This window comes from Phascolarctos cinereus, unplaced genomic scaffold (genome assembly GCF_003287225.1).
Source record: "Phascolarctos cinereus isolate Bilbo 61053 unplaced genomic scaffold, phaCin_HiC Scaffold_5;HRSCAF=322, whole genome shotgun sequence".
NCBI classification, from domain to species: domain Eukaryota; kingdom Metazoa; phylum Chordata; class Mammalia; order Diprotodontia; family Phascolarctidae; genus Phascolarctos; species Phascolarctos cinereus.
The window spans coordinates 155,056,402-155,341,088 of record NW_027555958.1 but is presented as its reverse complement, the minus strand read 5'-3'; the positions used below and the strand labels follow the sequence as shown (position 1 = coordinate 155,341,088).

General features: G+C 38.0%; 2 protein-coding genes across 4 annotated transcripts in view; one reads left to right on the top strand and one right to left on the bottom strand.

The window, feature by feature from the left end:
- Window positions 1-53,253: 53,253 nt before the first annotated feature.
- ATG5 (autophagy related 5) lies at window positions 53,254-190,580 on the bottom strand. 3 transcript variants are annotated; one of them, XM_020976929.2, is made up of 8 exons: window positions 190,404-190,580; window positions 184,388-184,553; window positions 178,934-179,061; window positions 153,312-153,390; window positions 144,789-144,951; window positions 112,456-112,550; window positions 70,946-71,063; window positions 53,254-55,472 (listed from the first exon to the last, which is right to left on the bottom strand). In XM_020976929.2, the coding sequence occupies exons 2-8, from the start codon at window positions 184,493-184,495 to the stop codon at window positions 55,336-55,338; spliced, it is 828 nt and encodes a 275-aa protein (XP_020832588.1). In that variant the 5' UTR covers window positions 184,496-184,553; window positions 190,404-190,580; the 3' UTR covers window positions 53,254-55,335. The 3 variants fall into 3 exon arrangements, with proteins under 3 accessions (XP_020832588.1, XP_020832589.1, XP_020832590.1); XM_020976930.2 differs by lacking the exon at window positions 190,404-190,580 and adding an exon at window positions 190,016-190,148; XM_020976931.2 differs by lacking the exons at window positions 178,934-179,061; window positions 190,404-190,580 and having other exon boundaries at window positions 184,388-184,476.
- Window positions 190,581-221,155: 30,575 nt separating this feature from the next.
- Window positions 221,156-284,687, top strand: part of CRYBG1 (crystallin beta-gamma domain containing 1) — a 274,835-nt gene continuing 211,303 nt past the window's right edge. Inside the window, 1 exon segment of the mRNA XM_020976947.2 lies at window positions 221,156-221,411. Within this exon segment, the coding sequence (XP_020832606.2) occupies window positions 221,236-221,411 (176 nt within the window). The 5' untranslated portion in view covers window positions 221,156-221,235.

Below are 284,687 nucleotides of genomic sequence, written 5' to 3'. Positions count from 1 at the left end.
CTCATGGAAGCAGCTGGAACCCTAGCTAGACAGAAAATTCTTATTTCTGAAATCCTATCAACACACTAAAGTTAATAAAGGGGGTGGGGAAGCATTTCAAGTTTCATCTTCTCCTCCCAAGGCTTACTATTTAAGGATAACCTACTACATATTCAAATAAGAGGTCAAGAGCTTGGCTAAAGCCTGTTGAACTTTCGAAATGCAGATAGAGAGGTTTAAAGGACCTTTGTTTTCTCTGCCCTTTAGATATGGTTCACCAGGCCCTACGGTTCTTAAAGAGCAGGCAGGAGCCTGGGAGCCAAGGCTGCTGGTCCTCAGCCTGGTCAGTGACTCAGCATGAAACACTCTCCAGAGATGAGCTCAGGTTTTACCGTAGCTCACCCTAGCCTGCAGCCTCAGGGGAACCAGGGCTGAGGGCAAAGGGTAATGAAGCATCCTCCTCATCCTCTCCATCACCAGCATTAATAATAATAATAATCCTGGGCCTTTATACAAGGCTCTCTGTTTTCAAAGGGCTCCACAATCATTAATTAGTTAACTAGCAATCACCGGCTCACCGCAGGCCTGCTGTGCTGAGCCGACAAAAGAGCCCCACTGTACGGCATCACTGCCTGCCTCTGACTTAGGGGAAAGTGAGGAGAGGTGGAGGAGGAGTGTGGACAAAGGGAGAAACTTAGCATCCAGAGCTAAATCTGGCTTGTTAAACCACGGAAAGATAAGTGGGTGTAATCCTTGGAAAAGCTTTCAACTACAAAGGCATTAATACCCAAGTATTAATATCATCCGCTTTGGAGAGAGACCTTTTCTTCAATGTAGGCAGCTAGGTAGCATAATGGATAAAGTGCTGACCCCTGAGTCGGGAAGACCCGAGTTCAAATTTGGATTCGGACAGTGACTGTGTGACCCTGGGCAAGTCACTTAACCCTGTTTGCCTCAGTTTCCTCATCTGTAAAATGACCCGGAAAAGGACATGACAAACAACCACTCCAATATCTCTACCAAGAAAACCTCAAATGGGGTCATGAAGAGTTGGACATGACTGAAAACAACCGAATAACAGCAGGTATATAGGAATGTAGTATGGGGGAAAGACTGTTGGTCCTGGAGTCAGAGACCCTAGGTTCAAATCCTGCCTCTGATAGTACTAGCCATGTGACCTTGGGCAAGTCACTTAACCTCAGTGGAACTCAATTTCTTCATATATAAAATGAGGGAACTGGAACCATTTATCCAACCTATTTTAAACGCATACTGTTTCTGATACAGTCCATGCCAGGCACTTGGCAAGATGATGTTGATACTGATGATAAGGAGCAGTAAAGCTAGACCTAGAGTCAGGAAGAGCTGAGTTCAAGTCCAGCCTCAGACATTTAATGGTTGTGTGACACTTAACCTCTGTCTGACTCAGTTTCCTCATCTGTAAAATGGAGGTGATAATAGCACCTACCTTTCAAGGTTGTTGTAAGGCTCAAAGGCACTTTGCACACCCTATGAGTATTATGTAAATGCTAGCTATTTATCATGATTGTTGTTGTTATTGTTATTATCAATGATGCCAGGAGAGCATTTTATTTTAATTACATTTAAAGGGCAGCATGAAGGCAAGAACCAAACCTACAAAGGGTACAAAGAGAATCTGGCTGTGAAATGCCTTGTTACCGGGAAATCTGAGAAATGCTCTTCTTAGAGGGTAGAAACCAAAGTTCTAAGACAAATGAGTGACCAGAAGAAAGCTATTAGTCATCTTTCTTCATGAGTGATCACAATACTTCTGAGGCTTTCCAACCCCAACTGGCAATTTAGGGCCTTGTCTAATAATAGGGGGCACCGTTCTTTATTGATCTTTAGGCTTCTCAGGAAATTAAGTAGCAGGTCCCCAATGAAGTGAGGGATAGGATGCCTGGCCCAAGCCAGCTCCCAGGCTTTTACCTTGGCCCAATTAAATCAGAATGAAACAAGAAATAGCTGGCCCATCTGCTACTTCAGAGCAACAGAGAAAAATGAATGCTTGGCCCACATGGAGAAAATCATAGTTTTTGAGTCAGTCACTTTGTGACTTTGAGATATCCACAATCTGCTGATCAGCTCTTGCTTTATGGCCTTCCACACCACCTGGGGTTGAGATCTGGTCAGACCTCAGACGTTAAAGCAGAGTAAGACAGCCTCAACTTGGCTGGAAGACCTAGGAATGATAATAATAATTAACACACTCAAGGTCCGTGTTCTACAAACAGTAATTAGGGAGGGAACAACCCTGGGAGGTATCTAAGATTAGCTTCTTCCAAAATAAGATTGGATCTTATTTTGCAGACAGGTAAATGAAGGCTGGGAAGTTGTGACTTCTTCAAGGCCACATGAGGATTTGGGGTCAGACTGGCCATTAAAATGCCCTGGCTCCTACTCTGAGGCTCAGATTGCAAATCACACCCTAGTCTATCTCCTGGAGAGCCCACAAGAAAAATAAAGAAAGAAAAATCATGTTAGCACCCAAAGGCTTCCGGAAGTGACATCTATTAAGTGACACTTCTGTTAGGACTCAACTCATGTTCTAATCCTGGTGCTGCTAGGGTACGGTTTTTTAATTAGGAAAAAAAAATTAGTATAGGTGATGCTTGGATCAGTAAGAATATTACTGCCAACAAAAATGTTTGAGACCAAAAGTAATCAAGAATGCATAGATAGATGTAAGCACCCTGAGGGCAGGGACTGTTTTCATTCTTTGTCTTTGGATTCTTAGTGCCTAGTGAATGCCTGGCACCAAGCACATGCTTAATTGGCTTAATTAACTGTTGATTAATTGATTTCTTCCTTTCTTTCTCCTTGTAATTTGATCTAAGGGAAACATGTATTGTACTAATTTGTCCTTTATTATTGCCATTATATCTAGCATATGGCTTATTTGTACATAGTTGTCTGTGCATTGTCTCCCCCATTAGACTGAAAGCTCCTTCAGAGAAGGGACTTTTCTCTGTTTCCCAGGCACTTAACACAGTGCCTGGCACATAGAAGTGCTTAATAAATGTTTATTGACTTACTACACCAAACCATATAGACCCAGGGAATGAGGACACAGGATGTAAGGACATTGCAGTCATGCTTTATACAAAAAAAGGACCAAGTTTTCTTTACTAAAAGTTGCTTCAGCATTTTTAAGAATGGTTTTTGAAAACGACTTCCAAAGCACAAAAGAGCTTTGCACTTGCAATCTTAAAAGAGGTTTTATGTCATTTTGGTTTTTTTTTTCCAAGAAAAGGATTCAGACTGACTTCCCAGGAAATATCTCACTCACACTTTCAAGTAAAGAAAAACAACTCTATCAACTGTGTCATCTTTGAAATTTTTTTTTTTGGTTCCCGGACGTGTAGTTTTTACTGGTGCAAGGAGCTCCACGTAAGAAAACTCTCTGGACTAATGAAGATCTGCCACTTACAGGCTTAAGAAATTATCTGAGGCATTGATTGAAAAGTTGTGACTTGCCCTGGACCACATTGCTGGTATGTGTCAGTGGTGGGACTTGAACCCAGGTCATCCTGACTACAAGAATCATAGGATTTAAAAGTTGTAGGAACATAAGATCATAGATTTAGAGATGGGAAGAACCTTAGGGGCCTCTGCATTTTACAGATGAAGAAACTGAGGCACAGTAAGATTAAGTGACATGGTTGGGGCCATACCACCTAGCATATGTCAGAGGCTGGATTTGAACTTAGAGTACACACACACACACACACACACACACACACACACACACACACACACACACATATACACACACATACACACAAACACATTAGTATTTCAATGTATATGTGATCTCACCCATTCCAATGGGTATCTATATCTACATCTCCTCATTCTACATACCTGTACATCTCCTCATTCTGTGTACCTCTTCTCCATTTTTTCTACAATTCTCCATAGAAGGAACATCTACCTAACACACTGAATGTTATTCTCTGGTTCTTGTGGCTAACAGTGCAAAACGTGCTTGGTTCAACTGTCATTTCTCACTCTCACTACATAACCAGTTTACACCCTTTTTCCGACAACGTGCTCCAACAGCCCTGGAGGTCTCAATAAAGGGCTCTGAGCTCACACTGGACTAAGTTCATCTTGGAGGCCAGAAAGCCAGACCCCAAAGAGTAGTCAGGTTCTGTCTCTGCTTTCACTCCAGGTTAATTACAGGGAAATCTCAAACTGAGCTTAGGAATGGCTCATGTCTAGGGTCTCCCAGAATATTGGTATCAGGGTCCTTCCTAGGAAAGGTACTCAGTATACAGTATGGATATTCATTATGAGACAGCTCTGTATTTTATCTATCAGTTTTGTCTTCTCCATCAGAGAAACAAGAGGCTCAAAGGCATACGTGAAGAAATACAGAAAATGTAAAATATCTCACATAACTGGTTGTTGTTGAATCGTTTCAGTTGTGTCCGATTCTCTGTGAGCTCATTCAGGGTTTTCTTGGCAAAGATACTGGAGTGGTTTGCCATTTCCTTCTCCAGCTCATTTTACAGATGAGGAAACTGGGGCAAACAGGGTTAAGTGAATTATCCAAGGTCACACAGTTAGTGTCTGAGGCTGGATTTGCACTTAGGTCCTCCTGACTCCAGGCCCAGTACTCTGTCCACTGCTCCACTGAGCTGTCCATATAACTGAATACATTCATTATATTTCCCATGGACTATGATGACAATTTTGTGGTATTTATGAGTAGATTTCTTGCATTTGCCTTAGATCTGCACTGTCCAAGCAACTTGTAAAGCACATCTCCTGGTCAGCCAAGGTATGACCTTCTTTAGTGCCTTGGTTATCCAATATGATCCTGCCAGTGGGCATCTTCTCCTTTGATGAGTTGTGGATATCTCTTCCTTCTGGTCAGCTGATGCTTAAATCAGAAAAACAGGAACTTTTTAACCCAGGAACTTACCTTGAAGGTTTCAAAATGTCCATTTCTGAGGTTGCTCCTCGTTCAACAAGGTTCAGGGATAGGAACAGAAAGATCAAAGAAATCAGCTAAGAATTCAGGCTCCTGGAGATAAGCACGTCTCCTGATGTCATATGCTAGTGTCCCTCTGCTTATGCTACAAGCCACTGTTGCCTCTCATCCTAAGGGAATGAAAGTATGTGCAAAGGTCTGAAAGAGAAACAGGATAGTTTCCACTTGTAGACTACAGAAAGGGAAAGTTTGTCCACAAGAGTCTATCTCCTTTCCATTCCCCACTTTCCATGACCAAATTAGCTTCAATAGAGCCTCCCCAGTCCCACCCCCACCCCCACCCCTCAGACACTTCAATAGCATCACTTTGGCTTTAAATCATCTTCAACAGAACCTCTCAGTCCCCAGTCAGGAGTTCACCTCATCATCCCAGGAAGGGGCTACCATTTAAATAGCATTTTAAAGTTTCTAAAGCACTCCTTGGACCATCACGACCAACCTGGGAGGCAGGTGCTATTATTATCCGAATTTTGTCTTTGTCCAGTCTTTTTTTTTTTTCCAGTCTTTTCTGACTCTTGATGATCCCATTTGGGGTTTTCTTGGCAAAGATGTCAGTTATGTACTTCATTTCCTTCTCCATTTCATTTTACAGATGAAACTGAGGCAAACAAGGTTAAGTGACTTGCCCAGAGTCACACAGCTAGAAATGTCTGAGACCAGATTTGAATTCAGGGAGATGAGTCTTCCTGATTCCAGGCCCGACATTCTATCCACTGTGCCACCTAGCCACAGGTGAGGAAACTGAGGCTGAAAGAGTTTAAATGACTTGCCTGGGATCACATAGCTAGTAAGTGATTGGGGTAGGATTCAAACTCAGATCTTCCTACTTCCAAGTCCAATACTTTAGCCACAGCAACATCTAACTGCCACCTAGTTATAAAGATGTGATACTTCTGACCTTTGACCTCTTTCATTTCTAAAACTCAAACACATTCCCTTCAACATGTAGGTATCTACATCTACATCTACATATATGGGTGTATCCCACAATACCCTCTCTTTGCCCCTTTTTGCACTGAAGTCACCAAGTACCAAAGTATTCGTTAATTTGGTTTGGAAGACCTTGTCAGCTTCTTTAGTCATTATTTCTATGTTCTTTGTGACAAATATCATTGTCTAAGCTGCAGCTGTCTTCCTGGTGGTCTGATTGCTCATTGTAAGCACTGTAAATAAGCTACAAAATGATGCTTTGTTTTGTTTTTTCCTTGGGTGCATTGTGAAACAAGCTCCTTGGACATCTTCCTTTGGATCTCCAAGGAGAAGCCATGCACTATCCTTCCATTTAGCTGCAACTTCTTGATGTCTCTTTTTGGGGGAAGCAGGATGTTCTGAGAAGAGTTCCTGATTTAGAGTCACAGGACCTGGGCTTGAATCTCAGTTCGGCCAATTACTACCAGCATGACCCCGAGCAAGTCACTCTCTTAATGCCTCTAGGTCTCAGGTCAATTGTAAAGTGATGAGGCTGAAGTCGATGTTCACTTGGGTCCCTTCTGGCTCATATAACCTATTGCTATTAATTATCATGATTAAAGATCATAATCTTATGATACTTTTTTAGTTTCGTATTTTTAGCAAGAATGCCCAGGGGCAGCTAGGTGGTGCAGTGGATAGAGCACCGGCCCTGAAGTCAGGAGGACTTGAGTTCAAATCCAACCTCTGACCAAACACTTGACACTTACTAGCTATGTGACCCTAGGCAAGTCACTTAACCCCAACTGCCTAAAAAAAAAAAGTGTGGAGGAAGAGTGCCAAATGAATATGGTTCAGTTCTCCTGGTAGCATATGCCCTTAGAGTTCATCAGCTTAATCAGTTAGCATTTAGAATATTAACAGTTACATTAATGTTAGTAGATTGCCTAAAAAAAAACATGATTCTTAGCACCCTTTGCCCCCACCTCTTTCCCTCATTCTGCCATGGTTGTGGAAACAGAGTGGCATAGTGGAGAAAAGAGCCAGCCTTTAAACCAGAAAGACCTGTCTCTGATACACACTGGCTGTGTGACCCTGGACAAGTCCCTTAACTTCTCAGTGACCTAAGCAACTCTCTAGGTTCACAAGTTGCAAAGATGGTACCAACTTGCCTTGGCAGAGAGAGTTTCCTCATTTAGAAGTTCCCTATACCAATGAAATCAAGTCCAGGCTACTACTGTCACTACAGCAGAAGGATGCCTCTGATGAATGTAAATTGCTTTTCATTTTTGATCAAATTCATGAGCTAACCTGGCCAAAAAATAAAAATTCATCTCTTAACGGCCAATCTTTTGGCCATGAGCCTTTCTCTACTTAGCCAGACTACTTCTCTAGCAGAAAATAAAGTGTTGCTGAGATGATCATCAAAGCTTTTTTTAGCTTGGCAGAATTTGCCAGAGCTTTTGCCTCATTGGCATAACCTTGAAAAATCCAGAACCACTTCCATACCCTGATGATACATCAGACTTCGGTGGAGGGCAAATAATCCACATGATGTTTCTTAATTGTTTCTTCATCTCCAGTTTCTTTCACATAGATTCCCCTTTCTCCAACTTAGTTCAGCTCCTCATCACCACTCACCTGGATTATTTCAATAGCCTCTTAATTTGTCTCTCTGCTTTAACTATCTCCCCATTCATGATCCTCCATTCAGCTGACAAAGTGATTTTCCCAAAGCACAGATCTAACTCTGCTACCCCTCTACTCAATAAACTCTAAAGGCTCCCTAAAGGATCAAATATAGCCTTTTCTGTTTGGTATTTAAAGTTCTTCACATCTTACCTCCAACTTACCTTTCCAGCCTCATTAAACATCCCCCTGTACTCTACAATCTAGACAAACTGGTCTTCCTTCCATGCCTCACACATAACACTACATTTCACATCTCCACACTGGCAGTATCACATGACTGAAAAGCACTTCCATTTTTTGGCACTCATTTGGCTCTGTACTCCCTAAGATTATATATACCCACTCATCCTCACCCCAGACATTTTCTGCCTTCATTGCTACTGTTGGTCTATCCACTAGACCAGACCACCAAAAACCACTTCTGCACAGCGTGGAACACAGCATCCTTATCTTCACCACAGCCATTATCTGTCCAGTCACTAGACCTTGTCTGGGAGGAGCTAAACCAGTTGGCTCTGTACTCAGTGGGACCAGCTATTTTCCCTAACACCCCCCCAAAAAAAAATTCTGGAGAATCTTCCAAATATTATTTCCAATCATATATTCCTAATTTGTCCTCATTAATTTTTCAATATGTGCTCTGAAATATTTTTGGTAATTAATTACACAAAGCAGTTATTTAAAAGGTTTCACATCAAAAATAATGGTCTGCTTTAGACTAAAATATAGACTAGAATGGAGGTCCCTGTAAATGGCTTTGATTGAACTATAGAGTTGGAAAAAGGGAATAAAGGTTAAAAAGTAGATCAACAATTCAGTTACATCACAAATTGGGGAAGGTATAGAAATGAACCAATGAAACTTCAAAGGATACAGTAAAATAGGAAGAAGAAAAACATAACCAGGATACATACTTAAGAGTGGCATGAATTCCTAAAAATGGGAAATTCCATGACAACTAACTTCCAAAGGAACTAAGGCTTTCAAAAATACTAGGAACAACAGAAATGATCCTTATACTTAAATTTAGAGTAAGAAGTAGAATCAGTAAGTCTACTGAATGGATCAGATAGCATAAAGTTCACAATGACAGAGAGAAATAATATCTCTTCACCTTCTGTTTGATTGCTGTCTTTTCCAGAAACAAGAATGATCCTCAAACTAGGAACGATAGAAAAAACTAGCTGAAATTGAATCGAAGCCAAAGATAGGAAAGAAAGTACCTAGCTATCAGAACTGTAAATGAGCTGCTATATTTGCCCAAGCAAATTATTATCTGGAATAATGGATTCACTTTTAGGAGTAATTGCAGAATTACTTTCAGTAATTAAGAATGGGAGAGGTATATGAAGATTGGAGATAGGCAAATGCCTTGATTTTCAAAAAGAGGAAAGGATTCATTCTGGAAACCATAAACTAGTAGTAAGCTTGATGACTATCTCCAGCAAAATTCTAAAATGGATTATGTAATGATTTGTAAGAACAACACAAAAAAGAAAGCAATAGTCACTAGCAACTTGTTAGCTCCTCTTTCCTATCTCAGTATATGTATCTTGAAAATCTAAGCTCTTTGGGTTGTTCCCTTTGTAGTCATATCAATGTATTTTTATGCCTCCCCCTGTTCATCAGGGTAATTTGTAACATAAATGTTTTGTTCATCTACTTGTGAATCTTTATTAATTTTTTCCAGCCCTGTGGTCTATGAAGACCAAGTTATTCCAAAATAACCAGTGTTGTCATTTCTTTTCCACTTCGCTTCCCCTCCACTTTTCCCCCAACCCCCCCATAAATAATAAATAGCTTCAGCAAAGTTTCAGGCTACAAAATAAATCCTCAAAGATCAATAGCATTTCTATACAACAACAACAAAATCCAAGAAGCAATAATAAATAGGGAAAGTCTATTACAAGGAATGCCAAAATGTATAAATTATCTGGGGGTTGACCCTACCAAAACATGCAAAGACTTGTACAGATTCAATTACAAAGTGTTCCTTTTTTAAAGAAATAAAGAATCACTCAAATTCCTAGAGGAATATTCTATGCTCGTGGCTAGGCCATGCCAATGTTAAAAATGATAGCACTACCTAAGTTAATTTATACTTTTCATGCTAGAGCAATCAAAATACTAAGGGGATTCTTTATAGAATTTGATAAAATATATCAAAATTCACTTGGAAAAACAAAAGATCTAAAATATCAAGGGAAATAATGAAAAGAAATAAGGATAAAGGAAGAATAGTACTTCCAGGTCTCAAATTATATTAGAAAGCAACAGTTAGCAAGGCCATCTGGTATTGGTTAAAAATAGAGAAATAGATCAGGAAAACAGACTAGACAAGGGAGAATCAGAAACATTGGAACTCAATAATCCAGTATTTGATAAAATGGAAAACATAAATTACTCTGGGGAAAAAACTCCTTATTTGGTGGGAAAAAAACTTCTGAGAAAACTGGAAAGCAGTGCAGCAGAAATTAGGCTTAGACCAACACCTTATACTATATTTCACAATACATTCTAAATGGATATGTGCCTTAATATTAAAGATCATACTATTAAAAAATTGAGAAGATAAGGAGATTGCCTTTCATAGCTATGAGTAGACATATTCTTAATCAAACAATAGAAAAAGTCAATTACAAAAGATAAAATAGGTAACTCTGATTACATGAAACTGAAAAATTTCTGTGCAAACAAAATGAATGCCCCTAATATAAGAAGGAAAGTGATTGATCAGGAAAAAAAAATCTTTGTATCAAATTTCTCTGATAAAGATTTGGTATCCAACATATATAAACAATTAACAAATATATGTGACTAAAACCTCTTCCCCAATAGATAAGTGGTCAAAGAATATGAACAAACAGTTCTCAAAAGAATGGCAAAGTATTAATAACTGCATGAGAGAATGCTCCAAATCACTAACAAGAGAAATGAAAATCAAAACAAGATTTCACTTCAGACCCTGCAAATTGGCAAAGATGATAAAAAGTGGCAATAGTCAATGTTAGAAGAGTTATAGAATGATAGGCACACTGATACATTGTTGGTGGAGCTGTAAAATGGTTACAATCATTTTGGAAAGCAATTTGGAATTATGTAAATAAAGTGACTAAAATGTTCATAACTTTTGAAACACTTTATAATCTAATAAAGTCATCAATAAGAAGTTCTCATATACACCAAAATATTTATAGTAATACTTTTTGTACTAGCAAAGAATTAGAAACAAGGTAGATGCCCATCAACTGGGGAATAGATAGACAAATTGTGGCACATGACTATAATGGAATATTGCTTGCTCTAAGATATTATATATTTGATAAGACCAGGGAAACATGGAAATATCTACATGAACTAATGCAGAGTGAAGTAAGTAGAGCCAAGAAAAAAAAATACACATCAACTACAACAATGTAAAAAACAACCTCACATACAAAAATCAAAAGCGAATGTAAAGATATATAATATAAAGATCAAGCATGACCCAGAATGAAGAGATATGAGAGGATACCTCTTCATGGAGGTGGGAGATCCACAGTTGCGACACATTACATATGTTCTCAGACTTTTTCAATGTATTGATCAGTTGTGGTAATTTTTTTCTTGTTTTGCCTTTTAAAAATACTATGTTCTCCTTATAACTCCTTATAACTTACAACTATAGCCTTACAACTTGTCCTTGTCACTCCTTATAACTTATGACTTATGATTTATGACCCCTAGAAGGAGGAGGAGGAGGGATATAGGGGATAACTATGATGATGTAGAAACAGAAGACATCAATAAAAACTTATTTTTTTAAAAAGATGAAATAGGGACAAAAGCTCAGTTTCTACTGCGGCCACTCAAGTATAGATTGGAGAAGTATTCTTCATCAATGGTTCATGTGATAGTTTTTGTGCCTGCAGGCACACTCATTATATGTTAATGATGTAACCTGGTTGCCCCCAAAACTTATCCAAAAATATCAGGCAGTGTTAATTGAGGCACAGAGCTCAGAATACAGGAAGTGACAATTCTACTGTTCTCTGCCCTGGTCAAGCATCTGAAATATGCTCTGCTCTGAGAGCTACATTGTAGGAGGGACATTGACAGGCCAAAATACTACCATAGCATAGTGGATAGAGCACTGGACCTGGAGTCAGGAAGCTTTGAATTCAAATCCCGTCTCAGACACTTATTACCTGTGTGACCCTGGGTAAGTCACTTAACCTCTGCCTGCTTCAGTTTCCTCCTCTGTAAAAGTGGGGATTCTAATAGCACCAATTCCCAAAGTTGTTGTGAGGATCAAATCAGGTATTACTAGCTTGCGAGCTGACAAGTCACTTAAAAGCTGTGTACCTCAGTTTCCTCATCTGTAAAATGGGAGTAATACTAGCACCTCTCTCCCATGATGATGATCCCATGGTCCTCTCATGTGAAGATCAATTGAGATAATATTTGTAAAGGTGTATAAACTTTAGTGTGTTAAATAAGTGCTATTATGATTATTATTATTAGGAAGATGAATGGGATGATGAGAGCTTTAAAAATGATGCTGAGGATCATTTGAATAAACTGGACTTCTGGAAAGATATGATTTTAATCTTTAAATATCTGAAATACTGATATATGGAAAACATGCTAAATTTCTCCTTGGGATTGAAGAGAGCAGAACCTTGTGGCCAATTTCTGTGAAAACGATGTTGTAAAACCAAACAATTTTGAAAGACTTCAGAATTCTGATCAGCTCAATAAGCAACCACAATTCCAGAGGACCAGTGATGAAAAATGCTACCTGCCTCCTGACAGAGAGGGGTGAGACACATATTTTTGGACACGGTCAATATGAGAATGTTTTGTTTGATTATGCAAATTTATTATAATAGTTTTCTGTTATTTGTTATCATGTTTATGCTATACTTGTTATAATAGTTTCATTTTTCTTTTGTTTGGGAGGAGAGGCAGAAAAAATAAATGCTTAACAATTAAATTAAGTTGAAACAATTTAAAAATTAAATTTAATAATAATAAAAAGACTTCATCTGTTTGGCTCCAGAAAGCAAAACTAGGAGCAACGAATGGATGTAAGCTACAGAGATACTCGTTTTGGTTGCTCACTATAAGAAGGAATTTCTAACAATCAGAAATTTTTTTTTAGGCAATTGGGGTTAAGTGACTTGTCCAGGGTCACACAGCTATTAAGGGTCAAGTGTTTGGTCTGAGGCCAGATTTGAACTCAGGTTCTCCTTACTTCAGGGCCAGTGCTCTATCCACTGCACCACCTAGCTGCCCCAGAAATATTTTTAAGTAGATAGTTTGCCTGTCCTGGGAGAGAGTCAGCTCTTGTCATTAGAAATTTTCAAGCAGAGGATAGCATTATCCCTGAATTTCAGAGTTGGAAGCAACTTTAACAGCCATTTAAAACAACCCATTCCCCTAGAAGGAACTGCCCTTACCACATGCCCAAGTGACCCTCCCCCCCAACTCATGCTCAAAGACCTCTCATGCTTCAGTTGGAGGTTAGATTAGATCAACTTTGAGGTCCCTCCTAACTCTAAGATGATATGATTCTAAGCAAAAGCTTCCATAATTCACAACTGGGAAAATCAGCCCCTTGATGTCAGCTGTAATTACATTAAACCCTGATTTCAAGAAAGTGGCTAGAGCTTCAGAAGCCACTTCGCGTTTCATCCACATAAAAGAGGCATAGGAAGAACCATAAGCTGAACTATGGTAATCACTTGTGAAGCCAGAATGTAAGCTCCTTGAGGGCAGGAACTATTTCATTTTTGTCTTTGTATCTCCAGCACCTGGTGCAGCATCTAGTAGATACTAGGTGCTTAATAAATTCTTATTGAAAGGAACAGAGTACTGTGGAAATTTGTTTTGCTTGACTTTGAATACTTGTTACCAGGATTTTGCTATTTTGTTGTTGTTTTATTTACCAATTGCGAAGAAGGTAAAAAAAAAAGGTGGGGCTAAGTGACAAAATTGGCTCCCCCTCCCCAATCATTGAAGCATTTTAAAAAATATACAGAAGATAACAGAAGGGAGGCCTGAATGAAACAGACAAGCAGGACAGCTTTGAGAGTTAGCTTGATTTTATTATATTCTTAAAAGGAAAAACAAGTTGTCCCTAGTAGCAATTTATAGTTTCTTATAAAATCCTTTCTTCTGTCTGACACTGTATATGAAAATGCTCTTTTTTTGTTTATTTTGGTCTATGATAGTATAAGAAACTTTACATGCTCTTTCAAGAGGATTGAAATTCTAGAGGCAAATTCACTTCATGAAGAGAATAAAAACTTATTTCCACCAATACGTCTTAAATTCCTAGGTAGGTGCAAGTTTCTTCCAGGCACGAGACTTGCATTGTTCTACAGGGACAGCCCATGCAGCCTTGCTTCTGCTCTCAGAAAAGCCCCCAAATAATTTTCTGCCCTTTGTGAGCAGATTTCTGCTTTGATGGTAATATTCATCTTCCCTTGTTTTTTTTCATTGAAAAACCACTTTACAGCCACAGTCTTGCTGCAAAGGGGAGGGGTGAAGGAAGAGAAAATGGGGACCCCACTGCACCATCTCAAGAAATAATTAAGCTGTTGAAACCTCAGCCAACTGAATAGGATAATACTTGGTTTTGATCTGTCAAATATAACTTTTCAATATTTCTCCCCATCCCTCCAACCTCCCCCTCCTGCCCGCTCAGAAATAGTATTACTTCATTGTTGAAAGCTTGTTTTGTGAGGTACTGTACAGTCTTTCAAAGACAGCATCACTCCTGGAGATGCTCCCTTAGTTGCTTCAGTTTGGGCTTCTGAAGGTTTCTGCTGCAATTGGGATTAGGATCAGAACTTTCATCCTTTTGGTGAAATTCTTAACTAGCATTTCTATTTTCAAAGCAAGCTGTTTTAAAAAAAATATAAGGCCACCTTAAAATCCATTTACACTAAGTTTCCTGGCTAGATGGGATTAAGCTAGTAGTGTGTGTGTGTGTGTGTGTGTGTGTGTGTGTGTGTGTGTGCGCGAGTGCATGTATGTGTTTAAAGAATAAAACAACAAAAAAGGCCTTTGCTCAGGGTGCCCACTTCTATCCAAACAGTTCTGAAGTCCAGATGGTAGCCGTCACTAGAGCATCTCTGGAGAGAGCGTGGGAAGTTAAAAGTCGCTGCTTTTGATTAATTAATAATGATTCTCAGCTGTTTTGGCAAATGATGAAAACAAATTGTCGGCCTTTAAAGTGAGGATGGAAGATGTTGCTTACCGAGTTCTAAGAACGAAGTGGGAAGCGCCTCATTGGCCAAAGAAGCATCGCGCTCCACTAGTCTGGGAGGTTGCTCACAACTGCCTGGCTCCGCGTTGTTTGGAGCCTCAATTACACTGTAAAATCATCATTAGGAAGCAGCCACCCATGGCTTCCAAATGCGAAGTGAGGGAGAGATAGGAAAGAAAAGTCGATCAGAAGAGCAGCCCAGGGGGCAGCTAGGTGGCGCAGTGGATAGAGCACCAGCCCTGGATTCAGGAAGACCTGGGTGCAAATCCACCCTCAGACACATAACACTAGCTGTGTGACACTTAACCCCATTGCCTCGCCAAAAAAAAAAAAAAAGCAGCCGAAGCGGCCACTACAAGACATGAAGTTGTCTTAGAAGGCATCCAGAGCCTTCATATGCTGTGAACGTTTCTGGAGCCGTTCTCAATCCCATTGTACGATCTGTGAGTGCACTTGTGTGCCTTGGTGTTCACAGCTGATTCCCCATGCACACGATCAAAGGTGCACTGTCATTGGCAATTTCTTGCCACAGGGCCCACTCCTTTTTGGCCACCTATGAAACCAACAACCAATGTCATCATTCTCATCAGCAAGGGATAGGAACTTCGATCTGTGATTTCACTGACATGGGGAACTCCTAGGAGGAAGACTGCAAGGTGGCACTTTCTCTGTAATTTATCATCTTAGGGAATGTCCTACAGCTTGTCCAGGGTCACATAGCCAGTGTGTATCAGTGGTGAGCCTTAAATTCGGGTCTTCCTGGCACCATCGCCGCCTTTGGGTTTTTTTTTTAATTTGTGAAATAAAACAAGCATTTCCATAACATAATACAATAAAAAAGATGTTTGCACATGAAACTATAAATTATGTACCACTTGCTATTCCCTTCAAATATATAAAATTCTCATGTAAATTTCCTTTTCCCCCGCCCAGCCCTAGAAATGTGTAGACATTAGACACAAATAGATACATATATGTAAAATTATTCTATATAAACTTCTATCAGTTCTTTCTCTGTATGTAGACAGCATCTTTCTTCATATGTCCTTTATAGTTAATTCAGGTATTTATAACAATCAAAATGAGCTATTTGCTCAAGGGCGAGCTTTGTATCCACTCATTAAACCAGGCTGCCTCTCTATAATCAAAATAATTTACTAAATGCTTCTTTACACTTGGCCCTGTGCTTTCTTTTTGTTTGCTTTTTGTTGTTGTTATATTTCTGTTCCTAAGATTTTATCCATGTAGCAAACTTCCAGGGAGGAAACTGTCTCCAGATCAATGACTTGGATGTAGCTTATCATTCTAGAGAATTGCCTGAAGTTCTGAGAGGTTAGCTTATTTGCTCATGATCACACAGCTACATATCAGAGCCAGGACTTGAACTCAGATCTTTCTGACTCCAAAGCTTATCTTCTACACATGAACTCATGCTACCTCTCATGCTAAGTGTATATTACATGGACATGTGATTATACATATTATAAGTGTATATCCTGTTTTGGAGCCAGAAGGGGCCTCCAAAGTTAGGAGATTATAAATTTAGAGCTAGAAGGGACCTTAGAGGTAATCTGGTCTAGCCCCACCCCCATTTTTCAGATGAGGAAATCGAGCCCTTGGAGACAGTTAAGCAACTTGCCCAAGGTCACAAAGGTAGCTAAGTGAGAACGCTCTAGTTCAAACTGAAACAAATGAAAAGCCCAAGAGACAGAGTTCCTGGGTAATTAATAATCAATTTATTAACAAGGCAAGCTGATAATAAATTCATGGTGAGTGGTCTCTCTTGCTAACAAAAGGTAAAACCATGGAGATCACTGAATGTTTAAATACTTTTGGATAAAGGGATGCTCCTGACAAGTAAAAATCAACCCTGATTGGTGAACAATTAATGAGAAGGACCATGGAGCATTTTCCCGGAGGATTTGGGCAATCTCATCTATCAGCAATGTCCTTCAGAGGCTGACTGACTTACAGGGGATGGTCCTTGAATGAGGAAATAGAGAGAAAAAGCTTTTAGTCCCAATTCAATAATTGATCATTAATATAATAGAAAATAATCACTTCTCTCAAAACCCAAGTTCTTTGGCCCAAATCCAGCCCTCTTTCTGTCATGCCGTCCTTCATCCTCCACATTGGAATTTTCAATCTAAGGGTGATAACACCAATGCAGACCTACATCTCAAAGATGGGTGAGCAGTTGAATAAATATGGGAGCATCCCTAAATCAATAATATTCAGTGTAAATATAAATTGCTTTGTAATGCGATTTTGGTAAATGAGGTGGGGTTCATAAGAGTTCTGTGTTCAGCAATAGTGGGAGCTGATATCTCTTTTCCTCTTAGTCAGGAAAGGCCTCATGGAGAAGGTAAGCAGGAATTTTGAGGGAAGTCTGGCAAGTCAGGACTAAGAGAGGGAAGAAGTCCCATGTACAGGTGAAGGTTGTATGGTAAGTGGATAAAGGAAGAAGAGTTGAGCCTAAAAAACGTAGAAGAGAGAATGGGGTGTAGAAAAGAAACAAATAACCTGGGGGGTAGTTGGAAAGCACAGCACCAGGACCTTGGGTTTGATCTCCAGTGGGAAGCCAATGGACCCCTCATGGAAAAGGATGGCCTGGTCAAGCAATGAATACGGCAAACACTTCTGGAAGTTATGAGGTGGAATGGATCATTATAAGCAAGCATTATTCAAGGAGGGAAGGCCAGCAAGCAGGGAGGTGTCCAGAGCCTCAGCATTAAGGCTGAGGCAGCAGTGACAGAAGGGAAGAAGAGGATATGGCAAACAGACTCCTGTGACGGAAACAGCTGCAGGGTTGGGCAACACAGCAGATACTCTGAGAAAGGAGAGTGATCAGTCAAAGATTACTCAAAATCCATCCCACGGAGAGCTTCACAGCACACCCATCACACTACAGTTGGAGAAAGGAGGAAATGTTTTCTCTGAGACCACACAAAGAGGCAGCCAAACGCTAGCCTCCAGTCACACCATCTGAGTTTTCTATTCTTTTCTAGCTGACTCACTCTGGGACTGTGGGCAAACCATCTGACCTCTCAATACTTTTGTTTCCAAAATCTGTAAAATGGGGAATAATCATCATCATCATAATACTTCCTTTGTAAGATATTAGAATTTTGTTGACTTTGTATATTTGGTGCTCGGGAGGTGTCTAGTAAATTTTTTTCATTCATTCAGATTGGCCTTGCTAAGCTTAGGTGCTAATGGTCATGCCTTTTCCGTGCCCCAGTGAGTGGCCTCGATGGTGGCCATCAGCAAACACTGCCTGAGAGTTTGAAAAATGGTGCTGGTCAAGAAATGGAGCTGGCCAGTGAGTATCAGCCTCAGCCACTGATTTATAAGTCTGACTGAACATGACTCATCAGGCTTGCTGCTATAGAACCTCACAGAACCAGAACCAGCCTTTTAGGTGCTTACAGAGGCATTTAGGTGGTTTAGGAGATAAAGTGCTGGAGTCTGGGAGACCGGGATTCAAATCCTGCCTTTGACACTTACTAGCAAGTCACTTAACGTCTCTCAGACTCAGTTTCCTCATTTGTAAAGTGGGGGATAATAATAGTGTGTACCTCACAAGGTTGTTGTAAGGATCAAATGAGAGAGGATGTATACAGTATTTTGCAAACCTTGGAATGCTACATAGATGCTAACCATTATTCTTATTCTTATCCCAGTCTAAGATAATCAAATGCAAGGAAATGTATATTGCAAATAAAGTATAGCCCTCAACCCTAGAGGGGCAGGAACACCTCATCTTCTGTCCCTTATAGATAGAAATCTCTGGAGAGATTTCAGAAATTTATCATCTTCAGAGAGCTCTCTCCCACTGGGGTTTCTTTCTCGTTATGTTCTGACTTAAAATCCCCCACTCCAGGCCTGTCCTTTCTAGCCAGGATGCATCTCTCCTTTCTAGGCCTTAGTCTACTCATCTGTAAAAGATGTACTTTAAGGTCCCTTCCAGCTCTAAATCTCTGATTTAACTTTAGGGTTTGCATAGAAGGAAGGCCTACTCATTGTTCCATGTACAGATCATTCTCTTTGATTTCCATGCTTTTGCATAGGCTATCTATCCTACAGGGTTGGAATGCATGCCTCCCTCTCCCTCAGTCTCTTAGAATCTCTGCTAATCAACACTGCCAACCTTCTTCCCTTTCCCTCAGAATTACTTTGTATTATTTGTATATGTATACTTAACCTATGTATAAGTTATATATCCCCAATGGACTTAAATCACCAAGAAAGGGCAGGTCTTTGAATCTCTAAAAGCTAGCATAGCATCTGGCAAGTACTAGGTACTCAGTAAATGTGTATTGTATTGAACTGAATTGAATATAACTTCTTGGTCCCACATGAAGGAGCATCTTTGGAGTTTCCAGAATATGGTCATTAAACTCTCAATCTATCCAGACACTAACATTTCATTCCACAAAATATTCATTGTGGAATGTATCACATTCTTAGGAGAGTTAATCAGACATCTTCGTTTATACCTAATGGTGTGGAAATTGTAAAATGGAAGAAGGTAGTTACCCAACTTGGGACAGATGGTAAAAGAGTAACATGTCATCTACTGCTTGGAGAATTCCATAGCCCCTAAAAAAATGCTGAGAAAAAGCTGGGTGCTGTGATTACTAAGTTGGCCTCAAGCCTTACCCCTGACACACTGAGACTGTGTGATTCTGGGCAAATCATTTAGCCCCAAAGGACCCTAGGAAACTCTGAGACTGTAAGTTGTGGAACAGATGTTGATCTTCATGGATAAGGAAGTTTCACACCAAGATTTGTTATATTAATGGAATTATACGTCTAGACCCTGCCCCTCTACAAACACTTAGACATATAGGCTCTCTCGCACATTCTTCCAACTCTTACTAGTTATGACGGGTTCGCAGAGCAAGGGTATTGCTTCCCTCAGAATTCTAGGGGTAACCCTGAGGGGTTAGAGGGAATCTCTCCAATATTATCACTCTAGTGCTCCTGCTTGGTATATTCCCTCTCCAATATTATTGCCAGTTAATACTTCCCAGTATTAGCTAACCAGTTGATATCTCTTCAATGTCACTGATAACCAATTCACCTCAATTAGCTTTTATAAAGGGAGAGTTACTGAGAAGATATAATTCCAGGCAAAATGCAAAAAAACCTCCTTTCTCCCCTGAACTGGGGCACACTTTCCCCTCTACCACCCCTTGGTCCCTGGGGACAGTGAACTCAAACCTAATATGGCAGCTACTAAACATTCCCCTGACCAAGTTTATTTCCAGCTGTGGCACAGCTAATGGGTGAATTCATCTCTTGTTCACAGGACATTGTTTTGGTTGACAGGTCTATTGGCTGCTGGCCTAAGTCAAGCAGGTGACTCATCAGGGCTGGCTTAGTTGCTTCAGCTACTGTTAGATTCTTCAAGGACTCCAGTTGCTGGACCTCTGATATTTCTTCCAACCTTTCAAAGCTCACAAGGTCATGATCTCATCCCTTCTGTCTCCAGTACTCATTCACTTGAAATCAGGGGAAAAAACAAACAAACAAACACAACAGAGACAGAAGAAAGTAATGTCATGTGTTTGAGGCTGCATGGAGATGAGTTGGGGGAGGACAGCATTTCTCCCATCTCACTTGAAAGCTACCAGGGAGGAGGGTAGGAAGAGGAGAGAGACAGAGACAGAGAGAGAAGAGACAGAGAAATAGACAGAAAGACAGAGACAGAGAGTAAGAGACAGAGAATGAGAGACAGAGAGACACAAAGAGACACAGGTGGAGAGAGAGAGAGACAGAGAAAGACAGAGACAAAGAGAGACAGGGGGAGAGAGAGAGAAACTTTTTCTGTGCCTTTTGTATGCATACTCAGTTCTGGGCTCAGCATCTAATTAAAAGGTTTTTCATTCGCAAGTATCTGTGCTTATCCTGAAGCATAGAATGGTTCCCCTCCATTATTTGTCATCATACATTTTTGGAATCAGGGTCACCACCCTCCATCTGTTGATACTATGTAAAGCATATTATCCAAGCTTTAAGTATTGGGTTCACAGGGGTGGCTAGGTGGCGCAGTGGCTGGAGCACTGGCTCTGGATTCAGAAGTACCCGAGTTCAAATGCGGCCTCAGACACATGACACTTACTAGCTCTGTGACCCTGGGCAAGTCACTTAACCCTATTGCCTAACCAAAAAAAAAAAAGTATTGGGTTCACATTGCTCAGTCTGACACGCCCCCCCAATTACATATAAAGAAGGAAGCTTGTACAAATGTGCTACATTGTCCTTAAGAGGGGATGGGAGGGGTGTCTGTTATGCGTGGGGTGATGTAATAGTAAAAGTAAGTTAAATGGTAGTGAACTGGGATGGAAAGAACACTGAACTAGGTAGGTTTCAGGGGTGCAGAGTCCTGGCTCAGATGGTATCTTGCTGTGTGACCTTGGGTAAGTCACTTTACCACTCAGTGGCCACATTTTTACTATCTTTAAGAATCCATTTATTTATTCAACCACACTTATTCAATGGTCAGTACACTCAGGGCACTAGGATAAACACAAAGTTTAGATAAGACTGTACCCTGCCCTCAAAGAATTCAGTTTGTAAGTCAAAGTTTACTAGGGGATTTCTAAGGTTTCTAACAGCTCTAAAATTCCATGGTTTTCTAATCTTACTGGATCTTGGTTTCCTCATTTATGAAAAAGAAAAAAAAGAGGTTGGTCCAAGTCAAGCAGTGTGGGGTAATAGATACAGCTCTGGACTTGGAATTAAGAAAACCTGGCTTCCAACCCTCAGATACTCACTAGCTAGTGACTCTGCAGTAGTGTCTTTATCTCTTTCAGTCTCAGTTTCCTAATCTGTAAAATGGAGATAGAATAGCACCCGCCTGACAGAAGAGAAGATCAAAAGAGATAAAAAGCTCCATGAATTGAGTAATACGGAAATATGTTGTGCATGATTACACACATATAACCTATATCTAATTGCTTACCGTCTCAGGGATGGGGGAAGTAAAGGAGGGAGGGAGAAAATTTGGAACTCAAAATTTTAAAAAAATGTTAAAAGTTGTCTTAATATGTAATTGGGAAAAAATAAAATATTATTTTTAAGCTCTATGAGTGTTAAATATTATCATTATAATGATGATGATGATTCCCTCCTGCCCTAGGATTCTATGAAAACCTGTTGTGAACCTCTTCTTGATTATAATCATTGCTAGATTTTTGTTCTGTGATATGCTTTCATGACAGCCTCAGTTCCCACAGGGGACCCAGGAAACACCATAATAGGAAGTGGAATCATGGCTGAGATGGCCATGGAATTTCCTGACTAGCAAATATTAGTCCTGCCCATCCCCAGAACAGAACACTCAGGGGAAAAAAAAAAACAAAAAACCCCCTCCAAAATAACCTCACAAGACTCACCTAAATCTGTTACAAAGACGAAACTCAGAGTTTACTCTTAGGGCACATGCAAGATTTTTTTTTCTGCCACAGAGGACTAACACTGGTCCCTTAGGGGAGCTCAGCTGACATTCAGGGATCCCCTAGGGAGTGAGCTGTGGGGATGTAATGAGACTTGAAGTCAGAAGACATGACACTCACGAGTTGTGTGATTATCGGTAAACTGAAACCGCTGCTCCTGTCTGTCTCATTTCTTATCCTGGAAGTTGGGATTATGATACTTGTACCAACTATTCTACAAATACATGGTGCTTGTGATAGGAGAGCAGGAGAAGCAACACTTACAGTGTCAGCCTATGAATGCCAAAGACAGCCACTGATTTCCTGAAATTCTTTTGGATTTGGGGGTACATTTCCCCCTCCCCATACCTCTTAACTTTCTGGCACCTCTCAGAGTTTGGTCCAGGAATTAGAGTCGAAAAGGTCCTTAGTGATCTAGTTTAATGCCATTATTTTACATATGAGGAAACTGAGGCCCGGGGAAGAAAGTGATTTGTACAAGGCCACAGAGCTACTTAAGTGGGAAAAACAGGATTCAAATTTGGGTCTCAACTCCAAATCCCATGCTTTTCTCACTAAACAATGCTGCAACTGGGATAAGTTCAAGCTCTCAGTGTCAGCTCTAATGGGGCAGCTAGGTGGTTCAGTGGATAGAGCACTGGCCCTGAAGGCAGGAGGACCTGAGTTCAAATCCAGCCTTAGACCAAACACTTGACACCCACTAGCTGTGTGACCCTGGGCAAGTCACATAACCCCAATTACCTAAAAAAAAAAAGTCAGGTCTAGGTTTTATAGCTCAATGGCCTAAGAACATAGACTGGGTAAGAAATGGGGTCGATAGATGGTAGTGACATCACAGGCAGGGTGTGTTTAGCTTAAAAAATAATAACAATTATGCCTTTGGTAATAACCTGGAACTGCATGGGAAACTTCTCTACCGCTTTTTTCCCACCCAGGTGACTCTACTAATCATTTAAAATACAGAATTTTTGTTAATTTTTATACCTCTGCATGGCTTCACCCTCCTCAACTCCTAACTAACACCCTTGATCTCTAACACCATCCCTTGCTAGAAAGAAACTCCTTACCAAAAGTGAGCTGGGCCTGTGTGAGCCACATGGTTTTCTGCAGCTCAAGAAACTGGCTTATCCTACTTCAATGGTGTACAAACGGCATACAAAGAAGAAAAATTGGCGCTGGGTCTGCTGCTAGCTAGCTGCGTCACCTTGCCCAATTCCCTTTGCTCTCTGGGTCAGAGATTTCTCAATTGAAAAGAGAGGAGGGTGAACCAGATGATTCCTACTCTATAGTTATCCCTTATATATTGGGGGAGTTAGGGGCGCAGTAGCCCCTTGATCTGGAAAATCTGTATAAAACATTTTGGCTCTCACTTTGTACTAGAGAAGTCTGAATTTTTTCTTTTTTCTTTTATGGGGTGTTTACAGTACCTTATTGTAAAATTTGGGTTGCTAGTATACAATACTGTACATATATTTTATTCATTTCTGAGTTTCTGGAGTTTTTCTGCGTCATCAGCTGGCCTTTGCGCGTGTCTTCGGCTTCTGCAAAACTCTCCCCAAATTTCCATCTAATTTATTATGCCTACATATTGAAGTCACTATGGGGAAAGTCACAATGTGGAAGGGATAACTATAGATCTATGAGCTTACAAGTTCTAACAGACCTTGACACTCTAAAATTCTATCCTCTCTGTGGGCAGGATGATACAGCAGAGCCAGCCTTGAAGCAAAGTACACCTAGGTTCAGGTCCTGCTTCTGCACATACTGGTTAGGTGGACTTGGTCAAGTCACTTAACATCTAAATGCCCCAAGGCGACTGTCTAAGACTATATATTGCAGAGCAGCTCTGTTGTGCAAGGTGACCTTGGACAAATCACCTTCTTCCCTGGGCCTCAGTTTCCTCAGATGTAAAATGATGGAATTAGACTAAGTCTCTAAGGACCTTTTCAGCTCTAATTCCTAGAGGAGGAAACTAAGTCTCAGAGGAGTGGAGTGGTTTGCTTGGGGTCATGAAACTAATAAGTGGAAGACCTAGGACTTTAATCTGGGTTTTGTGAATCCTAATCCAGTCCCCCTCACCCTATACATTCTTGGTATTTTTTAGAGATCTTCACTACAAGGGCTGAAGTGATCTTAGTCTGTGAAGCCATACAGTTCAATGAGAAAGCCACTCAAGATGCTTTGCATCAGTAACATTATGGTATTCATGGAACGCAGGACCCAGTGACGCACGCTGTGGATTTCCACAGACCAGCTCTGATCTTGGCAGTGGTACTACAAGACAAGAATTCCCTTGACCAACCCTCTACACTTATGAAGTTAGAAATGTGGGAGCAGTGTCCACTGGGTACCTTTGGGAAGCTTCTACTTCCATCTTTGGAAAGCAAGCTCCATGAAGGCAGGGACTGACCCGATGCTTAGCATAGTGTGTTTGGAACATGCTTATTGTTCCTCTGGTGTTTTTGAAGAGGACCAATGACATCACAGGGTGACATCTCGACTTGTGAATGAGTTGGATTTAAGTGAGGCAGAGTTGTACAAAGTGCTCAGCCTCTCTCGGTCTTCCAGAGTTATCAAAGTCCAGTGGCAGAACAAAAGCCAGGAAGACTGTCAATGGCCCTGGACTAAGTGGATTACTTTGGTGTCTGATGTCTGACCAAGCTCTTCAGTACCTTTCTCGGACACCTTCATGGCCACTGGAACAAATTGTTCTCCTCCTCCCATTCCTCCTGGGGAAGTCTTCACATGCTTGAGTTAGACATCCCCCTAACTCATCGAAGGATTTGAGGCCTGTTGTTTACTCTCAACCTGGTTTAGCCCGTCTGCCTAGACGATTTTACTGGGGTGTGGCTGCTGCATGGCTACAGCTTCTTGGAGCCACAGGTAAGAGTTGGGTGACAGGTGGACACCAAAGGTGGTTGAGCAGCCTTGAAAAGGGCTTGGCAAGCTGTCACACCTTGATCTCCCCGAATACTCCATAAACCCCTTGGAACACAGTAAGCACTTAATAGCTACTTTTAATTTATTCATGCTAAATATATATATATGTATACACACACATATATATTCTTTAGTTAACTCTGTTTAGTAGCATTTCCATTTCCTCTCTTAAATTGGCCGGTCTGTGCTTAGAGACAGGTTTTCATCTTCCATCAATCTAAAAGTATTTAGTGAGGGCCTCCTAATGTTCAAATCCAGGTGACTATATACATTAATACAAACCAATCTGACAAGCATTTGTCAGATTGTCATCTGTCATTAGATTGTCATCTATTATGTGCAAGACTGGGCTTAGGATGAAAAGACAAAAAACAAACTGCTGTGAGAGACATCAAAGATCATAGGATTTTAGAGTGGGAAGGATCTTAGAGATCAAGTCCAACCTCCTCATTTCACAGGTGAGGAAACTGAGGCCCAGAGAGGGGAACTAATGCTTAAGCATTAAGCATCCTTTTGAGGAGGAGGTGGACCAGCCACATCTTAAACAGTCCCAGGATTCTAAGAGCCATCAAGATGACAGAGTTGGCTTTTTCTTCACTCTGTGATGTGGGTGGGTGATCACACCCATAATGCTTTGGATAGCTAACCAGCACAGCCAGAGAAGAGGGCACAACAAGGAAGCTGTGATTGAAGCCTTCCTTTCTTTCCAGGACTTGGAAGATGTCCAGAAGGCCCAATCACTCCCCTCCACTTCCCTTTCCAGCAAGGGGTGAGGAAGGGCATCCACTCTCCTGGGAAGCTGGACTTTCCATCATTTCCTCATTCCCCTGCTCTCTCACAGGAAGGGGGGGAGGGGAGGGAGAGAGATGGGAGAGGGAAGGAAAAAGATAGGAAGGGGGAGAGGGAGAGAGGAGAAACAGATACAGAGACCAAAGAGAGGAGAGACAGAACTATATAAAGAGACAGAGATGACAGAGAGATAAAGTGAGAGACTGAGACAGAGAAAGGGGGAGAGAGGAGAGAGAGACAGGGCAGGGAGTGAGAAAGAGAGAAGAGGAGAGATGAGGGAGGGAGACAAAAAGACAGAAAGGGGAAGAGCGAGGGAAAGAGAGAGACAAGCAAAGACAGACAAGGGAAAGGAAGGGAGAGACACAGATACAGAGACAACAGAGACATAGAGATAAAGAGACGAGAAAGGAGAAAGGAGAGGACAGAGATGAGAGGAGAGGGAAAACAGAAAGAAGAAAGACAGAGGAGAGAGGGGAAAGAGACAGAGATAGAGGCGGGGGGGGGGAGGGGAGAGACAAAAGAGAGAGGGAGCGCGCTGCAGAAAGCGAGTGAGGGCTGCTGGTGAGAACGTCTGCGCTGCTACAGCACCACAGCGGGATCATGCAGTCCTTCAGGGACCAGCACGTCAGTCACTTTCACCCCCACTGCAGTCCCCGGGGCTGCAGGGCTGCTGCCTCCAGGGAGCAGAGCGCAGCAAACCAGCCGGAAATCGCTCGGTGGGCAGAAGGGGTAAAGAACAAACTAACTTCTAGCGAAGCAGGAACCTGACTTGCACCAGGGGCCCGCAACCTCAAAGGGCAGCTGCCTCACTCACGGGCCGTGCGCTCGTTCGCCCAGTGGAGCTCGCCTGTTTGAAATGTCAAGAAGTCTGCAGCGGGAAATCGAGCCCTCCCCAGTCCCCACATGCACACTCACAGCCCTGCCCTGGAGCGGGGTACTCAGGCTGTCTTGGGAGATCTGGTTTGGCTCCAAGGGAGTGGGGGGTGGGGGGGAAGAAGGTGGGGAGGTGTGGCTACTAAACCACAGGTTCAGTCGCCATTGAAACAGTTGGGTTTTTTTTTTTTTGCAAGCTTTGCATAAGAACGGATTGCACAAAACCCTGCTTGCGTGCGTGCTGGCAAGTTTTGGAAAAGGGAAGGGTGCTTTCTGCTTTTTACTTCCAGGACTTTGCTTTTCAATGGGCTGGCGGTTTTTTCCCTTGCCTTTTTTGTAAATTTCTTTTAATTAAAAATATATTTTTTAGCAGGGTTGCAGTAAATTAGAGGGAGACCAAGGAGGGTTAGTTAGCAAATGGGCCTGGAAACATTGGAATCTTCCAGGTTCTCAGGTGTGTGCCACGCCCCTCGTTGTAAGAAGACCACGATATTTCTTTAAACGAAAACTTTCGATTTTACTATTTCCCAGAGGGCACAGGCTCCAAGCTGGAGAGGCTTTGCCTTGACTGGCACTCCCACCAGGGCCACTACTCAAGGGTCTTACTCACCGACTTCCACTTTTTGTTGTAGGCCCGATTAGTCCTCTGCTTTGTGAGAGGCGGGGAATATAATGGACCGTCAAGGGTCGTGCTCTTTGGCCCAGAATTAGGTTCTGCCTGAGGGTCTCCAGATTGGGGGGGGGATGGGGAGGGCCACTTATCTCTTGAGATTGGGGAGAATGAGATACCGTGTGGGAGATAAGTGAATACCGTGTTCCCACACTGAAAGTCGTGATGACAATGTCAAAAAAATGAGTGGTGGGTGGGGAAAGTGAAAGAAAAAGAACAAGGGGGAAGAGAAACCAAAATGAGGCATGGGGAGGGACCAACCAAGAGTATCTGACACGACGGGAAAGAAAGCCAAGTCTGGAGGAAGAGACCCAGAGAAAAGCAGGTACGTGGCAGTAGTGGGCAGCAGAAAAAAAGCGATTCCAAGGACTCCGTTCAGAATACATGTCAACCTCCTGTTGCCTCTTCCTACCCACCCATCCATACCATTCCAATGGAGATGGAGTGCTAGAGGCAATAACACCTGCCAGGGGCCCAGAACCTGTGGCCTCGAGGCCACGGGCGGCCCTCTAGGTCCTCAAGTTCGGCCCTCAGACTGAATCCAAACTTCGAAGAACATTTGAGGACCTAGAGGGCCACATGTCGTCATGAGGCCACAGGTTTCCCACCCCTGATTCCCAGACCATCAGTCATTGGGACACTTTCAAGCTGAATAGACCCAGGAGCACCACCTCTGCTGTGAAAGGTCCAAGAAAATACATGTAGGTTTAAGGGCTTGTGAGTACCTTAGGAGAAGTTCCTGCCACACCTGGGAAGGACAACAGTGATCAGTTCACAAGTACATCTGGGTGAGGGGCTGGGGAAGAGTACAAGGATGAGCAAGATGTGGTCCCTGCCTTCAAGGACCTTACAGTTAAGTTGGGGAGATAAGACACACACACACACACACACACACACACACACACACACACCCCTCCAGTGTAAGGCAGCATGTGATATAATAAATGGCACTTCAATCCAAGAAACATTTCAGAGTAGCATAGATCTAGAAGTGGAAGGGATCTGAGAAGCCTTCGAATCCTCATTTGATAGATGAGTATCCTAAGGCCAAGGTCAGCTAGGGCCAGAATTCAAATTCAGCTTCAGACTCTTCCTAGTTGTATGACTCTAGGCAAGTCACTTAACCCTGTTTGCCTCAGTTCTCTCATCTATAAAATGAGCTGAAGAAGGAAATGGCAAACCATTGCAGTATCTCTGCCAAGAAAACCCCAAATGGGGTCCCAGAGAGTTGGACATGACTGAAAACGAGTGAACAACAAACAATACTTGGGCTAAGGGAGGACCCAGGTCCCTCTGAATACAGAGTCAACTCGTGTCCCAGAACCACACTGAATTACCTCCCAGTTTTGTAGCCAACATGTGTGAGCTGTTGTGCCCAACACTGGGAATACAACACGAGGCCTGTTCTCAAGGAGTTTATAATAGAATTTGGGAAAATAGAAATGTACAATCAACCCAATAAGCATTTATTAAGTGCCTACAATGTGTCAGGCACTGTTTAAGTGCTGGGAGATACAAAGAATAAAATAATCCCTGCTTTCAAGAAGCTTATATTCTGTTTAGGGTGACAACAAAGTAGAAACTATAAAAAATTTTTTAAAAAAAGTGGGGCAGCTAGGTGGTACAGTGGATAAAGCATTGGCCCTGGAATCAGAAGGACCTGAGTTCAAATGCTGCCTCAGACACTTGACACTAGCTGTGTGACCCTGGGCAAGTCACTTAACCCCAATTGCCATGGCCCCCCCAAACAATAGTAATAAATACAATTAAGTACAACACTTCACTTTTAGCTGTCTCTTCCATAGCCCCCCTACTGCCTTCCCTTCTGCCCTGATTACCTCACTGTTGATGGCCCTGGATTAAATGGATTACTTTGGCATCTCTGATGTCCTGAGGTCACTTAGTCCATTTTATAGATGAGGAAGCTGAGGACTAGGTTAAGTGATTTGACCAAGACAACAGTAAGTGTCAGAAATAGCATTTGAATCTGCTGTATCACAATACTATATGGGAGGCAGGACAGAGAGAGCAGGGAGAGAAGAGAAACCAAAGAGGCTGACTGAAATACTACATCTGTGGAGTAACAGGAGATGAAGCTGGACAGTAAGGGCTTGTGGGGGGGTGGTCCTCGGAGGAGGAAGAGGCCATGCATTGTATATTAGGGTGGTCAAGGAAGACTCCAGGAGGGGTACGAAGTCTTTGAAGGAAGGGAAGGATTCACATGGGTGGAAAGGACCCACAGGAGGCAAGTGTGGTGGAATGAGATCTTACCCAGGTTCCAACATCACAGACCCAAATGCTGCCTCCAATACTTATTACCTGTGTGACCCAGAGCAAGGTCACCTCACCTCCCTAGGCCTTCGTTCCCTCATCTATAAAATTAAGGGCTTGGACTACTTTACTTATGGGATACTTTCAGCTTTCAATCTGGGAGCCTATTTTTCCCAATGGACCACTTGTGGCACAGTGGATAAAACTCTGGGCCTGGAGTCAGAAAGACCCAAGTTCAAATCCAGTCTCAGACACTAACTAGCTGTTTGACCCTGGGCAAGTCACTTAATGCTCTTTGCCTCAGTTTCCTCATCTGTAAAATGTGTACCTTTGCCAAGAAAACTTCAAATGGAGCCACAAAGGATTGGACGCAACTGAACAACAAAATTTTTCCTAGTAATCAGTCACCACACACATTTAATAAAAACATAGAATAGCTCTGAATCTTGCTCCAAAGAATGTCTGGGGGGAAAAGGAACCGAGAGACCATCTAACTCATTTAGCAGAGGTGGAAATTGAGGCCCAGAGAGGTGGAATGATTTGCCACAGTTAGGTAATAGTAGCTGAGACTAGAATCAGGGTTCCTAAGTCAGTGCTCTTTCCACAAAAGTACCAGCCAGAGTTGGACAACAGAAAGACTTAGCATGACTTAGACCCTATTAAGAGTCAAAGAAACTCTAGTAATGGGTTTTCTATAAGTACAGGATTTGAAGTTAGGAGGTAACTAATTTCAAATCTGACACTACTATCATGGCTTACTTACATGGCTTTGTAATCATGAATTATCTTCTTTGTGCCTCTGTTCTCTTATCTGAAAAGTGAGGATAATAATGCCTTCAGTAACTACCTTATGGGTTTGTTGTAAGGCTCCAATGAGATGATGTATTGTAGGGCTTTACAAACTTTATAGCACTCGGTCTATTATTTTAATTAACCCTAATCATAATTCCCTTCACTCTATAATTCCCAGACATCTTCTCAACTGCCTTGCCACCTTCTTTTCTCCTTTTCTCCCTCCTCACAGTTCTGAAATCATGATCAAATCAACTCTGCCATTGTTCCTGGATGGGGTGTATCAGTCTACTCTTTCATAGCTCTAAGGAGGCCATCTCTAGTCGTCCTGATCTATCTGTTGCCACTGGACCCAGATGGCTCTGGAGGAGACAGTGAGGCTGGTGACTCTGCAGAGCCCTCCCTCGCTTAAATTCAATTTATGTGTAGGTCACAGTATCACCTTCCTGATGTCACGGTCCTTTTTGAGAACAAAGGACCAACAATGACAATATCGCTCTAGTCACAATTCTGTGACTTTCTGAACCAAAGGGTTGCTCGGTGACTCTGTGTGGCTTCTCTGCTATTAGAATGTAAATTCTTTGAAGGCAGGGAGGGTTGTTGCTTACAAAAGCAAAGTTTGTATGCCCAGTGCTTAGCATAGAAGGGAATAGGGACTGGACCTGTGATTTCATTAGTACAGGGAATTCCCAGGTGAGAGATCTCCTTCTACCAACGTAAGTCAAACCTTTTCTGTAATTTAGAGGGTTAGAGTTGTCGAGGGCATTGAGAAAGCAAGTGACTTGTCTGGGGTCACTTAGCTTGTCTGTGTCAGGGCTTCCTGGCTTTGAGGCCAGTTTTCTACAGATCCCACAGAGGCAGCTGGTGGAGGAATGCTGCCTTTTTGCTTCATATCACATTTGTTTCCTATCTCCCTCTACACTGAATGCTCTTTTAGGAGGCAACTAGGTGGTTAGAGTGTTGGGCCTGGAATCAATCAATCATAACATTTATTAAGCATCTACTGTGTGTCCAGAAGGACAGCTAGTGGATAGAGTGCCTGGCCTGGAGTCTGGAAGACTCATCTCTCTGCCTTCAAACCTGGCCTCAGACACTCACTAGCTGTGTGATCCTGGGCAAGTCAGTTAACCCTGTTTGCCTCTGTTCCCTCATCTGTAAAATGAACTAGAGAAGGAAATGGCAAACCATTCCTGGATTTGCCAAGAAAACTCCAAATGGGGTCACAAAGAGTCAGACATGACTGAAACAACTGAAAGGCAAAAAAAAAAAGGCACTATGCTAAGTGCTGGGGATACAAAAAGAGGCAAAAAACAATTCCTGCCCTCAAGGAGCTTACAAGTCTACTGGGGGAGACAGCATGCAAACAAATATATACAAAGCAAGTTACATATAGGAAAACTAGGAATTAATTAATATAGGGAAGAACTAGAATTAAGAGGAGTTGGGGAAGCCTTCCTATAGAAGGTGAGATTTTACTTGGTATTTAAAGGAAGCCAGTGAGGTCAGTAGTCTGAGCAGAAGAGGGAGAGTAGGAGACAGCAAGAGAGAATGCCCAGAGCCAAGAGATGGAGCATGTTGTTTGTAGAACAACCAGGAGGCCAGTTCACTTGGTCTAAGAGTGAGTGTCAGGGAGAAAGGTATAAGAAGATTGGAAAGGTCAGAGGTTATGAAAGGCTTTGAATGACTATTTTGCATTTGATTCTGAAGGCAATAGGAAGTCACTGGGGTTTGAGTGGGGAAGGGGGCTGACATGATCAGACCTGCGTTTTAGGAAAATCACTTCCATGGCTGAACTGAAAATGGATTGGAGTGGGGAAACACTTGAGGCAGGCAGACCCACCAACAATAATTCAGGCATGAGAGGATAAGGGCCTGCACCAGAGTCATGGCAGTATTGGAGGGGAGAGAAGGGAACATATTGGAGAGATGTTAGAAAGGTATAATCGACAGGCCTTGGCAATAGATTGGCTAGAGGAGGTGAGAGAGAGGATGACTCCTAAGTTGTGAGCCTGAGGGACTGGGAGGATGGCGTTGCCCTGTAAAGGAACAGGGAAGATAGGAGCAGGGGAGGGTTTAGGGGTGGAAAGATGAGTTCAGTTTTGGACATACAGAGTTTAAGATGAGGGGTAGTCATGGGAGGTTTGAGGAAGGATAAAAAGATTTAAAAGAGCTGCTGTAAGAGCAGGATAGGGAGTTGATGAGGGAGGTATAATAGGATTGCCTAGGTTGTATAACATAAATTTGTGGTGCTTGTGTGATTTTCTCCATCTTCTTTCAGCAGTACATTCATGCATAGGAGTGAAGGTGATGAATGGTGGGAGTGATCCAAGGCTGAGGCTTAGCTGGGAATAATTGGCAATGAAAGGGGGCAAGGGATTCAAGAGATGGGACAGGGTAGAGTTGAATTGGTTCACCAAGCGGTTAAGACCTCAGTTCAAATCTGGCCTCAGACACTTAGCAGCTGTGTGACCCTGGGCAAGTCCCTTAACCTTGGCCTCAATTTTTTCAACTGTAAAATGGGGATAAAAATAGCACCTGTCTCACAGGGTTGTTGGGAAGATCAAATGAGATTTGCAGAAAACTCTTAGCATAATACCTGGCACACAATAGGTACCATGTAAATTCTTATTCCCTTTCCTCTTTGCTCACTATGTAATGCTGCCTATCATAATTAGCACTTAATAAATGCTTTTTCATTCATTCACTATCTACATTTGTACTCGCCTCAAATATAACATCTAGCTCCTTTCGATGTTGTACTAGTGTCAAGTTATCATTCTTAGGATTCAAGGGTTGGGCAGGATAGCCAGTAAGGTGGCCATGGAACCCAGGCAGAACCAACGCTGGTCCAGAAGCAAAGCCTGTAATGGTGCTCTTCCGCCATGTTGGGGCCATGTTGGGTGACAGCTGGCTGCCCAAGGATCCTATAAGTGGAGGCTAGTGCAGAGCAATGTCAAGAGACTGTTGTTCAGTCATGTCCAACTTCTGCTTTGTGAACCCATTGGGATTTTCTGGGCAGTCACTGGAGTTGTTGGCCATTTTCTTCTCCAGCTCATTTTACAGATGGGGAAACTGAAACAAACAGGTTAAGTGGCTAGTCAATGTCTGAGGCCAGATTTGAACTCAGGAAGATGACTCTTCCTGACTCTAGGCCCAGCGTTCTATCTACTGAACCACCTAGCTGCCCCATCTTATCACACACTACTCAGCTTCCTATAGTCTGTACTCCAGTCAACTAGATTACTCCCTTGTGTCACCTGAACTTGCCTGTGTCCTCCTACTTCCCTGGCTTTGTTCATGTGCCTAGAGGATACCATGGTATGGTAGAAGGAGCATTAGATTTGGAGGTAACAGGTCCTATGTTCAAACCACTGTTCTGAGACATTACTTTTGCGATCTCAGTTAATTCATGTCACCTCACTGAGCCTCAGTTTCATTACCTGTAAAATGAGAAATATTAGTATGGTCTGAAAAGAAACATCTACCTTCTTTCATTAGAAAAGATGGGAGGGGATGCTCCAGGTATGGAACATACACTGTCTATATATGCTGACACAGATATGGTCTCTGTGTTGCTTAGTTTTACCAAACTGTTATTCTTTGCTACAAGGGGCACTCAATTTTATGAGCAGAGTCCAGGTGGGGGGAAGGATATACCCAGGAATGTGACAGAAAAACAAAAGGCATCAATTTAAATACACACACACACACATATGTACACACATGCACATATATTTGTGTGTATATATGTATTAATATTAATATTATGTTATCAATATTAATGATTATATTATACAATTAATAATATATCATATTAATAATATAATTAGTATTAATGAGGGGATTGGACTAGTCTCTTCCAGCACTAAATTCCATAGTAGTAGTATAATCTATGAATGTTCTTCTTCTCTGTCTTCACCTACTGATATCCTTTGTGGTCTAGTTCAAATGCCACCTCCATCTTCATTGTCGTTGTTGTTGTTGTTGTTTCAAAGAGGGCCAATGACATCAAGGGGTGATGTCTTGACTTGTGCATGAATCTGGATTTAAGTGAGGCAGAGCTGTGCAGAGTTGTCAGCCTCACTCTCTCCTCCAGAGTCATCTAAGTCCACTGGCAAGAAAAAGGTCAAGATCATTGGCAATGACCCAGGATGCAGTGGGTGACCTTGGCCTTTCTAAATTTTAAAAAAAATTTTTAATTTATGGGCTAAAACAAGCATTTCTGTAACAGTATAATTTTAAAAAATGATTGCACATGAAATTGTACTTATGTACAACTTGCTATTCTTTTTAAATATATAATAAAGTTATCATGTAAATTTTTTCCTTTTTTGTCTTCCTTCCCCCACCCTAGAGATGACTACCATTAGGCACAAAATGTATATATATGTCAAATCATTCTATACATACTTCTATTTATCAGTTCTTTTTCTGGATACAGATAGTGTCTTCTTTCATAGGTCCTTTGTAGTTAATTTGGGTATTTGGGCCAAAATGGCTTAGTTGCTCAAAGTCTTTTTTATTTTATTTTATTTGTTTTGTTTTGTTTTGGTTTTTTTGGCTAGGCAATGGGGTTAAGTGAGTTGCCCAGGATCACACAACTAGTAAGTGTTATGTGTCTGAGGCCACATTTGAACTTGGGTCCTCCTGAGTCCGGGGGCCGGTGTTCTATCCACTGTACCCACCTCCCTGCCCCTCCAAGTTGGTTTTTAAAACAATATTGCTGTTACTGTATACAGTGTTCTATTGATTCTGCTTATTTTGCTCTTCATTATTTCATACAAGTCTATGTTTTTCTAAGATCACTGAGTTCATCATTTCTTATAGTACAGTAGTATTCTATCACAATCATGTACTATAACTTGTTCAGCTATTCCCCAACTGATGGGTATCCCTGAAATATCCAGTTCTTTACTACCACAAAGAGAGCGGCTATAAACATTTTAGAAGATATAGGTTCTTTTCCTTTTCCCCTAATCATTTTTGGAAATAGACCTAGTAGTAGTACTGTTGAGTCAAAGGGTATATAGGCAGTTTAATAACTCTTTGGACATAATTCCAGATTGCTCTCCAAAATGGTTGGATCAGATCAAAATGGCCATTCTAAATTAAGGTCTTACCTAGGTCTCATTTTGTCTGAGGCAAAGCCCCATTTAATGACTAAGAGCTAGGTAAGACTTGAGACAAAAGATGACCCAATTTACCATCACAAAGATTATTAAAGTGGGAGCGGAAGACCTTAGGTGAACCTTTATTAATTCCTCTAGCTGGAAGAGATTGCCCAAGGCTGATGATCTCATAGCACTTCGATTGTCCCTTAGAATGGTGTAGATCTTGGTTTACATTCAAAAATTAGCTCCTGGAAGGCAGAATCCATCTCCTCTAACCCTTACCACAATGCTTAGAGTATAGTAGGCATTCAATAAGTATTCCTTCAATGAATGTGAAAAAACTCTCCCAACAAAAGTAAAGAATCAACCTTGAGGTTGAACAGCTCCAGAAGTACTGGGTAAAGAACAGAACCATTGAGAGGCTGTAGTCTGAGAGAGGGTGGCTCATCTTGGATAAGGACACGAGTCATCCTCCCTCGGAAGCTGAGGGATAGCTGTGTAAAGTGCTACAAATTAGGATTTCAGTTAAATTCATTTCACCTAACATTTTCTAAAGGCTCCCTCTTCTGTTTCCACTCACTGAAGAATACAAAGATAAATGGGCATGGCTCCTACCCTCAAAGGCTTTATAGCTTAGTAAACACATCTTGGCAGCACAGTGAATTGTGTTATGTATGAGCTCTTCAGCATCACGTATAGGCTATGATAGGGTTAGGAACTAGGTCTGTGCTTTCATTTGATATAAGGAATTCCCAGGTGAGGAAACACTTCATATAATGCATGCTACCTTCTCTGCAACTTACTGTCATATAGAGTTACCCATGCCCAGGGCACAGAGAGGGCAAGGGAGTGGCCCAGAGCCATACAGTTGGTATATATCAGAGTCAGGATTGGAACTTAAGTGTCCCTGACTTCAAGGACAATTCTTTTTACTATACTGCACTCCCTCCATGTGCCATGATATCTCTCATTGTCATAGCTAGAAGTGGAGCCTCATCCGTGGCTTCCTTCACATGAGATCCCTGTCAACAGTTTGTAGTGTCCACAACTATTAGACGGCTGCTACCTAATGGCAGAGGCCTTGGCTAGGTTGGGAGACTGTAAATAACTTTCCATACCTTAAAACTGGAACCAAGATTACAGATCAGCAGCTAGCCCTGTTAGGAAGCAGCCAGATAGCTATGGTGTAATTTTCTCACTGAGTGGCTCCCTTTAGAAATCCTACAAAATCCAGCTCAATTTCAGCTTCTGTGAAGCTTTCCTTGACCACTCCTCTCACCCCTGACTTGCCCAGGTGTGATCTTTCTTATTCATTCATATCTCTCTTGTGCACTAATACATCTCACATTCAATTTGATTTAACAAACATTTTACTTAATGCCTACAAAATGCCAATCTTGCTCCCCCTCCTCCAACAGTGGGCCACCCAGAACCCATCTGGCTTGGCATTACTTCAAGAAGTCTGATTCCTTTTTACAAGTTGAGGAAACTGAGGCACACAGAAATCAACTCACTCGCCCAAGATCACACAAATAATGAGTAGCAGCACTGGTAGGATTTGAACCCAGGTCCTTTGATTCCACTTCAGTGCTGAGAATACAAGTACACAAAATATAAGGCAAACCAGAGGAGGGGGGTTATTTGATGACAACTGGGAGGAGCATGGAGGGCTTCACAGAAAAGGTGGCACTTGATTTGAGCTTTAAAGAAAGATTAGGACTCTGAATGGTAGAGAAAATAGTGCATTTTGGGTACTAGTAGAATGTGGGGGATAAAATGTAGAATTTGTTTTTAAAAATTGATTATTTGTGCACATGAGAAAAGGTGTGGGGTAGTGATAGAGAGCAGGCCATCTTGGACACATACTGGTTGTGTGATTATAGGCAAGGCCTCTCCGTACCAGGGCAACTGTCTAAGCCTATAAATTGCAAAAAAGTGCTAACTTGCATTGGCAGTGGAAGTTTCCTCACTGAGAGTTCCTTTTACCAGTGAAATTACAGGTCCAGTAATAATTCCCATCCCTATTTATGTGTATGTCTTTTGTTGTCATTTAGTTGATTAGTTGTTTCTGACTCTCGATAATCACATTTGGGGTTTTCCTGGCAAAAAATACTGGAGTGGTTTTCCACTTCCTTCTCCAGCTGATTTTACAGATGAGGAAACTGAGGCAAACAGGGTGAAGTGACTTGCCCAAGGTCACATAGCTAGTAAGTGACTGAGATTGGATTTGCAGTCAGGTCTTCCTGACTCCAGGCCCATCCACTGTGTATATCTTATCTTTCCTATTAGACTAGAAGCTCCCAGAGGGTAGGAGCAGGGACTGCAACTTATTATCTTTGCATCCCCTTCTCCAGCACAAGGCTTTATGCATGGTAACCTCTAAATGTTTGGCTTGTAGCTTTGTTTTTTAAATCAGGGAGGGGCCCACAAGTCATTGTTAGTTTTTCTTTCCTCTTTAAGATTCACCAAGGAATAATTATTCTGGTGACTAGGAGTCACCAACTTATGACCCATTTTGCTCCCTTCCCCCCACTTTGCAGACTGAGTCAGCTGAGGCCTCAGTCACACAGGTGGCTAGTGGGAGATGTGAAACTAGAACTCAGTTTTCCATATGCTCAGGTTAGTGCTTTTTCCAGGATATTATGGCACCCCTCTTGTTTTTGCTTTGGACCATGTCACCTGCCTATTCAATAAACTCCAGTGGTTCCCTGTTCCCTCCAGGGTCAAATAGAAAATCCTCTATTAGGCCTCCATAACTTTGCTCCTTCCACCCTTTCCAGTCTTTTTACAACTTGCCCCCTTCCACTCATTGTCATTGGCTCCTTGATGTTCCTTGCACAAAATATTCCATCTCTTGACTGTGTATTTTCTCTGGCTGTCTTCAATGCTTTCCTTCCTCATTTCTAACTACTGACGTAAGTCCCAGTTAAAATCCTAACTTTTACAAGAAACCTTTCCCAGTCCCCCTTAAGGCTAGTGCCTTCCCTCTGAAATGATCTCCAGTTTATCCTGCAGATGTCTTGGTTGTACAGACTCATTTGCATATTATCTCCTCTATTAGAGTGTGAGCTTCTCAAGACCAGGGACGGTTTTTGCCTTTCTTTGTATCCTCAGAATTTAGCACACTGCTTGGCACATAGTGGGGGCTTAATAAATGCTTGTTGACTTGATGACTTGGAAACTTCCTGGACAGAGGAACTTCTAGTTCCAAGAGGGAAGAATCCAAATGCCCAAAAGCTGGGAGTTGTTTTAGTCCTTCAAACTACTGTGAATATAATATAAATATAATATAATATAATATAATAATACATACATACACACACACACATATATATATATATATAAGATGTGTCAACTGCCCCTCAAGTCTGTTTGCATAAGGTTCTCCTTATTGGTGGAAATTGGATCCAGTGATCCATGCCTGTGTGAGGGGAATTGGAGATAGCTTGAGAGAGAAGAAATCCTGGAACCACTGTTTTCTTTCTCAAAGCTGGAAGCCAAAAGACTTCTTTCCTTTCTTGAGTTCCATAACTCCAGTGTGGAACATGGAGTCATTAATCTCTACCAATGAGGAGAGTCTTATGCAAATCAGCTTTGAGCCACAGGTTAGATATGTAAGTATTCCAAAAGCACTCATTTCCTTTCCTGCACCAATATATATCAATGAAAACAAATTCCCCCCCCTCCCCAATCAGGCCTCATTACAAACGTTGCTATGACTTTCCCTTCGCACACATGTGAATACCACTGACTTCAAAGGCAGTTCGACATGATGGAAGGAAACAGAGCCCACAGGAGAAAATAACTTTTTCAGGGATGTTCTCTTATTTGCTCCCCCCTTCATTTCCTATGAACTAATCACTGAAAACACTTAACCTATTGGAAGCACTCACTCATTGCTGTTTTTGTGAGACAAAAAAAAAAAGGCAAAAAGACGATGCTTGGTGCATGTGGCAGAGGGGAAGGGTTGGCTTTTCTTTGGGGTGGTACTCTCCATGGCACAGAGGGTTGAGTGAACTGAGTCAACAGAAGTCAGCCCAACCCCCCAACTCAAGACTGGCCAAGAAGTTGGTGTGTTGTACTCAACTCAGCCCTCTTGAGAGTTGGGTTTTGAGCATGGGAGGCAGCTGAAAGAAAACTAGATAGATAATACATCTGTTTTCAGAAGAGTCTGTTGTTCTCTGTACTGGCTGCTACTAAAAACGATTTGAAACTGGCCACGCATCAGTTTTGGTTCTCGTGACTAAATCAAGGAATGGTACTGGGGTGCTGTGTCATTAGAAATGAAACTATTTCTTAAACAAGAACATGAGGCAGACATTTTAATATCCCTTCAAATATTTCATGTAAAAACTAAACATTCTTTACAGGCACCAACGATGAGATAGGTTCTGATACCAAATGTCACCGGGCCGATACCAAATGTTCCCAAGTCAGCTGACCTTCATGGAGTACCCTGCTGTATGAGGCAGTTTGGGGGCGGTGGAAAGAGTCCTGGAATGGGAAGCAAGGGGCCCAGTTCCTTGATCCAGGTCTATCACTAATTAACCATGGGCCAGTGACTGGAAACCTCTGGGTTTCAGTTTCCTCAGCTATTAAAAAAAAAAAAGAGGGGAAGGGGAGTAGGGGGATTGGGCTCAATGATTGCTAAGGTCTGTCCTAGCTTTAGAGTCCAGTGCATCTGTGATTGTATTTAAGCCCTACTTCTCAGGGGCTTCTTGTGACGCTGCTCTCTAGTTTCTGGTTTCTCCCTCTCATGAGCTCTATTCTTATCTATGTTGATAATATAGTGACAAGGGTAGTAGGCTAGATCACTGCCAAAGAAATCAGGCTGGAGAATCAAGCTGCTCGGAACTTATCTTGGGAATCAGCATCGACGAGGGTAGTGGGGGGACAAGAATTTCAGCATAATATGTTTTTAATGTTGTATAAGCCAGGTAGCAGCAGATTTCGATGGAACACACAGGAAACCATGCACATGATCACCTTATCAAGTCCCCTCCCCACTTTGCATTCCATTATCTTAGGTTTGGTAGCTTTCACACAGGTTCAGAGGTTTGTCACTCAAGATTGCCCAAGAACTCAGCAGAGGCCTGGGTTACTGATCCTATCTGATACTTGACAATTCCCTCTGGGATCATAGATTTAGAGCTGGAAGGGGCCACCATGTCCAAACTCCTCATTTCACAGGAAATCAGGGCACAGAGGGGGTGAAATCATTTGTCTAAGGTCACATAGGAAGTAATGGACAGAGTCAGAATTCAAACCCAGGTCCTCTGACTCCAAATCCAGTCTTCCTTACCTGAAACTCACTTGCACTGCCTGTCAGTGTTATTAGGCAGAAAGGCAGGAAATCATTCCAGGTCATTAAAAAAGGGCCTGCTGGATGAAGACATTCTAGCCTCAGAGAAAGCACGACTTCAGGTGCTTTATACATTTGTGTGTGAATCGAGTTAACGTTTAAATGGAAAGGTTGTCCCATTATCCATGGGGGTTTAGGGGATGGAGAGTAGGGAAGAAGAGGGTACTTTCTAACCACAAGCTATACCAGCAAGATCATGGGATATTAGATTAAAGACTGAAAGAGACCCAAGAAGTCATTTAGTGCCATTTTGCAGATGAGGAAATTGAAGTCCAAAGGAGGTAGATGACTTGTTCAAAGATGGCACAGGTGGTAAGTGGGCAGAGGTCTAATTTGAACTGAGGTCCTCTGATTCCAAATCCAGCTCTTACCACTACACAAACCTTTTTTTGGAGGAGAGAGGATGGACATATTGGAGGGATTTTTTTCCTCCTAATTGAACAGCTAGTTGCCCCAAACTCCCACACAGCTAGTGAAGCCAGATCTGAACTGAGATCTTCCTGACTATCCACTGGGCCACCTAGCTGCCCTACTTTAAAGAGAACTACTTTAGAAGTGTAAAATGAAGTTGGTTCACACCTATAATCTCATCTACCAGGGAGGCTGAGGTTGGCAAATCTTAGGCTAAGCTTATCTGGGATGTGCACTAAGTTGGCCTCGATACTATCAGCCTGTGAGCCGCCCTTAGGATCCAGAGCCGCTAGGTTGCCTAAAGATGGACAAACCAGCCTAGGTCAAAAGTGGAGCAGATCGATGCTGATCGATGGTAAGATAGGGCCCACAAATGGCCTTTCAACTTCTAGCCTGGGTGACACCCAGTCTTTAAAAAAAAAAGTAAAATTTATGGGTTGTTACAAAAATGCAACATCTCCTACCTCAACTCATGAATGCCTTCCAGTGGACTTTACAAAGTGAGAGATAATTGGATGGAAACAAAGGTTGACCTTCATGATACAGCTTAAAAAATATAATAAAGCTATCCTTTTCCCTTTTCTTTTCCTCTTCCTCTTATTCAGAGGATCCCAGATTTAGCTTTGGAAGGCATCTAGAAGTCAGTCCATTCAATGCCTTCATTTTACAGATGAGGCAAGGCCCAGGAGTTAAGAGATTTGTCCAAGGTCACACAGGCAGTACATGGAAGAGGCAAGATTTGAACCCAGGTCCCCTGACAATAAGTGCTTTTAACAAATGCAAAATTTAATCTTTCTCTTTCTTTGACTTTAGAGTATGAGAAATCTAGTTTTCATTCTATCTCAATTTTCTGTTTCATACATTCACTTTTCCTCAGTTTCTTCATCTACAAAATGAGGTGGGTTAAACTACATGCCCTCTGAGGTCACTCTGTCTGCCTCTGTTTCTTAAAAATGTAGATAATAATGGCAACTACCTCACAGGATTGTTTGGGGGATCAGACAAGGTGATATTTGTATAAAGCACAGTACCTACTGCAAAGTAGGTGCTATATAAATACGTATTCTCTTCCCCTTATTCCTACTTAACATCTGCTGCTTTCAATAGACTTTTGTGCTCTGCTCTGTGAAGCGAGCCTGCAATGTGTTAGGCACTTGCTTAGATTTCTGTCTAGCTAGTGTCAGGCTAGGCAGTTCAAGCTGTTCCTCAAAGGTGATAAGCCCATTTCAGCCTAGTGAGAATAGCTGAATTCAGCTTTCCTAGACACAAGGGACAGAGTTAGTCATGCCCTCAAGTGGAGGGGATTCAGATAGGACCCATGAAAAGTGGGAGAAGTCCTATGCCACCTCCCTGAGTCCTCTTCTATAAGCAGAAGCCACCCTCCCAAGTGCCTTGAGAATGCTATCACATGTTGGAAAAATGAATAGAATAATATTTATTCTGGCTTTGGAAAGATATCAATGTAAATCTAATTACAAAACTGGTCCCAAGCAGATTCAACACGACAGACTAATTCTACTTTGTTGCTCTCTAGATCAACAAGCTTTCAAGCAATTCATTAAATATGTAATTAATCAGTATGTGAGATGTTCCTATTGGCAGAAAGACCTCTTGCTCTGGCCTTATTTTCTGTTTTTGGATATCCAGAAACATAAATTGAAAATTCAATTTCTTTAAATAAGGAAATGGCACTGTGTGAACTTGGGCAAGTCATTTTACCTGAGCTTCGGTTTCCCTACCTGTAAAATGAAATCACTGAAGCAAGATGATACCTAAGCCCATATCCAGCTCTATATCCTATGATCCTATGAAAAGCACTAAGAATATTGTCTCTGACCTCAGATAACCAGGCCAAACAAACCCCAGCCCAAGCGTAGACAAGTGTTGCTTTCTTTCTTATGTCTACTTAAGACATAAGAAATAAGTTTTTAAAAGCTGAGTTTCTCACAAGTATCTTTTGATGTCTTTCAGCTTGAGTATAACATTGTACTTATTGTATAATATTGCAATATTATATAATTTCATATTATATTGTACAAGTAATATACTAGACTCTTGTAATATTGTAACATTGTATATAATATAATATAATATATAATATGTATTATATATAATGTAATATGTTATATTTTTAATATGATATATTATATTTATATTGCACAACTTTATACTAACGGTGTTGCTAAAGCACTTTTCTTAAAGTAATTGGACATTTTGGTTGATTTTGAGTGGCCCTATGTATTTTTTCTACATTGAGTTAGGTCTGAATTGTTGATTTAGAATTCAAGAACCTTATCTACAAATAGGCCATTTCCTTTGCATGGGTTTGGCCCCTGTTTGTTGGTGCAGCTAGTAGATCTTCTAACTTTGAAGTCTACTCAATCAAAATTTTCCACCCAATCCAAATCATGGAGGCTGTTGTCTACTGTTTTCTGGGTCAACTTTCTTTGTTAAAGAATTCAGTACCTGGCTCACTATCATTCTCTCCTCCCCAACTTGCTTTTATAAGACATATAGGATCTCTTCAGATCCTAACAGGGACAGCCTATGACCCTTGAAAAGAGCAATGCCCCCCAAGCTCCCAGGTCTTTTTCCAGCTCAGCCCCGATAGCCATCATTGAGGGTAGAAATCATTTTTAGAGATGGGGCCTGCCTTCCTCATCACTACCAATGAGAGCTGCTGACAAACTTCAACCAACAGACATATAGGTATAGGAATGCTGGGCAGTATGCCTCCTCCATCATTGTTGTTTCCAGACTAGCCCTCTCAGGAAAAAACTGTGGAGGAGAGAGCCATCCCCATCAATAAGTCAACCACTTGCTAAATACAGGGCAGGCAAACCCTCTCCTGAGGGAGAGACAGGAAGCAGCAGCATGTGCCAGGCTAGTCAAACCACCACTACCACCTTGACCACCATCTCCCCTTGGACTCTAATGGTGACAGTCTAGGACCCTGAACTCAGGAGCTCTGGGAATAGTAACATTATAAAAAGAAGCAACATGCTTTGTTGCTGTACCCTAAGGACCATGGGACTTTTCCATCAGGACCTGCAGCTGAAACCAAATTTAGTGCCTGGAGGCAGCTGGTGGCACAGTGGATAGAGCACACTGGGCCCAGAACCAGGAAGATCTGACTTCAAATCTGGTCTCAGACACTAGCTATGAGTCACTTAACCTGTTTGCCTCAGTGTCCTTAATTATCAAATGAGGGTAATAATAGCACCTAGCTCACAGAATTGTTGTGAGGACCAAATGAGATATTTGTAGGGAGAGGAAAAAAGTACCTGGTACATAGTGGGCACTACATCAATGTCTATTCTCTCCCCCAAGTGCCTTGTAATTTGTATTTACATTTGTTCTCCTTATATTTTTGTATATACTTTTATACGTGCTTGTCTTCCCCACTGGAGTATAAGCTCCATGTGAGCTAGTATTCTTCAGCTCCTAGCACACAGTAGGTGCTCAATACATGTTTATTGGTCGACTGATTTGCCTTAACTAGGTGAGACATGTGTTTTTAGATCACAAGCCCTTAAAGGCAGAGGCAGTGCCCTCTCTTGGTTCTTGTTCACTTAACATGCAGTGGCCCCGTGAGGGAGCAAGAACTTTGTGGGTGTTGAGGACTATCAAATGAAGGAGTTGAGGTACACAGAACATTCTTAATGTGCAATTATCTCCTGAAGTCTAAAGACACCATTAAGGTGTCTGCTGAATTCCCTTTCTAGCCTCTGCCTTTTCCTTCCTGTTTCCAGATGCTAAACCAATTTACTTGAGTTTAACTTTCTGGAAAAAAAAGTTCAAGAAGAAGGAAATCATGAATGTGGCAAATACTACTGAAATACATTCCTCTGGGAGACTTAATCCTGCTTTTACGTATAAAAGGCTTTGCTTCTGCTTTATTTTTTGAGACCTTATATCCAAGTATTAACTATCCTCAAATTGGCTTCACCATAAAACTGTCACAGCAACTTAACACAGACAATCAAATGAGTTGGTGACTCTTTCCAGAAGCAATGGAAAGTTTCTGTCATTTGTTCATAGGTGTGCCATTTCTGCTTGTAGAGTTTCATAGAGGCAGATAAAAAAGTGCATAGAATAGTATATATTCTGGCTTTCTGAAGGAAAGATATAATGTAAATCTAATTGCAAAACTGATCCCAAGTAGATTTAACATGATGAATTTGTAAGGAAATATTTTACAGATCTCTTTCTTGCTTTCTACATCAACAAGCTTTAATGAATTTGATTAAATATGTAATTGATTGGAAGTTCATCATAGATGTGCATAGTGGCAGGGTAACATCCTACTTGGCCCTATTTTCAAATATCCAGGGACATAATCCAGAAATCCAATGTCTTCTGATAAGGTAATGGATGCTTTCATTTAGCTCTGAAATGGGTTAAGATTTATGATGCACATTTTTAAACAGTGGGTCATTTAAAATCAGTGCATCTGTGAAACAATGTTTTTCTTGTTAATTCTCTAACTTCAAATACCTGGTAATAGTGTAAAGTCTTTTCTCCAACAAATCTCATTTCAAGGTCAAGGCCAAACCCTACCTTTCAATTCAATGGCCATAAAAACCTTCTGGTGAATTAAAATGGAAGGCAGAGTAATACCCAGATGACTGTGCTACTCTTTGTGAACAAAGTAAACACAATTTCTTTTATCACTGAGAGATTGATCTACACTAAGCCATGACACCAGCCCAAAGGATTTAGAACTGGAAGAGAGTGTAGACCTCATTTGTCTGTACCCCCTTATTTTTATTTTTTTATTTTTTTTAAGCAGGTATTTGAAGTTAGAGAATTAACAAGAAAAACATTTGTTGTGTGGATCAAATGAGGTATTTATAAAATCCTTTACAAACTTTAAAACTCTGACTAAATGATCTCTTAGCCCATATCCAGTTCTTTCCCCTGAAGATGTAGCATTTTCACCTGAATTTTCTGCCAGCACCTCCATCTCAACTCTTAAACCAATGTCATTGTGTCTCCCTTTCTAATTACTCTTCCTGACTTTCTCTCAGTTCATTAACTTTTGTTTGTTGTTTTTGATCCAAACCCATGATTTCATTGGTATAGGGACCTCTCACTGAAGAAGCTTCATCTACCAAGGTAGACCCAACGGTTCTGCAATACTTGCCTGGGGGCACTGAGAAGTTACCCGCCAGCCTTGCAGTAGTAGGCACTTAATATGCACTGAGTGAATGCTGTATATTCTAATTTATGCTAATAATAGCTACTATTTAGTCAGAATTTTAAAGTTTGCAAAGGGCTATATAAATACCTCATCTGATCCACACAACAGTCTTGGAAGGTGAGTAGTATTATTATTATTCCCATTATACAGATGAGGAAACTGAGGCAGAAAGAAGTTAAGTGACTTGCCTAGGGACACACAGCTAGTGTCTAAGTCTGCATTTGAACTCAGGTCTTCCTGACTCCAAGTTCAGCACTCTAACCACTGTGCCACCTGCTGATTATTGACTACTGATGTTGTATGTGTCAAGTGTCAGGGTCACAGGCAAAGGTTGAGAGTACCATTCAACAGTTTGCCTTGTCATGGCTTCCTAAAGGTTATTTTTATGGGTGTGGCAGACCCCAGCTGAAATGGTGAATCACTATGGACAAAGGCCTCTGGGTTGGATCTGTGGTTCATGCTCCCATCCTTTCCATGACTCCTTAAGTACTGACCCTATTCCTGCTAGGTCTTTCTTGGCTTATGGCTTCTTCCTTTGACCTGATTCTTCTTCACCTCTTATGGGTTGCCTCCATGTCACAGCAATGTTCTTTAGGAACATTTGACATATTCTCCATTACCTGAAAATGGTGTCATTCTAATCTTAGTTTCACTGTGGCACATGGTTATTGCAGTACATCAGATTAAGAAGTGTTTTCAATATTACTTGATAATACCAATAACATTATGGTGAAAGGAGAGAAAATATTGGACAGAGCAAGAATGAATGACTTAAAGCTGAAAGGTTTGAGCTGTCCTATAATTTAAGACTCAGAAAAAGGCTTGCTAACAAGGTAATAAATTTTATCTGTGACCCCCATAAAATGTAGATTAGATGTGGCTTATTGAATATGTGTGAATGGGAAGGTTAGGAAGGAGGGTGTATACATTATTGTTTACATGTTGTGTCCCCCATTTGACTGTGAGCTCCCTATGACAGGGACAGCCTTTTGCCTGTATCCCCATTTTTTAGCACAGTAGCACTTAATAAATGCTTATTGATTTATGTGTTTAGTTTGAGTACAAGTTGACAATGTATGTACATTGGCATCTAACTACATGTAAAGGCTTTTCTCTGTGATTATTCTTTCATGGTGGATTCCAGCTTTTAGCATCCTAGCAACAAAGAAAATGTGTGTTGGGAAGAGCGGAAGGAAAGGTTCAGGAAGTGCGTGTTATTCTGGATAAATTAGAAATATTTCCCATTGCTTATATACCAGTGTACTACACAAAGCTATACCATTTGGGACTCCAGCCATTGTCTGTGGCCATTTCTGTGTTTGATTGTTAACTGCCTCTAGGATAGGACTATGTGACTGCGTGTTATCAGTCCTTAAAGAGAACTCTCACATCAGGAAGTAGCTAGTGGAATTACAAATTCAGAGGCAGCTGAGTGGTACAATGACTAGAGTGCTGGGCCTAGAATTGGGAACTGGGAAGATCTTAGTTCAGATTCAGCCTTACTACTAGCTGTCTGACCCTGGGTAAGTCACCTAATCTCTGTTAGCCTCAGTCTCTTCATCTATAAAATAGGGGTAATTATAGCACCTATATCCCAGGGTTGTCATGAAGATTAGATGATATAATTTTAATAACTAATGATTAATTTAATTAATACATTTAATGATTAAATAAATGAGACATTTTAAAAATTCTTAGCACAGTGCCCGGTACATAGTAAGCACTTGTTTCCTTCCTTCCTGGAGTCAAAGGACCTTGGTTCGAATCTGGACTCTGCTACCTAACTTGTTGACTAGAGTAAGTCTCCTCTCTGAGATTGTTGTCTATTAAAGTTATTACCTTATTTAAAAGAAAAAAAAAGGCTACTGGAAAATCTGTTGTAATCTTAGGCTGTATTAATAGAATTATAATATTTGAGACCACAGACTATAGTCCCAGTGTATGTTGCCCACTTATCCTCCTGCCTCCTAGATAGACATTTGTAATATTGTTCTGAGTACTTGAGGTTTCAAAAAAAATCCAGTTCAACATCTTTTGGGTTTTTTTGGGGCTGGCAGTGGGGGTTGAATGACTTGCCCAGGTTCACACAGCTAGTGTCCAGTGTCTGAGGCTACATTTGAACTCAGGTCCTCCTGACTCCAGGGCTGGTGCTCTGTCTACTGCACCACTTCTACCTGCCCCTCAACAAATGTTCATCAAGTGCCTACTACATTCATGGCCCTTTGCGATGAGCTAAAGATACGTAAATTAGGTAAAACAGAGTCTGCATTCTAAAGCACTCACAAACTAAGGGAATTAGGCATGTGTTGCAGTAATTTAGGATACAAGGCGGAACACGACTATTGAATGAGAGGACTAGATAAATCACCAGAAGAAATCTGAGAAAAGAGATTTGGGGCAGCGAGGGGACTGGTGTGTGAAGGAATAATTGGGAAGGGCTTCATGGATGAGGTAGCATCCAAGGTGGACCCTGAAGAAACAGATTTTGATGGGAAGAGTTAGGGTAAGTCCATTCACACATGCATGGTAGCATAAGCAAATGGGTGGAAACAGTAAAAGGAAAGACTGAGAATGAAGCATACTGAGTAGACTAGGTTGGCTGAATATAGAATATGTGAAGGAAAAGGGGTTGTGTTGGTTAAGGTAAGTTTAGGTTGGATTGTGGAAGGTCTAGAATGCCAGAAAGAGACTTCATCAGAAATAGAACCAGAATGTGAGAAATAGACTTGATTTGATAGGCAAATTTGATTTCGGGTTTCTGAGGAGGGACAGGATAAGACAGGTGTACTAGGGAGACATTTTGACAGTGTGAGGGATGAACCGGAGAGCAGTAACTGAGGGCAAGAAGCCCTGGTAGGAGGTTATTGATTACAAAAGGTCAAGGGAGGACTGTCTTTAGTGGCTGCAGTGGTAATGGGCACATCCATTGATACTGCCAGAGTAGAATCAACAGAACCTGACAACTGATTGAAGACCCCAAAATTTTATGCCTGTCTTTCTGAAGAATGGGCATGCCATCAACAAAACTAGAAAAGTTAGGCAAAAATACAAGGTGTTTTTTTTTTGGTGGGGGTGGAGGGGAAGGAGTGATGAGTCCACCTTTGGCCATGTTGAACTTGACCTTCTATAAAGATAGACCCAGATGCCAAAGGATGCTGGAAATGCTAGGGAGGGTTGTAGCATAGCTTTAAATTTGGGAATCAAGGAAGTAATAAGAGACCAATGGAATCATAAAGGACCTGAAAATTACATTATGAGGAATACAGCTGGATGAACTGAAAACGTCTGGCCAGAAAGAAAATACATAGCAAGGCTATGACAGATGCCTTTAAATATTTGAAAGATTGCCATGTGGAAGAGGGATGTCAATTATATATTGCTTCAGGTAAGAGAATTAGGATTAATGGACAGAAGTTATGGGGTGATAGATTTTGACTCAACATAATGAACATTCAAACAATGAGCATGCCCTTCCTTGGCACTTGGCAGAGGTTGGATGACTACCTGGTAAGGGTATTGAAGAAAGGATTCTTGCACTGGGTGCATAGTTGGACCATTGGGCTTCTATGGTTTCTTCCAACTCTCCATGACTGTACTTTTCCAACTTGAGTCATTAATATCTTTCAAGGATGTTGCAATATAAACAAATAGCTTTCAAGGATGTGTGTAAAGCAGGTAAATATCTCCTTCCACTGAATCATTTAAAGTAAGGTTTGATAGAATTAGCCAATAATATGGTACTGTATCAGGCAATTAACAACAAAAGGTGAAAAAGCTAAAATTTAAAAGTATACTCTTTTCAATTTAAATGTTTTTTTCTTCTCAATTTAAAAATAACAGAAAAAGTGAAACATTCCCTTGAAACGGTTTGGTAAAGCCTTGCTATAAACTTTATATAATCTTGCTTACCATTCTAAACAAGACTCTCTAACTAAAAATGCTTTGTACTACTCAGAAATAAAGTCTGAGAGGCAATATTCAGACATAGATTACTCATCTATGAAAAGGTCAGACAAAATATATGGCCCAAGCTACTCATGTCAAATAAGACTGATTTTATGGGTTTTTTAAAATTAGTATTGTTGAAACAAAAGGTAGAAGCTGTGGTTGGGGTTACAACTGAAATGAATGCAGACTTCAGCAAACATCCATCATGTAATGGTGATGAATCGAAGTATGATTTGAGCAAGTGACCATCAGCTGGGTATCACGCTAGTCTGTTCCCCAAAATACTTTGCTGTATTGCTTTCCACCCCACCCTCCCCTTTCCCCTTTCCCCTAAGATCTGTCATCATCTTTTCCAAACAAAAATTTTACCATTGATGCTCTATTTCCTTTTGAAAAAGGAGGCTGCAACTCGAAGCTAATTGACTGTAATAAAGATTGCTTTTGACATTCATTTCCCCATTCCAAAATCTCCCCTCCTTCTGGATTTGTTTACCAGTCTTTTAGACCCATCCTCTGATCCTAAATATGAGCAGCCTCTGGTTTACACACCCAAATATACAATTCTGGCCCTAATCTGAAATCTAGCATATGAATCCTTATCCACACCATACCTCCTATATTTCTTATTAGTTTATCTTAGAAATATAGTATGATTTGCCTTTTGGAACATATTGGGGGGGGCACATTTTGGAGATAATAAAGAAGGACCTTCTTGTAAGGTCTTTTGCAACTTTTGGAAACTCAAAATTGTTTATAGTTTAAGCTAATCATCATGTCAACCATTCATCTGTTGCAATGTCAATGCAGCTGAGAAAGACTCTTGTTTAAAATGCTGTGTACTTGGGGCAGCTAGGTGGTATAGTGGATAGAGCACCAGCCCTGGAGTCAGGAGGACCTGAATTTAAATCTGATCTCAGACACAAGCTGTGTGACTCTAGGCAAGTCACTTAATCTCAACTGCCTGAAAAAAAAATGCTGTGTACTTATTAGTTCTAAAAATGCATGAAATCACTTAAGTCCAACCAAAAAAAAAGTAGTCCAAAAGATGCATGAATTTAGAAAAATATTTAAACTTTTGAGAAGCTTCAAAAGTTAAACAAGTATGAAAATTCATCTTTGTCTCAATTATAAAACCTTTGGAGTAGATCAAAACTTACCTAAGTATAATTGTGCTTCAATTTTTTTCATTTCACACTTTGCAACAGGTACTTGTTTCTAATATGTTGGCATATCTGACAGGAAAACCAATTTACCTCAGACCAAAATATCACTAGCTCAAGAAATAAAAAGTGAGACTGTCAGTCTCTGGCATGACCCACATAAACCAAACACTGAACGGAAGGAAAAGTTACCTCAAGTAGCATATAAAATATAAATGTGCCACAAGGAGATTAACCATTAAAAGTTAGCATCATACAACAGCTGCAATATATTTCATCAAAAAATGATCTGCTCTTCAGTGAACTAGCGTATATCATAAAATCAATCCCAACATTGATCCACTTCATTAGTGGGCCTTATCTTTAATTCAGTTGATAAACATGTCACTGGACTGACTTTTAGACACTCTTAGAAGAATCAGTAGAACACACTGAACCACAAAAACAAAGGAGCTAACTGGGCTGTATTAGGGCAGCTTTTGCTCTTTAGGTACTTAAAAGTTTTTAGACACATCAAAATAATTTAACTGTAGAATTGGACAGGAACTCAAAGGTCAGTCAGTATAACCTGTACCCAAACAGAAATCCCTTCTGCAAAATCCCCAAGTGGGTATCTGGATTTTGCTTGAAACCCCCCAGTGATGGGGGCATTCACCACCTCCCAAAGCACTCCATTCTAGTTCTGGATAGAAATTATTCAGAGGTTCTACTCCTCTACTCCACATTGAGCCCCAAATCTATCCCTTTGCAATTTCTACCCATTACTTCCCTATTCTGCCCACTGGGGCCACGTGGATGAAGTCTAATCCCCCTCTTTTACATGACAGCCCTTCAAATATCTGGAGAGTCTTCAGATTTCAGAGAAAGTCTTCTCTTTGATGTGACCCCTGAGTATTTTTTCTAAGCTCAACATCCTGAGCTTTGCTCACCACCCTGCTTTAACCCACCTTTGAGCATGTTATTACTTTTAGCTTGTATCTTTCTAAAAACCATGAGAAATGAGCACCAATTTAGTGCATTTCCTATTCAACAATGTCAACTTTCTAAAAATGCATTTTCTTTTGTACAGTGAGTAGGTACAAAATTTAATAAAAATTACCTAGGGAAAAACAGTGCAAAGTATTTTTTTCTTTGATTGATACTCTTCTAGACTTTGGAGCCAAGGGAGGGGAAAAAAATCTATTATAAAATAAACATGTTGAGATTTGTAGCCTTTCACAATTCTTTTATGTAATTACAGTTTTATGATTTTCTCTCTCATGTCTTTCTTATTTTTCTGTGAATATTTTATTTTATGATAGGCAGTCTGTAAAAATGAGGTGGTTCCCTCTCTCCCTCCCCCAATAGCTGATGTGCTCTAGGCAATGTTCAGTTTAACTTCTAGACAATAAAGACAGACTCCAGCTTTATTTGATTTTTTAATAAACCATAAAATTTAAATAGTCAAATAAAAAGAAACAAAAATAGATATTTAAGTCAAGCACTAATTTCTGTCTTTGTTCCACCACTGGGCAACAGAGACTTGGCTTATAAAGGATTATAGGACTAGAGAAGAGAACAACACATTTAGATTGCTGGTATAATAAACCAAAAAAAATTTTTTTTTTAAAGGGAAAAGGCTTGGTAAAACTTACTTTCAAATCTTAGAGTAAGGCTTTTTTTTTTTAAGCTCACATGAGCCCACTGTCTGAGATCTTAAATTAGTCTCATCAGTGGAGAATGACACCACCACTTTCTGCAAAGTATTTTCTCTCCTTGCTGTGGTTTAGAAATAGTCCATGCATTCTGACCCTTTTGCTCATGAAGCTCAGTCTGTCATTATGGGGTAAACCCCCAAACTGAGAAGGATAAACACATCTAATGTGAGTGATCATCTTTGGACTAACCTCTTCTTTTGTGATAAAGACAAATCAATGATGTTTTTTAGACTTTTCATCCTTTCATTTGTAAGTAACTTGGGTAATGTTATTCTTCTTCACCCTTACTCTAACATCATTTCCTCCTTAATTTACATCAGCTAATCATTATCTATTTGCCGTTTTGCTCTGGTTATTATGGCACCACTGTTTCTGCTTTTGGATCTTCACTATATCTGTTCAACAGAGTACAATTTTTTCCCTTTTCTTTGACTGATTTTGCTATTGATTAGACAGCTGCTACTGTGAAGACATGAAAGAGGAAAAAGAAAAAGGAGCAATGAGTGCTAGTGGAACTTTCAATCAACATTGATACATTTGGAAAATGGGAAATATTTCTGCTTTGTCATGGAATTTAATACCATTCCTGCTGCAATGCTAAGTTCTAGCAAACTCAGATGAGTTGACATAGTGAACCCAGCAAGGTAAGTCCACAAGAAACTGTAATGCACAAAAATGTTGAAGGAGAGTGACAGTAACCTCTGAATATAACTGGTAAAGTAAAGGGAAAGCTACTGCAAGGAAGGATATGTCATGTTTAAACTTTACAAGCTGACTGCCAGGGGACAACATTAAAAACATTATAGTCAGAGACAGGGTAAATACTAGCCTGGAAAAGAATGAGCTTTCCAGTAGGCCAAAGTATCCAATGCATCTGCTGATCATACCAAAATGTGATGGACTCAGCCTAAGGGGTTAAATAAAATAGTAATGATAAACTTTAACATTGTTGTATGGTGTTATCAACTAAAGAAAATATTTTCACATAAAGATTTAAAAACTGGCAGCAAGAAATTCTCTAACAGACAAGTTGTCCCAGCCTATCACCATGCCATTGAATGGTAACACATACAGTATAAACAGTGATCTGCTATATACAAGTCAGAAAATATTTGAAAGCGACAAAATTGTACGTGTTATTAAATGACAAAACATGTTTAGAGGTTTTATTTAAAAATCTCACTGCTGATTATCAAAGTTAAAAGATCGTTTGCATACCAATACATACTGTAAACATAGGAAATTCTTATTAAGGAAAGATGGGTTTACTGTAATCTGATCTTTTACAAAAAATTACTGCAAGTTATTGATAACAGAATTTCTTTTTTACTTTCTTAAGTCTAATTCTCTTGAAAATTAAACCAATGTTTCCACTCCCTCTATCTAAAGTTCAAAGATGGTCACATTAGGAAATACCCTTGTTTATTTGTTAATCAGAAATACAATTCAAGTGGCACATATTTCCATCTGCTTCTCAGGCTGAGTTTCAGCTTCATTATATTTTACAAGAAAACAGAAGACTTGCAGTGGTCCTGTAAAGTCTTTCATGTTGCAACTGAGGTTTAATGACGGCAGTGGAGGAAAGCAGTGGTGATGCAGAGTAAGGCCAGCCCAACTGCCCTTATCTGGCCATGGGATCTTTTTTTCCTGTCTGGCTTGCATTGCAGCAAGGAGGTTTTTCTGGTCAGGTTGCCTCCACCAAACCCGACTTAAGGAAAAGGTTGACATGCTCTGGTTGATCCAGTTTAAGGGTGATGCTCATTCTTTTTTAGGTGAATACAGGCTCTCCTTCAATCTGTTGGTTGGGGTATGATACTAATATGAAGAAAATTATCAGGGTAGCTGAGATGTTCACTTAGCCACTGCAAAGGTGTCTCCAACATTGGTTCAATTCCATGAATCATAATTTGATTCTTCTTTACCCCATCTAATTCCAAGAAAGAAATCCAACAATAAACAAAAAATTAGGACGGTCAAAATGTTTACCTATAAACACAACTGAACGCTTTCTGAAAACAGTGAATCAAATGGATTTTTACATCTTTCAACATGACGTGTCTATAGGGCAGGAAGTGTGGACGTGGAGAAAGTTGAAATGGTGTAGTGCTTATACTACTTAAAACAGAAACTTGAGGGTTAAAATGAATCCTGATTAAAAATTCTGTTATTGTATGTGAAAGTATTAGTTCTTTCTTAATTACTAGGCTCACTGAAGACTGACGTTAATGAAACCATAGAGAAGAAAATAGACCTTTATATTCATCGACCTAATTTGTGTCAGTTACACCTAAAAACACCTGCTACTATAAATATTAAAATAAGAGATATCTAGAACTAAGTGTCTGAGTCAGGGATTTTTAGCTGTTTGGGAGTTTTGACACATGATGGTTTTATGTTTTTGACGCCCACTTCTAGTTCTCCCCTGTGCACTCAGTACACTTTACCATGTGGACACGGAGAAAGTTGAAATGCAGCAGTACTTCTTACCTAAGACAGAAACTTGAAGGTTAAAATGAATTCTGATTATTAATGGGAAATATATGCATATATGTGCGTGTAGTTTGTTTTCTAAAATAAAGTTTCATTGATGCTTTTTGGTTTTGTATGCCACAGTGCTTTTCTGCTACATATATTTATCTATCTACATGTCAACACCCCTTTGAAACTATAAACTTCTTGTGGATTTCCTATTCATTTAGTAGTGCTCAAAGAAAACATATATATATATATTTCTGCTGAAATTAAGTATCACAGTTAGGTATGGATAAAAATATGGGTACAGATGATAGATAATATAATTTAAAAAATTTGGTGCCTTCTCTTAAGACAAATAATAGCTACTCAAATTTATACTGTACTTTGACAGTTTACAAAATGTTTTCTCATAACAATCCTGTCAGGTAAGTAGGTAAAACAACTGTTATCTCTATTTACAGACCAAGTGAGTGTGGCTTAAGTGATCTGTCCATGTTAACATGATTAGTAAGTGGTAGATCTAGGTCATGAACCCTGGTCTTTTGGCTCCAAATCCAACGTGCTTTCCACTATGCCAGATTAACTCGCTAGGAAACACTGCTCCAAGGCTTTGAGGCTGACCACAAAAATGGAACAGAACTCAAGAGATATCAACCCCTTAACTGGTCACCTTGATTCTTATTCCTGAATCATCTTTTCTTTTAGGATCAAAAAGACCCAGTCCCTTAGACATTCAAGAAAAGGATGTGATTGAGGGAAGGGAGAATTCACTCAACTATTTACATGAAGGAGCATGGACAATATGGACATCTCCCTTATCCTGAAAAGGCTTTGAAATCTCTTAAGAGGATCAAATGAGGTGATGGATATAAGAAGACAATTGTCCAGGAATGAAAACCATTAAAGCAGATGCATTTGGATGTCCTCTATTCTAAAGCCCCTTCCAACTTATATAACACACCCATGGGAATTGGGGGAGGGGAGCAGCAGGAGGGGGAAGGGTGTAGGTAGGAGGAGGTGATGGTGGAGGTGGGTAAATAATCAAATAAGACCTTCACATTTCCCACAACACCAAAACTGTGATGAAATGTCAATTCATAAAATTACTTCAGGAATAAAGAATTCTCTTAAAATGACAGAAGCATAAGATATTATAAACTTACAAGAGATGGGTGGTATTTGGGGGTGAACTGAGGTGAAGTAACTTCCCATGTTGAAAGAGACATGTATAGGAATAAGAAGTTCCTCATAACATTTCTAAACCATATCAGCAATGTGCTTGAGTAGAGCACGGTACAATGGAAAGAGCATTGAACTTAGATTTAGAAGACTCTGGTTTGAATCTTAGTTATTACTACTTCTGTATGATGCCGTACACAAATCACGTCCCACCTCAGGGCCTCCTTTTTCTCTTTATGATATAAGAAAGCAGGATGAGATCATCTCCAAGGGTCTTTCTAGCTCAAACAGTCTATGGGCTTATGAGATCTTAACAAGATAAAGCTATTATTTATCAAAAGACAACCTAAAGCATGCCTTTCCATTACAATAATAACTCCACAATCTAAAAAAAAAACACCAAAAGACAAAAACTCAGCAGAGAAACAGGAAGCTAATGAAAAAAGCACCTGCTCATCCAAAGTAGTTTTTAGAAAGTGCATGTTTCTCTCAAGAGAGAAGGATAGTTTGGTAAGGAGCCATCTCAAGAGACAGAAAAATCTGAAATTTACATAATTTTAAAAATCACTTTATGTTACATATGAAGCTCATTTGAGCCTCAAAACCACTCCGTGAGGTAGGCATTATGGACATTATAACCCCCATTTATAGTTGGGGAAACTAAAGTTTAAAGAGGTTAAGGAATTGGCTCATATCTATACAGAGAGGGTTAAGAGGTAGGATTCCAACCCAGTCCTTCCTGATTTCAAGTCCCACACTTCAACCACTGCACCGCAGCGCCTTTACTTAAAGGCAAACCTCCTTAGATCTTTGCTCACACTTAGATCTCATTTAACATATATTATAAATACAATTCTGTCAAATGCTGCTATCTAGTTTTCAAGTCCACAATGGATCAGAAGTAGTAACAGGGATTGGAAGAGAGATTGTAACAGGTAGACATCATAAAAAGAACAGAAATAACAGCTGGCAACTTGATGGTGAGATGAAGAAAGAGGGGAAAAAATGATAAAAAGCACAAGAGTCTGTAGTGACATTGTATAGGGGAAACTCTTAATATTGTTATTGGAACATTGTCTATATCAAAGAATAGTATGATAAATGATACTCATAATGAAAACCAACAGTCATCAAGAAAGAGTGAAGTTGTATTTGGTCTACTCTTTAACAAGGCAGGGAAGCAAATAACACATTTTAAGATCACAGGATCAGATCTAGAGCTAGAAATGGCTTCGGACACCATTTAGTCCAATGTCATCATTAAAAAAAAAATTTTTTTTTTTGAAAGAGAAGGAAACTTAGGCCCAGGGAGGGCCAATGATTTGCTTAAGGTCACAAAGATGGTAAGTAAAAGGTTTCTATCCAAATAATTTAAAATAAAAAGGTACTTTGAATATTTAAATTAGCAAATCCTTTAAGGCTCAAAATGTCTAAACAGCACAGTGGTATAGTACAAATGGAGTGAGCCTGGAAGCCCCAGATTCAAGGAGTCTAACTCCATTACTTACTAAGTGTGTTGTAATAGTCAAGTCGTTCAACCTCCACGAGCTGCTTCTTCACAAAACAATGTCTATTGAAGTAGGGGTGAAAGGGAGGAGGTGAAAGAGAAGTAAGGGTAAGACAGACAAGATGTCTGAAGCCACTTTCAGCTCTGACCTTCTACAATCCTGTGACTAATTCCAAGAGAGTTCTAGATTGCCATGGTATTACTTAAGTGAGTCTTTCTTACACTGCTTTAAAGCACTTCCACCTCAGTTCTCCTCTCGGGTTTTAAACACTCACTATACTGAATTTCTTAGAAATATTTAATATTCTCAGAATCACTCCTATCAATAACTCAGTCAAAAGGGGAAATAGTAGTGGCCTAAGAGTTCCATATCGACAAAATTTTTCTTCAAGCCAGAGTCACTTTTAAGGACTTGCTGTCTGATGTATGGTGTAGAGGGTACTATCTAAAACCTCAGAAGTCAACACTTTTTGGTTAAAGTATCCTTTAGAAAAGAAAGCAGAATATTGGTTATCATACAATCCACTCATAAGCTGTGTCTGAAAGACAAACTATTACCCCTCTGATAGGTCATTTCCATCTAGGACAGATGGCTATCACGAGCTGTGCCATCAGAGGCAATTGGAGTTCATCATCAGACTCAAGAGCAGTGTAAATCTAATAGACTGGGGGAGAAAAAAATTATTTTAGGATTAGAATTAAAAGTGAGGGAAAAATTATGAAAGATTTAGATAGAGGCCAGTTAGCACTGGCTCCCTAGTTCAGTGACTAAAAGCCAATCTTCCACAGAAAGAAACAAATAATATCAATTACTTAGTTTATATACTCAGAAAGAAGTGCTTTGCCAAAAAAATTTCTCACATCATAAAATGAACTTCAGGTCCCTGGCAATTACTAGCTTATGTTCTTTAGCTAATTGTTTTAAAATCTGTATTTTGGAAAACTATTGGTGGGGCAAGAGTCCAAGCTTGTGATATCTAATCTCTGGTCTTTGACAGAATTGAGTTATCCAATGAAAAACCTGCTAAGATGAATGTCTCCTCAGAGGGTTTCTAAACTGAGTGAATATTTTGGTTACAAAATTCAAAGGGAGGGTCAGAGGAATTAAGCACGTCATAGGACATGCCAGAAAGCACATAAGCTATTGTTTTTTAAAAATCTAAATGCCATAAACAATAACAGCGCATGACTGGTCAATTTTAGAATAATTAAAAAAAGAATTGGAAGACATTTAGTAGAGGTTTTTTTTTTTAACCATCATAGAAGAAACACTAGACGATATTATAAAACTAAGTTGGATTTTTGGTAAATGTTTCTTTGTGTTTCAAAGTGAGAATCTAGAATTTACTACTTAGGGATGAGAAAAATGTCAGTATAAAACAAATGACTCAGGATAAAAATGTTACTTCATATCTCACCCACTCAGTTTACTTTTATTTTAAAAGCCAATTTAATGTTTAAGTAGACCAATGCTTGAGATAGTAATTGAGTGAACGAGCCTGATACAAGTTTCAGCCCACTGTTCTTCATTTCAGTATGAACCTGAAACTGCTACTACCCTAATACACTTCATAACACCAAGCACAGTCATTCATAAATACTTCAGCTTTTTTAATAAGAAAAAAGAAAATGAAGGCATAGACATTTTATATTTATTAAAATAGAAAAGAAACTGAATTTATGTCGATACTTAGGCAGCAAATCATGTGAAAAGTTTGCTTAAAAAAAAAAAGGCCAGGATCTCCATGAATTATGATATTCTGGTTTTAAAAATGTAAAATGAACAGCAGCAAAGTTTGGGGTTTTTCCTTTATTTTAAGTTAAAGTGATGGAAAATAAACCGAAATAACAGATGAATGAAGTTTACATATAAGACAATCTGAATAGCTGGTATAACTGGCAAGTTTTTGGTTTGGACCTATGATTTATTTATCATCATTGCTCATACCTCCATTAAAAAAAGATGATAGAGTTAGAGTTCTGGGCACATAATAGTCTAAGGAGCTGGGAGAGAAAGGCATCTTTAATTTTAAGAAAAATTCAATAAGCTTTAGTTATATTATTAGAATAGGAAAATAGTTTACACATGTAAAATCATTTACTCTTTTTTTTGGGGGGGGGTTAGGCGATTGGGGTTAAGTGCCTTGCCCAAGGTCACACAGCTAGTAAGTGTTAAGTGTCTGAGTCTGGATTTGAACTCAGGTCCTCCTGACTCCAAGGCCAGAGCTCTGTTCACTGTGCCACCTAGCTGCCCCAAAATCATTTATTGAATAATGTTAATAATATGTAACATTAAATAAAAGCAAATTATACACAAAGTAGAAGATAGCACAAGATGGTGGAAAAAACACTGGGTTGGAAATGAAGAGATAGATTCTGGTCCTATTTCTTCCATTTAATAACTGTGTGTCATAAGGGAAGTCAGAATCTCTCTGAGACTTAGCTTCCTCATCTGTAAAACTAAGGAACTGGACTTCATGATCTCTAAAGTTCCTTGAAATTGATCTTATGTTTGAATAGAAAGAAATTTCTATTCAGCTTAATTTCTCAGCTAAAATGGATGAAAGAGAAGATAATTAGTGGTATGATTTTAAAAGAAAAAATAATGTACTCGGTTATCCTACATAAACACAAAAACTATGCGCTTAGTTATCTAGAAAGCATGTAAATCAAGCGCAAAGAACCATGAGAATTGGGCCTCCTATTAACGTGTTCTGAATGACGAATGAACAATATTTTTACTACAAGGTAAACACATAATCAATTGATATATAGGCAACTGTAACATACAATGGCGGGAAAAATGCCTCTGCTAATTTTGAATTATAATAAAAATTTCATCATACAGTTTGACATGCTGTTTAAGTACTGTGTTCAACTGAACTCATGACTAGACTGTCTAAAGAAGAAAAATCACAATTAGGAAATTAGCCCTCCAATGTTCTTAAACAGTTTCTTTTTTGAAAGAGAGAGAAAGAAAGAGAGAGAGAGAGAGAGAGAGAGAGAGAGAGAGAGAGAGAGAGAGAGAGAGAGAGAGAGAGAGAGAAAAGTGACCCCTTTTGGGGTTTTTTTGGCAGAGATACTAGAATCGTTTGCCATTTCCTTCTCCAGCTCATTTTGCAGATGAGGAACTGAGGCAAACCGGATTAAGTGACTTGTCCAGGGTCACACAGCTACTAAGTGTCTGAGGCCACATTCGAACTCAGGATGAGGTGTCCTCCTGACTCCAGGCGCAGCACTCTATCCACTGTGCCAGCCAGCTGCCCACTTACTATTAAGAAGTGAAAGTAGAATAAATATGTTGACCTCAGATTGTTTATTTTAAGGAAAACAAACAAACAAAAATGGTTAAAGGAAAAATTCCAAATCTGTCATGAAACCAGAGTACAATTGAAGTAAAAGTTTAAAATCTAAACTAAGTGAATACAGAAGAAAGGAAATCTGAAACATGAAATGGTCACAACCAATATGTTTCCCTTTGCATCTCTGTGTTTTTATGCTCTAATGTAATGAGGAACTACGGAACTTGTCATTTGGGGATGTTCAATACTGTTTTTAAGACATCATTTCACATTCCAGAGCAAGTGTTTAAATCGATAGACAAAACAATAAATGCAGATGAATTATTTGATTAACTTAAGTCTGGACAGTTTATTTCAGCATCTGACAAATTCTTTAACCTAGACTGTATGTTTGTCAGTAAAACTCCAACTAATTGAATCCATCGATGTGAAAACCCACAGGCTGAAGTCTGTAGTATGTGCATACATCACACTGAAGGGTTTCTGCCTCAGCCACAGTGGGTAATAGTCAGTGAGGTCAGGTCAAGGAGGGTTAAACTAAGTCAGGATATAGCCAAAGGAATACATCAAACACTGATTTTAAAAGGGCAATTAATCTTAGACAGAAATGCTTCCTGGGGAATGAATGAGATCTCAATCTTAAGAGCACGCTACATGATGTAGCAGTAAAAATGTACATATACAAGCTAACAGAGCTTTCATCCTGTGATCACAAACAGAAGGAGAGTGCTGTTTATCAGAGAAATATAACCCCATTCTAAAATAGTTACATCAACTTCTTCCGGATCTATATTCACAAGGCAGTATACATCTTAATGAACACACAGCATTACAGATAACATACACTTGCTATCATTTTCCATGCATGGAATGTGTTCTTACAAAATTTTCCCCATTATACTCCTTGTTATTTTTCTAGAAGCCTACTGTTAACATTTTCAACAGGATTTTTAAAAAGTCTATGCCACTTTTTAATCCATTTTAAAAATTATCTACAAACACATCTGTTTTCAGGATGAATATACTAAATTAAAAAATATTTATATTCAGCATTGTACAGTCATTGAAAGAGAAATGTATTAAGTTCAGAAACTTTATGCTATAATGTATTTAAAAAACATGATTAAAAGCCTTCTGATAATGAAACTACAAAGTGTGGTAAAAGTTAACTACAACTTAACAGGAGGATTTTAAAAGTTCTTTCTTGTACGTGTTTTTGTTTCTATTTTTGTCTTAATATTCGAAGCAAATTCTTAAAGACAATAAAATGTAAAACTTAGGAAAGTGAAATGCAGTAAAACCTCAAAAATTCAGATCCCTTGATGAAATGTACCCTTTAAATAGGTTTTAACAACTGAATTATAAACTATTTTGCAAGGAAGTTTAAGTATGTATATAATTGAACATCTAGCAAAGTGTTATGAGGCTGAAGACTTAACAGGGCCTGCTTTAGTGGAAAGAACACTGAATTTGAGGATTCCAGAGGATCTGGGATCAAATCCTGCCTCTTTCAATACTTACATAATCTTAGGCTTATTTTCTTAGTTTCTCTAAACCTCATTTTCTCAATTGGAAAATGAGGGCATTGGACTGATTATATGGCCACCAAGGTCCCTTCCACCTCTAAGTCTATGATACTACATGAAAAAGTGTGCTGTAAGAATGTTCAACCTCCCTTTGATAATCCTGTTTACATGACTAATTTGTATGATAAATAGCACACATTCCTTTATAGAGGACAAAGGGACAACTTCAGTGTGATCTTAAAAATTATGATATGTTAATGAGTTTTACTGTATAATCATTTATTTGTTACTTTGATTAAAGACAATTGTTTTCTAATGCTATAAGTGAACTATTACTTGTGCAAAGAACATGCTTCTGGAAAAGAGACAAGATGGAAAGTCAGTTATCCTGTTATAGGAGTTCTGTGATCCTTCCGAACAATCTAGCTATCTTTACTAACACAGAACAATTGAAGAAATCACCTTTATCATTCCTCTATGTGTGCTTTTAGAAAAGGTAATGTCTTTGGATTAAAACATCACGGGAATATATGTTACAAAGATTACCACAGTCAATTATGTACCCATTTTAGAGCAAGGAAAAGAAATGCTGATTGAATGAAAGCAAGGTAGATGAGGCATAAACTTAGGAGTCTTTATTTTCAAAGGTATGTTCTGATACAAAGCCAAGACCCCAAATTTGTAAGAGCAACAATGACCGATTTTAAATATCCTCAAACTAAGATGATCTGATAGACTGTGTTCAAACTTGATTATTCAAACCATTCTGAAATAATAATAACCATAACAACAACAACAACAACAACATCAATCAATTATACAGTGCTTTAAGGATTGTCAAGTATCAGGGCAGCTAGGTGGCGCAGTGGATACAGCACCAACCCTGGATTCCGGAGGACCTGAGTTCAAAGCCAGCCTCAGACACATAACACTTACTAGCTGTGTGACCCTGGACAAGTCGCTTAACCCCACTGCTTAACAAAAAAATAAAAACCAAAACAAACCAAAAAAAGGGATTGCCAAGTGTTTTACAAACATTTCATTTGATCCTCACAACAACCCCGAGGGTGGGGTGGTAGGTGCTATTGTTATTTCCATTTTACAGATGAGGAAACTGAGGAAAGCAGAAGTTAAGAGACTTGTCCAGGGTCACACAGCTAATAAGTATGTAAGGCTGGATTTGAACTCCAGTCTTCCTGACTCTAGATCCAGTGATCTGTCACTGTCACCTAGCAACCTATATTTCCTCCTCCTCCTCTTCTTCTTCTTCTTTTTCTTTTTACCACTAACCATTAAAATATTTTTTGTTTATATTTTAAGGGTATGGTTTCATAGTTCAATGGAGCAACTACATCAAATTAAGAATAGTTTAGATGCTAAAACACAGGGCCAGCAAGTGGGTGGCTAGATTTCCAATTCCCAATAGTGAGGATGGTCTTAGCTAGTTCCATAATTACCCAAAGCTATACTTTCAGTAACATCCTTAACACAGAGAACATAACCTCCAGCTGTTAGTTTTTGGAAAGGTGAAGTTAAGTCTTATGCAGCTCCTGTTACACCTTGAGTTGTACATTCTTTTGGGAAAGAATAATACCACTTTGCACTTAATACTTTCAAAAACAATCTTTCATCTGATCCTTACAATCATCCAATGAGGTAGGAAAGGAAATATCCTCATTTTACAGAAGAGGAAACAGGCACAGAGGAAATTATGGGGCTTGCTGAAAATCACAGTGTGTGGCAAGAGTTTCTAGGATGAAAATATTTGAGAATAAATAATCTAGGTCAATAGTTTTTAAACTTACTGAGATGATGGAAGTATTCTTGGCTGTTTTCCATATCTACAAAACCTACTCCTGATATAGCCCTTGACGTTGATAGCAAAGGGATACAAAATATTTTTTCTATAAATATACTTAAAAAAAAGCTTTCCACCACTGTGCCATTGGCCAGGGGTAGGATTCAGTTTACAAATATGGATAACCTATGGTCTAGTAGATCTCAATCACAATTTTCAATATCTAGCATTCTGTAAATTTTAAAGTAGAAGAGAATTTTTAATTTAGGAAAAAAACTTAAACCACAGGAGAAAATTCAGCAATAAATGACAACTGACTGAGAATAAATCACAGGAACATCACGAATGTGTATAGCACATTATATTAGCAAACTGCAATGTTGATTCTTGTATAAGGAGTGCCACAGTGACAATTATATGAGACTGCTACTGGATCCAGGTCTAACTCACAAGGTATCAATCAAGCTTCCAATCTTTCTTTAATTCTATACAACTTGTGACTTAACTAACAATCTCTTAAACCTGTATTAAAGCAGAGTGAATTCTGTTTTGTATGTAAGAGATTTTAAAAAATGATACAAGTTGTGTGATTCTGTACAATCAAATGGAAACACATAATTAAATGGTAGTTGGTAAAGACCCTTCAAAACCATGCCGTATCTGTGAGGCAGAAAGTATCAATTGAAGCATATATAATGAGGGAGTAATCTAAAAAACCTTGCTCATTTGCCACAGAATGTATGTCTCCCTCTGCATACAGTATTATACAACTCCATTTTTGTGTAATTTCAAGTGAAAATAGGATTAAAAAGTGGGTGATGGAGAGTTCTTGATTATCAAACAGGCTGAATGGTCAGCTGATTTCTTGGAATAATATTTTTAATAGATTCTGTAATTTGTAACAGCGTAGGGCTTATAGATTCTTCTATGAACCCAAATCAATAGAATGTTATATTCACTGGAAAATAACAAGGAAAGGAATACTTTGCTCTTGATATGGTACAGATGCATGGCTATCTGGGTCATGCTAACTTCTGCTGAAACCACAAAGGTAATTTACCTAAGTTCACCTTGGCATTATTTCCTATTACCTATAACTTAACCAGCTCCCACAACCACTTACAAGATAGAAAAAGAAAAACATACAAAACAGCTCATCATGGCTACTCTACAAGAACAGTGACCTACAGCAGGTCTCCTTAAATCTTAGTCCATCCTACTTTCACATGATGAAACAAAATAAAATTCCTTTCTAACTGAATCATTTATAGGAAATAAAAGACAATGGTACCATATGACTTTTATGAAGCACTTTCTCTTTTTATCATGTGACAACAGTCAGGTCACTCACACCCAATCTTCAAGTCTTTCCCTTTCAGCTGAAGAGGCATCCAGGTGTGCCAGAATGTTTACCATTTGCCAACACCCTGGGTGTACTGAACCAAAGAGTGTATTGTGTCAGTGTTTTAGATCTTTCTCGTAGATCTTGAAAGGAAAATCACTTTGCACAATAAAGTGGCAAAAAGAAAGAGTAACAATCCAGGTTAGCCCAACAAGGTGGACACAGGTTATTCTAAAAAGACAAAAAGAAACTGTAGTTTTCTACAAAGTGTGAAATACATTACCATACCCCTGAAAGATGCAGCTATTTACCTCCCTTCAAGGAAAAGCTCTCTAAGATAAGCTACTTAATAGTTAAGAAAGAGAGGGAGGAAAAAAAACAACATTAAAAGATACCCACCCATTACCTCTGGAATTTCCCTACCTGGGCAAAAAAAGGAGTGGTGGATTAAAGATGTGAGTGGCCAACAGAGCACAACAGAGGAGTCACACTGTGGCTGTTCTCCAGGAACGGTTACATGCAGCAGGTTAGGTGTGTAACAGGACACTGAGGGAGTCTTTTGCCTGGTGGCACCTACACTAAGAAGTGCTGCTTTTCTCTTGCATGGATAACCTTCATACCCACCATCTGAGTAAATTCAAACAAAAGTAGTAGTAGAAAGAGCTACATACACTACCACTTACAACATGAAAAACAGAGGTTGCAGAATGCCTGAGATATCATAGGATGCTCTAAGATGTCAGAGACTGTGTTATCTTGTGTTTAATAATACCTTTTGTGTACATTTACTAAGTATTTTTAAGCCATAGAATTAAACATTACATAAAAGCTAGTTTGTAAGGAATGATAGTTGTTTTTCAATTAAAACAAGTATTTTAGAACGTCCAAAGAAACAGAATGGTGTGGGTAGGGAGGGGAGAAGAAAGGATGCTATAGCAGAAAAATCACTGCACCAAGAATAGGAGTTCTATGTTTTAATTTTGGCCACCACTTCCTCATCTGTACAATGAGAGGGTTGCAACAGTATTTCTAGCTTTACAATTCCATGAAATATGTGAAATGCACCATGACACTCACCTCTATCCTTCTCTTTTTCTAAATCCATGAAGATTTTATAGGAGATATGGGCCTCTCCCCAAAATGGTAGCTATGAGATGAAAATGAACTTCACTGGCAAGAACCAAGGATGTAGTTTACAGAATACAGAGGTTTGTTACTATTTTAATAAACTAAACAAACAAACTGGGTAAAGTTGCAATAAGCTATAATCTTTCCTAGACTAAATTCAAGAACCATGAAAGAACAACGAGATCAAGTAGCTGTTTTCAAACAGTCCAAGAACATAAAGAAGGAAAGAAGCTCTTTACCAAATGATTGGCACCTTGTCATGCAGATGTGTTTGTTGGCACCTGAACAGGAGCTGTACACTAACAAAAGCACTAGCTGGTGGTGAGAGTTTCTTAAAAATGCAGTACGTGAAAAATATTTGAAAACAGGGCATTTTTCTTGAGGTTTATGAGTTTTACTGTTGTTTTCACTCCTTAGGCATTATGGAACCTTATTAACTAAGTAAACTAAAGTCAATGATGTTTCTGAAAGAAATTATACAAATTCTGATGTCTTGGAAATATAAAATAATGAAAGAATTTTGGCTCAAATTTTTACTTAAAAAAAAAGACAACTGATGAAAAGCATAGGGCTTTTCCCAAAGTTCCTTCAACACGCGCTAAAAAGATGAAAATAAAGTAAGCAAATCAATAATAAAAGACCACTTGTTAAGAGTGATTTATATAATACTTAAATATAATTGAGCAACATATTACCCAAAAAAGCTTTTTGTCTATATTACAAAATCATCAATACCCTGGCAGAAAGCGAACAGAAAGAAACCACAGTAAAAAGAAACAGATAGCAATCAACATTAGTCAGGAACAGGTTACCAGAGATTTCTCAACCAATATTTCTATAGCCAGAGAAACAAAGTTAAATTTTAAATAAGCAAAAATCATCCATAAGAATACTATAACAGGATCAGTATGGTAAGATAGCTGATGCAAACATTTCATGAAATAACAATAAGGATTTAATGTACATTTAAAAAACACAATGAAACAAACTATAAATCCAGTCACTAATAATTAAGAAAACAATAAAGTTTTTAGTTTATATTTTTTGTAATGTAATAAAACAAACAAAATATTGATTATTCCAACACTATAGGAAAGCTCAACATAAAGAGTCCCAGAATAATGATATGGGGATCAAAAGTTTCAATAATTTAGGATGAGTAGGCAAAGATTTTTCTGATACAACATACTAACTCCTGTTCCTTTCTGGCACTGGTTCTGTGGCATCAGCATTTTTTGTGGGTTCAAATGGCACCCCTTGTCAGTTTCAAACAAATGCCATGTGCTTCACAAATTATTGAGGCAAAGAGGATAATGTAGCCATAAGTATGAAACACATTCAATATAAAGGACCTACTGATAAGTAATTTCCTAATAAATGGAAAGATAAGAATCTAAGTAATTACAGTTTATGCATATATATGTATATGTGTGTATATATATACATATATACACCACACAGTTATACAAGTAGGAGAAAAAATTTTAAAACAGAGTATCTGCTTCTTGAGAATATGCATTAACCGATATTTTAAGTAGAAATTAAATATAGGTTTTCCTTCTCTACTAGCTTCTACATGCACGTATATATATAAACCACAGGCATCTCTCTCTCTGATATCATAGGGGTCAGAGCTTTGAGCCACTCAGTATGTAATAGAGCTGATAAAAGAAAACAGAAACACCCAACTGTACTCTCTCTGGTTCAAATTCACTAATCTCAAGACTTAGTTTTCTTTTCCTTGTCATTTAAATACATTGCCTCAAATCTCACTTAAGGATTACTGTCTGTTTCAGTGATATTTTTTCTTCACCTGTGATGAAAAAAAATTAATCTACACAATTTTCCTATTAAATATGTCAATTTTCCTTGCTTAACATGTAAAAATTACCATGTAATTTCTATTATATTGAGAGACTGAGAAATAATCAAGTATGAAAGTAAATGGCAAATTTTATATTCATCATTTGATATTCAAATGCCAACTGAGGCTAAGAAAGTGATCTGATGTTTTTGACTGATACGGACCTCATACTTAAGCTCTGAATAAGGTTTTAAAATAAGTGGTTTAAAACTCATGTTTGAAATCCTGAAATCTCCTAGAATTATAGGTTCAATTGTTATGAAAAAAGACTAAGCTGTTCATCATACTGAAATATGCGTATGGACCATTAGCAAATTCACTGGGTGTGAGAAGCTTTAAAAAAGTTCTATATATATCCTTCCTTTCCAGAAAGTAAGGGAAAGGTAAAAAGTTAAAAACAAATATAAATAAGGAAATATGAATACAAAAAGACAAAGATTAATTAATATCTTACAGGCAGAGAAGTTGTGATTACATTGATTTCAAGACAAGTTAAACCTTCATTGCAGTTCTACAGCATTTATTAAATACCTAATATGTGCTAAATGCTATGCTTAGATGCTGGGGATAGAAGCAAAAATATCAAACAGTAAATATTCTCGAGGATCCTTAATCTGAGGTTATTATACTTGGCTACTTATCAATTACTAAAAACAAAGAAAAGATAAAGAAAAACTACAGAGAAATTAGTTTTTGCATACCTTATTGTTAAGATAAAGTTATATATAAACTTGAGTTGCTGTTTTCAGTTTCAGTCTTTGCAAAGAAATTTATATGCCAATTCTAAAGACACTTATTTTTCCACAACACTATTAAAAGCTGTACAATTTGAAATTAATAGATATGTGAAAATAATAAAGTTCAAATGAACAAGGAGACAACTGACCACACTCATATATCTGTTTAATTTTGTTTATAAATCAAGTTATATTGTTAAATTAGCAAAATAAGACTTTGAAAATCACAGCAGGGAAAAAAAATTTTTTTAAATAGCACATCTAGTTTTGTTAAACTGGGCCAAAATAAATGTAAAGTTTAAAAGTTAAACGTAAAGTTGTTTTGAAGATCTAGTGAAAAAGTTTACTAAATATGAATTAGATGAAAGAGTGGATGCTTCTGTTTGGAAGGCTATTTCCCAGTATGTAATGAAAATAGGGAAAATATTTTTGAAGTGACAGCAGAGCGGCTTTTTGTAAAAGCCAAGGAAAAGGAGAAAGTTTTCTTTTTTAAGAAGACTAGAAGTAAAGGAAATGCTTTAATAATGATGATCACACTTTACCTTCAGTAGTAATTGCAGAAGGACAAACTTCTTTTAAGAGATCTCCTAGCGTGTGCAATTGTCCATCTGCAGCAACTGGTCGAAATAACTTCTGAATGAAAGGTCGCTCAGTTGTTGCCTATAGAAAAAGAAAGCAGAAAGGGAAAATACATAAGATTTCTAAAAAACCCCTAGGAATTAAATCTTTGTTGATCACGAGACAAATTATGGTAACGTAATGGATAACAGAGTCATTGTCATATTACTTACATTGAAATTTCTTGCTAATGCCATATGCTTACCATTTTATTAAATTAATTTAAAACATTATTTTAAATAAGCTCTACAAACAAAAAGTTTTCTTCTAAAAACTGCTACATTGTTTAAAAATATTACACTTCTTCCTCAAGCCCACAAAGAGTGAATATAAACAAAGATGGTACAAAGTCTGAAAAAGCAGGAAATGACTTAATCTGAAATACTCAACTACTTAAGATTACTTTTTAAAGAGTCCTTTTCATCATTTCACTATAGTTTACTTCCTCAGAAAGTAGTATGAGAGAAAAACAGTTACCACTACTCTCCTGTGCTGCTTGATTCCTCTTTGCTTATAGGTTCCAAACTCTAGCAAAGGTTTGCAAATACCATCAAAAACCATTCTGCCTTAGTGTTGTTAATGAAAAGAAGTTCTAATAATAATGATAATATTAATATGTTACACCTGAACAATATAAAGGGGGAAAATACTTCCTCAAATAAAATGGCACCAAAACCATTATTTCTTATAACTGAAGCTTTTAAAAAAAAATAAAAATGCACAAAATTGTTCAAGTCCCACTAATATTTGCTGCTTAATGCCTTATATAAAGAGCTCTCTGTTCTAGGACTTCTTAAATCACCTCATAATACTTGTTATTACTGTCATTTATAATAAAAATGTGCATTTATAGCACTTTAAGTTTTGCAAAGCTCTATATGCTTGTCACATTAGTTCCTCCTAGTATCCTAGGAAGATACTCATTACAAGTTATAACAACAAAGAAGAAATTTAAAGGCAGAAAAATCTACTGCCTGGGAGATATAACCTGGTAACAAGGACTTTTACATCAGCTGTGAATTGAGCTGCTTCTAAAAAGCTATTAATTCCAAAGTGATTTCACAAAGCAAAACTAGTCCTTTGTCTACTAGTCAACTAACCCCCCATGAAGTCAGTGCTGGGACTTCGCAGAGAAAAAGGCTGGATACTTTCTAGAAATACTTTAAAAGCCAGTTCTCCTGTTTCCTTGCTCTTCTGACTAAGTAAGTTGGCAAAAATCCAAGAAATTTAACATAAAAATGAAATCTGTAAACACTGCTTTGTAATAAATAATAAGACTTTTAAAAGTGAATTAAACCATAGCATGACAGACAGAAAAGCTATCAAAAGGATATCATACAGCATCACATATCACAGGATCCACAATACTATTAAACTGTTCTAGCTACAAAACATATTTAGACATCTGTTAATACACAAAATATTTCAGTGACTTCCAAGAAACGGCATTAACTTGCCATGACAAAAATCATCTGAACCTCTTATGAAAATCACTATATTTGGTGGAATATCCTATATGATTAGTTACAGAATGAATGACTATCTTTCTCTTTTTTTTTTTTTAGGCAATATAGGTTAAGTGACTTGCCCGGGGTCACACAGCTAATAAGTATCAAGTGTTTGGTCTGAGGCCGAATTTGAACTCAGGTCCCCCGACTTCAGGGTCAGTGCTCTATTCACTGCGCCACCTAGCTGCCCCATGAATGACTATCTTTAAAAAAGTAGATGTTACTTTTACAAACATTTGTATTAATCATTTAACAAACATGTCAAGAGTAAAACAGACAGGATGGTATTGTTATTATTTTTCTGTGCTCATCAGTGAAACTATATATTAGCTCCTTTCTTTTTTCTTGGTCAAAGATAATATTGGTCCATCTAAGAGTTTATGAAACAAGTAAAAGATAAATTCCCTTTGGATGGTGTTTGCAAATATTCAATAAAGTCCTGAGTATTTTTTGGCTTTTGGACAGGTCATTAAATATTAAAGCCTACATTCTTTTATATGCTTACAATCATGCAATGGTTGTCAACATCAGTTTATTTCTAGAAACAAGCACTTACTTGTAGGAATTTTGATATCCACCAAAATGGATGAATAAGAGCTGAAGTAATATTGGGAAAAGCTTTGTTTCTAATATTAGCTAGCACACTCTAACACAGTTGGTTAAAGTTAAACAAAACAGAAACACTGATTTCCTAAGGGAACATTAGACATAATTTGGATTTTTTTTATTCTGAAGTTAATGAACACCAAAAAGGGGGGCAATATTTCCATATACAAAGGAAGACAGTAAAAGGATTTTATGTGAAACTGTAAATCTCTACACATTTTTTTTAAATATACATTTCTCTCTCAACTTCTTTCTGTGTATTTTATAAAATGTTTCAATTACCCTTTTTTCTTTCTGGCAATACAATAACTAGTTATCTCTATCATGCCCCATGAAAAAAGAAAAAGAAAAGAAAAAACAGTCTTTGTAAAAATAATCACAGTCACGCAAAACAAACCTACACATTTACCATGTCTTAAAACTACATGTATCTTCTGGACTATGTGTCAAAGTCAAGTCAAGTAGCATTTATTAAGCGCCTGTTATATGCCAGGCAGTGAGGATACAAGGAGCTCACAGTATTAATGGAGGAGACAACATGTAAATTATTATGTACAAACAAGATAAAGGATAAATACAAATATCTTAGAGAAAAGGCACTAGCATTAACTGGGTAGCATACATCCTCATTGGTCTTTTCAGGTGGTAGCTGCTCGTTACATTGACAGAGTTGTTGCTGTTTGTTCGTTCTCAAAGAAGACTACGACATCAAGGAGGTGATGTCATGACATGCAAGTAAACTGGATTTAAGTGAGGGAGGGCTGTGCAGAGTCACCAGCCTCATTTTCTCCTCTGAAGCCATCTGAGTCCAGTGGCAAGATATAAATCGGGATGCCTGAAGATGGCCCTGGATGCAGAGGGAGACTTTGGTCTCAGCTTGACTGAGGCAACGCTCATTCAATGATTAAGGCTAGGTACAAAATGAGGCAGTGAATGGACTCTTTTACCTAGTAAAAAAAAAATTAATCTGGGAGGGGAAGACTCCCAGGGCTTCTGACCAAAACAGAAACAATTGCTATTTACATTCCTCTGAGCCAAACAATGACCAAATGGGGTTTGACCTCCCATTGCTGGCCAGTCAATGAGAGCCAGAGTGATCTGGGTTTAAGGCATGGTCCTTAAGAAAGAAATCTAGCCTATAAACCCCAACATAGCTTGAGGTTTCAGCTCAAAATTTACATTCCTTTGGGTAGTTATAGGGTATGGTATAAGGGTATGTATGATACTGTATGCAGACAGAGGGAAGAGAGAAGAGAGGAAGGGGGAGAGGGAGGAAGAAGGAAAGAAAGACTAAAAGAAAGAAGGAGCTGTGTTTGCCCAACAGGCCAGCTCCAGCTGGGTCCCCTGTGGGGCAGCTACTCCTTCCTACTCACAGGGGTTGTTGTTTGTCCTTCATTCTCAAACAGGATCATGATATCAGGGAGATGATGCCATGACACGCAAGTGAACTGGATTTAAGTGGGGGAGGGCTGCGCAAGCTTCACTTTCTCCTCCAGAGCCATTTGGGTCCAGCGATAAGATACAGATCGGAGCTAGCAAAGAAGTGGAAACTAAGGAGGAGCCCATCAACTGGGGAACTAATGTAATGGAATACTACTGGGCTATAAGAAATGATAAAGGGAATGGTTTTAGAGAAATTGGCGAAATTTGTTTGAACTGATGCAGGGTAAAGCTTCTCTTGACTGCCAAAAGGGGCCATGACACCCAAAAAAGTCAAGCATCCCTGCTGTAGGAGTACTGGATTATTCTCTGTTCTCTGCTCCTATGCTATCTTCTTTTGACTTTGTACTACGACTGATGCCTGGGATTCTTCTTATCTTCTCTCCTCCTCCTCTCCTTGGTTTGCGTTAAGCTATTTATTTCCCTTCAATGCCTTCTGTTTGTATATATGGGTCTTCTCCTGTTTTTACCAGATTTATAAGCAAAGCACAAACAGTTTATTTTCAACTTGGTTTAAAAAAATGTAACTCTGATAAGTCAATACTTATCATAAAAAGAAGCCAATAAATATCAAGCACATTGTTTCATTGTTTTTTTAAAAAGAGAAATAAAGACTACCTTATTTGCAAATAGTCTGATTTCTTTCAGTATTCACCTGGTTTCTCTCAGTGCCCAGGACCCTGACAACCTTTGTTCAATTATCTGGACATTAAAGAAATTTAGTACTATGAAATTCAGAACTTTGTGTTTTATATTTATTATCAGGGCAAAGTGTATTATTTTAGGTCAATGTCTACAACAATCTAGAGCAAATATGATTATATCCATCAGTGGCAATAACAGGTGACTTAAGCTACCAAAACATTTGTACCTTTTAGATACAAAGCTAGCTTCAAAAATTTTTTAAGAAATAAAACTTCTTGAACACTGAAATTTAAAAAAAAATCTTTTAATTATGGTCATGATGCTACTTACATATTTATTCTTAGATGTGCTTTATGAAGGTTAAATCAAATGAATTTTATAGTTCAATTACCCAGATGATAAACCACACTTTGGAGGTTATATATGTTTTTTCTTTCATTTTCAAATGCTTGTTTTTAATATCATTGTGTTTCTAATCTTTGTTTCCAATCTTTACATCTAAAGATTACTACTTCAACTTCCTAAATATTCTTCTTGTACCCTCATTAGACATAAACTACTTAAAATTATCCTATATGTTCAGCCCACACCAAAACCACCTTATAATTTCCATGTGTGGAGAAATCGGGTTGTAGAAAAACGTAAAATTTCTGTCTTTCATATTTGAGTCTTACTAATGCCAAAATCATAAGCTATAGAACTTAAATGAACAAAGGATTTAGAAATAATTAAAATGTCTTAAAAGTTATAAGCAATCACTCAACATTTCCTTAAAATGAGTTCAGACCTTACCACAAATTTATAATCCCTCAGAACCATCTGTGGGTAACATTTACATTGCTTTAGGTTTCTCAAAGTGATCATCATTCTATAAAATAAATGACAGCTAAATTTTCAAACCTCTTTAACTATATATCCAAATTTTTTTTAAAAAGAAAGACGTGTGTGAATCAATATAGTCTAAAAATAGCCTTATTCATCAAAAAATATGACCACTTAGTATGGTTGAACTTTCAGTCACAAAAAATAAAGGAAAAAAAAGAACCATGTTAGAAAAATTTGGATTTTTCTTTCTTTCTTTCTGGAAAAGCTTACTCTTTGTCCTTCTAAAGCAGGCTGCTTGTGGTTGAGACCAACTGACAATGGTTGGTTGCCTCGGATCATGTGATAGTGGCCTGAAATCCTTTGGCGGGCTGCAAATAGCCTGCATGCCATATGTTGTGCAGGCCAGTTCTAAAGGCACAGAGACACTGAAAACATAAATTCTAAAGAAGAGGATAACTCCATTTCTACAAGCAAAGCCTTGCCAAAGCAAAACACAACTTGGTCACAAATTTAAGAATCAATGTCCAGAATTGCTAGAAGAAATAAAGAAATAATTTAAAAATTATAAATAAAATGAGAGCTCTAGTAGAAAGGCTTACAAGGAGAATAAATAACAATATATACTATATATACACAATATGCAATATATATATATTTAATATAACATACAAGGAGAATAAATAATATAATGCTTTGAAAATTAGAATGATCAAACAAATTAATGACTCACTGAGACAAAAATATTAAAAAATAGTCAAAAGACTGGGGAAAAAAAAAAGAAAACTGAAGTTCACTCACATAAAAAACAACCGACTTGGAAAATAAGTCAAGAAGAGAAAAAAATCTAAGAATTACTGTTCTACCTGAAAGCCTCAATAACAACAACAGAATAGAGAAAGACAGAGAAAGAGCTAAATAGAGACAGTTGAAGAAAAAACACTCCAAGCAAACAGAGGAGTCAGAGTCTCCAGGATTACAAAAGATTTGGTAGCTATATCATAAAAGGAAAAGAGTACTGAAATTCAAGACTCCAAAAGACAAGAAATACACAGCCTTGTAACCCAGAATAACTTAGGTGACCAGAATAGGCATACTCCTATGAGGAAGAAAGGGGACCTTTAAGGAAATAAGGAAATTCTGAAGAATTCTTCCTAAAAACACCAGAGCTGAGTAGAAATTGTGAAATGCAAACACAGTAGTTAGGAGAAACACAAGGTTTGAATAATTGGAAGGGATTACACTGTCCTCTGCTCCTGAATCTCTGGCCCCGTTTCTTACTGGCTTTTCTCTTGCCAAGCCTTAGACTTATACCTGCCCATCATTGGCCTCCCCCACTCCTACTCACAAAGTACTGAATGAAGCCGAAGGAAGTCTCACAATGGAGTATACTGGGTACATTAGAAATCAAATTATCTAGCCTCAGCTGGGTTCCCATTGCAGCAAGGTAGTCCTTTTATTCCTCCTTGATTCCCTATCTCATTCCCCCAAAGAAGGTCTTCCAAGTCTTCCTTTCTTCCTCAGGTCCACACTTCCTCTGGCCCTGTCCTGCACCTGAACTGAGGACCATGCCTTTTAACTTTACTGAAAAAAAAAAAACGGAGGCCATTCAACATGAGTTCCCTCTTCTCCCTTTCTGTTCATCTCAAAATCCTTTAACATCATTCCCCACTCTGACAAAGAGGTATCCCTTGTTCATGCTAAGGACAACCACTCTATATGAGTACTTGACCTATCTTCTCCTGTTTTCTCCAGATCATATCCTCAATAATTCCCCTTCTTTTTCAAATCTCCATCCTCTTATCTACTGACTTCTACCTCTACTGCCTTAAAACATGCACAAGGTTCCCCCATTTTTTTCCCTAGAGCCTACCAGTCCTCTTCCTTTCCTCCCTTTCTTAGCCAAACTCCTGGGGAGGGGGAGAACAACTGTCTATATTCACTGTCTCCATATTTCCTTCATTTCTCAACCCTTTGTAATCTGGTTTATCATTCAACTAAAGGTGATTTCTCCAAAGATAACTGCCAAAGTGCCTTTCTCAGTCCTCATCCTTAACCAATCTATGGCATCTGTCTCTGTTGACTATTCTTTCCTCCTAGATATATTTTCCTCTCTTGATTTCTGTTATAGTAACTGTCTCCTGGTTCACCTCCTACCTGTCTGCTCATTCAGTCTCTTGTGTTGGCTCATTACTCACATTCTGTGGGTATTCCCTAAGAATTTTTTCTCCTCCCAATACTCCTTTTCTTAGTAACTTCATTAGCTCTCATGTGTTTAACCTCTATGCAGACAATTCCCAGATCTACATATCCAGCCCTAACATCTCCCCTAAGCTTCAGTCCAATTCAACAAATATTTATTAAGCACCTCCTATGTACCAGGTGCTGTATTAAGCACTAGGGATACAAATAAGAAAAAGATAAGAGAATCCCTGTTCTCAAGGAGCTTACAACTGAATGGAGAAAGACAACACACAAATGGAAGCTGAAAAGCGGGGTGGGGAGAAGGGAAGATGCCATTAGTGGGTAATGCTCATGTACTTTTGTGGAGTTGAAACCAAGAAGAGCTGCTGATGGAGAATAAAGAGATATCTGGAAAGTTCTTATAAGCTGCTTATTGAACATTTTAAACTAGATATCCTGGAGATTTCTTTTTTTTTTTATCCTGGAGATTTCTTAAACTCAACATGTCAAAAACTAAACTCACTTATTAAATTCTTTCTCCTGTCTTGCAAACATATCTATTCCTATCAGAGGCACCACCATCCTTACAGTGTCTTAGGTCCATAATCTTGGCATTATCCTTTACTGCTCATTTTCCTTTACCTCAGATATCCAGTTTGCCAAACCTTGCCATTTCTACCTTCACAACATCTTTTGCATCTGACTCCTTCTCTCCATTCATATAACTACCTAAATCTTTAGTTCAAGGTATCATCATTTCTTGGGGCAGCTAGGTGGTGCAGTGGACAGAGTGCTAGGCCTGGACTCATCTTCATGAGGTCAAACCTAGCCGCAGACACTTACTAGTTGTGTGACCCTGGGAAAATCACTTAATCCTGTTTACCTCAGTTAAACCACTCCAGTTTCTCTGATAAGAAAACTCCAAATAGAGTCACAGGGAATCAGACATGACTGAAACAAATCACCATCATCAACAACAACAAAAATTATCATCCCTTGTCTAGGTTATTGCCAAAAACTTCCTAATTGGTCTTCCTGCCTCACTTCCCTTCCAACTCCAGTCTACCCTATACCCTACTGTCAAAGCAATTTTCCATAAGCACAGATACAACTATGTGACTACTGTGCTCAGCCAAGTTCAGTGGTTCTCTATTGCTCTTAGATAACATGTAAACTCATTTCTGTTTAGCTTTTAAAGCCCTACATAACCCATTCTCAACCTATCTTTCCAGTCTCACTGAATATTACTTTCTTTCATGTGCTCAGCAATGCAGCCAAACTGGCTTTCTCTGTGTTTCTTAAGCACAACACTCTATCTCCTGTCTCTGGGCCCTTACACTCACTATCCTATGCGCCTGGAATTTACTTCCTCCTTACCTTTCTTCACAAAGTCCCTCTTTCCCTTTAACATACAGTTCAGATATCATCTTCTTGTGTGTATTTGTAATTATTAAATATATATATTTGTGCTGTACATATATATTTTTATATGTACTTGCTGACCCCTTTAGAATATAAACTCACTGCAAGTAGGGATTGCTTCATTCTTTAAATCTGTATACCAAGTGCCAAGTACAGTGCCTAGCTGATGCTGGATACATAATAAACACTTGTTGATTGATGGATTAACTGACTATACACGGATAAAGTGCTAACATTTTAATAGGGGGGAGAAGAAACAACGGCCCACTGTCCCCTTCGGACCCTAATGTCATCAGCGGCCACAGAAGGCAGAGGGCCTAGGAGAGGTTTTGTTTTGTTTTAATTATCTAAAGAGAAGAAAGAGAAAAAGAAAGGGAAAAGGGAAAAAAGAGGTGTTGGGGGGGGAGAACTGTACCTTATTTAACTGAGGTGCACAAGTAAATGACTATACAAACAGGCAGGAAGGGGTGAAGAAAGCAAATGTCACTTGAAACTCATTTTCATTTGAACCAGACAAAGGAGGATATCACACACACACACACACACACACACACACACACACACACCACACACACACACACACACACACACGTTCTCTCTGGTTCTCTGGTGCAGGAATATATTTAACTCTACAAGGAAACAAAACAGTAGGGACTCGGAAGAAGGGAGAGGGATAAAATAAGAGGGAGGAAGTATGGACTTGGGGAGAGGTTTTTTTGTTCAGTCGTTTCAGTCATGTCCAACTCGTACTGACCCCATTTAGGGTTTTCTTGGGTCACACAGATAGTAAGCGTCAAGTGTCTGAGGCCAGCCTTGAACTCAGCTCCTCCAGGGCCAGTGCTCTATCCACTGTGCCCCCTAGCTGACCTTCTTCTGTTGTCGTTCAGCGTGTCAGCTGTATTCGACTATGACTCCATTTGGGGGTTTCTGGGCAAAGATACTGGAGTGGTTTGCCATTTCCGTCTCCAGCCCATTTTACAGATGAGAAAATTGAGGCAAATAGGATTAAGTGACTTGCCCAGGGTCACATGACCAGTAAATGTCTAAGGCCACATTTGAACTCAGTAAGATGAGTCTCCTAACTCTAGGTACAGCACTCTATCCACTTGCCATCTACCTTTATGTAGAATTAAAGTAGGAGGCTGGAGCAATATCTATTATACTTCAGTTGAACTCAGAAAACAAAAAATATAGCAGTCATAATCTCAAGACAGGGCAATGAAAAAAAGATATCATTAAAACAGACAGAAAAACTACATAATTTTATAAAGATCTTGTTTTTCTCTTCCATTAGGGGAGGGGAAAATGAGAGGGGCCAGGACCCTGCAATAGAGCCCCTCTCTGTAAAGAGAAGAGGGTAGAAAGAAGGCTGGAAGGAAACTCGGACAAGCAAGACAGCTTTGAAAATTATTCTACAATGGATATGAAAATACTCAACGATTTGGTGCTTAAATTCATTGTACAAAAATGGGGAAAACCTTCATTTGATACACTGTTTTTCTCAATTAAAGTATGAACTCCTTGAGAGCAGAAACTGCCTCACCTTTTTATCTGTACTCCCCACTGCTTGGCACAGTGTTTGGCACACAGTGAACATTTAATACATGCTTTTTCATTCACTTGTTCAGATAGCCAAAATGTGCTCAACTTGAATATCACTAGCTAAAGCATCCGATGTCCTCAATAGAGAAGCTCACAAAGTCTTTGTATAGACAGAAGAGCAGGAAACAAAGGTTACTAGTTACCAACATTCTCTCAGTCATCTTCTTTTCAGTAATTAACAAGGTCCAGGTTTCCCGCTTCCCCCCACTAAGTTACTTTCCTTTCCTTTATGAATCCATACCACAATACCCTCACAATTGTGCTGCTTTAGGCATGTATCTCTGTACATACTTGATCTAATCTAGTTGTTTTCCCCATCTTCGTCTTCTTTAGAATCATTTTTACTTGTCCTATAAACACCCAAGTCCAGTTCCAAAGGTGTGGCAAATAGCCAGTGGAAATGCACAGAGACAGGAGATAAGAGCACAGTGAGGAACAATAGAAAAGCGAGCTTGGCTGAGCCATGAGAAGGCTGGAAAGGTAGGACAGGTTTAAGTCCTGAGGCAGCTAAGGTGGTACAGTAGATAGAACAAGATTTGAGTTTAAATCTAGTCTCAGACACTTAATTAGCTGTGTGACTTTGGGCAAGGCACTTAGCCTCTGTATGCTTCAGTTTCCTCATCTGTAAAATGGGAGTAATAATAGCACCCACCTCCTAGGGTTGTCATGAGGCTCAAATGAGATAATAAATGTAAAGCTCTTTCCACAGTGCCTGGCAAATAGTAAGTGGTGCATAAATGTCAGTTGGTTTTTTTTTTTATAAAGGGCTTAAAATGCCAAATAAGAGTTTACATTATAACATAACCACAGAAACTGTTATGTGTTTATTTTTAAACAAATCTTTAATATTAGCGTCAATTTGGCAAACATTTATCAAGTATCTGCTTGGTAGAGATCACTGAGTAAGCCACAAAGTTTAGATAATACCAGATCTGCTTTCATGGAACTTAACAGTTTAGTAAGAGTATAAGACACAAACACAAATAACTTCAATATACAATACTGCAAGATAAATCCACTAGATGCTTCTAAAATAAAATGCTGTGTGAGGTCTGAGGATGAAACAGTTCCTTTCTCATAACTACAATGGAAGGAATATTACTATGCTGTTGATATGACTCCTATGAAGCGATGAAAACTACACAAAGATAGGGAAACAACATACAAGATGACTATGGCAAACGAAAAGGATGAAATGAAAAGAACTGCCACAAAACAACTGAAATTGAATGCTGCAAAAGTATAAAGGATAAGGTTGACCCCAAAACAAATCAGAAAATACCCCTTGCCTCCTTTATAGAGACTGAGGTGGAAGGGGGCCATAGGGTGAGGAAACTGCATACAATGAGAGATATTTTCACTAGGTGGCTTTGGTGAATTTTTTTTCTCTTCTTTTAAAAAAAAAATCCTTATTATAAAGCACTGCTCTCTGGGAAGGGGTCCAGGTGACAGACTTATATTAGGTGATGTAAAAACAAAAGTTATCAGTAAAAATCTAATGTTTTAACTTTAGCAAAGTTGCAGGATATAAAATAAACCCATATAAACCATCAGCATTTCTATATATTACTAACAAAGCCCACCAGCAAGCGATAGAAAGAGAAATTCCATTTAAGTTCCTATTGACATTATAAAATATTTGGGAGTCTATCTGCCAAAACAAACCCAGGAACTATATGAACACAATTACAAAACACTTTTCACACAAATAAAGTCAGATCTAAACAATTGGAAAAACATCAGTTACTACATAATAAAAATGACAATTCTGGGGCAGCTAGGTGGTACAGTGGATAGAGCTCTGGCCTTGGACAGGAGGACCCGAGTTCAAATCTGGCTTCACAACACTTGGTACTTACTAGCTGTGTGACCCTGGACAAGTTACTTAACCCCAATTGCCTCACCAAAAAAAGGGGGAGAAAAAGCCAAAAAAAGGGACTATTCCACCTAAATTAATTCACTTATTCAGTGCCATACCAATCAAACTACCAAAAAATTATAGAGCTAGAAAAAATAACAAAATTCATCTGGAAGAACAAAAGGTTCAGAATATCAAGGGAATTAATGAAAAGAAATGCAAAGGAAGGTGCCTAGCCATACTAGATCTTAAATTGCATTATAAAACAGCAATCATCAAAACTACTTGGTACTAGCTAAGAAACAGGGTGGTGGATCAGTGGACTAGGTTAGGCACACAAGACACGGTAGTCAATGACTATAGTAATCTACTGTTTGATAAACCCAAAGACTCCACGTTCTGGAATAAGAACTCACTATCTGACAAAAATTGCTGGGAAAACTGGAAAATAGTATGGCAGAAACTAGGCACAGACCAACATTTTACACCATACACCAAAATAAAGTCAAAATAGGTACACAATTTAGATATAAAAGCTGATACTATAAGCAAACTGGGAGAGCAATATGGAGAACAGAAGAATTTATGACCAAACAAGAGATAGAGAACATTACGAAATGCAAAACAGATAATTTTGATTACATCAAATTGAAAATTTTTTGCACAAAGCCAATGCATCCAAGATTAGGAGGGAAGCAGAAAACCGGGAAAGATTTTTACAACCAGTATCTCTGATAAAGGCCTCATTTCTAAAATATTTAGAGAACTGAGTCAAATTGACAAATGGTCAAAGGATATGAACAGGCAGCTTTCTGAGGAAGAAATTAAAGCTATCTATAGCCACATGAAAAAATGCTCTAAATCACTATTGATTAGAGAAATGCAAATCAAAACAACTCTGAGGTACCACATCGCACCTATCACATTGGTTAACGTGACAAAACAGGAAAATGATAAATACTGGAGAAGATGTGGGAAAATTGGAATACTAATGCATTGCTGGTGGAGCCGTGAACTGATCCAACCATTCTGGAGAGCAATTTGAAACTATGTCCAGCCAAAGGGAAACCAAACTGTGCATATCCTTTGATCCAGCAATCCCACTATTATGTCTGTATCCCAAAGAGATCATAAAAACAGGAAAAGGACCCACACATCCAAAAATATTTTTAGCAGCACTTTTTGAGGTGGCAAAGAACTGGAAATCGAGGGGATGCCCATCACCTGGGGAATGGCTAAACAAGCTGTGGTATATGAATGTAATGGAATACGACTGTGTTAAGAAATGATGAGCAAGTATATTTCAGAAAAACCTGGAAAGACTTATATGAACTGATGTTGAGTGAAGTGAGTAGAACCAAGAGGCCACTGTACACAGTAACAGTCACAGTGTGTGATGACTAACTTTGATAGACTCATCTCTTCTTAGCAATGCAAGGATTTAAGACAACTCCAAAGGACTCATGATGGAAAACGCTGTCCACATCCAGAAAAAAAAAAAACTATGGAATCTAAATGCATATCAAAGCATATTATTTGCTCTCTCTCTTTTTTTGTTTGTTTCTTCTTTCTCGTGGTTTCTCCCATCGGTTTTAATTCTTCTTGACAACATGACTAATGAGAAAATATGTTTAATATGAATGCATATGTTGAGCCTATATCAATTTACATGCTGTCTTGGGGTAGGGGGAAGGGATGGGGAGAAAATTTGGACCTCAAAATCTTATGAAAATGAATGCTTTTGAAAACTAAAAATAAGTGAATAAATTTATTATTATTTTTTTAAAAATCTGTTTTGACCAAAAACTACAGTGAAGGAAAATCTCAGTTATATAATAAGCTTTCCTTAGTTGCTGGAATCCTCTATAAACAGGAGTTCATGGCGTATTTCTTTAAAAAAATTTTTTTTCTGAATTTAAGGAACACAAAAAGGGAAACATTTCCATACACAAAACAGAACAGAAAAAAGATATATAGGAAACCTAGAATCTGTTATGTACAGATTATTTTTAATGACATAAATTTAATATAATAAATCCAATGTGCTACTTTCAAAACCATCTGCTCATTTACATCCCTTCTGAGCCTCCTTTTGTTTTCTTGTGACCCTCTTTTGCTTCTTTTCTTTTGGTAGTGTTATTGCTAGCTCTGGCTTCCAACCCAATAAAAACAGAAAAACAAAATCCTTGCAATAAATAAGCATACATTAAGCATAGTCAAGCAAAACAAATACACACATTTGTCTTTAATAAGCACTTATTAAGCTCCTACTCCATGCCAGACCCTATGCTAAGGGTAGGGGATACAAAAAGAGGCAAAAGACAGTCCTTGCCCTCAAAGAGCTCACACTCTAAGGGGTGAGACAAGATGCAAATAACTATGTACAAATAAGCTATATACAGGACAAATAGTAAGTAAACAACAGAGAGGAGAGACTAGAATCAAAAAGGGGTTAAAAAGGGGTTGGGAAAGGCTTCCTATAGAAGGTGGAATTTTAGCTGGGACTGGAAGAAGCCAAGGGGCAAAGATGAAAAAGGAGAACATTTCAGGCCTGGGGGAGAGCATGTGAAACTGCCTGGAGCAGAGAGATGGAGTGTCTTGTGTGAATAATGGCAAAGGAAGCAATGTTTAAAAATTATTGAAAATTAAGTGTGGGGCTGTAAGGCCTAAGAATACAGGAGGGGGGAGGCAATACATCATGAAGGATAAGCAGAGGATTTTATATTTAATCCTGGAGATGATAGGGAGCTCCTAGAGTTTACTGAGTAAGAAGGGGTGGTACGGTCAGATTCATACTTTAAGAAATTAACTTTGGCAGCTGAATGGAGGATGGACTGGAATAGGGCAGGCAGACTAACCAGCATGCTATTTCAACAGTCCAGGTGTGAAGGGATGAGGGCCTGCACCAAGGTGGTTAGCACTATCAAAGGAGTCAAAGGATGAAAAAGTGAAATCAACAGGCCTTGACAACAGACTGTATATGGGGAATGTAAGAGATAGTGGAATTAAGGATGACCCAGATTGAGACCCTGGGAGACTGGGAGGATGGTGGTACCCTTGACAGTAATAGGAAAGTTAAAAAGGGATAAAGTTGAAGAGGAAAGATAACGAGTTTGGTTTTGTACATACTGAGTTGAAAGTGGCCATAAGACATCCAGTTCAAGATCTAGCAGGCAGCTAGAGATGTGAAATTGGAGGTTAGCAGAAAGGTTATGACTAGAAAAGTAGGTCTGAAAATCATCAGCACAGAAATGACAGTTGAATACAAATGAAATGGTATGGAAGGGCAAGAGAAGAGGACTCAGGACAGAGCCCTAGGGGACACCCATGGTTAGTGGGCATGCTGGATATAAGATCCAGTAAAGAAGACTACAAGTGCTCTGCTGTCCACTACACTGATCAGAGGTCTTAAGTTTCTCGTAGTTATTTTTCTTTTCAATGCTCTTGTCATTATAAAAACTGTTCTCATACTTCTGATCAGTACAAACTTCATCAGTTCATACAAGTCTTAACAGGTTTCCCTGAAATTGTCATTTTTATAATTTCTTACAGCAAAGTAATATTCTGTTATTCACATACCATAATCTTGTTCAGCCATCCTCCAAATGATAGCCTTTCTTTTTCAGGGCATTGCCATCTTACAAAGTCACTAAAGATCATAACCTCTGCATTATCCTTGACTCTTCACTCTTCCTTACTCCACATATTTCAATCAGTTCTCAAATCTCACTGTTCCACTTTCTGAACATCTTTCACATCTATCTTTCCTCTCCCATCACATGGCTACCACTAATTCAGGCACTTTCCATCTATTGTCTAGACTACTGCGATTGCCTTGGTATCCCTGCTTCCAGGCTGTCCCCTCTACAATTCATCTTCTACCTATCAGGCAAAGGTACTTTTCCTCAAGTGCAGGTGTGACTTTGTCACCTCTTAAATAAACTTCAGTGGCTCCCTATTCCCTCTAGGATTAAATGTAAACTTCTGTTTGGTTTTTAAAGTCCTTCCCAACTTGGCCCCAACCTATGTTAACCAGCCTTTTTTATGTGTAACTCTCCATGTATTCTATGGTCCAGCCAAACTGGCTTTTCTCTGTGTTCCTGACCCACTATGATCCATCTCCTATCTTAGTGCCTTTGCAATGACTGTCCCATGCCTGGAATGTATTTCCTACTCACCACAACCTCTTCAAATCACTTGTTTCTGAGCTTAAGCACCATGCTCTTCTACATGAGGCCTTCAATGATGGCTCCAGCTGCTACTGTCTTCTACTTCCAAATTACCTTTATTTCTTTCTTTGAATCTTCAGTATCTAGCATAGTGACTGGTACATAGTAGATTAATAATAATGATGACAATGATGATAATGATGATGATGATGATGATAGCATTTATGTAGAACCTACTATATACACCAGGAACTATGCTAAGCACTTTACAAATATTATAGGTACTCCCTTCAACTCTCATCCTACCTCTTGTCTTGGTCCTTCCAAAAGTCCTGGAAAGGACTTAATAACATGCTGCATATTTCTTGGCATTAGGTTACTGTCTGACCACTCAGTCTCCTTTGCTAGTTCATCATTCAAATCACTCTCAGTAAATGAAGGCGCCTTCCTAAGATTCTATTCTGAGCCCTCTTCTGTCCCTACACTCTCTTCTAGTGATCCTCTCATGGACTTAATTGGTGCCTCTATAAAGATGGCTCCCAGGTCTGTAGAACCAGCCCCAGGCTCTCTCCTAAGCTCCAGTCCCATATCACTGTCTGCCGGATATTTCAAACCAGATATACTATAGATATCAACATGTCCAAGAGAGAAATTATCTTCCCTCCCAGCTTTGTAATTTACCCCTCTTTGAAACTTACCTTTTTTTTTTTTTTTTGCTTTTTGGTGAGGCAATCAGGATTAAGTGACTTGCTCAGGGTCACACACCTAGTAAGTGTCAAATGTCTGAATCCGGATTTGAACTCAGGTCCTACTGCGTCCAGGGCCAGTGCTCTATCCACTGCGCCATCTAGCTACCCCTCCCTGTTTTTCGTTAAGACACCACCATGTCCTGTTTCTCCAGGTTCCCAACCTTGGCATTAGTTTCAATTCTTCACTCTCCCTCTCACCACATATCTAATCAATTTCCAAATGTTTCCAATTCTACTTCTATTTCTTACATTCATCCCCTTTCTCACTATTCATATAGCTACCATCTTAGCTCAGTTCCTCATCACCTCTTGCTTAGCTTACTGACAAGAGTCTTAATTGTTCTCCTTGACTCTAGTTTTTCCCTACTGCAATACATCCAACTGCCAAAGGGCTTTTCCTTAAGCAAAGATCTGACCATATCACTCCTCTAAGAAGCTCCCCCATAACTTCTAGGATTAAATTTCTCTGCTTGGTTTTTAAAGCTCTTCTGAAAATGGTCTCAACTTGTTCTTCTAACTTCATTAAACATAACCCCCCTTCTCACACTCTAGCCAAACCTGCCTTTTTTGCTTTTGCCACACAAGTGACACTTCATGTCCTATCTATCTCAGTGCCTTTGTACTAGCTGTCTCTCATTCTTGAAATGTACTTCCATTCTCACCTCCACCTCAGTGAATTCCTTTACTTCCTTTCAGACTCACTAGAAGCATCACCCTTTACAAGAAGGGTTCTTAATCCAGGGTTCATGAATTTATTAAGATATTTTGGTAACTTTTTCAACATAATTGGTTTTCAATTCAACAACTGTAATCTTATGTATTTTGTTTTGTGTATTTAAAGACATTTTTCTAAGAAGTCCATCAACTTCAGACCGCCTGCCAATGAAAATAACAAACAGGTTAAAAACTTCTATTCTAAGGGCATTTTTTGATCCCCTACTACTACCAGTATGAAGCAAACTTGTAGAGTGGTTAAAATGTTAAGCCTGTAGTAGTGGTCAAAGTGTTAAGCTTGTAGTCAGGGAAACCTGAGTTCCAATCATTCCTCTGACACATACACGTACAACCACAAAGAAAGACAGTCCCTCCCTTCAAGAAGCTTACAATCTAAATGGGGAAGACAACATACAAAAAGAGCTGAAAAGTGTGGGGCAGGAGGGAAGGTATTCATAAAGTGGCATGATGGTGAGACCCACAAAGTCAGAATGGGAGAATGAAGGTTAGCTGGCCTGGGTCCTCAAAATGGAAGCCCACCAGGAAGAACTTGCCAATGGGAGAAGGGGGCTAGCATGATGGAAGAATGTTCAAAGGAAGATGGATATTCTAGGGTGAGACACATCTGAAGCATGGTGTAGAAGTGTGGAAATTCAAAAGTAGAGCCAGGAGGGGACTTGACCTTTATAAGCTCTATAAAATGAGAAGTTGGCCTAATGGCTTCTAAAGTCCTTTCCAGTTCTAAAACTATGAACCTCTGAGCCTAATGTCCTTCCACCATCAATGACTTTGTTTTTTGTCTGTGTATACATTCTGTGTATACATACATATTTACATGTTGATTCCTCCCAGAGAATGTAAGCTCTGAGACAGGACATCTGTTTCATTTTTGCCTTTACATCTCAGTCATTTGGCACATAGTAAGCAGGGCTTCAAAAAAAGTCTGCTGAGTGATTTAGCTCACAAAGTAATCCCTCTTGACCACCATGTCACTCCTCTGTCCTTGAGGTTTAGTAATTCTCTGCTGCTTCTTGGATTCAATACAAACTTGTCAGTTTGGCATTTCAAATCTCCTCACTGTCTTGTTCTAGCCAGCTTTTCCAGGTTGCTTTCACAGTACACTTATATCACACACACGTGGCATTCCAATTCAACTCGGGTGTTGCATGGCTTCAGTGTTCCATCTATTTTTGTGCCTTTGCACAGGCTCTATTCCCTATGGCTGCCATGTACTCACCAGAGATCTCTAACACTGAAGAACTGCTACATTCCCTCAAGGATCTCAGAACAGATACCACCTCTGTGTTTTCCGATCTCCCCTCTATTTTTGCTTACTTATCTGTGTAAATTTTTCCTAAACGGCAACAAAGCTACCCCAGGGAAATGACTGACTCTCATCTCCTTTCATGCAGCTTTCTGTTCACCTATGGACATAAAAAAAGTCACAGGAGTCCAGGCCTCTCACTATACTCTGTCCTCCTGACCAGATACATTTTGATGAGGAGGCAAAGGAATCCTCCTCTACCAAAGCTGAAGCTAAGTACAATCAGTCATTAAGTCAAGAAACATTGATGTGCTAGGCACACAATGTTGAGGATACAATTATAAATAAAAACAAAGGCAGTCTTTGTCCTCAAGGAACTTATAATCTAAAGAGGGAAGACAACACAGAAAAGGAAGCTGAGAAAGGGTGAGAGGAATGTACCTGGTTAGAGGGCATGGTAAGAGTTCTAGAAGTCCAAAAGCAGGATAGCTGGTAGGAAATGGGGACTAGACTGTTTTGAGTACCCTCTTTAAATAGAAGCCGTGGAGCCCATAGCCCTGCCCTCAGTCAGGTGTAATCAGAGTGGGGGAAGGGTACTGAGGAGATGTGAGGACCAGGTAAATTCAAGCTTGTAGCCTAATGAAACTTCTCAATGAGGAGTTTCCTGGGGAAGGAAAGTATATGGCGAGGTCCAAAGAAGTCCAAAGGCAGTGTAGCAGATTGGAAATTGGAAAGTATAATTATATATCCTTGCTGATACACTGTCGAAGCTATAGGTATGTAAACCCCTTTTGTGAACTATTCAATAACCTGCCTCATTTCATCCAACACTGACTCTTACTGGGATCAGCCTTGGGTCACCCCAATACCACATCTTCACAGATAAAAAAATAATTTGGTTACCAAGAAAGTTGGTTGTAGAAAGTAATGTCTCAAGTATAGAGGTATTAGATATTTAAAAAAAAACTCAGACTAAACCAACTCACTTCTCAGAATTTTTAAGTTTTCTACTCTATAGGAAGTACAGGATCCAATAAGAATGAGGCTCATTCAAAGTGTCAGACAGCTGTATGAGAAGAGACTTCTGAAGCTTTAAATGAACAATTTATTGTTACTTTTGGGTCTCTGTATCTGTACTTAATAAGGGGACTGCCCCCTTTTTAATTTGTCAATGCATCGGCCAATTCCTCCCTTCCTTCTCCTCTATTGTTTTAAGTCCCCAAAATCCCTCGGTGACATGTTGCCCAGCAGTACAGCCCCAGACAGAACCATCACTAAGGCATTGCAAGGTTTAACCACTTTAGCTGAGGAGTTGGCAGCGAACTCTGGGATAGATAACTGATTAAAGGGATGGTTGGAATCCTGGTTTGGCAAATGGAAAGGAAAGGCTGTATCCATTCAGGAGTATTAACTGCTGTAGGATGCTGCATAGTTCCATGCACAAGGGGACTGGTACAACAACTGATACAGACATTCCTCTCTAAAGATTATCCCAGTAGGACCCACAGTGGGAGTTCAGAGGGCAGGCTCTGGCAATATAAGGATGATGATTCAAAGTACCAATGAGACTTTCCCCAGTGATGGAGAATGAGAAGTCATGTTAAGGAGATTAGAGGATAAGGGAATTGGAAGGTGTGGAAACCAAATCTTTACTTTAAAAAAAAAAGGGGAGGAATTGTGAGAAATAAAAGGGTTGAGTTTCCATATAAGTAGATAAGAAATCAGGCTAACTTCTCCGTCCAGGGCAGGGAGTGACAACACAATTCTAGGCACATAATGTATGTTAAGGGTGGGGCGTATAAGGAAGATTGTAACCCAGAAGGATAGGACCAATCCTGATCCAGAAGGGAGAAGTTAGGCAATTACTAACTATAAAGCTTGCTCTGGCTTCTGTACTGGGCACACTCTCCCCTTCAAAGGAGGTGTGCCCACTTCTCGTGACAATTGAAAGGACACACTACAACCTCTTTAATAAAAAGCCTTTGAGATACCAGCCTTCAGAACTGAATCTGGGGTCATCTTTATAACAGGCACAAAGAAACAGAAAATAAGGGCTTACACAGGATATGCTGCTAGACATTATCTATGATACATGGACGGGACTTCAAGCTGTCATATGCATATACGACTTTGAGATAAATTCATATATGTCAAAATTTTCATTGCATGTTTTTCAAAAGAAGTCCAAGAAGTCTTCTATTAAAACAATCTTAAGAATTTATATAAATGCATACTTTTGCTGGATAAAAAGTAGCACAATATTTCCAAATGAATGCTTTTCAGTCCTTCACAATAACTGGTTCTTTCTGTGGGATGAAAAAACCTGTTTCTTAATTAGCAAAAGTACTTCATACAGCAGACTGGTAGAAATGAAAACAAGTACTTCCTAGAGATCTATGTAGATTATCTAAAGGCCATAAGAAATTCCTTACATATCTAAAAATGAATAATAAACATTTTCAAAAGCCAAAAGAGACACATATGGGGGTACTCTCAGGAGAAGCTTATTTGTCCAGGCTGTTATTTGGCAAAATGTTGTCATTACCATAGTTAGGGATACTTGATCTACAGACTACTAGTGTCTTAATTGACATTATGGTTAAATGAAGGCACCCATTAGAATCGCATTTATACATCTGGTCTGAAGTTTGGGTTTTATATTTTTAAACAGTAATGTTTATTACAGTTGTGTCTAGACAATAATGCCAAATATATCTTGGTCACATAATTAAGAAAAATTTTCCTAATACTGCATAGGCAACAATTCTGTTTTCTTCACATCTTTTTATTGAATGGGATGTTACAGGAAGAAATGGCAAATACTCCCTCTATCTCTTCTGCAACTGGGAACAATCTAGTAACATTTACAAGCTGCTTTATAAAAAATGTAACTGCTTATATTGCACTTATATAAATATGAAAACTGTTACTACAATGGTCAAGAGAGACCTCACGTGAAAGTTTTAAGACTGATATCTTGAAAAATGTACATTTTGCACCTCTCCCACATATTGTATCAGCTGTGTTTCTGGAATGTCCAAATTCAGAACTGTTAGAAAACTGCTTTAAACTGTTTGTGCTCAATTTGACTAAAAATAATACACAGTCAAGAAAATGTAAAAACAACACAGTGCACAAATAACCATTCTTCTGAAGACTTCAAAAACTTTTAGAACTATCATTTTATTCTTATCTAAGACCCCCCTTTCCATAAAGTCAATATGTATACATGCCTTTTTTCTTCCATCTTTCTCCCTCATTTGCTTCTTCATAGGAAAAAAAATGAAGGTGCAAAAAAAAGGTAAATGATTACTATAAGGTCATAACTATAGCAAACTTCTGTTCTCCTGGTTACTAATCAGGGTTTCCCCATTCCTATTAACTTTCAAATTGTGGCTCAACAAGCAACAAAGATGTCAAGGAACTTTGAGGTGGTCAGTGGGTATCTATTTCTTTGTCTTTAGCATGAAAAATTTGATTAATTTAACTAATGAAAAAGTGAAATCTCAGGGAGGTCTCATCAAATGAAGAATTTGAATTCTTTTTTTTTTCCCCTCCTGAATGATCTGTAGAACAAAAAATTTTAAGTTATTCTATTTGAAGAATATCTAGATAAAGGATTCCAAAAAAGATTTCTAAAGAGAAGACAAAAATCAGAAGAAAAAAGGATCATAGGAACCTTTCTAATCTATATTATTCAGATAAACAAGCAATCTTTTGAGAATCAAACCAAATGTAGAAATTTCTTGAGCTTTATTGTAACTGCAGATAATTAAATTGCCCTATTTAAATTCTTACCTCTACTCTAGATAACAAAACTTCCCTCCTTACTGTTTAGAGCATGCCTAATATACTTTCCTTTCTTTCCTAGAGAATCAGGGATAACTTTCATGCTGTTGTGGCCCAATGTAGAAGGAAATCGAGTAAAACAGGAATCCCTACATACAGAGATGGGGACTGCTATGGGAGAAGGTATGTTCCCAGTAAAACGAACAGAACTCTGAATATTTTTTCACACAGAACAATGTTATAAATTAGGTTCAAAAATAAGTGTTTTTGTAAGCTATTTTGGGGAGACATAACTGCCATATGTGACACTACTCCTCTGAGATGATACATCTTAAGATCTGAAAAAACATAAATTATTTCTAGGATACAACTTGTTCATAAACCGAGGAGTCAATCTGAGATATTCTTCTAGTCAAGAGGTCTCAATTTCATGAGAAGAATAAGTAATTCAATACCATCAACTTGATCCAATAGTAAAATTATAGGTTTCTTCTCCATAATGGGAGTTTTTAAAAAGTTTCATAAACATGTTACAATTTTGAAGGCTGAAGCAGTAATTTTTAAATAGGCTTCTAAGAGGATTCACTACATCAAACACTAGGTCTTGTGTACTTTAAGTGACAATGCAGTTTAGCCATATGAGAAACGGAAAAGAGATTGTGGTGAGGGGGTGGAACAAGAGGCATTTTTGCTTCAAAGAATTCGATTCATCCCACACTGGCAGAAAAGGATACGATGTGGCTTCTAGCTATAATCATTGCATTTATTTTAAAGCTCTTTTAGAAACCAAATTTTAGCAGCCCTTGAAAGATGATAAACCTGGTCTCAAGAATGATAATCTGCCAAGTTATAGTAATTCATAATAGAATTTGGAATTTTTATATAAAATAGCATTATTCATATTTTGAATTATAAAAGATATAGACATATCTGTGCATATATACACGTGTATACATATGTATAAACACAAATGTACATGTGCTCCAAATTCAAAGTTAAAATAACTTCCTTGTTAAATAGTTTGGCATATATAAGATTTCTCAAGGTGCAATTTTCTTGATGAAAAGCCCCAAGGTAATAAAATAATGGTTTATTAATAAGAAAGCAAAGAAGGGGCACATCAGGTACAATTTTAAATTGGAATGTAATATTAAAAATAAATGACAGTTGTTGACACTAAACAATCACTGAATAACATAGATGGCAAACTTCACATGATACTTTGACACACAGCTCCTTTCGAAAACTGCTTTGCATGGTTTTATATGATGCATCTTTCAAATAAGCATCTATGTTTAACAAAATAATATAAATGCTGCATATCACTTAGGTGTACACCAGAACTATTTCAAGTAAATTGAAAAATGAAGGGCTTGTACAAGATGGCCTCTAAGGTACCTTCCACCTCTAAATCTATAATCCTATAACTCTTTAGTTCTCCCATATATTATTGGTGTCTCTAAATAGTTAAAAGACCTGAAAATTACAATTCACATATACATAGTAATTTTCTGTCCTAAGAAGTGAGCTATACAGAACAGAACAAGCAACTTATTAAGCAATTATTATGTGACAGATTGGCAGGGACACTAGTGAGTAGGGCATGGCATTTGTTCATACAAACCATGCAACACAAATTAAAGCAACTGCAGTATTAGAACTAGGTTACCAATGCTATTTCCAAGGCATGGAGAGTTTAAATTACTTGCCCAGGGTCACAAGTATCTGAAGTGGTCTTTGAACCCAGGTATTCCCAAATCCTAATTCAGGAAGTATTAATATGCAACAGTCCTTACCATGGAGTGACTTTCAATCTAGGCAAGAGATTGTAGTAACATGTACATACCTAAAGGTATGTTTTAAAAATGGATACAAGATAATTGGGGGAAGGGGAAAGCAGTAGCAATTGAAAGGTGGAGGTGAGTTAAGGAAAAACTTCATGCAAAAGGTATTGTTTGATCTGAGCCTTAAAGAAAACTAGTTATTTTCAGAGGCAGAAGTAGTGAGGATGTACATCTAGGCATGGGGGACAGCCAGTGCAAATGCATGCAGATGGGAGATGCACTTGCTGTATATGAGGAACAGTAAGAAGCCTAGTTTGACTGGATCATGTGTGAAGGGAGCAATGTGTAATAAAGCAATAATGATAGGAAAGGGTCAGGTTATAGATTTAAATGTCAACCATTTGATCCTAAAGGTAAATGGGGATTCACTGGAGTTTACTGAAAAGGAAGTAATAATGGTGGGACCTTTGCTTTAGGAAAATTATTTTAGTAGCTGTGTGGGGAAAAAAAATTGTTCCAGGGAATAAGCAACACATTTATGAGTTAGTGACTTTTAGCTAACAAATCAAAAAGAAGTGATTCAATTTTTTTGTCAAGTACTGTATCTTCCATGAAAACTTTTTTTTGGGGGGTGAGGCAATCGGGGTTAAGTGACTTGCCCAGGGTCACACAGCTGCTAAGTGTCAAGTGTCTGAGGCTGAATTTGAACTCAGGTCCTCCTGACTCCAGGGCTGATGCACTACCCACTGTGCCACCTAGCCGCCCCTATGAAAACCTTTCTAAAGAAAATAATTGCTTCACTGTCAATGCTATGTTGTCAGTATAAAAGTGAAAAAGGTATAAACTTGGGTAACAAATGCAGAGCTTAAAATAAAGTTTAATTCACATTACTATGACTATCAAAAATTTTATACAAATGAATCCAGTGACACATCTAACACAAACTAATTTGTGAAATCCAAGGTTGTTTTAAATCTTCATAAAATCAGTACACAACCAATTGAGTTTTAATTAACTTACTTAATACTGTGTATGTACATAACTGCATTTATATGCAAATGTATCTATGGGGCGGTAGGAAAACAAAGAAAGAACCTGTTGTCCTTTCTTTTCGAAGAGGACCAAAGTGACATTACCAAGTTTTAGTGTGTCAGACAGGTCGGGCACAAATAGTTTGTGTGAACCTCTGGGGTGGATTCTCTAAGCACACAAAGAGAGAATAAGCATACATAAAATAGAAAGAAAGGTGATTTGAATAAAAAAGGACATGATCCTAAAGGAGGCAGGACCTCTTTCAGAGCTCATTAAGTGAAAATTGTGCTATTGATACCAGTCAAAATGACCCAATACTGATATATTATAAAGACCTATTTAATCAGACCTATTATTTCGAACAAGCCTTCTGCCAACGCCTCAGATGAACCATCAATGACTCTTTCTTTATAATGACTATCCTTTACAAACTGGCCTTTTGAAAGAAAAATGTACATTCTGTTTATGGTACTCTTGCCTAAATGAAATGGTGCCCACATACCTCAGGAGCTGGCCAAATACTAGCAACTACGTCCTGCTTTTATGGAGTATCTTTGCCCTGACTACCTTAACTAAGAATAACCCTTCACATCTCACTACTGCCAATCTGATAAAGTTTTAAAAAATATATATTAGAATTTCCTTTGTATTAAAAGTTTATATACTGAGACTTAGAATTTGACATACAAAATTGAAAAAAAATTAAGTGATATACGTTGATCCTGTTTGATAGAATGTAAACTCCTAGAAGGCAGAGACTTTTTTGTTTTCGCATGTTTCCCATGAGTTTCATAGAATGTCTCATGCTTGGTAGTCACGTAATGATGATTTTAATGAGATGATATGCTTCAACACTTATTATCCAAATGTCAAAGAGAGCAAATATATCACATTTAGGCAATAGAAGAAAGTCAAAATTGAGGCTGACAAAATATATTTCATGAAAGCTGCTAAGTACAAGGTTATGGAATTCCTAATAACTTGTCTCAGCCAAAGAATTAAAAGGAACATATTTGCATTTGCATTTCCTGACTTTTGTTATTCTGTATCAAATTAAATGATTCAGGGGATTTTTAATGAATCAGTTTTATTTCTAATATTCCATTACCAATTGTACTTTGTAATAACAGACTTGAAACTACTAACAAATAGTTTGTTTAAAAGCATTTAGTATTAGACAAAAACAAATTCTTAAATCTACCCAAAAGAAGAAACCTACCTCATACCCTACCAATTCCGTCCCAACCAGACAGATAGATGCTCTATCTTGGTATGTTATACGAATATAATTTATGTGAAGAAAAAAATACCCAGAAATATAAGTTCTTAAACACTGGAGTAAATAACTTAAGAAGTTATTGAAATTTGTTATACAACTCAGCTGCCAACAAAGGACTATAGGACCAATGATAACTTTTGAATGATGGCACACTCAGCAATTTCCTTATAAAGGGAAAAAAGAAAAGAACAACCTAGTGACTATGAAGCAATTAAAAAGGAACTCTAACATGCCCTTACTCAGTAAATATCAAGAATTTGTTACACTTAATTTCAATTATAATATAAGAAATCGAATTTATTTTAGTGAATCTGTTATACATTTCTCATTTTAAATTGGCAACTTCAAAATTTTTTCAAACAGATCAAAATTATAAAAATAATTGGTATTTCTCTTATTTCAACATCTTCATTTATATAGCCAGCTTTTATTACAGTTAATAGAGAACGAGAGCAAATTAATCAAATCCTTCAGTTTTTGCCATTTTCCCCCAAACTCTTTTTTTTCCTTCTTGAAAACTAAATACCTAAGGGACCTTAACTTTGGATTCACAGATAACCACCACGCATAGATTTCAGGGGGTCCATGAACTTGTAAAAAAAATTTACATTTTTATTTTCACTCAACTCTAACTGAAATTTAGCATTTCTTTCAATTATGAATGTAAGCCATAAAAACCATCTTTCTGAGAAGGGCCTAAAGACTTCACCAGATAGCCAAGGGGATCCATGACATTAAAAAAAGTTATTAAAAGAAGGCTGTAACAAAATCAAGCAAAAGAGAATAAAAGAAGCAACAAGAGACCAGAGCAATCTATACACTGAATAATTAGTTCCCAAACAGAAAGTAGAAAGGAAGCAGAAATAAAGACCTTTCAAAAAATACCGACATTTTCATTTAGTTTATATGGTGATCGGCGCTATTTCTTATCCTGAAAATGTTCACTTAAGGGTATCATTGTCTAAATAACAAAAAGACCATAAGAAATTTTGATTCTTTTTCTTACACTGACTATTGGCAACTTGGAACAATATACTTATTAACCTCAACTCATATTGTAATACATTAAACTTTTATTCTAATGTTTAAAAAAAGATATTTGCCAACAAATATCTAATAATTTTGTCAAAGATAAATTGAAGTAAATAAATGCTTAAAATCAGACTTTTTACCAACAATCTGAATGGAATCTAAAATCATTTGAATAAACGAATTGTTTTTACTATACCCTATAAAATTTTCTTACACAGGAATTTTCTATCACAAGTTTGTAATCAATATCTGAACTTTTTTAAAAAACATACGTAATTATGTTTATATACTTTTTCAGTGTAGACTGGTTTTAGTGATTGCTTTTTCTCTTCTTTCTTTTCAAAACTATTCTTTGTTATACGAGATGGCTCTCTAGAAGGGGTAAGGATATAGAAGAAAACTCAGATGATAGAAAAACAAAAGATATCAATAAAACTCATTTTAAAATATATGCAATCAGTTATTTCAAACTAAAAGGAATTAAGGGAAAAAACTAAAAGTGCAGTAAGTATAATCGGAACTTCCTGTGTTGGGCTGCCCTCTACAGGTTCCAATTTGCCTATTTCTTTTCAATGGTCTAAGTAGGGAGTAGAGTTTTCCAAAGTCCTGAATTAAGAATATCAATATCAAAGTGCAAATTTTATTCTTTCCTAAGGAATCCAGGTATTGGATCCACTAAGAATAATGGAATTTCAACATCTTCTTATAATTTGTGGCTCTAAGTAGTTCTCAATGCCATTCCACCTGTAGCAGTTAACTTAGTTTGTTAGATCTACGTGCTAAGGCAAATTCCTAAACCTCTTAGTTACCTTCTCTAGGGGAAAGTTGTTGTTGCAAAGACAAAAAAGACATCCACCTACAAATGGGGAGGCCAGCTGTTTGACAAATATGCTGTATCCACTATTCAAAACAATGTGATCGCTATTGGAAAGACAATTCAAGAATGTGTTTATTTATGATGATGCTACAGCATACTAAAAACCAGAATCTAAGTAAGCGAACAGTTATAAAATTAAGCAAGATGAACAGAAAGATTCACAGTAGATCTATATGAAACATATAATGACATTCAATTAAACAAACATGCAAATCACTGCACTGAGCACCAGAGATAACTACAAAAAAGGAATAATTCTTGCTTTTTAGGATCTTACAATCTATTTGTGTGTATGTGGGGGGAGTGGAAGGTAAGGCCACAAAATATAAAGATAGGTAATAAAATTTGACTCTCAGAATCGCTAGGTTCTATATCTCTGCCTCTTAGATTCAAATTCAAGCATTCATCTTCTGGGCCACAGTGGTGGACTTAGAGTCAAGAAGACTCTCATCCTCCTGAGTTCAAATCTGGTCTCAGACACTTACTAGCTGTGTGACTGTGGGTAAGACATTTAACCCTGTCTGCCTTGATTTCCTCATCTGTAAAATGAACTGGAGAAGGAAATGGCAAACCATTCCAGTATCTCTGCCAAGAAAATCCCAAATGGGGTCACAAAGAGTCAGACACAACTGAAAAATGACTGAACAATGCCAGCTTCTATATGAAGTCTTCCATGATCCTTCAATTATCTGCTATTTGTTTCTTGTGTAATAATGATGATGATGATAGCTGACATGTGTAAAGTGCTTACTACATGCCAAGCACTATGCTACGGGCTTTACAATTATTATTTCATTTGGTCCTCAAAACAACCATGGGAGTTGCATGCTATTTTATCCCATTTTACAAATGAGGAAACTGAGGGAAATAAAGGTTAAACAGAATCACACAGCTAGAAAGTGCTCAACAAATGTTTATTGATTAATACAAAAAATACAAAGGAATCACAAGAAGGAAGAACACTGGGGGTGGAGATAGGGAAATAGAAAAGCCTCATAAGCGATTTTCAAAAGGAAGTTAGGGATTCTAAGAGGTAGAGGTGATTATGTCTATTAATATAACTATTACGGGGCAGCTAGGTGGAGCAGTGGATAGGGCCCTGGATTTAGGAAGCCCTGAGTTCGAATCCAGCCTCAGACAAATAACACTTACTGGCTGTGTGACCCTGGTTAAGTGACTTCACTTAACTCCCATTGCCCAACAACAAAGAAAAGAAAAGAAAAGAAAAAAAGCAACCATAACTGTTAGACAAGTATTCCATCTCTCCTCTCTATACCTTTACACCAGCTGTTCTCTTTACCTGGAATACCTCCACCTCTTAAGATTTTTTATTTATTCCACCTCTTAAGATAAAAAACCAAAACCAAAAACAAAAATCAGGGGTAGAACAGCTGAAGAAAATCAAACTTTGACACTGTAAAAGTCAGTACTATTTCAGATTAAAAAATAACGACATTTTATTCTCTCATTACACAATCCTGTCTATTTTTCTTTATCAAAAGATATTTGACTTTTAGCACTTATTTTACTTTCAACACCAATTTATCATTTGAAGGATAATTCAAATTCAATTAAATTGAACAAAGGGCTCACAAAAACTAAACATTGAATGCTCATTCCTTATTATTTTCTTTAAAATAAAGATGTAACCCTACTTAGACAGATTAATCTATTATCTTAGATGAATTTCTTTTCATTATTTATAAAAAATAGAATTAGTCCTTCTTAGTTTCTGAGTTAATATGAAGATAAGGGCATTTTTGTTTTAATATTTTCCTTACTCTTAATAGACAAAGACATGGCACAAGCAGTGGTAAAAAAAATTTTTTTAATAAAAAGTCTTTCCAGATCTTCATTTCTTATGTGTTGTTCTAATGGCATATCATGGATTAATAATTTTTTAATTTAAAAAAAGTTTTTGGAAGGATCATATCCTTTTACTTCATAAAAAAAAGAGACAGATTACCTTTATTTAGCCATCTGGCTATAATTTTAGCTAAGTGGGGGGTAGGGAGGAATGGAGAGGAGGCAATTGAGGTTAAGTGATCTGCCCAGGGTCACACAAACAATATGTGTCTTGAGGCAGAATTTGAACTCAGGCCCTCCTGACCCCAGGGCCAGTGCTCTGTCTGCTTCACCACTTAGCTGCCCTCATATACTTCTTAATAATGTAAAATTCTGCATGGAGTTACAGGCACAAGACCAATAACAACTTGTGTGCACCTAGTTATCCCTAGATCAAAATGAATAGTCTCCTATGTCTCGGTATATGGAACCAAAGAAAAGACAGTTTAAGAATTGAGTACTTTTACTATACACTAGATTCTTTAAATGTAAGAAATAATATTAAAGACTAAACATATCTACTTTAAATTTCAAAAGGATTTCACAGTTGGCTTTAAAATGCCACCATATTACATTTTAATGTGACAGCTATGTCTTAGCAGTGGGAATAATGAATTTTGGGTCACAAGGTCTGGGTCTGAATCCGGCTTTGTTATTTGTTACCTGGTAGTATGCAGAAGGCACTTAATGAATGCCTATTGATTGACTGTGTAATCATGGTTCAGTCACTGCTCGTCAGCTTCCTACTGAGTAAAATAAGAATACTGCTATATGCTCTAAGCATTTAGCTTATAACTGTTATACGGAAAGTGTGATATAAATGTTAGCTATTGTTATTGCTTCTGGCAGTAACCCTGAACCAATTTTTAAAACCAACAAAAAAATTCTCAGCCTTAACAAGTGTGTATTATACTCCGATAAACTTAAAAACCTATCCCTTTTTTAAACTTCTAGATCAAAGTTGGCAGCCCTAATAAGGTACCTTCCATTATGTTTTCTTTATCCTACCATCTAGTATATTATTCCTAAATATTATTCTTAAGGGTATAATTAAATGAAAATGTTACTATGCCCTCAACAAAATAATGCCTAAAGTCATTAATTCCTAATTATCTGCCAATACAAAATGTATGTGCATGTGTATGTGCATACACACACACACACACACACATACACACTGTTGACTGTGTATGGATTCATAAATGAAACAAATTATAAATGTATATTGCTTTGCACCATTGAACTTTTTTGGCTACAATGTTGAAACCGCAAATAGATTTTATTTAATATCTAAGAAGATATTTTATTTAAAAAGATATTTTATAGACTAATACACTTACAACTTCCTCACAAATACCAATCTCTAAAACCAGTATCTTAAAAGAATGTTTCACTTATTCTCTTTATCTGCTTCACTGATTTTTTACTTTGGAAGCATTTTTTGAGTTTGCTCTAAAAAGAAAATAAATTAGTCATCAAACCAAAAGAAAATGCAAGCAATGAACCGCCTACTTTGTGTACGAATACATGTGGCATATACCAGCTGCTTGTATTTCTGATAAAAGTCATGAAATAACTGTGATTTCCGTTCTCAATCTAATAGTTTCACTATGACAGGAAATGTATGTCCATTAAATCTAAACATTAAAAACTATTTAGAACAAGAAACACATTTCTGCTGTGAAGATTCATACCTGTCTTTCAAATAGTCTAAAAAAAAAGTCTTGCATTAAGATTTTAATTATCAGCATGTTCAATTACACATGCCCATTTTGTGAAATCTTTGGGTGTGGTAACCAGAAATCTTGGAAGATCTGTGTTTAGTTGGAAAAGGAGAGACTCAAATTAAGATTCAGTTTTATGACTTCTTTGTGAGACTAAAGGAAAATTATATTCCTCTTAGGAAAAGGTTTCTAAAATTTGAACAGATAAAAACAGATACTTTTACTACAAAGCAGAGCACTCCATGTCCATAAAAACTATCTTCTACAAAAAAGAAATGCTTTGCTTTACATCCTAATACTAAAACTAGCCAACTGTTTAGGATTTTTTTTTAATTAACTTGCTAAGACTTTGCCTATTCAAATTTGGCAAGACCCCAAAAAAGCAAATTTGCTGAACACTTAATAATCATCTTTAACATGAAAAACTAAACTTGGCCTGCCAAAAAAGTAGCATTATTTTAAAGTTTGTTAGTATAATAGAAGATCAAGAAATATGGGGGAGCCAAGATGGCAGAATAAGAAGTTATTTACCTCTTACCCTCCCTTATTAACCTCTGAAAGCCCAGAAAATATCACCCCAGGAAAAACCCTGAACAGCTGAACCCAAAGAAATATGGGGTGCAGCAGTCCAGTAGCCCAGGTAGCTTGAGGGATTTAATGGGAAAGGCCCTTCTTGCCCTGGGAGAAGGGGAGCAGTACAGAAGGGGAGGTGTCCCAGCAAGCTAGCAGAAAGCCCCACCTCAGCATACCAGGAGGAGACCCTGAAACCCAGGTGGTGGAGCAGGCAAACACCAACACCAGGACCCCGAGTGCCTCAGTGAGGGTGGGGGAACCTGTGGAAACCAGCTTCGAAAACCACCATGTGCCTCGGCATTCTACAGTGACCGGATCTCCCAGTGCCTCAGCAAAACTAAGGGAAGCAGTGCTCCAAGGGGCCCCAGGCAGATAAACATCCTGCAACATCCATCTGAAAGGAGCTAAAGAAAGCTAAAGGAAAGGAAAAGCAGGCAACCTATAGTTGCGGAGAGTTCCAGCCTTGCTGATTCCAGCCCGATACCAGGTAAGCTGCCAGAACCCTACAGCCTCCAACAGCCAACACTGGAGGCCCCAGCACACAAAGCCAGTGACCAAGACCTAGGCTCCCAACACAAGAAGCTTAGGTCAGTGCCCTCTGCTCCCCAGCAGGAGAGCTCAATCTCTTTAAAGGCCAAGGAATAAAGAAACAGCATGAGTAAAAAGAAATGTACCACAGATTCATATTATGAGAAGAGTGAAGATCAAGACAAAAATTCTGAAGAGGACAACACTGTCAACAAACCCACATCTGCAACATCAAAAAAGGATATGAACTGGTCTGAAGCCCAAAAAGCCTTCTTAGAAGATCTCAAGAAGGATTTTAAAAGTCAAATGAGAGAGGTAGAAGAAAAAATGGGAAAAGAAATGAGAGGTATGCAAGAGTTTGGAAAAGGAAGGACAAAACTTAACTGTAGAAAACAAGTCCCTAAAAAATACAATTGGCCAAATGGGGAAGGAGGTACAAAATCTAACAGAAGAAATATGTTACTTAGGCCACACATCAAATCTTAACATGATGAAATAACTTTTTTCAGAACCTTCTAAAAAGCTAGGACTGTTCATGTGTGTGACTGTTGTGCTTTGCAAACATTCAAATCACTGAACCTGTGAGAATAAAACTCTTTCAGTTCATTAGTTGGTTAACACCCATGGATGATCAGCAAAAGAGTAAACCATGTCACGTGGATCTTTCACTATTAAGGTAATATAACAAGGGTGCATCCTATCTAATTAATTGTTTCACATAAAGTCACATTTGTGGGGCAAATCCATGTTGCAGAGGGACATGTCAGCACCAATATAATATTATATATGTAGGAATTAAGTTTCCTCTGGGAAAATATGAGACTTATTAAAAGCTTAAAAATCAGTATTAGCAGAGGTTAGAAAAGACATGCAGTGTAAATGGACAAGTTGTGAAGACATGACACTAAGTTTCCTCAATTAGAAAATGACAGAGTTGAACCTCTGAGGTCTCTTCCAGCTCTAAAGGTATGATCCTATGGTCTCAAATTGTTAGCTTGTGGCTGGTTCATAGATGTCTGGTGCTTAGAGAATGGGATCATCAGAGAACAAGGAGAGAAGAAATAAAGGACCTCTAGATAAGCATACGGAATAATGAAACAATGTATGGGCAGGAGGAAGGGAAGCCTTCAAAGGATGAGAAACAGATATGAATACAGCCTCTTTAAGGAAGGTGTTTGTAAAGGCTAAGTGAGAGGGCTAAAGAATCCTGGATATCCTAGAAAGGTGATGGAGAGACTTCAAGTGAAAATGATCTGTGAACTTTATTCACTTCTATGAGTAAACTGTGATGCAGCCAAAAAAAAGACTGAACATAATCTTAGGCTGCATCAACATAGGTATAATATTCAGAACAAGGGAGCTGATGGCCTTGCTGAACTTTCCTTTCATCTGAATGCATCTGAAATATTAAGTGACCTGCCTAGGGTCACATAACTAGTAAGTGTCTGAGGCCAGATTTGTACTCAGGTCTTCCTAACTCTAGGTCCTTCACTCTTTTGCAGCTCTGGTGAGGTTTACTGAGCCCTTTTCAGGGCTGTTCATCCACTTTTGGTGTACACCTTCACCCAACTCTCACATGTGGCAATACCCTGGTAAACTGTCTCCACAGACACGCTGAACCAGGTTGAGGGCAACCGACAGATGAGTTAGATGGATGTCTACTCCAAGTATGTGAAGACTTCTCCCAGCAGAATGGGCAAATGAGAACAATTTGTTCCAGCAGCCATGAAGGCAGCTGAAGCAGGTGCTGCAGAATATTTAGAAGTTGGTCAGACATGGAAGATGCCAAGGTCATCTACCACATCCCAGGCCATCACCAGTTGTCCTTACTTTTGTCTTGTCACTGGATTTTGATGACTCTGGAAGACAGTGAGGCTGACTTTCTGCAACTCTGTCTCACTTAAATCCAATTCAAGGGCAAGTCAAGACACCCCCATGATATCACTGGTCCACTTTGAAAACAAAGGACAAACAACATCTGAAGTATTATGATGGGTTCTGGGTGCCACATTTTAGGAAGGCATTGACAAGCTAGAGCCTACTACAGGAAGGAAAACAGGACATGAAGGGGCTAGCAATCATACCTTCATAATTTCTGAGGGCGTTTATGTTGAGGAAGTAGACTGTGTTTGGGGTGTTGAGACAGCAGTTTTTCAAGGGCAGTCTTAAGTTGGCAAGATTAATTCTATTCTATTTATCTTCAAAAGAGATGGACAAGAATTGCAGACATACAAAATGTAATGAGTTTCCCTTCGTTGGACATCTTCAGGCAGAGATAATATTGCAGAAGGGAGTTCCTGTGCTCTTTTCGGTTCAGGACTACTTGGATTAGGAGGTGTCTTCCAACACTATGATTCCCTACTTTTTTAGAATCTCTAAATTCCAGTTTAAGTTCTAGCAAAAGATGACAAGTCTCAGAAAGTCTAAATATTATTTAAATGAGAAAAAACTATCAAGAATTCAAGTTGATTTTAAATTATAAATTCACATAAACTCAGCTGTGCCTTCCCTGTTTTTAGCAATTCCTTTTATTGCCACAGACTCCTCTCCTCTCTTCTCCCCTCCCCTCTCCTTTCCTCTTTCTGCTCCCTCTGTCCATACTGGCTAATGTACTCTTACCTGTGGGTGCTTTGCCTGAAGGAATGCAAATTTTGATTGCTGAAACCTCCCAAGATAACTTGGGGTTTACTGGATAGATTTCTTTCCCAAGGACCAAGTCTTAAATCCAAATCACTCTGGCTGTCATTGATTGGCCAACAATAGATCCCAGCCACTTAGTGGTTTGGGCCCAGGGTGGCTCAGAGGAAATGTAAATAGCAATTGTTCCTGTTTCAGCCAGAAACTCTGAGAGTCTTCCCTTCCTAGACTGATTTTTTTTTGACTAGATAAAAGAGGCTATTCTTTGTCTCATTTCTTACCTAGCCATAATCACTGAATGGGCCTTGCCTCACTCAAACTGAGACCTGAAAAAGACCTTAAAAAGGCTCCTACTGCAACCAGGGATATCTCCAGTCATTCTGATTTATATCTTGCCACTGGACTCAGATGATTTCAGAGGAAGAAGTGAAGCTGGTGACCCTGCACAGCCCTCCCTCGCTTAAATCCAATTCACAGTATTACCTTCCTGATGCAATGGTCCCCTTCAAAAAGGAACAACAAACAACAATAACAACAACAACAATTTAACCACCTACTGGACTGAGAAGATAAAATGATAAGCAAATATTTGGTAAGAGTGTACCATGTACCAAGCACTGGGGATACAAAGACAAAAATCAAAGTCCCTGCCCTCAAAAAACTTTACACACACATAAGTTCATGTAAATACAAATTAAACTGGAGAAGTGGAGAGAAGACACTGGCAGCTAGGAGGAATCAGGAAAGTATTCATGTAGGAGGCAGACTTTTAGCTGGGTTTTGAAAGAAACTGAGGATTTTAAGAGGAGGTAAGGGAGGAATCATGTTCCATAATTGGGAGGCAGCCAGAATAAAAAGCAACAAAAGAGTATGTGAAGGGCAGTAATATGTTTTACATATACCCTCACCTCACTCTCATAATCACACCTCAGGTGCCACCTCCTACAGAGGCCTTTCCTGATCCTGCCAACAAATGGTTGGTAATATATACTAAAGTATATATATCTTTGATGAGGATGGGATCTAGATCCCAAAAAGGAAAAACCCTGGACTTTCCCACATGGCCAAATCTCAGGTTATAATCCCATTAACTGGCCTTTCATTGTAGCTACACCAGTCTCCCAATTGTTAGCCTTAACCTAGCCCAGCTCTCCAAGGTCATACCTCCCTATGGGCCCCAGGCCACTTCTCATCCTTAATCCTGTCTAAACTCCATTCTCCCTGCCCAAGTGGTCCAGGTCCCTGGAGTTCTATTACCTCATAAGACTACTTGGCCACTCCTAGATCCCTCCTATAGTCTTTCTGTATATAAGGTCTATCTTGTCTCCATTAAGATGCTCAGATACTTAAAATCTAGCCACTGCTCAGATTCTTATAATCTAGCCAATAGCTCATTAATGTTCAGATTCCTTAAGAGTCTGCCCAATTTGACAGATGTTCTAATAAACCTTGTCTTTGGCTGAAAGAAGGCCTGGGTAGAATTCTTTCGGGCACTCAGCCTCACCTCTAACAGAAGGTAAGTCTTTAGGTGATAGAGGTTTTTTTGTCTGTGTATCAGAAACATCTTGCCCTTAATGTTTATTGTCTCTATGCAGATGATTCTGAAATCTCAATCTCTAATCAATCAAATATTTATTAAGACATTGAGATGGGGATCAGGGCTCCCTGCTCTCAAAAGAGTTGATACTCTACTAGGGTGGAGTGAAACACACATCATAGTCACAACTAAGTAAATTAAGAATACATTCACAATAAATACATGGAGATGGAAGTAAGGCACTAATAAGGAAAAGGAAGAGTTTTTTGAAATGGTGGTAACTGAGCCAAGCCTTGAAAAAAGACAGGATTTCTAAGAGGTAGAAAGCAAGATGAAGAGCAATCTAGGCATAGTGGTTTGCCAGTAAAAAAGATTCAGAGGTAGAAGACAGAATGCCTCATATGACCTAATTACCGCAACTCAGTTTGGCTAGAGAACCAAATGAGGAAGGGAAGGAGAAGGCATAAATAAGCATTTATTAAGCACCTACTATGTTCCAGGAACTGTGATACTAAATGCTTTACAAATATTATCTCATTTGATTCTCATAAAAACCTTGCGAGGTAGGTGCTATCATTATCCCCATTTTATAATCAAGGAAAGAGTCACACAGCTAGAAGTAAGAGTTTGAGGCTGGCTTTGAATATGTCTACCCACACTACTCCTAACTGCCTAAGTGGGTAAATGGGGCTAATGTGTAATGAGAGCCTGGAAAGATAAAGTAAAATCAGAATGTTGAGGGCTTTAAATGCTGTTTATATTCAATCCCAAAGGGAAGAGGGGGCCACTGGAATTTCTTGATCAGGAGAGTAACACAGTTAGACTTGCACTTTGGGCAGTGATGTGGAAAATGTATTGTATAGAGAAGACACAGTATGCAGGGAGACCAATTAGGAAGCTATTGTCACATTCTGTTTGAGAGGTCTTGAGGTCCTAGACTAGGGCAGCTGTAGTGTGACTAGAAAAACTGGAATGGATTAAAGAGATGTTTACAGAGATAGAATTGAAAAAATGTCAACTGATAGAATTTAAGAAATGAGAGTGAACTCCCTCCTGAACTTCAAACTTCAAGCTCCCACTGTTTACAGGACATCTCTGTGGCTAGAGCTTGCCTTCTGCTGACACTATCTTTGAGTACCTGAGTCATCATCACACATCACAACTGGGCATTGGAGTTGAACTTTGTGAATTTTTTATTTACATCACTTAAACAGGGGTAGTGGTTGTGGTGGTGGTTGTATACCTCAGCTAGAATATATGTAAAGAGTAATGTTAGTTTAGTATTCTTCCAAAACACAATCCATTATGGTAGTTTGCTTTGGAAGAAAAGCACTGACTATCTGGCTACTTACTACTTCCTTATCAACACAGCCACCAAGTCTGGGAATGGGCTGGGGAAAACCTAATAAATATGGCCACAATTCTCCATGTATTTCTATTGTTCCTACTACACAAGTCAATACTTTTGTACACAAGAATCTAAAAAATTGGCATATTTCTCAATTTAGGAAGCGCCAACTTAATTTCTGACATCCTATCTTTCATTTCTAAAAATGATTTATACTTTTCTCCCTCTCAGACAGCAGATTTTAAAGGGCTCAATGAAAGCACAGCTCAGATCCTCTGAATAGGAGAGGTAAGCTTAGGAACAATGGCAAATTCTTAAAAATAAAATTATGAAGGCACAAAGAAAAATAATTTCAAGAGGAAGAAAATGGCAATGTCATTGCACAAAGAATCTATAATCCAACTTATATTTTTTAATTAATATTTAAACTCTTTTAAAAGATGGAAGCAAGAATAGATAACAGATATCCTTAAAGCATGTTGGAAGTGCTAAGCTTCAGAATGAAGCTTCTGAAGTTTGATTATAAAAAAGTTTTTCATTTTTATTCTCTTTTTGCTATACTATTGAAAAGAGGTGGATCCAAGATGGAACAGGAATCCTGCTTGGGACAGCCCTCAGCACAAAGGAAGTACTTAATAAATGCTTGCTGACTTCACTTGGGAAAAAGTGAAAACTACACTCTTAATTTTGCTTTTATTCACTCTCCTGGGGAGAATAATCTTTGGACTGGAAAGGATAAAACAAAAACGCCTAATAGAGAGTGGATGACCGAGAAAAGTGAACAGACAGAAAAAGAGCAGCTAGGAACTGTCCTTGACCAATTCAGTTCGTTTTGCCTAGATGAACTACATTCTAGGATACTGAAAGAACTGGTGCTTGCTGAAGCACTATTAGTGATTTTTGAAAGATCAGAAAGCATAAGAAAAATACAAAAGATTAGAAAAGGGCAAATACGCTAATTTTACAAAAATAAAGGAAAATGGCACCTGCAATCTGTAAGTGAGTGATACGGACTTCAATTCTTAGCAAAATTATAGAATGGACTATTAAATTGATCTATTGATCACCTCTGGGATAAATTGTGTTATTAATCACCTTTGGGAATTATAAAGTTCTATCCAGGACCCTAAGCTTCTCTTGGAAACAAAGGTTCATCTTTTTAATACCAATGTTCTTTGTGTGTGTTATTAATCACATTTGGGAATTATAAAGTTCTATCCAGGACCCTAAGCTTCTCTTGGAAACAAAGGTTCATCTTTTTAATACCAATGTTCTTTGTGTGTGCTGTATGTTGTTGTTATTCAGTCATTTTTCAGTAGTATCTGACTCTTCATGGCCCAATTTGGGGTTTTCTTTGCAAAGATACCGCACTGGTTTGCTATTTCTTTCTCCAGCTCATTTTACAGATGAGGAAACTAAGGCAAACAGGGTTAAGTAACCTGCCCAGGGTCACATAACTAGTAAGTGTCTGAAGCTGGATTTGAACTCAGAGAGAGTAATCTTCCTGACTCCAGGCCTGATACTCTATCCGATGCAGTAAACAGCACTACAGATTCTGAAGAAATGAAATTGAAAATCATCCAAAGGGCAAGAGACAGATTGACGATGGATGTGGTCAGGCTATAACATACCACAAACCACTGGATGGCTTTTGTGCTCCACTGGCATCCTTGTGATGTTAAAAGAAAATGAACAAGGTCCCTGGTGAGCTGGGTGAATTCCCACTGGTAAACTTATGGGAAAACATGGACAAGAGCCACATAAGATGGGAAAGAAGGTATGAATGGGTTGCAATTAGCCCTGTTAAAAAGAATCCTCACCCCACCCCCACAAAGAATCACCCATGTGATTGATTCGTACTCTGATGTGATTTTAGATCCATTAAACTAATTTAATATTAATAAGACCTCATTTATGCCAAAATATTCATACTTTCACTTTTTACAGTACCAGTAAAAAACAAAAACAAAAAACAACCCAGGAATTGAATAAGTGTCCAATACTGAGCAGATGAGTTTCTGAGTTTCTTACTGCTTTGAGGTACTATAAAAACCTTCCATAAGGAAGACATAAGGACCAACTGCTGTTTCATATACTCTAAACCACCAATGATTTGCCCATCAGAAACTTTAGTCAATTATATCGCATTTTCTCTTTTTATTTTATTTTTTTACTTTTTAGGCATTTGAGATTAAGTGACTTGCCCAGGGTCACACGTCTAGTAAGTACCAAGTGTTCGGTCTGAGGCCGCATTTGAATTCAGGTCCTCCTGACTTCAGGGCTGGCGCTCTATCCACTACACCACCTAGCTGCCCCATATCAGCATTTTCTCTTCTTTAGTTGTAGCCACTAGCCACACAACTAGAGAACATTAATAATGCCTCAATATTATTTCATTACTGATGTTATGGTATACACAAAAATGTACTAGTTGCAAAGATGGCTATTTGTTAAAATAATTCCTACCTGATATATTCTAAAAGGTATGTATCGAAATCCATTATCTTCTGCAGGATATTCCATGAGTTTCCGATTAATGGCCCAAAACTGGTCAAATTTATCTGTAATAATAAATTATTTATTATTAGAAGTGGGAAAAAAATAGAATGTGGCAAAAAAGATGAAAAGGCAAATGTTGCAAAAATCACCCTAAAGTGTTCTAAAAGGCAAATGTTTCTATCTTACCACTTTGTTTATTTCTCCATAGTGATGAAGCATATATAATTAATCTCAAGAGATACTGTTCTGTCACAAAATAATTGGGGGATTATGTTTTTTATTTGCTTAGATATCTTTAAATAAAAGAGAATCCCTACAACCAAAGCATATTAAAGAAAAACTTCCATGCAGAGATGAAGATTAAGTTAAAAATTAATTAATAAATTTTAATGAATACTTATTACTAGTTTAGTATATTAATGTGCTCAAGGACTGTGACAGTATAACCTGTGCTGCTTGTCATTTTATGGATTGAAATTTATAGCATCAGGAAAAGTTATATCTCCAAATGATTATATCAATAAAATAGAGAAAGAGCAGACTAATGAACTGGGTATGCAATTAAAAAAACAGAAAAAGAACAAATTAAAAATTCTCAATCAAATACCAAATTAGAAATCTTAAAAATTAAAGGTGAAATTAATAAAACTGAGTGAAAGAAAACCACCAAATTAATAAATTAGGATTTGGTTTTATGAAAAAAACAACAAAATAGATAAACCATTAATTAATAGGATTTAAAAAAATCATTAGTATTAAAAATGAAAAGGATGAATAATACCACTAATGAAGATAAAAATCAAAGCAATCATAAGGAGTTATTTTGCCCACTTATACACCAATAAGTTTAAAAATTTGAGTGAAACACAAGAATATTTACAAAAATATAAACTGCCTACATTAACAGAAGAGGAAATAGAATATCTAAATAAACCTATTTTAGAAAAAGAAATTGAAAAAATTGAAACTGATAAATGAACTTCCTAAGAAATACATCAGGAACAGAGGGATTTATAAGTAAATTCTACCAAACATTTAAAGATGAACTAATTCCAATATTAAATAAATTATTGGAATAATAGACAAAGAAGGAGTCCTACCAAATTGATATCTAAACCAGGAAGAGCAAATTATAAACCAATTTCATTAATGAATTTGGCTTCAAAAATCTTAGATAAAATACTAGTTAGGAGACTATGACAATATATTACAAGGATTATACATTGTGACTAAGTGGGATTTATACCTGGAATGAAGGGATGATTTCATGCAAAGGAAACTATTAACATAATTGATTACATCAATAACAAAGGTAATGAAAATCATGTAATCATATCAACAGATGCAGAAAAAGCTTCTGATAAAATACAACACTCATTCCTATTAAAAACACTTGAAAGCATAGGTATAAAGGGATTTTTCCTTAAAATGATAAGAAGCATCATGAAAAGGTACCATCAAGCATTATTTGTAATGGGGATAAGCTTTAGAAGTCTTCATAATAAGATCAAGAGTGAAACAAGAATGCCCATTGTCACCAATATTATTTAATATTGTACCATAAATGCTAGCAATAACAATAAGAGAAGAAAGAGAAATTGAAGAAATCTGAAATGGGCAATGAGAATAAAACTACCTCTTTTTGCTGACAATATGATGATATACTTGGGAAATGCTAAAGATTCAACTAAAAAGTCAGTGAAAACAATAATTTTAGCAAAGCAGCAGGATATAAAATAAACCCATGAAAATAATCAGCATTTCTATATATCACCAAAAAAACTCTGCAAGAAGAGCTAGTAAGAGATACCCCATTTAAAATAACTGTAGACAGTATAAAATACCTGGGAGTGTACCTACCAAAACAAACTCAGAAACTACATGAACATAAGTATAAAACATGTTTTATACATATACTGTCAATTTAATTAATTTAAATAATTAGAGAAATATTAATTGTTCATGGGGAGGCATAGCCAATATAACAAAATTGACAATTTTACCTAATCTATTTATTCAATGCCATCCCAACTAAATTACCAAAAAGTTATTTTACTAGAGCTAGAAAAAATAGTAACAAAATTCATTTGGAAGAACAAAAAGTCAAGAATATCAAAGGAATTAATGGAAAAAAAACCCACAAAGGAAGAAGGTTTAGCAGTTCCAGACTTCAAACTAATATTGTAAGGCAGTAATTATCAAAACTATCTGGTAGTGCCTAAGAAACAGAAATATAGATGAGTGGAACATAGTAGGCATACAATACACAGCAGCAAATGGTCATAATAACTTTATTTTTGACAAATGTAAAGATCTAAGCTTTTGGGACAAGAATTCATTATTTGGTAAAAAATGGTTGGGAAAGGTGGAAAGCAGACTGGCAGAAACTGGGGATGGATCAATATCTTACACCACTTAATCAAGTCAAGGTCAAAATGGATACATGACTTAGACATAAAGGGAGATAGCATAAGAATATTAGAAGAACATGGAACATATTATCTATTGGACTTCTGGATAGGAGAACAAATTATGAATAAACCGGAGATAGAGAACATTATGAGGTGTAAAATGGATAACTTCATTACATTAAATTTAAAAAGTTTTGTACAACTAAAATCAATGTAGTCAAGACTAGAAGGAAATTTGGGAGAAAAATTTTACAGACAGTTTCTTAGATACAGGTATCATATCTCAAATATATAGGAACTTTGTCAGATCTATAAGAATATGAGTCATTTCACAATTGATAAATGGTCAAAGGATATGAACAAGCAGTTTTCAGACAAAGAAAGCAAAGCTATCTATAGTCATATGAAAAAATAGTCTCAATCACTATTGATTAGAGAAATGCAAATTAAAACAACTTTGAGATATCATTTTATAACTATCATATTGGCTAAAATGATAAAAGGGGAAAGCAACAAATGTTGGAGGGGATATGGAAAAGTTGGGACACTACTTCACTGTTGGTGGAACTATGAAACTATGGAGAGCAATCTGGAATTATGCCCAAAGAGTTATAAAACTGTGTATACCCTTTGACCTAGCAACACCACTATTAGGTCTGTTTCCCAAGGGGATCAGGGAAAAAGGAAAAGAACTTATATGTTCTAAAATATTTATAACAGCTCTCTTTGTGGTAGCAAAGAACTGGAAATTGAGAATGTCAATTGGGAAATGGCTAAACAAGTTGTGGTATGTGATTGTGATAGAATACTAATGAGCTATAAGAAATGATGACCTGGTTGATTTTAGAAAAACATGGAAAGACTTGCATGAAATAATGAAAAATGAAATAAGCATAACTAAGACAAAATTGTACACTGTAACTGCAATATTGTTCTAAGAACAACTTTGAATGACTAAGTCATTTTGAGTATTATAAATACTCAAATCAACTACAAAGGACCTATGAAGGAAGATGCTATCCACATTGAGAGAAAGAACTGTTAAACATTAGTAGGTATGGTGTGGTATGGAATTACACACATTGACACATGTATACATATACACACATATATCTGTGTCTAATGGTAACTTTCTCTAGTGTGGACTGAGAAGGGAGGGAGGAAAAAAAAACACAAAGCAGAAAACAAAAGAAAACTTAGAAGGAAGCACAGAAAAGCAGGGCAACTTTGAAAGTGATTTATAGCATAGTTTTTCAAAAAAGTAAACTGTGAAAGGAAATTCATGGCTTTATATTGAATTCTCTTATGTGTGCTGTGTACATGGAAATGTTCTTTTTTCATGTCTTTTTGTATTTAAGTTCAAAATGAATGAATTTTTAAAAAAATGTACAACTTCAGGACACAAAAGCTTGCCTAATAGTCCTCCAAATACAGTGGCAGGAGGAGGTAAAAAGGGAAACCTGCAGAATACAAGTATGAGAAGATTTGGTTCTACCAAATACAAAGGCTTAAAGTAAGATCTTAGCACCAGAATGTGTCTATTTCATCTAGGACTAGCATAGCTAAGTATATAGCATCTTGCCACCAGCAGGCTGGTCAATAATGATGAAATGTTTAATCACTGAAACTGATGAAATAAAGAAAAGCACTAAAAGACCCTTGGTTGTATTTCTTTCTACTCCTGTAAGGATAGTGACAAAGTGGCAAGAAAGAGTAGAGGATACAAAGAAACACAGTTCTTATACCACATATAAGCATTAATTTCATTCATGATAAAGCTTAATCCTTGATCAATTATTTCACAAGTTACTGGAGTCAAATGGATATTGACCTGTGCTATAAATGAAATCAAACAACACAAGAAGCTGCAGGAAGGGAAAATAAAGAAATTAAGAGAATTGATGGCCAAAGGCAACAACAAACATAATTTTATGGAATACTTGATCATCTTGTCTTAAGGTACTTAAGATGAACATAATTAAAGAACTACTATGGCAATAAGTGCAGCATTTGTACAGATGTCTGTGGCAGAGGATAAACAGGACAAGATATTCTACAAACATTCAAGTCAAAAAGTATTTATTAAGTACTTAATATGTGCCAGGCACTGTGCTACGATAAGATCACTCAAGTCAAAAGAAACACTGATACTTGAAGACTTTGATGCAAAGATGGGAATATGGAAGAATAGCATAAATTAAGCTAGAAAATATGACTCAGAAATAAGAAATGGCAAAAATTTATCTTATTCATGGCTATACTGTATATCATGACAATTAGTGACTTGTTTTTATGAAGTATTAGGAATAAAACTTTAAAAAGCAGTAGTAATGCAATGGTGTATTGCCAACCTACTGGTCTACAAACAACAGTTGTTTGCTGGTTCTGTATGTGAAGTCTTTTCAAGTTTCTAGGATCTGCCAAAGCAGGAGACCCTGGCTGGCATAGCCTTCAAGAATTCAGAGCCACCATCATAATGAGGCACTGGAATAGGAATTTATAGAAGAAAAGTTTTTTACTGCCAGAAAAAAAAAAGACTTGAAGAAATGAAATTAAGTCACCTGTCAGTTAGCCATGCAATGGAAGACAGTGATACAAAAGACAGCATATATGAAAAGATAATTAACAGACCTCATTTTAGCCAATAGTTTAAAACTTCTTCCCTTCTAAAATTTCTGAGCAGTTATTAAGTAACAACGGTAAATTTCACTTAATTTTCCTCATTCCATTTAATTTCAAGGTTCAAGGAGGAAGATTACAAAGCAAACCACAAGATACCAATGTTAAATTTTATTTCATGGAAAAGCTACAGCAATAAGCAATAAATGTTTTTGTTACATTGCATTTTCACTTGAGGCTTTCAAAGAACACTCATTCTATAGAAATATACATGCTACTAAGAAACCGCAATGGATAAAAAAATGAGAATGGGACTTCTGCATTGCATAATGGCTATAAAAATTCCCTCAATCTCTTCTACCTTAATGCTTTGCAAATAAAAAAAATATGTAGCCCAAGCTTTTATGTTATTCTAGGATGCCTCTTCCTAGAATGCACCCAGAAAATAGACAAAAGACATATTTTTTGCTTCTAAAAAGGAATAAATCTCTTGGATAAGTAATGATTTTCAAAACTTTATTTTACTACAAAGGCTTAACAACCATGGCTCAAAACAAGTTATTTTATAACATTTTAATAAAATGAGTAATTTACTGTATGAAATATGATCATATTAAACAACACTCCTAGAAGTAAAGATAAATATACCTAATATTCAATGAATGTTTTAATATAGGAATGAGTTGAGCTGACCTCCACAGGCAATAACTGAGTGCTACTTACATCAACTTCCATGATGCCAAAATGAAAGGAGTTGAAGATTTCTAAATAACTGTCAGACACAAACCACAAGCTTTTTTCTCACAGTGGAAGGAAAGGATTTTAGAATCACTTAACAAAATAAAGATCATGCCATCACCTATCTCCATGCCTCTGCACAGCAACCCATATCTGAATTACAATCCTTCCTCTGACTCTTGGATCTCTTACCTTCAAGTACTGCGTCCCAGGGAAATCTCCCCTGTTAATGTGAAGAGAACATAATCAAGCCTAAATCTATTTACATACATGCCGTATTGCTACCCTGGTAGAATGCAAACTTTTCGAGAGCTGAACCCTAGCTTCACCCACTCCTGCCTTTTGTGAGACAAAGAAGATCTAGTGGGACACATGCACACCTGCTATGATGCTGGATCTCAAAGTAGGTCCATGAACAGTATAATCACATGCCTCCTTCAATGAACTTCTCTCCAGCCATAATACTTGGCTTAAACTTACTCAGTCAAGGGTGTGTGTATATCCCCACTCCTTCATGCTCTTCCGATTATCCTAGAGATTGTGAATTGCCACCATCATTGTACAAATCTCATTCTCCATCCACATCCCCAACTGTCTGCTCCCTTACTCTCATTATTCTCAATTTTAATCCTCAATGCCCTACTCCATATTCACTCATTCTTCTACTGTGCTCTCTGGATTGCCTGATCCATAATGAACAAACTTGCTTTGATTTTAAACATTTTCATTTCTCACTTCATCTATCTCCTGGCTTTTACTGAGACCTAGATCCCTCCTGATGACATTGCATTCTTGGCTACTCTTTCAAATACTAGTTCTACTGCCACTCATACCCCTCAACCCACTGGCGGTCATGGTTGGTGAATTGAAATACTCCTTGAACCTCATTGCTACTTTTAGACTCTACCTCTACCACCATCACTCAATAGCTCCTTCCTTTGAGTTTCATTCAATTCAAATTTATTACCACATCAAGATTCCAGTATGATGTGCCAGTGAGCAGTGTTTGGCTCCCAGTCCTTTCCCATACCTGAACTCTTGCCCTAATTCTAGAGGACTTCAACATACATATTGATACTCCCTTAAATACTCTCTCCTCTCAGTTCCTCAATCTACTCACCTGCATGACCTGCTCCTACATCCTATCTCAACTACACACTGAGATGGTCATGTCTAAGATCTTGCCATTATGGAGAAGTATTCCACTTCCATTTTATGAATCCTGAAATTCCTTTATCTGATCATGTTCTTATCATTTCATCTCTGCATCTTCCTTAAGACCCCTAATTTTGTCCTCTTCATTCTTCATGTCATCCTCATTCCCTTTGCCTCTCAGTTCTTTTGCAGGCCATCACCTGTGTGCTGATTACACTTTCATCCCTATATTGACCCTTTGGTGAACTAGTTCAACTATATACTATACAATAGAGTCACCTGACTTAATCATACTTGGCCAAACCCTAAACTTTAATTACTCTCATGAAGACCTGCTGCCTTAACTCCTAGTCATATCTTGTTAAATTGAACTGGAAGAAACCATGAAAACTATGTTGACTGGGCCAACTATAAATATACATTGCGTGATCTCAAGTAGGCCCTCACTGCAACCAACCAATTATTTTACATCTCTCTAACTGATTCACAACTATTTCAAAATTTTCCTTCCATCCATAATTTCCTAGGACATCCCTTTCTCCAAACCTCTTACCTAAAGAACTTGTCTGAATCTTATCACCCCCTTGCCCAAAATGAGGCCTAGTGTCCTAATCTGACATTATTCCACTTTTAAATAGTTAACACTTGTTAAAAAGTTTTTCCTTATGATGAAGCTAAACTTATTCCTCTGTAAATTCTACCCATGCCTGTAGTTTTGCTCTTTGGAGTTAAAGACAACTAATTTAATGCCCCTTTCACATAAAGGCCTTCAAATATTTTAAAGCTAATAATAAGAGAAATGAAAATCAAAACAATCTTGAGGTTTCAACTCATATCTTAAAAACTGGCAAAGATAACAAAAAGTGACAATAGTCACTGTTGGTTACTTGCATTTTATCTGGCAATCCCCCATGCATGGAATGCTGTTCTTCCTGATCTCAACCATTGGCTTTCTTTAAATTCCAACGAAAACTCTCATATTCTACAGGAAGCCTTTCCCAACTCCTCTTACTTCTAATGCCTCCCACTTTTAATTATTATCTACTTTTCCTATATATAACATTACTTGTTGTCTCCCCCATTAGACCGTGAAATCCTCAAGGGTAGGGACTGTCTTCTGCCTCTTTTTGTATCCCCAGCAGTGCCTGGCACATAGTCGACACTTAATAAAATGTTTACTGACTGACTTTTGGAGGGATTGTGGGAAGATAAGCACACAGATGTACTGTCGGTGGAGCTACGCATCGGCACAACCATTTTGGAAAGCAATTTGGAATTATGCAAACAAAATGCCTAAAATGTTCATATCTATGACCCAGAGATTACATTACTGGACATATATACCAAGGAAGCCATTGATAAAAAGTCATCATGTATACTAAAATATTTATAGCTGCACTATTTGTGATAGCAAAGAATTAGAAACAAAGTAGATAGCCATTGGTTGGGCTAAACAAATTGTAGTACATGAATGTAATGGAATATCACTGTTGCTAAAAGAAATAATAAATGTGATAAATACAGAGAAGCATAGAAAAATCTACATGAACTGATGCAGAGTGAAGTAATCAGGAAAACAATATATATAATGACTACAACAATGTAAATGGAAAGAACAGTTACATTTTTAAAAGTCAAAAGTGAATTTTACAAAATAATTAAGAACAAGAACCATTCAAAAGAAGAAATATGAAAGGATGTTCCCAACCAACCCCTTTGTGGAGGTGAGAGGTATGTAGGTATTGCACATTGCATATGTTTTTATTCTTTTTCAATATACTGAATGGTTGTGCTGATTTTTTCTTCTTCTTTCTTTTGTTTTTTAAAAAAATACTATTTGTTATATGGGATGGCTCTCTGGGAGGAATAAGGGGAAAGACACCCAGGGGAAAAACTATAATGATATAAAGGACAAAAAAAATCAATAAAATTTATTTTAAAAATAACAGTTATTACATCTTCCTTGCCTTTTCCAGGCTAAATGGACCTACGACTTGTATCTTTAAATTCATTTGCTACATTTAGTTAGACAAGTTCAAAATTAAATTTCTTTCCATTCAAAATAAAACTTCTACCCGCTAGCCTGAAACATCTGTATCAGTTAAGTAAAACTGACATAGTAAAAATGAGAGAAAATGCAAACTTACCAAGGTTTTGGGGACAAAACAAACTTTATATCTTAATTTCAACCTCAGCAGCCACTAAACCTCAACATGCAAGTTTCAACATCTTTAATAAGTTCCAAGAGGCAATCCCAACCATGTACTTTTTTTTTTAAACACAAGACTCAATTACTGTACTCTTAAAATTCAGAAGTTTTTTCAAGTTAATTTTGAAACTGGGTCAGTAATAATAAAAAACAGATTCTAACATTTTATAACAGCATTTCTTAAAAAAAACTAAAGCCAACATTCTGCTATTCTGCTACATGCATTCATTTAAAAAACAACAACAAAGGATCTTAAATAACATTGTATTTCTTTTCTTTTACCCTAAAAGAAATCAAGAGTACTGTTCGCCAAGACAAGTTATGTTAAGAGCTGCAATAGAAAGGATTAATTATCTAAATACCTCTTCACATTCAATTCCACTACATGAATACTTGTACAAGTCACTGTACTAGGAGCGCACAGCAATACTGCAACAACAACAACAACAACAAAAATCAGTGTCCTGCCCTCAAGAAGCTTCCACTCAGCATGCACCCCCTTCCCTACCTCTACTCTGTCACATACACGAATAAATAAACAAAGCATAACTGGAAGAGGGAGAGAGCAGTAACAAAGTGTCAGCTAAGGTCATCCCTAAAGAAAAGACAGGGATTTCAAGAGACGTAGGGGTAAGAAGGGCACTTGTAATCTGATAATCAATAGTCTGATTTATTATCCAAATGGGAAATACTTAGGTAATGACTAATAACAATTGGCCAAATTGTCTGAAGATTTGAAACATGTTAAAAAGTACCTTTCACCTGAGGCTGATAATTTTCAAAGGATCATAATGTCAGAAATGACTTTAAAATCTATTTAGTCACCTAAATAACTGAAGAAATATTAATGTCTCATGGGTAGGCCATTATAATATAATAGAAATTACAATACTACCTAAATTAAGTTGCTTTTTTAGCACCATATTAACTAAACTACCAAAGCATCACCTTAGAGAGCTAGGGGAAAAAAATTGCAAAATTCATCTGGAGAAACAAAAAGTTAAGAATCTTAAGGACAATAATGAAAAAAAGATGAAGGCATCCTGAGTGAGGTTTGGAAATCTAGAAGCCAGGAACAGGGCAAGGACGGGAATGAAAACTAACCAGTCCCCTTCACAAAATGGAAGCTTCAGGAAGAGGTCAGAAATGAGAAAGGTCAGTCTTGCAGAAGGATGAACCATACTGAGAAGGCTGCAGGTGTGGTTGTATATCCCAGGGTGAGAAGTCTCCAGACACTGAGGGAAGTTTCTGGATGAGTAAGATGGTTTGGAAGTTCTGGAGCTAGAAAACAAGCCCGGGGGGGGGGGGATAATGGACAGGCACACCAATGCATGGTTTGTGGAGCTGCCAAAATTCCTACTTAGTTTGTCAAGTTCAAAATAAAATTTCGATCCATTCAAAATAAATTTTGGCCATTATAATACTAGAGAAATTACAATACTATCTAAATTAAGTTGTTTTTTTTTTCAGCATCATACCAATCAAATTACCAAAGAAATATCCTATAGAGCCAGGGAAAAAAATAGCAAAATTCAACTAGAAGAACAAAAAGTTAAGAATCTCAAGGGAAATAATGAAAAAAAGATGAAGGTACCCTGAGTAAGGGCTGGTTTGGAAATCTAGAAGCCAGGAACAGGGCAAGGAGGGGAATGAAGACTCACCATGCCCCTTCACAAAATGGAAGAAAATAATTTGGAAATATGCTTCCAAAATCATTAAGTTGTGCACACCCTTTGATCTAGAAATAACAATAATAGGTCAATGGCTCCAAAGAGATCACAGAAAGAAGAAAAGTTCTCCATGTAGAAAAACACTAACTGTGGCTCTTTTTGTGGTGGCAAAGAACTGGAAACTAAAGGGGTGCTAATCAATTGGGGAATGATAAATTATGATATATGAATGTAATAAAAACTGCTACGCTATAAGAAATTATGAATGGGAAGACTTGTATGAATTGATGCAGAGTGAAGAGGAGAACCAGGGAAATAATTTATACAATAAAACACCACTGAAAAGAAATTGTGATCAACTCAATTAGTAACAACTCTGAAAGCTATATGAGAATTTATTATTTACTTCTTGACCTCTCAAGGCTAATATCAAGTGTAGAAATTTAAAAGGAAAAGCCAAGCTACATATATTAAAGATTTGCAGTTGAAAGTATAATTATCTTTTTCTGTTCTACTTTGTCAATGGAAATATTAATTTTATTTGTGTTATTATAAATTTCCTCAATACTGTAGGCCAAAACAAATTTTACAAATCTAGATTCCCCTGGCATTTTCAAAAGTGTGAGCTGATGATGTTTAACATCAACCACAGAAAGAAATTGAGAGCCTCAACACATCCATTAAGTAACTGTCCTTCAATAAGTGCATAGAGAAATATCACGACAATATCAAATAATCAAAATAATATCACGATAATGGAAACATTGTACAATTAAGATCTAATTCTTAGACAGCTCAGTGGTAAGTGAAGCTGGAAAAGATGGTTACAGTTCACACCTGAGCAATTTATCATTGCTTATAGAGCTTTCTACAAAGCTATACTGGAGGACAGCTTCTTTTGAGATGCACTTTAAGGTTAAAAAAAAAAATGGTCTGTCTGATAACCTTTAAAATTTTAAATTCTTTGTCACTTTGTGGAATGAATTTGCTTTGGTTTAATTACAATTATTTATACTTTAAGTACCATGTAATGCTAAGTAATACATGATTTACAAAAAGAAAACTACAGAAAAATGGATTAGGATTTCTTAAAAACTAGTAGTAAAAATTGTGAATGCACATAAATTTGAAATTTCTATTATTTCTCTTTCAAATTCTATAGTTCTTTAGATTTCAACATCTTGATAACACACAATATACTGTGACTTCACATCTTTCTCACCACCCTAGCTTCTACTAACATCCATACCTTCTCCACATCAGTCACAAATCATCAGTCACATCCTAGATTTCATCATAACACACAAGGTCCATCCAACTTGGGGACTATATTTCAAACTTGATGTTAATTGCCAGACCCAGACTTATTTTCTTCTTAATTCTCTCCTATTCCACCCTCCCCCCCAATACTCTCCAATCATTCCACTCACTCATTGCTGACCTCCCATTTCACTCCCACATATGCCAGACATCCTTATCTGGAATCTATGATCAGTTACTTTAATACAATCTTCATTATTATTCTAAAATCCCACAGCACCTCCTTCTACATCTTTGGTCTTCTGAAATGCCCACTTTTCCAATCCCCAAATCCTGCAGCCTATTTTCTTTATCTTCAGGTCAAAAAGCAAACCTGAAAGAAGATGCAAAATAAAACTCATTATCTTTGCCTTTAACTGCTCTCATATTTTCTACATGTCTTTATTTCTGTTGAGGATACCATTAACCTTCCAGTCACCCTGGTTTACAACCTTAGAGTCATCCATGATTCTTGCCCTCCCCTTGCATATCTAATCAACTTCCAAGTCTTATTGATTCTACCTCCACAAACTATGTCCCATAGTTCACTTCTATCCTCTTACATAGTCTCTAGTCTCATTCAGGCACTTATCATTTTTAACCTAACATAATGTAATAGTTTCTTGTCTTTGTTTGTTGTCATCTTTTATGCAGCTGCCAAAATAATCTACCTAAGGCACAGGACTATTCTCCTGATTCTATTCTATCACAGGACTATTCTCACAGGTCATTCTCCTGATCAAAAATCTTGGATGAGGGTGCTGAAATAAAAAATAATTCCAGAATTTCAAGTTTGGGTGCCTAGGGAAGGGAATAAACATTTATACAGTGCCTACTGTGTGCCAGGCACTATGATAAGCACTTTGAAAATATCACCTCATTTTATCCTAACAATCCTGCAAACTAGGAGCTATTTTTAATCTTCATTTTACAGGTTAAGAAATCAAGGCAAACAGAGGTTAAGTAACTTTGCCCAGGGTATCACAAGCTACTAAATATCTGAGGCCAAATTTGAACTCAGGTCTTCTTTACTCCATGCTCAATGCTTTATCTACTGCACTGCCTATGAGAATAGTGGTACTAACAACAGACAGGGAAGAATGGAAAACATATAAGCTTCAGGGGAAAGACAGTATAGCAGCTGGACAGAGATACCCAAGTAGAAAGTAAGGCATCTGGACAGTCTGGGCAGAAATCAACAAGAATCTTTTTATTCCAAGGAGGGTAAAATACTGGCAAAAAGACTACAGTAATTTATCCACACACACAAAAATGCTCTATGCTCAAAGCTGGATTGACAGCATGGATATAAATAAGGATGATTCACCATTAGGAAAACAAAAACAATTTAAAAACAAAACAGTTAAAAAAAATCCACAAACATGATATATCGACATAGAAATAAACCTTTGATGAAGTACAATACACACATAAGCTAAAAAATTTCAAATGTAGGCATCAGACCTTTTAAAAAATATTACAGAATGTGTCTATCCAAAATCAAAAGCTAGAATTAAACACACACACACACACACACACACACACACACACAGCTAGTATTATATGTAACAGAGATATAGTAGAAACTTTACCAAAAAAACAGAAGTAAAACAAGGATTCTTCCTTCCCTGTTACTTGACATAGTTCCAGAAATGTTAGCAGTAGCAATAACACAAGGGAAAGAAATTAACAGCATAAAGAAAAGTGAAAAAGAGACAAAATTCTATCTATTTACTAATGACATGACAATTTATTCAGAAGATCCTAGGGAGTTATCAAAGAAGTTAAACAATGGTTTCAGCAAAGTAAAAATATAGAAAATAAGCATCCCTCTCAACAACAACAACAAAATTACATACTAAAATTCATAAGGGAATAAGAGGAAGTTCCATTAAAAATAACTATAAAATGCACACATTTTGCTATTTCAGATATTTTTCCCTGGGAATAAATTTACCAAAACACCCTTGATACCTATATAGATATAATCACAAAATGTTCCTTAACGAAATAAAGATCCCAGTAATCGTGGCTCAGTGGTGCCTATATAACAAAAATGGAAATACTACTTAAATTAATTTGCAGATTTGGTGCTATGCCAACCAAATTACCATGGGGATATTTTAAAGAGGCAAAATAGTAACAAAATTTGGAGGAACAAGAAAATCTAGATCATCAAGGGAAACAAACAAAAACAAAATAGTACTTCTGAATGTCAAACAATACCATAAAGCACTAATTATCAAAATTCTCTTTGGTACTGATTAAAAAAATAGAAAAGTAGATCAACGGAAAGTTTAGATAAGGAAGAATAAAAAGTAAATTACTTTATTACCCAATATACAATAAATTCCACAAACAAAAATTACCTAGACCTTCCTTACTTAACAAGAATTGTGAGGAACACTGGAAAACAGGTTGGCAGAAATTAGACCAACATCTTATATCTTATACCACCATAAACTCTAAATGAGCATACGACCTAAATATTAAAAGTCATACTACTGAGAAATTAAGAGAGAACTAGGTCAGGTATCTTATACAGATATAACTAGACTGTGAATTTTAACCAAATAAGAGATAGAGAAGATTATAAAAAATAAAACAGGTAATTCTGATTATATAAAACTGAAAAGTTTTTTTTCCAAAAACAAAATTAACATAACTGAGATAAGAAGGGAAATAGACAACTTGAAAAAAAAATCTGAATCTAATATCACTGATAAGAGAACCAGGATATATAGACAATTATCACAAATATCTAAGACCAATAGTCGTTCACCAATAGATAAGTGATCAAAGGATATGAACAAATAGCTTCTAAAAGAATTGCAAAATGGTAATAACCATACAAAAGACTGCTCCAAATAAACGGGAGAAATGCACACCAATGCAAATCAAAACAACTGAGGTTTCACTTCATCAGCCAAAAATTGGTAAAAATGACAAAGGGTAAACAAATAGTCATTGTAGGAAGAGAAAGTCAGACACATCAATGCACTGATGGTGGAGCTGTGAATTAATGTAACTACTCTGTGAAGCAATATGAAATTATGGAGAGGAGTGACTAAAAAGTCAATACCCTTTAACCAAGAAATGTCACTACTCAATCAATCAACCAATATTTATTAAGTGCCTACTAAATGCTGGACACTGTGCTGGGGGATAAAGAAAGAGGCAAAAGACAATACCTGATCTCAAGGAGTTTACAATCGTGTGGGGGAGACAAGCAAACAAACATGTACAAACAAGTTACAGTATAAATAGGAAATAATTAAGAGGAAAGGCATTAGAATTAAGAGGAGTTGGAAAAGGCTACAAAGCATATGCCTTAAGGAGATCAATGATAAAAAGGCCTCATATATACCAAAATATTTATAGCAGTACTTTTTATAGTAGCAAAGAATGGGAAACAAAGCAGGTACCCATCAATTGTGAAATGGCCAAACAATCTGGGTTACATGAATAAAGGTGAATTGTAAACAGGTCACAACAGACCATTTTAATAGGTGCTTAGAAGTTACTTACAGAATCATATAATTATGGGGCTGCAAAGGAACTCTGAAACTTTTTAGTCCAGTCCACAAATATTTAGAAGGATTAAAGTAATCTAAGTTACCCAAGAGAATCAGTGCTTAGTTCAGAAGTGTCACTAAATATCCAATAGATACTAAATTCCACACAATTTGTGCATTTCTTAATGTAAAAAATTTCTTAAAGTAAAAAATATGCTTATCACCTACAACATGCTTATTACCTATATATGGGAAAAAACAGGTGCTAATCAGTATCTAAGTTTTATGCAATAAAGTTTACCATTCTAAAATGTTTAAGCCAAAGACATAACAGATGTTGGTCAATGACTCTGGAGATTAAATTCAAGAATTGAGGTGCAATAAACATGCGAGAAACTGTTTCATAATATTTCACAAGTTTTGAAGAGTAAGTTACTGAGTATGTCATAGGATACTGGGATAACAGAAACAAAGCTGGCAGGGCCTTCAGGGGCCATTCAGTTCAACCCACTTATTTTACAGATGGGCAAACTGAGATCAGCTAGTCGTTGAAAATTCATTAAAACACCTACAATGTGCTAGTTGGCACTGTGCTAAGTCTTGGTCCAGAGAAATTAAGTGACTTGCCCAAAGTTACATGGGTGAGCCAAAGTGAGATCTACTGAAGAATATAGGAGCTCCTCTCTTCTGCCCCTATCCCATCTCTGTCTGTCTCTATCTCTCCCCCCTCCACATACATACATACACAAAATACCATTATAAAAAGCATTCTTCAAGAGAAAGCTTCTTTGAACGTGATGATCAGAATTAGTCTGAACACAAGATTTTAGGCTGCAAGGCTTTATTTCATACTTATTTCTGAATACCCTTCATCACCCTCCAAAGAGCTTTTAGGCAAACTTCTGAACACTTGAATTCTCATAAAAAGTAAAAATAAATATTATGTGTCATATATAATTGTAAAATAAAATAATGGATAAAACAGGCATATCTTCCTTCTATAGCTTCTAAAGTAGTGACATTGCATGCAATAAATAACATGAAATTTTCATTACTACAATCACTCTATGCTTTTGTTCAAGAACTTATTTCATAAATTCAATGTAAATAACATTTACTATGATTAAAAAAAAGGTCCTGATTATCTTCCAATGAACTTTCATCATATTTTGTCTCATTTCTACCACATTCTGCTTCATACTATACTTGAATTCCTGGCTCTGACACTTATTATCTATGTAATGTTGGTAAATCACTTATGAATCTCAGTTTCTGCATCTGTAAAACGGGGATAATAAATGCAATACCTACCTTATAGTTACTGAGGCTCAAGTGAGCTAATATATGAAAAGAGCTTTGTCAACTTTAAAATAATGTATAATTGTCCACTGCTACTCTTATCTGTTGCATTAATTTCCCTAAGGGCAGGTTTGTAAGTTCCTCATCTTTTACGCACAGTGTTTTACATATAGTAAATTCAATAAATACATTAATTGCTAGTTCTTCATTTATCATGATATTAACTATGGGTATACCCGGAGGCTCTGTTCTGGGCCTTCTTCCCTTTGTAGGTTTTCTCATTTAATGGCCTAGCTGACTCTCATTGGTTTAATTATCTTTTCTATGCAAATGACTGCCAGATTTATACAGCCAGCCCTTAACTATCTCCTCAGTTCTAGTCTCATTATCTTTGAACTACTTCTTAGATGTTCCAAAATGGATATCCTGTAACTATCTCAAACTTAAGTGTCCAATGGGCAGCTAGGTGGCACAATGGCTAGAGCTCCGGCCTTGGAAGCAGGAGGATCTGAGCTCAAATCTGGCCTCAGACACTTGACACTTACTAGCTGTGTGACCCTGGACAAGTCACTTAACCCCCATTGCCTCACCAAAAAACAAACAAAACTTAAGTGTCCAAAACTGACCTCATCATCTTTCTCCCTCTTCCAAACTTCCCTATTTCTTTTAAGGACACTACCATCCCTCCAGTCTCCTTGGTTTGTAAACTTGGCATTATTATCAACATCTCACTTTCCCTCACCAGATATATTCAAGCAGATGCCAAATCTTGATGTTTCTCCTTCTACAACACTTAATGTATCTGTACCCTTCTCTTTATTCATGTAGCCACTTCCTTAGTTTAGGCCCTCATCATTTTTCACTTGCACTGTTGCAATAGACTCTTAATTGGTCTCTGTGCTTCAAGGCACAGCTACCAAAGCGATTTTTCTTAAGTTCACTCACCTACTTCATTTCACCACTCACCTACTCAATCAACTCTACTATTCCTAATGTTAACTCGAGGATTAAATATGAAATCCTCTGCTTCTCATTCAGAGTTTTTACCCAAAAAGCCCCATCTACTTTTCCAGCTTTATACATGTACTCTGTTCCAGCTAGGTGATACAGTGGATAGAAGGCATGAAGACTCATCTTCCTGAGTTGAAATCTGGCCTCAGATACATAATAGCTGTGGAATCCTGGGCAAGGCACTTAACCCTGTTTGCCTCAGTTTTCTTGTCAGTAAAATCAGCTGGAAAAGACCACTCCAGTATCTTTGCCAAGAAAACCCAAATGGAGTCATGAAGAGTTGGACATGACTGAAACAACTGAACAACAAAAACTATGCTCCAGTCAAATTAGTCTTCTTTGGATTTGTCACACGTGACTCTGCTCTGCACTGCTGAACTGGGTGACGTCATCTATAGAATGCACTCCCCTCCTCACTTCTGTCTCTCAGAATTCCTCATTTGCTCCGCAACTCTGTTCATGCCCTATCTTTTACATGGATTTTCCTAGCTCCCCAGCTGATAGTGCTCTCTCCATCAAAATCATGTTGTATTTATTCTGTGTGTACTTCTATATGTACTCTCTGAGAAGAGAGACTACTTCTTTTTTGTCTTTGTGCCATATCCTAGCATGATGCCTAACGACTGACTTCCACAAGGCAGACAACTTCTTAATTATACAGCAGGGAGTAGAAACTTAGTCTTCAAATTTGGCCCCCAAAATGCAAAATAGGAGAGATGTGTCCCACTGCATATTTCTGTTTCATGGCAAAGGTGGTGGCCTATGAACATGGAACACTTCATATAACATTTTAAAAAATGTGTTGCTTAATTTTGCTGAACTGGGTTTTTTCTCCCACCCTCTAAAAAACTCTTTGTTATGAGGGATGGCTCTCTAAGTGGGGGATAACACTTAACTTGTTTTAAAGAGAAAAACTTGGTTTTCTGATGTCTAAGCCCCTGTTCTTTCTACTAGAACATTCTCTATCGAATATAACTGAATTATTCTGATATCTATTTTTTACAGTCTTAAAATATAAAAAGCAAGTCAAATTTTCAGAGTCAATCAATGTGTTAATTTGTTTTGCTTAAATGTACACAACTTAAATGTAAAACTACACAAGAACATTCTATTTTGTGTGGGAAAGTCATTGGGAAGTAACAGAATATTTTTCAAGAACATCAATAAAGCACATTAAAATATACGACAATTCATGTTTATTTGATGAAAGCTGTGGAAACACAAATATAACTAAATATCAGAGTGAATACATAGTAGGAAAATATTTTCTTCCTCTAGATTAAAGCCCTTAAATTAAGAAGCTGAGTACTAAAAAAGGGAAGTTTGTTTTTCTTTTCTAGGCAATGAATAAACATGAAGAGGACAACTTTTCTTCCAGTCTATGAATATGTAAGAAGAACAGCAAAACTGAGTTACTTGAAAAACCTAACATTTTAAGTTTCTTACATTGATCTGTCTGCAACAGTTTAATTTGGGGAATAAGTCTGTTAAGCAAAGGTTCTGGGGTCTCTGAACTTCTAAAAAAAATTATATCAGAATATAATTATTTTTCTTTTTAATCCTATGTATATAATTTTATGTTTTCAAAAACATTATTCTGATAAAGGGTCTGTCCAGAGGCTTCAGCAGACCGTCAAAGGAGTCCAAGACACAAAATAAGGTGAAGAACTTCTGGTTTATAGCTTAAAAAAATTTTTTTTTCAAGCAAAAAAACAGAAACAAAAGTATTTAAAAGGCATTTGTTTCTTTTGTTGAGAATTATTTTAGCTTAAAAATAAAGTACTGGTTTTAAGCACATATACTTGAACTTAGATACAATTCAGTAAACATTCACCAAGTATCTTGGTCTCCAAACTTACTTGATCACATATATCCCAGGAGTAATTTTTTTTTTTCCTGGTGGGTATGTTAGAGGAGAGAGACTTGGTTTTCTCAATGGTAGATAATACAGTTGAATTGACCTTTAGTTAAAAACTGCCCTTTGGCAATCTCCTACCTAGCTCAGAAAAGCTTGCATGGTGGAAGAGGGGGTGGAGTCTAAGAAGCACTGAGCTGTGACAGGTGAAGGGTAAATGTGTTAGAGACAAACTCCATGACTGAGGGGACTCATCTCCTGGACCTCTAAGTGTTTTATCACGAAAACTTTGGGATTAAGCCAAAGTTACCTTGGTATGTGTTGACAGACTCCACTTTATACACCAGTAGTTTAAAGAACTAAAAAGATGAATAAAACATACTTTTACCCTTCAAAAGATTTATTTAAAAGCATACAAATAAATACAATATACAGTGTAAAAGTGTGAGAAGTACAAAGTTCAGTTAGAGTTCACTTTTTTCTTGAGTTCAGTCTGGTAATGGGAAAAAAGACAGAGGTGGCATCTAAGCTGGGTCTTCAAGGATAAGCAGTTCAAATGATGGAAGTATAGAAATGAGAATTTATCAGACACGAGAAATGAAAAAAGCAAAGACACCAAAAAACTAAAAATGCATGACATTTTCTAAGAAAATCAGACTAGTATGCCTAAAACATAGGGTAAGTGAAGACTAAAAATGTTTGAAAAGGCTAAAAAAAGTAGGTTTCTACCAGACTGAGGAAGGTCATGCTAGCCAATCTAAAGAATGTGAACATAATACAGTAAGCAATGAGGAGTCACTTAAGACTCATGAGCAAGGAAGTAGTGTTATGTAGGATAGACTGGAGGAGAGAAAGCTCAGAGGCAAAGGACACTAGTTAGGAGACTAATATAACAGTTTGGGCAAAAGGTAATAAGGGACTGAACTTACATAGCAATAATGTAGTCAACAAACATTTAATATATTCATTTAATGTATAACAAACTCCAGGCATGATACTAAGCACTGGGGATACCAACAAAAAGCAAAAATACAATTCCTGTCCTCAGGAAGCTCACATTCTAACAAAGGCAAGTTCCAAATAACTGTACATACAAGATATAGAAAGTGTAAATGGAACAAAGGAGAGGATAAAGGTCAAGAAAATATGATTAACAATGATAATCATGAACACAAAAGGGATGAACCCACCCATAAAATGGAAAAAGTTAATGCAATAGATTAAAAAATAGAATCCAACAATGTGTTTCTTATAAGAAACATATCTGAAACAAAGACTGCCATAATTCAAATGAAGAAACAGAACAAAATTTAATTTGCTTCAGGTGAACTGGGGAAAAAAAAGCAGGAGTAGCATCATTTTCTCAGAAGAGGCAACAGTAAAAAAAGACATGGTTAAAAGCACACTATATGACTGCTTAAAGGCATTATATACCAAATGACATAGTATCTAAGTGTGTAAAGGAAAAATTAATTGAATTAGCCAAATACATAGCAAAACTATCACAGTCGGGGACTATCATGTATTCCTTACAGACCTAGACAAATCTATCAAAAAAGATAAAGAAGGAACTGAGTAGAATTTTTTTAAAAGTTAGCTATCTCATAAAAAGAAAGTGAACCAGCCATAAATGAATCCCCAAAGAAAAAAAACCCAGAAGTAGATGTATTTACAAGCAAATTCTATCAAACACTAAAAGAACTCTATAATATAAAGATCTTGATACCTAAAGAAGAGCTAAAGAGAAAAAAAAGGGAAAAATAAAACCATAAGCCTATATCCCTAATAACTATTGATGCAAATATAATGAATAAAATGTCAGGAAAGAGGCTACAGCAACATATTTTAAAGCATATACACCATGACTAGGTAAGATTTATACTATGCATGAAGGGTTGGTTTATTATTAGGAAAATTATGATAAATATAATAGACATCAATAACAAAAACAATACAATTTATATGATGTCAACAGATGCAGAAAAAGCTTTTAACAAAATACAACACCCACTTCTATTACAAAACACTAGAAAGTATCAGAATAAATGAATCTTTCCTTAATATTATAAATGGTATTTTTCTAAAACCAAGTATCAGTATCATATGTAACAGTAAAAAATGAGAGACCTCTTCAATAAGATGAGAGGTAAAGCAAGTTTGTCCATTATCATCATTATTTGACTTGCAACTAAAAATGCTACTATATGAAGACAAGAAAATTAAATTGAAGGAATAAGTATAGACAAAGAGGGAAAAAAACTACCATTTGTTCATGATATAATGATCTGCCTAAACAACCCAAACATCCAACTAAAATTTAACTGAAACAATTAACTTCAGCAAAGTAGCTAAATACAAAATTAACCCTTTTCTGTACTGAACTAGAGGCACAGAATGAAACACATATTTTCAGACACAGCTAACGTGTGGATTTGTTTCAAGGAAGGGTACTTTGGGTTTTTTTGTTATTTTAATGAGTGACAGTGAATTTAAAGATACTAAAAACCATAGTGTTAGTGATACCAAAAACTATGGGGAAAAAAAAAGGAAAGCAAATAGGATCATTAGAGCATTTCTTTAAAAACTGACAGAAGAGAACAGAAGGGAATTTTGAGAGAAATATAGAAAAAAAAAGGACAGCTTTGAAACTGAACTGAATTTATTATGTTCATACGTCTGTATAACAAAAAAAATTATGAGTAGATAGAACAGTTCTTTCACTTCTTCAATGAAAATAAATGGAATAAGTTTGCTTTCTTAAAAACAAAAAAGTAAAATAAAAAGTGATCTTTCTCTTCAGATGATTCAACACAATTCATTTTAAGCTATACTTCTCAAGAGGGGGAGTAAGGTTGTAAAGAACTCCATTAAAGTGGCTTTGTAAAATAAGAATTTCACTCAATGAATCAGTGGGACGTTCATTCATTCAACAAACATTAAGTGCCAAGTGAGCAAACAGAAAGCATCAATCTTCATTTGGATAGACATATAAATGCCAACTGAAAAAATGCAACCCCCATCACTAAGAAGCAAATAAACATTCTGTTATTAATGGCCTCTTTCCAAAAAGTCTGTGTTAATAAAATAATCTGCAGTCCGAATTGTGAAATAAATACACAAATGTTTTCACCAAGTTTTAATATCAACAACACTCACTGCCAAGTCCACCTAAAGCTGCATAAGTGGCTATAATCCATATTACTGTGAAATTAATTTATTCCTTTAAATCTTCCTTCCCTATTTGATTAGCAAATTATCTTTATAGCTTTTTACTAAATAACCAAGTGCCTCACTTTTTCATACTGGATTATATTCTCATTTTTATTCTTATATAAAGTTGTTCATTAAGAAACTGCATATAAATGTCAATTTTCAGTCATTATATAATAAAATGACTACTTGTTCCACAGCAAAATTAAGATGTACTTCAAGTACATATTTATTTTAAGTAACTTTCTTATAAGTTTGTGGATTTTTGTACATACCATATGGCTTCAGAATGAACTTGCTCAAATTCCTTTAGAAATTACTACAGGCACATTAATGATCAAACATCTAATTAGCTGAAGAGTATAATGATTGGTGGATATAAAGAAAGCTGCCAACAGCTCACATATATAGGCTTATTTTATAATACTATTTTGTAACTGGATAAAGTGAATGTTTATGAAAGTTCTCCCAATTGGTACTGGACTATTACGTTGATCATTAATCTCATATCCTTTATCTTACAAACCAAATACTTCCTCCACCTTCTCAATACTTAAAATCAGGCCACCCACACACCCACCCACACACACACACACACACACACACACACACACACACACACACCCTCTCCCAACTCATGAGATTACAGTATATTTATGCTTAACTGGATGCTGGACCAAAATTACAATAATCTTTCATAGGATCATAGTTTTAAAGGACAAGAGGGAAGTTACTGTTGTATGCACTCTTCTCTCCATCATCCTCCACCCCTAAATTCTCATGATAGTATAGTTGCATGAGTCTTTAATGTTTAAAGGTTGAAGCAGAAGCCTGCTTTATTTTCTCTGAACCTTGGTCAGGAATTTAGTAGCACAATATGTGAAGAATCAAATGAATCTGTATCACTGACACAGGTATTCCCTTTAATGATGCAGATCAAAACTTACCCATTTTTTGATTTTCCTGTGTGACTCTTGTACATGCCACAAGTCTTTCAGAGGTTCTATCCAACATGTTCATAGAAGTCTCCCCTAAATCCACATGTCAGTACAAGGATATCAGTGGAGCACGTGAACTGTCCATTAGTTATTTCTCACTGTTACCACATGACCATACATATATTTCAGGACACCCTTTAGAGGATTTATGCTGCATAATTCTTTGTTTCCAATGTGTGGCAGCCTGTTCAACTTCATCAGTTCATTGTCCATTAGGTAGTTTTCAACTTTGATTTTTCAAAGACTGTAGTATTTCATAACTACATCACATCACTCAAAGAATACTGATACCAAAAAAAAATGGGCCCTCTGATTCTGAGAGAAGCTTGGGGTCCTTAAAGAGAATTGTTATTCCCTACTCTGTCTTTCTTTTTTAGTTCTAGACTCCTATTTACAAAATACGTGTACATATGTACATCAAAGGAATGACTGAAAAAGCATGTATTATGTACCTACTAAATGCTTTATATAAAAATATAAAAGTAAAGACAATACCTATCCTCAAAGAGTTTATGTTCTAATAAGGAGAGACAACACACTTAGGAAAGTAATGATCAATGAGGGCCATTTTGATTCAGAAAATTAAAGGAATAGTGAGTGAGGCCATAGAAGAGTAGAATGACAAACATCCCATTCAGGAACAAATGGCAGAATTCTAGAACTGGAGGTTGGGGAGTAGGAGGAGGAGAAAGTAAGGAGATGGCAGAAGAGTAGGGAACGATAAACAGGACTGCAAAGGCTTTCCTGTAATAGTGAGGGGAGAGAGAAGGAAGAGAACAAGCATTTATTAAAAGATTACTAGGTGCCAGGCAATGTGTTAAGCACTTTAAAAATATTATCTCATTTGATCCAGGGCAGGCGGATCAATGAGGACAGAAGGGCCCCATGGCAGAAGTTTTGAGACATGGTCTCTGATGTAGGCAATAAATCAGTTGGCCAGGCTATGAAGAAGATGGCCAAAAACAAGGGAGTGGACAAACTTCACAGGTTGGTTTGGTTTCTTTTAACATTATCATAATCTTGGGAAAAAGCAAATCTTCATACACTATTTGTTTTGCAGTGTGGGTAGGTAGGTCAAACATTTAAGTGGATGTGGAAATCAATAATGCAATAAAAATTACATTCAATAAATGGCCTTTGAAGCATAGATTAAAAAGTAATTGGAAATTCAATAACCTAATCCTAAATAATGAGGTCAAAGAACAAATCATAGAAATAATCAATAATTTCATTAACGATAATGAAAAAAATGAGACAACACATCAATTTGTGGCATGAAAGCAAAGGAGTACTTAGGGAAAATTTTTTATCCCAAATGCATACATCAATAAATGAGAGAAAGATGATATCAATGAATTAGGCACATAAATAAAAAAAACTAGAAAAAGAAAACATTAAAAAATCTCTAATTAAACATCAAATTAGCAATCCTAAATATCAAAGATCAATTAATAAAACTGAAAATTTAAAAAAATAATACTTGAAGCTGGTTTGGGGGGGGGAACAATAAAATAGATAAGCCAATGGTGAATTTGATTTTTAAAAAGAAGAAAATGTACTGTTGGTAGAGTTGTGAACTGATTCAACCATTCTGTAGAGTAATTTGGAACTATGCCCAAATGGCATTAAAAAGAGGCATACCGGGGCAGCTAGATGGTACAATAGATAGAGCACCAGCCCTGAAGGCAGGAGGACCTGAGTTCAAATCCGGCCTCAGACCAACCATTTGTCATGTTACTAGCTGTGTGACCCTGGGTAAGTCACTTAACCCCAACTGCCTACAAAACAAAACAAAACAGCAAAAAAAAAAAAAGAGGCATACCTTTTGACCTAGCAATACTAGGTCTATATCCCCAAAGAGATAAAAAAACAAGAAGAAAAGAACATATATGTACAAAAATATTCACAGCAGCTCTTTTCTGGTGGCAAAGAAATGGAAATTGAGGGGAAGTCCATCAATTGGGAAATGACTGAACAAATTGTGGCATGTGATTGTGATGGAATGCTATTGTGCTATGAGAAATGATGAGCAGGATGCTCTCAGAAAAATCTGGAAAGACTTATATGAGCTGATGCAAAGTGAAATGTACTGTGTACAAAGTAACAGCAATACTGTAAGATATAGGGGGCAGCTAGGTGGCGCAGTGGATAGAACTCCAGCCTTAGAGTCAGAAGGACTTGAGTTCAAATTCAGTCTCAGACACTTGACACTTACTAGCTGTGTGACTTTGGGCAAGTCACTTAGCCCCAGAGAAAGAACTGATGGTGTTTTGTGAATGCAGGTTGAAGCATATGTTTTTTATTTTCTTCAAGTTTTTTTGGGGAGGGGGTATATGTTTTCTTTTATAATATGACTATTATGGAAATGTTTTGCAAGACTACACATATATAACCTATGCCGAATTGTTTGCTTTCTCAATGCAGGGGAGAGTTGGGAGGCAAGGAGAGAATCTGGAATTCGGACTTCTAAAAACAAATGTTAAAAGTTGTTTTTGCATGTAACTGGGGAAAAATAAAATATTTAATAAATTTTTTAAAAACCCTCTTGAAATTTTCCTATTTCTGTAAGCATCATTGGGATCACCTTTGACACTTTTATTTCTCAACACTTTTATTTCTCAACTTACCTTGGTAAGTGATCACTTAACCTAAAATTCTTGTCAAATCCACCTCCACAACATTTCTCACATGTTCTCTAACTCCACTCACACAGACTGTATCCTACTTCAGTTCCTCATTACCTCTCCTGGACCATTTCAGTAGCCTCTTAATTGGTCTCCCAGCTTCCAGAATCTCCTCTCTCCTATTTACCTGTTGCTAAACTAATATTTTTAAAACACAGGTCTGATGATGGATAATAATAAATCTTCAGTGGCTCTCTATGACTCTAAAACAAAATGCAAGATAATTTATCTAGAACTCTACAATTAGGCTCCAACATACCATTCCAGTCTTATATTATTCCCTTAATGAATTCTCTATTATAGTCCAACTGGCCTGCTACTTATTCCCCATATGTATCATTCCATTTCTTGTCTCTGACTGAACAAGTTGTCCCCTATATCTAGAATGTATTCTCTCCTCACTTCTGCCTCTAAGAATCCCTAACTTCCTTCAAAGCATAACACAGAAGCCACTTCCTAGATGAGGCTTTTGCTGATGATTCGAGTGTCAGTGTTTATGCCTATAACAAGTTACTGGCTTTTTTTTCTTTCAATTTTTAGCAACAACATTCCTAATAACCAGAACTGCGTTTGCAAAAATAAATCCACATAAAGGCCTGTCTTGGTATTTACTTTATATTTATTTATCTATGCACCTGCACAATCCCTCCAAAAGAATGAAAATGCTTGAGCACAAGAACTATTTGTTTTCTGATCTCTGGGGCCTGTGTAGTACAGGGCCTTCCAACAGTAGGTGCTTAATAAATGTTACCTGCACTACACTGAATCCTGATTTTTCAAACAAAAAAAGGGAATACTTAAAATTAGACCAATGAACTTTACATCTATTTCCAGCACTTTACCTACAGTCATCTCAAACATAACTTAGCAATTTAAGCGTCTACTCTCATCGCTTCAAAATGTGAAATGTCATGAAAACAGGAGCCATGATATTTATATCTTCTACCACAACTGTGAAAACAAGGTTCTTAACAAATATCAAACAAACACAATTTCTGAATCATTTTTGGTTAATCACACATTCTAGAAATTATCTCTTATTCTGAGTGAAAACGGCAAACTGCCAAACTACTATGGATTGGTTTCCCCATTAGAAAAAAAAAATCAAAATTATCCAAAAATCTTCAGTGACAACCAAAAGGTTAAATGTCCTTTTGATTCTGTAGCTCAATTAAATCTTTGCTTAATTAAAACACTTGCTTTAATTCCTTTTAATTTTTTGTTTGAATCTGAAATTTTGCACTTATAGAAGCAAGATAAAAATGCATGCCTAATGGAATTTGAAAGAAATTCTCTAATAAAATTTAAAGATATAGCTTCTGAAAAAGTAAGAAGGATTTTAAGAAAATTGCTTGAAGTTTCATAGAAAAACCAACCTGCAGATGTAGTGATAACCGTCTTGTTGCTAATACAAATGGTACTTTCTTTTCTTTTTTGTGGTCATCAACTATGTTTCACAGGGAGGTTAAAAATCGTTAGATCTCAAATGAAAACCTATAAAAACATACTGAAAGGCTCAGGATGTCTTAAAAGAGTTTTCTTAGTTTCATAAGCTTTACTTATTTCTCTTTCACAGAGGTCTGGGAAATTAAAATTAGCATTTGAAAGTATTCAAAAATGTTTAAACTTTTCATTTAGATGTTATGTTCTACAGACAGGTGCCCTTCTTAACAAAAGAACTGTACCATCTGCTGTGTCACAATTATGACAAAATTTCATCTATAGCTAAGCAAAAGTTAGAGAATAACCTTTGACTTTTTCATATAATGTAAGTTACTGGCTTTTTTTTCTTTTTAAGCAAAAACTTTCTTAATAACCAAAAGACAATTAGCAAATATAAATCCAAATAAAGAATTCCCTGGTTTCCTTCAAGTCTCAGTTAAAGTCTCTCCTTCTAGAAGAAGCCTTTCTTAGTCCCCTTTAATGTTAGATCTCTCTACTAGATTATCTCTACTTTATCCTGCATGTAACTTGTTTGTACATAGTTGGCTGTTGTCTCCTGCTATCTTTATCTCTTAATGGTGGTAACGAAATCTGAGGTCTTGGCTCAGGCTGTTTCACAGCTACAATACTTTCAACATTCTCTATATAGAAATTGTACAACCCTACCTACTAAAAGTTAATCCAAAAGGTCTTTCCTAATTTTAACTATTCCCCTTCAAAACACTCTTTTAGATGTCCTTGCCCTTTATGTCAGATCTATGATATTCAAACTCAATTTCAAAACTTTTTATTTACTAGTCTACATATTTATAATAGTTCTCCCAATAACTCTATCCCACAGTCAAATGAGTTAGTTTTCATTTTTCCTTTCTCCTATTCCAAGTTCTATGTTTTTATCTAAGCTATCTAATATCATTCTTAAAATTTTCTTCATTCACAAGTATCCTAAAATCTTCCTTTAACACCAGAGATAGACAAAAGGCTATACGCCTAGTAGCATGGTGGATATAAATGTATATTACTTAGTCCCTGACCTATATAAGGAAACTTACAATTTAGACAAGAAGACCACATAAGTAAAATAAATGCAAAGGAGAGAAGTAGACAAAAAAAAGAAATTTGATGGAGAACACCTTCTTGTGAAGGTAGCAGTAGAGGATCAGGTAAGGCTCCATAGAGGAAATAGCACTGGGCATGGAGGTGTGAGGGAAGCATGAAAAAAGGCACAAAGACTAGAGAGAGTAGAAGGAGATAGGTGGTAGACAAGAGTAGTAGTTTGGTCGAGCAGAGAATACCATATAACTACATATGCTACCAGTCAGCTGCTTATGCTTTATCAAGGTCTCTAAAGAACTTTGGTATCGATTATGGGATATGAGAGAAGTTGGCACAGGACCATCTAGCATGGCATGCCCTCATCAAAGAAGGCACTGTGCTCTATAAGCAAAAGAGAACTGTAATCGCTCAAAAGAAACACAAATTTAGAGACATCTCCATCCCAAATGTTCATACAGATTACTGAACTTGTATTGGTCTCATCAGCCACAGGTGGACACAGTGTAAGCTGACCCCAATAAGATGTCATTCTGGCCTTTTTCAAGCACAAATACCAACAATTCACTAAGCAGTGGGAAGCCACTGAAGGTTTTTACATATATATATATATATATATATATGTACACACACATATATATAACATATACACATATATTTTTTTCTGCCAAAATGTTCTAATATCTGATTTGTATTAGTTGTCAACAGTGCAGGTAATGGAGCAGACACCCAAAATAATTTATTTACTGGGTGTTCTCTAATTTTATATAGGTGCTAAAACTAAACACTTATGGAGGAAAAAAACCAAAAGCACCATTCTCTTAACATTCAACAAATGAACAGCATATTTCTTTTCAATTAATTATTAGTCACACTTCATTAGTCATTAGACATTTCTATATAGTACCAATAAAAACTAGAAGAACTCAATAGAAATAGAAATGCCATTTCAAATGACAACAAAATGCCTTAAATATCTGGAAGTTAACCTAGCAAGATATACATCAGATTTATATAAATACAACTACAAAACAATTTTTATAAATATGAGATCAGATTGGCAAATACGAAAAAAAGAAAATAAATAGCTTATTAGGTACTAGAGCTTAAAATTGCATAGACAGGTCTGGCACACCCTGTAATTATGGCAGGTTTTTTCAAAGCAGCCAAAACCTGGAAACTAAGGAGGTGCCCACTTATTGGGGAACAGCTAAGCAAATTATGATATATGAACATAATGGGATATTATTGTGCCATAAGAAATGACAAAACAGACAATCTCAGAGGAAACTGCAAAGACATTTATGATCTGAAACAGAGTCAAATGAGCAAAGCTAAGAGAATTTCCACAATGACGACATTATAGGGAAAAACAACTTCAAAAGACTTTAGAATTCTGCTCAATGCAATGATAAGTCATGAATCCAGAAAAATAAAAGTGAAGCACACCACCTACTTCCTGCCAGAGCAGTGATGGACTTAAAACTCAGAATGATAAACACACACACAGACATATCAATGTGGGAAGCTGTTTTTATATTGGGCTTATGTATACTTGTAAGGGTTTTGTTTGTTGCTGCTCTATTGGGAGAGCGTAGAAATAAGAAGGAGAGATCTGAAAAACACACAGAGATCTAAAACTGAAGGGATATTTAATGTTCATGCTTAAGCTAGGCTGATTCAATGAAAAAACAATCCAAATTTATTTCAGTATTTCATATACCAATCTGATAAAACAAAATAACAAAATTAATAAGGAACAAAAGAACAAGAACATCAAGGGAAATAATTTTTTAAAAAAAAAGGTAAGAAGGGGTAATAGTATTACCAGATCTCAAATTATATATGAAAACAGCAAATTTTTCCAAATTATCTAGTAATAATTTTTTTTTAAAAAAGCAAAGTATAAGTAAGAGTTTGAAGCAAATGGATACAACACTATAGTATCTGATAAACTTTAAGAATACAAATTATTAGGGAAGGAACTCATTATTCACCAAAATCTGCAGGGAATACTGGATTTTAGTTTGGCAGGAAATGAGTTTATACAAGTATCTTATATCATATACAAGAATAAGTTCCAAATTGATAAATAATTTAACTATAAAAAGACACACGATAAAAGGAGAGAAGAATACAAAATTATATCTTTCATAAATGTGGATAGGGAAAAAATGCTATAACCAGAGAAATATCTATCAAATTGGCAAAGAGGTAAAAAAAAGATGGGGGGAGGGGGGAATGATTACTGGCCTTAGTGGGTAAGAGAACATTAGTCACTTCTATTGAAGCCATGAAATGACAGAATTATTTTGGAAAACAACATGGAATCTTACAAGTTAAGTTATAAAAATTTCAAGCCCTCTGACCCAGCAATCACATTACTAGGCTTATACCCAAGGAGACTGACAGTAAGAAAAGCCTTTTCTTTACAAAAACACACACAGAAATCCCATCTATAATGGCAAAGTGTTGGATGCAAAACTTGTACCTGAGGACCAGAGAACATCTGAATAAATAATGGCACATAAACCACTGCACCATTAGAACAAATACAAATAATTCAAATAAACATGAAGAGTCACAAGAAATGATACAGAAAAGAAGTGTCAAATATTTTGAGGCCTGCCCAAACCAGATTAAAATGTAATCGAAAAATATTTAACAAAATGAATAAAAATACAATAGAACAAAAATACATTAATGAACAATTTTCTAAGTCACTACGTGATCCACGGGGATTTTTAAGTGTGGTTTGTATTTCTATTTGAGTGTAAGCCACTGTTGTACACTGAAGAAAGCAGATACAAAATAACACTGACTACAGCTATGAAATTCACACAGCATTAAATGGCAACAAAATTCATGTCAAATAAAATGAACAATGAATTAGACAGTTAAAGTCCACAGACTTCCTTTCTTTTAACAAATAGTAAACTGTAAAACTCCATAGTGGCATGTCCCGCTCTTTTCTGTTCTTATTCTGCTTAACTGTTTTCAGAGGGGCACATACTTTGTTTCTGGCTTGGGTTTTTATTTATATTTTGTCTTCTGAATTAAAATAAATTTAATAATGTGAAAAAAGTGAAATCATTTCTAAAGGGTATCTAAGAGAATAGTGCTATATTTACCATTTTGTAATCCCATCCAGAGTTGTTTATGATCCTTTTTCTGCATTTCATTGATGACTTGACTTTTATGCTTTAAAGCATCAGCTTCTTTCATGCAAGACATAAAATGGGCTTCAATTGTATCCTTGGATGGACAATGCAGAAGATCTTTCTCTGGAAAACTCTATCACATAAGGAAAAAAAGAAAATCACAACATGGGCAATACAAGGTAAGTGAAATAACCACATGAAAAATGTAATTTTATCTCCACATCAATAAAATTAACCTTCCTTCTTCCCTCCTTTTACCCTGATTTGGCTTAAATGTAAATAAGAGTTTACATTTCTTCAATTTTTAATTGGAGATTGACATAGCAATAACTAAGCATTCTATATAAGCTTTAGAAAACCAAACAAGCTTTCCTCTACCATAACAAAAACTGCTACAGAAAGAGGGTGTTCTTTCCCTTGATTTCCTAATATCCCCAAAATAGGGTGTCATAATGGAAAAAAAGCATGTTGCAATTTTAAATATACAGAATTTCCTATAGTTTTTTTCTCCTCGCAAAGTGCTTGTTACAAACTATTTTTACTAGTTTAATACAGGGACTATTTCAACCCAACTCCAAATATTTTTTAAGCTACTTGCCACATGCCAAAATAATCTGTATCATTTGAGGGGGCAGCTAGGTGGCACACGGGGGCAGCTAGGTGGCACAGTGGATAGAGCACCAGCCCTGGATTCAGAAGGACCTGAGTTCAAATCCGGCCTCAGATACATAACACTTACTAGCTGTGTGACCCTGGGCAAGTCACTTAACCCCCACTGCCCAACCAAACACAAAAAATAACAAAAAACAAATAATCTGTGTCATTTGATGCTTCATGTTCTTATATAACAATGTATAACAAAATAGAAATAAAAATCAAATCAACAGACATTTATTAAGCACCTACCATGTACAAAAACAATAAAGTTTCCATAAGGTAAGTCCTTGCCAAACTCAAAGAGTTTAGAGGCTAACCATTACCTTCATAACATCTCTTGTACATATCCTATTTTCTCCACTCAAATAGCCACAACCCTAGATCAAGCTCCTTAATTCTTGCCTCAACTACTTAAATAGTCTTCTTATTGGTTCCCTTCCTCAATTCTCTCCCTGCTCCAATCTGTCCTCCACTCAGGTTATTTTTCTAAAGTCTAGGTTGAACCATGAGCTCCCTTACTCAATGAGCTCCACTGGCTCCCTATTACCTCCAAGAGTAAATAAAAACTTCTGTTTTGCATTTTTTGTAACCTGGCTCCTTCCTACCTTTTCAGTTTTCTTAAACTTTATTCCTCTCTACACTCTACAATCCAGCAACATGGGTCTACCTTGAATTCCTTGAACATGACACTCCAACCCATCTCTAAGACTCTGTCCTGGCTCTTCCCTACTCTTTGAATGCTCTGCTCTATCATGTCTGCCTCTTATGTTCCTTGACTTTCTTCTAGCTTAAAGACCATCTCATGTAGGATGCAGGCCAAATTATTGCCTTTAATCCCCTCAACTAATGCCTTCCCTTCTCAAAGTGGCTTCTACCTAATCTATCTTTTATCTTCTATGTATCTAGTTATTTGCATGTTGTCTCCCCCTTTAGAACTTCAGCTTCTAGAAGTGAAGGACTGTTTTTGCCTTTCTTTGTATCCTCAGAACTCAGCCCAGTGCCTGGCACAGAGTAAATGCTTAATAAAAGCTTGATGACTGACTAGAGAGATCATACACAATATTAAATGATAATTTCTACATGTGTATATTCTACAGCTGACCAAATCTTTAAAGTTATACAATGGACTAAAGGGACAGAGAATATAAGATCCCATTATATATTGACCATAAAAAGTTTCTGATTCAATAAAGAAAATACAGCCTTTAAACACTTTTCTCCAACAAGTTATCTCTCATGCATATATTAAGAGCATTCAAGATTCCCTGAAAGACACAAGAGTTAACTTTGTTGAATTAAGTCTTTGAAAATTAATAACAAGCAATGAATGAAAAGGGAGATGCATGCTCATCAAAGATGCTTGCCACTCTTGTACAGAATGTCAGAAATGAAGTCTTAAGAGTTAACAAGCATTTAAGTTATTAAATATCTCTTATGTATAAAGCACTGTGCTAAGCTTGGGAGATAAAAGAAGGTTAAAAAAAAAGAATAAAGAATAACTACTACCTAGATCAGGGTGGGAAACATAGGGCCTCGAGGCCACAGGCTCCCCACCCCTGAGTTAGATTATGATATGCAATCAGATGGCTAGCCCCACTGAATTAGCAGTATCTCTATCTTGGACAAAGAATGAGCTGGGACCCGAATGGAAAAGGGTCTATCTATATTTAAGTAACTGTGTAGTGGTTCCAAAACCTCTAAGCTTCTCCCTGAAACAAAAACTCATCTTTCAACACCAATATACTTTCAATAATGGACTTTGGCTACAAATCATTTAATACCAAAAGCTCCAAAAACTCTAAATTAAAAATTGTACTTTGTTTTGATTATGACTATTCCTTCAGCACTCCTGCCACGCAACTTAAACCCTTTCCCCCTCTCCCTATTCCCTCCTATTTTCCTGTTGGGTTTAATAGTTTTGACTGCAGGGGTAGGGAACCCATGGCCCTGAGCCACATGTGGCCCTCCAGGTGCTCAATCCAAATCTGTTCTGTGAAGTTCTGATTCAAAGGGCCTCACTTGAGGACTTAGAGGGCCACATGTGGCTTTGAGGATGCAGGTTCCCCCTTTCCCCATGCCGGTTTGGTTTACTCTGTGTGTGTTTCTGTATGTGTTCCACTTATTTTGTCCAATTCAAATGAAAGTGAGATTCATAGAACATGCATTCCTCTCACACTTCCATGTCTGTATACTCTTCACTTCATATACTCTTATTATGTGAGATAAGTTCTTCCTTTTCACTGGGGTATAGTTCCTTAATCCTCCCTTTCCTTCTCCTAAAATCATCAAAATAGAACACAATCACACATGACCCTCTGCCTATCTTAATTTTCTCTATGATCCTTAAAGGCATGGCTTAAGAGGACACTTGCTATTTTTCCCCTATTAACGTGTAAACAATTCATCCTCACAGTCCCTTATGATTGATCACATGTATGTACTTTTGTATGTTTTTCTTGCCTTCTGAGTTTCCATTTTAAGGATTCTACTCAAGGAATAAGCAAGGGAAGGCAATAAGCACTTATTAAACACCTACTATGTGCCAGGCACTATGCTAAGCACCATACAAAGATGCAATTCCTTTGTGGTTGTTACCTGTCAAGGAATCTATCTTGATTTAAAAATATACACAAGAGACTTCTAGCCATCAAGTTAGCAAAGAGGCTAAAAGAGGGGAAAATTAATTGTTGGAGAGGCTTTTCATTATGCAATGCAAAGGCACTAAATAGTTCTTTGATCCAAAGATTCCATTTCTATAATTATGTTATGTCCCAAGGAGGTTATAGACAACAATAAAAGATCCATATGCACAAACATTTTCATAGAAACATTATTTGTGATCATAAAAATCTGGGGAAAAAATGTGTCCAATCACTTAGGAATAGTTTAACAAATTGTATGTGGATTTCTGTGCCACAAGAAATGACAAATATAAAAAAAATACAGAGAAACATGGAAAATCTTATATAAAGTGATAAAACACAGAAAAAAGACTATCACACATAATGACTGTAATAATGTAAATAAACCCTGATCAAATGCAACTGATTATATTAGTACCATAATGCCAAAGTTAAAAGACATCTTACCTATTAATAAGGGGAATGTACTTTAAAAAAAATAATATTCTAATTTTCCCCAATTACATGTAAAAACAATTTTTTAAATTTGTTGCTTTTTTAAAAAAAGTTTTGATTTCCAAATTCTATCCCTCCCTCCATTCCCCACCCCTTTCCTGGGAACAGTAAGCAATCTGATATAGGTTATATGTGTGCAATCACATAAAACATGTCCATATTAGTCATTTTGTGCAACAAGACTCGAAGGAAGAGAAAAATTGTATGCTTCAGTCTGTATTCAGACAACATCAGTTCTTTCTCTGGAGATAGCCTTTTCATCATGAGTCCTTTGGTACTGACTTGGATCATTGTGTTGCTGAGAATAACTAAGTCATTCATAATCCTTTTTTGTACAGTATGCCTGTTACTTTGTACAATGTTCTCCTGGTTCTGTTCACTTCACTTTGTATCAGTTCATGTAAGACTTTCCAGGTTTTTCTGAAATCATCCTACTTGTCATTTGTTATAGCACAATAATAATATTCCATTACAATCATATACCACAACTTGTTCAGTCATTCCCCAACTGATGAGCATCCCTTTGATTTCCACAAAAAGAGCTGCTGTAAATATTTTTGTATTAATGTTCTTTTCTTTTTTTAAAAAAATCTCTTTGAGATACAGACCTAGCAGTGGTATTGCAGGACCAAAGATATGCATAGTTTTATAACCCTTTAGGTATAAGGGAATGTACTTCGTTAAAGGGGGCTTTTTAAACACTTTGGAAACCACTTCTATGTCCAAACAAAACGTATCAATAATGTTTAAAACAAACTAAAAAATACAGATGAACATTTTGCAACAAAAACTAAAATTGGAATCTTTCTAAGCACTTAACAGAATAAGCTGTTGATAACATGTGTTAATGTTTTATGACAAAATTAATGAACAAAAAATTTTAATCCAGATGAGAACTTAGGTTCAGAGAGCTTAAATGCCTTACCAATTCCCACAATCATGCACTGAGAGAGATGGCAAGTTTTTTTTAATTTTCTAATTAAACCATACCATGGACTTGAATTGAAAGATATTAACTGGAGCAGCTAGGTGGCGCAGTGGATAGAGCACTGGCCCTGAAGTCAGGAGGACCTGAGTTCAAATGTGACCTCAGATCAAACACTTGACACTTACTAGCTGTGTGACCCTGGGCAAGTCACTTAACCCCAACTGCCTTAAAAACGAAAAAGAAAAAGAAAGATATTAATTTCCTGATTCGCCTGTATTAATTCCCTGACTATCCTTCACAAAAATCCTAATCAGTTCTGAAGTTCACAATAGTAGAAGTTCTCTGTATTATAGAATTCACTAGATAACATCTTTACCCATGAAACTATTATATATATGTACATACATATGTGTATACACACACACATATCCATTCATTCACTCACTGGGACCTCCTAAAAATTGGAAAATACACTTGAGAACGCATACTAGCCATCAATTTGTTTTATTTGAAGCTAAGTTTTTTTTCTGCTTTTATTTTATTTTATATTTTATAACGAACTCACTCTAAGTGTAATACATTCTACCTTCATACTGGAAAATGAACACTAGACGTCTGAAATCCCAAAAGCAGCTTTCATGACTCTGCTAAGATCCTCTCTCCTAGCACCCACAGCTTTCTACAGGAAACTGGGTATCTTACCCAACTACCCACCAAAGTATTAAGAGCTGGACTGAGACTGGAATCCAGATTTTCTGACTCCAAATGCAATCTTTCCACTGCTCCACGCTGTCACTATCTTATTCTCAAAGAGAAAATATATGTGTGTATGCACACATATAAACATATATATTGTCATATATTCTCAAAACCTCTGCAAGTCCCAGATTTGGGGGGAAGGAAGGGAAGGTTGGAAGAGAGGACAGTGGACATAGACACAGGTTAAGTAAACACAAAAATACATAAAAAATAAACAACTGAAATAACTGATTCAGTGTTTCTCTTTTATACCTCAAAAGCTGTCTTATTCTATCCCTTTTCCTTCTTTCCATTCTCAGTGTTTGAGAAGGTCTTCCTTGCCCCAGAAAATCTCTCCACCTATGCCCAAAATGCAACCTCCTCCAGTTTCTCTCAGAATTTTGATCCATTAAGCATCCTTGTCTTCTCTTTATAATGCTTTTCTTATTCAATAGGCAGGTGAGTATTGTTAGGGCAGATCAATCACTGGAGAACATCCTCTATGGGGGCTAAATATAAAATTCCCTGGCTTGAAAATATTTCCAATGTAAAATGACAAGTAGCAGTCAAGCTGGGCTATGCTGAGCCCCCCCAAAGCTTTGGAGGACAGAGGTCTATATGAAATAGGGGTAGACCAAATGGTAGGAAACTTATGTTTTAATCTTGACCTTGGAGTCATATACCTACCTACTCAGTGGAGCCTTTGTGCTCACCATAATTCAGGCTTGGATACTGTAACAAAGTGTTCCATAAGCTATCTAGAAGGTAGGAGTAGGATTCAGGACACAAACAAGATGCCACTACTAGGCACCACAGAAATACTGCCCTGAATAAATTTAGAGGGGATATGGGCTTCATCATAATTCTAAATTTAATGTTAAGGTTGCAGAAGTAAATCCTAAAGTGATTTCTCTACAGTCAGAAGGAAAGAGAAATTGTGGCTACCGTTATTTAGTTTAGAATTTTAACCACAAAACTGCTTTTATACAAGCTAGTTATTATTATACATTTAAATGTATAATTTTATTTTTATTTTACTAAACCTAAATATCATCAAGCTGTACATCTTCAGAGAACATGAATCTCTGAAAATCATGACAGTAAAAAGGTTGCTTACTCTATGAATATGTGTTCCCCAAAAAGGAAGACAGTTTGAAAGAATTTTTCAAGCTACATTTTAATTGGCTTAAGCCTTAAAAAAACCTCATGAATATGGATGGCCATCACACCCAAGAATATACAAGTATTATGATATAAGATAGGAAGTTATGTGGAAGTTAATAACAGAATTCTTAAAATCTTCATTTCAATTAACTACAATTCTAAGTGTTATCTTCAAAGGAATGGACAAGGAGGACTGGAGCCCTGGCCCCCACCAGCAGCAGCCTCCTCCTCTACCCTGCTTTCCCAAGGCTCATTTTTGGGGCCTACCTACCCTGACCCCTTGGAATGAAGTCATTAGAGTGGTTGCTAGTGCTGGCTTTTCCCTCCTCTCTTAATTGGGTTTTCTTTTGAGACAATATTATAATGTAAAAACCTCTGATTTTCTACAATGGGTGATAGGCAACTCCTTTTTCTGACCCCAGGTCCCTGTGAAAACCAAGGGCTTTTGGTCACTTGAAACAATAAAATTTTAGTTTGGTTTTGTTTTTGGTGGGAGAGGGAGGTATATAATGGGCCAAATCTAACATTCAATTCTTGTGTTAGCTATGTGGGCACAAAGAGTATAATCAACTACACACAAACACAGGTCAGAGTGGAGAAAAAAAACGAATGGTAAGACTATATAGTAGTATTATTTTCTCTATACAGTAGCTGCAGGAAGATATCAGCACACAGTCATGACATTCTGTATTCTGCTAAACAATAAAGAACATCTAATTTTGCTTCTCAAATTACCTTTAAGTCCTTTCATCCCATACAGTAAGAATGTCAAAGCCAAAAATTGGTTTTTTTTTAAAATTAATGTCTGTGTTCTTAAGATCTTGGCTTAATAAAAACGAAATTTTCTCTAGGCTACAAAAGTCACCAACAGGGCATGAACACCTCTGCTGTGTTAGTGGCCCAAATGCAGACCTGAAAGTTCCTTTATGACTTTCTTAAGGGTGTAACAGGATTCAGTTTCAATACTCATGTAGTGTAGGCCCTCTCTAGATCAAAGCCTAATCTGGTATCAAAATGTCTGATTTTCCTTAAGATGATAATTACAGCACTGTCCCCTAATGACTGAACTCTACCAGACTGAAAGTTTCATTTAGCTAACTGAGTTTTTTATATCACTAACTTTCCAGAATATATAAAAAAGTTATATGACAAAACATTGAGCCCCTTGGAAATTATTAAAATATTCATGAATATGAAATGTCTTAATACTATCCTCTTCCAACCACTTCCTAAACTTACTCACCAGACTGCTGCCTAACCACACGCTCGCTGCACGTTAGCTGACAGTTCTTTTTTGGGAGTATAACAGAATAGCTCCATTCACCTACAAACAGGAGTTTACTGGGAAATGAAGGAGGAAAATGAAGAAAGGAACAGAATGAGCACAGATTGCCCCTTGAATGCGGCAAGTAAGAGGTATAGCTCCTCTAGAAAAAAATGCTATCTACAACCATAATGAATGTTAGGAGAAAAATGGTGGCACCCAAAACTCACTCATATTTTTTTAAGTTCTAGGAGGAAAACACTTTTCAAAACTGTTTTCAGAGAAAACATTTTGATTCACCCTCTTCTGGCTTTCCTTTCCCTGAGGTAGATGAATCAAAGCAGTATTGGTTAGAATTTGATGACACTGTACTTGAAATTAACAAAAGCTCTCAAAAAAGAATACTTTAAACATAAATATCTTCCTTACTGGCACTATTAAGGCATAAAAAATCTTTAAACATCTTTGCCAGAGCTTCAGAAAAGAGTAGCAAGGCCCACCAAATAATGCCAGAAGGATGAATAATTAATAATTTTACTTTTTAATTCCATTCCTAATACTCACTTATCTGGAATCAGAAATGGAAAATGCTATTTAAACTGTACCTTAAAATGTACTGTGATGTTCCAAGGAAGAGCTGTATTTGATGCAAGAAGATCAAACAGTAAACCAATTGGATAATGCCTAAAAGTGAAAGAAGGCATTTTAAGATAAAAGTGAATATTTACAGTTATAGCAACAAATAAAAATAAATTTCCAGTATATGATTGTACACCAAAAATTTAGGGAAATCCAGTCATAAATCACATGAAGACAAAATTTTATTTAGTTTACATGCCCGGGGTACCATGGTACAATTTTCAGTCATCAGGTGGTTTTTCTTCTTCCACTTGATTCCCCTCTGAAGCCTCGGTATGCATAAAGAGCAGATTATACTAAAGAGATCTTTCATCAGACTGTCTGACCTTTGTATGTGTCTTTATTAAATATGCTACAATTCCTATAATATTATAATGATATACAATTATCATCCTGTGTTTACATAATACAATTTTAATAAATATCTGACTCTAAATTAGTGACAAATGTTAGTGTCACTACTGAGTTTTAGCAAATCAAACCTCATTTAAATATGTAATAATTAAAATTAAAAGTTAATAAATTTGATTAGAACCAAAGTTTAATAAAGCAAGTCTTATAGATTTCAATGTAGAAAACCAGTCATTTTCAAGCCCTAAGAAATACAAATGTGCAGTGGAACTAATTAATTCAAAAAACCTGAATGAATTAATACTCCCTCAGAAAAGGGGGAATAAAGAGAGTGTTTGGTATATTATTACATGGGTAGCTTTTCTCTTAGAGGCATGGCATTTTGAAGCGAATTATTCTAATACTTCTTGAGAGCTTAAAGGCTAAGTAAGATGTTATTTCATTCTTTTAGGAACAATCAGGATTCAAACATAGTTAATACTGCTTATATTTCATTTCTTTTCCATTTCTTTTCTATACAATCAGACAAAAGTTGCCTGATAAAACTTTTTTGACAAAAAATCAATTATCAAATGTTGTGTAATTAAGAACCATTTCCACTAAAGATTTAATAAGATGGCAGAGTAGAAAATGGGCAGTATGGGGAGTGGGGAAAGGGAAGGCAACAGGAAATGCAGAAAATTAATGTATCCCACTGCGTGTTTTTTAATTTGACTTATTCATCCTCTAAATATTCTCCACTTCTCACTTCTAGATCACTATTCTGGAGTAGTGGAATTACTTCCTTACTACGACCTAGAAACTATATATCCCCTTAAGGAATCACCTCTTGCCAAATAATTTCTATCAATTCTATGACCAGGTCAATAAAGCCCTGTGACTCTCCAACTATAAAATGGTAAATCAAACTGCCTCTGAAATAGAAAGTGAAAATGTATTTTCATTGATGGCTTTCCTCAAAGTACAACTATAGTTCTATACTTGATTCTGTACCTATCAGTAGTTCAACAAAATTTAAAAGCTTTAAATATTCATCTGTCATGAAAAGGTATTTTCAAAGATTTACATACCCAGATGGCCATTACCATACACATATGAAAGTATGTATTACTATTAAAATAAATATTTGGAAACTTTATTAAGTATCTTAACTGGGTTAACTGGGGAAGAAAGAGGGAAGGAGTAGTCAGTTTTGAGTGAGAGTACAGCTCAAACTAACATAGCCACATCAGAGTTCCTTGCAAGCAGAGATCATTTCATTCACAGTATTTGTATTCCCACACTATCTGGTACATACTAGGCACTTAATACATGATATTTTTAAGGGCCCATTAATGCTTTTTCATCTATTCATTCAATATGATAGTTGCTAGTTATTATATTGTATCGTCAGCCTGGAGATTCCCTCAAACAATGGAGATCAAAAACTCTTCTATAACTTGGTAGACAATCCTCGAAAGTTGCTATGGCCAGCTAACCTAGTATTGAGCCTTTGGGAGCTCAGCTACACTGGTCCTCTGACTGGAGCCATACAGTATATCACCAGGTCCAAATCTGAAAACTTAGCTGGAACCCCACCCCCCCAAGCTTGATTTCTACTTGGCATGGCCTTTGAGAACCTTACAGTCATCTCCAAACTACAATGAAGGACTGAAGGACTTTGGTGGACATACTTCAAAATTAATTGTAGATACTACTTTTTTAAAAAAAATTAAACCCTACTCAATAATAGTTAACTTCCAAATTCCACAATCCCTTAATTTGCCCTTTCCCTATCAGAACCAGAATCAGCTTTTGTTCGATGAATTTTGTTTTTTGGACAGTGGGTGGTCTCCCTAGCTCACTCAGGCTGGAAGCGCGGCAGTTTCTCAAAGCCTGATCACACAACTGACAACAGAACAGAAGCTTTGACCTGCTCTGTTTCACACCTGGGCTATGCAACCCTTCTTAGGCAGCTTAGTTTGGTGGCAACCAGCACCCAACAGCTCCCCATATTGATGCCTTACTTAATCAATATACCCCATTGGTTTTAGCCCTACTGCAGCTCAGACTTGTCAGAGCTCAAAACAATTCCCCAACTGAGTTCATCCCATTCCCCAGACCAAGCAGGGATTATAGATGTACTACTATAACCAGGTAGACAAATTCTCAAGTATAGATACATGTGGGTACATGATACATTGTTGTTTTGCTCTGAATTCACACAAAGACAATATTATGTCAAACGAATTATACCAGTTAAAATGTGATTCCACAAAATGCTCAGTAATGACAATATATATATATATATATACACACACTATTACAATATCTGTCATATCATCAGTTAGATTTTTTAAAAATCTAACATCAGACTAAATTACATAACTTGAATTAAAACAAATGTTTATTACTAAGCTCTCTGAAAACACATTTTAAAACAAAATCTTCAAAATCTAGATCAGAATACCAGTCAAATATTAAGAAGTCAAGAAACTATTAATTTTTAATTATTAAACTAAACTTAAAGACACAGGTATTGGACGAGTTTCAAATATATGTAATAAGAGCTCTATGAGAAAATTGTGAATTAGCAACGAATGAAGAAAATTAATAACAACATATGGACAGGGATATGGAAAATACTTGGATGGGGATGAAGAAGGTAATAAGAATGAAGAGGGCGACAGGGAGAAGATCTCTGGTTTCATGCCTTATAGAGAGCTCTGAGTAAGGAAACTCCCTCTACCAAAGCACCTTCTCTTCAACTAGTCTAAGAGCATTGCCTACAGCAGAGGTGGGGAAACTGTGGCCTCGAGGTCACATGTGGCCCTCTAGATTCTCAAGTGCAGCCCTTTGACTGAATCCAGATTTCACAGAACAAATTCCTTTAATGTTTCTAGACTTTCAGGCTAGCTCTCTACCCACAACGTCATGATGCATCTACACATAGATGTGGAAAATTCATATTTAAATGTAAACTAAAGATAGTTTCAAAGTATCTATGTAGCTTTAAAAAATGCAGTTTAAATCAATCTTTCAGCCTGCTACCCCTACTATACCCTCCTAAACACTCCCAAACAAACCTTCCTGCCCTTATCTTGGGGCCATGCTGTTCTGATTGTTGATAGTTCATCAAGTCTAGGCCAGCCCCAGTCAACCAATCATCATGCTTCAGACATCCTCCTTCCATGACATCACATAGATACTCCACCCAGTGCTCTGGGAACTGTACTCTACCTCATGCTCCAGAACTGTAATGAAATCAATACTACCATTGCTTCTGGAAAAAACCAAGTGATTGCCTTATGGCTCTACTCATTGACCCTTGTGATTCCTGGGCCAAAATGAGCCTTCCTGGGCATCACTTCCTTATCTACATTGTCTCCCACATATATAAGAGTCTAGAAAGTTCCTATCTCTTATTTTGTATTTGATACCCAGCCATCAGAACAGCATCTGGCACAAAGTAAGCATAAACGCTCTTTCATTCGCTCATTTTTCAATATTTCAGTGGCTAATTATTTAAGAACATTTTTTAAAAAGCTCAGTAACAAGAATGACTAAACACTTTGAAAATTTGAGATTTTATAGGTTCTGGCACTCCCTTCCACATTACTTAAACTGCAACCCTTCTATGCCTTAGTAGTTTGGTCTTCATGTGCTACTATGGCTAAAAAAATCATCATCTAACAGCCAAGGTTCTGAGTCTTTTTAAGAACTACTCTAGATAAGTTCCAATGAAAGACATATAGTCCATTGCTAAGCTTATATACACAATCTGATTGCAAAAAAAAAAAGAGAGAATTTAGGTCAAGAAGGAACCTTAAATATCATCCAGCTCAGGGGTTCCTAACTTTTTTGTGCCATGGACCCTTTTGGCTGGTGATGCCCATGGGCCTCTTCTCAAAATAACATCTTTAAATAAAGAAAATAAAATATGCAGGCTCAAAAAGGAAACAAATTATATTAAAATATGGTTATTGAAATATTTTAAAAGTTCACAAAAATATATAGAAAACTGAATCAAAAATATAGATAGAATTGAATTAAATTTATAAGAATATAAGTCATTCCTCAACTGATAAGTGGTCAAAGGATATGAAATAGGCAGTTTTCAGAGAAAGAAATTAAAGCTATCTGTAGTCTTATGAAAAAAAAATGCTCTAAATCACATTGATTAGAGAAATGCAAATCAAAACAACTCTGAGGTACTACATCACACCTATCAGATTGGCTAACATGACAAAACAAGAAAATTATAAATGCTGAAGAAGCGTAAAATTGGAATACTAATGCATTGTTGGTGGAGTTGTGAAATGAGCCAACCATGTTGGAGAGCAATTTGGAACTATGCCCAAAGGGCTATAAAAATGTGCATACCCTTTGACCTACTTCTAGGGCTGTATCCTAAAGAGATCATAAAAATGAGAAAAGGACCCAAATATAAAAGTATTTATAGCAGTTCTTTTTGTGGTGGCAAAGAATTGGAAATTGAGGGAATGCCCATCAACTGGGAAACAGCTGAACAAGTTGTGGTAGATGAATGTAATGGAATACTACTGTGCTATAAGAAATGACGAACAAGCAGACTTTAGAAAAACCTGGAAGGACTTATTTGAATTGATGCTGAGTGAAATGAGCAGAACCAGAAGAACACTGTACACAGAAACAGCCACACTGTGTGGTGACTCACTTTGATAGACTTAGCTCTTCTCTCAGCAATACAAGCATCTAGTAAGACAACTCCAAAAGACTCATGATGGAAAATGCTACTCACATCCAGAGAAAGAACTAAGGAGTCTGAATGCAGATTGAAGCATACTATTTGCTCTCTCTCTCTTTTTTTTGTTTCTTCTTTCTCGTTGTTCCTCCCATTCATTCTAATTCTTCTTTACAACATGACTAATGTAAAAATATGTTTAATAAGAATGTATAAGTAGAACCTACATCAGATTGCATGCTGTCTTGGGGAGGGGAGACAAGGAGGTGGGGGAGAAAATTTAAAACTCAAAAGCTTATGGAAGTGAATGTTGAAAACTAAAAATAAATCAATTTTTAAAAAAAGTTCACAGATATCAGGTTAAATATTTCTAATCTAACCTAACCTGTCACTTTACAGATGAGAAAATTAAGATGCAGAAAGATTAAGTGACTGGACCAAAATCACACAGGAAACAAGTAGCAGAGGTCAGATTCAACCCCAGATGTATTCATTTGGTAAATTCCTCCCTAGAACCTGAATTATTATTATTATTATCATTTTTTGGTGACGCAATCAGGGTTAAGTGATTTGCCCAGGGTCACATAGTGTCAAGTGCCTGACACGGATTTGAACTCAGGGTCCTCTTGACTCCAAGGCTGGAACTCTATCTACTGCGCCACCTAGTTGCCCCTAGAACTTCTGAGGAAGCATCCAAGCCACGTCACGCACACTTCAAAGCCAGCTTAGCCCATGATTTTCCATATTATTTCTGTACCTCTCTCTACCCTCCTTTTCAGCTCTGTTATATGTGTCACCTTTCTGAATGTAAGTTCCTTGAGGCCAGAGACTGTCTTTCTGCTTGTATTTATTCCTACAGCTTAGTACAGTGTCTGGCACAAGGTAAGTGCTTACTAAAGACTTTCTCTATCTTTCTATCACTATTCTGACTCTAAATCCATTGCCCTTTCTACTACCCCACAATTCCTCTTTAGGGGATTTCCAATTTGCTATCTTAGATGCCTCCTCTAGAGAGAATGTTGATGTGAAGTCATCATTATTATGAATTCCTCAATAATATTACCAAAAAACCTTTCCATATCCTTAAAAAGGTAAGAAATGCAAAACAGAGCCTATTGACCATTACACTGCTACTCTGGAACTAAATAATTTGGTAGAGGGAAAATCAATTAAAGAAATGAAAGCAAAGAAAGAAAATTATGAAAAGACAATTAACAGCTTGGTAAAAGAGGCACAAAAATACCAAAGAAAATAACATTTTAAAAACAGAATTGGCCAAATAGAGGTACAAAAGCTCACTGAAGAAAATAATTCCTTAAAAATTAGATTTGGGCGAGTGGAAGCTAATGATTCCACGAGACATTAAGAAACAATAAAATAAAGCCAAAATAATGGGAAAAAATGAAGAAAATATGAAATATCACATTAGAAAAAACAATTAACCTGGAAAAAAGATCAAGGAGAGATAATTTAAGAATTATTAAACTACCTGAAAGTCATGATCAAAGAAAAAGCCTATAGATTATATTTCAATTCATTATTAAGGAAAAGTATCCCAATATTTTAGAGCCAGAGGGTAAAGTAGAAATGGAAAGAATCCACTGATCATCGCCTGAAAAAGATTCCAAAATGAAAACTCCCATGAATACTATAGTCAAATTCCAGAGCTCCCAAACACTTCAAGCAGCCAGAAAGAAACCATTTACATCCTGTGGAGCTATAGTCAGGACCACACATGATTTAGCAGCTACCAGGTTAAAGGAGTGGAAGGTTTAGAATATGATAATCTAGAAAGGCAAAAAGAGCTAGGATTATAAGCAAGAATCACCTATCCAATAAACTGAATATAATTCTGGAAAACATGGATATTTAGTGAAATAGAGGATTTTCAAGCATTCCTGAAGAAAAGACTGGTACTGAATTGAAAATCTGACTTTCAAATACAAGACTCAAGAGAAGCATAAAAGGGACACTAATGCATTAGTAGTGAAGTTGTAAACTAGTCCAATCATTCCAGAGAATAATTTGGAACTACACCCAAAGAGCTACAAAACTGTGCACACCTTTTTGACCCAGCAATACCACTACTAGGTCTACATCCCAAAGAGATTAAAGAAAAGGGAAAAGCACCTATTTGTATGAAATATTTATAACAGCTCTTTTTGTGGTAGCTAAGAATTGGAAATCAAAGGGATGCCCATCAATGGGGAAATGGTTGAACAATTTGTGGTATATGATTGTAATGGAATATTATTGTGCTATAAGAAATGACAAGCAAGATGATTTCAGAAAAATCTGGGAAGAATTATATGGACTAATGCAAAGTAAAGTGAGAAAAATCAGGAAAACATTGTACATACTAACAGCAATACTGTAAGAATGATCAACTGTGATTAGCGACAATGATCCAGGACAAATCCAAAGGACCCATGACAAAAAATGCTATCTACCTCCAGAGAGAGAACTGATGAACTCTGAATGCAGACTGAAGCATACTTTTTAAACTTCATTTTTCTCTAATTTTTTGGTCTGTTTTCTTTTGCAACATGGCTAATATGGAAATATGTTTTGCATAACTTCACATGTATTATCGTTATCAAATTGCTTGCCTTCTCAAGGAGGAGAGAGGGACAGGAAAGAGGGAGAGAATTGGAACTCAAAATTTTATAAAATGCTTGCTAAAAATGTTTTACATGTAATTGGGAAACATTAACAAAATAGATACAAATGCCTTTTTAATAGAAAGGAGAAGTACAAATACTGGACCTGAAAGATCATAAACTCACCAGATTTAGAACTAGGTGTGAATCCTCTTATTTACAGATGAGGCAAAACAGGCAGCAAGAAATCTGAAGCTATTAAGTAGAAGAATTAAGACTCTAACCTAGATTCTCTGAAGTTAGATACAGTGCTATTCTTAATTATATCCATTTCCCCAAATTAAAAGATAGTCTAACAACAGACTGACACAATTTTCATATTTTTAAATACTTAGCTCCTTACTATCATTAAGATGCATCAGGTCCATTTTCACATTTCTTTAATTTCACTAGCATTACTAGTGATTTTTTTTTGCAGATTTTTGCAGGTTCAATTCTCAAAACAATCAATCTCTCTAAAACATATACACATACATACATATATATGTATATGTATGATTGTATCTTGATAAGAAGCCTTTCCCAATCCCCCCTTAATGTTAGTAACCTTCTTCTTTCTGTTATTTAACTTCTACTTCCCCTGTATGTGTCTCATTTGTACAGTTGTTTGCATATTGTCTTCCTCACTAAACTGTGAGCTCCTTGAGGGGAAAGGATTGTCTTTTTAACTTTGCATTCCCAGGTCTTAGCAGAGTGCCTGGCATATAGAAAGAGCTTGATAAATGTTTACTGATTGACAGTCTCTCCGTCTCTGTGCCTCTGCACAAGGTCCTGTCTTTGTGCCTATAATGCTCCCCACTCCTCAAATCTATCACTCAGCATCCCTTGTCAATTCAAAACTCAGCTCAATTCTTCTCACCAAGAAGAGCTATCTCTGAACAGGAAATAGGACACATAGCTCCAACATACATATTCCAGCAAAACCCAAAAGTTCAAATTAGACTGAATAATGATCAAACAATTCAATTAAAAACTATCATGACACTGTCCACCCCAGAACTGGGCAAAAAATCAGCCAGAAGTCCAAGTAAGACGCCTCCAGAAAAGTGAGTGCCAGTACAACCAGAGAGGAGACATTTGCAGCCTACAAGGTTCTATCCAGATAAAGCAAAGGGCTCCCCTGAGAAAGCCCAAAGATGGTCAGAAAACCTCAAGCTAGGGACTTATCAGCCTCAGGGAGCTGTAAGTAGAGTTCATGCAAGGATAACCCAGGACCAGGGGCTCTGAGGCCCTTAGTACTGTCCTGAGATGCCTGAGAAAGAACCCTAAAGACCTTTTGAATCTCAAAAATGGGGGAGGGGAGAGGAGTAGAGAAAGGGTTGCTGAGTCTTGGAAGGATAGGATAAGGTAAGAGCCCATGGAACACAAGGTTTAGAAACACAAAGAGCCCAACCACTCCACTCAAAAGTGCAGCTCTAGAGCCTGGTTGTAGCACAAAGCTTCAATTCAGAAACTAAAGCTGGAGAGATGAAAAAATCAAAGACGACTCCATCCAGGATCAAAGATTATTGTAAACTAACTCTATAACAAATAAAAAGACTCAAAAAGAAAAACAACAGATTTTCTACAAGGACTGTATGAATACTTAGAAGAAATGAACCAAGAGATTAAAAACTAAAATAAAAGCTCTGGGACTAAGTAACTTAGAAAAAATACTGGTATAAGTTATCCAAGAAATGGAATCCCTGAAACTTATAATGGACCAAAGAGAAGTCAATGACTTTGTAAGAGGGGAAAAATATGATAAATTCAAAAGACTGAAAAATTAGTAAAATTAAGACATCTGACACCAAAAACAATTGATCTAGAAAATAGGTCAAAGAGAATTTAAGAAAAACTGGACTCCCCAAAAAGTATAATTTTTAAAAATTTGATAAATTTATTATATAGCCTGGGCACTTCATTTCAAGAAATCATACATGACTGCTGCCGCCATCATCATCATCATCACCATCATCATCATCATCATCTCCTCCCCCTCCCATTTATATAAAGCTTACTATGTGACAGGTACCCTACTAAGCACTTTATAATTACCTCATCTGTTCCTCACAACAGCTATTATTATCTCCATTTTACAGATAAAGAAATCGAGGCAAATAGAATTTAAGTGATTTGTACCTGGTCACACAGCTAGTGTCTGAGGCTGAGATTTGAACTCAGGTCTTTCTCACTCCAGATCCAGTGCTCTATGCACTGTGTCATCAGAGAGAAAAATAAAGACAGAAAAAAACCGACTAATCACCTCCTGAAATGAACCCCAACAGGGAAAGTCCCAGCAATGCTATAACCAAAATCCAGTGCTCATACATCAAAGAAAAAATATTGCAAGCATCCAGGAAGGAATCTGAGTACCAAGAACTACAGCTGAGATCACCCAAGACCTGTAGCTTTTACTAAAAGCAGGAAATCTTTGTTTTCCCCAAAGGCAAATAACACAAGCGTAACACCAAGAATAACTAACCCTGAAAAGCTGAATATAATTCTACAGGGAGGGAAAGGGACCTTTAATGCAATAGACTTTTAAGCAATTCTGATGAAATGAGCAGAGCTGAGTAAGAACTCAGAAACACAAATACGAGTCCAGAGAAATCCAGAAAGGTAAATTTATTTCAAGCACTGGATGGCGCTAACATGATTATGTAGTGCTAAAATAAAGGGAAAAGAAATGTGTCCCTTCAAGAAATTTAATGTCTTCAAAGGATACTGAGGAAGTTAAATAAGAAAAACCAAGCCCCTGGAATATGGATTAGTTCTATTCTGAGGGTCTGAAGAGAGAAATGAAGGTAGGTGTAGAGGGGTGAAGTGAGGGAGATAGTAAGAGTGATACCAAAGAAAATAGGGCCATTATAACACTTTTAAAAATGCACAGAAGAAAACATAAAGAAGCACGTATAAGCAGGGCAGTGCCAAGTCTCAGACCTACATCACTTCCATCATTTGCTGCCTCTGCTCCTGTTGTTTAGTGGTTTTTCAGTCATGTTCAACTCTTTGTGACCCCATTTGGGGTTTTCTTGGCAAAGATATTGGAAGGCGTTGCCATTTCCTTCTCCAGCTCATTTTACAGATGAGGAAATGGAGGCAAGCAGAATTAAGTGACTTACCCATATCTGGCACTGGATTTGAACTCAAAAAGAGGAGTTTTTCTGACTCCAGGCTACACTTTGCTTCTACACACTTGCTAATCAAGAAAGGTGGAGAAAATCATACAACTGTTCTGTCCACTACTTATTGCTACTAGGCAATCCTACTCTACTTCTCTAATCAAATCACTAACTCTTCACAGCAGCTCTTCTTAACCTTTCCATTCCTCCTCAAACTTCCCATGGCTCTCTCTTCCCTCACTCTTTTGGTTAGGAACTTTGACTCATATTCTACAGAAAAAAAAAAATGAGGCCACTCACTGTGAGTTTCTGCTTCTCTTCTCTTCCTCATTTCATTTCACTCATATGCCTTCTACCACTATTTCCTCCTTCACTCATCTCACATGAAGAGGTGGTCTTACTCCTTACCAAGGCTAACTCGTTCTACCTGCACAATTGATTCCATTCCAACTCATCTCATCCAACACATGCCTCTTTTGTTATCCCCACTCTGTCACTCATTCTCAATCTCTCCTGTCTACTGGACCCTTCATCATTGCCACAAACAAGTCTATGTCCTCTTCATCCTCAAAAACACCCATATTTGATGCTTCCAGGCCTGCTAATTATTGTCCTATATCTCTTCTTCACGTTGTGGCTAAACTCCTTGAAAAGGCTGTTGACAAGGCTGTTGCCAAATGCCTCCACTTTCTCTCACTAATTCTTAACCCCTTAAAATGTGCCTTCCAACCTCATCATTCCACTGAAACTGCTATTTCTAAAGTTACCAATGATCTCTTAATTGCCAAACCCAAAAGCCTTTTCTCAATCCTCATTCCCCTTGGCTTCTCTGCAGTTTTTCACACTGTTGAGCATCCTCTTGATGATCTCTTCTGTACAGGTTTTCAGGATACCATTTTCTCCTGATTCTCCTACCTATCTGACTGCTCCTTCTCAGTCTCCTTCTCTGGTTCCTCATCCAGATTACTCCCTTTAACTATAGGCATCTCTTTTCCCTCCACACCACAGATTCCCAAACTTATTTGGCTACTGCACCCTTTTCCAAAAACAAAACAAAACAAAACAAAAAACTACTCAGCATCCCCCTGGCAATCTTTCTTTAACCTTTTAAGTTTTTTTCCCCCCAAATTTACATCATTTCAAAAAAAAATAATTTTTTTAAAATGACACATCTTAAATATAATAATTTATTGTAAATTTGTGGGCTTTCTCTCCTGCGTTGAAATGTTGTAAACAAGTCATTACACTCGCATATTCCTGCCAAAGCATGCTGGACTTCTGACAATGCATGACACACTCACCTGCCAACACTTGGTTGTTAAGATCAGTTGGAGGACTTGACCACTGATGGGTTCTAACTTGCATTTCGTGTGTTTATTTGGAAAATAATGTAATCACTACAACCTTAACTCTATTATACAACAGATGAAACATGTATGAACGGTTTTTCAAAATTTTCATATCTTCTTTCCTTATGCTTCCACCACGCCCTTATTTTCATTCAATGCCCCCTCAAAAACATCCGAGGCTACTACCAATCCCCCATGGATTGTTCCAGCACCCCACCCCTCCGGCGGTACTGCCCACTTTGGGAACCTCTGCTTGAGTCTATACTATTTCACTTGATGATCTCATCAGCTCCCATGGATTTAATTACAATCTCTATGCTGATGATTCATAAATCTATCCTGCTCTAACCTCTATGTCTGCCTGCCCGCCTATCTGTCTACATACGTATATGTATGTATGTATGTATGTATGTATGTATGTATGTATGTATCTATCTATCTATCTATCTATCATGTAGGTGATCTCATCAGTGCCCATGGATTTAATTACTTTTCTCAAATCTATCTATCTGGCCCTAACCTCTCTGCTGATCTCCACTTTTGCATCTCCAACTGCCTCTCAGACATTTTGAGTGATATGGCAGTAGATATCTTAGATTCAACATGACCAAAACAGAACTGATTATCTTTCTACCATCCACTTAGTCCCCCAGACTTGCAACCTAGATGTGATCCTAGAATCCTCACTATCTCTCATCCCCCATATACAATCTGTTGCCAAGGTCTGTCAATTTCTCCTTTGCAGTAACTCTTGAATATGAACCTTTTTCTTCTCTGACACTTCTACCAATGTGGTGCCTCACATGTGGACTACTGCAATAGCTTGCTGGTGAGTGGACCTGTCTCTAGTCTCTCCCCACTCCAATCCATCCTCTAGTCAGTCCTCAAAGAGATTTTCATAAAGTACAATTCCAACTATGTCACCCCACCCACCCCACACACAAACTCTAATGGTTTCCTATCGCTTCTAGAAGCAAATATAAAATCCTCTACTATTTAAAGCCCTTCATACCCTAGTCCCCTCCAACCTTGCAACCTTGCTATATCTAACTCCCGGCCATGTCCTCTTCAATCCAGGGAACTGACCTTGTTGTTCCACAAACAAGACACTTCATCTCTCAGTTCCAGTTATTTTTTCTGTCTGGCCCCCAGGCCTAGAATGCTCTCCCTCCTCATCTCCAACCGTGGGCTTGCCAGGCTCCTTTAAATCCCAACTAAAATCCCATCTTCTATCTATAGGAAGCTTTTCCCAACCCTGCTTAATTTTTGTGCCTTCCCTTTTTTGATTATTTCCTATTTATATTGAGTATGGCTTGTTTGTACATAATTGTTTGTTGTTTTCCCATCAGATTGTGGCTCCTTGAGGGCAAGGACTGTCTTTACCTTACATTGTTATTGCCTCTTTTTATATTCCTAGTGCTTAGCACAATGCCAGGCACATAGCAGACACCTAATAAACATTTACTGACTTAATGACTAAAAGTAATGTGTGGAATTTATTACAAACATACAGCTCTCTCCCGAACTCCTACCCTGAATTGCCAAATGGATGCAAAAGCTTGCTGGACATCTTCCAGATGCATTCTAAATTCAATACCCCACCCCACCCCTGAAAAAATCATTCTCTTTCCCTTAAACTCATTCTTTGTAGTTTCAACATTCTACCAAGGGAACAATAATCCATTCAGTGCACCAGGTTCACCACCTTAGAGTCATCCTTACCTTTTCATCCTCCCCTTACATACTCCAATATCCAATTACTTGCATATTTTGTCAATTCTGTCACTACAATATCTCTCATATCCATACCTTTGTCTCAACTCACAGTATTTCATACCTACTAGAGGGCACATTTCATAAAAGCAGGAATGTGCTTATCTAAACTTCACATCTACCCTAGGGCCCAGTGCTTAATTGCTGAATTTAACTGAATTATATGCCTTGATGTACCCCTACTGTCTAACACAGTGCCTCCATAAATCAGATACTCAATACACATTTTTCCAGGGAGAAAATTATCATCCACACTTAACAAAATGCACCATTTCAACTGTTGATTCTCATTCAGCAATGAAAAGTGCAATAAATCCAGAGCCAATCAAAGCCATTTACCCTAAGTATTTTACTAGGGTTTGTGCCACAACAGACTTTTGGAATAATGCATTGAAGAACTATGTAAATGTAACCTAAATATGTAGTCTATATAACCTAAATTTAGCCTAAAGATACACATATAAAAGAATATAAGTGATGACAAGATAGAAAATGACTGAATACAAGACTGACTCTCACTATTTCACAGGGCTCTTCAGAGAAATCCATTTTAGAAACTGAATAATCACATCCAAATATATTTGTTTTGTACACGTGACTTTTCAGAGATGTAGTTTTAAGCAATGTACATGTTTATTAAAATAAATTGTCCTGCCAGCTCAAATATCAACAAATTATTTTCAGTCAAAATATTTTTATTACTGTTTAGAACTAATCTTAAAAATACATTAATTCTTAAAAAATATTTTTTACAACATTCTCATTTTGAAATATATCATTTTACTCTCCCTACCCAAGGCAGCCATCCTTAGAATAAAAGAGGGAGGAAAAAAGCAACCCAGCAAAATTAATCAAAATTCAACTTTTGTCCATTTTTACATGCTACCAGAAGTTTAGGTGGTACAATGGATAGAGGATGGGACTTGGAGTCAAGAAGATTTGAGTTCAAAAATTAGCCTCAGATGCCAGCTGTGTGGCTATGGACAAGTCACTCAGGTCTCTGCCTCAGTTTCTTCATCTGTAAAATGAAGATAAATAATAGCACCTACCTTCCAGAGCTGTTATAACGATAAAATGAGATATTTTAAAGGACTTTGCAAATTTCAAAGTGCTATGTAAATGCTATTATTATTGTTATTATCTGTAAGCAGTTACAAGATTTTTCATTTCAACTTTAAACTCTGTAATATATATACGATCTGAGATGCCTTCCTGATATGTGTAAAAATATTTTCCAATCATTCAGTCATGGTGAGAGGAATGAGATGAAAAGTCTATTCTCTGTTACAAGCATTTATTTTCAAATAACAATGAAGGGGTCCTTTATGAAATTTTTGCTTTAGGGTCTAAAATACCCAGTACTTCTTTGTCAAGTTATTTTTACTAAGGATAAGGATGACTTCTCTGAAGTAAACATGAATAAATGACATAAACAATTAAAAAAAATTAACTTTCAACTTAATGAATGGGAGGGAAGATATGTCATTCCTAACCTAGGAATATAACCTAATAAAATGTAATACTGGAGCACCCTCTGCTGGTTAACCAACTGAAAAAAAGTCAAAGCAAAGCAAACAGAAAAGTCAACCACCAACCCAACTTCCCCCAAAACAACTTATTAACAGAACAGCAATTTTCCTGTAATCTTAAACAGTAATCACTGAAGTAGTCAATAAGTTGAGTGCAAAGGCACCTATGGATGGCACTTATAGAGGCATTTATAGAAGCACCAAAAAATTTCTAATCCGAGGGAGTTTACTTGAGCTCTCATACCTTCTCCCATCCCTCTAGGCATAAGCCCTGGGGTTCTCTTTGAAGGTAGTCTCAAAATTTTGAAGTTTTTCTGCCCAAAAAAACAAAATCTGCTTCCCTATAACTGTCTTCCAGGGTCAGAAAGAATGAAAAATGTATCAAATATTCACTGCTTTATGGCACTGTACAACATTCTACATAAGTTTAAATTACAAAAAAGATATTGTGAATTAGGAATATGTATTTATTGATCAATATCTTAGGGTGGAGAATAACAAAGACTGAGTAAAAAACCAATATGCCACTGTTGTCATACCTAAATGCGAAATGCCTAGAATTTATACCCCTAAGTTTTAAATATTTTTATATTTAAAGGGTTGAGAGTTTTCTCCTCCTTCTAAAGGGCTTTGTCAAGAAAAAGAGTTAATAAGGAAAGAGAAGGGGTAAAGAAAATGGACCAAGATGGAGATAATAAAGAGAAAAGTGGGGGACAGAAATTTTCTTTAAATAAACCGTGCACACTTTGTCAAAAATGATTTTGAAATTGAAAACCCAAATTAATTAAAAATGATTTTAAGTACTCTCCTGTAAATGGTGGATTTGTATTTTTTTTACCATCCTTAGATGAATATTAGTGTTAATCAGATTATTAATTACCTCAGTTTGAAAATGTTTTCATATAAAAGCAGACCTATATGAATAAAGAGGGAGTGGGAATGGGAGAAGAACAGGGAATCTCTTCTCCCCAGAAAGACTACTCTATTCCCAAAACTAGTTCCTTTCCTAACTAAAGTTCACAAATGTACCGTCAATGAGTACTGAACTAAATGACGGGAAAGAATTAACTGTCCATACTTCTCAATTACTTACCTTCACCTCTCTCCATTCCTTTAACACCCCTGCCACTCTCCTTTCTGGGGGGGTCACTTCCTTTATACAGATACTTAAAACCTAATGGTGACTACTTGGCTGAATAATCCCTCCCACCCTTCATTAAAATGCTAACCTAAAAGTTTTTTAGGTAAAAAAAATCTAAAAAATTTTTAGATTAAAATTTAAGCTAAAGCTAAATATTTTCATTTACATTACATTTTAGCAAGCTTCTCTTTTAAAAGGAAACCTCTCAAGTTGGTTGGTTGCTGTCCTTCATTCTTTTTTTTTTTTTTTGCTTTTTGGTGAGGCAATGGGGTTAAATGACTTGCCCAGGATCACAGAGCTACTAAGTGTCAAGTGTCTGAGACTACATGTGAACTCAGGTCCTCGGACTCCAAGGCCAGAGCTCTATCCACTGCTCCACCTAGCTGTCCCTGTTATCCTTCATTCTTAAAGAGAACCAAAATGACATCATTATATTGGGGTCAAGGTAGAGTGTGTCTGACTGCAGCTGATCAGACGAATATGAGCTTAGAAGTCTCTACCTCAGGTTGGGCACAAATAGTCCATATGAACATCTAGAGCGGAGATGTCTCTAAATTTGTACATCTCCCATTTCTTTTTGAGCTACTGCAATTCTGCTTTGCTCAGAGAGCACAGCGCGTTCTTTGATGCGGGCACGCCATGCTGGGTGGTCTTGTGCCAGTGGCTCCCATGTCTCACAACTGATTCCAAAGTTCCTCAGAGAGACCTTGATAGTGTCCTTGTATCACTTCTTCTGACTTCTGTGTAAGCACTTGCCTTGTGTGAGTTCTACATAAAATAGTCTTTTAGGCAAATGTTCATTTGGCATTCAAACAACATGGCCAGCTCAAGAGTTGTACTCTCTGAAGTAGAGTTTAAATGCTTGGCAGTTCAGCTCAAGAAAGGACCTCAGTTTCCCATACCTTACCTTGTCAGATGATCTTCAGTATCTTCCAAAAACAATTCAAATGGAATCAATTCAGTTTCCTAACATGGTGCTAGTATACTGTCCAGGTTTCAGAGGCATACAACAATGAGGTCAGTACAACAGCTCTGCAGACCTTCAGCATGGTAGGCAGCCTAATACCTTTTCTCTTCCACACTTTCCTTCAGAGCCTCCCAAACACTGAGCTAGCTGTGACAATGTGTCCATCAACCTCCTCATGTATGTGTACAGGCCTGAAAAGTACAATGCCAAGGTAAAGGAACTCAAAATTTCTCTATCTGCTGTAACTGATGACTCCACAAATGGATGGTGCGATGCTGGCTGGTGGAAAACCTCAGGTTTTTTTGATGTTAATTGTCAGGCCAAAATTAGCACAAGCAGCAAAATCATACTGTCGTGTCTCAGCGGCTGCACTGAGCATACAAGCATCTGCAAACAAAAAATCACAAATCCACTCTTCCTCCACTTTGGGCTTGGCTTATGGCCTTTTCAAGTTAACTGAATATCAGTGTGGTAGCTGATCTTGATGCCATTTTTTGTCCTTGCTGAAAGCATCTGACAACATCTCTGAAAACATCATGATGAAAAGCATGGGAGCAAGCACACATCCCTGTTTCACTGCACTGGTGACTGGGAAAGCAAGAGAACATTATTCATTATCCAGAACCTGCGCAAACATGTCACGAAACTGACATAAAATACTGATGAACATCTCTGGCCAACCAGATTTTGCCATCATCTTCCACAAGCCTTCACAACTGACAGAATCAAAGGCCTTGGTCAGAACCACAAACATTATGTACAGACCTCTGTTCTACTCCTGGCATTTCTCCTGGAGTTGCTGGGCAACAAACACCATATTGACTATTCCTCATCCCTTTCTGAAGCCACACTGGCTCTCAGGAAGATCATCATCTTCCAGGTGAAGGATTACACTATTAAGGAGGACTCTGGCAAAAATCTTGCTGGCAATAACTAAGACAGAGACCTTCCTGTGATTGTCATGAGACAACCTACTTCCTTTTCCAGAGAAGAAAGAGAAGTGGGTGTCATGTGCCCAAATAGTTAATCATTCCTTGGATTAAGAGGGATTTGCTGAGCACTGATCTGAGGGGAAATTCCTAGCTAAGTTCCTAAATTCTGAGATGAAGGGTGGTCCTTTGCAAAATTTAACTAAATTAAATTTAAATCACTAGCAGTTGGAAGGGAAAAAAATATCTAAAGGAAAAAATGCTTGAAGTCTATAAAACTTGATTTTTTTTTCTATAAGGAAACAGTTAACTTTGAAGAAGATGTTTACATATAAAATGATAACTATTGTCCTCTTCATGGCTAACCAGGGATAAAATAAAGATATTAGATATGCTTATCTTTTAAAAACCTAATCACTTTCATAATTAGCTTAGTAAAAAAATATTTTTAGAGATAATTTTAAAAGGGAGTTAAACAGTAATGGATACATGGAAGAACTACAGCTTCCAACCAAAGCCATTTTCCTGTGATACATGGCAGACATGAGACCAACTATTACAACATCAGGAGGAGACAAGCCATCAGAAAGAGATGGATATTTGTAAATACTTTGCAAACTTTAAAAGTACTAAATAAATCAGTTATTATTACTAAATGTAAATAAATACTACATTTCTTAGAAAAGAGAGCAGCCAGTTGAAATAAAATTCTGGCTTAGCAGTCAGTTAATACAGAGATTGATTCAATGTGTTATATAAGAGGCAGCATGGTATAGTGGAAAAACATGTAAGACATGGAATTCCACTGAGGTACTGTACTACCAATCTCACAAGGTGGCTGCATGAAAAGTGCTACATAAATGTGAAAGCTATTTGGGTCTCCAACATCTTTCATAGGGGAAAAACTACTTTTTATTTTCCTGCAAGCAGTGAAATCACCAAAAGTAAGGAGTATTTGCTGACATAAGTCAACTGGGTGTGGTCTGGCAACCTATTATCTGCAATGTCAATTAGGTCAGTTTCAAGATTTATCAGCCAACTATGACTGACTCTTTGGAGTGCCCTATGTTATAGCCATATATGTTTGTACAATGATTTAAGATTTAGCATTTCTTCATTATTTTAAAGATCAATGATTTCACTGGTATAAATATTCCTTCCATTAATGTAGACTACAATTGTGTAATATCTTAACAGATGACTTTTTCAAGTGGCTGAAAAATTAATCACCTTACAATCAAGAAGAAAATGAGCCTCTCTGAATTTAGCTCAACTGGTCCTTATTGAAACATACAGTCTATCAGCAGATCCACACATATCAAGATTATTTAAAATATCTTATTTACAACTATTATATATGTGTGTATATATACATATGTTGTTACATACAGCTTTCTATTATATCAATTCTCCAGCCTTAACTTTTTCCCACCCTTATTTCCCTCTACTCTTATATTTTCACCTTATACTTTTATTGATTCTTTCCTCATAAACTAATTCATTAGAGGGAAAAAAAAGCACAGACAGACATATCCAGCAAAACACTGCTCTCTTCATCACTGATGAACAATTCTAGACCTAGCTACTAATGTTTTACCCAATGTCATATTTTCAAAGAACAAACTGCCGCTAGTATTTTTTCCTACCTCCCCTTCTTCAATCTCTGTACTTGCTGGCCAAGTACTTCCACCAAAAACTTAATTCATCTATGGTGTTTGTAATCAAGGACATAAGAACAGCCATTCTAGGTCAAATTCAAGTAAAGTATTCTGTCTCTAACACACCAAAGGCAATATATCTTCCCCAATATCAACGTCAAGGTTAAGAACTTGGCAAAAATCCATTTCCTTTAATAACAAATTCACGGCTTGTAGATATATAATGTATGTAAATCTTTTGTAAACTATAGCCTTTACCACATCCTGAATTAATTCCAGAAAATTACTAGCTTCTGTGTAATAAAGTACAAAACAAAAAAGTACCTATTAAGCCTAACACCAGCTTCCTTTTATTTGTCCCAAACTTATCTCAAGCTGGAGTGGCTAGGTGGGACAGTAGAGTGCCAACCGTGGAGTCAGGAAGACTCACCTTCCTGAGTTCAAATCTGGCCTCAGACACTTACTAGCTGTGTGACCCTGGGCAACTCACTTAACCTTGTTTGCCTCAGTTCTTCATCTGTAAAATGAGCTGGAGAGGGAAGTGGCAAACCACTCTAGTATCCTTGCCAAGAAAACCCCAAATGGGGTCAAGAAAAGTTAGACATGACTGAAAAAGACCAAACAACAATATCTCAAGCTATAAATACTGGCAAAACAAAAAAAAATTCAGAAATAGTATCTTTCTCTTTATTTTGGTCTCTATGTCTCTGTCTGTCTCTCTCTCACATGAAGAGTTTTCTGGGCTACTTTGAGATCGATGGTTACACAGCCTGAATCATTCTCTCTGAAACCTAAAACATTGTGACCACCTCCCTTCACCTGAATTCTCTCTTCTCCCAGCTTTCTTGATGCTATTCTTTTATAGTTCTATTCCCATCAGTCTGGCTGCTTCTTCTCAGCCTCTGTTGCTAGATCCACATCTATATCCCAGCCCCTAACTATGGGTAGTATCCAAGGCAAAGCTCTGGGTTCACTTCTCTTTTATTTCCTAGGGATCTCTTAACTCCCACAGACTCAGTTAATCTCTATGAGTTAACTCCCAGATTTACATATAAGGTCCCAATCACTGTCTGAAGCTCCAATCCATTGAAAACTGGTTGGTGACTCACAGGAATCTTAGAATCAACATGTGCAAAGCAAAACTTATTATCTCCACATCCTTCCCCCCTCCTCCTGTCCCCTCACCTCCCAATAATCCCAGACCTCTTTCAACCTTCCTTTTTTCTTTTATGAGAACAGCTATCCTTCAAGTCATCCAGGTTTATGTCTGAATCATCCTTGACCCTTCCTTGTCCTTTATCACAAAGCCACTCAGTTGCCACTTCTTTTCAATTTTATCTCCACAACACCTCTCATATCCATCCTTTTTTCCATTTAGACATCTACCACTCTAGTTCACATCATCATAAACTCCTCACTCAGACCATTATAGCAGCCTTTTAATTAAACTCTTCTTTCCTTTAATTCATTCTCCAAACAAGTGTCCAAAAATTCTTCCTAAAGAAGTCTGACCATGCTATTCTCTTGCTCAAGAACTTTTGGTGGCTCTCTATTGCTTCTAGGATAAATCACAAATTCCTCAGTTTGGCATTTTAAGATCGTCACAATCTGGTTTCAATTTCACTTTCTAGGCTTACTGTATATATACTATCTCTTCTCAACCTTCAATTTCCCACTCTTCTATTGTCACTAATAGCTACATGCCTGCACCTCATTTTATCATTATTAGTTAGATTAACTTTCTTCAACTTCTTTGTATCTTTCTTGAGGTACAACAACCAAACTGCACACTTTAGACATGAATGAACCACTCTGATACAAAAGTAAGCTCAGGTTTGTTTTTGTTGTCAATACCATTCTTAAAGATGCCAATTACTATTGGGTTTTATAATGTTACAAAAGCAACACAAGGGCCAATATCTTCAGGAAACAGTTTATTGCTGGGCTCTGATAGCTTAAGGTCCATCACATTACGGTTCGCATTGCCATTCCCTACATACATTACCAGTGTATTTTCTCTCTAAAAAATTTATTTTTAGAGTAAGATTCAAGTTCTCTCCCTCTCACTCCCAGACCTCTCCTACTGAGAAAGCAAGAAAAACAAAACCCTACTATAAACAAGTAAAGTCAAGCAAACCAAATTTCTGCATTGGCCATGTCCAAGAAAATATGTCTTAATAAGCAACAAATCCATCAGCTCTCTACAGGGAGCTGGGCAGCACATTTCAGCATGAGTCCTGGAATTGCAGTTGATCATTGTGTGCATCAGAGTTCTCAAGTCTTTCAAAGTTATTTGTCTTTGAAATATTATTGTTATCATATAAATTATTTGCCTGGTTCTGTTTACTTTGTTTCTGAGTCACTTCATACAAGTCTTCCCAAGTTTCTCTAAAACCCTCCCCTTCATCATTTCTTACAGCACAATAGTATTCCATCACATTCACATACCACAATTTGTTCAGCCATTTCCCAATTTATGGACAGTCCTGTTTTCAGTTCTTTGCCACCACAAAAAGAGCTGCTTTAAACATTTTTGCACATATGGGTCCTTTCCCTCCTTCTTTGACCTCTTCAGGTAGTAGTAATAAGTTATCACTGGGTCAAAGGATGTGCACATTTTAGTTTTTTGGGTGGAGTTCCAAAGTGCTTTCCGGATTGGCTGGACCAGTTCACAGCACCACCACCAACGCATTAATGTGCCTTGTTTTTCCACACTCCCTCAGCATTTTTCTTTTTCTTTTTTCATTAACTTATCAATCCAATGGGTGTGAAATGGAACCTCAAAGTTTTTCATTTGTATTTCTCTAATCATTAGTTATTTAGAGCACTTTTCACATGGTTATTGATACTATTGGATTTCTTCCTCTGAAAACTGCCTGTTCATATGCTTTGACCAGTTGTCAATTGAGGAATGGCGCTTATTCTTATTCTCCTATTCTCAAACATTATTATTATTATTATTATTATTATTATTCTACTCTCAAACTTCCTTGATATACAGTGTGAAATGCTTTTCTATACCTAGTTTCTGCCAAACTGCTTTCCAGTTTCCCAACAGTTTTATTAAATAGTGAGTTATTGCCCCCAAAGCTGGGATGCCTGGGTTTATCAAACACTAGGCTACTGTGCTTATTTGCTTCTATACATTGTGTACTTAAATCTATTCCACTGATAAACCTCTATGTTTTAACAAGTACCAAATTGTTTTTGATCACTACTTTGTTGTATAGTTTGAGACCGGGCACTTCTAGGCCCCTTTCTTTCCCACTTTTTTCATTAATTGACATTCTTGACCTTTTGTTCCTCCAGATGAATTGTTACGAATTTTTCTAGCTATAAAAAGGAATCCTTTGGTAGTCTGATTGGTATGACACTGAATAAGAAAATAAATTTCTATATTATGATTATTATGTTGGTTTGGCCTATCCAAGAGCAATTAATAATTCTCCAATTATTTCGGTTTTCCTTTGTATAAAGAGTGTTTGGCAGTGGTACTCATATAGTTGTTATACCGTGTGTCTTGGCAGGTATATGTATTTTCCAACACTGAAACTCATTTGTTATTTTTCTGGTCACATCATGAATTTACCCATATTCTCTTATTCATTTCCAGTGTCCAAGGAAAAGTCATCTTTTCCCTTATCAAAGTGAACTCCTCCTCCTGGATTCTTAACCAACATTATTCTCCTTCCTACAAACAGGTTCAAATCTCCTTTATCTTTTGAAATAAAAACTCCTTCTTTAAACCTTTCTACTGTTCTGTGCAAAATAATATCCAACCATTCCTTCTTCAAAGTCAAAATTATAAAAAGCCTTACCTACATTTATTGCCTTTACTTCCTCACCACCCATTCACTCCTTGACTCCTTCCAATTTAGATTCTGTTCTTTTGAAGGTTACCAATGACCTTCAAACTGCCCAAATGAATTGCCTCTGATTAGCTCTTACTGTCCTTGATTTCTCTGCAGGTTTGACACGGATGACTCCCCATTCTTCTTGACTGTCTTTCCTCCCTTTAAATGACACTGCACTCTACTGGTTTTCCTTATATTTATCTTATACTTTTTCTTATGTGTACAAATGAATTTTGATTTTTAAACAGATGGGTCTCAGAAAGAAGGGCACTTGCCTTGTGATCTGTGCATCTTATATTTCATACGCTGTGAGAGAACGGGGCAGATTTGGAAAAGTTGGGCAAACTCATTAATGCCAGGTACTCATTCCCTTTCCAGCAGAATACAGTGAACTACAAAGTAGACTGGAAAAATAAATACCACTATTCTATGTGCTGTAAGATTTAAGAAGATGTATACAACTCTGGACAGCAAGAGTTATTTCAGGGAAGGCAAGAAAGATTAATTGTTGCCACCAAAGAAGGAACTACTACGGGATTTATCCCAGGAACAGAAGCTGGACTTTCACCTCTCCCACAAATCTTCATTTCTGACTCTAAGTGCAATGTTCTTTGCATTGCACCACAATACCTGTTTCATATATCAATCAACTAACAACAAAAATTCCAATATCTTACTAAAGAAAATATCTGAAATACATAATTCTCTATGGTTAGATTATCACAGACTTATGTTATCAAGTGTCAACGAACACACGGGTTTTCATTAAGAATACACTTTTTTTTTTACCAAATTGCTATTATATTTGGAAGAAACAAGTAAATTTTATATTAAAAACAGAATCCAAAACAGGCATTCTTCAAAACATAACAGTAAGCTAATTATGGTTATCAACCCAAAAAGTGCCTTCTTCAAGGCAGTTATATCTTTCATCATTTTATGGTCAAGTTAACTTTATTTTGGATCTGATTAATATAAAAGTAGAAATGAAAATTATAAAATCAAATATGACTCTTCTTCCTAATGATATTTACTATAATAGAATTTAGCATAGACAAATATTGGCAAATATTACCACTATAGGTGTCATATAAACATAGATTTGGGGTTTGAGGATGGAGTACACCTGTGATTTCTTTGGTTTAGGAAGGTCTATGTGAGGAACTTCTTCTTCCAATGTATATTGATGACTTCTGTGTCTTAGAGAGTAGCCTGGGACTCAGAAATAAAGGGATTTGTCAGTACACTTCAGAGGCAGCACCTAAACCTATGTCTTCCCAACAAGATCACCTCTCTATTCAGTATGCCACACTGACGCTCATACAAATAAAAACATATTTTCCAATCAAAATTATTTCTTAAAACTTTCTGCCTATTTAACTACATACTCCAATAGAAGTGGATTTTTTCCACTTAAAATTATTAATAATGCTAAGATGGTTTATTTTTAAATATATAAGGTAGATTAGCAACAATCTTTGAAGGAAGTTGTTGTAATTGCAATTTTCTCTACTGAGCTGTATTTTATAAAAATAAAAGATATATAATGTAATTCAAAGAAATTCACTCACCATTTCAGTGGTGTGCCTTCATATTCAAACCATATCTCACTAATGTCTTCTTGTCTCATAACCTTCTGAAAGTGCTTTTTCACTTTGTCAGTAACCAACGTCAAGTAACTTACTCTTGGTAAAAGCAACTGAAATAAAAATTTTTAGAACTGTATTTTATTTACATAGTTTTTTCAAAAGCATTAAATAGGCCTCTGAGTTACAAAAAAAATCAATTCACTTTATTTCTTCATATAATTTTAAATAAACCCACAATTGTTATTTGCAGATAAAAAACTATTAAACACTTTAAGATTTCTGAGTTATACATAATGAATAAAATTGTGCTTTAAACAATTACACTACAGAAATTATCTACAGAAAATATTTGTGCAACACAATGCAGGTAGAAGCAGAAAGCTTCAACTTATTAACATAAAAACCAGAAAGTCAATCAATCAACAAGTAATTATTAAGTATTACTATGTGCTACCAGGTACACTGATCTGAACCAGTAACACTTCTCAAAACTATTCCCCCCCCAAACAAGATTAGTATGTAATTTAGTCAATATCAAGTGATTTCAAATGGAAGAGGGTCTTCTACCAAGAGGCACTAAAATTTAAGATGGTTCACTTCAGTTAAATAAACCAAACTAAGCGGAAATAATACTGTTCTTATGTTCATCATGAAGTTATCATGATGCAGTGTCAACAAGTCAACAACATTTATCAAATGTCCACTCCATGTTAGGTACAGATGTCAGAGGGAGGACACAAAGAGATAAGATATGATGCATGTCTTTGAATTAAAGTACAACTGAGCGTGTAATATTAATACCAAAAAAAGGAAAGACTAAGGAATGGACAAGTAGGCAGAAGCTAGTAAAGACCTAAAAGCCAGGCCTAGAGATTGTAAACTAATACACTTTGCATAAGCAATAGCTATGGGTTCATTTCAGAAATGACATCATGAGAACAGTATTTTTAGAAATTATTCTAGCAGTTGCGTGCAGAGCAGATTCAAAGGCAAAGATATACAAGGCAGAAAGCCTACTAAAACAGTCTAGGCCACAAATGTAAATGCTATTATCAACTCAATCACCTTAGTGAAAACTGAGAAAGGACAGGCAGAGTTTGGTGATAACCAAATCAGGGAAACAAAGATGAAATTAAAGTCATAGATGAAGGTCTTGTTACCCTCTTAGGCTACACAGCATTCCATTTACAATTTGCCATAAGTAAGTACTAGTGACTGATGATTCTATTCTTATAAAGAAACTCTAATCTGTAGTGAGGCCCACTGGGATATGTTAGGGAAGATCCTTGATATGAGTATTTTGGGCTGCTGCATGAGGTAAAAACTCTAATGGAGATAATGTGAAAGAAAAGAGGGTACTGAGTTGGCTCTCTTCCGTTTTCTCATTTTTCAGAAATACATTTATTATTTTTAACATTCTTTCACTATTCTTAGTTACTAATTTTTTTAATTATACTTATGTTACTACTTTTTAACATTACTATGCAATGTATCCTTTTGCTGCAATCACTGGTTTTACATGATTTGACATTGAGTTCACAGGAGTTTGACACTGTTAATTCTTTACCATGAAACCACACATCTCATTAGATAATAAGCAGGCCTTTGACAAGTAGTCCATTTTTCCAAGTCTAGCCTAAATTATAGCCCACAGGTTTCTTTCTGGTTTTGTTTTTGATGTTCTTAATTAAATATGTTCAAGCATTTATTTTGTCTATCATATTTCCCCATTCCCCCATCCCCCAAAAAAGAAAACTAACAAAAAGTTATAGTCAAGCAAAACAAATTCCCTTCAGTATTTCTGCCAGGAAGGAGGAAAAGAGACTATAATCTTTGGAAATATTATCTCATTAGGATCACTGCCCAATGGGAAACTAATGTTGGGGAGAAACTATTTACAGCATTGTAAAAGTGTTTAAAACTCTAGAACATGTCTTCTGTTCTCATCCCTTAATCTACTTATCTCTTAGGTCTCAAGTGACTAAATTGCTAAATTCAATGCCCTTTTTCAGTTCTCATCCTCTTCTACCAATCTTCAGCATTTAACATGGTAGAACATTGCCATCTATTGATGCCCTCTCTTTCTTCAGCTTCTGTGAAATTGCTCTTCATTATTCTCCTGCCTCAAACTGGTTTTTATTTTTCCACTGATTTATCTTCTTTCTCCAGCCCCATAAATGTGGTTATACGCAAAGATCCTAGCACACCAAACTTGCCCCTTCCTTGCTCACCTCATTCATTTCTGCAGCTTTATAGCTTCAGGATAGATGATGTAGTGGATGAACACCTATCAGTTATGTTACAGCAGAGATTCCTTTCATGTTCGCTTTGGCCTTGAAGTATATTGAGGTCCCTTCCAATTCTCAAATTCTGCATGACTCCCAAATCCATGTAATCCAGTCTAAATCTGTACATACAACCCTGATCTCTGCCATGATATCCACTCTCACATTTCAACTGCCTATCAGACATTTCCACTTCGATGACCTACTACAATCTCAAACTGAAAACGTAAAAATGTGAATCAATTACCTTTCCAATAAGACCTACCCTTCTCCCAAATTCCTCTTTTCTGTTGATTGTTAACACTAATGCACTCAGTTAACTGGGGGAAACAGTGGTACCATCAGGAGTCAAGAAAGTGGGTACCATCAGGAAAGGCCTAATGTAGGACATGGGACTTAAGTTGAGTTTTGAAAGTATCTAGGGATTCTAAAAGACAGAGGTAAAGAAGTACGGGAGTATAGGAGTACACTGCTGGTGCAGAGAATACTTTGTGCAAAGACAGAAAAAAAAAGAGATGGGATATTGAGACAAGGAGACCAGTTAGGCTAGACTATAGAATGTGTGGTGAGGAATAAACATAACTCTAAAAAGGCTGGCTGGAGTCCAATTCCCAGTTCCCAGACGGCTGATAGTGGTTAAGTACAGGTGCAGTTCACTGTTGCTCATATCAAAGCCCAGGTCAAGAACTTGAAGAGTTCAGACCAAAGGACAACAACAATCAGACTTTGCCCTGGATCAGAATACTGCGGGAGCACTGAAACCTTGCAGGTTCCCAATCTGAGCTGTACCTGAGAGCCTGGAATAACATAACACTCAATACCACAAGAAAACTACAGGTCCAATCTAGATCTTTCCTCCAGAAATACAGATGACCCAACTCTAACATAAAGTCGGGAACGAGGCTGGACTAAAGAACAATTTAAAAAAGAATCCCATCATAATTATGGTGAAAGAGATGCTTAAGACACAAACCCAGAAGAGAATGACTCGAAAACATCTACAAGCAAGCCTCAAAGGAAAAAAAAAAACTTGGGCATAGATTCCTGGATGAGATAAAGCAAGAGTTTTTTTCTTTTCTTTTTTCAGGGAGCTAAAAAATGTTTTTATAAATTAAATAAAAGTGCTAGAGAGAAAAAATAGAAAAGAAATGAGAGCTATGGCCAAAAGAATAAGAAAGGTAATTAACAGCTTTGCCCAAGCAACAAATTCCCTGAAAATTAGAATGGACCAAATGGAAGCCAATGACTCGATGAAACAACAAGAAATATTAAAATAAAGTCAACTGACTAAAAAAGAAAATTGAAAGGCATCTCACAGTAAAAACAACTGACCTGGAAAGATATCTAGGAGAAAAAAATATTAAGAATCATTGGACTTCCTGAAAGCTATGAGCCTAGATGCCGCATTTCAAAATATCTTAAAAGAAAACTCCCCAGATTTCTTAGAATCAAATGGAAAAAGAAAGAATCTACAAGTCACTGCTTGAAATCCCCCAAATGAAAACTCTCAGAAACACTATAATAAAAATCCAGAGCTTCCAAAGGAAAAATAGCATAAGCAGCCAGGAAGAAAGAATTCAAGTATCAAGGAGCCATAGTTAGGATCATACACAATTTAACACCCACTATGATAAACGAGCAAAGAGTTTAGAACACAATATTCCCAATGGCAAAGGATAACAGCCTTATATAGTCAATAATAACTTAGAAAAATAAGTACCCCAGAAAAAGTCTGGGAACCCAAAAAGTTACCTAAATAAAAATAATAAAACCAATTTCAATTTAGTCATAATTCAAAATTTTTTTGCTATTGGTTTCTTTAAGAAAGAAATTGGGCATAGACATCTCATAGCCATGGTTAGGAGAAGTTTTCTTAGTCAAAGTATACAGGTAATTACAAAAGATAAAACAGATAACTGATTACAATGAGACTTCTGCAAAAACAAAATAACGCACTTAAGAAGGTAAGCAAAGGGGAAGATTCTTTGTACCAATTTCTCTAAGATACATAAACAATTAGCATACACACATGCTACATAAACAATTAGCAGATATATATATATATATATATATATATATATATGCATGTAACATATATGCAAAAGCCACTCCCCAATAGATAAATGATGGAAAGATATGAACAGTTCCCAAAAGAACTGCAAACTATTAACAACCACATGAAAGAATGTTCCAAATTACTAATAAGAGAAATGAAAATCAAAACAAACCTAAGGTTTCACCTCATATCCTGAAAACTGACAGAGATGACAAAATGTGGCAATAGTCAATACTGGAGGAATTGTGGGAAAACAGGTACACTAGTAAATTACTGGGGAAGGGAATGGAGATAGAAGGGGAAGGGGAATGGGAAAGGAATATATTTTTTCTTCTATTTGTTATATGGGATGGTTTTCTGGTAGGGGGAAGGAGAGGGACAATGGAGGAAACCAGGCTTATGCAAAAAAAAGAAGACATCAATAAAAACTTATTTTTAAAAAGATACTGATGAGCAGTAGGAAACCTTTTCAATCCTAGAGGGTCAAGGAAGCAACTGAATAGTTCTAGCTAAAAATTGACTACAGTTAGAGATTTTTGTTCTGTCATGTTAACCCCAAATTATATTTTAATATAAAGTTTTTTTCTTCCTTCAATTTTCCTACTAAATGTTACCTTATATTGTCTTGGGATAGACAGAGCTGTCCAGGAGCACTGGGAGGCAGGGAGGGGGACGTAAGGAGGAGAGGTAGAGACTATCCCAGTTTGGACATTTCTTTTTCTATGCTAGGAAATGCTTACTTGAGAGTCTTTTTTTCTTTTCTTTTTTTTTTTAAAGGCAATTGGGGTCATGGGACTTGCCCAAGGTCACACAGCTAGTAAGTGTCAAGTGTTTGGTCTGAGGCTGGATTTGAACTCAGGTCCTCCTGACTTCAGGGCCAGTGGTCTGTCCACTGCCCCACCCAGCTGCCCCTTAATTGAGAATCTTAAATTAATAAAAAGTATTTCTGGCAGTTATGCCTAAAATTCAGATACAATATATGTGTATTTGTATGTATGTGTGTGTGTGTATATGTGAAAATATATATATATATATAATGTATATATATATATATAATGTATATATATCTGGTGACAGTAGCACTAACAAACTTACATAATAAGGTTCTGCTTCTCTTTCGGTTATCTCATCCTGATAGAGTGTAAAACAGGTTGGTATTCGTCCAAACCACACATCTCGAAGCACATCTTTGTCATCTGTCATTCTTCCAGTGGATAAGGCAGCACATATAGACTAAAGTTTTTCTTTGACCAAAGATACACTGAAAGCAGAGTATAGAGGGTAAATGAGCCAAATTCCTACAAAGATCTATAAAAACATCAAGTTGTAAAAAAAGAAAGTTCACAGGAATAATATTAATGCATAGAATTTCTTATCTTTTAAAATCTAAGAACATCAACATACTTTTAAACAAAGGTGAAAAAAGAGCACAGGAAATTTTCACTGCTGAATTTGCCATTATTTGTTTAAAGAGATAAAAAGGGTAAATAACCCGGTCGTGCGCCACAAAAGTCTTAACTGGGCCTCAGTTTCTTCACGATGATATTGGAGTAAGGTTCTTTCCAGCTCTAAATCTATGATCTACAACACTGTCTGTAATCCATAACATATATACATGAGTCAAATAAACCATAGCAAAAGTGATATAAGAATCCATTCTCTTAGCCTTCCTTCCAGCTGTATAGTTTGCTATTGGTTGATGAGTTTAAGGTAACTACTTTCCAGGAAACAACACTAACTGAATTTTATATATATTTATGAAATTGCTGGTATCTTTAATTTTTAAAAGTCACCTTATAATCACACCTTATTTGTAACACTTTCTGCATTTATGTCTTTTCTTCTTTCCTTGGCAAAAGGAAATACATCTAATATTGCCTAGTATTCTGCAGTGTCTGAACAAGGGTAATCACTCAAGACAAAAAGTGTTGATTAATTTAGCTAATCAAACAGATAAGGAAATGGGGAAAAGTGTCAAAGGGAAGAAGATCTTAAGAAGACACACTCTAAGTACAGTGGCAGACAGGGAATTTGATATAGTATATCAAGCACCAAACTATGAACTCTATTGTTGGTCTAATCACAGCCATCACAAACTTCTCAATTACTTCACATATAAGCTGAGAATAATCACTTACCTTTCCATATTCTGAACACTTTGTTTTAGGGACACTGGAGAAATACTAGTAGCCAAAAATCAAACTCAAAAAGGTATATTTAAAAAGTAAAATCAACTTCTGTCTCATTCAGGGTGCTAGATTTTATTCCCTCTAAAAAACTGCGCAGTGGAAAGAGTCCTGGATAGGGAATGAGACCATCTGGGTTCTGTCACCTACTATACTAACTACTAACCTGTATACCTTAGATAAATTGCTTAACCTTTGTAGAGAAAGACTTTTTTCTTTTAACAAAGAAAGACTTCAAAGACAGAAAAAAAACCCATCAAGGCAACTAAGATTTGCTGAATGCAATGTAATATTTAAATTTTAAACTTAACTCTTATCCTGCATGTCTTGACTATTTCTGCTGTGATATATGGTTCCTTGACTTTATACAGACATGCAAACTAGAACGTTTAATGGAAACAGTGTACCTAGGTTTAAGGAGCCCTAGATTCTAGATTATTTCATACACAGTTCATTGTAAAACTATAAATGTCATTTATCTTCATTTTAGAATGGGGATGTTTATAATCAATGTTTTTTCTCCTAAAAACTTTATAGTACGCCAGTTAAAAGCGAAATAGGAAAAAAATTAATAGCAATTGAGGAAATTTTGAAATAATTTAGTTTACATTACCTTAGGAACAGAGAAAGATGAAAGAATTGGGTTATCTTATAGTTTATAAGTTAACTATACAAGTGCTAAGATGCAAAACTGAACTAAATCTCAAACAAAACTCAACTTATCACTAAAATCAAATTAGCTATTGATTTATGCCTACCCACTACTAAAAGAAGTTAGTGGCGGTAAAAGTATAAGAAAAGACAGTTTATATCAAGGTAAAAGGAGGGAAAATGAGGGCCTGAACTTATTGAAACATTCATTCATTCTTCCTCCCGACAGTGGTTTGAGCTATATTCACTAGCATATCCTAGGCCCTACCATTTACACATATTCAGAAGATTGGCAGAGGCACCAGTGAGTGGGGGACAGCACTTGCTCCTACAAGCCATGGAACACAACTGAAGCAGTAGCAGGACTTTGATTAGGTAACCAATAGTATCTCCAAGGTTTCCATTGACCTCTTTTCTTTTAAATTAATACCCTCTTATAACTGCTAAATACAATGGTCTTTTTTCAGGGGAAGGGAAGGGAACAAGCATTTCTAAGTGCCTACTATGTTCCAGCACTTTACAAATCTATTTCATTTGATCCTCACAACAACTCTGTGTGGTAGGTGCTATTGTTATCCCCATTTTACAGTGGAGGAAATTGAGGCAGACAGAAGTTAAGTGACTTGTCCAGGGCGGTCACAGAGCTAGTTAAGTGTCTAAGGTTGTATTTGAACTACTGCACCACCTAGCTGCCTCATCCTTCCTGACCTCTCTGTAACCTGGAACTGTTAATCACACATTATTTTAGTTTTGATCGCCACGGCTTTCCGGATAATGCCATCTATTGGTTCTCCTCCTATCTGACTGACCCTTCTCAGCCTCCTCCTCTGTCAGAGCACACTCACATTCTGCCTAACTTTGAGTGAACCGTACCAGAGGGCTACTCTGAACCAGAGAATCATAGACTTCTTGGCGACTTCCCTTATACTCTCTCAATGATCTGATAAGCTCCCATAAGTTCAATTCTTGTTTCTATGCAGATAACTCCCAAATTACACATCCAGTCCTATCTTCTTCCTGAGCTCTAAAGCACCCCAGAAGCCTGCTCACCTTTGGATATGCCTCAGTTCCTATGATCCCTTCCTTTGATTGGTGTGTTCCTGGCTGAAATCACCCTGTAAGGAAGTACCAGACCATCTATGCTCACTTCTCACTTCTAAATTTTTGACTCTCTCCAGACTTTTTCACCTTACCTCCAACACAGGTACCACCCTCTTGCCTCTAGCTCCCATTTATTTGTTGTCTTCCCCCATTAGAATGTAAGCTGCCTGAGAGTAAGGGCTTTTTTTTTGCTTGTATTGTATTCCCAACACTTAGCACAGTGCCTAGCACACAGAAAGTGCTTGATAAATGCTTTATCTATCTGAGTTGTATTTCACTGGGGGGGGGGGGAAGGAAGTGGGGAAGGAGACCTTCTGTTCAAAGTTCCCTCTTCTCCCTTACCCCTTATTTCACTTCACTCAAATGCCTCATGGCACTATCTCCTTCATCTGTCTCACATGAGGGATGGCCCTCATTCCCAACACTAACCCCTCTCCTATTTTATTCCATTCTATGTCTATAAATATGCCCATGTCTCCCCCACCCTCCAAAAACCTTCACTTGATCCATCAGTTAGCTAAACTCCATAAGAAAGCAATCTAAAATCAATACCTCCACTTCCATTCCTCTCATTCTCTTCTTAACTCTTTGCAGTCTAGCTTCTCACTTTATCATTCAACTGAAACTTTTCTCTCCAAAGTTACTAATTAGATCTCTATTGCCAAATCTAATGACCTTTTTCCAGTCCTCATCCTTTCTGACCTCTCTGCAGATCTCTTCTCCTTAATATTACCTTCTAAGTTTTCATGACATTATACTGCTCCTGGTTCTCTTCCTACCTGTATGATCACTGACTGTCTCCTTTCCTGGATCTTCATCCAGGTCACCTCCATTAACCATGGGTGCCCTTCATGGTTCTTTCCTAGGCCCTCTTTTCTCCCTCTATACTACTTCATTTGATGAGCTCATCAGCTCCCAGATTCAATTTTCATCTCTATCCAGATGACTCTCAGATTTACTTGTCAAACTTAACCTCTCTCCCAACCTCTAATCTCACTTATCAAAGTGTGCCTAAAATCATCTTAGATACACCCAAAATTTAACTCATTATCTTTCTCACCAAGCCCTCTTTCCTCTTCCTAACTCCCTACTATTGTTAAGAGTACCACCATTCTCCTCTTCAAGAATGAAGGACAAATACAACCTTCGAGTAGTCCAAGCTGCCTGAATATGGACTTAGCTGGCCAGTTCCAGTTGGGCAACTTAGCTTGTCATTCCCTCCCCTTCCTCCTCTTCTCCTCTCTCTCCTTCTCCTCTCAGGGGTTATGGGCTAGATTCCTTTGTCAAAGGCCAAGCCTTAAATCCAATTCACTCTGGAGCTCATAGATTGGACAACAATAGGCCCCTGCCCAAGCACCAACTAGGTGTCACAGTGAATAGTGCACCGGCCTTGGAGTCAAGGGGATCTGTGTTCAAATCTGGCCTTGGACACTTGCCACTTACTAGCTGTGTGACCCTGAGTAAGTCACTTTAACCCCACTGCCTAGCCAAAAAACCCAAAACACTAAAGTTGGGTGTAACCATGCTGCCCCATCTTCCAATGTCTCCCTATCCTCTACAAGACAGAATATAAAATCATTTGTTTGGCTTTTAAAATTCTTCAAAACTTGGCCTTTCCTACCATTCCAGTCTTCCTACACTTTAATGTCCTCCACAAACTCTTCAATCTGGTGACAGTGGCCTCCTAGGTGTTTCTCCAACAATATATTCCATCTCCCAACTCTGTGTTTTCACTGACTGTCCCCCAAGCCTAGAAAGCTCTCTCTCCTCATCTCTGCCTCCTAGCTTCTCTGGCTTCTTTTAAGTACAAAATAAAGAAAGAGTGATCCTAGGCAAGTCATTTAACCTTTGCCTCAGTTTCCTTATCTGTAAAATCCCATCTTCTACAAGTTAACTTCTTAGTCCTTAATCTTAATGCTTGCCTACTGAAAGTACCCCCAATTTATCCTCTATGTATGTGATTTGTATGTTATCTCCACTATTAGACTGTCAACTCCTTAAAAACAAGGACTGTTTTTCACCTTTCTTTGTAACCCCAACACTTAGCATAGTGCCCAACACACAGTAGGCCCTTAATATATGCTAGCTGACTTGATTTTAGTGGACTTTTTCCTCCTATAGAAAGTACCAAAAACTCTATATTTTGTCATTTATTAATGCTATTCGTAGATACAATGTAGCACACGGTTTTCCCCTGAAGCTCTAAACACATTATCCTAAATAGAGCCATGCAAAAATGGAATGGCTCTGGGTGGGTTTCCCCTCATAACAGTTCTTCAAACAAAGGAGAAAAGGTTGGACAGACCATTTGTCAGATGTGTTGGATGGGAATACTTTTTTTCTAGTATGGGCTGGACTAGAATGGCCTAGCTTACGTCCCTTCTAATTCTAAAATTCTGTAAACCTGAGTGTAAACTTGTGGTAGTTATCTGGTGGGAAAAGTGCTCTGATTTGGTCCTTCAGAGTATATTCTCATGGCCCCAGGGAAAAACCAAGAAAACACTTAGTCTTCCCAATGGTCCTCGGTACACAGGGACGATCCAGTATCTCCAGGACCACTAATGAAAAGAGAAAAAAATCCAGGGAGTGGCCCACCCCCCACGAGGTGTGGAGGGACCGAGAGCAGAATGTAGGGGCTTTAAGGAGCTGTTCTATGTGCATTACCGCCAGATCTAGGAACGCACGTAGGGTATCCAGGACTCTGGGGCAAGAAAGGCTGGGGGCTTCCCCTCCTGACAGGCGGTTAGCTACAAAATTACAAAAGCAGCAGGGGCAGGGAACTCACCTGCCTCACCCTCTCGGAGGGTGTCCTACAACCGGCCTCCGGGGCAGCCCCACCTCTCTGCACCCTTCAGGGCCCTAGACCAGCTCCGCACCTCCACCACCACCCCGCTCTCCGGCCATAGCTCCCAGCCTGGGCGCCCAGGCCGAGTCCCCTCCCGGCGCCTCACAATCCCTCCCTCCCCCGCTTCCCCCCGGGACACTCCCCACCTCGCCTCGATTTCCGCGCTCCTCCCAGCGGGGAGGAGGGCGGGGCACCGCTTCTCTTCCCTTCCCTTCCCTACGCCCCGCCCCCTCCCCCGGCAGAGAACGACTCGGGTCAGGTCGGAAGAGGAAACCCCAAGATGGGGGTTGAGGGGGGAACAGAAGGAGCAGAGAAGAGGGACAGTTACCTGACACCCTGCCCGGTGAGGGCTCGGGCAGCCGCGAAGGACACAGAAGCGGGGCGGGGGGAGAGGCAAGGGGGAGGTGGGGGTGACCCCCACAGCGGGGGCCACTTCCGTGTTAGGGCCCTCCCAGAAACTCAGAGGTTCACACCGGCAAGGCGAGAGTCCGGACCGTCAGACCCCCACTGCGGCTCCAGTCCTCGGCGGCGCTGGGAGATGACGTAATGGACCACGTGGCCTTCCGGGTGGTTCGCACGCCGGAGGGGGCGGGGCTCCGAGCGGAGAGCGGACGGTCCCGGCGGGTGGAGCGCAGTCGGAACCCCGGACCCTTAGCCTGGTCCTTGGCCGTCGGCGAGACCCACCCTGGGCCACCTCACTCGTTTTACTCCTGGGACTCGGCCGCGGGGTGGGGAAATGGCAAGTGGACAAGCGAGCGGTCCCACTCACCCCCTATGTCCTCACGCCTTAGGACCCATTCCTGGGGGCTGAAAGTTAGGAAACTCCCACGTGGACTGAGAAAAAAAGGGAAGTTATGAATGCTGGATCTGGTTAAGGAGGTTAGGGGTGTGTGTGTGTGTGTAGCTAGGTGGCGTAATGGATAGAGTGTGAATATGGGTGTATATACACGCCCACATACACATATATGCATATATATATGTATATATATATATATGTATATATATATACATATATATGTATATATATATGTGTATATATATATATATACACACACACACACACACACACACACATACATGTTGTTTAGTCGTGTCCGACCCTTTGTGACCCCGTTTGGGGATTTTCTTTGTCAAAGATACTGGAGTGGTTTGCCATTTCCTTCTCCAGTGTAAAGATGAGGAAACTGAGGCAAACAGGGTTAAGTGACTTGCCCAGGGTCCAACAGCTAGTAAGTGTCTGAGGCCAAATTTGAACTCAGGAAGACTTTGTCTACCACCATATATACATATTCATACATATAAACTATATACGAGTTATATGTATTTAAGGATCTATTTAAGGAGATTAGGTATGTATATGCATGTGTAGGTATGTGTGTAGGACATACACACATACCCATGCATACATGCAAGTACATATATAAACTGAACTATATAGTATATATACATATAATGCATATAAATTATGAACTGTGTATACATATACACACGTATAATATGAACTATATATAAGGATCTATTTGAGGACGTTAGGCATATATACATATATGAATGATACTTAAAGAGGCTAGGCATATATATGTATGTATATGCATACACAGATATATATGTAAACATCACATGCACACAAACTATATACATGTATACACAAATACATATGAACTATATATAAGGGTCTATTTGAAGAGATGAGGTGTATATACACATGTATACACACACACACACACACACACATATATGGAGGCCCCCAAGTCTTACTGCTGTTTTAGGCTTCAAAAGTACAATAAGCTTTTATAGCTTAAAACCACACTTAAGACTTGGAGACCACCCTATATGAATAAGGAGGCTTGTGGCTTGTGTATTTGTTTGCATTCAATTTTAAACTTTTCAAGGGCAGAGGCTGTCTTTTGCCTCCTTTTATATCCCAGCCTTAGCACAAGTGCCTGTCATGTAACAGGAACTTAATAAATGTTTATTGAATTGAGTTGGTTTTTAACATGTTTGTTTGCATGTTATCTATCCCATTAGATTGTAAGCTCCCTGAAGGCAGAAAGTGTCTTTTGCCTCTTTTTATATCTGCAATGTCTGGCACATAGTAAGCGTTTAGTCAACGTTTATTGAATTTGATCCATAGAATGAGCTCCCAGATTGGGGAACTCTCTCTACCAAAGCTTGTTTGTACTTTCTAGTGTTTGAAACAGGCCTAAATCCCTGACAGGTTCAATGTCTGTAAATTACAGTCTCGGTAGTTTTCTGGGGAACTGAGATATTAAGTGACATACCCGTGGTCACACAGCCAGTATCTGTCAGAGATGGGATTTGCCCGGTTTTCCACTGCCAGTAAGTAGCAGAGGTGGAACCTGGACCTAGGTCTTCCTAAGGCCAAAGCCTTGTCCACATTGCCCCCCCAACATGCATGTATACAGAGACCAAAAAAAAAAAAGTAATAGTCCCTGCCTTCAAGGAGCATGCATTCTACTTGGCATATGTTATTTGGCCCTATGAGGCATCAAGTATCCCCAGCACTACCTGGGGATACTGAACTGGGAATAGGGAACTCCAGGAATTCCCACCAGTCAAGAGTTGGCCACACTCTGTAAGTTAGTTTGAGATGTTAAGTGACTCGTCCTTGGTCATACAGCCAGTATATGTCAGAGGCACAAGTCGATCCCAAGTCTTCCTCATTTGCAAGAGAATTTTTTTAGGTTATCTTTCAAGTGCATTTGATCCCTGTATCAAAGAAGAAAGAGGCATTAATATAAGCACTGATTCTGATTCCCTAGCTCTTGTAGCTAGGTATAGGCATGGTGTACACAGTGCTGGACTTGGAGTCAGGAAGATATGGGTTCTAACCCTGCCTCACACTTACTTGCTGTGTGACCTTCATAAAGTCATTTAACCTCTCTCAGCCTCAATTTTCTCATCTGTAAAATGGGAAAAATAATAGCTACCTCAAAGGGTTGTTGTGAAGATGAAATGACATAGCATATATAAATTGCTTTGCAAATCTTTTTTTAAATTAAATTTTAATATAATTTATTGTTAACAAGCATTATTAAGTACTTACAATATGCCGGTGTAGTAGACACTGGAAATACAGATACAACCAGGAAATAAGACAGTCCCTACGCTCAGCTCATAATCTGATTGGGGAAGACAACGCGTAAAAAAAGGAGCTGAAAGCAGAAGGGTGGGAGAGGGGAAGGTACCCAGATCTGACATTGCTTCCATTTTTTCTCTGTTTGCCAGGAAGTGGTGGGGCCAGATGCCATGGTCTTAGTTTTTTTAAAGTTAAGCTTCAAGCCAGCTCTTGCACTCTCCTCTTTCCCCTCATCAAGAGGCTTCTTAATTCTTCTTCACTTTCTGCCATCAGAGTGGTATCATCTATGTATCTGAGATTGTTGATATTTCTACTGGCAACTTTAATTCCAGCTTTTACTTCATCCAACCTGGCGTTTCGCGTGATGGACTCTGCACGTAAGTTAAATAAATAAAGTGACAATATATAGCCTTGTTGTACTCATTTCCCAATCTTAAACCAATCAGTTATTCCATGTTCAGTTCTAGCTGTTGCTTCTTGACCTACATACAGGTTCCTCAGGAGACAAATAAGATGATCTGGTACTCTCATCTCTTCGAGGACTTGCCTCATTTTGTTGTGATCCATACTGTCAAAGGCTTTAGTGCCAGCCTTTAGAACAAAGGATTAAAAAAAAGAAGGGAAAAAGCAGATCAGTAAAACTAAGCAACACATTAACTGAATCTGGCAGGAAATACAATGTTCCCCAGCACTGCAAGGAAGGGAAGGAGGTGCATTTTCTCAATCCTTCTCTAGATACAAGTTTGTTGTTGTTATTTTCATATTTATGTTGTTATAATCATTGTGCATATTATTTTCTTAGCTTGCTTTACTTCACTCGGCATACTTTCATATGCATCTCTCCATGTTTTTCTGAATTCTTCATACTTATTATTTCTTACAGTACAGTAATGTTCTATTATATTCATGTACCACAATTTGTTTAACCATTTTCCCGTCAACAGACATCTACTTTGTTTTAGTTCTTTACTACCCCAAAAACATGTGTGCCAGAAAATTCTGTTCGCTGTAATACACAGGTAGTATGTACTTTGTGCTGAGTCACGTCACCTTTCTTATTTGAAAGGCTCCAAGCTTCAGGTGGACAGTAACATACTGAGAGCCATTTTCAGACTTTGTGTTGCCTTATCCTGGCTCTGCTAAATGGTGCTTTGCATTAGTGCATTGCATATAGTAAACACAATAAATTTCTGTTTATGTTCAAATCAATCATTGATCATCATCATAGCTGACATTTATATAGCACTCTAAGATTTGCAAAGCCATTTTATCCTTTCAGTAATTCTTTAAAGTGTTCTTCCTATGTTCATTTTACAGATAAGGAAACCACGAAGCAGAAAGGTTAAGTGATTTGCCCAGAGTCACACAATAATTAAGTTTCTTAGAGGAATTCAAATCCAGAGCTTCCTAACTAGTGTTTGGGGAGTCCAATAGCCTATACTCCCTTACAATACAAGTACAGATCTACTGGACAGCAGAATAGTACAGTCCTTACTGCTTTCATCTTCTTCCATGTAGCTGGACCACTGGCTCATTCTACCAAGTTTTAAGACCGAATTCCTAATTGGATTTTTACAGTCCAATGGCGTCCTTCTGTCATCTGTCATCTAGGTTCCATGACCTTCCGGGGTCTTCTTACATAACAAGCTGCATCTAATAAATGTTTCTTTCTTAATTTGTCATGTGGTCCACCCAAGAGGTTTTCACATCCTTCTTTCAGTTGTATGCTAGGTGGCCATAAGGTCTTGTGCTTTCTGTTCTATCATGGATTGACCTTATTGTACAGATACCATTTTAGGAACACTTTATGTTTAACAGTTTCTGCCCTAGTCTTCACAGGCACCTTCTTGCTAACCAACATCAAATGGATGCAGCTAAAGCTCTTCTAGGAAGCTTTGTTTCTTCTTGCTAGTTCTTTGTCAATGTGGTTATACTGGCAGAGTCAACAATGACCTAAGTGTGTATTTTCCATTCTTTCCTCAGTCTTCAAAGTGGGTAAGGCCCCTTGTGGGCACTATTCATTTTTCATCCATTCTCTTTTATCAAGGCTAATTTCCAGTGCTGTAAGCTTTCATCTCTCTACAGCTATTGAAGTTTTTCTTAACACTCCAAAATGGTCCTTTCAAACAAATTACAGTCATCTGGAAAACAAATGGAAAATGTTCAGCAATAAACCTAGTTTTTACAGTGAAGATAGGTATGTGAGAAAACATTAACCTGAATGGCCACGTGTATTTTAGGAAATGAGTATTTCTTTGGAAAATGAGTTAGCGGGCAGTGATTTGGTAAAGCTCAGCAAATGGTTTGATTTCATATTTTAGAAAATTAATTTTTAAAAAATAGTATATAAAATTTGGTAGCATCTCATAAACTCTCAGACAATTTTCTGTTTGTATGCACAGAAAAGAATCTGAGAAATGTACCATTTGGAGGTTTGTCAGGAAATTTTCTTTTTAATAATATTTCTAAAGCCCTGGTTTTAAATGTTAGAGAAGAGGAAACATCACTGGGATAACAGCTAGGAGACCTGGAATCTAGACCTTTCACAAATTGCTTGGCCTTTTAGAGCTTGAACATCCTGATCAGTAAAATGAAGGATTTGATTGGGCTTGATAAACCCTTAAATTCTTTCCTCTTTAAAACACAGGATTCCCTAATTCAAAATATTCTGCTGAAATAGAGGTCAATCTTTGTAATTATACTTAGCTGCCACTAGATGTCAGAGTTCATCTACTGAAAAGTCCTCTGTGACAGCACTTATTAACATAGCCAGCAATAATAAAATATAAAGATCAGTAATTCCCAATATGGTGTCCTTGATTATCTTGACAGTATTGTGAAATTCTGAAAAGAAAAAAAAAAGAAAGGGAAAAAACCCTCAGATCATTTAATTTTAATTGACTTTTATTTGAGAAATAAGTACATGTTTTTAGAAGGAAGATAAAGTAATAAAATTTTCAGAAGTCCAGTGACTGATGTAGACAGTTTTAGCTGGAGAACAATATCAGACAAATATTTACAATGAAATGTGGTTATCACATTCAGTTCCCTCTCTTTTTTGACTTAAAATTGTGTGACTATTTAAAAAACAAAAACAATCTTCCCAAAGTGAGGTGTATCTAGGATGGGGAACCTGAGGCCTCAAGGCCATATGTGGCCCTCTAGGTCCTCAAGTGCAGCCTTTTGACTGAATTCAAACTTCACAGAACAAATCTCCTTAATAAAAGGATTTGTTGTGTAAAACTTGGGCTCAGTCGAAAGGCCGCACCCAAGGACCCAGAGGGCCACACTTGGCCTAGAGGCTGCAAGTTCCCCACCCCTGGATAGCCACTTAGTTTTCATATCTAAATTCTGTTTCTAGTAGTAACATTTATTTTTTGTTGTTTGTTTTTAAATACAATCTATTGATAACTTTTATTTACATAAAATACATTTCCCAATGTATCCATTCCTTCTAGCTCCCCCCAGAGCCATCCCTAATAACAAAGAAGAAAAAAATGGGAAAAAAACAGGTCAACAAAACTAACCTACATAGGCTTAGAAGACTGGGGAAATACGGGCTTTCTGAAGGACACAGAATCATGTACTCTAAGAACTAGAATGAACCTTTTTTGACCTGGACCTGACTGAGAATGCCTTCTACAATATCTTTTATGACTGGTCATCCAGCCCGTTTGAAGACTTTCATTGAGGTCTCACTACCTCCCAAGGATCTTCATTTAATAACGATGGCAACAACAACAACAAAATAGCTAATCATTTTATCCTCAAAGTAACCCTGGGAGGTAGGTTATTATTGTCCCCCTTTTAGGGATGAGGCAACTGAGGCAGACGGCTTAAGTGACTTGCCTAGGGTCACACAGCTACTAAGTGTCTGAAGCTAGATTTTTAAAAATTAATTTATTTTTAGTTTGCAACATTCACTTCCATAAGAGTTTGAGTTTTAGATTTTCTTCCCCACCTCCTTCTCTCCCCTCCCCAAGACAGCATGCAATCTGATATAGGCTCTACTTATATGTTCATATTAAGTATATTTTTACATTAGTCATGATATAAAGAAGAATTAAAACTAATGAGAGGAACCACAAGAAAGAAGAAACAAAACAGAACAACAAAAGAAAAGGAGAGCAAATAGCATGCTTCCATCTGCATTCAGACTCCATGGTTCTTTCTCTGGTTGTGGATAGCATTTTCCATCATGAGTCTTTTAGAGTTGTCTTACATCCTTGCATTGCTGAGAAGAGCTGAGTCATCAAAGTCAGTTAATTGCACAGTGTGGCTGCTACTGTGTACAAGGTTCTCCTGGTTCTGTTCATTTCACTCAGCATCATTTCACATGTAGCTTTCCAGGATTTTCTGAAGTCTGCTTGCTCATCATTTACTATAGCATAATAGTATTCTATTACATTCATATACCACAACTCGTTCAGCTTGCGTATCCCCTTAATTTCCAATTCTTTGCCACCACAAAAAGAACAACTATAGATATTTTTGTACATGTAGGTCCTATTCCCGATTTTATGATCTCTTTGGGATATAAACCTAGAAGTGGTATTGCTGGGTCAAATGGCTGAAGCTAGATTTGAACTCAGATTTCCCTGACTCCCATTCTATCCTCTAGGCCACCTAGTTGCCAAATTAAAAAGAACCAGTGAGAAAGCCAAAGGGTAGGAAGACAGGCAATGCAAAGATTATGCCCTAGTACAAAAGAATAAGATGGCAACTTGGTTTTGGAAATAAGCCCATAGTTGAAAAAGAGAGCCATTCAAAGTGGAGAGGGGCATAGAGTAGGAGGTGATGGGTCACAGAAGCTCAGGTGGTAGGTGTCCAGGAAGGAGAAATTAGGTCAGAAGAATATAGTCTTGTCTGCTTTACAAATTAAGTATCAGATTAAGATCTAGGAGAAAATGAATGCAGGTGTAATTCACCACTTACAGGTTTATCTGAAAAGCCCAGAATAGCAGGAGTGGGAGTGTCCAAAGCTAGGGAGAGACAGAAACCATATAGTCTGCTACAAGGAATTAGATTGAGCTGAAGGGAGGGCCTCAATAATCCACAGTACAAGTCAGTCAAAGCATTTATTAAGTACCTGCTATACGCCAGGCACTGTGTTAAATGCTGGGTGTACAAAGAAAGAGAAAAGACGGTCCTGCTCCCAAGAAGCTCATCAAATGGGGGAAGACAGCAGGCGAACAACTATGAACAACCGAGGAAACATTCAATATCCTGAGTTCTTTGTCCTATGCCTCCATTCTGTGATTTAGTCAACAAAAAGCCAGGCAGAATTACACTATTTAGTATCAAAATATTCATCCATCTCCTGTAATAAATGCCTCCTTTTGAAAATATACTTATTCTGTGAGAATGATGTGTTTATCATTTCAGTAAGTTGCTCTGAAAAAAGATAAATTTGCTTTTAACCACCTTTTCAGACTATATAAAAGTTAATGTCATCGGTGGAAGAAAAAATATTAGGACACACTTGGAATACATGTGAGCAAATGATGGGTTGAAGAGTGAAATGAAGGATTAACACACACGTAACAGAAAAATTCATGGTGTCCCAAAAGCCTTACTGCAATTTTAAGCTTTAAAAGCACAGCAGCTTGAGCCTTAATAGCTTAAACCTGCACTAAGACTTTTGGGACACCTGTAGACTAGGATAATTCTGATTTTTATGCCACGGCAAAATAACTTAGATGTATTTCCTTCTTGTAATACTTCTATGTTGATGTCTTTTATATGTGTGTGTATATCTATACATATATGTACTATGTATGTATGTGTGTATCTATAATATATATGTGATTTTTATATAGAGAGTCCTGTATGTGTGTTCATCTATAATATATATAATTTTAATGTGTGTGTGTGTATATATATATGTATGTGTATCTATAATATATATATATATGTGTGTGTGTGTATAAATAAATATAAAATTTTAATATATAAAGAGTCCTGAATTTAGAGTCAGAGAACATACATGGTTCTGGCATGATGGGACTTAAACTCACCGGGTGTGAATTTCTTTTCCAAATGAGATTTGAACTAGGTGACATCAAAAGTCCCAGTTAAAAGTCAATGATCCCATAATCAAGTGATTCTATATTCCTCCCTCTTACTGTCCCCAGTGAACCTTTCTTTATAACAAAGATGAAAAAAGCAAGAAAGACCAATTCCGAAAAACCAACTAATCTACCAGCCATGTCTGGCGATATATGCCGTGATAATATATTCAACACTCTTCGTTCCCCACCTCTACAATAATGAGAAAGAGGGACATTTTCTTAACTTTTATTCAGGGCCTTGTTTATCATTATACTTAATGGATGTGCTTTCATTTTTCTATAGGAAAGGATAGGGCATGAATGATGGAGCATTTAGAGGGTTTGGATATTTGGAGATTTCTATACAGCCCTCAGATTTAGGCCACTAGATAGCACAATGGATAGAGAACTGGCCTGGAGTCAGGAAGACTCATCTGACCTCAGATACTTACTAGCTGTGTGACCCTGGGCAAGTCGCTTAACCTGTTTGCCTCGGTTCCTCATCTGTAAAATGAGCTGGAGAAGGAAATGGCAAAACATTCCAGTATCTTTGTGGAGAAAACCAAAAGGTCAGACATGACTGAACAACAACATCAAAGGAGGTACAACACTGCACTTGGAGTCAGGAAGACCCAAGTTCAAATCCAGCCTCAGATACTTACGTTGGGCCCAATTTTAAAATATTAACTTTGTCAAGATATATTCTCAACCAAAAAAAGTTCAATTATATATGGACAACTTGGAACAGGTCCATATTTTGGGTAGAAGCTGAGTAGTAATATATTCCAACCAATTCCATCCCATGTTGTTATTGTTAATTACACTTATTCTGTTTAATGCCAGAACTAGGAGCAATGCCCAGAAGCTTCGGGGTGGGGGGGGGGAGATCTAGTTTTGATATAAAGAGAACCTTGATAACAATGAGAGCCATCTGAAAGTGGAATGAACTGGGCTTGTGAGGTTGGGGGTGGTGAGACTCGGGGGTAGGGGAGATGGAGTAAGTTGCATACTGGAAGTCTTTAAGTGGAATGACTGGGGAAGTTTTTAATTTGTTAATCAATTACAATGCCACTGAAGTGCAGTACAGCAGTAAATGCAGTACATTGGAAAAAGCATTGGCCCTAGAGTCAGAGGACCTGAGTTCAAATCCACATCTGATGATTACAGCCTCTATGATCTTAGAGAAGACATTTTACCTCCTTAGGTTTCTCTTTCTTCATGAGTAAAATGAGAGAAATGGGCTTCTGAGGTTCCTTCCTGTTCTAAATCTATGATCCTATAAGTAGCTGGTATTCACCATATCTATGTCCAAAATACTACAGACAGTTCTCATTTTTTATCAGTGGACCATCAAGGACACGTTGGGGTAGGAGACAGAGAAGTGAGAGTAGGAGGAAGGACATGAGGGGTCCAGGGCTAGTGTGGGGAGGAGAGGTTTTGGGAGTGGGGGAGCCTGGCCAGAACTGAGAGGAAGGACACATAGGGGTCATACATTTGAGGGCTGGGCATGGACACAGGAGAGGACAGGTAACAGGGAGACCTGAGGTGAGACACATAGTACCCATAGTACCAGAGTACAACAGTCCAGCACTCTAGGTGTGGGTGGATCATTCTGCTTTCACTTTGAGGGTTGTTTTTTGTGGATTTTTGTTCGTTTTTTGGGAGAGGGCAGGGAGGACAGAGAGAGAGAAAGAGAGCACACAGTACTGTACAGTAAAGTTCACGTAGGTTTTTTTTTGGAATTCGGGTTTCTTTCAGAATTCTTTTTACATAAAGATGAATTTGTGTAATGTTCAGTGCAAATTTACATAAAAGAACTGTCTGTATTTCCAATAATGATATTCAGTCCAAGATCTGATTTTATTGATTGGATCTCAGTTATCCTTTAGATAATGCCTGTAAAACATCTAAAACAAAGGTCAATATATTGCGGGAGGAGAGAGATACCCTCATTTAAACCAGACCCTGAACTGAACTGACTGCTCTAATCAATCAAAAAGATTCTGTCAGGACAGGCTGTGTAGCCATAACCTTGAACATCAGAATGTTCTAAATACAAAAAGCAAAACAATAAATAGATTCTTCCATGCATAAATAAATTACTACCAGGTAATAAGTTAGGCTTTTGAAGCTGTCTTCCTAAGGCACCATTTACTGTATTACTGTTGTAATACATTAAATTATCACTCTTAAAAGAATTTGTGCAACATAGAAAGGAGGTATCAACACACAGAATATTGCTTATGTTTACCCTATGTGTAAGTTACACAACCTAATTAGCCTGGCATCTAAAGAGATTGGTATTCTCATTTCTTCACATAGCAATTAAATCTTCTCTTAGATTTCATTTACCTTGGCTTACCAGCCAGCAAGAGAATTATATCTTATATACTTATTTATCACTGTTTTGCATTTATAATGGGTAGTTTATGCTTAAGCTATGTGGCATGTAAATATCTCTTCTCATGGTTTTCATACCCCACATCATCTAAAAATTTTGAATATTTTAATAAATTCAGGGATGGGTGTTGGTCTAATCTAGTTGTTTAGACCAAGCTTGAATTATCCCTTTCAGGGAAAGAGAATAACCAATAGTAGACTGAAATGTTCTAAGTAATAAAAGCAAGATCATTAAATACCTGAGTGAATGAGTGAAAAAATGAATGGATGGGAAATCATTTACTAAGTGCTTACTATGTGCAAGATGCCTGTAGGATACAAACAGAAAAGCAAGATCACATGTGGCCTTCTAGGTCTTTGCGTATAGCCTTTTGACTGAGTCCAAGTTTTACAGAACAAATCCTTTTGTTAAGGGGATTTATTCTGTGAAGTTTGGATTGAGTCAAAGGACCACACTTGAGGACCTAGAGGGCCATATGTGGCCTTGAGGCCACAGGTTCCCCATCCCTGCTCTCAACTATCAAAAGGCTCCAGGTCCAGTGGGGGAGACAACACATGTCAGAGAATTCAGCTGTGGGGCAGAGAGTAAGGCCCAGTGGTTTCTAGACAGATGGCAATGCATCTCCTTTAGCATCTTTGCTAAAACCACAGGATCACAAATTTTAATCCCAAAAAGACTTTAGAGGACATCTAAATAAAACCTCCTCGTTTTCAAATATAGAACCTAAGGACAGAAAGATAAGTTGAAAGACTTGCCCAAAGTCTCACAAGTAATAAGGGGCTGAGCCAAGGTTTGAATCAAGGTCCTCCATTGCCTCCAAATCCAGAATTCCTTTTATTCAGTCAAGTTCTTGAGAGAGTAGTTTTCAATCCATATATTTAGTTACTTACTGTTTTACAAATCCAGCACAATGTGGCAACATATCTAGTGTAGTTAATAAAAAGGTATAAACATAAATATGGAAATGAAAGGAGGTTGAATGAATGACGCTATGAATATTCAAGAAAATGCAGTTGAAGCACTATACTGTGATCTAGTTTTTCAGTTATCTAAATTCGAAGTATAACATGTAACCAGAGTGTCAAGTGAAGATCTAAACTTTTATATTCTCTGCAGTCACTAGGTTTCTGTCTTGTATCATCTCAAAAAGGACTCATTTCCCTGTTTCATGCCCTCCTCTCTGCATCTATGAAAACAATTATCTTAACTCGACTATTTTTAACTCACCTCTAGCATTATTAGACTGTATTCCTACAAATAGCCTAAAGCTTCCAAGGAACATGGAATACTTATTTAGGACATTAATAATTAGTGATTAGCCTCCAGTCTCCATGAGTACCATTTCTTAATCCCTGAAGTGGTTTGATCTCAGTCTCTGCTTCTGACTCCATCACTCACCTGACACTTCTGTCCCAGGATACCCATAATCTCTTGGCTGCTAAATTAATGTTGTTGTTGTTTTCTCAGAGCTTCTTTAAGCTCTCTGTAGCTTTTGACACTTTTGACCACCGCCTCTCTGCTCTTGGGTATTTTCTCCTCCCTTGGCTTCAGTGACACTAGTTTTTCCAGGTTGTCTTCTTATCTGTCTAACCACTCCTCAGTCAACTTTGCTAAGATATTTATCAATTTCCTGTCTATTATGTGCCCTCTTCTCTTCTTTCTCCATACTCTCTCCCTTGGTAATTTCATCATCTCCCATGAACTCAGTTATCATCTCCATGCAGATGATGCCCAGATGTGCATATCTAACCCTAATTTCTCTCTTAAGCTCCAGTCTTTATTATTGACTCTCTCTTGGACAGCCCCAACTCAGGGTGTGTCCAAAACAACACTCATTACATTCCCTTTTTCCCAATCTGTCCCTCTAAACTTCACCAGTTCTGTTGAGGTTCACATCTTTTGAAGGTGCCCAAGTTCATAACCTTAGAATTATTCTTAACTCTTCTCTGTTCCTTAGCTCCCATATACAATTAGTTGAAAATTCATCTTGTCAGTTCAACTCCCATAACATATCTCACATCATTTTTAAAAAGCCTTGTCGATTGCTTTTATTTTCATATCTAGGTCACTTCAGGATATGCCTGGAATTGAACCTTCCTTTGTGAGAAAAAAACAAAACAAAACTGTTAAGCCAAAGTAACTGACACAATGACCACAACAATGACAACATTTTGTCCCTGTTATTCCCTGTCTCTTAGCTGAGAGAAGGGAGGAATTTTTCATTATCTATTCTCTTAGATCAAGATGTATTATTACAATTGCTTCGTTTGGTTTCCTTTTTGTGATATTTTCATTGATATTATTGTAGTTGTTCTTCTGCTTATTTCTCGTGGCATAAGTTCACATAAACCTTTCCATGTTTCTTTGAATTTCCCATATTTTTCATTTCTTGTTACACAATACTATTCCATTACACTAATATATCATAGTTTGTTCAGCCCTTCCTCAGTTTGTGAACGCTTACTTTGTTTTCCAGTTCTTTGCTACAACAAATGATGTGATGACTGTTTTGGTATATATGTATTAGACCTTTGCTCCTGTCTTTAATCTCTTTAGGGTATATGCCCAGTATATTGATGGATGAAAGGGTAACAACAGTTTAGTCACTTTTCTTGCTTTTTTATTCCAGATAATTTTTTGAAACGGTTGAACTAATTCACAAAGCTCCATCTATAGTATTCTATTGTGCCTGTCTTCCCATAGTGTCTTTAGCATGAACTAGTTCCTCTTTTTTTTTTGCCATATTTGCCCATTTTCTAGGCATGATGTGAAACATTAGAGATTTGCAAATCTGTATTTCTCTTATTATTAGTGCTCTAGAGCAATCTTTCATACAGTCCTTGATAGATGCTCTTTCTCCGTAAAATTGTTCATTATCTTTGAACACTCATCTGTTGGAGAATGGTTATATATTTGTATCAGTAACAAGTATGCAGCATATGTCAGTCTTTGTAATCAGTAATGTTTGATGTAAAGATTTTTCTAGTCTTATTCTTTCTGCATTGGTTTTGTCCGCTCTGTTTCCACTCATGTCATCACTACCTTGTTCATTCAGGTCCTTATTATGTCTTGTTTGGACTATTGCAGAAATCTCCTAATTGGTCTCCTGGCTTCCAGTCTTCTTTCCTTTCAATCTGTTCTCCAATTTCCAAATTGGTTTTCCTAAAAACAGAAATCTTACCACGTCTCCTGTCTACTCAAAAATGTAGCACTCACTATTGCTTCTAGAATAAAATACAAAATCTCCAGTCTCACATCTAAAGCTTTTCAAAATGAATGAATCAATAAGCATTTCTTAAGCACCTACTATGTACCAGAAATTATGTTATGGCCATATGCATACAAAAATGTAAGCTGGTCCTTGCCCTTCATTCTACTAGGGGATGCAATGTGTCAATAAATAAATGGATGCTTGCCACTCTAGCCCCAGCTCTAGCCCACTTGCTACTTCTCACACACAACGATCAATCTCTCGTCTCTGTGCTTCTGCACTTCTTGACTCCCATGCCTTGAATGGTCCCCCTCTCCTAAGTCTGCCTTCCATCTTCTCTGCATTTATCTTGCATGTACTGATTTATCTATGATGTCTCCCTGTTAGAATATAAGCTCCTTGAAGGCAGGAAATATTTTTGCTTTTTCTTTTCACAGTGCCTGGATCATAATAAGCATTTAACAAATTCTGGTTGATTAAATGATTGATTGGACATTTGCAGACAGACATCTAAGGTTGTTGGTTTAATTCCTGGCTCCTTTCTTGGGTTTTGTCTTTTGTGAATGGCTTTTTTTTTTTGGTGTCTTTTCCCACATTCTTCCTACATGGCAACTGTTTTCTATTTTTTTATGTTAACTAGTTTGGTGAAAGTATGTGGTTAGTTTTCTCCTCATTTCTTTTCAGATTCTGTAATTCTGTGTAACTTGAGTTTTTTTTCCTATCAGCACCATGTAAACAATAGCGTCGTCTAAATCAGGAATTCTTAACCTTTTTTGTGTCATGGATCCCTTTGGCAGTCCGGTGAAGCCTATGGACACATATATGTATATACATATGTAATATATATTGGGGCAGCTAGGTGGCACAGTGTATAGAATGCCAGGCCTCATCTTTCTAAGTTCAAATCGGGCCTCAAATACCTACTAGCTGTGTGACCCTGGGCAAATCACTTAACCCTGTTGGCTTCAGTTCCTCATTTGTAAAATGAGCTGGAGAAGGAAATGCCAGATCACTCTAGTATCTCTGCCAAGAAAACCCCAAATAGGGTCATGAAGAGCCAGACACAACTGAAAAATGACTGAACTGAAAAAAATATGTATTCTTTGTACATGGTTTTCATTTTGTCTCTCCCCCTTTAGATTGTGAGCTCTCTGAGGGCTAGTACTAGCTTTCTTTGTATCTCAGTGCTTAGCACAGTGCCTGGCACAGAGTAGGCATTTAATCAGTGCTTATCTACTGACTTGCTGACTGACCCAAGATCTTGGTGGCAATAGTTTAGCCTGCCTGGTACATGCCACTTCTTCCACTTCTCACAGACCACCCTTCTACTTCAACCAGGCCAGCTTGTCTGCATAAAACACTTTGTAAAAGGTAAATTACTAAGGGCAGCTAGGTGGTGCAGTGGATAGAACCCTGGCTCTGGAATAAAGAACACCTGAGTTCAAATCTAGTCTCAGATACTTACTAGCTGTGTGACCCTGGGCAAGTCATTTAACCCTGATCTCCTCCAAGAAGAAATTAAATTTCTACATAAAATATAACTTCTCTTCCTCTTCATTTTTAGAAGTGTTAGTCCTGGCCAGGGCTCAGCATGCTAACTTTCTTTAGGAAGTACCAATTGATAGTCTAGCCAAACTAGCCTGCGTGGTATCTCCTGGACGTCATGTTCCACTTCTGTGCTTTTCTACATACTTCATGTTTGGAAAGGCCTTCCTCCTTGTTTTCACTTTTTGGAATCACATGCTCCCTTCAAGGCTTAGCTCAGGTGCTACTTCCTACATAACGTTTTTCCTAATCCCTTGTATCCCAGTTCCTGGTGTTCACCCCCCACCGAAATGGCTTCATTTTTATTTTGTGCACACACACATTACTTACTTTCTGTGCACATATTGTTTTCTCTATGAAAACTGCTGAATAGCGGAGACTCATTATTTGTTGTTGTGCAGTCGTGTCCAGCTCTTGGTGACCCCATTTGGGCTTTCCTTGGCAAAGATACCAGAATGGTTTGCCATTTCCTTCTCCAGTTCATTTTACAGATGAGGAAACTGAGGTATACAAAGTTAAGTGACTTGCCCAGGGTCACAGCTAGTAAGTGTCTGAGACTGGATTTGAACTCATAAAGATGAGTCTTTCTGATACCAGGCTCAGTGTTCTATCCACTGTGCCACGTAGCTGCCCCATTGTCTTTGTATCCCTAGTGCCTAACAGTGTCTTTCATATAGTAGACACTTTAAAAATGCCCGTTGAATGCGTGAACAGATGGCCACCTGCTTAAAAGAAGTATTTTGCCTTCCAGAGTGAGAACTGGGAATGACAACACTTGATTGGTTGTATTACTCTCCCCCTGCACTGTTTTTCATTAAAAAAAATTTTTTTTTTCTCTCATATATTTCGAATGTGCTTTGTTGGTGTTTACTGGAATCTGTATTGTAACACATGCAACTTGACCTATCAAAATAAATAACTATGTTGCCCTGGAGAGCAGGAATTTTCAAGTATTAAAAATTGGTGCATTTATTAAAAATTAATCCATTCTACAGCCCCTCCCTAGCCCCAACCCTGTGTTTTTACATTCTAGGCAGCTATTCCAGACAAATCATTCCAGACAAATAAAGGTTCATATATAGACCTGTGGTTGGATCTTCCCTGGACTTCAGTGTTCTTAACTCTAAAATAATGTGGTTGGATTAGAGTTTAACTATTAACTATTCTATCTGTAATGATTGATGAATCTGTGCTTAAAAACTGTAGGGAAAATCATGTTTGTGAAAAAGTTCATTCTTCTGTTTTGCAGAGGTGTATTTGTTGACGTTGTGATCCCGCAGTCTTAATGCATGGCCCTTGGGAGTTCATTGAAAACTGTGCAAGAATTCTCTGTATGCTTTGAGGAAAGTGGGTTCTTACAAAGTCGTTTTGTACCTTTCCGCTATTGAAAGCATTATCAATTTATTTAGTAACTACTCCACTCAGCAAGCATTTATTAGGTGTTATGTACCTACAGCTCTATGATTGAACTAAAGAGAATACAAACACAACAGAGCCGTTCCCTCGCTTAAAGCACCTGCCACCTTTATGACTATCCTTTTAGCTCTAGAAAGCAAAAAATACTCCCTAAGCCACAGTGTTTCCTTCTTACTGTGAAAAGTTACTGGAGTTACACAGGAATTTTGCACTAATGGTGTCTCCAGAATAGTTATAGGGCATACATAAAATTTCTGTCACTGTCACCTAGTTAGGAGGGCTGTGTATTGGTTGTTATGCTTCATGTATCTGGTCATGCCACTCCTCTTCTTAACAATTGTTGGTACCTCCCTATTGCATGTTGAGTTAATTTGTATTTCTTTACTTGGCATTCAGGACCTTCCACATCTGGCACAGTCTGATACTTTTTCAATCTTATTTCATATCACCTCCCTCCACCTTAAAAAAAGGGAAAAATAACATTTCTATGAGAAGCAGTGTGACATAGTTGATAGGAAGTCAGCCTTGAAGTCAGGAAAAGCAGGGCTCAAGACCTGCTATGCATTCATAACAGTTCTATAACTACGGGCAAGTCACAACTTCCCAGTACCCCCAGTCAACTCTCTGACTTATTAATTACATATGACTTCTTGTTCTACATCACTGGAAGAAGTTCCCCACACAGATGAAATCATAGATCTGAGCCAAATAAATAAATATGAATGAATGAATGAAAAAACATATATTTCAGCACTCCCTTTGAGTCAAGCACTGAGGATACAAATATAAGTAACAAGATGGTCCCTGCCATGGAGGAGTTTGCTTTTGAAAGGGGAGACCAACACATACAGTGTGGTGGCTATGCAGGAGTGTTTTGGATTGGGAAGTCAGAGGAAATCATTACTGGAGACATAAGGCAACTGATTGACTCATTTCCAGGAATGGGTCTTCTGATGAGATTAATTGAATGTCACACTCCAAGCAAAATACACACCACCTTGAGCAAGCCCAACACTCCTGTGCCTTCAAGGTTTTCCTCATGCTGCTGTTATGTCTGGAATGTCTTCCCTCCTCCCCTTTTCCCTATGCAATTTCCTTTTGTCCTTACCTCCTCCAGGAAGCCTTCCCTTCAACATCCCCACCCTCACCTCTGGGGAATCCTAATGACCTTCCTCCTCCTCCTAATACTTTGTACTGTGTATCATAGTTATTTGGATTAGTGTCTTCTCTTACAACTAGAATGTAAGCTTCATAATGAAGTCAGAGATGGCAGCTTAGCTATACTCTCTGTCTTAGCTGTGTGATCCTGGGCAAGTCACTTAACCCAGTTTGCCTCAATTTCCTCTTCTGTAAAATGACCTGGAGAAGGAAATGGCAAACCACTCTAGTACCTTTGCCAAAAAAAATCCAAAAAACCAAAATGGGGTCATGAAGAATCAGACACAATTGAAACAACTGAATAACAAAATCTTTTTCAGAATGAGACACACAATTTTGGGTGGCCAATGTGGCAATTAATTTGGCTAGACTATGAATATTTGTTATGAGAATTTTATTTTATTTTTTATTATTTTTACTATTCAATGAGGGAAACACTGGGAGGGAGAAATAATAAATACTTGCAAAAATAAATATTTTGAAAGAGTAAATGCACTATTGTAACTTGAAATAAAGTTTTACAGATTAAAAAAAAATTTAGATAAATAATTTTATCTAATTGGGATGTATGGGGTGTTCAGAGAAGGCTAGCACCTTTGATATGAGAACTGCCAAGCCCTATCCAGGGCTGCTTTCCACCTTTGGTGTCCACCTGTCACTTAACTCTCACCTGTGGCTCCAAGAAGCTGTAGCATACGTAGAGGCCATACCCTGGTAAACCATTTCTGCAGATGGGCTAAACCAGGTTGTGGGTAACTGACAAGCCTCAAACCTATCTATGAGTTAGAGGGGGTGTCTACCCCAAGCATGTGAAGACTTCCCTTGTGGGAATAGGTAGAAGTGAACAATTTGTTTCAACAGGCCATGCAGACTGTGGAGCACTTAAAGCTTGGTTAGACATCAAAGAAACCAAGGTTATACACTGCATCCCGAGCCACTGGTCAGTTGTCTTGATTTGTGTCTTACCATTGGACTCTGATGACTCTGGAAGAGAGAATGAGGCCAACAACTTTGAACAATTCTGCCTCATTTAAATCCAATTTGTGCACAAGTCAAAAGACATCACCCATAATCATTTTTACCTACCTCGAAGTCCTGTGGCAATGGGCAAATGATGAAGTGGAAGGTGCAGATATACTGGGAGTTGTAGTCACAATCCTGTATACAAGTGGCCCAGGCCATAGGGTTGTCTTCTCACCGACTGAAGCAGCAGTGGGGTTTGGCAGCCCCCTGGGTGTCTGAGCAGCCTTTTAAGGACTGCACTGTTCATCTCCTGGTGTAAGGAAGGGGCTAGAAAAGATGCTCTGAAAATTTTCTGCTTTACCCAAACTTGACCTGCTTATCATGGCAGGCAGAGATCCTACCCTATGGTCAAAACACAAAAATATGTTCAAAACTTTTGCAAAGATGATTCCACTAACCATCAGTACATGGAATGTGTGCATGTTTATGGACAACAAGAAATTCAGTAGACTTGAAAGATGAATAGCTCTTGTTGTGAGTTGTGAACCCAGCAGGTATCGCATCCAAATAGCACCCCTGAGTGAAACAAGGCTGGCAAATGAAGGCCAGATTAGCAAAGTCAGAACTGGATACACATTTTTCTAGAGTGGCTATGGTGATAGGGAGCGCCATGAAGCTGGCGTAAGTTTTGCAATCAAAACTAGTCAACAAACTGGTAAGCCTTCCAAAAGGAGTGAATGATAGGCTCATGACAATTAAATTGCCACTTGCAGGAAAGCACCATGCCATCATCATCAGTGTGTATGCTCCACCATGATGAATCCTGGTGAAGTCAAAAATTTTATGAAGACCTGGAGACCCTCATCATCGATGTGCTGGAAGAAGACAAGCTAGTCATTCTGGGTGACTTTAACACCAGAGTAGGCACAGACTATCAGACATGGCAGGGAGTTTTTGGGAGGAATGGACTTGGAATCAGCATTAGCAATGGTCACTTACTATTGAAGACTTATGTGTCTCATGACCTCATCACCAACACTATCTTCTGTTTATCTAAATACAATAAAATTTAATGGCTGTCCCCTCACAGCAAACATTGGCATTTAATATACTCTCATTATAAGAAGAAGAGACAGATGTGGGAGTGAAAAGGCAATGTGTGGCACAGAATGCTAGACTGATCATAGACTTATCTTCTCCAAACTAAACATGTTTGTCTCCAAGGCAAGATGACTACCAGAAGATGACTACCAGAAGACAGTGTCAAGAGTTAGAGTGTTTCTTCTTGCATGAACAGTTTGTTGCTAACTTGGTGGGAAGGCTGAGCCAACACATGGCTGACAACAGCAGAGCAGAAAAGGAATGGGCAGCTTTCAGAGATTTTGGTATATAGCACAGCATTTATTTATCTGAGTCAGAACATTAGAAACTTCAAGATTGGTTTGATGAGAATAATGGGGAAATTCAAAAACTGCTAAACAAAAAACAAGAACTCAACAGGGTTTACCAGCAGGATGGTTACTCCATCTCTAAGAAGGCAGCATTTAACTCCATCAAAAGTAAAGCACAAGTAAAATTTAGAGAGATGCAGAATTCTTGGCTTAGTAAGAAGACAGATGAAATTCATTTTAAGGAGATAGTAACAATCCAAAGCACTTTTATTATGCCCTGAAGGCTTTTTATGGGGCCAAAGACTTATGGTGCATCTCAATTACTCAGTGCTGATGGAGCTGCATTGATTAGTGATAAGGACATGATCCTGGAGAGATGGGCTGGACACTTCCATAGTGTTCTCAACAGACCTTCATCAACCAATGCTGAATCCACCGACCACATACCTCAGGTTGAAGTCAGTGCCATTCTAGCCAAACTTGCAACTGAAGAAGAGGTTTTGAATACCATTCAGCAACTCTCGTGTGGCAAAGCACCTGTTGCTGATTCTATTCCAGCTGAGATTTACAAGGCAGTGGTGACTACTGCTCATACTGACTGAAATTTTCCAGGTTCTATGCAAGAGGAGGTTATCCCCCAGGAATTCAAAGATACTCCATTGTCCAATCACAGAGGGGTCTTTCTCTTAGTCATTGCTAACAGGATTCTTGCCAGAGTCCTCCTTAATAGACTGAAAAACCCATCTACTAAGATATAATACAAAATGCACGCCAGTGCAATCGTTAATACTTAAAACAATGAAGAAATGCTGAATCTTAAATCATTGTGAGAACATATAAGGATATAACATAGGGCACTCCAAATTGTTAATCATAGTTGGCTGGTAAATCTTGAAACTGATCTAATTGACATAGGATATAATAGGTTGCTAATCCACACCCAGTTGACTTATGGCAGGAAATACCTCTCCTTACTTTTGATAATTTCACTGCTTTCAGGCAAATAAAAAGTAGGCTTTCCCCTGTGAAAGATGTTGGGGACCCCTGTTAAAAAAATAGCTTTCACATTTATAGAGCACTTTCCATGCAACCACCTTGTGAAATTAGTAGTACAGTATCTCAATGGAATTCCAAGTCACATTTTTTCCACTATACCGTGCTGCTTCTTATATAACACATTAAGTCAATTTCTTTGTTAGCTGACTGCTAAACCAGAATTTTATTTCAACTGACTGCTCTCTTTTCTCTCTAAGAAATGTAGTATCTACATTCAATAATAACTGATTAATTTAGTACTTCAAAGTTTCTAAAGCATTTTTACATATATGGAGTCATCAGTTATAGCAGATAGAGAAATTTTGAGTTCCCTTACCTTGGCATTGTACTTTCCAGGCCTGTACACATACATGATGAGGTTGATGGACATGTTGCCAGAGCTAGCTCAGTGTTTGGGAGGCTCTGAAGGAAAGTGTGGGAGAGAAAAGGTATTAGGCTGTCTACCATACTGAAAGTCTACAGAGCTGTTGTACTGACCTCATTGTTGTATGCCTCTGAAACCTGGACAATATACCAGTGCCATGCCAGGAAACTTAATCAATTCCATTGTCTTTGGAAGATATTGAAGATCATCTGACAAGATAAGGTATGGGAAACTGAAGTCCTTTCTTGAGCTGAACTACCAAGCATTTAAACTCTACTGCAGAGAGTACAACTCATGAGCTGGCCATGTTGTTTGAATGCCAAATGAACATTTGCCTAAAAGACTATTTTATGGAGAACTCACACAAGGCAAGTGCTCATATGGAGGTCAGGAGAAGTGATACAAGGACACTATCAAGGTCTCTCTGAGGAACTTTGGAATCAGTTGTGAAACATGTGAGCCACTGGCACAAGGCCACCCAGCATGGTGTGCCCACATCAAAGAAGGCCCTGTGCTCTCTGAGCAAAGCAGAATTTCAGTAGCTTAAAAGAAAATGGGAGATGATGCACAAATTTAGAGACATCTCCACTCCAGATGTTCATATGGACTATTTGTGCCCAACCTGTGGCAGAGCCTTCCATGCTTGTATTGGTTTGATCAGCCACAGTCAGACACATTGTACCTTGACCCCAACAAAGTGATGTAATTTTTGTCCTCTTCAAGAACGAAGGAAAACAACTAGATAAATATGAGATAAAATGGTTAAAAGAAAACGATCTTCCCCAGAATTTAGTATAAGACTGCACACAATAGATATTTCATGAATGTTTTTGAATGAATGATTGGTTTTGTACTGGTTGATCAGATACCAATGGTGGCAAGAGATGCAGAAATTGGTCTTCCTCTCACTTCCACTGATTCAAATAAGATAACATATAAAAAGTGTCATTCAAACTTCAAAGCACTATAAAGATTCTGCCTATCATTATTATTTTTATCATCATTCAACCTGTGAAGAATTCCCAGCAAAATGGGCTCCAGGCAGTGATCTGAGACTATCAAGTGTCCACGGCTGTTTTGGAAACATTAGAGCAGCAGTGAACATTGAAAGCCACCTTAGCAAGAAGGTGAAGGGATTTTCAGCTCAGGGCCAAGAGCTCCTAAATTGGACGATGCTTCTAAATGACTCAGTATGCATTTGCTGGGGAGAGATATCTCTCCATCCAGAAGCAGGGCAAAGTATTTGTGTGCCTTGGACAGGGTTTGAAACACCCCTCCCCATCTCCACTTCCACTCCTACCATGAAAATATCAGCTTCATTTTATCTTTAATAAAAGTACTTCATATGCATTTAGAACAGAAATTCTTAGCAGGGATCTGTCCATAGATTTGAGGAGGTTCATGAACTTGGATGGGGAAAAATACCTCTCTCTTTCTTGCTGTCGCTCTTTCCCTCTTGCTGTTGCTCTATCCACCACACATACACACACACACACACACACACACACACACACACACATACACATAACATTATTCACACTAACCTAAAATTTATTTTCACTAACTGAAATTTAGCATTTCCTTCCATTTGAAGATCCTTTTAATTCAGAGATTACCTCCATCTCTAAATCTATGATTTCTTCATTCATTTTCCCACATCTAACAATAAAAACTGCTGCTGAGGGCTAGGGAGTTGCATCCTTTCGCTTTACACTAATGTCCCTCCACTCTGTGCCCATACATGTGGTGACCAGCATGGGTATAGTCCAAGGGCAACCTGGCCTCTAATGAGAGGGGTTAGGCTCCTTTTCTCCAACTCTTTGGTTTATTACATACCCACCCTAGTTCCCCCCTCCCCGAGAAAACTTAAAGATTTACTTTGGTTTGGCTCATATCTAGAGTCTCTCTCAAAGAGGGAGCCTAGAAAGGTACTCAGTGCACAGTGTCAGTCAGGTATGGGACAGCTATTTATTTCTTCCATACAAAAGAAATGCTAAACACATTGACAGACATTTTAAAAAGAGCAAGTAATATCTGTCATTAAAATTTTCCAGGAAATTGAAACTTAAAACTTTGCAACTTGAAGTCAGTTTGAGAAGGCCTCTAAGAGAGAGGTGGAGAAATAGTCAGAGGAGCCAAGAGCTAGTTTGAAGTGAACATGTCTGGCATGGTTGCTAGCCCACATTAAGGTGGCACAGTGTATAGAGTTCTGGCGTCAGGAGGACCGGAGTTCAAATTTGGCCTCAGACACTTGACACTAGTTTTGTGACCCTAGGCAAGTCACTTAACCCTGATTGCCTCACCAAAAATTAAAAAACCAAAACTTTATTTTTATGTAATAAAAGTTGTCCATTTTATCTATCTTCTGTAATCCTCTCTATCCTTTGTTTGGTCATGAACTATCTGAAAGCTAAAAATTTCTTCCTTGCTCCTCTAATTTGTTTATGATGTGAGGTATGTATATATACATACCTTTTATTTCTATTTATTTCTATTTGGAGCTTATCTTTGTTATAATGTGAGGTGTTGGTCTAAACCTAATTTCTTCTAGACTTTTATCCAGTGATTTCTATTCTAGACTCCTGTGTTCACATAGACAGTATATGTTAGAGAAAGAAATCAAATTTAATTCTTGCTGTCTTCACAGGGTTTTTATAAGGATCAAAGAATGTATAAAATATGCTTTGCAAGGCTTAAAACATTATATGTGCTAGTTATTTATATAGCTACCATTTATATGAGGCTAGTTATTTATATAGCTACCATTTATATATATACGTGTGTGTGTGTGTGTATATATTTTTATATATATATATATATATATATATATATATATATATATATGTGTGTGTGTGTGTGTGTGTGTGTGTGTGCTAAGCCTGGAGTCAGGATAGATCCCAGCTCAAATCCAGCCTCAGATACTGACTACTTGTGTGACCTTGGGTAAGTCACTTAATCACTGTTTCCTTCATTTTTCTCATCTGTAAAAAGCAGATAAATATGCAGACCTATTGCTTTCTAGTTCTGCAGAAAAACTAGTTTTAGTCATCTCCTTTAAAGCAACTTCTATCATTTATTCTATTGTTAGTGTGTATGTACCTCACTTAAGGCAACTGATATGCCCTATGCCCAGCTCCCTTTATCAAGTAAGAACACCTCTACTGAATTAATCAATTAATGACATTGAATTAAGAACAGAAGAGTTCTTAATTAATTTGCAAGGGTTGAAAGCCATTGGATGAGATTAAATCATGCTACACAGGAAGGGTATTGGAACTGATTGACGAGACTTAGTCAGACTCTATGGACCTTGAATAAATTAGCAAGACATTTTGTTCAGATCCTGGTGATTCCCAGGAGTGGCTCAATCCACTAGCAGATGCAAATCTAATCAAGCCCCTGGGAAGGAATTGATTTGGGGGAGTAGGCGAAGAGGGGTAGAGCTGCAGAGCAGAGGATGCCATCATGAATTTCAAAAGTTCGGAAGATTTGAACTTCTCATTATTGTCATCTTAGTAGTATCCCCAGAAAAGTAATGGATGTGTCAGCAATGTCTCTATGCGGAGCCAAGGACAAACTAAATAGACTGAGGAAAGACAGCTTGAGGACTCTGCAAGCAGTCCAGCAGAAAGTCTCATGCCTAAAGGGAACTTCATGAAAACCCAACAAAGGGGACAAATGACTTCTAGCAATCAGGATCTGTAAATCACTCTTTTGCCACATGTGTCTGTAAGCCTACTTTCCCCTGGACTCTGTATACATTTGTGAGAGCATGTGTTTCTGGGTTGGGGAGGAAAGTTTATACTAATTGTGCTTACTGTAGCACTTTAGTAAATACTTGTTTTGAAAAGTCATACTGGCTAAATTGATATCAGTGAATAGTCAATGGGGAGCCACAATGGTGGAGTTCTTCTCCCCAATTTCTCAAGGTTTCCCCTAGTACCCTGAGGAAAAGAATACGTTGCCACTCTCTGGGAACCTGACATACGAATGCTTATGGGATTTGGGACCAGAGCCCAACTAGTGAGCCCAGAGTCTGTTAACAAGAATCAAGTTTCTCTTTTATGTTTGAAGCAATTTGAGCTTTCATTATGTTGGACTTCTTTGAGCACACAAATGATCAAAGGTTTTCAATGTCCCTTTTTGGGGGAGGGGTGTGTCTCTCTCTGTCCTCAAATCTCTATTGTAGATGTTGACGGAAGATGACTTGTTGGTTTTGTTCTTTGGGAAGATTTCATTCCTTGACACATCTCAACCTTTTGACTTTCACTTTTAATTGTTGATTAGGGGTATCAAGAATTTCTGATGTCCTTTTGTTTTCTGGATTCCCTTTCAATGTGTTTCTTGAATAAGGAGGTATGGTGTTCAGGTGTTCTACTGCATATACTAACTTGTTATTGATGCAGTCTTCTCCCATTTTTTTTCAATGTCTTCAATAGTTTTATCAAGCCTTTTCTTTCATGGTGGTATTGGGTGCCTGTCCTTAGGCATATTCCTAGATGACTCTACCTTTCCTCTGATAGCCCTTCCTGGGACAATAGCTACAGAATATACTATTGTGTGATGGGCCGGATTTTTTTCCCCCTTACACTGTCAAATGTTATGGGAGAATGCTTTCATTCTTGGTGGTTATATAACAACTTTAAAAAAATTACTCTGAGGGGCAGCTAGATGGCACAGTGGATAAAGCAATGGCCCTAGAGTCAGGAGGACCTAAATTCAAATCTGGCCTCAGACACAACACTCACTAGCAGTGTGACTTTGGGCAAGTCACTTAACCTCAATTGCTTTACCCCCCCCCAAAAAATTACTCTGAGCATTTGTTGGATTTGTGCTATCAAATTAAAAAGAGGATTTTTAAAAAATTCCAATAAGTTAAGCTTATCTTTTGAAAATCATTCAAGACATTGGCATTATTTTTGCCACCCTTTTTTTTTTTTAATTAAACAGGGTTTCTGGAGTTTCGTGTGTAGATTCTCAACAACTTTAGGTTTTTCAGATTTAAATAACTTCTCAGTTTTCACTCTTATTTTATCTAATCTGGGTTTAGGAATGGAATAATTTCTTACAATTTTCCCTCGCTTATATGCCTTACATTGTTATGTAATTTGAAGTCGTGTGTCCTTCATTGATAAAAAGAATATTGGGGGGGGCAGCTAGGTGGGGCAGTGGTTACAGCACTGGCCCTGAAGTCAAGAGGACCTGAGTTCAAATCCGGCCTCAGACCAAATGCTTGACACTTACTAGCTGTGTGACCCTGAGCAAGTCACTTAGCCCTAAAAATAAAAAAATAAAAAATTTAAAAAGCATATGAAGTCCTTGCTTATAAACTGGTAAGATGTTTCCAATTTTTCTACAAAATAATACTGGCATATATAAGAAAAGCTTCTTAGAGTGGCTGCTGCACAAGGTAATTACTAATGTTCTTTTAATCAAATATGTATTGAATTCTGTACTTGGTATATAGAATTTATGAACAGAGTCCATTTCATATGTACTCACAGTTTGCCTAGTGCTATCTTCACCAAAACATTTGCAGAAGGTGGGATATTCATATTTCTTGTTTGTTAGTATGATATCAGAATATGAATGAGCATCACTAGCTTTAATATGCTTTGTGTTGAGTTGACTATCATAATGGTACCTCCTAGGGCCACCCTGTACTTTGCCGCATCCATTTTTTAGGTTCATAGAAGTTGTTTTATTGTGCTGGCCAGGTATCAACGAGAGACACCAACAAAGGCCAGTTGGTAAATAATCCAGGGTTCCTACCAAGCTTTCACAGCTTCTCCAGCAGTCCAAGAACACACAGAATCCTTAATGTACAACAGCTTGGCTGGCATTCCCTTACTTTAAAAAAAATAATTTATTTTTAGTTTTCAACATTCACTTCCATAAGATTTTGAGTTTTAAATTTTCTCCCTCTCCGTCTCCTCCTCCCTCCCCAAGACGGCGTGCAATCTGATATAGGCTCTACTTATACATTCATTTTAAGCATATTTTCACATTAGTTATGATGTATAGAAGAATTAGAACTAATGGGAGGAACTACAAAAAAGAAGAAATAAAACACAATAACAAAAGAAAAGGAGAGCAAATAGCATGCTTCCATCTGCATTCAGACTCCATAGTTCTTTCTCTGGGTGTGGATAGCATTTTCCATCATGAGTCTTTTAGAGTTGTCTTACATCCTTGCATTGCGAGAAGAGCTGAGTCATCAAAGTCAGTTATTGCACAATGTGGCTGTTACTGTGTACAAGGTTCTCCTGGTTCTGCTCACTTTACTTAGTATCAGTTCGTATAAGTCTTTCCAGGTTTTTCTGAAATCTGCCTGCTCATCATTTCTTATAGTACAATAGTGTTCCATTACATTCATTTACCACAACTTGTTCAGCCATTCCCCAATTGATGGACATCTCCTCAATTTCCAATTCTTTGGCATTCCCTTACTTTGCTATTGCTTCCCCTGACTCCCACCCCCAAGGACAGTATATTGGGTTTTGAGAGGCTTGTTAACATTATGATTATTGTTATTATTATCATTAGATTTACAAACTGGGATTGGGGAGGGGGACACAAAGTCCTAAAGCATAATCCCTTGTCAAGTTCCCTCTTTGGGTATTCTGTAGTAACGTTAATGGTTTGTCATTATTTAATTATATATTAATTAAGATTTTACTGTTGGACTTGCAAACATATGCTTCTAAATGTAAAACATGAAGTAAAACATTTTCAGATACAAAATGTCACCATTATGGTAAGTTCCAGGAAGAAGTGACTTTCAAAATTATTTTATAAATTTAAGGTGTGGATTATCTTTTTAATTTGCATATTGGTTTTGAATCATTTTAATTATAATTAAAGCAAATTAGAAACTTAAAGACATAAGACAATTGCTCTTTTTAACTTCATCTAGAACCCAAGAAATAATATTTCTACTATGACATCTCTGTTACAGTACTAGTACTGTACTAGCATCCACCTTGTACCTGGGGGAAGAAATTGAAAGAAATGGGATTTTAAATTTCTAATCTAAGATAAAAATTGTTACAGGGTTTCTCCAGAAAAGATTCAGTGATTAAGCTACCTTAAATACTGCACCCTAAATTTCACAATCTGTTGAACCTTGGTCTTCTTTTCAGGACACAAAATAAATTTGACAGCATTTCAGAGGCATTCTAGAAATACAGAGTCATAGAAAGTTAAAACTGGAAGAGATTTCTGAAATAAAAGATGTATATAAGACAATAAGACTGAATCTGAAGAAGAAATCTTTAATCCACTACAGGGAACTCAGTAATAATTGAGAAATCACACAATATAGCAGATCACTTTACATTAGATTACATTTGTAATGAAATGTAGAACAAAATGTGACTAAGATAATCAAAAAACTGAAGGCAAAACAAAACAAAACAAAAACCCCAGTCATTAACATGTGACTCCACAGCATGGAATCTGCAAAAAGGTGTATAGTTTTCGACTTTTTAGAGTGGCTGCTTCATAAGAGACTTACTAATGTTCTTTTAATTAAATACTTAGTGCATCCTGTATTTGGTATGTACAGACGTTATGAACAGAAAATCATTAACAATAAAAGAAAATGATGGTGATTTGATTGCAGAAAAATTAGAGGGTAATCCTTGAGCTCAGTCTCTAGTGCCCTGTGAGACTGGCATTTAATTCATCATAAGCATTGTTAGTTGTAAATTAAGTCCTCCAGAAGCTTAGGAGTGTCATCAGTTCTCTTGTTTTCCACCTTATGGTGCTTTATGACATACAAAGTGAAAATTAATTATTTAGACTTCTTGGCGGGGAGGAGGGCAGACTTGGCAACTATCTAGGGCAGGAAGTCACCCAACACATGTCATTACCCAAATGACAAAATCATCTTTGGTAATTACACCGGGGACACGGTACGTACCAGGCTGCAGCTCTCCCTTACTTCTCTAGACAAGGGACGTCCGAGTCACTGGTATGGCTGTCACCCCACCTGGCATATACCACCCAATGTGCCAACGAGTCCGCAGGGAGGGGACCTAGGCTCCCGCACGTGAGGAGCTGTCTAAACTGGCCACGGGGCTGTATAATGAAGGTAGCTCCCAAGCAGCTGCTTCTCCTAGGGCACCTAGGAGATCCTCCAGCAGGCGTCGCTGGCTCTCATCTGTCCTACACCCGCAGGCTTGAGACTGAGCGCAGGTGGGTGCTACTTGAGGATTGGGCTCTCGCCCTGCGCGGACATCACGGAGAGGGGGCGCTGCTCACTGATTGTCCCCGCTCCGCCTCCCCGTCCACAAGGAGGGCTCGAGCTGCTGTGGTGCACATGTTTGGCTCTGTTCACCTCCGCTAACCCCCTACCTGAGGCTCCCCAGAGGGAGAAAGGGGCGGGGTCAGCTCTGGAGCGAGTAGAGGCCGCGGAGCTGGAACCGCCGCAGGTTCTTCCCTAGGAGCAGAAAGGCTGAAACTGCAGCGCCTGAGCAGCGGTAGGAGCAGCAGGGTACCGAGATGTCGGAGCAAGGAGGACAGCGGGAGCTCAGCCCCACCAGGGCGCCTAAGAAACACACCACTTTTAACATCTGGCGGATCAAGAAGAAGCACCAGCACCCTGCGGACTATGCGGTCTTCGTTCCCCATCCTCCGCCTCCGGCCGTCTCTCAGGAACCTGAGACACCTGCCCCCCGGTAAGCCCTCATCCTGCCCCGAGAGACCCCTGTTCCCTTACTTTCTGACCCTGGGGATGGGGACCACTAGCCCAAACACCCTACTGGCCATCCCTTGTGCGTGTGGGGAGGGGTCCTCTTCTCTCTTGATTTATTCTTCTCGAGCCGCGGTGGCAAAACAGATGCGAAACACCTGGATCTTGAATGGCTCCTTCCACCGCGGCTGCTGAGCCGAAGGACGGGGAAGGAGAAAAGCTCTGGAGCGGTTTATTCTTGCCTTACGGTAATTTTCACAACTTCCAGCAGTGAAGGGTGAACCAGTCCCTGCGCATCGAACGTGTGTGTGTGTGTGTGTGTGTGTGTGTGTGTGTGTGTGTGTGTGTGTGTGTGTGTGTGTGTGTGTGTGTGTGTGTGTGTATGTGTGTATGCGTGAGTGCCTCCTGCATCTTGTTCCCCGTTGATGGTCTCGCTTCGTTTTGACTGCACAGGGAGAGGGATTTGATGGAACAGATTTAAGTCCTGACCTGTCAAACAGCCCATGTGAAAAGAATTGCAGCGAAGGGTCGGGCTGGTATAATTAATCATGCTAATAGCTACTGTACCTTGGAATTCTATAATGCCTTAGATAATAGCACCTTTCTCCTGAAGAGCTCAAAACACGTTTCCGGCTACTCTATCTCCTTTATCCTCACGAGATTCTAGTGAGATGGGTAGTGGCAAGGTTTATCATGCCCATTACATGGGTGGAGAAACTGAGGCACAGAGGGGCGAAGTAAGTAGTCCAAAGTTGTTGGTTTGTCAGTGGCAGAGCCAGCACTAAAAACCAGTTTGAGTTTTAATTTTGTGGTGATCCCATTCTCGTGGACTGAACACCCACCCCTGGATTCTCAATAGCATAGTTCATTTATATTTACAGTTACAATGTGTATGTATGTTGAGCAAAAATAAATCTAACATAGATTTGCTGTGTAGTCTGTAGGAAAAGAGTCTGTAAGAAGGGACAATCAACAGTGTCCTTGTTGAGAGAGGAAATAAATCCTCTTGCCACTATCCAAAAGAATACCACCAGACTCCTATGCTCCCTACTTCTCTAGAAGTCTCAGTGGGTTCCTTCAACCTTTAGAAAGTATCAGATCTGACTGGAGAAGATGAAAACTGGGTTGTGTCACAGGGATGATACAGGGTGAACTCTCAAATATGGGGAAATGTTAATAGCCTAGGAAGGGGGAAACTACCTGAAAGAGAGTGTATATGATGGTTATAAACAAACATAGTTTAAGAGCAAATTGTGTTTATGCAACAGTTGCATTTATACTTACAACTGTTTTCACGTTTCTAAGAAGAATGTATGTAACAATATAATGGTTTTTTTTTCTTTCACGGTAGGAATCAATTGGGAGGGAGAATCTTTTCAGCTACCCAGAGGCTTATTGTGCATAATTATGGGCTGACATTTGTAATAAATTGTACTGTTTAATAATGATGTATAGTTCAGTAAGTGTTATATTTATATGAATAGATGTTATGAAATTTTGAATATGATCACATCTTATGCCAATTTGCCTGAAGTTAATAGTTTTCAAATGAATTTGCTGAAATACTTTATGTTTTGTATCTTTACTTCTTACCTTTGGGCCTTCAGACTTCTCACGATTTTTAAACTTTTATTTTTTTCCTCTGAACTATGATAAACTTTATGCAAACAGAATATTTCTGAAACTGAATTTACTGGTCTGTCTTACTGATGTTTTTCCAGTTAGATCATCTTTTTTTTTTTTACAGTAGACCTTTTTCTGCTGAGCTTACATATTTCTTTAAAGATATCTGCTAAAATACATTTAGCAGTAAATGGTCAGTGGTAGACAGTGTTCTTCCTTTGAGCTGCCTGGTTGTGTTAATTTACCTTGGACTAGCATTTTAGGACTGCAAAACCTTGGGAGAATATAAATCCACTCATTTGTGGTCTTTGCTTCTGTACTAGGAAAGTTAGGCAACCAGGAGCACTTATTTCTGTGTAGTTGCCTTGTATTAGGCAAGATGATTTTTTAAAAGGTGGGAGGAGGGACAAACGGAGAGAGAAAAGACATGTTCTTTACCGTAGAGAAGGTCACCATTTAATGATAATTTTAAAGTATAAAAATGATTTGTTATATGAGGTAGCTCTTTGGGAGGGGTAGGGATACTGGAGGAAATTATGGTGATATAAAAAACCAACAAAAATTCATTAAAAATTTTTAAAGTTAATTGAAATAAAAATTCTAAAGGGTTGAATCTGTCTCCAAAGTGGTAGGACTTGGTAGGGTATTTTTAAAGCCTGAAGTTGTTCTTTCTTTCATTTGATATGTGAATGATAGAATGTAAGTTACTTGAGAGTGGGGATTGTGTTTTGTTGTTTTTTTCTTGGTATCCAGAGCACTATTTTTTGGGGGGGAGAGGGGCAGTTGGGTTTAAGTGACTTGCCCAGTGTCACACAGCTAGTGAGTGTTGTGTGTCTGAAGTTGGATTTGAATTCAGGTCCTCCTGAATCCAGGGCCAGTGCTTTATCCACTGCACCACCTAGCTGCCCCTATTCAGAGGTAGCATTGTGTTGTGGATAGAGAGCTAGTTTCAGATTCAGGAATACCCTAATTCAAGACTTGCTTCTGTGCATATTAGCTCTGTGAGCCTTAGGCTTGTCAATGAAGTGTACCAGGCAAGCCCTCTAAGGCTGGTTCTTAACTTTGTGTTATGAACCCCTATGCCAGACTGGTGAATCCTAGAGAACTCAGAGTAATACTTTTAAATGCATGAAATAAAGAGGATCATGAAGGAAGCCAATTATGTTGAAATATAGTTATCAAAATTTTTGTTAAAGTTCATGGAGCCCAAGTTAAGAACCCCTATTTTAACACTTTAAGTTTCACAGTAGGTGCAGATCTGTATTGGTAGAGGGATTTTCCTTCACCAGTGAAATCACAGGTGCTGTCCATCTGCACCACCTAGCACAGTACCTGGTGTGTGGTTGGTACCTAATAAGCATCTGTCAGATTGAATTGATGAAGGATTGATGCCCTCATCAGCTCGAGAACTACCTCCACCAACAAAGATCGCAAATTAAGTTACTTGTCCCAGGTCAGCCAGCTAATAAGTGGCAAACTTCAAGCCCAAACAGTATTCTGTCCACTATCTGAGGCTGCCTCATTTCATCAAGAGATTGAAACACTATCCCTTTTTCTGAAGTTCATCTCTCACTTTGGAGACACTTTGGTCTTTCAGAATGACTACATGGTACATATTGTTGTGCTGTTATTCATAAGAATAGAGGCATCTCTACACCAGGTCAAATCTAGCTGCTGCCAAAAGGTGGCCCCAAGGGATTTACAGCAGGAGGACATGTTTGTCCTTCCTACTGACAAGATCTCAGGTATCCTAGCTTCTTTTATTAGCTGTTTGCTGCTCTGTCATTCATAAATATGTCCAAACAAGCTCCCTTTGAAAATCCATATCTGTTTTCTGCCTGGTATATTTCCATAAGGTTATCATATGAAATATAAATGAAGAAACCTTTCCTTTGTTTTTCCGAGCCAAGGAAGTATACTTTCAAGTATTAATTAGAAATAGACTCAAAATCTAAAGGTTGATGATGCTGATTAAAATGAATTAAGTCCAATAAAATTCTCCACAAAAGCAAGGAAGGGAAGGGTTCTCTTGAGTGGAAAAAGCTGAATTTACATGGTAAGCCTTATATGATCCTGAAAATCTGTAGACCTAGTTTCAATCAGGCCAAAAGTGGGACAGAGTTCCGGAGCATCTTCAATGAAATGGCAATCAGGATACCTTGGTTTAGATTTCAGTTTCACCTGGATTTTATCATAGCGACTGTGAGACACCATTCAGCTTTTCTGGTTCTCTATGGGCCTTTCTTAAGACAGTAGAAAAATAACATCCCCAGTATACCCTATTGGGGTGTTATGAGGAATAATGAATCATTTATGCATTTTTTTCTTTTTCCAGAAAAAGAAAATACATCAATTAAACTGTTTATGGCTTGCCCAGACCTATAGGTCCACAGTAGGAAATTCTAATGAGTAAGCTCCCTCTGCTAGTGAAGAAACAGTAATTTCTGCACTTTATAGTTTTAGAGACTGTAACTTCTCTGGGCACTGAGTAGTTAAGTGACTTGCCTAGGCTAGGTCTTCCTAACTCTGAGGCTCTCTGGAGGACACCATTAGGGTCTAGTATCATAATACTGCCCAGTACTGATTTTATCCCACTTCACATTGATTGTATCATCTAGTCCCCACCCCCCCTTTTTTTTTTTGCTCAGTGCTCAGAAATTGGACAGCTAGGTGGCAAAGTGAATAGAGCACTGGGCTTGGAATCAGGAAGATTCGTGAGTTCAAATCTGGCCTGAGACACTAACTAGCTGTGTGACCCTGGGCAAGTCACTTAACTCTGTTTGCCTCAGTTCCTCATCTGTGAAATGAGCTAGAGAAGGAAATGACAAATCACTCCAATATCTTTGCCAAGAAAACCCCAAATGGGGTCACAGGGAGTCGGACACAAACTCCCTTTCAATCTAGTAATTACAGAATTGTTTGCCATGTATAAATTACATAGTAATCAAAATTTGATTAACTTTTGCTTATTTTGGTTTTTATAAAGAGTTGGTAATGAATAAACCTCCTTTTTATCCTAGTGAAAGAGACAGAGGATGTCAGAAGCCCAGAAGCAAGCTGTAACCTGAATTGGTTCCAACTTCAGTATCTTGAAGTTAATAATGTTATGCCGTGAAAAAAAGGGCTGTCCTTAGGCATTCAATGACATAAAAGCATTACATGGATAGCCTATGGAATAAAACATAGACTTAATCATTGGAATTCCAAGAGCTTACCTATTCAGGTGTTTAGGTGGAGGTTTAAAGTTATGGGAAATTTTTTTTTGTTACCTGTGCTTTAAATATCTTCATATTTTTGTTAAATCATTAAGCTACTTGGTTCCCACCTAGCTGTTTTTGATGAATTACCCCAGGACTGGTCTTATAGTTTGTCATTTTTAACTCTGAGGCACATAGATTGAGTTATAAATGTGACATTATATATGGGATGATTTTAAAATAGTAATGATCTCATGGTGTGTCAGTGTGATTAAAATTAAATGGAAGAGTGATCCTTCCATATTAGTTTTATAGGCTGAGAATACAAATAAAGCTCTTCAAGAAAGATTTAAATAAATTAATCACTGGTAGATTCATAGCTGATTATTAAGGCACAGTCAAGGACGCTCAGGATACCTCCCTAACCTTTACAATGAGGTAGAATAATTAACATGTTTCCCCTCAAAACATCCTTTGGTTCCCCTGTTAGACTAGAATACTGGGTTATGTAGATAACTGATCTGATCTAGTAAAGTAGTTATGTTGTCAAAGTAAGGCTGTCATTGTTCCATCATTTTAGTTGTGTTCAACTCTCCGTGACCCCATTTGAGGTTTTCTTGGTAAAGATATTGGAGCAGTTTGCCATTTCCTTCTCCAGCTCATTTTACAGATGAGGAAACTGAGGCCAACAAAGTTAAGTGACTTCCCTAGGGTCATATTGCTAGTAAGTATAGTAGCGTGATAGTCCTTCTCAAATATCTCCTATCTTTATTTTCTTCCACATTTCTTAACCAATCCAATGGATTCATTTCTGTACTTCTCTCTGGGAAAATGAGTCCTATGTTTGACTTGGAGAAGGTTAGAACATAAATTCAGCATCTTTTTTTTCTTGAACTAGTTTTCAAAATGAAGTAGAGTTTGAATGTTTGGAATTTACCATCCATTTTGTGTTTACTTCAGATGCCTAGTGTACATGGGCCTTAATCTTGGTCTGTATTATGTATGAGAGGAACAGGATTCAGAACAAAGGGCTTATGTTAACATTTTCTAACCTAGTCACACTATGTCTAGAGTGTTGTGCTCTGTTCTGGATATTTTGTTTCAGGAAAAAAACAATGATAAGCCAGAGCACATCCAGAGGAAGGACAATCAGGATGGTTAGGAAACATGAGGCAATATCTTTCAGGAATCATTTGAAAGAACTAGAGGTGCTGAGCCTGAGAAAGAGAAGATGTGGTTGAGGGAGGCTGTGGGCGTAACAGTCTCCTCAAATGTTTGAAAGACTATCCTGTGGAAGAAGGATTGTGTTTGTTTTTAGGGTCCTCAGAAGGCAGAGCTAGGAACAACAGCTCGGCCCATTTGTATAAAAAAATCTTTTTGGGCTAACTTAAGGCCTCAAAACAGATTTCAGCCTTCTGAAAGTGGCAGTTTTCGTAGGAGATTATGAAAACCACCTTAACTCTGCCTTTCTGCATTTCATGGTTGGAGATGGTAAAAGAAATGCTCCTTCCTCTGACACAAATCCCATTTGCAATCAACAAGCATTTATTAAGCACCAACTGTGTGCCTGACAGTTCACTGAACACGAAGTATAGACAGTAATGATATAGCCCCTTCAAGGCAGAAAAATAAATACAAGACATATATATATATATAATATATATATATATATATATATATATATATGTATATATATATGTATATATATATGTGTGTGTGTGTGTGTGTGTATGTGTATGTATATAGATAGAGATACATATATCTATATATAATCTACCTATATGTGTGTGTATGTACACACACACTCTCACTAACTCACATACTAACTGGGAGAGTTACTAAGAGCTGGGAAAGGTTAGGAAAAACCTCTTGTTAGGAGGTGATGTTTGAGCTGTGTTTTGAAAGGAGTTAGGCATTCTATGGTCATGATGTGAAGGGAAAGAGTGGTGTATTCCAGGCATGGGCAACAGCCTATTCAAGGGGGTGGAGATAAGAAAGAGGTGGAATGCTGCATAGAAGGAGCAGAAGTAGGCCAATTTGACTGGGCCAGTAGAGAAGGTGAAGGCTAGCAATACATTCCTGGTGCTCTGTTCTTGGTAAGAATAAAAATAAAACAAAAACACCAGGAGGAAAACCCTAGAACTAAGAAAAGACTTAAGTTGGGGGGTGGGTTGGATGCATTCCACAGCAGATTTTAAAATGTAATGATAATCAATAGATCTGCCAGGACCTTAGAGAAGAGGTAAGGTAGACCGAAGTCAGACTGTGAAGGGTTTTGAGCCCCGAACAGAAGAGTTTGTATTGTTTTTTAAAGGCAGTGAGCCGCTGGACTTTGTCTCGGGCATTGTGTTCAGGGCAGCCAATTAGGAGGCCATTGTAATTGTCCAAGTGAGAGGTGTTAACAGCTCAAACTGGAGAGGAGGGGGCAGGCAGATGCAAAAGATATTGTGGAGGTAGAATGGACAAAACCAGCCAACTAATTGGGGTTAGGAGGGTGAAGAAGGAAGAATCAAAGGCGGTTCTGAGAATGCAAACCTGGGTTACTAGTGACTTTTGATAGAAACAGAGAAGTTAGAACGAAGAGTGAGTTTTGTGGAAAATATATGAGCTGTATTTTTGACAGGTTGCGTGTGAGATGCTTATAGGACATCAGGGAAATGGCCAATAGTTGTCAGTGCATGATTGCAGCTAGGGTCCAGAGAGGTTGGGTTGAAAATATACATCTGGGAGTAATTCTACAGCATAATTGAATTCATGGCAGCTGGTGAGGTCATCAAGAGAGAGGGTGTAGAAAGGGAAGAGGGCTCAGGACATAAACTTGGGGTATCTGCTGACTGGAAGAGGGACATGAATAATGATGAAACGAAGAAGACCAGGAAGGAATGGCAACAGGTAGAAGAACCAGGAGAAAGAATGTCACAAAAACCCAGAGAGAAGAGAACATCCAGGAGGAGAGGGTCATTGGTGGAATCGCGGTACAGAGAGGTCAAGAAGAATGATGACAGGAAAGAGGACTTAGCAATTAAGAGAACACTGGGGACTTTGGGGAGCAGTTTTCAATCAAAAGATAAGGTTGAAAGCCAAATTGCAAGGAATTGAGAAGTGAGAGGAGACTGTGAGCGGAGAGGATGGCCAGATTCTTCTGGAGCTTGCTAATAATAGGAAAGAGTATAGTATAGGACAATAGATTGAAGGGATAGTAGAATCAAGTAAAGACTCACCTGGGTATGTTTGTGGGGAGCAGAGAAGGAGCCACTGGATAGGGAGGGCCTGTGAGAGAGAAAAAGAGAAAGAGAAATATGAATGATTGATTCTGGGCCAATTTCTAGGAGGGATAAAATCAAGAGTGCAAACAGAGGAGTTGGCCTTGGTGAGAAGAGTAGCCTCTTTATTATAGACTAAAGTAAAGGAAGAGAGATGAAGTACAATGATGAGGGTGTTGAGATGTAGAATGGAGGAGACCAAGAAAATGATAGCTGATGGACCCCTATTTTCTCTTTCTTTCTTTTTTGCTAGGCAATGGTCTTAAGTGACTTGCCCAGAATCACACAACTAGTAAGTGTCAAGTGTCTGAGGCCAGATTTGAAGACTTCTATTTTCTTAGTAAAATATGAGGCAAAGTAAAGGAAATGGAGAGGAAATGGTGTGGGAAGCTTGAGGAGAGATTAGGTATGAAGCGTCTGCTGAGGGGTGGGGTGGGAGGAAAGTGTTCAGCAGAAATTCAGAAAAGGTAAAAAAGATTAAGCACCTCAGTGCTATGGGCAGATGCTGTGCTAAATGCCATTTATTACCAACTCATTTCGAACAAGATGAAAGGGGAGAACTGGACTGCTGTCATGCATTCTTCCCTTGGGCCCCGCCCCCAGGCTATCTCCAGATGGGATATACCTAAATCCATTCCCTGAACGGACCTCTTCCACCTTTGGTGCCCTTGTCACCTAACTGGGCTCCCATAACTCCTGTTTCTTTTTGCCATGAAGCAAGCACTTTGCAACCTCATAGGACAAAATATCATCCTCATGCCATAAGGTTGAATCTCAAGAGACAACTTTAAATAATCTTAATTAGATGACTTCTTCAATCTACCTCTAACAACTGATATTCTGCACGCTCCCAACCTTATGCCTGCTCCATTTTAGTAATATACAAAGCTGGTGATGTACAAATTCCATTTCCTATCCCCAATTATCCAATCTCTTATTCCTAACTAGCCCAACCCCCCCCCCATGTCCCACTCCTGTCTGCCCCTTCCCTGTGTCTTTTAGAATGCCTACTCAATCCATAATGAAGCAAGTTCTATCCCGCACTGTTTTTTCCCTACTCCTCCTCTTCTGGATTTCACAGAGATATAGAATCCTCCTGAAGACCACTCCTTCTCATACTCTTTCTAGTATACCCCTAACTCACTGGTCATGGTAGGGCAGTCGGAATACTCTGTGTTCCTCCTCACCACTTCCAGACTCTATTGCTGACACTAAGCAACCTCTCCCCCTTTGAGGTTCACAGTATCCAAATGCATCACTCAATTTACATCCTGCTGGAAGTTTTGTTTGTTTTTTTTTTAGACAAGGTTTATTAAAGAACCGGCATATTAGCCAGACTCTTAAGGAATCTGAGTATCTGTGAGCTATTGGCTAGATTGTAAGAATCTGAGCCATGCCAGAAGTTTTCTACCAACTTCCAGGACCTTCTTCTTCCTCCTTCAAAAATTTTAGTTCCTGGTCCCAACTCTTGCCCTTATCCTAGGAGACTTCAACATACAGCTTCCCAGTTCTGCAAACTGTTCAGCTTTCATGACCTACTTCTCCACTGTATTGTAGCTATGCATACCAATTGGTCATGTCCTTGAGCTTGCCCTCTTGCCACTTCTGTGAGCTCCAAAATTCCTTTATCTGATAATCTATCATTTCCTTTTTCTCTATGCCTTTTGACCAATAACCCTATTCTTTCCCCTTTCTTTTCTTCTACCTCTTTGTTCTCTCCAAAGTCACTGGCTATGTTCTCCTCTCTCATCCTGACCCCTTGGTGAATCAACTATCCTCTCTCTTATAAAATCCACCACACAGCTAGTGGCACAATGGATAAAGTTCCAGACCTGGAGTCAAGAAGACCTGAGTTCAAAGCTGGCCTCAGACACTTTCTAGATGTGTGACCTTGGGCAACTCACAACCACTGTTTGCCTCAGTTTCCCTCAACTGCGAGATGAAAATAATAGCAGTGCCTACCTCACAAGGTTGTTGTGAGGATCAAACGAGATGATATTTGTAAAAGTCCTTAGCGTAGTGCCTGGCACTAATAGATGATTTATAAATGTTTATTCTCTTATTCCCTTATTCTCTCCCATTCACATGTTGTCGAATGGATCTGGAAGAAATTATGAAGCTGTGCTGACTGGGTCCATTAAACATTTATATCATCTAACCTTAACTGGGCCCTCACTGCAGCAAGGCAGTCTATTCTTCCCTAATCAGTTTGTTATTTCACTTTCCACATTGATTATTTCAAACTATATTTTCTCTCTTCAAGATTTCCACAACATACTTCCCCTCCCCTTTCAGTTGAGGACTTCATTTCATAATTAACTCAAAAAATTGAGATCATTCAATAAGAACCCCCTTTTATTCACTTCCTTTCATCTCAAATCATTCAACTATCTCCTACTATCTTGTTCTTTACTCTGGTCTGGGATGAAGAGTTTGTCCTCTTCTTTGCCAAGGGCAACTCCCTGCACCCTCAATCCCATTCACTTCCATCTTGTCCAGCAGATTTCCTCCTCTATCACCATCCCTGCTGTCTGTCATCTTAAATAACTCCCTATCTACTGGCTGTCTTAAAAATGACACTAGAGCCTACTGTTTCTTCTTCTTGTCCTATATCTCTCTTCCCCATTCTTAGCTAAACTATTTGGGAAAGACAGCTACACTTGATGCCTCTGCTTACTTTCATTTGGCTTGCTTTTAAATCCTTTGTAATCTAGCTTTAGGTATCATCAATTCAACTGAAACTGCCCTTTCCAAAGTTATCAGTGTTCTCTTAATTGCCTAATCTAATGTCCATTTAACAGTCCTTATCTTTCTTGACCTCTCTTCAGCATTTGACAGTGTGGGTTATCTACACCTCCTGGATGAAAGCTTCTCTCTAGGTTTTTGGGACACTGTCCTTGGTTCTTTTCTCCTTTTGCTCTGTGGTCTACTGTCTCACTTGGTGATCTCATCAACTCTGGTGGGTACAATTATCATCTCTTTGCACATGATGCCCAGATCTATACAGCCATAGTCTCTCTCCTGTGATAATTACCAATCTCCAACTGCCTTTCCGTCATCTTGAACTGGATATCCTGTAAGCATCTTGAACTCAACTTGTCCAAAACAGAATTCATTACCTTCCCTCCCAAATCCTCTCTTCTTCCAAACTTCCCTATTACTGTCAAGGGCACCACCACACTCCTGGTCACCCAGGCCCACAATCTCGGTGTCATCCTCAACTCCTTACTCTCATTTGCCCCATATATTTAATCCATTGTCAAATCCTGTCATCTCTACTTTCACAACACCTGTCATACATCCTCTTCTTTCCACTCACAGAGACACCATTATTATTTAGGCCCACTTGACCTCTTACTTGAACTACTGCAAGTTTTATAATTTGTCTTCCTGCCTCAAATTTCTCTCTAATTCAGTCCATCCATTTAACTGCCATGGTGATTTTTTGAAACTTTTTCTTTGGGGGGGGGTAATATCATGGACTTTAAGTAATTTTTAAGTACAGTTTTTTGGTGTCTTTTGTTTTTGTTTTTTGTTTACATCATTTAAATTCCCTCCATATTCCTCCCCCTTCCCATCCATTGTAATAAAGATTTTTTTAAAAGGAAAGGGACATCAACAAAGCTGATAAGTGCATTGGAAAAAATCTGACAACACATGCAATGTCCACATCTTTGGACCCTCCTACTTTACCTCTGCAAAGGAGTTGGGATAGGGGGGTTTCATCTCTTCTTTGGAACCAAGCTAGTTGGTAATTTTGCAACATTAATTTTCTATTGTTTTATGGTTGTTGTACCTTTCTTTGTATTCCCAATGCTTAGCACAGTGCCCGGCACACAGCAAGTCCTTAATAAATTTGTGTTGATAGATTCAGTGGGGTGCAATGAAGAGTGGGCTGGATCTGGGGTCAGGGGACTTGGGAGTCAAATCCTTTCATCCCACTAGTTACATAACCTTTCTGGGCCTCAGTTTCTTCATCTGAAAATGGGCACTTAGTAAGCACTATATAAATGTTAGCTATTATTATCATTGTTATTAAATGTCCTACATAATTTCTTTCCCCTAGTCATTTGTATGTGAAAGTTCTCGAGTTGAACTTTAGAAGTTTGAACTGCATAGCCTTTAAGGTCCCATTCAACTTTAAATCTGGGATCCTACCAATGGAAACAGGACATAATGAAGCCGGATACAAGAAGTGAAACAGGCTGCTAACAATTGCATTTTGTCTTTACCTGATGATAGTCAGGTGACAATTCAATGACTGACTAAATAAATTGCTGCCAAGTTGGGCAAAATATACACGGATAGCTTTTGACTGCCTTGTCATCATTACTTTTCAGGCTGAACATTTGAAGTTTGGGCTTATTCATTAGGAAGTGGGACTACAATGCCAGAAATAGTGTCAATTCTTAGCAGAGTTTTGCAGGGCAGCTGCACAGAAAAAAAAAGTACATTTCATTTCAACCAATGCTCATTAAGTACCTAAGCTGTTGAATGAGTTGGGTAACTGTCTACATGTTATCTGGTTGTGTTGCTCCATTCTTGATAGTTTGGGACAAGATGCTTCCAAGCATTTCCTTGTGCCAAAATAGGTAGGTAGAGGAAATTTTAATCACATAGTATAACATATTTTTAAAGTGACTTTTTTACTCTCTTTTTTTCATCCCCAAAAATTTCCCCAGTATCCCTTCCTCTCTTAGAAAGCCAGGATATATAACAAATAATATTTTGTAAAGACCAAGAGAGAGTGAGAGAGAGAGAATTGGCAAAACTGATCAATACCTGGCAAAAGTCTGAAAATGTCTGCAGTGTACCATACTTGTTGACCTCTCACCATTTTGAAGAGATAGAGTGGGGTGTCTTCTTATTATATTTTTAAGTAGCCCCTGACTTCTTGCATGGCAAAGTCAATATCACTGATATGATACCGTGTCCCTGTGTCCCTGAAGTCATCCTCCAAAAGGGCTTGCTATGTGGATGGAGTGGTTCTTATATACCCAAGACCTAGTTCAACTCTAGAACTTTCATATACAAATGACCAGGGGAAGGAAATTATGTAGGAAATTTAATAATAATAATAATAACGATCGCTAACATTTATATAGTGCTTATTAAGTGACAGGCACTATACTAAACACTTTACAATTATTATTACATTTGATCCTCACAACAACCCTGACAGGTGCTATTATTATCCTCATTTTATAGATGAGGAAATAGAAGCAAACAGAGGTCAAGTGACTTGTCCAGGGTCACACAGTAAGTGTCTGAGGCTGGATTTGAACTCAGGTCTTTTTTACTCCAGGCCCAGCAATCTAGCTATCAGGTTTTTAATAGCTGATCTTGCTTTAGTAGTATCTGGAAGTAGTCTGAGAGTTTTAGTGGAGAATAAATACAAATTCATAGAACCAAAAACACACTAACACAATATAAGATAAAAAGATTTGTGTTAGGATCCCTAGAGTCAGAGCCTCTACCCCATCCACCAAGATTAACCACATTGGTGAAGAGGAAACTTGGGACTAAGCGTAGGAGCAGGGATTCTTCATCCATTTTGTGTCGTGGGCCCCAGTCTGGTGAAGCCTAATACTATGGTGGTTTCTTGCCTCCATCCATGACTGGAAGAAATGCTACATTTCATTTAGAGGTTGGTGAAAATGAAGATTTTTTTTTTCCCATCCAGGTTCACAGCCCTGACATCTATTCAGTTTAAGAACTCCTGTCCTAGATAGTTAGTAGCTCTCGGCAGACTCCTCAGTTCATCTTGAGGGCAAAGCCTTACCATCTAACATAGACCATGAGAGTGTGTAGTATGAGGAGATTGAGAAACCTTTTAATTTCTATCAGTCGGTCAGCTAAAGCAAGAGTAAGTATGGAGGCCTGAGCTTTCCTGACAGAAAAGGCAGTGGATCTCTTAACAGATGTCACGGCACCTGTGAGCAAAGATCTTTTTTGGGCTACTACAGTCACAGGGCTCTGCAAACCTTGCTGCCTTTACCCTTTGGCCTTGTTTCATAGGGTTGCCCCATAGAGTCCCTGGCCACCGCTTTACACTGCTTTTCCACTGGGTTTGCTTGCCCTGAGACCGTCTGATCCCATGTTAGTCCTTCTGATGCACTGATCTAGTTACTGACTGAGTGGGAAATTTTGGAATTACTGTTATGACAAGTGATGTGTCCTCTCAGAGAGGGCTGAGAATGACTTGTTTTCAGATTTTCAAAATTTAAAAGACTTGGGTGACCCGTATTAGACAATAATAAAAACACCATTTGTCATTGTAGACTGTCTATACCATATTGTTCCTCTGCAAGAATCTTCCTTTGGGGACTTGAGTTAATTACACTATTGTGACATAGCATATTTTCTTTATAGTTTGTCATTTAACATTATTTATAATGATGTTTGATTCATAAATATCCCATGAAAGCTCAGCTGGACTTTCTTTTCTTTTCTTTTCTTTTCTTTTCTTTTCTTTTCTTTTTTTTTTCCTTGGTGTCTGCTATTCCAAGAGCTATCATCAAAGGAGTTGATGGCTATTTCGCTTTGGAGTACTTACAAGTGCTCTTACACACACCACTGACACTTACCTGGATTAACTCTCTCAACTTGATGATGTGCCACCTTTAAGAACTGGCTTCTTTTTTTTTTGACAGTCCTTCCTGAAAGCAGGGGAAGAAGGTGAAAGCATTCACCTGTAGCATTGAATTCCACGCCTAGCTGCACAGGATTCATTTGTTCATATCGTATCTTTCTGGATCTACAGCTGGAAAAGACCTGGGAAATCATTTAGTTCAACTCCCAATTTTAATAGATGAGAAGATTGAAGGAGCAGCTTAGGTAGTAGAGTTGGAGTCAGAAAGACCTGAGTTTAAATCTTGTTTCAGAATATCGCTAGCTGTGTGATTCTGGGGAAGTGACTAGTCTTAGTTTCTTCATCTGTAAAATGGGAATAATAATATCACCTACCTTACAGGATTCTCATGATGATCAAATGAGAGAATAAAATGGGTGGTGTTTTGCCAGCCTTAAAATGCTATGTAAATGCTAGTTGTTGTTATTATTATGCCCAGAAATGTTGTTAGTTCCTCAGGATCACACAGGTAGTAATTGACATGGTCAGAATTTGAATTCTGTTCTTTTGGCTCCAAGTCAAGCATTCTTTCCACTGTAGTACTATGTTGTCACCTCTTGTTTGACTTTCAGGACTTAGGTATTGGTTGCTGTCTGTTGAGGGGCAGCTAAGTGACATAGTGGATAGAGCATTGGGCTTGGAATCAGGAAGACTCATCCTCAAATCTAGCCTGAGACAATTACTAGTGTTGTGACCCTGGGCAAGTCACTTTAACCTTGTTTGCCTCAGTTTCATCATCTACAAAATGAGCTGGAAAAGGAAAGGCAAACTACTCCAATATCTTTGCCTAGAAAACCCCAAATGGGGTCACAAAGAGTTGGATGAAAAATGACTGAGCAAAAAAAACAAACTGTGTCAAACAGGAAAAGGGGGGACTGGTTTTGTGAACATGCTGCCAGGCCTGTTCACTTCCCCTGGTGAATGCTCCAAACCGTTCTGTTTGGTGGGAGGACAGAGAGGGAAATTGATTTAATTTACTAATCAAAAGACCTTGAGTAGAGCATTCTTGGTGGATTGAAACTACATTTATAATGGTCCTGTATGTCAGTAGAACCTGTTTGGACAAGCTACGGGATTTTGGATGAGTTTCAAAGGAAAAGCAAAGTATGTCTGAATGTCTGGCATGCTCTAACAGTCTTGACTTTTATCATTTGGTGATTAGGTTGATCCCAATGCTAGGATGACAAATTGAACGCTAAGAATGAGAAGCCTTGACAGACACTTCGTCCACTGTCGGAACTTAATCATATTGCTGCATGTTACTTGGCTTTCATTGGTTAAAACTTTCCAATCCTGTCCTACCAGCAGCAGCCAGTCCCAGATGTAGCTGACAGCTGTAAAATGCGTTGCAGGGTGTGTTGTGTGCCTTCTTCCTGGGAAACTCTTCAGACATTTCTGCACCATCTTCCTTTTCCAATGGAGGATGAAAGATTGTCTTCCATATATATTTTTATTTTTAAAGAAGAGTACCATCAAGAATTGCATTAGAAGAAGTTGCTAGAAATTTAACAAAGGAAAGAGAGTATTTGTATTTTTTGGCATGTAACAGATAAACAAAACGCAATTAGCAGCCAGTTCACGCTTCTTCCACTATTAGAGGGAGTTCCAGAAATTTTCTTTTTCCACAGATGATAGAACTGGGATCCACCAACTGAGTAGTATTTGGGTGGAAGGAGTGATATTACCCGCCAGGTTACTGGCCTTTGGTTGCTCAGTTCAGTGGGGCTGAGAGGCCCTGAGCTATAGATAAAGCTGTCTAAGGGGAAGTGTGTTATGTATCTCCATGTGCTGACAGGATGTAATTGCCTCAAAGTACTGGGCAGGTTAAAAGTGAAGGGAGAAGGAAGGGAGTTTCCCCCTTTATTTAGTTACCTTCAAGCTGTTTGGTGTAGAAAAGAAGTGAGAGACTGTTGGACTGTGGAAAGCCACCAAGCCATGGTTTCTGCTCCAAGTGGAGCTCAAGGCACCACTCTGAAGAGAGATTAAGCAGAACTGGTGCCCAATAGGGCAGCTGGGTGGCATGGTGGATAGAGCATCAGGCCTAGAGTCAAAAAGACCTGAGTTCAAATGTGGCCTCAGACATTTACTAGCTGTATGACCCTGAGCAAGTCACTTAACCTTGTTTGCCTCAGTTACCTCATCTGTAAAATGAGCTGAAGGGAGGAAATGGCAAACTGCTGCAATATCTTTGCCAAGAAAACTCCAAATGGGGTCATAAAGAGTCAGACATGACTGAACAACAACAATGAATCAATAGCTAAAGTGTTCATAAAACTTGTAGTGCTACATTTTCCTTTCTGTATAAAGGTTAGGTAAGTATTATTGGTTTCTCCACCCTTTCTCTCCTGACACGGTGATTTACAAACAACTGTAGTGAAAGCAAACATGAAAGGTTTGGGGAAGTTTTCAATTTCATTTAAAAACTTGGGAGAAGAAAGAATATAACATTAGGGTGGTTCAAGTTCCAAGACATTCTCATGTCCTCTCTCTCTGTCTCTTTCTTTTTTCTCTCTCTCTGTCTCCCCCTCTTTCTCTCTCCTCCCCTCTTCTGCTCTATGAGTTTCTTTCAAAGGTCAGGTCAAATATCATCTCCTACATTAGGACTTTCTGCTTTTCTTTAGTTGCTAATATCTTCCCCTCCCTCTATTTTGTTGTTATTTAGTTGTTTTCAGTCACATCTGCCTCTTTGTGACCCTTTTGGGGTTTTCTTGGCAAAGATACTGGAGTGGTTTGCAATTTCCTTCTCCAGCTCATTTTACAGATGAGGAAACTGAGGCAAACAGGGTTAAATGACTTGCCCAGGGTGACACAGCTAGTAAGTGTCTGAGGCCATATTTGAACTCAGGTCTTCCTGACTCATGGTCCAGCACTTTAGCCACTGTGCCACATATATTATTTTGTATTAATTATTAATTCTTTTGTCTAGATATTTGTATATTTTTTCTCCCACAATAGGATGTAAGCTCCTTGAGGTCAGGAACTTTTAAAATTAATCTTTATGTCCCTAGTGCCTAAGACAGTGTTTGGCACATAGTAGGTGCTTAATGCTTGCTGATAGAATGTGAATGGCTTTAAAAAATGGGCCAAGAAGAATTTGGCATCAAAGAATGAGTATGAACAAGTTTCACTGTCTTATCCTTACCTCTTAAATAGTTAGAATGTTTTCCTGTACTTTTCCCTCTAAGAATTGCTATTTATTTTTGTTTTTTAGAGATGTTATGTATTGAAGAAAGGCAGCTTAGCCTAGCAGCTAGAGTGTTAGAAGCAGGAAGACCTGGATTCAAGTCCTGCCACTGGATCTCTCAGGGTGACCCTGGATCAGTCTCTTTAACTTCTACACACCTGAGAGAACTACTTATGACTTACCTAATAAGTCATAGACAGGTTGCAATCTATGTCAGAGTGAGTTCTCTAAGCCCAGAAAATCACAGATCCTAAGGTATTCCTTAAGTTTTTAAGACTGTTACATTCAGTAGCAAAAGGCAGCTCATAGTGGCTAGAGAGGCAATGTCGGAGCTTTGGAGAGCCTGGGGCTTCTGATCCAGACCGACTGTGTAACTCCAGGAAAGTCACTTAAACTCTTCAGTCAGTGCTCTATAAACCTCTCTAAGAATATAATTGGCAGAGAAGTTACTGACCTGCATTGGTAGAGGGGAGCTCCCAGAATCATCAGAAATCATTGATGCAGTCTCTATTCCTAGAGTATATTTAGCAGAACCAGTGTGAAGATCATGGAGCATATTAACTAGCTATCACAGGAATCATTTTATCTGAAGAACTGATAATAGATAAGAATGCTAACAGTATTACAAGTACCCAAAGGTATTTGTCAAGTTGATTTAGATTTTTAGAAATAAAATATTTGGCATTATAGTATATTTTAAAATGTCTGCTGTAATATTTAGCATTTGTATTCATACCTAAATACTTTTGGGGGGGGGCTAGGCAGTGGGGTTAAGTGACTTGCCCAGGGTCACACAGCTTAGTAAGTGTTATGTGTCTGAGGCCGCATTTGAACTCAGGTCCTCCTGAATCCAGGGCCGGTGCTCTATCCACTGTGCTACCTAGCTGCCCTCTAAATACTTTTAAAAAGTAAACAAGCTTAGAGTTGTTACTATTGTTTCTTACCTGAAGCACAGCTTGATATCTTTTTCTGAATCTTAAAACTATATTGCCTGTTTAGCTCTGCTGATTCCAGAATTTTTGGTACACATAATTATCACTAATTTTTTTAAAAAATCGGTAATAACGAAGGTACTTTCAGCAACAGGTTTGCTACTTTGATTTGAAACCCAGTTGGTTTAGTAGTCATTGCCCCAGTGAGTTTGATTTGGTAGATTAATAATTTTTTAAATTCAATATGACCCAGGTATCTCTCTAGGTGCATATTGTTGGCATTCCATCGATCTGGTCTGTTCATTCTTTTGTTTGAGCATTCATTAAATACTTGTCACAACATGTAATATAAAAATGTCATCTACATTTTTGTTCAAGTCATTGATGAAAAGGTTGAACAAAATGGGGTCAAGGACCCCAGATCCTTGGAGCATCCACCAGATACCACCCCTTCCTCCCAGGTTGAATAGATCCATTAATCACTACTCTTTGGGTTCAGTTCTGAACTTTTCTTATTATCTATTATGTGTTAGCTAGACTCCATCTTTCCATCTTGTCCACAAGGATAGCATAAGAAATTATGCCATTTGATTTGCTAAATGTGGATATGTAATTATTAATATGCTAAAATATAGATATTTGTATTACAAGGGGTAAAGAGATGTATAAGACACTTCCCTTCATGGAGAGTTAGTACCTTAGGAAAATTACTTTTTAGAGTTCTCAAACAGAGAATTTCAAAGGAAGATGTAGACTGTCTGTGATTTGTTTAAACAACTTGTAGTAGAAAGTTAAAATGAAAAGTTAAAGGTGGTAACAAGACTTGGTCACCAACAACGGTTTTTATTTTTTAGTGTTGTTGTTTTTTTTAACAGACAGCTTTAAATGTAAGAGTTTGACTTCAGAAAAATTGAAGGTTTTAATGAGCAGATAGAGACAATGAAATGTAAGGGTGAGGCCCTTTCATGAATAACTGAAGCTTTCTACTGCTTAGTAGGGATTCTGAGGTTTTGAGTAACTCAATTGAAAATGAAAAAGTTAGCAGGATATACAGACTACTTCAGGAAATTTGTCCCCAGCTACTCATTTTGCATAAGACCTGACAGGAATCTGGGAAATGTAACTGGATGGTCAACATAAGTTAGGGTGGTATCCCTCACTGAGGGAACCCAGCTCTGATCCAGGAAAAACTGTTAAATGGGAGAAGTATATCCTCCCTAGGAGGTGACAAACCTCAGATCAGAGGCCCTGAGAGAGCTGGACTAGAGAGGCTTCTGCTATATAATGTGTATTGTTCAAGGGATGGTTTGTGAATATTTAGAAAAGATAGTGATAACTTTTTTTCTTTTTCTTTTTTTTTTTTAAATTTATTTATTTTTAGTTTTCAACATTCACTTCCACAGGATTTTGAGTTCCAAATTTTCACCCCATCTTGCCCCTCCCTCCATCCCAAGATGGCATGCATTCTGAATACCCCTTCCCCTAGTCTGCCCTCCCTTCTGTCTCTCTCCCCCTGCTCTTATCTCCTTCTCCTTTTTTCCTGTAGGGCAGGATATATTTCTGTACCCCATTTCCTATATTTCTTATTTCCCAGTTGCATGCAAAAACTTTTTTTTAACGTGTTTTTAAAACTTTGAGTTCCAAATTTTCTCCCTTCCTCCCTCCCCACTTACCCTCATTGAAAAGGCAGCTAGGTGGCACAGTGGACAGAGCACGGCCCTGAAGTCAGGAGTACCCGAGTTCAACTCTGGCCCCAGACCAAACAGATAGTGATAATTCTTAAGAGTTAGCATGGCTTCATCAAGAGCTGACCCCACATTTCCTTGGAGCCTTAAGGTGTGAAAAATTTGATAGACTAACCACACTTCCTTTTTTTAAATAGTTTTTTTAAAGCAGTTTACTAAACTATAGATCAGCCTATTGCCATACATATATATCCATACTTTAGCAAACCATATGGCATAATTTCTCATGATCTCTTTGTGGACAAGATGGAAAGATGGATGCTAGATAATAATAGGGAAGAAGGTTCAGAACTGAACTCAAAGAATACTGATTAATTGATCTATTCAACCTGGTAGGAAGGGGCAGTCTCTAGTGGAATGCTCTAAGGATCTAAAGCTCTTGGCCCCATTCTATTCAACACTTTTATCAGTGACTTAAATAAAAATGTAGATGACATGTTTATTGAATTTGCAGTTATCATAAAGCTGGGAGGAATGGCTAGCACATTAGACAATTGAATCAGGATCTCAGGTAAGGTAATGGATCAAATATAATAAAGTAAAATTTAATGGAGGAAGACATGAAGTCCTGTGATTGGGTTTTTAAAAAAAAATCTACAACATACATAAAGAATAGGGAAAGCATGGCTAAACAGAAGTTTGTGTGAAAAAAGATCTTGTTAATGAATAGAAAGCTCAGTATGAGTTAACATTGTGACATGATAGGGGAAAAAACGCACTAACCTATCCCTAGACAGCGTTAATAGAGACAATGGTATCTGTTTTTGTTTTTTGCAAGGCAGTTGGGGCTAAGTGACTTGCCCAGGGTCACATAGCTATTAAGTGTCAAGTATCTGGTCTGAGACCAGATCTGAACTCAGATCCTCCTGACTCCAGGGCTGGTGCTCTATGCACTGCATCACCGAGCTGCTGTGCCCCTTTTTATTTTTGTTTTTGTTTGAGGCAATGGTATCTGAAAAGCAGTTGATAATCCAACTGACCCTGGTCAGACCACATTTGGGATATTGTGTTGATCTAAGGTGCCATATTTTAAGAAATGTATTGACAAGCTGGAGAGCCTCTAGGGGAGATTACTAAGATGGCGAGGAGTCTCAAGGCAAGCCTCTACCAGGATCAGTTGAAAGAACTGGAGATGTATAATCTAGAGAAAAAAGACTTAGCTGAGACATGATCACTGTTTTTAAGTGTTTAAAGGTTGTTGTAGAGAAGAATGGAAAAACATTTATTGAGTGTTTACCGTGTGCCAAGTTGTGTGCTAAGTGTCAGGGATACAAATACAAAACCATCATAGTAAAAACAAAAATTAAAAAAGGAAAAAAATTTAAAAACAACCATGATAGTCCCTGATGTTAAGGAGCTTATGTTCTAATTGGGAACACATCACATATAGGGAAGTGATGGGTTGGCAAGGAAGATTGTGGACTCCAAAGTCATAAAGATGGTAGGTTGAATGATAGAGCAGTCTATTAACACATTCTTTCCAGGGCAATGGTAGTGGTGATGCCATGACAGTAAGTACTCAGAGAAAGAGGTGGAAAGAGGAAGAGTGGGATGAGAGATTAGATTTGTTCCACTTGACTCCACAGGGAGGGGGTGGAAGAGGAGAGATAGATTTTCAGTCTGATATAAGGAACAATTTCCTAACCATTAGAGCCGTCCAAAAGTGAAAAGAGTTGCTTCAAGAAGTAATAGATTCTCCTACACTGTACACCTTCAGTAAGAGTCTGGATAGCCCTTTATTAGGAACATTAAAGAAATGATACCTGTTCAAGCAGAGAATAGATTGAATGACCTCTAATGTTCCTTCCAATTCTGATATTCTGTGGCAGAAGAAAAAGAATAATTGTGTGCTTTTTCATCATTTCTAATGTTTCTCTTTCTGATCCATATTTTACTTTCCTGTGTAACTTTAGAATCTTATCTCAATTTTTCAAATTTTTACTCTGAAATATTGGATCATAATGCTTCTCATTAGAGGTACTTTCCATCATTCTTCAGTGTCTGGACTTTTTTTTGGTACCTTGTTTCAAACAGAAAATGTGTGTATGTTCCTGCCAAGTTCATTACTAATATCTGAAGAAAGGCCAGCAGTAGAAATAGGGAAAGGAGAAGAGGACTAGGGGGGAAAAAAGGCATCTTAGAAATTTGAGTAGGACATGCTTATCCCTTACACTATTTTTAAAAACAATCTTATTTCCTCCTGACTACTTTACAATGAGAATTAAATGAATTAGTTTTAAAATAATGCCTTGCTAATCTCAAGTAAATTTTCAAGACTGTCCCAAGATATTTTATTCAGAAGAGCTCAATCAACTAGTATTTATTAAGTGCCTACTATGTGCGAGGCACCGTGCTAGGTAATGGGCACGTAAAAGCAACCAAAAAGGAGCCCCTGCCTTCACATAATACATTCTGAAGAGGGAAACAATGTGTACGTGCACACGTATATAAAAAAATATTCCTAAGACAGACAAGGTAACCATGGTGGGGGAAGACATTCATAGCTAGGGCATCAGGAAAGGCCTCATGAAGAAGAATGTAGTCTTGTAGGAAACAAGGAATTCCAATCGTCAACAAGGATTTGTTAAGTTCCTACTATGTTCCTTGTGGAAAAGACACTAGATTCATGTTGAGAGAACCTGAGTTCAAACATTGGCCCTGACACTTGCTTCACATGTGACTTTGGCTAAGTCTCTTAACCTCTCTGGGCATCATTTCATCTTATATAAAATGAGGGCATTGGACTATATGGTCTCCCAGGCCCTTTCTAGTCCTCAGTCTATTGTCCTATATGTGGGCACTGTATTGATGTTAAGACATGGAAATGTGAAAGGAAGTACGTTCCCTGAATGGGGTATAGCTACTAAAAACGTATAGTTAGAGATGGTAGATGAGGTGTGTTTTTTGAGGAACAGCAAGAAGGCCAGTTTGACTAGACCATAGAGTGTGTAGAAAGGAGTAATGTATATACTATGGCTGGAAAGGTAGGATGAGGTCAGGTTGTGGAGAGATTTAAATATCAAGTGGAAGAGTTTATGTTTAATCCTTCACATAAATGGGAAGGATAGTGGAATTTACTGAGTAGGAGAGACCTGGCAAGACTTGTTTATTAAGAAAAATCACTTTGTCAGTTGTGTGCAGAATAGATTAGAGTAGGAAGAAATGAGGCAGGGAGACCAATTAGGAAGCTATTGCTCAGGCAAGATGTGATGAAGACCTAAAGTAGCATGTAGCCCTGTGAGTGAAGGAGAAAAGAGACTATGTGAATGATATCGTGAAGGTAGAAAGATTTGCTAACTGACTGGATGTGTAAGATTAGTGAGGAGATGCTGAGAATGGTAGAAATAACAATGTTATTACCATTTTTGTTACTAGTTTCTCAAGGAGATCCAAAATGAGGTTTGATAGACTGTCCATAAAAATAAGAGTTTTCTTTGCTGTTCTGCTGCTGCTGCTTAGTTTTGCTATTATCTGGTTGAGTTTATATATGTAATCTCAATAATAATCAGGTTGATTTTTTGAGACATCATAGTCTCAGATGTAATAGACATGGCAGCCAATAATACCATGTGCCTGGTATTAATGTACCTTGACACACAGAAATGACACCTCTCCCCTATGCGGACTTCCAAAAAAGCCTTTTGGAGGTAATTACTATTTTAAAATATTCAGCTCCATAATGTAGTGGAAACAACATTGAATTTGCAGTCAGAGACCTGTGTTCATGTCCAGTGCTTCATTGTGATCTTGGACAAATAACTTAACATTTTTAAACCCGAACTGTCTTAACTATCAACAGGCAAAAAACATTTATTAAGTGCCTACTATGTGCCAAGTCCCGTGCAAAGTGCTAGGGACACAAGGAGAAGCAAAAGACAGTGCCTGCCCTCAAGGAGCTCAGAATCTGAAGCGGGAGACAGGATGAGCAAACAAATACATGCCAACAAGCTACATACAAGACAAATGGAAATAACTAAGGGAGGGAAAGTGCTAGAAGTAAAAGGCTTGGGAAAGGCTTCCTGTGGAAGATGTGATCTTAGTTGGGATTTAAAAGAAGCTAGGGAAGCCAGTAGGTGAAGATAATAAGGGAGAACATTCCAGGCATGGGGGACAGCCAGAGAAAATGCCAGGAGATGAGAATGGGATGTCTTGTTAGAACAGCCAAGATGCGAGTGTTTCTGGATGGAAGAGTACATGTGGGAGAGTAAGATATAAGGAAACTGGAAAGGAGTAGGGGACTAGGTTTTGATAGACAGGGTTTCATAGTTGACCCTGGAGTCCATAGGGAGCAACTGGAATTTGAGTGGGGGCTTGGGTAGGAATGACATGGTTGGACCTGAGCTTGAGGAAAATTACTTTTTTTTAAACAACATTTTTTTCATTTAAAAAAATTTCTTTTTCCAATTACAAGTAAAAACAAATTTTAACTATTTTTGTAAATTTTGAGTTCCAAATTCTCTTCTTCCTTCTGTCCCTTCTCCCCCTCATTGAGGAGTAAGCGTTTGATATAGAAAAATTATTTTGACTGAAGGGAGGATAAATTAGAGTGGAGAGAGATTTGAGGCAGGCAGATCCACCAGCAGGTTATTGTAATAATGCAGGTGTGAGGCAATGAGGGCTTGCACCAGAGTGATGGCTAAGTTAGAGGAGAGAAGGGAATATATTCAAGAGATGTTGCAAAGGTGAAACTGACAGACCTTGACAAGAGGTTGGTTGTGGGGGATGAGAAATAGTGAGGTTAAAAGAAAAAGTCTACGTTTGGGCCTTTGCCCTGATTAAAGAGGCAAAACTCAAGAAGAAAAAATTTTAAAGTTTGTTGAGATACCAAGACAAAAAAGCATTGGTGGGCTGGCTGTTGGGCCAAGGCAGTATTCAGACTTGGTACTATGGCTTTTACAGGCCTGAATAAGCATCTTCCATATAAGAGCAAAGGTATTTTGACTGGATCATGCAATGATGAGGAAGTGGGCTTGTTGCTACCTCAGCTACTCCCTAAGTGTTTTAATAGGCCTAAGTTTCAAATGAGGAAAGGGGGAGGGGAGTAAGGGAGCATGCATGGCAGCTGCTAACTGCCAAGTACTCATTATGAGGAGATGGGATTAGTGCTAAAGACTAGGATTAGCTGTTCTCTTCTGCAGGACCGCTCTCTCCTGCATGTAGCCCAAGTCAAAGCAAGGTTAAAACATGGGGGTCACTTCAGAATGACTCAGCATTAAAGAATGATTTTACACAGTGAAGAATCTGGAATGATACGTAGGCTGTGGGCCTGAGGTATTGGAAGAATGGTGTTGTAGAAAATGTAAGGGGAAAGATAATGAGTTCTATTTTGGACACCTTGACTTGAAGATGTCTACTAGACAGCCAGTTTGAGATGTCTGAAAGGCACCTCAAGATGCCTTGAGAGTTTGGCAATCAACAGAAAGTTTGGGGCAGAATAGGTAGATCTGAACATCGCATATAGAATAGTAATAACTATACAGTTATTATAACTACTACCTGTCATGCTAGCTTCATGAACTTTTTCTTTCAGTGTTCAGACAATGTCGATATAACTGTGGTCCCGGGTCCCCGAATGCCTGAGAGCTCACAACCTGGGTATCATGCTGTGAGGCCTGATCCAATAGACAGTTTTTTTCTGTTAAAGTTATGTCCCCACCTCAAGCATTTCCTCAAGTGAAATCTTTAACATTTAGGAATAGCTCATGTCTAGGTTTCCCCAAATATTGGCAAAAGGGGCTCCTGGGTCCCCTATAAGCACTTATCAGTGCATTTCGGGAAGGCCAGGCTTTATTTCATCTCAAAGAAAATACAGAAGATACAAAGGATTCACAGCAGCCCAGAAAGCAACCACACAAAACACTCAAATAGCCCCAAATCTTCTCTTGGGAGAGAACTGTGGCCATTGGAATAAACCTTAGACTTTCCTATGAGTCCCTCTTTCTCATAGGGTCCCACACAGTTCCTCTAAGACTCACAAGAGCTATCCTATGGTTTAGAAGCCCCCCAAAAGATAAACATACTTTGGGGGTTGCTAAATGTAATCCCCTTCCCACTGGACCTACACTGTCTGAATAACACGCTATAAAACTGGAGATGGCAAGGCTTAGAGTTATTCTTCCCTGTCTTTACCTCCCATGTTGTGGCTTTGCTGTCCAGATGTAGGAAACACGGGGGCAATCTTCTTTCTCTAAGGATGGACGATGTGTGGGAAATCTTATCCCTATAGAATGCCTCTGAACCTTTTGACATCTCGGATTTGGGGATTCCCTATGAATCAATCCACAATGGTGGCACTGCCCAAGTAATCACTCTTCTTGAGGATCAGTCAACAAAAATTTATTGAGTACTAATTTTTTAGGCATTATGCTAATAATTACTGGTGATAGAAACAAAAGCATAAATGTGGTCCCTGTCCTCAAGGAGCTCACATGCTGTTGGGGGAGGCAACATGTAAGTAACTATACACATGCACAATATATAGAGAACATATGGAAGAAGGAAACGGCAAACTGCTTTAGTATCTTTGCCAAGAAAACCCCAAAAGGGATCACAAAGAGTTGGACACGACTGAAAATGACTAAACTAGAACAAAGGATGAAAGATAATCTCAGAGAGAAGACAATAGTTGTAGGGGGGAAAGGAGGACAGAGGCTCTAAATGCCCAATAGACAATGCACACATCTGTTTGTTGGTTTGTTTGTTTTTCCTGTCATTCTATTGGTGTCCCTGCTGCTGCCATGGTGTAAGCCAGGAAAGCCCACTCTCAGGATCTTTCTTCTGACACCAAGTGTAAGCATCATGATCCCCATTTGCCTCTGCCCTGAGACATTCATTCTTCTTTTCTACTTAAAGAGAGAGACTGAGACTGTGCACAGGCGTGGGATATCTTCCCTCCCAGTACCAGGCCTTCTTCACTGTACTGTGGTCAGTCTACCAAAATAGAAGTTGAAGAGAACAGAAAGAGGGTGGAGAAGCCCTGGAGTGGTCTGTCCCTTTTATACTCAGGGACAGATTGGTGGTTCCTAAGACTAGAATCTATTCTCCTGCCACCCAAGTATATTTAGGGTAGACATAGTTACTGAAAAGAGATCACGAGTTCTTTATGTACTCTCCCTTCTCCCCCTGCTTTCTAGTATTGGGACTTATGGGTTCTCTTCCCTTACTAGAACATAAACTTCTTCAGGGCATGGACAGTCTTGTTTGCTTTGATTTGTATTCCTAGCCCTTAATACAGTGCCTGGCATGTGTAAATGTTTAATAAATGTGTATGGTCTCTGTCTCTATTTCTCACATTGTCTCTCTTTGTCTCTCTCTGGCTCTGTCTCTCTCTTCCTTCTACCACCACCAGTCTCTGTAGACAGGTGCTTTCCTGATCCCAGGTAAAGCGGGTCAGATTATTGGGGAGATAAAAATAATTAGGGAACTTATAAAATTGATCAGGTCACTCCTGATCATTTCCCCCCCACCTCCACCATATGTATAAAGAACTTTGTAACTGTAAATGTCTATAAAAATTAGCATTACTATAGTGAAAAAGCACTTTATTAGTCAATCGTAGCTTTAGGGAAGTTGTATTCTGAAAAAAAAAGTTGAATTAAAGTTATGGCAGACAAATCTTGTTTACAGTCTAAAAACATTCACTGATGCATTTTACTTTGAAACTTTGAAAGAGTTATGATTTCATCTACCTAGCACAGACCACAATAACTTCATACTTAATGAGTTCCTATGGCCAAAAAAAAAAAAACAAACCAATCATATTTCCCCTGGGCAGTCCCATCCATTCCCATGGCTTCACCTTGTCTCTTTGTGTGTAATTCCCAGATCTGTACATCAGTCCTAACTTCAGTCCCAAATTCCAGACCAGTCTCTCTGATTGCCTATAGGACAATCTGCCTGGTGTCACTGGGCCCACAAATTCAACATGTCAAAAGCTGAATTTATGATTTTTTTCCCATCTGCATTCTGTTTTCACTGTTTCTGTCACCAGCACTGCCATTCACCTGTGCTCATTATTTTCATGTTACCTTTGACTCTTCCTTCAAATTAATTTCTCATACCAATGAGATTGGTCTCATGCCAATGAGATTGGTCTCATACCAATTGAATCTATCTGCTTATTATCGCCTGTGTAATCTTTTTTTTTCTCAGAGCCACCTCTCCAGTAAAACCCTAATTAGTACCTACTTTGACTTTTGCAAAAGCTTGCATATAGGATTCCTGGCTTCCATCCCGTCTCCAAACCATTTCCCCCCACTGCTGGCAGACTTTATCTTCCTTCTATGTAGTTCTGATCACGTCACTTCTCAACTCAAAATCTAGTGGTTCCCTGTTGCCTACTGAATAAAGTTCAATTAATTTGGCCAGGCACTTGAAGCTCTCCACAATATGGCACCAACTGACCTTCTCGCCTTCTCATACTTCTCCCCTTCAACTCCTCTCAGCCCTGGCCAAACTGGATACTGTTGCATCTTGGACCCACCCTTCTGTCTTGTCACCAGGTGGGCTTATCTCAGAAGTTTATTAAACTTACATGCCTTGGCCAAAAAGTCATGAGAAACAAGCACTGCGTGTCTAGCCTGAGTTTCAACTTCTCTTCTAGACATGAGATTTTATATTCTTTAAGCCCCATGCTTCTGGCCTAATACATGCATCAATTCTTCTCTTGTTTTTCTGCCAAATGCTGCTCAGGCATCACGATCTTCAGTGTCCCTTTTTTTTTTTTTACCTTCATTCTAATGTCATTAATATGTATTAGAACAGGCCTTGCTGCCTGCAGTAATAAAGAGCTATTCTCCAACTACCCCTTTTTTTCATGGTTACTGCTGCTGCTCTTTCCATTTAATCAAGAAGAGACTGTCTTTTTCCCATGTCTTTGAAGCATTATATTATAGTCTTGAGACAAAGTTAACACAGTTATTGCACGGACCATTGAGAGACCTTGTATTTCATACCTCTGGACCTGGGCCAGCTCTTAATTAGGTCTTGCTCGCTCCAAAACTTGGGCACTATAAAAAGGTACACACTTTCCAATTCTGCTTTTGATTTGCTATTGCCTAATAATAATAATAGCTAACATTTATATAGCATTCACTGTATGCCAGGCACTGTGCTAAGTGCTTTAGAGCTATTGTCTCCTTTGGCCCTCACTACAGCCCTATCATAAGTGCTGTTATTATCATCCCCATTTTGCAGATGAGGAAACTGAAGCAGAGGTCAAATTACTTTTCCAGGGTCATACATCTAGTAAGGGTTGGAAGCTGGATTTGAACTAAGGTCTTCCTGACTCCAAGGTGTGCCATCTTAATTTCCTATGTCTGGAGCTCGTTGTCCCCTAACCCTTGAATTCCTACCCATCTTTTAAATGCTAACTGAAACGCTACCTCCTCCAGAAAGTCTTCCCTGATTTCCTGTTTGTTAAACATCCCTTTGATCCCTTGAATATCACTTTGCTTGCATCTCTTTAATTCAAATTTATTTCATGCCTATTATCCTCAAGGCTCTGTACTAGATAGTAGAGAGACAGACCAAAATGAATCAGTCACTACCCTGAAGGAGTTTACATTCTGTTGAGTAGGATTCCATATTTACACAGATAAATAAACACAAGAAATTGGGGGAAATACAATGTAATTTCAAGAAGTAAAGAACATGAAAAACTGGGAAGGGTTGAAATCAGCAAAGGCCTCAGGTAGTAAATGGTACCTGATCCGTCCTTCCAAAGAAGCTAAGAATCCTAAGAGGTAAAGGTGAGAAGGAAGTACATTCCAGACAGAGGGGATAGCCTTTGCAAAGGTACACAGGGGAGAGATGAAATGGTGTGTCCGCAGAATAGTGAAAGGTCAGTATGAGGAGACACCAAGTGAATTGGTAAAAGGCTACATAATAATATATGATAATAATATGTAATAAAATGGAAAAATTAGTTATGATCTAAATAAGTAGAGATAATGGCCTAGTTTGGGGTTAGCCCCTCAGTATCAAACTCAGTTTCTGTGAACTCAAAGTTTTTTAGGGGCCTTGGGCCACAGGTTTCTGTCCTAAATGTGCTCCTTCCTAACTTCTGCCTCTTAAAACTGCTAGCTATCATCAATACTCCACTCAAGTGCCACCTTCTTCTGGAAGCCATTCCTGATTTCCTCAAGTAGTTAATGTACCCACCAAATGAGACTGTGTTTATTTGTATATATATCCTTTATTTACTTATCTCTGAACTTGCTACATTGTTCACCTTTTCCCTAACAGAATATAAGCTGTTTGAGGGCAGGGATTGCTTGGCTTTTGTATTGTAATATCCCTATTACCTAGCACAGTGCCTGGCACATAATAGGTACTTAATCAAAGATGTTTATTTCTTGATTGATTTTGAAGAGTTTGAAATGCCAAGTTTAGGATTTGTATTTTATTCTAGAGACAATAGGGAGCCCTTGAATTTCTGAGTAGGGAGTGGCACTATTTTTAGTACTATCGATTTGGCAATTGTAGAGGATAGATAGTAAAGGGAAACACTGGAAGCAGGTACCTCAGTTGGACTAATTAGGAGACTAATGCAATGATCCAAAGATAGGGGAAGAGGGCCAGACCTAGAGCAAAGGTTGTATGAGTGGAGAAAAGAGGACTGGCGCAAGACATGTGGGGGTAGAATCAACAAGAGTTGGCATCTAATTGGACATGTGGGGAGGAGGAGGGCAAAGTCAAAGGCAACTCTGAGGCTGAGAAACATGGTGAGTGGAAGGAACAGAAAAAAGGAATTTCAAAGAAGGGATGGGTCTGGGTGGAAATGATTCCCATTTTAGAAATGGGGAGCTTAAAATGTCAAAAGGACATCCAGGTGGTGATGTCTGTTTCGCAATCACGGGTTGACTATATTTTGTTTTTTTGCCATTCTCACCTACTAAACTTATAAGCTCCATGAGGGAACCATTTATTACCTGAACTTTGTACTTACCTGCATAGTTAGTGTTTGATTTTTTTTTAATGTTAATTTGTTGAATTACATAGTCAAGCTTTTAGCTTCACCAAATTTATTGAATCTGGTACATAGATAGGTACACATCTAATCAACTGTATTCAAAGTCTTTTTTTTTTTTAGCATGGAAGGATGTCTTTATGTCTTTTGACATAGCCTTTGAGAACCCAAGGTTTCCTCACCACCAAGATAAGATATCAGAATAGGGCTTTAAAGGAGGCATCAAATGCACAGAACTCAGAATAGAAAATGTATTAGAAACCTTTGCATTTTGGAGGGAGGAGGGAGAATTGGTTTCTAGTAGTCATAGATCCATTACTTGACCTCAGACTTAAGAGAAAGATGTGCTGCTGAATGTAAAGATATAAGGTTTTGTATTCATATATGGAGGATATTCAATGTATGTCATTCAGTCAATAAACATTTATTAAGTGCCTTGCTAAGCATGTTAATGAAATGCTACACTTATAAAATAAAAACAGGAAAACGCTTTGTGTAACACCAAGATGTATGTCATTCCTTCGGTATTAACATCATACTCAATAAAGATCACTTTTGGATATGAAAGAATAATTTTTAGAAAAAATTCATATAACCAATAATCATATGAAAAATACCCAGAATCATTAATAGCAGGGGAAATGTAAACTAAAGCAACTGAAAGGTTTTACCTTAAATCTGTCAGATCTGCAAAGATATCAAAAGACAAAAAGCATAAATATTAGTGGGTCTGTTGAAAGAAAGACACACCTGTTGGAGACATGAATTGATCCAACTGTTCTGGAAGAACAATTTAGAAGTATATTAGAAAAAACAAAACAACAACAACAACAAAAACCCTTACTAAAACTGTGCATACCTTTCCCCTAGTGATTTTGTTACTGGGTATATACCCCAAAGATACCAATAACAAGATAAAGGGGGCAGTGGAGCCAAGATGGTAGAGTAAAAGCAGTGACTAGCTTGAGCTTTCCCATAAACTCTCCAAATACCTGTAAAAAATTACTCTAAACAAATTCTAGAGCAGCAGAACCCACAAAAAGACAGAGTGAAACAAATTCCCAGCCCAAGACAACCTGGATGGTTGATTGGAAAGATCTATTGTGCCAGGCTGGAAGAGGAATGTGGTTCAGTGTGGGCTCGCATGTAAATACAGGCCTAAGTGAACCTGGAGCCGGTCTCAGGGGACTGAATCACAGGCAGCTGTGGTGGTTTCCAGACTTCTCAACCCACAAACACCAAAGACAACTTAGAAGGTCAGTAGGAAAGGTCCCTGGCCATAGTGAGAGAGAAGCTAAGTGCCAGCCCCAGTGCCAGCGCAGCCCTGGGGTGGCAGCTGCTACCAGAGCTCTTGGCCACAGACAGAGGGGGAATGGAGTGGCTGATCGAAGGGGGATTGCGGGGATCTGTTTGCCAGTGCTGAGGCAGGAATCTCTTGCTTTGCCCATGCGTGGATCTGGGTCACAGTTCTAGGTGGTGATCCTAAGGTAAGGAAGAGCGTTGGCGTGGTGAAGCTTGTGGCATCAGTGAAGAGGGAATCTTCCTCACAGTTCCAAGGCAGAAAAGAGTGCTTGTGGTCACTCATAGACCAGAACACAGGCCAGGAAAGGAGTAAACACTTCTCCCTTGATCATACCACCTTAAAGGAATGGAAAATTTATAGGTCCCTAGAAGTATCTCTGAAAACAGCTGCACAAAATTCTCCACACTGGAAGCAGATCCCTACCTTAACAAAGAGTTTAAAAGCCAAGTAATTCGATGGGATCATGAACAAACTGTGCAAAAAAAAAAAAGAGTCAGACCGTAGAATGTCTCTTTGGTGACAAAGAAGATCAAAACATACAACCAGAAGAAGACAACAAAGTCAAAGCTCCTACATCCAAAGCCTCCAAGAAAAATATGAATCAGTCCCAGGCCATGGAAGAGCTCAAAAGGGATTTTGCGAAGCAAATAAGAGGAGAGGAAAAACTGGGAAGAGAAATGAGAGTGATGCAAGAAAATCACGAAAAACAAGTCAACAGCTTGCTAAAGGAGACCTCAAAAAAAGAAAATAATGCCTTAAAAAAACAAGATAAAGGTCTTGTGGACAACAAAAAATTCACAGTGCCACCCTTTTGGTAGCAAAAAACTGGAAACAAATGGATGTCCATTGATTAGGAAATGATTGTGTCAATTGTGGTAAATGAATGTAATGGAATATAATTTCATCATAAGAAATTATGAATTTGGGGCTTCAGAGGTGCCTGGGAAAACTTACATCAAGTGCTACATTTAAAAAAAAAACAACTAACTGTAGAACCAAGGGAACAATATACAGAATGGCTACAATAATCTAAATGGCAGTAGAACTTCTGAATTTTAAGGAACAGTATCAGTCCCAGAGAACTGATGTGTGAAATATGCTTCCTCTCTCAGTAGAGATATGTGGGGGTCCAGACATAGAATGGTATATACTGTCAGATTCAGTTACTATGCCAATTGGCTTAGCTACATTTTTTCTTTTTATCTTACAAGGAAGGATTCAATGGCACAGAGGAGAGTCAAATGTTGAAGGAAAATAGCAGAGTGTAAAAATAAAAAGCAATGCTTAATCTTTAAAAATACATAAAGGAAAAAAAACGGAACAAATCAGCCATGCTGAGTCAGCCCCACAATCCAATGCTGAAAGCTGGTGCTTCAGGGTGAACTAAATAAAGGTAGTTAGGGAAATATACATATGAAAGGAAATGGAAATTCCATACAGATACGTGGCTTTAAGCTCTACTCTAAGCACTGAATCATTTCTTGCCAGTCACATAGGCTTCTGAGCTGCCTTCAATCATGTTGACACACAGCATTTAGGGAAGGGCTGGCTCTCTGGAGCAATAGGCCCTGCAGGCCAACGGCAGTGGGCATTGAAAGAAGGCACATTGCCGGTACTCATGCACTCACTCTGGTGGAAGGTTCAAGTCCCAGATGAGCTATTTAGATACACCTGCATTTCAAGGGAGTAGCAGATATGTTACCTTTGTGTTGCAAAAACTGATAGTATAATTTCTTTACCAAACCACATTGGGAAGATGACTCATTTTGCAAAAACTTGAACAATCAGTGGAGAGATACAAAACACTGAGGTACAAAAAAAGAAAATTTAAGAGATGTAAATTCCTTTATCAGATGATATTTCAGCCCTTCTAGGATCTATGATTTGAATGGTGTTTGTACCATAAACTATAAACCACTTACCAATTAACAGATGGACTTTGAGAGTTGCTGTGATGGAAAAATTGTTGTTGTTGTTGTTGTTGTCTTTCATTCTCAAAGAAGACTATGACATCAGGAAGATGATTCTGTGACTTGCGAATGAATTGGATATAAGTGAGGTAGAGCTGTGCAAGGTCACCAGCCTCACTTTCTCCTCTGGAGTCATATGGGTCCAGTGGCAAGATATAGATCAGGATGACTGGAGATGGCCACATAATGGAAAAATTCAATACCTTGAGACTATCTTGGGAAGTTTAGGATGGTCTTTGAATAATAGACATTACTGGCCTTTACTTGGAGTCTTTCCAACTTTGAAAGACTGCCATATTTGTCCTCTACAGGTCAGCCTTCACAAGATCCTATTACATCTCCATGCAGGGTTATGCTGGAGCCAGCTCTTACCAGCTCACAAAAATTGATTCTTAAATTTTTTATGTGAGCATTTATACCTTGGAAATTTGCAAATGCTACAAATCAAGGCTTGTTTTTTTTTGTTTCGTTGGTTGTTTAGACTTAAAAAGTGATGGGGGACGATGTTAATAATGCATATTAAACTTAAAAGTATGCTATGTGTACATCCCTTCCTTCCTCCCCTCCCCCAGCTGGCTGTTAAACATTTACTAGCATACCTCTGCTTCCATACTACTGAGCAGGTTCTTGGTGGAGGCCATCAAATTACATAGAGAATCAAACTAACTTCTAGTCTTTTATCAATATGATTTAGGAGCATCTGGACTTTGAGGGAATATATTTCATGGAGTCAGAGAATTTTAAAGTTGAAAGAGTCCTTAAAGATTAGCTAGGCTTACACTCTCATTCTTCAGATTATAAATTTAAGTTCAGAGAGGGTTAGGCAATTTGCCTAAAATTATGAAGCAAATTGACAGTTAAAGTCAAAATATGTATTTAATTTATCATCCTTCAATAATACCTAAAGTTTTATAGAAATGCTCTTCTTCCCTCTAGGTTAAACTGATCTTTAAAAATTTGTCTTTTCCATAATTAGCCTTGATAATGTAGATTGTGCAGTAGAAAATCTTCTCATCTAGAAACGTAACTTGTTTCTTGTTTCTTATTCTTGTGATATTTTATTCTTTGTTTTGTGTTGATGCCAAAGTTAAAACAAAAGGGTTGTATAGAGAAATTTTGCAACATAGTACACAAATGGAAATTTGAAGTGCTCAGTGATTCTTTGTATCAGCCAATAAATCAATAAGCATTTGTTAAATAAGTACCTGCTATCTGACAGGTACTGGGCTAGGAATACAGAGACAAAATAGAAGGCAGTAATAGCTTCCAGACATCAGGGAGTAACAGTCTCACTGTATTTGACCTTGGTCAGACCATATTTGAAACATTGTGTTCCGATCTGGGAATGACATTTTAGGAAAAACATTAACTGTCTTGGGTATCCAGGGGAAGGCACCAGTGTGGTAAAGGGACTCTAGTCTATACCATTTGAAGCTAGGTTGAAGGAACTAGGGTTGTTTGTCCTGGAGAAGAGAAGATTGGAGTGGTAAGAAGGACCTGAAAGCTGTCTACAAGACAGGCATTTAGAAGCTGGAAAGCATTTAGTTTTCATTCTGAAAACATTTATTAATGCACCTACTATGTGACAATCACTTTTTTAGGCACTGGGAATACAAAGACAAAAAAGAAAATGTTTCCTGTCCTCAAGGAGCTTACGTTCTATTGGGGGAGACAATATGTACCTGTAGAAGTTCTGGGGTTAGGGAAGGTCCAAGATATCTGGGGAAGGGGTACAGATCAGGACCTCAAGTAGGAGGTGACAGTGACACTGAGCCTTGAAGGAATCCATGCAGTGCATTCCAGGCATTAGAAAGAGGTGGGGCAGGGAGACAGTTGGTGCAAAGACATTTAGACAAGCAACATTCCATTGTGAACAGTATTCTTGAATAAAAATGCAATAAAGTTTTAAAACAAATTGATTCATTTCCTTGCTGTCTATTGCTATAAGCATTATTGAGTGTTTGCTGTAAGTAATATAAAGATGACAGTCTTGTGGGGCAGACAAAAGTAAGGTGATAAGTGGAATGATGCAACCAAGGGGGAAAATAGAAGTTAGAAGGAAGAGAATTTCTATTTAAGCTGAGTAGGAAAAAGTTCATGTAGGTGTTGTCATTGCAACTAGGTTTGAAGGATGGATATCATTTCAGCCAGTGGGGAGGGAGAAGAAGATGAAGGTATGGTAAGTGAAGTCATAAAGGTGGGAAAGGGGAAGATGTGTTTTAGGCATGACAATGAGTGGTTTAGTCTGTCTAGAAAGTAGGGTATAAGGTAGTATGGAGAAGAATAACCCAGAATAATTCTGGAGAGCAAATTTATGAAAGGCCTTGAATGCCATGCCAAGGAATGTATTAATATATTCTGTAGATAAAGACAGTCAGCATGTAGTAGTGGATAGAGAAAATAGGCCTCGTTTCCAGTAAGACCTTCCCGATTCCAGACTCGGTGCTTTATGAGAGCCCTGCTTCATGAAAATTAATTGGGTGGTAGTGTGGAGGATGCATTAGCTCTAGAGATGAAATGAAAGTGGGAAGAGTCACCAGGAAGTCACTGCATTGCTCTACAAGACTTCTTGTTCTTTGTCCTTTGTTTTTGAAGAGGCCCAATATCATGTATGATGTCTTGTGCAGTAACTGTTTTGAAGTGAGACAGAGTTGCACAAAGGTCACCAGCCTCACTCCCTGAGATGTTGAAGTCCAGCGGCAGGGCAGAAGTCAAGATGAAAGCAATGTGGGTGACTTTGGCATCTTTGACCAAGTTCTAAGGGCTCCACAGTACCTGCTTCAGCTGCCTCTGTGACTTGGAACAAATTGGTCTCATCTACCCATTCTTCCGAGAAAAGTCTGCACGTGGTTGGGTTAGACATCCCCCCTAACTCACCAACAGGTTTGAGGTCTAACCTGGTTTAGCCTCAATTTACTGGAATGTGGCCATTGAATATGCTATAGCTTCTTGGAGTCAGGGTGAGAGTTGGGGAATCAAGTGGACACCAAAGGTGGATGAGCAGCCCTGAAAAGGGCTTGGCGAGCCCTCACACCAGAGGTGCTAGTCTTCCCTAGCTCCCCACACCCCAGGTGAGAAGTAAACATGGCCTGAACTAGAGTGATAAGTGTGGGAATAGAAAGTAGAAGACCAATTTTGTACAATAATAATTTCCTTTTCTTGTTTGTTTGAAACAAAATTCTTTTAAATTACTATTCATTTCCTACACTTGTTACTATGTGAACTATAATCTTAATTACAATATGAGACTTTTGTAAGGTAATATGGAACCAGGGTGAGGCCAGAGGGGACCTGCCTTCTCTCCTTTCCTATACCTAAAAGGGCTGTCATTTGGTTACGAAAGGAATAACTTGTACTCGGGGAATCAAGTGTCGAGTCACTTAAGTTGGAAGGTGAGTTGGATTAATTCAAGCGTTATGTGTAATATGCCAGCTAACTCTTAAGCCACTTTTTCTGTCTAGGACAGCCATGTCAGAGAAGGAACACAGATTTATAGCTGAAAGAACCTCAGAGCCTATGTCATCCAATTCTGTCATTTTACAGGTGAGGAAACTGGAAGGCCAGAGAGGTTAAGTACTTGGCCAAGGCCTCACAGTCAGTGGCAAAGCCAGGATTTGAACCTTGGTCCTCTGACTCCAAGCCTGTCCTCTTTCCACTGTATCTTTTCTATAACCATTTTTTTTATAGCAGATATGTCCACTTGGTACTCTTTCAATGTGGCAGTCTGAACCATAGATAGAATTTAATGTATTAGGGTACCAAGCTTTGTTAAAAACTAGTGAACTTCTTCAAAAGTCAACATTAAGTAAACTTAAAATGTCCAGTGCTTGTTGAAAGAGAGCTCACTTTAGTCAATTTGTTGTGGTTGTTTAGTTGTGTCCACCTCTTTGTGACTCCTTTTGGGGTTTTCTTGGCAAAGATACTAGAGTGGTTTGCCATTTCCTTCTCCAGCTCGTTTTACAGATGAGGAACTGAGGCAAATAGGGTTAAGTGACTTGCCCAGAGTCACACAGCTAGTGAGTGTCTGAGGCTAGATTTGAACTTGGGAAGATGAGTGTTCCTCATTCCAAGTCTAGTGCTCTATCCACCATGCCACTTAGCTGGTGGGATAAAACCAAGTATATTTTAAGGGAAGATAAATCTTTTCTCCTATCCCAATGTGGTATATAGTAGGTACCATAAAAATACTAGCTATTATTATTATTATCACCATTGTAGAATTTCTTAGGACTGAAATGAGAATCATTTGGGTAGCATGTATCATTAACTGTCTAGTTATTATTTTTATAATGATTTTTTATACTCTTATGAATGCACATTAAGCTCAGATGAATATTTGCATTGTTTGTTCATTTGGCCAGTGTTCTGCGTAGCGTGCTTAGGTGAAGTGGTTTTTTTTCTTTTCCCTTTAGCTATAATTTATGCTATAATAGTTTTGAAAATCATTTTGATGGCTCATCTTTCCTCTTTTATTGGGACAAAAATTTCTGAGGATCCTTTTTATATTTTCTGTTTTGATTATTCTTATTTTTAAAGAAATGTTCCTTGGATAAACAAATTCAAGGGGGTTGTTTCTGTGAAGTCTGTGGTTTTTCAAGAACAGGTATTTCGTGTGAGTCATTTGGCACTTGAACTGTGCAAAGGAGTTACACTCTGACCAGACATCTTCTAGAACAAAAGGTCCATTGGTTGGGGATATGGTGTTTTCAGTTTCCTTGTCAATAAAATAGGGACAATAACAGTTTTACTATTGTAACCATGGCTCACATGGGCTGCTCTGGATGGGGTAGAGATTTGGGTTGTTGCTGGGAATCCCAAGAGTTGTGGTCTTGATTCTTTGAGGAGACAAGGACTACAGTGATCTTTTGGGGGGAGAGGCAAAGGTATTATCATGGTGGTGGGAGCTTTGAAAATAGCTCTGTAAAAGAGCAGAGTGAGTCTAAGGCAAGTGGGAACCTATGGGAGTCTGTGACTGAGCTGCAAGAGAAACGAGGAAGAGCATCAGTGGATGCCTGATGGAAGACTTTGAGCTGGGGACTGACAGTGGGTATTAATGTTGCTGCAGCTTCCCCTGCTTAGTCTATTGAAAAGAGCCCTACTGACAAGTATGACTGAATCGTTTTTCTCTGAGATCCTGTTAGACCTGGTGATGTGCTTCAGCTCACCCTTTCACCACCTGCATCTACAAATAGCAAGAATTTTGCTGCTAGGTTTCTGTATTATTTTAGTTGGTTCTAACTTTTAATTTTATTTTATATAGTAGCATTTTCCCTTTACGTAAAAATCCAAGGTATATTATGAAAGATGTATATTACAAGTCTGCTATGTATGTTTTTATAATATAGATGAATATATTCTATTAATATGTTCCAACCAAACCAAAGCTACTAGACACCTCCTCCATTTTGTCTTACCTTCACCCACTTCCTTGCTTTGACCTTGTTCAGGTCAAAGTCAAAAGACAAAAAAATGGAATATATCTTAAAGTAAAAACAACTGACTGGAAAACAGATCAAAGAGAAAAAAATTTAGGATCATTGGACTATCTGACCACCATGACCAAGAAAAAAGTACCTAGATATCATTTGACTCCTTAATAAAAGGATTTGTTCTGTAAAACTTGGACTCAGTAAAAAGGCCACTTCCCCTTGGATGGCCTCAAGACTGCCGGTTCCCCACCCACCACTGGTCTCTAGTGCATTTCCTAAATCTATTTGGAGGATTTGGGGCAGGGGAAGAAGCATGAGGCAGCTCTTTGTATTTCTTCCTGCTCCACCATATTGGCTCCACTTCTGGAGATAGTGGTTTTAATGAGACTTCAGATGATGATGTAAGTTATTGATCAGTACTGGTAGAGAGATCTTCTTCATGGGGAGCTTGATGCTCCAGTGAAATCACAGATCTGGAGCAAAAAAACCTCAACCCAACCGACCAGTCTATTTTCCCCTCTGCCAAATAATTTTGATTAAATTTTTGGATATACACAGTAACTTGGATAGCATTCCACATTTATTGACTGACTGACTACTTCCCAGAATTGAGGATAAAATGAGATATTATTTGTGAAGCTCTTTGTAAACCTTGAAGTGCCCTATAAGTGCTGGCTGTTATTGTTATTATCATTAATTATTTACAGGGAAATTATGGGTAGAAATGAAGTCATGTTTATTGAATTGCTTAGGAAACTGTGAAGAGTTATCAAATATAAGCTGATATCGTTACTCAGTTATTGGATTTTTTTTTTTTGGTCTCAGGAGAAAAGGAATCGAAGTACAGACTCTTTGCTAATGAGATAAACACAAACTCATTCCTAATGAGAACTGACTCACCTATTCAGTGATAGGAGTTTAGTTGGTCTTTGTATAGATAAAATTTATTTGGATGATGTCAAATTACCCTGGGTTATTTTATATGTAGTGCATGTTTTAATTGGTATAAACGTGTCACAGCCTGTAGCCTTATCAGGTAATCAGAGTACTGTGAGCTCACCCTTGGGTTATGTACTGTGTCAGTTCTTAGGTCCTAGATCTACCTTTGATGCCAATGCATAAGTGTGAGTGAAAGACAAAAAGGGGAAAGGCCTATGTACTCAGCACCGTTGCTCTGCAATTGCTGTCCATCTTAGGAATGTTCAAACACTGTCTAGAACATATTTCACCTTTATCTGTCCTGTTGTTATTATGTAGTTACAAGGAGAGAGAGTTATGTTTCCTTTTAAAATTTGTTTCCACATTTTCCTTTCCAAATACATTTTAAGTCCCCTGCATTTTTGGTATTAAATATTATTTTCAGGTCTGTCTTTCTCATTATTTCTTGCATTTTTAGGGTGCCATTTAAATTCTTTCTAAAAATCACAACTCATATTTATATGTCACTTTACAGTTTATAAACTATACCTCATTTTATTTTAATCTCATAGCATGCCTGTGTGGCAGGTAGAGCAAATATTCTTATTCTTGTTTTACAGACGAGGAAACCACCATTGTGAGGGACTATGAAAATTGTTTGGCCAGTTAAATAGCAGTTGTTCCATCATGTCCTACTCTTTGTGACCCCATTTGGAGTTTTCTTGGCAAAGATACTGGAACAGCTTGCCATTTCCTTCTCCAGCTCATTACAAATGAGGAAACTAAGACCAGTAGGGTTAAGTGACTTGTCCAGGGTCACACAGCTAGTAAGTATCTGAGGCCAGATTTGAACTCATGAAGTTAAGTCTTCCTGATTCCAGGCCCGGCACTCTATCCACTGTGTTACTCAGTTGCCCAATTAAATAGCAGAGCCAAGATTAAAACCCAGTCTTTTTTTTTTCTTTTACATTTTCTTTTTTTTTTTCCAACTACATGTAAAAACAACTTTTAACATTCATAAAAAAATTTTTTTTGAGTTCCAAGTTCTGTCCCTCACTTCCTACTCTCCCTCCATTTGAGAAGGCGAGCAATTTGATGAAGGTTGTACATGTGCAGTCATAGAAAACATTTCCATATTAGTCATGTTGTGAAAGAAAAAACTGATCAGGAAAACAAACAAACAGACCCTTTATTAAGCATCTCCTATGTGCCACGAACTACGTTAAATGCTGGGGATATAAAGAAAGGCAAAAGACAGTTCTTGCCTTGGAATTCACAATCTCATAGGGGAGAGAACATGCAAATAACTGCATATAAGTAAACTTAATATAGGATAAATAGGAAATTATCAACAAAAAGAAGACACTAGAATTAAGAGGGATTAGCAAAGGCTTCCTTTAGAAGGTAAGTTTTAAGGGCAGTGAGGTGGCACATTGAATAGAACACTGGCCTTGAAGTCTGGAGGACCTGAGTTCAAATGTGACTCAGACTCACTTGCTTTGTGACCCTAGGCAGGTCACTTAACCCCAATTGCCTAAAAATAATTTAAAAAAAAGAAGGTAGGTTCTATTATTAACCCCATTTTACAGATGAGATTGCTGTCATCATTCAGTTGTTTTCAGTCATATCCAACTCTTTTGTGACCCCATTTGGAGTTTTCTTGGCAGAGATACTGGAGTGGTTTGCCATTTCCTTCTCCAGCTCATTTGACAGATGAGGAAAGTGAGGCCAACAGGGTTAAGTGACTTGCCCAGGGTCATACAGTTAGTAAGTGGTTAAGGCCAGATTTGAACTCGGGTCTTCCTAATTCTGGGTCTAGTGCTCTATCCACTGCACTAGGTGGTGCAAATTGCTTGAACAACTAAGGTAGACAAGGCAGGTTTTATTATTTTTGTTTTGCAGGTAAACAGAGGCTCAGAGAGATAGTGACTAACTCAACATCTCAAAGTTAGTAAGTTGCAGAGGTATAATTGCAAGCCAAATTTAGTAACTCCTAATCTAGTGCTTTTGCTTTTTTTTTTTTGGTTAGGCAATTGGGGTTAAGTGACTTGCCCAGGGTCACACAGCTAGTAAGTGTGAAGTGTTTGGTCTGAGGTCAGATTTGAACTCAGGTCCTCCTGACTTTAGGGCTGGTGCTCTATCCACTGCGCCACCTAGCTGCCCCCAGTGCCTTTTCTAATTACCAACAGTGCCATATAAAAAACCAAAGTGACTGAAATCTTTTATAGTAGAAACACACCCAACTGCTGTCTTCATTCTTCTGTTTTTGTACACTTTAGTTTTAGATGAAAACCTGTTAACAAAGTTCTATCTGGTCTGTTTTCAATATGACATTTTATTGTTTGGTTTTTTTCTATTTTTTTGCTAGGCAATGGGGTTAAGTGACTTGCCCAGGGTCATACAACTACGAAGTGTCAAGTGTCTGAGGCTGGATTTGAACTCAGGTCCTCCTGACTTCAGGGCCAGTGCTCTATCCAGTGTGCCACCTGGCTGCCCCTCAGTATGACATTTTGTTAGGTGGCTCGGTGGATACAGCACTGGATCTGGAGTCAAGAAGACCTGAGTTCCAATCTGACATCAGATACTAGCTTTGTGACCCTGGGCAAATCACTTAACCTTCTCTTCCTCAGTTTCCTCATCTGTGAAATGGATATAAATCATGCCTATCTCACAGGGTCGTTTGGAAAGAATCAAATGAGACAATTTTTATAAAATACTTTGCAAACTTTAAAGCACTATGTAAATGTGAGCTATTATGATGATAATTACTATTACTACAACTGCTGGAGACATATGGCTTTCACCAATTGTAACTGGGTATCACACACATCTGTAGGGCAACTAGATGGCTCAATGCATAAAGCACTGGACCTGAAGTCAGGAAGACGCAAATTTAAATCTGGCCTCAAACACTTTCTGTCTGTGTGACTCAAGTTGCTTAACCCTGTTTGCCTCAGTTTCCTCATCTGTAAAATGAGCTGGAGGAGGACATGGCAAGCCATTCCAGTATCTTTGCCAAGAAAACCCCAACTGAGATCACGAAGAGATAGATGGGACTGAAATAATTTTGTGGACTTCTGAGTTTGTGTTTTGATCTTCTTTGTCACCATCATAACTTTCTATGGTCAGATCCTTTTCTTGCTGTTTGCTCATTTTCCCAGCCTATTTCTTGACTAAATTTAACTTCATGTTCAAGTTGGGCTCTGCTTCTGAGGTGGAGAGGCCACGGTCCCAAGCTTCAGGTTTTTGTGCAGCTGTTTTCAGAGCTAGTTCTGGGAGTCTATAAGTTTTTAGTTCTTCCAAGGCGGTATGACCTAAGGAGAGATGTGGTCACTGTGCTCTGGACTGTGAGCAGCCACAAGCACTCTTTTCTGTCCTGGAACTGTGACCAGGGTCCCCACTTCCCTGTGCGTGCAGGTTCTGATGTCCTAGTACTCCTTCTCACCCTAGACTCATAACCATGTATGGGCAATGCAACAGAATCTTGTACCCAATGCCAGAAAAGGGTCCCCTGTAATCTTCTTCTGACCAGTTGTTCAACCTCTTTACCCTCTGTGGGCTGAGAGCTCCAGAAGAAGCCAAGCTGCTGATTCACTAGCCCCCAAGGCCTGCTGCTGGCTTGCTTGCCAATGTCAGGCCTGCACTGGTCAGTGCTCTGCTCTGACCCCAGTGACACCAATCTCTCCTATCAACCTTCTAAGTCATCTTGGGCTGGAAAATTGTCTCACCTCATCCTTATGTTGATTCTGCTGCTCCAGAATTCATTTTGAGGCATTTAAAAAAGTTGCTTGCAGGGGAATTTGGGAGGGCTCAGGCAAGGCTTTGCCTTTACTCCCCAAAACCCAGGTTGTCTGACTTCAGGTTCAATGCTTTTTGCCTTATCCCATTGCCTCTTGGAGAGTATTATTTAACTTATCACTGTCACCTTCAATTTTACACATTGGTAGTTTAGGCCAGCACTTTTTTTTTTTCCAGACAAAGACAAGGTTTATTAGAACTTCCACCATATTGGCCAGACTCTTAAGGAATCTGAACCTTAGTGAACTATTGGCTAGATTATAAGGATCTGAGCATTGGGCTAGATTTTTAAGAATCTGAGCATTTGGGCCAGCACTTCTTAAATGGTTGTGACTCCATATGAGGTCGCAAAAAAATTGGCAACAGTAAAAGGTTTGTGAATGCGCAAAGACCAAAAATTAATTAAAAATCAAACGTGTAATGAATCCAAAGTGTTTCTGGCAACACTTGCCCATGTTATGACATGCAACTTCACTGCAACCTTGGTTCTGAACAGAAAGCATGCGCACTTTGCACTGTGCATGTCCTCAGGCCACACAACACCAACCAATGTTGCTGAAACCAAAAAAGGGGCTGCCAGAGTGGAAAAAGTTTAAAAAAAAAACCCTGGTTTAGGCAGTGCTACATCTGGTCAGACCTATGTAGATGTCACTTATCTGGCAACCTTACCTATCTTTAACAGAGCTAAATACCCCAAGAAGTAAGAAAAAAAAAAGAGGGAAGAGGTGCCTCTGAGTAGCTGAAATAGATATCAGAGTTCACACCCTGAAGCTTATGAACTTTATTTCTAGATCTTCTCAGACTGTCATTTAGAACCTAGTTTACTTTAGAGGCTGGACTGGGCCTGGAGACAAAAAGACCCGAGTACAAAATCAGCCTCAGACATTTAATAGCCATGTGACCCTGGGTAAGTCATTTAACCTTTGTTTGCCTCAGTTTCCTCAACTGTAAAATGGGGTAATAATAGAACCACCTCCCTAGGGTTGTTTTGAGAACCAAATGAGATAGTGTCTGTAAAGTGTTTAGCTAGTTTCTGGAATATACTAGATGCTTAGCATAGTAAAGGCAGTTAGGTGGCTCAGTGGATAGAGTGCTGAGCCTAGAGTCAGGAAGACATCTTCCTGAATTCAAATCTGACCTCAAACACTTCTAACTATGTGACTCTGGGCAAATCACTTAACCATATTTGCCTCAGTTTTCTCATCTGTAAAATGAGCTGGAGAAGGAAATGGCAAACCCCTCCAGTATCTTTGCCAAGAAAACCCCAACCAAAACGACTCAACAACAATAAATGCTTTTCCCTTTCTCTCTTTTACTTTACAGTAAATTCTAATAAACTTGGTTATCTTGTTTCTAAGTCCATAACAAGTCAGAACTTGCAAATTATAAAACAGGAAAAACCTTAGTCAGGCACACTGGCTGCAATGAGAAGTGGCAAGTGGCATGCTATTGGCAAGGGAAGAGACAGAATAATCATTAAAAAAAGAGACACACAAATGTAAAAAGTACAGTAGTCTAGGAGCAGTAAATGTATGAATAGCTTTACATACCTCAATAGAAGTATATATGGAGAAGACAGCACTGTATCATGATTGGTGCATGTAATAATGGTTCTGAATCATTAAAAACTCCGCTTAAGAAAACCAATAAAAATATACTAAGATTTCCATTTTACCCCAACAATGTGACCCCAAAGTTTTGGAACTTAAAGGAATAAATCCCACAGCATGCTATAATGGAAGGAGAACAGAACTTAGAGTCAGGATACCTGGTTTCAAATTCTACCTGACATATTTACTAACCATGGGACTATTGGCAAGCTACCTCACCTCTCTCATTTTCTGTTCCTTTATTTGTAAAATGAGAATAATAATACTTAGTAATACTTACCTTGCAGAATTGTGAGAAAAGAACTTTGTCAAAGTTAAAACTGTTGAGCTGAGATGTTTTTTGTTTAGCCTCATCGGTTCACTGAAACTGCCCTTTGCAAAGTTATCCATGATTGAGTGTGGACCTTGGAGGTAACCACAGCAGCAGAGCTTTGGAAGCTCTCAATCCAGAGATGATAAGGGGGTCAGATGGTAAAGCCCCCGAAAAAGATTATAGGGACCCTGTGCTGGCACTGGATGCAGCTGGTGCTGATTGGCAGTTCAACTGCGCGTTCGAAGTTCCAGGGTGGAGAGGAGTGCTTGTGGTTTGTCACAAGGGAGCAGGGCCCTGAACACAGTTCCACAGCCAAGAGGAGTACCAGTACTTGTGGCTACAAGGGGAGCAGGAGACTTTCCTGGGTAAAGACCAAAAGGCAGACCAGCAGAGCAGTGACCTCAGGATAACACTCCCTTGGAAGCATTGAAAACTTGCAGACCCCTAGGACTAGCTCTGAAAATAGCAGCACAAATAAAATAAAATAAAATAAACAAGAAAACAGCAGCACAAAAAAAAAGCCTGAAACTTGGGACAGTGCTTCCCCATCCTCACATGAGTAGAACCTAACTTTAATTAATATAAAGTTCAAAGTGAAGAAATAGACTGGGAAAATGAGCAAGCAACAAAAAAAGAAATTGAGCATAAAAAGCTACTATGATGGCAGGGAAGAACAAAATATAAACTTAGAAGAAGGAAGCAATTTGAAAACAGTTAAAGCAAAGCCTCAAAGAAAAATGCTAATTGGATCTAAGGCTAATGCTAGTTAGATCTAACTCCTGGGAGAGTTAAAGAAAGAGATAAGAGTGGTAGAGGAAAATTTGGGAAAAGAAATGAGACTGATGCAAGAAAATTATGAAAAAAAGAATTCACGGCTCAGTCAAAGAGAAAACACTTCAAGCAGCCAGAAAGGAATAATTCAAATATTGTGGAGCCACAGTCAGGATCACACAAGACTTAGCATCTTTCACATTAAAGGACTGCAGGGTTTGGAATATGATATTCCAGAGGGCAAAGAAGCTAGAATTACAATCAAGAATCATCTATCCAGTAAAACCAAGTATAATTCTTTAGGGGGAAAATGGATAGTTGATGAAATAGGGAAGTTTCAAACATTCCTGATGAAAAGGCCAGAGCTGAATAGAAAATTTAACATTTAAACAGAAGGTTTAAGAGAAGCGTAAAAAGGTAAACATGAAAGAGTAATCATGAAGTAACTCAACGAAGTTAAACTGTTTATGTTCCTATATGGGAAGATGGTACATGTAACTCCTAAGAACTTTATCATTTTTTTTTTTTTGGTTAGGCAATTGGAATTAAGTGACTTGCCCAGGGTCACAGGGCTAGTAAGTGTCAAGTGTTTGGTCTGAGGCTGGATTTGAACTCAGGTCCTCCTGACTTCAGGGCCAGTGCTCTATCCACTGCGCCACCTAGCTGTCCCAAATTTTATCATCATTAAGGAAGTTAAAAGGAGTTTATATAGGCAGAGCGCACAGATGTGAGTCAATTACATTGGGATGATCTCCAAAAAAAGAACATGAGAGTGAGAAAGAGGCTGCAATGGGAGAAGGGGAAGGAAGAAATAGAATGGTCACATTTTCTCACATAAAGATGGTACACAAGGAAGAGCTTTTGTAATGGAAGGGAAATGGAGAGGGGAGGTGATGCTTGAACCTCACTGTCATTGGAATTGGTTCAAAGAGGAAAGAATATACATACACACTCAGGTATAGAAATTTATCTTACTCAGTAGGAAGATAGGAGAGGAAGGAGGTAAGAGATATGGGGTAGATGATAAGGGGGGAAGTGGATGGGGGGAGGCAGTGGTTGGAAGTAAGACAGACTTTTGAGGAGGGACAGGGTATAAAAAGAGTGAAGGATAAACAGAGGAAAATATGATGGAGAGAAATGCACAGTTAGTGATCGTGACTGTGAATGTGAATGGGATGAGCCAAGTCATAGAAAGGAAGCCTATAGTAAAATGGATTGGAAACCAGAACCCAACGATATGTTGTATATAACATTTGAGACAGAAACACACACAGAATTGAAATGAAGATTGGGAGCAGAATCTATTATGCTTCAGCTGAAGCAAAGAGACAAAGCAAAAGCAAAATTAGACCTAATTGAAAGTGATAATCAGGGAAACGACATTTTGCTAAAAGATAACATAGGTTATGAAGTAATACCAAATATTTTTATAGCAAGTTTCTCTGACAAAGGCTTCATTTCTCAAACATGTAGGAAACTGGATCAAATTTATAAAAATAAGAGCCATTCCCCAACTGATAAATGATCCTTTTCAACTGTCTTTGCTGAATTTTTATCCATGTCATGCTAACTAATCCCCCAAAGCATCCTCTCCTTGGCAGTGCCATCAACTCTCATGGGTTAAGTTGTTATCTCTTTGCTGATAATTCCCAGATTTATCATGCCACAAGCTCTAATCCCAAATAAAGTCACCAAACATTTATAAAGTGCTTACTGTGACAGGCACTCTGCTAAGCTCTGGGGATAAGAAAACGGAAAAAAAAAACCACTTCCTGCCTTCAAAGAACTTACATTCTAATGAGAGAGATATCACTCCTTATTGTACATTTCAGACTGGATGTCCCATAGGCATCTCAAAAACAACATTCTCTAAACCCACCTCTCTTTCACACTTCCCTGTTACTGTCAAGGGCACTACCAGTCACCTAGATGAACAACTTTTATGTCATCCTTTATGTCATCCTCAGCTTCTACTTCTCATGCATCTCTTGTATCTGATCAGTAGTCAACTCTTGTCATTTCTACCTTCACATTTTCCATGTGTGTCCCCTTCTCTTCACTCATATAGCCACCCTACCAGTTCTGAGCCTCCTCACCTCTTGCCTGGAGTATTGCAATAGCCTTCTAATTGGGCTCCCTGCCTCAAGTTTCTTCCTACCCAACTGGCAAAGTGATTTTCTTAAAGAGTAGATCTGGCCAGATCATCCCCACCCCCATACTCAGTAAAATTTAATTGTTCCCTATAATTTCAAATATACACTCCTTCATTTGACATTTAAAGCTCTTCACAACCTGGCTCTTCCTACCGTTCCAGTCTTCTTTCACATCACTCCCCTCTGTATACTCTGGTCTAGCCCTACTGGCCTAATTGTTGTTCTTCCATCTTTCCCAAGAGGAATATGTGTTATTATCACCTGTTTGGGGTCAGTTTTGCTCATTGTAATTAATCAGATTTCAGCTGCCTTGCTTGTTTTCATTTACATTATTGTAATAATTGTATATAATTTTTTCTGGTTCTACTTACCTTATTTAACATCAGTTGATACAGATCTTTCTGTATCAGGTTTCTCCATATTATGTCATTTTGTCTCTTATTTGTCACTTCTTAGGACAGAGTATTCCATTATGTCAAAATCCCACAATTTGTTCAGTCACTTTCCAATTATGGACACCCACTTTGCTTTTTATTTTTGAATAGCCAGTTTTGTGTATGGGAAATTTTTTTTTAGTGTTTTTATATATCCCATGCGTGTGAACAGAAGCTACATTTTACTTTCCTTGACGTCAAGCCTAGATTTCTTTAAACAGCTGTTATTACTAAAGTATTACTTGCTTGATATTTTTATGAAGTGAAATCAGTGTTCCCTTGAAAGATTTCAAATTCACTTAGATATTTAGGCCACACAAAATATCGAACAAAGGAGAGTTTTTATAGTCAACTTCTGGTTATTCACAACATTTCTTTAGATTCTTAGAATGTGCCAGGAGAATTTACTAAGAGTTGTGAGAATGAATTACAGTACCTTTTTCTAAAAAATAAAGCACTGATAGAGGTGGGAGTGGGGGTGTAGGAGGCAACATGATATATCAGAAACATAATTGCCCTGAGAGTGAAGAAACCTGGGTTCTAGACTAATCTAGAAACCTCTAGCTTAGCTGTGTGACATTGGTCAAGTTGCCTATTCTCTCTGGGTCTGAATTGTTTTCCTTCTGTAAAATAAGGTGGTTGGATGATAAGATTCCTTCCAGCTCTAATACTCTGATGTGATCTTTTGGAGACAAAGTATATGGTTGGTAGGTTGTAAGTGTCCTGCTGCCTCTTTTGACCCCTTCCCCCTTCTTGCTTTTCAGCCATTTTATTGATTATTAATACTTGTATCAGAAATTTAATTGAAAAAAAAAAGGGAAACATTGCATAATGTATGAGGGACAGGTTTGGAGGTGAAGGTGGCTACTATGAGGTTTGCAAATAATTTCCAGTGTACGAGTCTTCCTTTTTAGAAAACTTGGTCAGCTCTATGAAAACCTTCTCACCACCTAGCCTACATTATTCCATTAGGCACATTTCCATGGTACTTTTGTCTTTCCTCATTCAGTTTCTCCTCTTTCCAGTCCGTCTTCCACATAGCAGTCTAAGTATTCTTCATAAGGCAAAGATTGGACAATGTTGCTCCACATCCTGTATGCTTCAGAATCATCTACCCCCTGGATCTCTGTTGTCTCTAGGCTATGTTCCAACCCAACTGGACTATCAGTTTTTCCCTCAATTTGGTATGCCGTCTCCTGACCCTATGTATTTCTTCTGGCTCCATGCTAGCCAGCAATGTTTATCTCCTTATCTCTTTACTGTCAGAATCATCATCTTTCTTAGAGGCTTGTTTCAGGTACCATGTCTTTGGTAAAGCTTTCCCTGGAGTTTCCCCTCCAGTTGTGAATGAACCTTTTACTTTAATTACCTTGTTTTTGCTTATTTCTGTTCAAGTTGATATAACTCTAGGAAAATGTTAGCTCATTATGTCTCTAAAACCTAACACGGTGCCTTTCCTATAGGAGTCACTTTATAAATGTTGGTTGGGTTGAATTGAATCTCTTACTGAGTTTGTGCTGTATTTTCTTGGTACTTGTTTCTTTTTTTAAAATATGCTCCTACATTTTCTATCTTTGGGTTTGCCTTCCATATTTAAAACCATTATTAGCTTGTGAAGGACAGAGACTAGGCTTTTTATTTCTTCCTCTCCCTCCCCGCAATATTCTGTTCTTGTGAATGCTCAGTAAATGTTTACTGTGTGACTGTATTTGTCTATACTACACATTCTGTCCCATTAACAGAGATAATTGGGGTTCTTGTAAAGCTTTCTACGTTTTGAACTTCAAATTCCATTTTGTTCTTGTGAGAAGAGGTTATCTCATAATCTGTGGTCATTTTCTTCCATGAAAATTAATTTCTGTGTTTGGGACTATCTCCTTGAAAGATACGGTTTTTTTTCCTTTTTTCCCTTTCTCTCTACCCACCAATAACTGCCCTCTCCCTTCTTTGTTTGCTTCCTTCCCTTTCATGCATGCCAAGGTTTGTGGAACTGGCATCACAACACTTGTTTTCCATCTATTATGCAGGGATACGCCCTGTGTTACAAAATTGAATTAAAGTGATTTTTTAAAAGGTATCCAAATAAAAGCCTGGGTTATTCTTTTTGAAAGTTATGCACTTTCCAAACTTGAAATTGTAGTTTCTCATAGTATAATGCATTCATGTGAACTGAGCCGTTTAATTGCTGCTTAAGAACTTTAAGTTAAGTAAACAAATGCTGCATTGGAAAAATTCGATGCATACTTAATCTTTCTAAAGAAAAGTCCTAGGCATAATCAAATGGATTAACTGATACTCTGACAGTACCAGTGTCCTAGGTATAAAATGCAAAACTGATAGAGGTTACAATTTTCCTAATGTATTATTGATTTTTTTTGAAAACATCACTTTCATTTCCAAGTTGCTCTTTTACCAACCCTTTTCCAATAGAACTCTTTCTTTTATTTTTTTTGTGTTGAACATGATTTTTAAAAATTTTTTTAAATTTTTATTTAAAAAATTTTTTTTCCATATGCTTTTGAGTTGAAAATTTTTCTCCCTTTTTCTCTCCCCCCACCCTCCCCAAGACGGCGCACAATCTGACATAGGCTTTACATTTACATACCCATTAAACATATTTTCACATTAGTGAAGTTGTAAGTAAAAATTAAAACCAATAGGAGGAACCATCAGAAAGATGAAACAAAACTCAACAGAAGGTAAAAATAAGTGAGAATGATTCAACTTCCATAGTTCTTTCTTTGGATGTGGACAGCATTTTCCATCCCGAGGCCTCTGGAGATGTCTTAGATCCTCATAATGCTGAGAAGGGTTCAGTTTAACATTCTTAGTCATTACATAACATGGCTGCTATTGTGTACATCCTCTTGGTTCTGCTCACTTCACTCAGCATCACACCATATAAGTCTTCCCAGGTTTTTCTGAAGTCAGCCTGTTCATCATTTCTTATAGCACAATAGCATTCCATTACATTCATATACCACAACTTGCTCAGCCATTCCCCAATTGATGGGCATCCTCTCAATTTCCAATTCTTTGCCACCACAAAAAGAGCTGCTATGAATATTTTTGTACATGTGGGTCCTTTTCCCATTTGTTTGATCTCTTTGGGATATAGCCCTAGAAAGAACTCTTTCTTTTAACAAAGTTCAATTAAGCAAAACAAATAATTGAACATGTCTGACAATGTATGCAACATTCCATACCTATACTCTCCGACCTTTTGCCTGAAGAGAAAGGCATACTTTACAATCAATTCTTTGACGTCACAATTGTTCACTGCCATGATCAGAGTTCTGGTGTCCTCAACCATTGTCATCCTTTACATTGTTGTGGTCGTTATGTTCATTGCTCTCCTGGCTCTGCTTGCCTCAATTTGTATCAGTTCATAACAAGTCTTCACAAGATTCCCTGAATTCTTTCTAGTTATAATTTCTTATGGTACAATAATATTCCATTTCAGCCATATGCTATAGCTTCTTGTGCTATATTTCACAATTGATCGGCAGTCTTTTTGTTTCCATTTCTTTGTTACTCCCAAAAAGTGCTATAAATATTTTAGTATATATGGAACCTACCTTTTGGTCTTTTTCTTCCTAGGATCCTAGTACTAATATTGCTGGGTCAAAGGTTATATAAAATTCACTGCCTTTGAAAATTCACTGTTTTCTTCTAGGGTTGGATCTACAGGCTATATTTTCAAGAAATCTTTTCTCAAAGCATTTTGAATTCCTCAAAGCTAATTGCTGTATTTTATACAAGACTTAGTGCCCAGAAAATTAAGTGTAGGCACTCAGTATAAATCCAGTTAATTAGAAAATAGCTATCAAAATGAAAAAGAAAGGTACTAAATAAATTTTGGAAGGGTAGTTAATCAGTCATACTTACATCAGTAAGCATGTACCATGTGCTAGCATTGTGCTAGTCTATGGGGAGACAAAAGCAAAAATCAAGCCCCCCAAATCAAAGCAAAAAGTAGTGCCCTGCTTTCTAAAAGAGAGGTAATACATAGTTGCATAAGTGTATACAAAGCATGTATCAAATACAAGATAATTTTAAGGGGAAGACACTAACCTTTGAGATAAGTAAAGCCCTCATGTAGAAGGTGAAGAAAAGGAGTTTTAATTTTGTGGAATTGAGGTGGTGTACAAGAGTAAATTCTTAAGCAGACTCATTCAGTTACCTGCTGTAGCCACAGAGAACTTTGTGACTTTTCTCTATTAAACTCCTAGGGAATTTCTGTGCTGTTATCATTAGCATGTACATCTAGATTCTAACTACCACAGCTAAGGTAGCAGCTAGGTTATGCAGTAGATAGAACTCTGAGCCTGAAGTAAGGAATTTGTTGTTATCTAGTTGTTCAGTCTTGTCTAAGTCTTTGTGATCCCATGGATCATAGCTTGCCAGGCCCTTTTATTTTCCACTATCTCCCAAAGTCTGTCCAAGCTCATGTTTGTTGCTTCCATGATGCTATCTATCTCATCTTCTGCCATCCCCTTCTCCTTTTGCCTTCAATCTTTCCCCCATCCGGGTCTTTTCCAATAAGTCCTGTCTTCTCATTATGTGGCCAAAATATTTAAGCTTCAGTATTTGTCTTTCCAATGAATAGTCTAAATTAATTTTTTGAAGTATTGACTGATTTGATCTCCTTGCTGTCCAAGGGACTCTCAAAAGTCTCCAGCACCACAATTCGAAAATATCGATTCTGAGGTGCTTAGTTTTCCTTGTAAGTCAACTCTCAGAACCATACAACACTGCTGAAAAAACCATAGCTTTGACTGTCTGGACCTTTGTTAGCAAGATGATGCCTTTGCTTTTTAGTATGCTGTCCAGATTTACCATAGCTTCCCTTCCAAGGAGCAAGGGTCATTTAATTTCATGGCTATAGTTGTTGTTTGCAGTGATTTTTGAGCCCAAGAATATGAAATCTGACACTGCTTGCATTTCTTCTTCTATTTGCCAGGAAATGATGGGACCAATTGCCATGATCTTAGTTGTTTTTTTTAATGTTATGCTTCAAGCCAGATTTTACACTTTCCTCTTTCACTGTCATCAAGAAGTCTTAATTCTTCTTCACTTTTTGCCATCAGAGTAGTATCAGCTGCATGTCTGAGATTGTTGATATTTCTCCTGGCAGCCTTAATTCTGGCTTTTGATTCATTCAGCCTGGCATTTTTCATGATGTACCCTGTATGTGAGTTAAATAAGGTGACAATATATAGCCTTGTACTTCTTTTCCAATCTTAAACCAGTCAGTTTGTTCCATGTTCGATTCTAACTTGCCTACAGATTCCTCAAGAGACAAGATGATCTCGTACTCCCATCTCTTTGAAAACTTGCCACATATTCTTGTAATCCACGTAGTCAAAAGCGTTAGTGAATTCAATGAAGCAGAAGTAGTTGTTTTTCTGGAGCTCATTTGCTTTCCCCATAATCCAGTGAATGTTGGCAATTTGGTCTCTAGTTCCTCTGCCTCTTTGAAAACAGCTTGTGTTTGTGGTAGTTCCCAGTTCACATATTGCTGAAGTCTGGCTTGCAGAATCTTAACTATCACCTTGCTGGTGTATGAAATGAGTATAATTATTCGGTAATTTGAACATTCTTTGGCATTTCCCTTCTTTACAATTAGAATGTAAACTGATCTTTTCCAATCCAGGGCTGCTGTTGAGTTTTCCAAATTTGGTGGTATATTGAGTGCAGTACTTTAACAGCGTCATCTTTTAGGATTTTAAATAGGTCAGCTAGAATTCCATCACCTCCATGAGCCTTAATGTTAGGAATGCTTCCTAAGGCCCACTTGACTTCATTCTCCAGTATGTCTGGCTTTAGATCAATAACCATACCATTTTAGTTATCAGTGAAGTTAAGATCTTTTTTTTTGTATAGTTCTGTATATTCTTGCCACCTCTTCTTAATCTTTTCTACTTCTGTTAAGTCCCTACCATTTTTCTTTTGTCATACCCATTTTTGTATGAAAACTTCCTTTGATACCTCTAATTTTCTTGAAGTTTTCTTCTTTCCCATTCTGTTGTTTTCTTTTATTTCTTTACATTGCTCATTTAAGAAAACCTTCTTATTTCTCCTTGCTATTCTTTGGAATTCTCCATTCAGTTTAGACATATCTTTCCCTTTCTCCTTCCCTTTTCACTTTCCTTCTTTCCTCAGCTATTTGTAAAGCCTCATCAGACAGCCATTTTTTCTTTCTTCCTCTTTTTTGGGGGAATGTTTTTTGTTACTTCCTCCTATGCAATATTGCAAACCTCTCTCCATAGTTCTTCAGGCACTCTACCAGATCTGATCTCTTAAATCTATTCATCACTTACACTTCATATTCATGAGGGATGTTATTTAAGTCATACCTATATGGTCTGATGTTTTTCCCTACTTTCTTCAATTTAATTCTAAATTTTGCAATAAGAAGTTTATCTGAGCCACAGTCAAACTCCAGTCTTGTTGTAACTGAGTATATAGAGCTTCTCTACCTTTGGTCGCAAAGTGTATAGCCAATCTGATTTTGACATTGAGTGTCTGGTGATATCCACATGTAGAATTGCCTTTTGGGTTGTTGAAAAAGAGTGTTTTCTATGACCAGTGAGTTATTTTGATAAAACTCTGTTAGTCTCTGCCTTGCTTCATTTTGTGCTCCAAGACCAAACTTACCCATTATTCCAATTATCTTGTAGTTTCCTACTTTAGCATTCCAATCCCCTGTGATGAATGTAACATCTTGTTTCAATTTATTTCTAGGAGATGTTGTAGGTCTTCACTGAATTGAGCACCTTGGGTCTCTTCAGCATCAGTGGTTGGAGCATAGACTCGTATTACTGTCATACTGAATGATTTGCCTTGGATTCAAACAGATATCATTCTGTCATTTTTGAGATTATGCCCAGTACTGCTTTCTCACCCTTTTATTGACTATGAGGGCTACTCCATTTCTTCTAAGGAATTCTTGCCCACAGTAGGATATGAAATGCTTACCTGAATTAAATTTATGTATTCCTGTCTGTTTCAGTTCACTGACAGCCAAGATGTTGATGTTTAAATTTACCATCTTCTGTTTGGCCACATCCAGCTTACCTTGGTCCAAAGAACTTACATTCCAGGTTCCTGTATAATATTGATCGTTGCAGCATTGGCCTTTCCTTTCATCCCCAGATACATCCACAGCTGAGCCTCCTTTCAGCTTTGGCCCATCTGCTTCCTTCTTTCTGGAGATATTTATGATTGTTCTCCACTTTTTCTCAGTAATGTGTTGCATGCCTTCTGACCTGAGGGGCTCATCTTCTGGTGTCATCTCTTTTTTTCTTGGCAAAGATATTGAAGCAATTTGCCATTTCCTTTTCCAATGGATCACCTTTTGTCTCAACTGTCTACAATGCCCTGTTCATCTTAGCTAACCTTGCGTGGCATAGTTCATCGTTTCATTGAGCGACACAAGCCCCTCTGCCACAACAAGGAGTGGGGAGTAAAGAACATTTGAGTTCCAATCTAACCTCAGACACTTGCTACTTGTGAGACCCTGGGTGAGTCATTTAACTTCCTTTTTTCCTGCCTCCATTTTTTCAATTGGAAAATGGAAGAAATATTAGTACCTACTTTCCAGAGTTGTGAGGATCAAATAAGATAATTTTTACATAGATCCTGGGACATAATAAGGTACTTACTAAAATGGTTGTTACTTTTCCTCCACCAGGAAAACTAGGGAGAGAAAAGTCCCTGAAGAAAATTATGTTCTTTCTGACATTTTAAGGAGGATAGAAATCTTTACTGATAACTTTATCTCCAGACTTGGGAGGGAAACATCTTTAAGGTCTGACTTGATGCAAAAGAGCAGAAAGAGAATAAGGAAATCGACTCAAAGGGCATGTTCCTCTTGACCAAATGCACTAAATATGAACTCACTGACACCCTGTTCTGCCAGAAAAACACGACTTTATGGTAACACCCACTCTTTAAGCCCTGACACTTGATTGGTTACATCAAGTATGTGCCTAGGATTACAATGACATAGCAAGAGCTTAATAAATGTTTGTTAAATAAATGTATAAAATTGCTGAGGTCATTAGTAATATTGTTCATATTATGTGATATAATATTTTACATCTATAATACTTTTCTGAGTGTCTGATTAGTTTTATTTTATATTTATGAACAATGATAGGCTTGGAGAGAATTCAGAATTTTGGGTTATAAAGTTGCCACTAGCAATATCCCATTTCAGACTGGCTATCAAGGGCATTTCTGGTTTGGGCACTCTTATGGATCTTGGCTTTGGTTCATTGCCACTGAGACAATCTTCCTGTAATCCTGAACTTTTGGGCTGTCTAATCTTTGTTAAAGGAGGGAGTGATTAAAGAACACAGAGTTCAAGTTTGATACTGTGGACAAGGCAGTGGTTCAGTACTGTGTTTGAGCTAGGACTAATTGTTGGGGGTCAATGAAAGGCCATCATTTATTTCTAGCAGATCATCAAGGTTTATTCACTGGAAACTCCTTACTCCTTGAGAATATTAATCTCTGGGTTTAACATTTCTTCTAGCTCAGTGTTAGTCAATGATAAGTCACATAGAATGATAGAAATAGAAGAGAACTCAAAGGTCATGTAGACCAACCCTTATCTGGAGTATGAGTCCCTTCAAAAACATCTCCATTAAATGGTCATCTAGACATTGAAGATATCCAATGAAAAGGGGCATTTTGAGGGCAGCTTTCATTGTTACAAAATTTTTCCTGATGTTAAATTAAAATTTGCCCCCATGAAATTTCTTTCCCCTGTTCTTTCTGGATCCAAGTAAGATAAGCCTCATCTCTCTTCCATATGAAGATCCTTCAGGTATTTATAGATAGTTATCTTTTCTAATAAAGTATTTCTAATCCATGTATCACAAGTATCCAAGATTCCTTGAAAGATGTAAAAAATAAAGTGTGATCATAAATATTTGGTGGGACATAAAACAGGCAGACGTTATCTTCAACGAAAGTGTTTTATTAGTATACTAGGTGGTTACTGGCATACCCTAATATGTCTAGAGCCCTCTTACCCCACAGGAACCCCCTGGGGTCTGGAACTTACCAAGAAGCTGACTTTCCCAATGTTTGTCCCCACCCTCCCCATCCATCCTTGCTATAGATGTTGCCATTGCAGCTACTTCCTTCCTCTGGTTTCTAATCATTTTCCTTGACTGTTTCCAAGAGGGTCAGGTACAGGATGAAGAAAAGAGTATTCTGATGTCTTATTAACCTTGCAGTTTTCGTCCCTCTGTGCTCTCTGACCCTCTTCTCTTATTTTTTCAGTCGTACTTATTTTTGCCTGCTTCAATGAGGCTTCTGCTTGGCAAAACCTATTTCCTTCCCTCTTCTTTCCTGCCCCCTCCCCAGGAAACCCCACCCTTTTCCTTCTACTCCTGCCTTGGGGACTCCAACAGATGGACTTGTTTTCCCTCTTTGACTCTTCTGGACCTTTGTTTCATTCTACAGGTGTCTGGCCAGGGGACCCTGGAGCATTCTAGCAAGGAAGACAAAGAAGTTTAAATTTTAAAAGGGTGCTCCTCAGGTCATCAGTCCTTAAATTCTGCCATCAACTCTTCATGGAAAAGTATAGGGTTAGAGATAGCAGAGTCCAGTTAAAATGATGCTTTTTTTAAAGTCAAGATGAGGCTAAAAATGTTGTTTTATATTTGGGAGGAAGAAAAAGGGTATGATTAAAAGGAACTTTTTGATAAGTTTGTATTTTTAAGTAAAGTTTAAGAACTAATATAAAAATTAAATTGAAGTTTCTTTGAATTTCTAAATAAAAATAATGTCCTTTATGATGATGTATTAGAAAAAAATGAACTTCCCTTGGGTTCATATTCCAATGAAATAGGCTGTGCATACGTAGGATTTTCACCACTGTGATAGAGAGGATCCAGCCCAGGGTCCAAGTGTAAGAGGATTTCCTTGTAGATGATGAAAGGCTCTGTTTGTAGATGGCCTTTTGCTGGTTGCACCAAGCCCTAGAATACTGCTTAGCCTCCTGGAAGAGATTTGTAACTACTCAAAAGAGTTTGGCCTAACTGTGGCCCATATTGCTGTCTGTAGTCGGATGAATTACCAGTAGAGTTTGTCTACTAATATGTATGCCTGAGACAGTATAAATGAACAAACAGAATTGGGCTCAGAATTAAATAGGACAAGGAGAAAGTAGGGAGGCTAAATTGTCTTCATGAAATGGAGAAGTTTCTTTAATGACTACAGAGAGGCCCATCTTCTTAATGCTGATAATTAACTAGCAGTAGTGAGTCAAGAAATAGGATATCTGAAAAAATTAAAATGATCATCCCACAGAAGACAATGATGAAGTACAGAAGGATTAACAGGATGGGTAGGTGAAGGACTAGATACAGTAATGACATGAAGGCAAAAAGGGAATAGAGTTTCTTAAGGAAGAAGATGCAGGCAACAGTGCTAAACATTGAGAGATCTTGAAGAATGAGAGCTAAGAAAGCCCCTCAAATTTTGCAATTGAGGTGGTCACTGGGGGAGAAATTATAGAGTTTTTGGCAAGGTTCTTGAGATTCTATTGTGAATGGGAGGTGGGGGCATGGATTTAGTGGGCAGAAAACCCAAATTTGGCAATGAAAGGAAGAAGAGAAAAAAATCACATGTTACCATTCTGATTATTGGTGGGCTTTCGTAGCTAAGGTGCTCTCAGGATGACATTAGGATGGGAATATAAAATGCAATGGTTTAAACCATCTAGAGCCATTCTTTTTTTTTTTTTGGGCGAGGCAGTTGGGGTTAGGTGACTTGCCCAGAGCCACACAGCTAGTAAGTTTCAAGTGTCTGAGACCAGATTTGAACTCAGGTCCTCCTGACTCCAGAGCCACTACTCTATCCACTGGGCCACCTAGCTGCCCCTAGAGCCATTCTTTAAAAAAACAAAAAAACCCCACTAACAACAATGAGGACATTCATAGGATTTAGAGCTAGAAGAGAACTGCTTGAAGCATTAGTTTTTTAATCTTATTTTATCTCCACACCCATTTCTCCCAGTTACCTGAATTCACTGTTAACATTTCTTAAGTAATCTGATCTCTCCTTTGAATTTGATTTATAGCTTTTTGCAGATCTTGCAAGCTAGCTTTGTAGTTTAACTCTCAATTCACTCTACTAACAGTGCCTCCACTGCAAAGTATATTTTATAGAAGTCTGAAATAGAATAGTTCAACGGAGAGGAAACTGCTATTAAGAATCAGGAAGACCTGGTTTTAAGTCCTGCCTCTGACACAGATCGTCCGTGAGATCCTGGACAGATTGTTTAACCACCAAAAGCCCCAAGAAACTCTCTAAAAATCTAAGTTGTAGAGAAGGTGCCAACTTACATTGGTAAAAGGAATCTCCTCAAAGGGGACACAACCAATGAAATTCACAGGTTCAGTCTCTATGCTCTGAAAGAGCAATGGATGTTTAAAAAAAATCATCTCTCTTTCTGTCCTACTCAAGTACTTTCTTGTATGTGGATGAGCTATTTTATTCTTGATTTTTGATTAAATTTTCAAAGCTCTGAAGCTTGCTTTCTGTTGCATGTATGTATTATTTGCTGGTTTGGTGAGTATGTTGAGTGTTATTTAGGAAGCTTCTGAATCTGAAAACAAACTTTCTTTGGATGGCAGTAGGGTCAAGATGTCACTTAGAGTTTTCAGAAATCAAGAATGCGTGTTTTATTGCTTCTTCTTTGACACTGGCCTTCTTCCTCTTTTTATCTCTTCATTGGCTTCCTTTTGTCATAGCGACACTATAAATAATGGTAACTGAAATTAAAAGCATGTGACTTTTTCTCTCCAAGGTTTTCAGACGTGCGCTTTGTAAACACTCATTAGGTAGTATTACTGGACTTCATGACACATACTCAGGAAATAAATTAACTTCCATGAATCACCTCAGCAAATTACTAGAGGTTACGAGGGTTCCATTTGGTAATTCAGTGCTGCTACTATTTCCTTGTGTCCTAAAAAGCTGAGTTATCCTTGAGTCACAGGTTGGACAAAGTAGTAGACTGGATTAAAAATGTAATATCACCTACAGACTAGAAGAGGATTAAACCTATTTTTAAAATCTCTTCTCTATGGCCTCCTAAAAAATACAAGTGAACTAGAGCAACGTGCAATGGAAAATCCTGGCCACGCATCTGGTGCCTCTCTTATTTAGTTTTCCATAGTTTTAAAATAAAAGGTTATTAACAATGGGTAGATAGGTTTAAAACAAAAGAAGTCATTTCCTTAAACATTCTCTGGTCAGACTATGAGGTTCAGTTCAGCTCTAGCTTTCTAAGCAAAATATTAGAGTTGAATATTTTTATGAACTGAATATTTTTATGAACTGGGGATCTTTATGACCAATAACATTTTGTTGCCATCTGACCATATGTCCCCATTCAAATCCTTTGTTTGTCTTTCTTGGGACTCACTCTCTAGCAGAGAGGCTGTCTTATGAAGGGGTTGCTGCTGAGAAACTTTGTGTAGAACTGACCGCTTTATGTTTGTATTCATATTATTCAGGATAAGACATGTGAGACACAGATACATCCGAACAGGCTTTTGCCACCACTGTACTACTCCAGTTATTTGCAGGATTTGGTAAATGCCCTAAAAGACAAAACAAAGCAGTTATTCTAGGTTTTGGGAAAATCCAACATTTTAAAAAAAAATTGAAATATGCAAACCAGCTAAGTTAGGAATGAACATATTTATATTTTTAAAAAGATTCTTCAATTTAAAAAATTCGTCAACTGATTCTTTTCAGTATTAGGGTATTTTCATTCATTTAAAATACAATTCACAGACAATTTTTTTAGCAACATAAATAATATTTAAAAATCTATATATTATATTTTATCTTGATAAAATAAAGAGGCACATATTTGTCACTTTGCTTATTTTTGGTGTGATCCTGTGATTATTTTAGTGTCAAGGATTTTTAATGTATAAACACCTTCCACTCATGTATATTGGTAGTTCCTAGTCTTGGAGAGGTTC

Excerpts from the sequence above, each read along its gene's own strand:
- ATG5 (XM_020976929.2), bottom strand. The coding sequence starts at position 184,495 with ATGACAGATGACAAAGATGTGCTTCGAGATGTGTGGTTTGGACGAATA. Across the intron at positions 112,551-144,788 it reads CTGGATGGGATTACAAAATG|ATAAATTTGACCAGTTTTGG; the intron begins GTAAATATAGCA and ends TTATTATTACAG. Across the intron at positions 71,064-112,455 it reads TACCTTTTAGAATATATCAG|GCAACAACTGAGCGACCTTT; the intron begins GTAGGAATTATT and ends CTTTTTCTATAG.